General features: G+C 36.0%; 6 protein-coding genes and 1 non-coding gene across 19 annotated transcripts; 5 read left to right on the top strand and 2 right to left on the bottom strand.

The window, feature by feature from the left end:
* Nucleotides 1–10,463: 10,463 nt before the first annotated feature.
* Nucleotides 10,464–60,989, top strand: LOC106070319 (protein Tob1-like). 9 transcript variants are annotated; one of them, XM_056022038.1, is made up of 4 exons: nt 23,914–24,100; nt 51,296–51,417; nt 52,047–52,117; nt 55,930–60,989. In XM_056022038.1, the coding sequence occupies exon 4, from the start codon at nt 56,262–56,264 to the stop codon at nt 57,684–57,686; it is 1,425 nt and encodes a 474-aa protein (XP_055878013.1). In that variant the 5' UTR covers nt 23,914–24,100; nt 51,296–51,417; nt 52,047–52,117; nt 55,930–56,261; the 3' UTR covers nt 57,687–60,989. The 9 variants fall into 9 exon arrangements, with proteins under 9 accessions (XP_013085647.1, XP_055878013.1, XP_055878014.1 ...); XM_013230189.2 differs by lacking the exon at nt 23,914–24,100 and adding an exon at nt 31,911–32,089; XM_056022039.1 differs by lacking the exon at nt 52,047–52,117.
* Nucleotides 60,990–62,445: 1,456 nt separating this feature from the next.
* Nucleotides 62,446–248,062, top strand: LOC106055673 (60S ribosomal protein L3-like). The gene is made up of 8 exons (XM_056022043.1): nt 62,446–62,452; nt 234,231–234,424; nt 245,343–245,511; nt 246,390–246,525; nt 246,618–246,804; nt 246,890–247,050; nt 247,360–247,557; nt 247,842–248,062. Coding segments are annotated over exons 1-8 (1,227 nt in total). The 5' UTR covers nt 62,446–62,450; the 3' UTR covers nt 248,022–248,062.
* On the bottom strand, nt 138,314–204,515 carry LOC106068153 (DNA ligase 1-like). 4 transcript variants are annotated; one of them, XM_056022019.1, is made up of 25 exons: nt 204,497–204,515; nt 203,898–204,015; nt 194,786–194,965; nt 194,374–194,632; nt 193,512–193,695; nt 191,136–191,380; nt 190,674–190,836; nt 189,254–189,310; nt 189,040–189,130; nt 149,462–149,566; nt 148,987–149,043; nt 148,455–148,627; nt 147,602–147,666; nt 147,370–147,471; nt 146,708–146,876; nt 146,109–146,208; nt 145,786–145,871; nt 145,220–145,335; nt 144,308–144,514; nt 143,022–143,238; nt 142,829–142,911; nt 141,644–141,796; nt 140,548–140,745; nt 139,644–139,736; nt 138,314–139,392 (listed from the first exon to the last, which is right to left on the bottom strand). In XM_056022019.1, exons 2-25 carry the CDS (start codon nt 203,912–203,914, stop codon nt 139,312–139,314), a joined length of 3,201 nt encoding a protein of 1,066 aa, XP_055877994.1. In that variant the 5' UTR covers nt 203,915–204,015; nt 204,497–204,515; the 3' UTR covers nt 138,314–139,311. The 4 variants fall into 4 exon arrangements, with proteins under 4 accessions (XP_055877994.1, XP_055877995.1, XP_055877993.1 ...); XM_056022020.1 differs by lacking the exon at nt 204,497–204,515 and adding an exon at nt 204,387–204,484; XM_056022018.1 differs by lacking the exon at nt 204,497–204,515 and having other exon boundaries at nt 203,898–204,061.
* On the top strand, nt 160,373–184,097 carry LOC106068527 (complement C1q subcomponent subunit C-like). 2 transcript variants are annotated; one of them, XM_013227910.2, is made up of 5 exons: nt 160,373–160,498; nt 173,731–173,955; nt 178,931–179,056; nt 179,897–180,078; nt 180,328–184,097. In XM_013227910.2, the coding sequence occupies exons 2-5, from the start codon at nt 173,733–173,735 to the stop codon at nt 180,577–180,579; spliced, it is 783 nt and encodes a 260-aa protein (XP_013083364.2). In that variant the 5' UTR covers nt 160,373–160,498; nt 173,731–173,732; the 3' UTR covers nt 180,580–184,097. The 2 variants fall into 2 exon arrangements, with proteins under 2 accessions (XP_013083364.2, XP_013083363.2); XM_013227909.2 differs by lacking the exon at nt 160,373–160,498 and adding an exon at nt 172,571–172,657.
* On the top strand, nt 210,688–219,119 carry LOC106055687 (uncharacterized). The gene is made up of 13 exons (XM_056022023.1): nt 210,688–210,848; nt 211,208–211,409; nt 214,751–214,847; nt 214,954–215,087; nt 215,369–215,434; nt 215,938–216,079; nt 216,169–216,329; nt 216,438–216,610; nt 216,729–216,839; nt 217,048–217,109; nt 217,207–217,266; nt 218,126–218,359; nt 218,461–219,119. Exons 1-13 carry the CDS (start codon nt 210,805–210,807, stop codon nt 218,826–218,828), a joined length of 1,854 nt encoding a protein of 617 aa, XP_055877998.1. The 5' UTR covers nt 210,688–210,804; the 3' UTR covers nt 218,829–219,119.
* Nucleotides 227,100–233,756, bottom strand: LOC106055680 (NADH dehydrogenase [ubiquinone] 1 beta subcomplex subunit 10-like). The gene is made up of 4 exons (XM_013212064.2): nt 233,507–233,756; nt 230,314–230,455; nt 229,691–229,830; nt 227,100–227,519 (listed from the first exon to the last, which is right to left on the bottom strand). Exons 1-4 carry the CDS (start codon nt 233,625–233,627, stop codon nt 227,419–227,421), a joined length of 504 nt encoding a protein of 167 aa, XP_013067518.1. The 5' UTR covers nt 233,628–233,756; the 3' UTR covers nt 227,100–227,418.
* On the top strand, nt 241,992–242,085 carry LOC129924857 (small nucleolar RNA U83B). The gene has a single exon (XR_008776766.1). It is a non-coding gene; the product is annotated as a small nucleolar RNA U83B (small nucleolar RNA).
* Nucleotides 248,063–253,939: the final 5,877 nt, after the last annotated feature.

Genomic DNA, 253,939 nt, shown 5'->3' with positions numbered 1-253,939 from the left:
CGCTGGTAGAAAGCTTGGACACCAACCACAACGGGATAGCAGTAGGAAAGGCACTAGTCACGATTGGGAAAGACCTAATGGTACCCGTAAGAATTATGAACCTCGGTACAGTAGAGAAACACTTTCGGAAAGGTAGCGCTATCGCTGGTTGCCATGCTCTTGAGATGATAAGAAACTGTAGCAGTGAAAACCCCGTCGAAAGACTCGAGTCCAGTGAACCGCAGGTTACTAAATTTCTGACAGAAGTCAAAACGATATTGTCGAAAGAACAGTACACCAAAGCAGAACAATTCCTCAAAGAGTTTTCTGACATATTGCCATCTGATGAAATGGACTTTGGGCGGACAAATCTAATCCAGCATCGAATAGACACAGGAAACACTAGGCCTATACGACAGCAACCACGTCGCCTGCCGCTAGCAAAACACCAAGAAGCTATGGATATCATAGAACGGATGAGGCAGCAAGGGGTTGTTGAACCATCCAATAGTCCATGGTGTTCACCAATCGTCTTGGTAAAGAAGAAAGATGGATCCACGAGATTTTGTGTCGACTATAGATTATTAAATGACGCCACACACAAGGACAGCTACCCGCTTCCTAGGATTGACGACACATTGGATACACTTGCTGGGTCACAGATCTTTTCCACCCTTGACCTGAAGAGCGGCTACTGGCAAGTGGGACTACACCCCGAGGACAGAGATAAAACGGCCTTCTCTGCTGGTAATGGTCTCTGGCAATTTACCGTAATGCCTTTTGGACTCTGCAACGCCCCAGCCACCTTTGAAAGACTAATGGAGCATGTGTTAAGAGGACTCAACTGGACCACGTGTCTTGTCTACTTAGATGACATTATTGTCATAGGCAGAACCTTCGAGGAACATATCGCAAACCTGAAGGAAGTATTCGAACGAATCAGAAACGCTGGCATGAAATTGAATCCAAAGAAGTGCTCCTTGTTCAGAAGGAGCGTCAAGTACCTTGGGCACATCGTGTCGAAGGAAGGAATCAGCACAGACCCGGATAAAGTTGAAGCCGTAAATGAATGGCCGATCCCCGCTAATATCCAGGAGTTAAGAAGCTTTCTTGGACTCTGCACGTACTACAGACGTTTCGTACCAAACTTCTCTAGCCTCTGTAGCGCCCTTCATCAACTGACAGAACCGAAGCGGCCTTTTATTTGGACAACGGAATGCCAGGAGGCCTTTGAGCGACTTAAAAAGGCTCTTGTTTCATCACCCATTCTGGCCTACCCGATACCAGGCGAGACGTTCATACTTGACACCGATGCGAGCAATACTGGAATAGGCGCTGTCTTATCCCAAAAGATAGATGGAACTGAGAGAGTCATAGCTTACTTTAGTCGGAGATTGTCGAAAGCCGAGAGAAACTACTGTGTCACAAGACGTGAGCTACTGGCAGTTGTGGATGCCATACAACATTTCCACAAATACTTATATGGGCAAAAATTCACCCTTAGGACAGATCACGCTGCTCTTCAATGGCTGTTGTCATTTAAAAATCCTGAAGGACAAGTCGCAAGGTGGATTGAACGTTTGCAAACCTATGACTTCGAGACACAGCACCGAAAAGGCCAAACTCACCAGAATGCTGACGCGCTGTCTCGACGGCCTTGCAGAATGGAATGTAAACACTGCAGCAAGGTTGAAGAAAAGAGGGGTATCATTGATTGCCAACGTCTTGGAGTACAAGCTTGTGGATCATGGTCTGACAAAAGAATCCGAGAAGACCAGTTAAAAGATGAAGACCTGGCTCCCATTCTGCTTATGAAGGAAGACGGACAAAGACCGGAATGGCATCACCTTTCTGATAAAGGGGCTGCTACCAAGGCATATTGGGCGCAATGGGACTCACTGACAATTGACAATGGAGTTCTCAAGAGGGTCTGGGAAACCGCAGATGGAGAAAGCAATCGCTTGCAGCTGTTGCTGCCTAAAGTAAGAGTTGCCGAGGTGTTGCAAGAAATCCATAATAATTCTAGTGGGTCACATTTAGGTGTCAACAAGACCTTTGAAAAAGTACGCCAGCGGTTTTACTGGTTCGGCTACCGGGATGATGTAGAAGAATGGTGCCGAAGGTGCGATGCGTGTGCAGCAGCAAAGGGCCCGCACAGGAGAACGAGGGGACGTATGCAGCAATACAACGTCGGTAATCCCTTCGAAAGAATAGCTATCGATGTAGCCGGACCGTTTCCTGAGTCCCAGAGAGGAAACAAGTACGTTCTAGTGGCGATCGACTATTTTACTAAGTGGCCTGAGGCGTATGCGATACCAAACCAAGAAGCCACCACCATAGCGGAAACACTTGTAGAAAATTGGATTAGCCGATTCGGTGCTCCCATAGAGTTACACTCCGACCAGGGCCGAAACTTCGAATCCAAGATCTTCCAAGAGATGTGCCAGGTACTCGGCATCGAGAAGACACGCACAACCCCTCTTCACCCCCAGTCAGACGGGATGGTAGAACGATTTAACCGAACACTGGAACAACACCTGTCGAAAGTCGTCGACGATCGTCAAGATGACTGGGACACATATATACCAATGTTCCTTATGGCATATAGAGGATCGATTCACAGCACCACTGGTTACACTCCAGCAAAGATGTTGTTCGGCCGAGAGCTGCAACTACCATGTGATTTGCTATTCGGGATTCCGGGAGATGTGCCAGCCTCTTCGACAGACTATGTCGCAAATCTCCGAAAACGGATGGAGAAAGCTCACGCTCTTGCCCGCAGGAACATCAAGATCAACAGTGACCAGGTGAAGACAAGGTACGACAAACGGGCCAATGCCGCTGGGTTTCAGGAGAACGATCTGGTGTGGCTTTACAATCCACAAAGACGAAAAGGCAAGTCCCCAAAGCTTCAAAAAGACTGGGAAGGACCCTACCGAGTGATAAAAAGAATAAACGATGTTGTGTATCGAATACAGAAGAGCCCAAGGTCCAAACTGAAGGTCGTCCACATCGACAGACTCAACAAGTACTATGGTGAAGCTGAATCTGCCCGGGACGGACAGATCTAAGGAGGGGGCAGTGTTATAAACCTGGTGGTGGCACAGATGGGGGTGGTGGTGTGTGTGTGTAGTCAGCCGACGCAAATCGCCCCAGGCCAGCGCTAGATGAGCGGTCAACCGTGACGAGTTACGACGATCGGCCGAGACGAGTATCAACATGATGGTTCGGGAAGGATCGACATCGTGAACCGAGCTCAGGAGTGTCACGAGGGATGTAGTCATCTGACCACCCAGAATGGTCGAGCGACGTTCTGTCCGGTTCTAGAAGGCCAGCAGGGACCCTATATAAAGAGCGAAGGTATCAGAGACCGGTGGTGACAACATTCCGATCTACAGTTCGTTACAACGGCTCAGTACAAGTCCGAGACGAGACAGAGAGACCAGTGCAAGAGTTGATACAGCGGAGAGATATTTGTACAGTCTTGTGTTACGTGCTGCCAATTGTACAGTATTGGCTGTTATTTATTGACATTAAACTATTACGTTATTTTCAAGCCCTGAGTTGTCAAGTTCTTACAGTTGGTGGTGTCGTTTGGTGCCATTTGCAGCGAGCCTGGATAGGGAGATTCGTAACAATATATATATATATATCTATATATAAAATCTATCTATCAGTCAGAGAAACCATGGTAAGCTCAATGTCAAAGATTTGCAACAAGATATGGCTGTTAGGAGCATGTCCCAAATCCTGGGCTCAATCTCTCATAATCACTATTCCAAATAAAGATAATTTACAACTCTGTCGAAACTTTAATTCACCATCAGCCTCAATCACAGCAAAGTACAGTTAAAAATTATACTAAATAGGCCAATAGCTGACAATAATAAATCAGAAGAATAAATGGGTTTTAGACAAGGTCGCAGCACAACAGAACAAATCCTAAACCTCAGACACTCTGCGAGAAATACCCTCAACACCAACAGAACCTTCTCTGTCTTTATTGACTTCAAGAACTCTGGGGCACTCTGGGCAACAATGGAAGAATACAATATAAATCAAAAGATAATAAAAGTTACCCAAAACCTCTATAAGCAGGACACTAGTTCATTGTACTTCAACAACAGAGACAGATTTAAAACCACAGTTGGAGTGAGACAAGGCTGCCTGCTCTCACCAACTCTTTTCTGTAAGCATTTGGAGGAAGCAAAATCAAAATTACTAACGTGTGCTTCGCACAGTCTTTAGCAGCACTTTCAAAACTCAAAACAATCTGGACATACAAAGGCATAGCCCTGGACACTAAAATCAGACTGATGTGCTCCCTGGTCACTGCCACATTTTTATATGCATGCTACTCTCGAGAAGAGGATCCAAGCAATGGAACTAAGATACTAGAGAAAGATCCTGGGTGTCACAAAGACTGCATCTCAAATGATGAGATTGGAAACAGGATCAATACTGCAATGGGACCCCACGATGACCTGCTAACCATTGTCAAAAAACGTAAACTCAAACTCTATGGCCACATCACAAGGTCCTCAGGCTCACAAAGACCTTCCTTCAGGGAACAGTACCAGGAAGAACAACAAGAGGAAGCGATGGAAACATCAGGCCTGTCAGTGAATGGAATCCAATCAAAGGCAAAGGACAGAAAGGAATGGAGAAAGATGGTTGACAGGTGTTGTGTGGTGCCCCAACGGTCCAACAGACTAAGGGATAGGTGAAGGTGATGAGGTGAAATAATATGAATGATAATTGTCACACTATCACGCTAAACATCTCTGTTGTCTCACAATCACGTCAAACAACTTTGCTATCTCACTGCTTTTTCACTATTATGTCAATCATTTCTGCTGTTTCAATGTCACGTCAGCCATCTCCACTTGGTGTACAAAAAGAACCACAATGGCGATGTCACATCCTCCTGGGACGCCCCTGTGATAACTATGCGTGCATTTGATATAACATTGTTTACCCTAACCTCTGATATCTCTGGGTCAAAAATTCATTAGCCCATAGTATTATGTATGGACTAATCTGCAACGCTTTCATCTTTTCAATGAGTAAATGAAGTTGTATAGTGTTAAAAGCTGATGAGAAATCAATAAAGAACACTCTTACATCACAAACCAAGAGATTCGAGACAGGGTTACTGCAGCGATCGTATCCCATGATGATCTGCTAACTATCGTAGAAAAACGCAAGCTCAAAATCTATGGTTATATTACAAGATCTTCGGGGCTCGCAAAGACCTTCCTTTAGGGAACAGTACCAGGAAAAAAAGAAGTAGAGGCAGATAGAGAAAGCGATGGGAAGACAACATAAAAGAATGGACGGGCCTGCCATTGAAAGAGGTTCTAACCAAGGCAAATTCTGAGAGGAATGGAGAAAGACGGTCGACAAATCTTGCATGGTGTCCCTACGGTCCAACAGGCTAAGGAATAGGTAAAGGTAAAGGTAAAAGGTAATTAGAGGGCTACACAACATGTAGATTTACATTTGATTCACAATTTTATCAAGAATTTTTGTATGCATCCTTTGTGTGTTACGTACGCAGTGTCGGACATAAGTTTTAAGTGTAGACCCCGGGAAAGGATTATTGTGGAGTCCCCTACACTTTTGGATAGATTTAATTAAAATCCACTAATTAATAATAACACTTATATCTCAAAGCATAAGCCATATTGGAGAAGTAAGAGAGAACCGGAAGCTTGTACATTTTCTTATTTTCCAAATATTTTTTTCAAATATCTTTTTTAGAAAAAAATATTTTTTTGAGTTTGTTGAGGGTAAGGCCCTGTTTGTATGACCTAATTTACCTTATATCAGAAACGTCATTTGTATATTACGAGCACGCTACAGGCGGACACTTCTTAATCATGACAGTGTTGCCAACCATAAGATTTAAATTTCTGTCGTTAAAAAAATGCGAAAAAAGATGACAACCCAAAGTAGAAAACAATAAACGTTTCTGACCCGTCGAAATTCGGATTTTTCAAATCTCTCTTGTGGGAGCCCTTTTCTTGTGGAGTCCCCGGGGCAGTATCCCTACTTGCCCTCCCCTAAATTCGGCCCTGAGCGTACGGGTCTTGTTTTATCGTTTCATCTTATGTAGACATTAATAATTGGCGCAAGATTAAGTCAGACTAAGTAGACATTAATCATTAGCGCAAGATTAAATCAGATTATTGGGTTAAAAAAGGAAATCTTATATTGTGAAAAATGTGTTTATATTTTCATAGATTCAATTTAGATCTCAGTGTCAATAAATAGCCGCCTAGAACACAGCCAAGACAAATAATATTAGCACTGTAATCCTTATCTAGATCTAGAATATATTAGATTGATCAAAATTAAAACTCAAAGGTGTATCGTCAGAGTCTTTTTTTTTTATAGACAAGTTTGAAAACGCTATGAACTCTATCTATTTGTAGAATTTAACGAACACTTGACAGCATGAAAGATTAGGAAGCACTTTGACAAGTTGATAAAATCGAAACTCCAAATGAGTAAGAAAGCCTTGTTTTATCAGACTCTTATATATTTATTTACATCACAATCGACAAATATCAGATTTCAGAATCAAATACTTTATTCATAGATTCCGTCTAGAAATAGAAATAATCAAAAACATTTGAGTACACTAACTAGGAGTTCAACCTTTTTCCACTGAGGTACAGAGTTTGTAACAGATCATTCCAAGCTACACACTTCAACTCTGTCTTGACCTTACCAAATGACGTCTCACTCACTAGCCATTCCCAAACTATTACAGTGGTTCTCATGTTTCAATTCATTTCTATATGTACCCCTAAATGTCATAAATGTAAGATGACAATTAACAAAGCTGTATGATTTTACACTGACATATGACATATGACAACTGTGACTTTTTGATCATTCTGAAAATTTCTTTCCAATTAAAAATTACAATTAAAGATAATAATAGAACTTGTGTTTGTTTGCTTTTTAATTGCTTACTTTCTTAATTTGTATTTAATTTAAGAAATATGACGTCACATCACGAGGTCATTTCTGTTCGTTTAAAAGCCGAAACACCAAAACAAAAAAATGCCCATGACAAGACAGAGCCAATTTTAAGTGTCATTCTATTTCTGGTTCCATTGAAATGTTTCGACCAGCTTTGGTCAACAAAATGATGGCAGACATTTTAAGTTCACTACAGAAATAGCCAGAGTTCTCCGTAAATAGCCGAAAGCTAGTTGGATGTGGAAAATTGTCTCCCTTGCTAATAGCTGTCATTTGGTCAAATTTTTTTGATTTAAATTTCGTTTTTTGTGTTTAGTGTACAAGAACAACAAATGTTTGCGTACAACAAGAACAAAAAAAAGAAACATTTGAATATTTTTGGACTACGAAAATTGGGCTCCTAATGAGGTAAGAACAACTTTTGAGTTGTAAGGAATTAGAATATTTGTCAAATGATAGTTTCGTCATCTTTTATTAATGGAGCATTGGACCAAATCTGTTGGTATTTTTTGTTTCAAATCATATCTACAAAGAACTGGACTACAATAGCATGCTGCTGAAACCTCCACAGCGCGTTCTTTAACGTAGCCAATCGAATTGCAGGTTTTAAACAAAGTAAAAACAAAGTTTCCCTCTCAGACTTTTCTCTGTTGGCAGATATTATAAAGCTTCTCTGTTTCTATGGCTGACAGTTAACGAGGGTGTCATGTGACCAGAACAATAACTAACCGTATGTCCGCATCCAATCTAGCTGAGCGCGCTGAGTGGCGTCTTAAAAAAAATTGAAATGTTAGTCTTTGAACTCAAAGCCCCCCCCCCTCCCAACCCTGTTCAGACGTTTGCCAATCTACGGATAATTTCTAGGCTCGTATAAGATTTCAAAACTAGAATAATTCTTCAAAAGTATCAATTAGAGCAAAAACTAAAAAAACAATTACATGACTGATCCAAACAAATCGATACAGTTACATATAATATAAGCTTTGTCTGGTTGTTGTAGTTGTTTGAGTAGTTGTCCTTATAAACACAGTTATCTACCCTATTCAGATTTTGATTTCATCTGTGGAATGATAACTTTCAAAAAATGTAGAGAAAAAAAGGTTTATGACTTAAACAGCACTGAGAGCATGGGCGTAACCAGGATCAGGATTTTTTTTCGGGGGGGAGGGGGGTTAGGGAGGATGTTTTCTCCCGCCCCCCCCCCCCCCCCGCGAAAACAAAATATTTGTATGTATGTATGTGTGTGTGTGTACATAATCTTTATTACATTCTGCCCCTTCATTCTTATTGTGCCCTAGAATAGGTTCTTCCTGTAGTTAGTGGAAAAATTGTTGACTCCCAGCCGTTGCTAGCAAGGGGGTCTAGGGAAGCGCTAGGAGCTCACCCCCACCCAGCGCAGGGCGGAGCCCCGCCTCCAAGAGCACTATTTCTGGTATTGAATTGCAACAAAATACATATTCTGCGGTATCTACAGTGCATTTTCCGGCTATTAAAAAGTCTTACTTCAAACCTAATGTGCTATTCTTACTGACTTAGACCCTCCCGCACCGTTCGGCGCATTTGCCTTCAAGCTGTTTCCACAAAAATCTGTCACTGGTAATGTCTGAAGCCTCTTACCACCTGCTCTGAGAACCACCATGAATGTGTGGCGCCAAGTTGTACTAGGATCTCATCCCATTTCTTATTATGCGTAATTCATTTTGTCGGAGAACATGTCCCGCAAACCTCATGCGACGCTCTGTCACAATCTTACTAAGGGGTCAACTTCCAGTTCGGCATAGGATTTCCTTGATTTAGACCCGATCTCTATAACTGACTCCTAAAATCTGTCTTAGCCATTATTTAGTGTTTTTCAGTTTCGGCAGATGACTATTCACTGCGCTTTACTAATCGAGCCCCGTTACTGGTAGAAATGTGTAACCTCTCTTGAATACGCTCTTGGAATTAGGTGACTGTAATTTGCTTTAGATTTTTTTTCGAAAAGGGAAGTTTTATCGTCAAAATCATCTGTTGGGGGTTTTAAACTAAATAAATCTCAGGACTTCCTTTGTTGTTTTTTTAAATTCAAAACCCTATTCAGCTACGATCATAGAATTTGGTAACTGTAGTTTACTTTAGAATAATATGGAAGATACAGGTTTTCCACCTCAAAACGCTCTGTAGGGGGATTTTAAACTCAAAACATCTGGAGGAGAGGAGTTTAAACTCAAGGCCCCCCATTGGCTTGGCTACGCTCAAATAATTTTAGTGTTTAATTTGCTTTTTTTTATATTGAAGAGGTATTTTTTAGCATCAAACCCTTCTGAAGAGGGATTTTAACTCAAAACCTCTTTTGGCAACGCTCATAGCATTTTGAGTGCGTAATTTGCTTTTTCTTTTTTTTTTTTTTTTTTACATTGAAGATGTATTTTTAGCTTCAAATCCCGATGGCGGGGGGTTTAAACTCAAAAAGCCCTTTGGGTACGCTCATGGATTTTAGAGTGTGTAAATTGTTTTTTTTTTTTATTGAAGATGTATTTTCTAGCTTCAAACTCCACTGGAGGGGAGTTTAAACTTAAAACTGAGTTAAAACCCATTTAGCTACGCTTATAACATTTTGAGTGATTAATTTGCTTTTTTTTCATATTGAAGAGGGGTTTATCGTAAATTTTGGAGGGGGTTTTAAAATCAAAATCTTCCTTAACTGTGCTCTTGGAATTTGGGGATTGTCGTTTACATTTTTTTTTTGGTTTTGTTTTATAGAAGAGAGGGATTTAACTGCAAAAACCCCTGCGCTGGGGCAAGTGATGGTTAGCATTAAAATCTTACCTAAAATAAACAAAATCAAAGCAAAAAACCAGTCACTAAAGTCATTTTTAACCCCCCCCCCCCGGCTACGCTCACGACTGAGAGTATCATAAACATGGTCTGGAAATGTTTTATAAACATGGTCTTGAAATGTTTTATAAACATGGTCTGGAAATGTTTTTACAAATACTGTGTACATGTTTCATTTAATCTAGGGCTACAGTAATACCTCGCTACATACCGGATCATCGGTAGCGGATTCGCTACTTAACTTTTTTAATGACACTCGCACAGGGCCCCCGCACTTCTAAGGCCTCCTCTGAAGCAGCTACTAAAAATCTATTAGATCAATGACCAAACGATTATTTCTCTGATCTATTAGATCAAATGACCAATGAAAGATTTCTGTAACAGACACAAAACTTCATCACCTCTAACAAGTGTTTCTAAATTTAGATCTGGGACGAAAGGTGGGCGCGAAGAGAAAATATTTGATGTTCACGATGGAGGTCAAGGAACAGCAAGCGCTGGGAGGACAATGTGGTTGGACATAACGAGACACGTCAGGAGACAAGTGAGCAGACAATTGACAGGGTCAGTGTCCATTAAGTGAAACTGTTCAGATTCTTGAAAGATTTTTTTTTCTATCTCTACGTTTGATATTCTAGTGTTGATATGTGTGATTTATAGGTGGGCTGTTTTCAATGGCTGACAAGTGTATGTACAGGTGAGATTTTCTTTCACGTAGCACGTACGTCAGGAATAAACATTTGAAAGGAATGAACAATGGATATATTTATTGAGATGAAGTGTTGTGCGGGTGAGCGCGGAATAGTTGCAATGTGGGGTTGTTATTCTTGTTTATGTTGTTGTTTTCATCCACATTATTTCCATGTCATAGAACAGAAAGTGTCTTGTGACTATGTCGCAATGGGAAATGGCGTAGATATGTCGCAATGGGAAATGGCGTAGACTTGTTTTTGTCTTTAATTAAATACGACACTGGTACGCACTAGGTCAAAATCTGAATATTTATAAAAACCTAAACCCGCCCTAAACTCCTAGCGTTTCAAATCAAAAGCAAACAGGACTGGAGACTCGTCACAAAGTAGAGAACAAAATATATTTTGTAACGTTATTTGTATGTTTAAAGCATAGACGTATATAAGTATATAGGCTACTAGATCTAGACTGGACATGGAGGGTTGTTTAAAACTACAAAAAATGTCGTGAAAATTTTTTTTAAAGTTGAAACAAGGCGTTGTTTTGTAAAGTAGTTATAAGAAGTTGTTTTTTTCGCTAACTCTAACCTATGTAACATATAATTTAATTTTTAGATCTAGATCATAGACATAAATAAATATAGACTGGCCGATAAAAAAGTTTTATGAAACGAAAATTTGTGACTTGCAATTTTGTGTACTTTATTATACAGCATTTATGAGCAGTATAAAAGTTAAGTATTCATATCTATTTCAGCCATAACCTATATAAGTATTACAATATTTTCACTAGTGTTGTTTTTTTATCTCTAAGACTGAAGATCATGCAACTTTTCATAATTCGGAAATCCGACAACAATAGATATACATGTTTTCAAGTTACACGAAGTTACTTCCTTCGGCCAGTCGATATTTATTTATGTCTATGCTCTAGATCTAGTATTTGAACATCAAAAAAAGAGTACTCTCGTCTCATAATTATTATTTTGCAAATTTTAGATACATAATCTAGAAAGATCTAGGTAACCAATCTATTTAAATGTACATAAGATGATTAAAATCAACAGACATGAATTATTTCGATGTAGGATTTTTGAAACATTATCTCAGTGGAAAGTAACAGAAAATGGCTTTGTTTCATATATTAGCGTGATTATGTGGTTCTGTGATTAATAAAAGCCCATTATAAAGAAAATCCGAGAAATGATTTTGTATTATTTCTAAACTTTGAAAACTAAAGATCATTACTTTTCTAAGACAGAAAAGATTGATTGTGGCGACTCCCCTTACAGCGTGATAAAGAGTTACGTACATAAAAATCTATCTCTCTCTATATATAGGTCTGTGAATCGATCAATCGCGGATAAGAATTTGTTTCCGGTTTCCAGTCTAGATATAATATATAAGTCTATGGTTTAAAGTATTGGCCAAAAGTTTTTGACGATAAATGGTTTACCTCAATTATTAGAAATTTATTTCAATGACTATTGTGTTGATGTTCATGATTAATTATAAACACAGTTATCTCCTCTATTCAGGTTTTGATTTTCAAGATCCGGGTTACATTTCTTAAGAAATACAATAATAGAGAAAGTATAGCTGGAGAACTATGGGAGCGGTATAAAGGAGATTAGAGAAACACGTGGAATACTAAAAATAGATTGAGAGAGACATAGAAATAGATCAATAAAGTCAAGGTCACTGTTGGTGCTTTTGCTTGTCCCGAGTTTTAGTTCATTTAGATTCTGCAATAAAACAAGAGAAATAGTTTGTTCCGTTGTTTGTTCTCTATTGTATTTTTAGATTTCTTATCAGACACAAATGATCCTTTCGTTCTGTTACAAACACAGTGGTTATGATACAGATTATAGACGACTGTGAGTTATGGATCCATACATAATAGACTCAATAAAATAGAGTCCTCTGCACAAGATTTCACTGAGAGTTTACTGTCGGGCACAGGCCTATACAATAACACTGCTGTATTGCATAGATTTTGCTTTTGATTTGGAATTAATCTCGAGCAACATTTGAATTTTGACGTACAATCTGGCATATTGCTCAGACTTGAAATCTGGCCAGGATGACCAGCTTGACATTTCTGCTGCTGTTCAATGTTTCGTTTTGTTTCTTCTTTATTTTCTTTTTGAAGTCAGCAGAGTCCAGTTTTTTAAACTTTCTGACAAAATGATAAATAAACAAGCATAGATTTTAACGAGGCAGTTGTGTGCGTGGAGAGAGAGACTGTGTTTGTGTGTGTGTTCAGGGAGAGGGAGTATGTGTGCTTTAGAGTGAGTTCATGCTAAAAGTTGTATTTTCTTCTAGATTTCGAGCATCAGAATAATACTGAAAGATTTAAACAAACTTTTACTAAAAATCTGATATTCTTGTGTGTCTGAATCTACTCAGTAAATAGTTGCATCGCCTGCAGTTAGCACCTGTTGATTTAATATTTAATATTCGTATTTTAGCTAGATAATCTTATTTATCAAATATTGATTCAGATCGTGTATTGTTTACCGTGATTTATAAAGAAAAACATTATGTATCTTAATCTTATCTTATCAAGTCAGTAATACAACATCTATGTGTTCCCCATCACTACAAAAACTTACCCTAGCTGTTAGAATTAGAATGACTCCTTTTAACACTGCAACAACTTTCAATGATCAGCAAAACTTTTGCAGCAGTTTTAACTCATTTGTTTTATTGAATGGCTGATTAGTTTCATACCAATGGCTCATAATTTTTACTCACAAACTAGAGTATTTGAAATGTGTTTTGTTTTTTTCAAGAAAAAATTAAGTGCACTACAATAGAGCTGGGTTAGTCTCGCTTACTTTAGATCTTGAGTACTACAATAGAACTGGGTTAGTCTCGCTTACTTTAGATCTTGTGTACTACAATAGAGCTGAGTTAGTCTGGCTTACTTTAGATCTTGTGTACTACAATAGAGCTGTGTTAGTCTCGCTTACTTTAGATCTTGAGTACTACAATAGAGCTGGGTTAGTCTCGCTTACTTTAGATCTTGTGTACTACAATAGAGCTGGGTTAGTCTCACTTACTTTAGATCTTAAGTACTACAAAAGAGCTGTGTTAGTCTCGCTTACTTTAGATCTTGTGTACTACAATAGAGCTGGGTTAGTCTCACTTACTTTAGATCTTGTGTACTACAATAGAGCTGGGTTAGTCTCACTTACTTTAGATCTTAAGTACTACAAAAGAGCTGTGTTAGTCTAGCTTACTTTAGATCTTGTGTACTACAATACAGCTGTGTTAGTCTCACTTACTTTAGATCTTGTGTACTACAAAAGAGCTGTGTTAGTCTCACTTACTTTAGATCTTAAGTACTACAAAAGAGCTGTGTTAGTCTAGCTTACTTTAGATCTTGTGTGTTAGTCTCACTTACTTTAGATCTTGTGTACTACAATAGAGCTGGGTTAGTCTCACTTACTTTAGATCTTGTGTACTACAATAGAGCTGTGTTAGTCTCACTTACTTTAGATCTTAAGTACTACAAAAGAGCTGTGTTAGTCTCGCTTACTTTAGATCTTGTGTACTACAATAGAGCTGTGTTAGTCTCACTTACTTTAGATCTTGTGTACTACAATAGAGCTGTGTTAGTCTCGCTTACTTTAGATCTTAAGTACTACAATAGAGCTGGGTTAGTCTCACTTACTTTAGATCTTGTGTACTACAATAGAGCTGTGTTAGTCTCGCTTACTTTAGATCTTGTGTACTACAATAGAGCTGGGTTAGTCTCGCTTACTTAAGATCTTGTGTACTACAATAGAGCTGTGTTAGTCTCGCTTACTTTAGATCTTGTGTACTACAATAGAGCTGGGTTAGTCTCACTTACTTTAGATCTTGTGTACTACAAAAGAGCTGTGTTAGTCTCACTTACTTTAGATCTTGTGTACTACAATAGAGCTGTGTTAGTCTCGCTTACTTTAGATCTTGTGTACTACAATAGAGCTGGGTTAGTCTCGCTTACTTAAGATCTTGTGTACTACAATAGAGCTGTGTTAGTCTCGCTTACTTTAGATCTTGTGTACTACAATAGAGCTGTGTTAGTCTCGCTTACTTTAGATCTTGTGTACTACAATAGAGCTGGGTTAGTCTCGCTTACTTTAGATCTTGATAACATTGTTGTTGTCGTCACTTTTACTTCAATAATGATTTAGAACACCCCCCCCCTTCCCACACCCTCATCTTTGTCTCATTATCATTTCATGTTTTTCTCATTTGTCACCACCGTATACTCCCCTCATCGGCCTAATTATTATTCCCGTATCTCAACCAGTAGACACACAGTTAACAACCACCCACATACACACACACTGAAATACACAGAGCAGAGGAAATTAATGCGTTACCATGGAGATTCCGTGTATTTCGCAAGAGTTATCCTTCTATGAAGATGCTGAGTTGTGTGTCCTTTTTGAATAGTGCCCCCTTGCCAACTGGGAGACTTGGTGTCAATTAGCATTTTCTGGTTGACGTTGTCATATACTGGTCTTGCAGGTTGTTTTGGGGAGATCTACTGACATAGAAGTACCACGTGACACAGCACTCTTAAGTATGGTCACGAGACTAAGTTCAACTAACTGAACACTAACCCTAACACAGTAGTCACCCTCTAAAAAAAAAGTTCAAAAGTTCTCCTTTCAGACCTTGTGGTCTATAGGGCAGATGATGTAAAGGTCATCGGTTTCTGTGGCCTACGGTTAACTAGGGTGTCATGTGGCCAGCACAACGACCAATCGCCTTTACTTTTCCATAACTAATGTCAGGTACCCATTAGAGCTGGATGGACTCAGAGGCGCCCGAAGATCCCGAAATTAAAAATCCCAGTCTTCACCAGGATTCGAACCCCGGTCCCTGCTCAGCCACCGCGCCTCCCGTATTCATCTTCTCCCTATCCCTTATTCTGTTGGACCGTTGGGACACCACTCAAGATCTTGTGACATTCTTTCTCCATTCCTGTCTAATGCCTGAGACAGAATCTCCCTAACTGGCAAGGCCGTCCATTTTTATGTTGTCTTCCCAGACTTTCTCTGTCGGCCTCGTCTTCTGTTCCCTGAATGAAGGTCTTTGCGAGCCCCGAGGACCTTGTAATATGGTGTACTAGATCTATAATGTTGTATTCAATACAGTGTCATGTAGAGGATTTGTATGTATAGAATAAATACATCGCTCTGGTGTCCTATATGTAACCAGGTCTGAAGCATATGGACAGTAAACAGAATCAAAGCCAAAGTTAAATCACACATGCTTTAGCTAATATATCTTTAATATTTATGAAAATATATAATACATAACAATAAGACCAAACACTCAGACAAAATATGCTCGTAACATACAATATTATGTTGTAGTATGTAGTACATGCAAACCCTGTTGTAGAATGTAATAAATACAGCCCTGATGTTGTAGAATGTAATAAATACAACCCTGATGTTGTAGAATGTAATAAATACAGCCCTGATGTTGTAGAATGTAATCAATACAACCCTGATGTTGTAGAATGTAATAAATACAACCCCAATGTTGTAGAATGTAATAAATACAACCCTGATGTTGTAGAATGTAATAAATACAACCCCGATGTTGTAGAATGTAATAAATACAACCCTGATGTTGTAGAATGTAATAAATACAACCCTGATGTTGTAGAATGTAATAAATACAACCCTGATGTTGTAGGATGTAATAAATACAACCCTGATGTTGTAGAATGTATTAAATACAACCCTGATGTTGTAGGATGTAATAAATACAACCCTGATGTTGTAGAATGTAATAAATACAACCCTGATGTTGTAGGATGTAATAAATACAACCCTGATGTTGTAGAATGTAATAAATACAACCCTGATGTTGTAGAATGGAATGTAATAAATACAACCCTGATGTTGAAGAATTTATTAAATACAACCCTGATGTTGTAGAATGTATTAAATACAACCCTGATTGTTGTTACACATCCTTACAAATGAAACGATATCACTTTGTTTTATACTATTAAATTCATTTTACCAGCTGTTTTGTAACTGTGTCTATTATCTATATAAAAAACAACAAAGTCTAAACAACAGCCAACCTCGCCAATCTACTCTGACAAATATTTAAATGAGTTTTATTTGAAGTTTTTGGCTTTCTATCTCCTCCTTCAATTGATTCCACACTTCAAATTATTCCATTGACGTCCAGCGACATTAACAAGCCAAGTGTCCAGCGTCTTTCTGTTTTCTTGCTTGCTTTAAGCCTTTTTTTTTTCTTCCTAGTGCAATGTCTTCAGTAGCCTCCTTCAGCCCCCGCCTCTTTTTCCTCCTCCCTCTCCCCCTCTTCACTTCCTCTATTTTCTCCGATAATTTGACCATCGATTTTTCTCACTTGTTCCCTCTTTATCTCTTTTACTCGCTCTCTCTCTCTTACTTTCTCTCTCTCTCTGTCTCTCTCTCTGTCTCTATCTTTCTATCTCTTTCTCACTCTTTTACTTCTTTTATTTTGCTTTCTTTTTCTTGGACTTTCTTCTCTCTCTCTCTCTCTCTCTCTAGTTCCTTCCTCACTCCCTCTCTCTCTCTCTCTCTCTCTCTCTCTCCCTCCCTCTCTGTTTTGTGGAGAAGTACAATTCAACCCACGCATTGTTTCACAAAGGTTAGTCTTCCACTATGAAGAGTTCAACCAAATCTCTGGTCAGCTCCACAATGTCAAACCTGTTCTTTATGTCAAACCTGTTCTTCATGTCAAACCTGTTCGTCATGTCAAACTCTAATACTGTCAAGCCTGTGACTGCTGGGAGTTTGGGGGGGGGGGGAGGTGGCGAGAATAGCCGGGAACGGTTTAACTTTCAAATTAAAAACAAAGCAACAAAAACAAAACTTTGACTGTAAGAAAAATCAACAAGATGTCAATGACGAAACAATTGTTTTCTGCTGCTAGAATGATTTTTTTCTAGTGTTTAAATAGTTTTTGTTGTGCGTAAATTGTTTTTGTGTGAAAATAGTTTTTGTTTGTAAATATTTTTGTTTGTATATCATCTTCTGTTGATTATGTTCACGTGTAAATAATGTTTGTGTGTAGGTTGATAAAATAGAAATGTGATCTAAAAATAGATCTTTTAAATTCGTACAAATTGAGCTCAAGACATAGCAGCCTGAGGTATTTTATAAGATAAGATTAGGTTAATACCAAAACAAAATAAGCGTAAGAAATATCAAATAAATGATAAGAAATTCGAACTATTAATAATTTCTGGTTAGAAGTAAATAAATGAATTATTGACACAAAATACTGATAGGATTATTCATTAATTTTAGTTATTATTTATATTATTTTGTTACCTTGGGTCTTCTTATAAAAATAACCCAAAGATCAGAATGTTTTAATTTGAGTTACTGAGCAATGAGACTGTTACATCACTGATAAGAGATTAAATTAATCCTTCAATCACTATAAATAGAACTCAATTGAATCACTCAATGTGCAATCATGCTGTAATATATGGATCGAAACATCCGGTTAGGTTCCTCTACTTCTAATATTGTCTCGTTGGGAATTTGGCTTCAATCTGAATACAGCTTTCAAATCTAGACGTTTACAAGTGTTGTATTATAATTCTGCACTATTTGTTCCACTTTCACAATCTTGATATGTCCAAACATTTTCTCTATTACTTCCACTGTTTTGTAAGATGACCTTGTTCCATTTATAATTTGTAAGCCAGCACATTTTTTTTATATATGGATGCATTATTTAATTTTGTAGACCCTTTTTACCCACACCAGCAAAACTCACACACATACGATAAACTCACAGCACACACACTACACATACAATCAAGCATTTTTAATTTCGATGTACAGTGTTATGAAAGAACAGCATTATGTCCCCTGACTGTTGATGTCATCAGTGGATCACAATATCACGTCTTCTGGGCGGATTGCGTAAATATGAGATTGAATTATATTTTAAAGGTCGGTGCGGAATCAATAAAACAAAGAAGAAAAACTTCAAAAAACGGTGACATTCAGATCGTTAAATTAAATGAGATTTCAAGACAGCATTAGTCCTGGAAAGTTGCATTGGATGTAAACAGACTTGTGTCTGAGTGGCTGGGTGAGTGGGTGGTGTCATGTGGGGCTAAGGGTTGGTATGATATAGAGTAACATTTTTAGTGATGCATTTAATGTTTTTTTTTTTAAACTAAACATTCAAAGACATGCAGGTACAAATATAGATAGATAGATAGATAGATAGATAGATAGATAGATAGATAGATAGATAGATAGATAGATAGATAGATAGATAGATAGATAGATAGATAGATAGAAAGAGAGAGAGAGAGAGAGAGAGAGAGAGAGGATAGAGAGTGGAGAGAGAGTGGAGAGAGAGTGTGAAGGAGAGAGAAGGGAGGGAGAGATGTGGAGAGAGATTGACTTTAAGTTAAATCTATGGAAATGTCAGACTTAATTACTGCTATGGTAACATGTGGCTCAATTTAGAAGACCACACACTCACACACACCAGCAATGTTATTTACAACTCTAGGAACAGGAAAGTAGGAATGTTTTGTGTTAGGGGGGCTTGTGTGTGAGGGGGAGGGGGAGGAGCAAGTTTTAGTCGAACTCTCATTCCCCCCTCCTGCAAGCCACTAGTTGCGTGATTGAAGCCTGACGACTTTCTGGCGTCTTGTCAGAGACAAAAGTTTTGTAGGAAACATTTTATCTTTCTTAGAATACATATGTGCAGGACACTGACTGACCACCCTGACCACCCCCGCTCTGCTAGCTGTGTTGTTTTGACTACTCCTTGCCATTGAGCACTTCTTTTAAAATCATGTTGGATCTCTATCTTACTTCTCATTCTCTCTCTCTTTTCTCTCTCTCTCTCTCTCTCTGCCTCTCTCTGTCTGTCTCTCTGCAAATGGTTAATGAATACACTATCACTTGTATTCCCAGATATATTTGTTGATCAGGCTACTCCACGTTTTCATAAGTTATTGATTCAATTTTTTTTTCATTTCCCAACATTTAGTTCTCAATTCTAACCTAAGTTGGACAAAGCAGTTTATTTCTACTGTCTAAACTTTGTCTGTTTCAGCCGATCGAGTTCCTTGTTTGTTATTTATAAGATTTGTAAAATATTTTTAAAATCCATATTTACTTGACATGACATTTGAAGAACATTTTATGGATGAAAGTTGTTGATTCCAACAAACAACTAACAACAAGCAACACTTCTTATTCTTTAAAAAGAAATAAGAAAAACAAAAACAAAACAAGCACTTCGATGAGAAATGGCTGATCTCTGAACAAGAAATTGCAATATTCCTTGGTCCTTTTTTAGCATCCACCCTCGCAGCGTTCTACGACCCGGACATACTCCCTCCCCACACACACACACATACACATTGGTCAAAGACAAATGCCACAACTAGGCTGGTTGACTCACTCACACATCGGCGCGCAGACACGCGCTCACACCTGCATACACAGAGGAGTGTAGTACTCACGTCACTTGTGATGAAGTGGTGAAATTAATCTTGTGCAATGTTTGTTGTGGTGGGAGGGGGGGCTGATTAGTGTCCTGGTTAGAAGAGCGAAGTTGCGTTTCGGGGGTACGAGTTGAATGATCATGATTGAAGTGTTTGTGTCAATGCGCGGGAAGAGTAAAAGGGCAGTGTTTGTATCAATGCGCGGGAAGAGTAAAAGGGCAGTGTTTGTAACAATGCGCGGGAAGAGTCAAAGGGCAGTGTTTCTATCAATGCGCGGGAAGAGTAAAAGGGCAGTGTTTGTATCAATGCGCGGGAAGAGTCAAAGGGCAGTGTTTGTATCAATGCGCGGGAAGAGTAAAAGGGCAGTGTTTGTATCAATGCGCGGGAAGAGTCAAAGGGCAGTGTTTGTATCAATGCGCGGGAAGAGTAAAAGGGCAGTGTTTGTATCAATGCGCGGGAAGAGTCAAAGGGCAGTGTTTGTATCAATGTGCGGGAAGAGTAAAAGGGCAGTGTTTGTATCAATGCGCGGGAAGAGTCAAAGGGCAGTGTTTGTATCAATGCGCGGGAAGAGTCAAAGGGCAGTGTTTGTATCAATGCGCGGGAAGAGTCAAAGGGCAGTGTTTGTATCAATGCGCGGGAAGAGTCAAAGGGTAGTGTTTGTATCAATGCGCGGGAAGAGTCAAAGGGTAGTGTTTGTATCAATGAGAGCAAACAAAATGTTTGTATTAATGCGCGGGAAGAAAAGGCTGTAAATGTATTACATTTCCAGCGCATTTATTCAAACACTGCCCCTTCACATTTTAGCCTTACAGGGTCGAGTTTAAGGCAGGCTATGAGGTGCTAACAGCCATGGGGACTCAACAGGAAAGGGACCCCACAAAAGAGAAAAGATCCAGATTTCAACGAGTTAGCAACTTGATCTATACGTTGTTATTTTTTCTAACAATTTTCTTTCGACCTTTGACCAACACATCTTTAAATCTGACAACACTGTCTTGGTTAAAAAGTGTCTGCTTCTAGTGTGCTCGTATTCTTGTGATATACTCCAGATTTACTATATTGCCTAACCCTAACCCTAACCCTTACTGTAAGATCTAAAAATCTAAATTTCTTGTTACTTAAATAGGAATATTGAATACTTTTTTTAAGGAATGAAAAATTTAATTTAATTTACAAGTGCTCTCTTTCCTTTATAATATGGCATGCTTTTAGATATGAGTATTGTTTTATTAATAAGTGGATTTTATTATTTCGAAAAAGTGTAGAGGCCGCCACAAAAATTCTTTCCGGGACCTTATAGTATGCCACCCTGGAAAAGGATGCTAAATTCTCCGACTCCTCTCTCTTTCGCTTAACTTTGGAAGACACTGAACCACAAGCATCCTAACTCCGGCATTGAGTGTTAGTTTGTACAAAACCAACTTCATCACAGAAGATTTAAAGTGAAATTGGAAAAGGTCTACAAATCTGTGCGAGTAATTCACTCTACGCTTCTCTTTGTTTATCACGGGTAATAGAATACGTGGTCGGACTTTAGATTGGAATAATTCCCTCGGGAGGGGGGTGGGGCTTCTTGTGTCCAGTTCAAAATATTTACTTGACCTTCATCCTGATTGGCTGACATTTATATGAACAAATATGAAAACAACAGCTATATATATAATTAATTGTAATTATATCTGTTTCTTAGGGAAAAGCTAATATTGTTTGAATGTGTCTGTCCGTTCGTCTGTCACGATAATATATTAGAAGGATGAAAAGCGCTTTTTAAAATACTATTCCATCGAAATTAGTTTGAGAGAGATGCAGCAATTACTTATTGATGTATAACGTACGCAGAACTATGGAACATGGGCATTAATTATTTCTAAATCGATGTGAATCGGGAGTTGTCTTTCTTGTAACTGTAAGGAATGAAGAAGAAATAGCTCACTACGACGCTGTCATCAAAAGACATTTTCTGTCAGTTTAGCAGAGCGCGCTCAGAAGCGAAATCATCTTTTTGTACGTTTTGTTCAGATAAAACTGGGCAGTAGGCAAGCGATTCCTTTGAAACACAAATTTAGACACTCTTCAATAATCCGTGATGTTGTTTTTCTAGCTGTTTACCAACTTAAAATATATGTGTTTGAATCATCATACAATTTCAACTTTTAGGAATAGTTTTAAAATCTAACAATGTAAAAAAAAGTGTTGAAGTATTAGTTCTTGATACAATCATAAATTTTTGTTGTGTGGTATACGCTCTGCATGTCCAGGGTTCTGCCCTTCTTGTGGAAGGTTTGGACTAGGACATACTCAGTTATAAAGCCGTATGCATAGAACAAGCTCGTTTCTTGCTCTATAAAATACATCGTGTGAAAACAAAAATATTCGCTCACTTCTCTACCAAACATTTGACGAATAAACGAACAAGCTATATATAATTGCCGCCGTCAGAAGGATGATACACTCAACAAAATGTACAGTAATGGATTATTAATCGTATTTTCCACCCAACTGTAAACAAATCTAGCACAAAATGTATTAATTATTAATTGTCCTGTTGAATGAATGTTGATTAATTGTCCTGTTGAATGAATGTTGATTAATTGTCCAGTCGAATGAATGTTGATTAAGTGTCCTGTTGAATGAATGTTGATTAATTGTCCAGTTGAATGAATGTTGATTAATTGTCCAGTTGAATGAATGTTTTGATTAATTGAAACTGTTTAGTGCTACAACAAATTGTGAAAACAAAACGTGACGTGCAACAAAGGTAACAAGGTCATGGGGAGGGTCAAGGAAATAGACAAGCCCCGAGGAGGACTCGAACCTGTACACGTCGCCATCGCCTAGCAGCGACTAGGTATTGGTGTAACATCTATTTAGACCGTGGTCTCCAATAAAAGAGACACAAACTAAGAAAACAGTTCAGATTAAACTTATACTTTAGTTCATGGTTTCATACTCTTTGAGATAAGGTGAGCTGAAAAATAAACTTAGAAAATGTATAATTTAAAAAAAAAAAAGCTTTTTTTTTTTTGCTTATGCTATGGTCTTCTAAATTTTGTACCTGACTATAAACCTATTTTGTACCTGACTATAAACCTGTATTTATCTACAGTCTATAAACCTGTATTTATCTACACAGTCTATAAACCTGTATTAATCTACACAGTCTATAAACCTGTATTTATCTACACAGTCTATAAACCTGTATTTATCTACACAGTCTATAAACCTGTATTTATCTACACAGTCTATAAACCTGCATTTATCTACACAGTCTATAAACCTGCATTTATCTACAGTCTATAAACCTGCATTTATCTACACAGTCTCTAAACCTGCATTTATCTACACAGTCTATAAACATGTCTTTAGAAAACATATCTCAAAAAACCTACTAACCAAGCGTTATTTTCATTTGTTGATACATGTAGCTAACACTGACCAGAGTCAAGCCAGTCCGTGATTATTAGCGTCTATGATGTTGAAAATACGTTCAGAATAGTTTTCTGTTATTGTTTACCACGTCATTCCCTACGCCTACGCTTTTGGTTCTTACAGAAATCCTTGATGCTACTTGTGAAGAACGATTCTTGACCGTATATGAAAATCGATACCGGAATGTTAGGCCTGCGCTATACAAGTCTCATCGTTGACGATACCACGAAACGAGTTTACCTTAAAAGACAAAACTTATTTTTAGAACAATCTACAAAAAAAGTAAAAATGACAATAATTAAATGCGTCAAAACGGTAATCTAGAAACACAGACTCCTATCGGAATGTTCCAATACTGGATTCGGTGTCACATTGATGACAGCGATACCGATACTCTCTTACAATTCCAAGAGAAAGGAGGGGTGAGCACTGAGCTCTGTCAGCTCAGGGGAGGTAGCACGAGGAGGTATAAATAGCTCTCCGATTCAAGTCTGCTAGCAAGAGAAGCAAACTGGTGCCAATAGAAATAGAATTTTTCTGGAGGACAATCCCTGCCCACGCATTTTTGTTGCTGGCTTGTTTGTCAATTCTCTCCCTTTTTTTATTTCCCAATCTCTCTCTCATGGATGCTATAATGTTATCTCCCCTACGGCATTGTGTCTAGCATGGGATATATTGACGGAGGCAGAAGGTAAGAATGTAGGCTGGAAACTACGTCTCGTATTTAGTCAGTCAGGATTCAAGTGTTTTACATGTTTATATCTATAGAGATAGATAGATAGATAGATAGATAGATAGATAGATAGATAGATAGATAGATAGACAGACAGACAGACAGACAGACAGACAGACAGACAGACAGACAGACAGACAGACAGACAGATAGATAGATAGATAGATAGATAGATGGATAGATAGATAGATAGACAGACAGACAGACAGACAGACAGACAGACAGACAGATAGATAGATAGACAGACAGACAGACAGATAGATAGATAGATAGATAGATAGATAGATAGATAGATAGATAGATAGATAGATAGACAGACAGACAGACAGACAGACAGATAGACAGATAGACAGATAGATAGATAGATAGATAGATAGACAGACAGACAGACAGACAGACAGACAGATAGATAGATAGATAGATAGATAGATAGATAGATAGATAGATAGATAGATACATAGATAGACAGACAGACAGACAGACAGACAGATAGATAGATAGATAGATAGATAGATAGATAGATAGATAGATAGACAGACAGACAAATAGATAGATTGATAGATAGATAGATAGATAGATAGATAGATAGATAGATAGATAGATAGATAGATAGATAGATAGAACACACATAGATAATTACGCATGCCTACATAGAGGCATCAATGTATTGTTTATATGTGTGTATATATATATACCACCTATTGTGACGTGTGTACTCACTCGCTCGAAGTTTTTATTTGTATGTCTGACATTTCTCTATCATGGTAAACAAAACAAATGACCTTGAAGGTCACAGTGAGAGACTCATCGTCTGGAACTGTTCAGATGTGAGAGAGTTAAGCTGTTCTATTGGAAGGTCAATACAACATTCTGATCTTATCTTATCTTATACAATACAGACATTTCTTCAAAAAAGAAGATGATTACGTCCTACGCGTGTTCCTAGGTCAATCTAGTCATACATGTTAGCCAGTGACTTCAACTCTGTCAAGTCATTGGTTTTTACTGTTAGGCTCAGGCAACCCATTCCATGCTCTACTATTCAGGTTTACAACTTTAGACGGGTGAGGGGGGCGTACATGATTACATTTAGGGGACCGAACCTATAGCCAGACCCATCAGTAGATTCAAAAACTAAACCTAACTAAACTAAACCCTAAACTAAAGTGTAACAATTAATAAATAGGGGAGATAATTCTATGAAGTTGGGAGAACCCGATGACCATATATGCAAATGGCGTTTCATCGAAATATTGAGATGTTGAATTCTGTTAGGCAGTCCGCCCCTGCTATTAGGCAGTCCGCCCCTGCTATTAGGCAGTCCGTCATTGTCATTCGGCTAGCCTAGGACAACCTTTAAATTTAGCCCCAAAATTTAATCGTGTATGCCTCCAGCTCCGCCGTTTAAAGTTGTAAACCTTAACCTTTACTTCTTTTAGAAAATCTTAGAACGCTAGAGGAGAGGGGGTGGTCCACTAATATATAGCACCAAAGTACCGGTACCTTAACCATTGACACTTGTTGTACTTTACAGATCAATAGCCTGAGCATTAGTGAGTCTGTACTCTGCTCACCCTGTACCGTATCAATGACAGCTGCTGTGCCGTTGCTATTGTTTTCTTTCCCTCTTGTGACGTCAGTTATTCAATAAAAAAACTGAACCTAGACATGAAACAAATAAAAATAAAAATGATTATTAATAATGTAGCTTTGCCGTCTTTCAAACATCTTGACAGATAAATTCAGGAACTGAACTCAGTTTACAAATTGATCATCCTCCATTCAAATCAATGTCGCGAGTTAGCAAACATTTGAACAAAACAAACTTAATAGCTAGAAGAATGTTTCTCTATTTAAAACTTTGAGATCAGTGTTTCATTTCTTACATGAGTTCTTCTACTTTGTTGTTCTTGTCATTCTCTATGCTAAATGGAAGAGCTTCTGGCACTGACATGTTACAGGCGTCTTGATTGGTTAAAGAAACTTGTAAAACAAGAAACAAATAGGTCGCCAAGGAAACAGGGCCCATCACTCAGAAAAAAAAAGACATTCTTAAAATTGTTATGTAAAATTTTACAGACTTGACGGATGACAATTTTTATAATGATCTTTTCAGATCAACCATGAAATTTTAATATATATTTATACTAGAAAAAAAAAGCTTTAAAAGAATCTTTTTTAAATAAGTTTATAAATATCACTTGAAATAATCAAATCAACCACTTTTCTTTGTCAATACATATATTTGTATATGGAAATGGAAACTTACAAATATGTAGGATCGCTCCTCCCCCCCCCCCACCCCCATGTCAAAGGGTGACCTTATACATACATAGATTTTTGACATGGGGGGTCGAGTGGTGGGGTGGGAGCAGACGTAGCCTATTTTTTGGGACCCTAATATTTCTGGTGGTGGGCTTGCTGGCTCCCTTACCATATAGCAATGCTACCGATATTGAAACTTTTATAAGTTATTCTTTAAAAATAAATGAGCTCCTTATTAGATTGTTACTTATTTTTCTGCGAGAGAACAATATCTTGTGAGGAGGTGACTGCGTTGTTCTGATACTGTATCATTAGAGCACATCTAGAATGATGACATGACCTCGTCCATGGACTCTTCTAGTCCTACCCCACTTCTCCATCAAGGTGTACGCTATGGGTGGATTTGAAATGGATGAAACATTGGGAACTCGCTTGACTTGTTGGCCTCCTTCAGTCATGACTTGTTGGCCTCCTTCAGTCGTGACTTGTTGGCCTCCTTCAGTCGTGACTTTTTGGCCTCCTTCAGTCGTGACTTGTTGGCCTCCTTCAGTCATGACTTGTTGGCCTCCTTCAGTCGTGACTTGTTGGCCTCCTTCAGTCGTGACTTGTTGGCCTCCTTCAGTCGTGACTTCTTGGCCTCCTTCAGTCGTGACTTGTTGGCCTCCTTCAGTCGTGACTTGTTGGCCTCCTTCAGTCATGACTTGTTGGCCTCCTTCAGTCATGACTTGTTGGCCTCCTTCAGTCATGACTTGTTGGCCTCCTTCAGTCATGACTTGTTGGCCTCCTTCAGTCGTAGAACGACTATGGTTCATCTCGCACACTACCTCATGTGGCTGTGGAGCCCTATTTTGGAGAGACACTCCCGTCCACAAATATCGCAGTTTAAGGCGGCTTTCGCTTTGGTAGTGGAGGAGCTGACCATATGGTACGCTTAATAGGCTCAAGACTAATTCGGCTGTTCAAAACATTTTTGATTAATTTGCCTTTTATCTGCTTTATTTCTGTTGCGCTAGTAAAAGTGTCATCTGTCATGCGTTCGTTGACGGCACTACATACATAAAATTATTATCATCAATGCAAGTTATGGTCAACGCTATTGCGCTGTCCTTCCATTTTGTTTTCTTGAGGACCAGCACGCACGCTCTAAGTTCTTCGTTAGATACATAGACCATCCAAAATTTACTGAAGGAAGGCTTCAAGATTATAGATATAAATGTAAACAGTATTTCGCAATATAGCAGTATCCTATATCACTTGTACTGCTTAGCAGGCGTCTGTTGTTCAGAGAGTTGACTTCTAACGTATGTTGTCCATTGTTTCCACTTTTGTAAATCTGATAATCCTGACCTACACAGCTTCTTAGCCCCGCATGTGATGGACATTACATTGTGGGCTGATGGCTAACAGCTTCTTCATTTGTTAATAGACATAATGCAGACAAACTAAACAGACATTTGTATCAAATGATTTGATAGATTAGTCCTAATGACGTCTGAAAGATGAAGGTCAAGAGGTCATAATGAGGTGAAATCGATGATTAGTACAGCAGCCGGAATCTGGTTTTACCTTGAGGCATTACAGGTAGATAGAGAACAGTATAGAGTATAGATAGATAGATAGATAGATAGATAGATAGATAGATAGATAGATAGATAGATAGATAGATAGATAGATAGATAGATAGATAGACCAAGCGTGTATGAAATTTAATGTATAAAGTCATTTGGTAAATCTCACAACGGTGCAGTCCCCTCTTCAAGTTGAAATTAATGTGATTGATTGATGGATTGTGGTTTTAAAACGGGTCGTAACTAGTTCCTGGTTTGCGTGGCCAGGTCAAGTCTAGGTTTGAGATGCTTGTATAAGTATTGATTGATTAAATGGCTTGGCTTAATGCGGCATCGAGATGACAGAACAAAGGCGTCTATTAAGGTCAAGGTCAAATACAACTCCCAGCAAGACTGTGCACTTACACGTTTAGAAGCATACACACACACTTACACACACAGACACACACACACAGACACACATACTCGGGGGGAAAAAAAAGGGGGGGGGATCGATCACGCACTGTCAACGGTGGTCAAAAAAACAAAGCATTTCAAATTTTTAAAAAAAATGATACTTTGGTTCATGGTTGAATGACTCAAACAAATGTTACTAAGGACGCGATGAATCAGACACACGCATGAGGAACTCGCTAAAGTGCATCGGAGTACGGTCAGTGGGTCAGGGTATGTCCTGAAGACTGCTCTGTCTCAGGTATGTCACACTGGCCTCTGTACAGTACGCATACAAAATGCCTGCGTACTTTAATGTAGACTTCTTCCACCTCCCTTTCCCCACCTTCGATCACCTCCCTCTTTAGTTCAACCTAATTTTTAAGAAAATACTCAAAGATGAACACTAGAAATAAAACCAATATTTTCTAGACTGCACAGAGTTACTTTCCCTATTGGGCCTACGCGATAGTACCAAATAGCTATAGAACTTGTGATGAAGACATCATTTGTATTGTCATGTGAGATATGCGGACACTCTACAGAAAGATATTCCTGTATGGAGCCACAAGATACTTCAAAAGAATGTGAAATTATCAGGATACTTAATGTGAATGTAGCACGATCAAGAAAGATAATAGATAGATAGATAGATAGATAGATAGATAGATAGATAGATAGATAGATAGATAGATAGATAGATAGATAGATAGATAGATAGATAGATAGATAGATAGATAGATAGATAGATAGATAGATAGATAGATAGATAGATAGTTGGATAGATAGATAGATAGATAGATGGATGGATAGATAGATAGATAGATAGATAGATAGATAGATAGATAGTTGGATAGATAGATAGATAGATAGATAGATAGATAGATAGATAGATAGATTGGTAGGTAAGCAGATAGATAGATTGGTAGGTAGGCAGATAGGTAGATAGATAGATAAATAGATAGATAGATAGATAGATAGATAGATAGATAGATAGATAGATAGATAGATAGATAGATAGATAAATAGATAGATAGATAGATAGATAGATAGATAGATAGATAGATAGATAGATAGATAGATAGATAGATAGATTGGTAGGTAAGCAGATAGATAGATAGATAGATAGATAGATAGATAGATAGATAGATAGATAGATAGATAGATAGATAGATAGATAGATAGATAGATAGATATCAGACTTCACTACAATGATATTTTAATTAGAGTGGTTGCTAATTCACTCTCTTTCACCAATCAATGTGATTTTTAATGACAAGACGAGAAATGAACTTGATAGAGAGAACAAGACAAGAGATGAACTTGATAGAGAGAACAAGACAAGAGATGAACTTGATAAGTCTAGAAGGATTTGGGGTTGATTAGGAACATGGGTCAGTTCAACATACATCAGTTTAGGTCACACTTAGTTGACCAGAAATGAGATTACATTAGTCGTTAAGTGTTCAGACAACAAATTAGAATAACAATTTTAAAAAATCATTTTTGAAACCATGCGATGAGTAAGAAGACCAAATCTCTACTACGTGAAGTAAAAACATACAGTGTTCTTTGGATACTTTAACTTCACCAAATAGAAAGTGTCCTTTGGATACTTTAACTTCACCAAATAGAAAGTGTCCTTTTGATACTTTAACTTCACCAAATAGAAAGTGTCCTTTGGATACTTTTACTTCACCAAATAGAATTGTTTTGATTCTGTGCTGACTTCTATGTCTTTCACTTGTTTTTTGTTGTTGTTTCATAATAGCCAAGTTATTTGTGTGTGTGTGTGTGACATTGAGGTCTGCTGTGTGGGATGTCACTCATGTCACCTATATTATATATTCGTACTGGCCTCTGTTTACTTCACTATATGCTATTACTAAATCGATATGTCCTCCTATTGGCTGCAACAGATGGTTAAAGCTAATCAAGAACGTGACGTAACAGCGCCGTAGTCTCTCGAAAAAAACAACACATTTTTAATAACTATAAAAAAACTCTTCTGTTGGAGTCTGAATTCATTCGAACCTGTCGTATATTAATGTATTTGGACTGAGGCGACTCAGGGATTAAACTACAGACACTAATTGTGTTTAGGTATTAAACATGGTATCATTTTTGGGTTAGGGTTAGGGTGTATAACAACACAGACAGATTTAAGAACGATTTAAGTAGGCCTAGATCTACAATTTTTTAATTCGTTAAATATTTATTTTTTTTGGTTCATGATCTAACTGTAAGTGTATGTATTTTATGTATGTGCATGTATGTTTATGTATGTGCATGTATGTTTATGTATGTGCATGTATGTTTATGTATGTGCATGTATGTTTATGTATGTGCATGTATGTTTATGTATGTGCATGTATGTTTATGCATGTTGTTTTGTATGTTTGAGCAATGGAACTAAGATACTCCTAAGTGTCACCTCAGGAGTAAGACATCAATTGGACCCCACGATGACCTGCTAACCACTGTCAAAAGACGTAAACTAAAATTGTATGGCCACATCACAAGGTCCTCAGGCTCACAAAGATCTTCCTTCAGGGAACAGTACCAGGAAGAACAACAAGAGGAAGACAGAGGAAGCGATGGAAACATCAATGAAAAGACAGGCCTGTCAGTGAATGGAATCCTATCAAAGGCAAAGGACAGAGAGGAATGGAGAAATATGGTTGACGGATCTTGTGTGGTGCCCCAACGGTCCAACAGACTAAGGGAGAGGTGAAGGTGAAATGTTTTTGTTTGCTAGCTTTTGTTTTGGGACTGGAATGGGATCAAATCTCAAAGTTTGTTTAGTGCTGTAGATGGAACAAGATACACAAGATTTACATTATCTGACCTATGTGCTGTAGATGGAACAAGATACACAAGATGTACATTATCTGACCTATGTGCTGTAGATGGAACAAGATACACAAGATGTACATTATCTGACCTATGTGCTGTAGATGGAACAAGATACACAAGATGTACTTTATCTGACCTATGTGCTTTAGATGGAACAAGATACACAAGATGTACATTATCTGACCTATGTGCTGTAGATGGAACAAGATACACAAGATGTACATTATATGACCTATGTGCTGTAGATGGAACAAGATACACAAGATGTACATTATCTGACCTATGTGCTGTAGATGGAACAAGATACATTGAGTAATGTGTTCAATAATCTCTCGTGCAGCGAACATCGTAACATGATTTTTTTTTCAAGTCTTAGAGACAATTAAATCATATTAACTCAAGCTTTTTTTGTTGTTACTTTCTCATAAATGATTTCCTCTTGATACTCATCTTTGAACAAAGAGCTACTGCCCTTATTAATGTGTTTCATGCAACACCATTACCCCTCCCTGTTCTGAAATAACTCCTCTGTCAAATCTTATTATAGTTCGGGTTTTCAGATTACTGAGTAGGGTACTGTTATTAGAGTAATACCGGTAGCTGCACGACAATATTGGCGTGAGTGCACACCTTTCAGCAAAGAAAATGTGCATAATTAGCACATTGCGAGATAGGGGTTATCTGGTCGACTGTTGTCGTGGGTGGTGATTCTAAAGGACTTTATAGAAGATCATACTTTCAGTTGACTTAAGAACTGACTTTCTTTTCTTTTGGTCATTTAGTAGATGATGACCGCTAGTTGTCAAGGTCAAGCTTCATAGAGTGGGTGAGTAAAGACTTACTATAGGAGCCCTGAGGACTGCGATTGTTTAGAGTTGGGGAACAAGTTAGTGGCGATGGTAGATGTATGTCGCTCGATGCCTTGTGAAGAAAATAGAACCTTTTATGTTTCATTTTCATTGTGTGATATCTCTGATGCGCTCTCGTTTGTTTAGAGTTACAATAAACAAGGTGTCATGACTGGACCTTTTATTTGAAGAAGAATCTTCACCAACCTTCTTTTTTATCCTCACACTCTCTCTGTCTACTCTTTTCTCTCTCTCTCTCTCTCTCTCTTCGTCTTTTTGTCTTCTCACCCACTCTCTCTCTCTCCTCTATCTCTGACTTTTTCTGACTTACTCTCTCAGACTCCCCCCCTCTCTCTCTCTCTCTCTCTCTCTCTCTCTGACTTCTTCTGTCACTCTGTCACTTTTACTCTTTCTCCTTTCTCTCTCTCACCCTATGACTTTTCTCTCTTTCTCTCCCTATTGTCCTCTCTCACTCCATTACTTAGCTCTTTCCTCTCACTCTCCCTAAGTCCTCCCTCTCTCTTTGTCTTAGTCTATAGACTACATAGTCCTCGTACAACCTTCCATCAGGGCTATGTTATAAAGTATCTATAACACATAGCCCTAGTACAACCTTCCATCAGGGCTATGTTATAAAGTATCTATACCACATAGCCCTCGTACAACCTTCCATCAGGGCTATGTTATAAAGTATCTATACCACATAGCCCTCGTACAACCTTCCATCAGGGCTATGTTATAAAGTATCTATACCACATAGCCCTAGTGCAACCTTCCATCAGGGCTATGTTATAAAGTATCTATACCACATAGCCCTAGTGCAACCTTCCATCAGGGCTATGTTATAAAGTATCTATACCACATAGCCCTCGTACAACCTTCCATCAGGGCTATGTTATAAAGTATCTATACCACATAGCCCTAGTGCAACCTTCCATCAGGGCTATGTTATAAAGTATCTATACCACATAGCCCTAGTGCAACCTTCCATCAGGGCTATGTTATAAAGTATCTATACCACATAGCCCTAGTGCAACCTTCCATCAGGGCTATGTTATAAAGTATCTATACCACATAGCCCTAGTACAACCTTCCATCAGGGCTATATAACAGGGTATACAGTCAGTCAATGTCCCATCAAGTGCCGTCTAACTTCATGTCTCAGGTACTTACCCTTACAAATACTTGTTCACAAGCTGTCAGGCCTAGGACTAACATCAGCCCGTTAAAAGCTTATATAGATATTATAATTCATTGTACAAATAGAAGTTCTATTAATTGTGTAATACATTGACACACCAGGGTATCTGGTCTATAGAGAACGGAAGTATAGATAAGTAATGCATTATAAAATGCATGCAATATTGTTCGGAACAGAACAGAGTGGAAAACCATGTCCGCTTGGTATGTCCGCTTAGTATGTCCGCTTGGTATGTCCGCTTGGTATGTCCACTTAGAATGACAACCTATACAGCACAAATATTTTGTGTGCGGGTTGTACTCACTCACATTGATATATGTATACATCTTAAAGTTACACGCTTTTAGCGGGAATTCCAGAACTCGACTCCAATGTTTCTTTGCATTTAGTAAAGAATTGAGTCATTAAATAGACACACAGAAACATTTTGTGCACCGTCTTAGGTTGAAATCCTTAGCTGCACTGTTGGTATAAGTACTTGAGTGTACAAACTTCACTGACAAGATTCCGTACAATAATGAAGCATGGCAAGAAAGATATAGAATGAGATATGATAGACCATCAGAAGGTTCTTAAAGAATATTTTTTTTAAAGCATCGTCTGTTACCTATTGTACTTATCCGTCCAGATAACTATCAAAAGTTAGACACCAGTGGTTCTCATGAGATCAATAGACACCAGTGGTTCTTATGAGATAATAGACACCAGTGGTTCTTATGAGATCAATAGACACCAGTGGTTCTTATGAGATAATAGACACCAGTGGTTCTTATGAGATAATAGACACCAGTGGTTCTTATGAGATCAATAGACACCAGTGGTTCTTATGAGATCAATAGACACCAGTGGTTCTCATGAGATCAATAGACACCAGTGGTTCTTATGAGATAATAGACACCAGTGGTTCTTATGAGATCAATAGACACCAGTGGTTCTTATGAGATAATAGACACCAGTGGTTCTTATGAGATCAATAGACACCAGTGGTTCTTATGAGATAATAGACACCAGTGGTTCTTATGAGATCAATAGACACCAGTGGTTCTCATGAGATCAATAGACACCAGTGGTTCTTATGAGATCAATAGACACCAGTGGTTCTTATGAGATAATAGACACCAGTGGTTCTTATGAGATCAATAGACACCAGTGGTTCTTATGAGATAATAGACACCAGTGGTTCTTATGAGATAATAGACACCAGTGGTTCTTATGAGATAATAGACACCAGTGGTTCTTATGAGATCAATAGACACCAGTGGTTCTTATGAGATCAATAGACACCAGTGGTTCTTTTGATGAGATTCCAATACACCAGTGGTTCTTATGAGATAATAGACACCAGTGGTTCTTTTGATGAGATCCCAATACACCAGTGGTTCTTATCATGATATCCTTATACACCAGTGGTTCTTAGTATGAGATCCCAAAACACCAGTGGTTCCTATGGTGAGATCCCTATACACCAGTGGTTCCTATCGTGAGATCCATAGACACCAGTGGTTCCTTCAATGAGACCCGTAGACACCAGTGGTTCTTATCATTTGAGCCATAGACACCAGTGGTTCTTATCATGTGAGCCATATACACCAGTGGTTCTTATCATGAGATCCATAGACACCAGCGGTTCTTATCATGAGGTCTCTCTACACCAGTGGTTCTTATCATGAGATCCATAGACACCAGCGGTTCTTATCCTGAGGTCTCTCTACACCAGTGGTTCTTATCATGAGATCCATAGACACCAGCGGTTCTTATCCTGAGGTCTCTCTACACCAGTGGTTCTTATCATGAGATCCATAGACACCAGCGGTTCTTATCCTGAGGTCTCTCTACACCAGTGGTTCTTATCATGAGATCCATAGACACCAGCGGTTCTTATCCTGAGGTCTCTCTACACCAGCGGTTCTTATCCTGAGGTCTCTCTACACCAGCGGTTCTTATCATGAGGTCTCTCTACACCAGTGGTTCTTATCATGAGATCCATAGACACCAGCGGTTCTTATCATGAGGTCTCTCTACACCAGTGGTTCTTATCATGAGATCCATAGACACCAGCGGTTCTTATCATGAGGTCTCTCTACACCGGTGGTTCTTATCATGAGATCCATAGACACCAGCGGTTCTTATCCTGAGGTCTCTCTACACCAGTGGTTCTTATCATGAGATCCATAGACACCAGCGGTTCTTATCATGAGGTCTCTCTACACCAGTGGTTCTTAGCATGAGATCCATAGACACCAGCGGTTCTTATCCTGAGGTCTCTCTACACCAGTGGTTCTTATCATGAGATCCATAGACACCAGCGGTTCTTATCCTGAGGTCTCTCTACACCAGTGGTTCTTATCATGAGATCCATAGACACCAGCGGTTCTTATCCTGAGGTCTCTCTACACCAGCGGTTCTTATCCTGAGGTCTCTCTACACCAGCGGTTCTTATCATGAGGTCTCTCTACACCAGTGGTTCTTATCATGAGATCCATAGACACCAGCGGTTCTTATCATGAGATCCATAGACACCAGCGGTTCTTATCATGAGGTCTCTCTACACCAGTGGTTCTTATCATGAGATCCATAGACACCAGTGGTTCTCATGAGATCAATAGACACCAGTGGTTCTTATGAGATCAATAGACACCAGTGGTTCTTATGAGATAATAGACACCAGTGGTTCTTATGAGATCAATAGACACCAGTGGTTCTTATGAGATAATAGACACCAGTGGTTCTTATGAGATAATAGACACCAGTGGTTCTTATGAGATAATAGACACCAGTGGTTCTTATGAGATCAATAGACACCAGTGGTTCTTATGAGATCAATAGACACCAGTGGTTCTTTTGATGAGATTCCAATACACCAGTGGTTCTTATGAGATAATAGACACCAGTGGTTCTTTTGATGAGATCCCAATACACCAGTGGTTCTTATCATGATATCCTTATACACCAGTGGTTCTTAGTATGAGATCCCAAAACACCAGTGGTTCCTATGGTGAGATCCCTATACACCAGTGGTTCCTATCGTGAGATCCATAGACACCAGTGGTTCCTTCAATGAGACCCGTAGACACCAGTGGTTCTTATCATTTGAGCCATAGACACCAGTGGTTCTTATCATGTGAGCCATATACACCAGTGGTTCTTATCATGAGATCCATAGACACCAGCGGTTCTTATCATGAGGTCTCTCTACACCAGTGGTTCTTATCATGAGATCCATAGACACCAGCGGTTCTTATCCTGAGGTCTCTCTACACCAGTGGTTCTTATCATGAGATCCATAGACACCAGCGGTTCTTATCCTGAGGTCTCTCTACACCAGTGGTTCTTATCATGAGATCCATAGACACCAGCGGTTCTTATCCTGAGGTCTCTCTACACCAGTGGTTCTTATCATGAGATCCATAGACACCAGCGGTTCTTATCCTGAGGTCTCTCTACACCAGCGGTTCTTATCCTGAGGTCTCTCTACACCAGCGGTTCTTATCATGAGGTCTCTCTACACCAGTGGTTCTTATCATGAGATCCATAGACACCAGCGGTTCTTATCATGAGGTCTCTCTACACCAGTGGTTCTTATCATGAGATCCATAGACACCAGCGGTTCTTATCATGAGGTCTCTCTACACCAGTGGTTCTTATCATGAGATCCATAGACACCAGCGGTTCTTATCCTGAGGTCTCTCTACACCAGTGGTTCTTATCATGAGATCCATAGACACCAGCGGTTCTTATCATGAGGTCTCTCTACACCAGTGGTTCTTAGCATGAGATCCATAGACACCAGCGGTTCTTATCCTGAGGTCTCTCTACACCAGTGGTTCTTATCATGAGATCCATAGACACCAGCGGTTCTTATCCTGAGGTCTCTCTACACCAGTGGTTCTTATCATGAGATCCATAGACACCAGCGGTTCTTATCCTGAGGTCTCTCTACACCAGCGGTTCTTATCCTGAGGTCTCTCTACACCAGCGGTTCTTATCATGAGGTCTCTCTACACCAGTGGTTCTTATCATGAGATCCATAGACACCAGCGGTTCTTATCATGAGGTCTCTCTACACCAGTGGTTCTTATCATGAGATCCATAGACACCAGCGGTTCTTATCATGAGGTCTCTCTACACCAGTGGTTCTTATCATGAGATCCATAGACACCAGCGGTTCTTATCCTGAGGTCTCTCTACACCAGTGGTTCTTATCATGAGATCCATAGACACCAGCGGTTCTTATCCTGAGGTCTCTCTACACCAGCGGTTCTTATCCTGAGGTCTCTCTACACCAGTGGTTCTTAGCATGTCGTTCACGTACTATTAACAACTATCCTACAGAGTCCACAGTGGCACAATGGGTTGACGGAATCACAACAATAGGATGAGAAACGCTCCATTACCCCTGCTGCCCCCCCCACACCTCTTATGACACACAAACACACACACATGCACACACACACATACACAGACAGGTACTCGGGACGGTGGTTCACCTTGCTTGCACTTCCCTTCTTGCTGTCTAGTAGTTGACACTCAGACCAACAGACACAGTACTGTCACTGTAGAGGTTTGACAGAACCTTAACCTAGATCCTAATAACGGACTCTCGGGCGTCTCAAGTGCCCTCTATCAGGGCGGCGCCACTTTATCTGTTCCGACTGACCCGTGATACAGAGACACCACGTGGGACAAAGGCAGAGCGACATCTGGTGTCAATTTTTGCTAAGTCATAGAAATATTAGGGACATGGCTAGTAAAGAATTTAACATTCTAACAAGTAACATATTTTTTAAAAGCTTATATATAGTGTAAGTGTATTAATTATTTGTAATAGATGTAGATTAAAAACACATTTATGCTGGGGGGGGGGAGGAGGGGAGTATCTAGGAGAATGTTTCCATTAAGGCTTTCTCGGAAGCAATTTTAAAAGTTGTTGAATGTGAGGACTCAACCCTTCATGTTTGAATGCCGACGCGCTAGCCACTGAGCTAGCCAAGTATTTATGAAAATAGAAGGTTTTATAGTTATCTATTGTTAGCTTCAATTTTTTAAAGCCGACGATCTAATTCTCTACACAAGGCTTATCTCCCCTTTAAGTAGTACCATCTATTAAAAAATAATTACGATTAAATGGATAAAATATTTGATAACTTTTTCAATTTTTCAATTGATTCAAGTTTTGTCATTGCTAAAGAACAATTGTACATAGTTTCAATTTGATCCGAGAACGGAAAGTGGGAGAAATAACGTGTACAAATTTTGTACCAGACAGACAGACTGACAGATAGACAGAGTGAATTGATAAAATGTTTTGTAACAAATACGGCCTGCACAGAAATACAGACTTTGAACAAATGGAAGAATGTGAAGTATTGTTGCTGACATTAGGCTAACGTGTATTTAACAAACGTAACAATACATACGTTTGAATACAGAAATACACATCATTCATATTCAAGTTTTGAGCGGTCCAAGAAAGGAGAAAATCCGCTTTGTTTTGTGCACATTTGTCCGATTGTCCTTTCTGTCCGTCCGTACGTCTGCTATTGATATTTTGATCTGAAAAACTGGAAAAATTATTATATATTCGATTTCATGATATTTTATATCCTAGATAGTTAGCTGTTACGACTCCTATTCCTGAAAGCAAATCCTTTTCTTTGTTTTTCTCAATTAAATATGAAAGCTATTTTTTTATAAAAGATACCACTTTTTTTAAACAATGCGTAAAAGACTTCTATGGTACATACTATCAATAGAATAAGTAGGACACTATGTAGTTGTAAAACAAGAGAAATACACTAGTGACTTTGTCTGTAATAGTTCAATCAATGGAGATGTACATATAGATAGACAGACAGACAGACAGACAGACAGACAGATAGATAGATAGATAGATAGATAGATAGATAGATAGATAGATAGATAGATAGATAGATAGATAGATAGATAGAATGATAGATAGATTGCTATGAAGACAGACAGACAGACAGACAGACAGACAGACAGACAGACAGATAGATAGATAGATAGATAAATAGATAGATAGATAGATAGATAGATAGATAGATAGATAGATAGATAGATAGATAGATAGATAGATTGCTATGAAGACAGACAGACAGACAGACAGATAGATAGATAGATAGATAGATAGATAGATAGATAGATAGATAGATAGATAGATAGATAGATAGATAGATAGATAGATAGATAGATAAATAGATAGATAGATAGACATATTAATAGACAGAAAGATATATACATACATACATACATGCATACATACATACATATATACATATACACACACACACATACATACATACATACATACATACATACACAAATACATACATACACACATACATACATACATACATACACACATACATACACACATTCTTATATACATACACACATACATACACACACACATACATACATACATACACACATACATACATACATACATACATACATACATACATACATACATACATAGAGAATAATTAAATCTATTAACAAAGACCATGTTAAATAAAACCAGAACTGAGGGGGACGTGGATACATTGGAGAATGCTACCAACTCAACTGGCTACCTTTATACATTGGAGAATGCTACCAACTCTTCTGGCTACCTAGATACGTTGGAGAATGCTACCAACTCTACTGGCTACCTAGATACGTTGGAGAATGCTACAACTCAACTGGCTACCTACATACATTGGAGAATGCTACCAACTCTACTGGCTACCTAGATACGTTGGAGAATGCTACCAACTCTACTGGCTACCTAGATACATTGGAGAATGCTACCAACTCTACTGGCTACCTAGATACGTTGGAGAATGCTACCAACTCTACTGGCTACCTAGATACGTTAGAGAATGCTACCAACTCTACTGGCTACCTAGATACATTGGAGAATGCTACCAACTCTACTGGCTACCTAGATACATTGGAGAATGCTACCAACTCTACTGGCTACCTAGATACGTTGGAGAATGCTACCAACTCAACTGGCTACCTAGATACATTGGAGAATGCGACCAACTCTACTGGCTACCTAGATACATTGGAGAATGCTACCAACTCTACTGGCTACCTAGATACATTGTAGAATGCGGATACTGGCTACCTTGATACATTGGGGAAGGCAGTTTGTCTTTATGTTGATTGTCGGCCAGAGAAACATCAACATTTGAAAACTCATTCAATGTCAAGGTCCGAATGCACGTCATGATCATTCGTCCAATCAAAATGTATCAGACATCGTAAATTTGTAATGCAATGTATTCAGTTTGCTGAGAATGAATAACCAAAACAGTCTCTCTGACCTACTGCTTGCCAATGTAATAGAGTTATCAATAAAACTTTACGACATTCGTGTAATAAAAGGAAAATCAATTGAAATAAAATATACATATAATTAATAGTGTTTATTTATGGAAGGGGGGGGGGATCCGTTTAGGCAAGATTTGTTAGGCTTTTTAACAATGTGGCTGGATCTTGAGTGTGCGGAATACTGTTCTAGAAAGATTGTCTCAGCGGAAGTAGCACGACACCCAGTCTGGTGGAGAGGCAATTCAAATGTTTTCCAAAACTTGACCACAATAAATGTATGGATTTCACATCAAATAGTCATCGTAGGAATTATTTACATTTCATTGGGTCGTATAATGAGCAAAGTCAGCTTGACGCAATAGGCCACACACTATGTCGGGTTCGACAAGCTCTAGGTTAGGTCAGACATGACAGTGAAGTTGATTTTTGGGTGTGTTAATACAGTAAAATAAAGTAACATGGTAAATACAGTAACATTGTAAATACAGTAACATTGTAAATACAGTAACATTTTAAATACAGTAACATTTTAAATACAGTAGCATGTAAATACAGTAACATTGTAAATACAGAAACATTGTAAATACAGTAACATTGCCATGGCTAGGTTTGACATAAGACATTGTTACTTTGACTTGACCTTCTGATGTCATTCACCCTGGAATTATAGATGAAATTCGGACTTTAGCGATACTCATTCTGTCAGACATGTCTGGGCAGAAACTACATTTGCATCCATCAATCGACGCCCCTGGTGTGACTGCACCCAAAAGTAACGAAAGTAACTTAAAAGACTCAACATGCTTTACAACAAGGTTAGGAACCTGGTTGAACTCATTGCGTTGACATTTTATCAACAGAGTGACCTCAATACGTTGACATTTTATCAACAGAGTGACATCAATACGTTGACATTTTATCAACAGAGTGACCTCATTACGTTAACATTTTATCAACAGAGTGACCTCAATACGTTGACATTTTATCAACAGAGTGACATCAATACGTTGACATTTTATTAACAGAGTGGCCTCATGGCGTTGACATTTTATCAACAGAGTGGCCTCATTGCGTTGACATTTTATCAACAGAGTGACCTCATGGCGTTGACATTTTATCAACAGAGTGGCCTCATGGCGTTGACATGTAATCAACAGTGGCCTAATTGCGTTGACATGTTATCAACAGTTGCCTAATTGCGTTGACATGTTATCAACAGAGTGACCTCAATATGTTGACATGTTATCAACAGAGTGACCTCAATACGTTGACATGTTATCAACTATCAACAGTGAGTTCCGGTAGCTGGAAGACTTTTGAAAGCCTTTTGGTTTTGCACTTATTTTGTATTTGTATTTACTTTTCTTTCTACTTGGCCACCGCCCTGCCACCTAGCGGCAAACATGTTCTCATGTCTTGACCCCAGGTTAGGTCGACGTGTCAGAGACGACTTCCTGTGGAGCAAGGTGGGGGGAGGGGAACATTGAAAGTCACTCTCACGTTTCAACTTAGTCCAACTTTTCAGACGTTTTGTTTTTCTGCTAATCTGTTTCCGAGGGTGCAATGTTGTAATGCCCTCTAATGGATACCCTCCTCTCCACCAACCCCCCCCCCCCGGGTCATGGGTAGACTGATTCTAGGCACCTCATAGATTTTGCTTGTTGCTCGATCGCCAGTAAAAAAAATGTTTTGCTTAATGTTTCCATGTTTCAGATGTTTCTTCAGATTCTGGAGAGAATGACATTCTTGCCCAAACCTCAAGCAGGACGTGTCCACCAAACGTCAGTCCAGAGAGCATGCCACACGACCAGGCGATTCTAGCAACTTTTTCAATGTCAGTCTGGTTGTTTTGGCGACACTTGTTTTTTTTTAAAGTTCACTTGCAATATATTGTGTACAAACATCGTATCTGATATTACATGAGACATGAGAGAAGCCATTTTACATATGTTGTGAGTCAATAGGTAATACTAAATTCAGAGTTTCGTTCTCGTAATGTAATGTTTTTAAAGTCAATAGGTAATACTGAATTCAGAGATTCGTTCTCGTAATGTAATGTTTTTAAAGTCAATAGGTAATACTAAATTCAGAGATTCGTTCTCGTAATGTAATGTTTTTAAAGTCAATAGGTAATACTAAATTCAGAGTTTAGTTCTCGTAATGTAATGTTTTTAAAGTCAATAGGTAATACTAAATTCAGAGTTTAGTTCTCGTAATGTAATGTTTTTAAAGTCAATAGGTAATACTGAATTCAGAGATTCGTTCTCGTAATGTAATGTTTTTAAAGTCAATAGGTAATACTAAATTCAGAGTTTAGTTCTCGTAATGTAATGTTTTTAAAGTCAATAGGTAATACTAAATTCAGAGTTTAGTTCTCGTAATGTAATGTTTTTAAAGTCAATAGGTAATACTAAATTCAGAGTTTCGTTCTCGTAATGTAATGTTTTTAAAGTCAATAGGTAATACTGAATTCAGAGATTCGTTCTCGTAATGTAATGTTTTTAAAGTCAATAGGTAATACTAAATTCAGAGTTTAGTTCTCGTAATGTAATGTTTTTAAAGTCAATAGGTAATACTAAATTCAGAGATTCGTTCTCGTAATGTAATGTTTTTAAAGTCAATAGGTAATACTAAATTCAGAGTTTAGTTCTCGTAATGTAATGTTTTTAAAGTCAATAGGTAATACTAAATTCAGAGATTCGTTCTCGTAATGTAATGTTTTTAAAGTCAATAGGTAATACTAAATTCAGAGTTTAGTTCTCGTAATGTAATGTTTTTAAAGTCAATAGGTAATACTGAATTCAGAGATTCGTTCTCGTAATGTAATGTTTTTAAAGTCAATAGGTAATACTGAATTCAGAGATTCGTTCTCGTAATGTAATGTTTTTAAAGTCAATAGGTAATACTGAATTCAGAGATTCGTTCTCGTAATGTAATGTTTTTAAAGTCAATAGGTAATACTGAATTCAGAGATTCGTTCTCGTAATGTAATGTTTTTAAAGTCAATAGGTAATACTGAATTCAGAGATTCGTTCTCGTAATGTAATGTTTTTAAAGTCAATAGGTAATACTGAATTCAGAGATTCGTTCTCGTAATGTAATGTTTTTAAAGTCAATAGGTAATACTAAATTCAGAGATTCGTTCTCGTAATGTAATGTTTTTAAAGTCAATAGGTAATACTGAATTCAGAGATTCGTTCTCGTAATGTAATGTTTTTAAAGTCAATAGGTAATACTGAATTCAGAGTTTCGTTCTCGTAATGTAATGTTTTTAAAGTCAATAGGTAATACTGAATTCAGAGTTTCGTTCTCGTAATGTAATGTTTTTAAAGTCAATAGGTAATACTGAATTCAGAGATTCGTTCTCGTAATGTAATGTTTTTAAAGTCAATAGGTAATACTAAATTCAGAGTTTAGTTCTCGTAATGTAATGTTTTTAAAGTCAATAGGTAATACTGAATTCAGAGATTCGTTCTCGTAATGTAATGTTTTTAAAGTCAATAGGTAATACTGAATTCAGAGATTCGTTCTCGTAATGTAATGTTTTTAAAGTCAATAGGTAATACTGAATTCAGAGATTCGTTCTCGTAATGTAATGTTTTTAAAGTCAATAGGTAATACTAAATTCAGAGATTCGTTCTCGTAATGTAATGTTTTTAAAGTCAATAGGTAATACTGAATTCAGAGATTCGTTCTCGTAATGTAATGTTTTTAAAGTCAATAGGTAATACTGAATTCAGAGTTTCGTTCTCGTAATGTAATGTTTTTAAAGTCAATAGGTAATACTGAATTCAGAGTTTCGTTCTCGTAATGTAATGTTTTTAAAGTCAATAGGTAATACTGAATTCAGAGTTTCGTTCTCGTAATGTAATGTTTTTAAAGTCAATAGGTAATACTAAATTCAGAGTTTCGTTCTCGTAATGTAATGTTTTTAAAGTCAATAGGTAATACTAAATTCAGAGTTTCGTTCTCGTAATGTAATGTTTTTAAAGTCAATAGACACAAACAAGTGAAACACGAAACAATAGAGCTTTGCCTATCTAGGTTAGTGGATCGGCCTATATAGGTTAGTGGATCGGCCTATATAGGTTAGTGGATCGGCCTATCTATGTTAGTGGATCGGCCTATATAGGTTAGTGGATCGGCCTATCTAGGTTAGTGGATCGGCCTATATAGGTTAGTGGATCGGCCTATAGAGGTTAGTGGATCGGCCTATCTATGTTAGTGGATCGGCCTATATAGGTTAGTGGATCGGCCTATCTAGGTTAGTGGATCGGCCTATATAAGTTAGTGGATCGGCCATCTTGCCAAAGTTGTTTGTTTGCCATGGTCACGGTTTCCACAACGTATTGGCGTCGGAGTGTTCATTGTATTTTTATTACTGATTTAATGAATTGTAGTTTTCTTTGAACTTTTAATTGAACTAAGAATCGTGAGTACTCCCCCCTCCCTCAGTTCCCTGTCTCTTTCTCCGTTTCTGCTCCGCACACAGTCTGGCGACTGGCTTGTACGATAGAAAGGTTTTCATTAACTTGGTATCTCACTCACTTTGAACTTGCCTTTATTTTCGTTACAGTTTACAAAGTTCGTAAACACACACACACGCACTTACACACATACTCAAGCACACACATACACCAGAATCACATACACTTACGCACACACGCAGTCGCACATATATACACACACACACTTACGCACACACGTAGCGTCACACACATCACGAAGCAGTTATGTGCATTTCTGGAATCTTGATTATTTCTTTCGACTGACATTTGGACTTTAAAGATGGAAGGACAACAGGGGGAGACAAAAAACAACAATATATAACTACAGTGTTTGGGTTAACTCCCTTGTATATTCCTTGTCCTATCTTTCATGTCTTTAAGCCCAACAGTGGCCTGCACAATGTTTGGAAACAATTATGTGTTGGTATTTAGACAATAGTTGAGCTGTGCTCATGTAAATACGGCCGCCTAGTGGCTCAGTCAATAAGCGGGAAGTTTTCAAATTGTTCAGATCTGCTTGTCTGAGTGTTGTGAAATGTTTTACCTTTACATTTAAGTTATGTATCGTCAGCGGCGGCGCTTGGAAGAGAGAAGCAAAAAGTTAAAAAATTATTTTTTTTTTAGAAAACGTATGTCGTGTTTTACATCCCTCTCTATAGGTCATTGAATACATTGTGCTATCTTTCTGTCTGTCTGTCTGTCTGTTTCTCTTTCCACTTTATATAGCTAATTCAGTCGGTGTCCATTGCTTTAACTTTGGACCCCTATTTCCTTAGGATGTATGTGTATGCTTGACCTTAGGGCCCTAAGCTCCTGAGAATTAGAGTACCTGAGTCACTTTAGGACCCCAATGATGTTTATCCATGGATTTTAGGCTTGACATTAGGGCCCCTTTAACCTGAGAATTAGAGTATATAAAGTCACTTTAAAACCCAAAGGATTTTGAGTCGACATTTTAAGCTTCTTTTTAGGGCCCCATGATATTGAGAATGTATGAATTGATGCTAGGCTTTAGGGCCCCATGATATTGCGAATGTATGCACTGATGCTAGGCTTTAGAACCCCATGATATTGAGAATGCATGCACTGATGCTAGGGTTTAGGGCCCCATGATATTGAGAATGTATATATTGATGTTAGACTTTAGGGTCCATAAGCCTTGGATGGTTGCCGAGACCTGGTCCTATCATTAGCTAAGTCAAGACGTTTACTTGTGGCAGCTTAACGTGTCAAGGAGAGCGAAAACACGATTCCAGCTTATCTAACTTGGCTCTCTATATTTAGATAGATCAGACATGACTTGGTCCTTGCATCTCTCTGTCTCTCTCTCTCTCTCTCTCTCTCTATCTATCTATCTCCCCACCCTATCTTACTCTTTCCGTCACTATTCCCATTCTTTTGTCTTCGTCATCATTTTATCTCTTTCTCTCTCTCTCTCTCTCTCTCTTACACACACACACACACACACATTCACATTCACTGTTGCCTGTTTGTTTGTTCTTGTTTCATGAATGGAACTCCCGCGTGTTTGGTCATCCAGCGACAGAAAGTTTTTCCTCCAAGAATTACTCAGCTCAGCCCCAACTGTCTTTTCTTGGCCGCGTGTTTGGTCATCCAGCGACAGAAAGTTTTTTCCCCCAAGAATTACTCAGCTCAGCCCCAACTGTCTTTTCTTGGCCGCGTGTTTGGCCATCCAGCGACAGAAAGTTTTTTCCCCCAAGAATTACTCAGCTCAGCCCCAACTGTCTTTTCTTGGCCGCGTGTTTGGCCATCCAGCGACAGAAAGTTTTTTCCCCCAAGAATTACTCAGCTCAGCCCAAACTGTCTTTTCTTGGCCGCGTGTTTGGCCATCCAGCGACAGAAAGTTTTTTCCCCAAGAATTACTCAGCTCAGCCCCAACTGTCTTTTCTTGGCCGCGTGTTTGGCCATCCAGCGACAGAAAGTTTTTTCCTCCAAGAATTACTCAGCTCAGCCCCAACTGTCTTTTCTTGGCCGCGTGTTTGGCCATCCAGCGACAGAAAGTTTTTTCCCCAAGAATTACTCAGCTCAGCCCCAACTGTCTTTTCTTGGCCGCGTGTTTGGTCATCCAGCGACAGAAAGTTTTTCCTCCAAGAATTACTCAGCTCAGCCCAAACTGTCTTTTCTTGGCCGCGTGTTTGGTCATCCAGCGACAGAAAGTTTTTCCTCCAAGAATTACTCAGCTCAGCCCAAACTGTCTTTTCTTGGCCGCGTGTTTGGCCATCCAGCGACAGAAAGTTTTTCCTCCAAGAATTACTCAGCTCAGCCCAAACTGTCTTTTCTTGGCCGCGTGTTTGGTCATCCAGCGACAGAAAGTTTTTTCCCCCAAGAATTACTCGGCTCAGCCCAAACTGTCTTTTCTTTGCCGCGTACTCTGACCACACACAAGGACTGTTTCATGACCAGATTCCCTCAATGCCGTTCAACACATACACATCTCTCCAGTGTCCAGTGAATCTTCTGACCCACGAAGTACTTTCTCTTTACCAAAACCTCTCTCAGCCATTCCTTCTTTCCTTCGTACACTTTCTCTTCATCTCTCTCTCTCTCTCTATCTATTACTTTCTCTCTCTCTCTCTCTCTCTTACTCTCTCTCTCTCTCTCTCTCTCTCTGAACCTATTTTTTTCTAGCCGTTCCTCCCTTACTATTGACCATCTCTCCTTAGATATCTCTATGCATTCCCATTGTCTCCTTCTCTCCCGTCTCTCTCTCACATATATGTCATGGGCGAAATGAAATTCTCCTCACGCAAGGCTGGGCTGGAATTTTATGACTGATTTTTGGCTTTGATTTTGTTTATTTTTGGTGAGATTTTAATATTTAACCCATCACTTGCCCCAGCGTTTTCAGTTTAAATCCCTTTCCAGGAGGATTTGCGAACCCCCCTCTTATATAAAACAAAAAAAAATAATGCAAAACACAAATCCCCAATTCCAAGAGCATAGCCAAGAGGGCTTTTGATTTTAAAACCTCCTCCGAATCTTTTTTACTATAAAACCCTTTCTTCAGTATGAGACTAAAGTATACATCAGTCACCTGATTCTATGAGCGTAGCCAAGAGGGGTTTTGTGTTTAAAATCCCCCTCCAGAGGGCTTTAAGCTAAAAGCCCATCCAGAGGGTTTTGAGTTTAATATATATATATATATATATATATATATATATATCACTGTCTCTCTCTCTCTCTCTCTCATGTTTTAATTTAAAATGCTAGTCTTATTGAGTTGACCTTTTAACCTTTATGTTTAGCAACAATCCCAAGTGTTTATCATTGTGTGGGGTGCCTCCCCTGAACATGAGCCCCCTGGTGTTTGTATCTCCAAGTATTAATACTTCATTAAGTCCCCAGATGAATAGACATTAATTTCTAGAGCCTGACATGAAATCGTTGTATTGTAATAGCACAGCGTCTCACGTCAAGACAGGTACAAAAATCATCAAACTGTGTCTCACGTTAAGACAGGTAAGAAATGATCCAACTGTGTCTCAAGCAGGTCAGCTATGTTAATTGAACAGCGCCTGTAGCGCATTGCATGCTGGGTCATCCTGTCATCTTCAACTCAGAATGCAGTGGTGTGCTATTATTAGATACGTGGCTGACGAGGACTTGATTCAGGACGTGTGGTATTAAATTGACCCAAATTAAGGGAAAAGGGGGGGGGAAGGATTTCAAGACTGTGTCATTGTACTGGTCACACCACGCCATGCCACGCTACTCCACACCATGTCACACCTTTCCAACCAAGCTAAAACACGCCACATCACGCCACACCCTGCAAACGCCACGCTAAACTAAGCCACACCATGCCACGCCACGTCATGCCATGCAACTTTGCTCATTTTACAAGCAAGCCAAGTGCCTGTGTTGTTCTAAATGCCTCTAGCGAGGGAATACCGCAGTAAATTGTCTTTTGATTTTGTCTTGTTGCTTGCTTCAACATTGGTCGACAGCAAATGTATATCTCTTTAATATCACTGCAATGTTACAAAGCTTATATCAACTCACTCTGCCTGTCTTTCCGTCTGTCTGTCTGGTAACAAGTTTGAACACGTTATTTCTTCCACACCCAATCTCGGATCAAGGTGAAATTGGGCACAATTATTTTTTTACCTTACAAAACAAGAATCTTTTTTTTTTTAATTAATCAATTGGTTAATTAACTATTGATAGTTTTTTTATATCTCCAACAAGAGAAAGAAATTGTAATGATAAGATGGTGTAAGTTGAATTAGTCCCCTTTATACTTTGCAGAGAGAAAAGTTTGAAACAAACAAAAGATAATTGTATTTTTTTTATTTTCATAAACATTTTCTGGCATAGTGGTTAGTGTATTGACATGATAAAGCTTTAGCCCTCAAGTTAAAATTCAGGTCTTTCACCTTTTTTTATGCAGTTAAAAAGCGATCACCCAGATTTCCCCTCCTTTCTCCCCCCCCCCCCAATTCTTTTTTTTTCCCCATCTAATCATAGTGCATTGAGAAAGCTAAAAGCATGAAATTGCGCTAAACAAAAACAATTGGTAAAAATATTCTTCGTTGTTTAGCCGTCTCTTGGGATCCTTGTTTGAAAGAAGTGGAAAACCTTGGTTGCGTGCATATTCGCAGCACTTAAAGAGTGCTTGTTAAGGTCTTGACCCTCCCCTTGATATCAATCTAGTGTATACGCAAACAAAAGTATCTCACAGAGATTTCAGAAGTATCTTTAGTTCATCAATGTAAAACCATCTAACCTTTAATATCTATTATAAGAAGTATCTTTAGTTCATCAATGTTAAACCATCTAACCTTTAATCTCTATTATAAGAAGTCAAATGTTATGGTACTACAGAAAGGTTGAATGGACCTCATTCAGCAATAGTAAACAAACATTTAGCCGAGTGATGATTCTCTATCTCTTCTATCCAAATTACGATCTAATTTTTAATACACAATGGCTATCACGTGACAGTTTTTTCCCCGTTGTTTTAACAATATTATCACGTGACTAAATGTTGTTTGTTTTCGATTGATGCATGAGGTCCATTGTACATCTCTACCAAAGTCCCTGTCACGTCTTTGAGGCCTTCCTATGAAAGTCACTATAGGCCAAATTGATAGTCGACCTGGCGTAAGACAAGATGGGTTTAGGGACATGAAGAGGACGAAGACTGAATTTAGGGCATGAGTCTTGCTGCTGGAGAGTGAGAGAGGCATGGAGAGACAGGGAGAGACAGAGAGACTAGTGAAGAAAGGATAAGTAAGGTCAAACGTCTCGCCTACTGAACTGAGAGGATTACCAAAGGTAACGTAGTGACACCCAGGGAGTGGCGTGGGGGAGAGGGAGGTGGTGGGACGCCCGAACTCCACATTCTGTACCCTGAGGCGGAGATTTTTAACTTCAGCGTCATGGGTTCTCTATGCTTCTACCCCGGACACCAGATTTTTAACTCCTGCGTCATTATGAAACTATCCTATACTGTTTGATACAGACATTGGTTCAAACAAGATTTAAGAACAGTATGTATCTATAATAAAGTATTTATTATTTTTGAAGCCAAAAGTTACCTCTTCAGTACAATTGATACCCAAGGATAGAGAGGAGGCTAGACAGGGTTTCATTCGTGTTTTGAATGGAAATGTCTGCTACCCGACTGATACTCGCCCCCTTAGCGAAGTTTTGACCGGACCTCATTTGCGGGACGCGCTCAGACTCCAGTCAGTTTGGTTCGAAATCAACATTTGTGGAGGTGTGAAAACTTCTCAAGTCACAACTTTCTTGGTCTATTGTTGGTCGGCTTCAGTTGGAACACGACACTTACGTAACTCAAGGAGCATTCAGGCCCGCAGACCTTATACGTGACATTAGGGACCGTTTGGAGGCACCAGTCTTTTTTTCTGTTTGGCTCAAGCATCCCAAGTTTATATCAGAAAAGATATTTTGAAAAAAAAATGTAAAGAAAGAAACCAATCGTTCTTGTGACTCTATTGGAGACAGTGCGAAATTAAAATTACTTTCACTTCCCCCCCCCCCCCCCAAAAAAAAAAAAACCTGGTGATTTTCTGATGTAATAATAATTTGAGAACCTCCAATCAAATCGACCTGATGGTATCAAAACTTCACCGTGTTTCTATTTTAAGACACCTGTAAGAAAAGGTGACAAGCTAGAGAGCTGATCAAAACTTTAACTTCTTGACTTCAGCAGGACACTAGATTGAAGGCTTGCATCTGGAGTGGAACCTGTCAGAGCTGGACAATTGTGGTGAGTGTTTTTTTCTAGACGTGCTCGATCGCAAACGGAATATTTTCACATCTCGCGATGTATCTAAGAGCCAGTAGGCTGGAATTCAAAACTCAGAAAGGTTAAAGTAGAAACCTGGTGTGTTCGGTAATCAATCGCAAACACATCGACCCGTTTTTGTGTGTAGCTTGAATTAACGTGTGTTAGATTTCAACAGCTGTTACATACTCACACACACGCACACACACACACTATCAGATTGATATAATAACTGTCAATAACTTACTCACACACACGCACACACACACACTATCAGATTGATATAATAACTGTCAATAACATCGATAGGATTTTATAAAGAACGTGACATCTTGAGCTTATAATATCTCCCAACATGATTCTAGTTATAGATTCTCTCTTCCTCTTCCTGAGTATAATTATAGAGAGAGATAATCTTGCCATCTGTCTCTCTCTCTCTCTCTTCTCTCTCTCGACAGTCCGTCAGCTGTGACTATGATATTAGCGGGTCTCTTCTTTTATCACGCAGCTGAGTGTGACACTGACTGGTAGAAACATAACCCTCTCTCTCTCTCTCTCTTTCTCTCTCACTCACTCTCCCGCACTCACTAACACTAGTTCATTCTACTTAGAAACAGTGTAGCTGAACAGTGCTGGACATCTCTAGCGGACCTTTTAGTTGGACATCTTGTGTCCAGTGCACGTAAGTAATTCTTAGTTCATTGCTGACCAGGGACGTAACTACCCTTCTAGATTGTGTATTGTCAATTATTTTGTTAACTTCCATATGGAAGAGTAGAACATATTAATAACATATGGCGTGTAGCCGAGTTAAGGCTGAATTGAAAATACACAACATAAACTCTAGACATTGACTGAAACATAGTAGATGAGTGACTTAATAAAGACAGCATGCAGCACATATGCCACAAAATAACTCGCAAGAGATTCAATGCATTTTGTTAATACTGTAGAGGCAAGAACTGTATCTTTATCTTTAATAGTTTGCCTCGGGGAAATAGCAATATGTTTCCCTAAGCTAACAGTGGTGTCAATATGACAGCAACAGAAATCAATGTGCTGTTTCTGCATTCATGTCTCATGGTGATGACTTCAGCTCCATCGGAAAAAGCTTGCTTCATAACGCTAACGCTGCCTCCTATAGGAACTCTTTCTTGTCAGTTGGCAAGACCCAAAAAAAAATCACTACCATATGGGCACTCAAACTGTGGAGGTTCTCTCAACATCTCTGCCTGACGGCAATATGTCAGAAATTATTTCTATGTTTTTACTCCAACTATTTTGAATCGGAAAAGTCATTGATTTTTTTTTAAATATAAGACATTCTAAAAGTTTCGCTTGATAAAAAGGGAACTAAGAATTATAAACTGAAAAGTTCATGGAATTTCATGATTGTATTCAGAGTGCGATCCCTTTGTTTCAAACTCAATGTACTCTCTTGTACTTCTGCATCTGTCTAGTAGTATCTCTCTCTATCTCTCTCTCTCTGTCTCTCTCACTCTCTGTCTCTCTCACTCTCTGTCTCTCTCTCTGACATTCATATATTTATTATTTATGTACCTAAGGAACTAGTAGATTCTAAGTGCATAAAGATGCAATGGTTTGCTCATGTGTGCGTATGTTTGTTTGTGTATTATTTTTAAATATGTTAGCAAAAAAAAAATGGTTATCTACAAAACCAGATGCATGAGTGTGTTGTGAGTGTTGTGTGAGTGTTTGTGTATTCTTTGATAAGAAAACCAAATGTCAAGTTTCTCTCCGTCTGCTGAAAGTGACATAAGACAATGCGGTCTATTTCATGGTCGGCGCTAACACTGAAACATCTTGAGCACAATCCAGAAGCGGCTGCACTGAAGAGGTTTCAACTTTCCTGGTTTTTTAACAGACAAGATTAAAAGTCAACTTAGGACCGTAAGATAAGCAATACTAAGGTAGACAGACAGACAGACAGACAGACAGATAGACAGATAGATAGATAGATAGATAGACGATAGATAGATAGATAGATAGATAGATAGATAGATAGATAGATAGATAGATAGATAGATAGATAGATAGATAGATAGATAGATAGATAGATTTGGCTCAAGCGATCTAAACGAGAGCACAAATAGATGTATACATACATACCAACAGACACACACACACACACACACACATCATGGGACATTGTGCCCTATACAGCAGGTGGCAATAGTTTTTGGATTCGACCAGTTTACTGGACCACACGACTTTATTGATAGTTGAACAACTAAACATTTCGAAACACTTTGAGAGAGGGAGAGGGAGAGAGATTGTTTGTGTGTGTGGGTGAGACAGAGGAGTGAGACAAGTTACTATATCAGGGTGAGGGGTAAATTAGCCCCCTCGACTCTGCCCGCAGCCCCTTCCTCCCACTCGCATGATGTCGGCTTCACGTTCCTTATAAAGTCAATGTTACTAAGAGGCGTGTGCAGTGACACCATGTTCTCTGTACTGGTACCTACTGTACACTGGACTACATCTAAATGTATACAGGCTGGACCTTTGTGTGGGGTACGTAGAGCGATAGCACTTTCTTGACTTTATTGTCTACATTGGACTCGTGGTCTGGTCACATGTTCCAATTGCCTGAAAGGAACGCCGTGATTTTATGACGCAACTGGCGGACATATTTATTGTCACTTAGGATCTTCACTTTGTTTCTTCTTGCAATAAGTTCTGACACATTTAGCAAGATCTATACCATTTCAGCTTTGTTACATAAATCTTTTCTTTAAACTATCAATCAATCAATAGATCTTTGTTAACCAATCCAATGTATATTTGTTAAAAGGATCAAATCGATCTTTGGCCAAGTTCTGTTGAGAAGGTCTGAGATGTGAGATGTTGCTGGTTGTATTTTTTATTGAGTTGCGAGTTGCAAATATTCCATATGATAATGAAATGACAATACAATACTCAACAGATTCTAATGCTATGGCCTCGTTGAAATAGAACTATTTATTACGAAAGATGGACACAGTCCAACGTCGCTGGATCTAGAAAATACGTCTTGTCCTAAGCTCTACTGAAGCGTGTCTCTTGTCCGTTAATCTGTCTTCGTAGTTACAAAGCTTCTATCAACTCCCTCTGTCTGTCTGGTACACATTTTGTACAGATTATTTTGTCCACTTCCCATTCTCGGATGAAATAGAAACTTTGCACAATTTTTGAACAAAATATTAAGCTACTTTTTATATTTCGCTTGTTTGTTGGTTTGTATGTGTCCTTCGTTTCATTTATTCTCTAGTTTGGTCCATTTCTTATCTCTGATACAATGTCTTGTGGAGTCTATTGAGTTCTAAGTACTCACACTCAGACGTACCATCAAGGCACCTTGTTTACCCTTGGTACGTTGATGGTTCTTGAAACTATCGTCACTAATGTCCCAAGTTTGAACCCTGCCCGCCATTCTGCAAGACATTTAGGCAAGGATGTCTGTATTTCTGAAGTGACGTCAGAAAACAAAACAAAGGGGAGCTCATCCTGTGGGTGGACCAGTATCCCAGGTTGAGACATGTTGGCCTCACTACCATTCATAAGTCAATGTTCTTTTTTTTGTAAAGACTGTACCAACTGAAGGACATTTGATTTTTCATTACTGAATTTTTTTATATTGGCCTATTTAAAAATTGAAACTCACCAAACATTTGCTAGTATCTATAGTGTTTATAGAGTACACAGTATCCATAAAGTTTATAGTATCTATAAGGTTGGTACTCTACAAAGAACCGATATCTCCATTAAAACAACACTTATTGTAAAGTTGAGAATGACTTGACTACAGTGTCTATTTTATGTGGATTGGGTGTGTACGACATACATCATGATGTCAAAGGTGATGTTTCTACTATGTTCTAGTTAGTGTGTTATGTTAGTCTATTGACTAGACTGTTCTAGTTAGTGTGTTATGTTAGTCCATTGACTAGACTGTTCTAGTTAGTGTGTTATGTTAGTCCATTGACTAGACTGTTCTAGTTAGTGTGTTATGTTAGTCCATTGACTAGACTGTTCTATTTAGTGTGTTATGTTAGTCCATTGACTAGACTGTTCTATTTAGTGTGTTATGTTAGTCCATTGACTAGACTGTTCTATTTAGTGTGTTATGTTAGTCCATTGACTAGACTGTTCTATTTAGTGTGTTATGTTAGTCCATTGACTAGACTGTTCTATTTAGTGTGTTATGTTAGTCCATTGACTAGACTGTTCTATTTAGTGTGTTATGTTAGTCCATTGACTAGACTGTTCTATTTAGTGTGTTATGTTAGTCCATTGACTAGACTGTTCTATTTAGTGTGTTATGTTAGTCCATTGACTAGACTGTTCTATTTAGTGTGTTATGTTAGTCCATTGACTAGACTGTTCTATTTAGTGTGTTATGTTAGTCCATTGACTAGACTGTTCTATTTAGTGTGTTATGTTAGTCCATTGACTAGACTGTTCTATTTAGTGTGAACTTCTTCTATTTCCCAGATGTTGCCAACGTGAATTCTGTTCCAACGAGTAAAATTATCTACCCTTGGAGCGTGTGCCCAGAGACGAACACCAAATATTACAAATAACGTCATTCCATTGATTCTCAGTGGCTGTGTGACGTCAAGCCTAATCGCCAGTGACAATAAGATAGATACCAAGGACAACAGCTGTCTTCGTAAACTGAGTAGAATCTAGAGCTACTATTTCGCTGAGAAAAGTTCATATATATCTACTGGTCGCTGAAACATCACCCTATTTTATAGAGACATTTTCAGTGAATCTCTGGAACGCTTTCTGTGTTAATACAGTCGAAGTCTAAACAAAACAAAATGCATGTGGAAATTTCCGTAGCGTTGAATTTCGTCATCTCGTACCTTTACAACAAGCTTCCCAGAAGACGCGTAGATCTTTTCGGGGAAGAGCTCGAGGTCGGGCTGAAAGAGAAATTTCAAGGCCATTGGTACCCTGAGCAGCCCTCCAAAGGCTCTGGATTCAGATGTCTTAAAGGCAATGGAGACGAAGTAGATCCAGTGTTGGTCTACGCTGCCGTGAAAGCCGGGCTTGATATAACCGAGGTCAGGAGCTATCTTCCTGAGGATCTTACCTTGTGGATTGACCCATCAGAGGTCAGCTATAAAATTGGAGAGAAAGGTCCTGTTAAGGTCTTGTATTCTGACCGTAAAGATGAGGAGAGCAACGAGAATGTAGACAGGGAGGTGCAGGCCGCCAGCAGGACCTTCAACCCTGAAGCTCAAACCTTCACCCCAGAGTCCCACCAGGCCTTTACGCCAGACCTTTTGGCTTTCACTCCAGATGTTGCAGCATTCTGCTCAGATTCGACCCAGTCCTTTCAGCCCATCGATTCCCTTTCGTCTTCTCTATCCAACTTGAGTCTCTCTCCATCTTCCCCTGTTCCTCCTGGCACCTGGAGCACAGCTACATCCCCATCTTCCAACCTCTTCAGTTCGGCCATGGCGTCACCCAACATTGTTCCGCCCTCGCTCGTAGGGCCGAGAGCAGGAAACTTACACCGACAGCACATGACAGCCGCCATGTTCGCCCAGACCAAATTTGGTTCCACAAAGCTGAAAACTCAAGTGAAACGCCCCAATCGACTGTCCCCCACAGAGTTCGGTAACTACTTTAAGCAGCAACAGAGGAGTTATGCCGGTCCTCAGCGGCCCAGATCTCTTTCACCGCGTGACCCGAGAGTAGAATTCCTGCTGGATCAGCAACAGAGGATGTTACAACAACAGCAGCAGCAGATGTCTCCTTCGTTACCGTACGGACCACAATTCCATCTCCAGCAACAGCAGCTGTCTCCAACAAGTCTCTACCCTGAAATGTATCGCTCATCAGCATTGTCGTCTGCTCACTCCTCCCCACACCTGTCCCCGCATCTTTCCCCTGCAGGCAACGGTCCTACTTTCAAAGACCTCATCCAGTCCAACCCGAACCTAAGCACCATCCCTTCTTCCCCTCTGAACCCAATATCTAGACCCAGTTCCCTGAACCCAATATCTAGACCCAGTTCCCTGAACCCAATATCTAGACCCAGTTCCCTGACTAATCTCAGACGACCAACCGGCTTCCCCAGCCTCAACTCGCCCTTGTCCAACAGCTCGTCGCACACTGGCTCTCTGGGCAAGATGAACATGTTCTCCCCAGAAGGTCACAAGTCCTTCACGGACGGCTTCAATGTTGCTTCCGTGAATTATTCCAACAATGTGCAGCACCTGCTTATGGCCAACTAACTTTCCAAGGAATCCCACACCATATCCTAGCACATAGAAACAACATATGATATTAGTCTTCGCCGTTTTCAGGTGGGCTCAAAACTCTTCACAGGAAATACCTGGATCAGTTACAGATCTTTTCACACTTTTTAATGAACTAGGCATCCATTGATAAACATTAGTATCAGCTTAAGGCATTTCGGTAGTTAGACTTATCCATGTATTTTATTCTGCTACAATCTCTTCCAATCCTTCAAGTCAACACCATTCAGCCATTCTTCCATTTGTAGTCCACTAGAACCACAGACCCTAACTGCTTTATGCTGACACAAGACCTTCATCTTTATTATAATATAAAATACATTTTCCAATAGTCAATTTGTAGTTGAAATAGTGTACATTTTATGTCTTTTGTTACTAAACCATTGTAAGTACTGACCTCATCCTATATTTATACCTTTCATTTTTTTTTATTTTGTATCCTTCCTTTTTACCCAAATCGTATTTTTTAAATGTACTTTTGTGTAATTTAATTCACCATTTAACCATAAAAAATTTGCTTGGTTATGGTTTAACAAAGTTTTCAAATTGCTAATTTTTTATTTTTATTTATATTTTTTTTTTTTTTTTGTATTGCTTGTTGCCTTGTGTTATATGCAGCACATAGAAATATAAAAAATATGAATTTTTGTACTGATATAAATATATTTTTTAAACTTTTTTTCAAGTTCTGTGTTATTCCCATTTCTTGAAATGTGTTGGACATGAGCGGCTTGTTGAGTAGCCGGCTTTTTGTGCTGCCGGCTTTTTGTGCTGCCGTGTTCTAAGCTAGTAATGATCAATTGTTTTGTTGTAGGCCAATATTTACTGGCTGTGAGTAAGCATTACATAGTGGGGCTCTTCTAAGCCAATGTGTATTGTTAGTGGTATAATAAATAAATAAAAAGAAATGGGCTTGTTGCAAGCCTTTTATTAGTTTTGGTTGTAAGGGGAGATACCCATCATTAACTGAACTGTTGTAAGCCTTTTTTTGTTGGCTGTGAACTGATAAGGCATGAGAGTTACGTTGGAGTGTGTATTGTGGAATCTATTGTATTACTACTACTATGTGATTGATGGAGAAATGAAGATGAAAAGATGGTCGGGACAATGCTGCAAGGTGTTAATCCTTATGATTCCTTTCATTTTGTTTCATTTTCTTAACTGTAGACATTGTCATTTGTTTAACCCTCAAATTCCATTTCTGTGTGGGGCTTTTTTTTTTTTTGTCAGACTAGGCCAGCAAAGTGGGAAAATCGTATGTGTATGTTCGCCTTTGTATTAGAAACCAGAGTTACTCTCCTTGTCCAAGGAAACGATTCAGTGACCAATTTATTGTAGACCATTCATATCTAGTATGTCTATATCTTCACTTCCCGTGTGGACATAGGCAACCAAGGCGCTCAAACCTCTCTCGGTACCAGACCATCAGCATTGACAATGGACTTGGTTTACAATGTACAAAGTCAGCTAGAGCGTCCCGCTTTCATCACTAACAAATAGAACGCAAATCAAAAAGGATAGTACAAGATCTTGTACATGTAACTCTTTGAACTGTTGATCAGAATGTTTGATTTACTTGATGACCTGGGCTCTATAACCTTTTGAACTTAATGTTTAAGAAATACTGTTTATGTGAATTGCTAATTCTGACATTGCTACCTGAAGAACTCTGTGTAGACACAAAGATAAACGCTGAAATGATTTTTTTATATGGAAACCTCATTTAGCAAGTAATAAAAATAGATCTTGCTAGATGGCTGTTACTTTACTTGTTGCTATGGACGCTGAGATTAACGCAAATCAATTTTAGTTCATAAAGATCTTTAGAAAAATTTAAAAGAGCTGGCCTGCTGTTAGAAAGTTGTGTGTAGACTGCAAAGGAAAAAAGTCATTGTTTTCAATTTTTGTTTAGATCAGTTTCTCAATTTCTTTAGATAACCACGGTTCAACTCTAGAAACTTGTGCAATCAGTGAAATCTTTAAACGTGCAGATGTCAACATTTTTCGAAATTGTTTTGGCTTTCTTTGGCTCCACGAAGCCATGAACAGCATTGGTTACTCATTGGCTTGTATTGCCTGTCAACGCCATTCTCTTTACCCAACATTGACTCCTTAAGTTGAGTGTTTAATTATCACATTGTAAAGAGATAACATCAAAGTTCAACTAACCCAAGCCGCATCTAGCATTTAAACACTTGACCAATAAAACTCTGATTGATAGAGCTAGAGCAAGCATTTTTTTTCGTTGTTCATCTTGTTATGATCAATGTTATGTTGTTTGATATAAATTCTTGTGTCTGGACTTAAATTATTTTTGTATCAATATATTTATTGAAATAATCTTTCCATGTTTTATAAATAAATATATTTTCTTTTATATTATAAAAATATATAAATATCTACTTTAAATAATGTAACTTTTTGTGTATTAAGGTTTCGTGCTAATTAATCCTAATGTCTTTCGTATATTTTGACTTGTGGACAATGTTTCTAGTATTTGGTTTCCTAAGTCTTCATTTAACAAGTGAAAGTATTTTTAATTACATTGTCACTTCCTAGAAAACACCACAATATGAATGCTACATTAGAAATCACCACAAACAGTAAACATTCACAATGTTTTGAATCTGCAATGCAAGGCATATTCATCAGTTTCATTTGTTCAACCAATCAGATAGTTCGTTACATGAAACGTTGGTCCAAGCATCATAGTTCATAATGGTGCTGTAGCAAGGGGTGAAGGTTACGTCTGCTGTCATTTACATCTTGGTTGTACCTGCTGGTGGGGAGGAAACTCCGTATACCAATATCATTTTTAGCGCCATCTAAACCATGGGTTCTCAGCTTTTTGGACTCAGTATGCCAGTTTCTATCCCATTCTTTTGATAACTGCTTAAAAAAAGTGAAGTGGGTATCTCGAGGGGGGTCGAGTTTACAAAGTAGAGAACCACTCATCTCATGCATTATGATAGATGCACAAAGATGTGATGTATGTGTCATAGATTATTAACATCCAGTTTGAGAACTGCTGTCTCGAGTATTTATACCATGCAGCAGTTTCTCCATCTAAAACATCATTCCTCACATTTGATTCATCAAGAAACATCCCAAAAAAAAAACGTGTATACATTGATACAAAATATTTTCTTATTTTCTTACCAAAATATTTGCTATGATAAGAAAAACAAATTGTCTGTATTTCTGTCTATGTCGTCAGTGTGTCTCTGTTTTACTTCTGGCTAAGGAATACAAGAAATAAAGTGAGTCTGTTGAACTACATTAGAACAAGACTTGTTCACTTCTGGCTTGATTCTTGGCTTCATTTCTGTCTGTGTCGTAGACATGTTGAGTTATCAGTTGGTGTGTGTGCCTTGAAGCAATGCAGAACGAAAATGGGAAGAGTAATGGGTCAGCGAAATGAAGTGGGTCAATAAAATAGTCCAACTGTGTCAGTACAATGAGTTGGGTTAATCAAATGTTTCAACTTGGTCATTACAATAAAATGTGTCTATAAAATGTTTCAACTAGGTCAAATCAATAAAATGTGTCTATAAAATGTTCCAACTAGGTCAATTCAATAAAATGTGTCTATAAATTGTTCCAACTGAGTCAGTACAATAAAATGTGTCTATAAAATGTTCCAACAGGGTCAGTACAACGAAGGGAGTCAGTAAAATGTTCCATCTCTGCCAATACAATGAAGTGGGTCTGTGTTGGAAATAGGAAATTTTCTTGGAAGCAATACAATCGAAAGGTTGTTGATATTTGTTTTTATTTATTGGCTGTAACCTCCCTTTTTTTCTAACTATATTTTTTGTTAAAGGTCAAGTTTTGAATTATAACCTAAACCAAAGTATTAAGCAAAATCATTAACAAACACAAAAAGTAAATTTGTTGATACAATAATGGTAACACGGAAATACAAAATAGAAAGAAAAAAAACAAGAACCAACAAATACAAATTATACATAACAAACAATTTTGAAGGTCCCATCTATGTTCTTCTAGCAATACGGTTCAGTAAGAGACAAAAAGGAGACCTAATGAAGATGAAGAAATGTGGTGGCGATGTAATGTAACCTAAAGAGAAAAAAAACTCAAATTTTAAGAGGAAGATTGTGAAACTTTCTGAACTAAATAGACACACAGAAACAATGTCCAAACATAGCAAGTCAATGTTGCCAACTATAAAATACAAATGACTTTGAGTTACAAATGGAAGAGTTTTTCAAACTGGATTCTACACGTGCTAGAAAAAAGCAAAACTATTTATTTCAGCTGGTTAAAATACTTTACTTATCATGACTTTGGTATTGAGCACATCGGATACACCAAACATCTTGCACTTCACGGATGTGGCCTCCATGTAGGAACATCTACAAAACTTCACAGTTTCAACCTACACGGATGTGGCCTCCATGTAGGAACATCTACAAAACTTCACAGTTTCAACCTAAAGATCACAGAACTTGCTGTCTTATCTTTTCATTGAGGAGATCCCGTACAAAGCTAAATATAGACTGTGGTGGGTTAGGTACTTCCGGTTGAAACTATAAGGATTGGTTTTGGGAAGAAATCCTTCTTTTAATCTGACCGTTATAGTGTTGATAATTTTGTTTGTTTTTTGTATAATACAATTAAAGCAATAATCAGATTCACTTATGGTCTGAATAAATGTTCTCACTTGTTTTAGAGACCTATCCAATAAAAACATCACGAAGTCGACATCAAGAAGTCGACATCAAGAAAACATCCTTTCCATTCATGATGTTGACGTTGTCGGTGTTGTGATTTGTTAACATCATCTCTTTGTTGTTTCGTCAGACCGGAAGTCCACACCCCTGGGACGCTGGTTGTCCGGGACATGAATGCAAGGCAATGAGAGTGCGTTGGGCTGAGGTGGCAGTCCCGTGAGATATAGAGTCTCTTAAACACCGCATTAGTCCTGGTGTGCTGGGGACAAGTCGGTGCGCCACAAACTGGTATCGCATTCAAATGAAACGTAGCTTTTAAAATTGGACGTCAAATTTAATAACAAAATAGTATAGAGCTCAATAATGAGAAATGTTTCTTCACTGATCTATATACATGTTTATGGTAGTAAATCGTACTACCTTTTTAACAAAGATCATATCAACTATGTCTGTCTGTCTTCTGGTTAAAAGTTTGTACACATTATTTCTCCCACATCCGATCTCGTATTAAGCTAAAATTCTGCATAATAATTTCTTTTACCTGATAAAACAAAATTAAAATTAAAATAAACAGTTAATTAACTATTGTTTTACATAATTATTTTTTTATATTGAACAAGGGAAAAAAGGTTTACTTGACTAAAGTAGTGGTATAAGTTGAGTTAGTCCCCTTTATAGGTCGCCGCCCTAAATTGTAACGAACAATATGTAACTTTACAATTTTCTCTTGGTAAAAGAACCTTATTAACAGAGTGGTTACCACGACTTTGCCGGGAGGCGTGACAGAGAGAGAGTTCGAATTCAAGTCGTTCCTTTTTTAGCGGCCCCCGAAAGGATAAAAGATGATATTAGTTTTGTGTGGAATGTCTGTCCGTCTGTCAGTCTGTCCGTCCGTCCCGTTTAGATTTCGTAAACTAAAAAGATAATGAAAATTTTTTTATAAATGCTTTTGAAAACCAATTACGGTAAAATCCACACAGATATCCTTTTCTTTCTCCCACCCCCATTTTCCCAACTGGTCCAGACAAGTGACAGGATCACAGCGTATTGAGAAACATAAAAGCAAGAAAAGCGCTAAACAAAAACAATTAGTAAAAATATTATTCATTTTGTTGGCCTAGATCTATTACAAATTTAATTACATGGCTGATCCAAACTAATTGATACAATTACACTTTGTTGTTTTTCATATATGTTTTTAGGATTTTTTTGTTTATGTCTAAAATCTTTTTAACTTTCTTATGAATGTTTTTCTCAAACAGCTGCCCAAATGGGTTTTGTTTTTCGCCAATGACTTTACCAGCAGTATTTAGTGTTTTATGAAGCTTTTTTTTTTATTTTTAATGTTCAGATTATCATACAAGGCAGTGATATTAAATCTTAAAATATTGCAGATGTGAGCGTGATAAAACATCGCCAAGGCCATGAGGACATTTTTCTATGTATTTGTAATCTTTGCTGATATAATCAGTATTTGAAGTAAAATTTAATTTATTGTCTAAGATAGTACCAAGGTATTTCAAAGTTTGCACTATTTCAATGTTTCTCTCCAGCTACAGAAACAATATCATTTTCCTTTCTTTTCCCTACGAAAATCGATTATCATTTCTTTGTTGTTGCTGTTGTTGTTTTTGACATTTAATATTTAAAAAATTATCTTAACATTTTTCCCATGTGTTCTATTTCTCTGAAATACTTATTTACATCTGACCTTCTGAGAGCAGGGCAAGAAGAGCCGCATCATCAGCGAATTTTGTGAAGGAGCAAAAAGGACTATCAGATTGAAAATCATTGGTGTACAAAATGAACCACAATGGCGATGTCACAACCCCCTGGGGCGCCCCTGTGTTAACTATACGTGCATTTAATATTAAATTGTTTTCCCTAACCCTCTGAGGTCTATGGGTCATCCAATTTGGGCCTCGCATAGGACATTATTTTTTTTTAAGCCGAAATAGCGAAAATTGTGCCCAATATTATTGTTGGAATACATTCGTTTTTAGATAAAAAAAAATTTTCACCTTTTATTTTTTTACTTTTCTATTTCATTTGGGGTCAACAAAATCACTTCGCCTAGGGCCTCCAATTATCTAAAGCCGGCCCTGTACAAAGTTTGAATTGACATCCACACCAGGGAAAACGGGAATTCGAGAATGCTTTTATAGATTTGGCTGACGTACAATGAACAGAGACAAAAACTAAACTTCAGGACACAAAGTAACACAAATTTGTGAACTGTTTATAGGAAAAGTAAAAGATTGGATAGTTACATTTAAAAATGACTACATGTGTATTAAGTAAATGTTTTCACGAGTATTAAGTAAAAGACTTAACTTGTATTAAGTACATTAATGAAGTAAATGACTTGATTTGTAGTAAACAATTATTTGGCTTGTATAAGGCAAGCGACTTCATAAGTTTAAAATAAATGATGTTATTTGAATAAAGTAAATAACTTAAATAATAAGTGGCACATGTTTTAATATTGTCATAAAATAAATACAAATTGAGCTTTAACCAGTTTGCAATCCCGATTCTTGTATAGAAACAATTAGCTTGCAAAATGTAGTCAGTTTTATAAATATACATGTATATTCAGTTTTAGACATAAATATTTTTGGAAATCTTTGAAGTGCAAAAAGAAAATCAATGCACTACTTTGTAGCGGAAAGACTTGACGCAAGGGAACTGTCAGTGAAATGGATTTGAGATTTATCTCTCTATCACTGTCAACCAATTGAAAACGTCTTGTTGGCCTACAACTACTCTTTAGAGCTGGATGTAGCCAATGGCAATTACTGGTTAGAGCACAAGGTCAGCACATAAACTTGTCAAGTTTGGAGTGGATTAAATAATACCAGACGTTGTTTTTTTTTTTATATTTATCTCTAAAGCGTAACTCATGCATTGTCTTGTAAACCAAATTTAAAATTATAAGAATCAAATTATAATGGAATTTGATTCCCATAGTAACTATTGCACATCCGCAAACGAAGCCTCTTAAATCCTACTTTAGTCCTCTTATAGAAGGACCAGGGGTAACAGCTGGCGGATTTGAACAAGGGACTATCGTTAGGACCATTGTCTTTTTCGTGGATTTCACCGCTGATACTACGATACTACTTCCGACCGAGAAATAGGTTGTTTTTGGTCTAGTACAATGGTACTTCTTTCATGTTTTGAGCTGGTGACCTCCTTTATCAGCTTTACGTTTTGGTTTTGTTATTATTTCCTCACACTCTATCCACAACTTCTCTTCACTTTTTCTCTATGCACGTCTTCATCACTTCTTTTTTTTTTCTTCTTTGTCAGCAGCTGGACACTTTTGTATTCGTAAGCACTTTTTGGATCCACTTTTTAACCTTGAACTCTCGTCACTTGTCACCTAGTTGGAGAATGTCTTCTGAAGACAAGAAGCCTTCCTGGAGCTGACATTGGTAGACACAAAGATCTCGTCATGATAACTTTCAACTTACATCTAAAAAAAAGTAAAAAGAAAACAGGAACCCATTGAGGATAAAATGTTAACTGGATAAACTGAAGGACCCCCAAATAACCGCCATAATTGAGGAACAAATAGGTTGACGCTTTACAGCCCTCTATGTCTTGGACGTTAATGAGGAAGAAAGAAACATCCAAATCATTAACTTTAATGCAGCAGTCCCTGACACAGTCCCTGACACAGTCTCTGACACAGTCTCTGACACAGTCTCTGACACAGTCTCTGGCACAATCTCTGACACAGTCCCTGACACAGTATCTGACACAGTCTCTGACACAGTCTCTGACACAGTCTCTGGCACAGTCTCTGACACAGTCTCTGGCACAGTCTCTGACACAGTCTCTGACACAGTCTCTGGCACAGTCTCTGACACAGTCTCTGGCACAGTCTCTGACACAGCTCTAGTGGTACTAGGGAAACTTAGCCCACTAAAAAAAAACTGAATATCTGTTGTTTGTTTATATCAATTATATACTTCAATTCAAATGTCGTCCACGCACATTCTACTTGAGACACACAAACCAAGTTATAAATAGACAAACATTGACCTAAGCGGAAGCTTGTATCTTAAAGTCTGATCAAAAGTAACACAGAACTCATAAGGTCTGAAGTTTGTCTTTTGTCCTGGACAAGAAAGTTTTCTCTGATCAACTGACATACAACAAGAGAGCCAAATGCTGTTCAGTTTCACAAAGTAGGCCTACAAGCTGTTTCCACACAAATGTTAGAGAGATTTAATGAGGTACTGCCAAAAAGTCACATTGACTGAGAACTATGATACTTAGTAGAGATAAGTCCAGATCTAGTCGATTTGATGAAGTGATTTATTTGATCCAATTCATTTTGAAGCCTTTTTTAGTTTTTTTTCTTCTTTGTAAGACTAGTTTTTAGTGCTGGTATCATGGAGCAGGTTTCATGTGGCTGTACTTGACAGTTCACGATGTTAGACGCCACGATGATCGTCTTTCTAGAAGGAGCGTCTCAAGCTTAAAAGATAACAGAAGATTGTTCCTGAAATCTGAACCCTTTTTACAACTCTAGAAAATTTGGATTAGAGACTGGCAAGTTGTTTCCTTGCGGAACTTATAAATATGAGAATCATTGATACTTTCAATAGAGAATCACTGCCCTAGATAGGAATTCGTTATCATTTGGGAGCCCGGGGACTTGACATCTTTGGTGGCCCCTGCATTTTGCGTAATATTTATTATTTAATGTAAAAAAACACTCATTTGGGGGCTCCCCTCAAGTGGGGACCCGTGGGGATTTTCCATTCTCCCCCCCCCCCTTCCCCCACCCCAGCTACGCCACTGAAGAGAACAAATCCCGGTAAATATATAGTCCAGATCCAAACGACTAAGGGAACTCCCGGCTGATTTCAGGCTCAAGGTCAAAGGTCGATACCTTATTTTTACATTCTGTGTTTTCTGATCTTGTTTTATAACTAATAACCTACAGTGACTACACGAGAAAACTCAAATGTCATTATGATCCAAAACCTCGACAAAAAATGAAACGTATTGGTCGAGTCTGACATAAAGCCACATTGTTGTGAGACTCAAACATTCTGTTCATCTAGATCTAAGTGATTTATGATTTCACTTTATCAGTAGAACATGTCTGTCAGTATGCAAAATATTCTGACCTACAATATATGACTGAGGAGCAGTGTTGATGGGCAGTCTGTCCTCTATACTATAGTCACATATATTGCTGTGTAGCTCCCTGTAGAGTTGTGCAGCTGGATTTGTACAGCAGTTTCTCAAGTGTTTTGCATGTATTTAGATCTCAGATGTGTTTGTCTCGTTGCACGACCAGATGGCGCTCTTTCAGTTATTGAACAAAATAGCTTTGCACGTGCGCGTGTAGATGTGCGCGTGCGTGTGTGGGGGTGTGCGTAAATGTGTGGCTGAACGATATACAAAATACAACAGCCTTCTAAATAAAGGTTAGGACTTGAATGTACGAGTCAAGTTCTAGGTCAGTCATTGCTCAATCTGGACAGCTGTTGCCCCCCCCCCCTTGCCTATATCACAACATACACAGAGTGCAAGCGTTGAGTTAAACAATTGTGTGAGCTCAGCATTTAGAACACAACTCAAGACTTAACTCAGTCACAGGGTCTTAGAACACAACTCAAGACTTAACTCAGTCACAGGGTCTTAGAACACAACTCAAGACTTAACTCAGTCACAGGGTCTTAGAACACAACTCAAGACTTAACTCAGTCACAGGGTCTTAGAACACAACTCAAGACTTAACTCAGTCACAGGGTCTTAGAACACAACTCAAGACTTAACTCAGTCACAGGGTCTTAGAACACAACTCAAGACTTAACTCAGTCACAGAGTCTTAGAACACAACTCAAGACTTAACTCAGCCACAGGGTCTTCGAACACAACCCAAGACTTAACGTAGCCACAGAGTCTTTGAAAACAACCCAAGACTTAACGTAGCCACAGAGTCTTTGAAAACAACCCAAGACTTAACGTAGCCACAGAGTCTTTGAAAACAACCCAAGACTTAACGTAGCCACAGAGTCTTTGAAAACAACCCAAGACTTAACGTAGCCACAGGGTCTTTGAAAACAACCCAAGACTTAACGTAGCCACAGGGTCTTTGAAAACAACCCGAGACTTAACGTAGCCACAGAGTCCTTGAAAACAACCCAAGACTTAACGTAGCCTCAGGGTCTTTGAAAACAGCTCAAGACTTAACTCAGCCACAGAGTCTTTGAAAACAACTCAAGACTTAACGTAGCCACAGAGTCTTTGAAAACAACTCAAGACTTTACTTAGCCACAGCGTCTTTGAAAACAACTCAAGACTTAACTTAGCCACAGCGTCTTAGAAAACAACTCAAGACTTAACTTAGCCACAGAGTCTTTGAAAACAACTCAAGACTAACTTAGCCACAGACATTAATCTTGTTCAAATTGAACTCGCCAAAAAAAATGTTAACTATTTAATCTTTCTAATGTCTGTTTATTCACAGCAGAGTATTCCCCGAGTTAATCAACACCAATAATTGATCTGGGCGCATCCATTGTAGTTTGAAATGTATGGAGAAATACTAATACTAGTCATCTTTGGCATAATATTTACTTAGTATTTATAGCCATTTAGTTTGTTAGCTAGATAGTCAATTTCGCACCTCAAATTGCGGCTTTCAACATTTTCTGAAATTCTGGGATCCAATGGTCTAAGCCAAAGTCCTGCAAGTCCTTCTTGAAGGACATTGTCCTCCAGGGGATATTGCATGGTCTCATTCTGCAAGTTTTGTTTTGTAAAGTGGAAAGTGGAAATGTCCAGTTAATGTCGTCTTTTGAGTGTCTGTGTTTTGGGGTTTCAACAACATAGTGACCTCGTCAACAACCTCTACATAGTGACCTCGTGTACAACCTCTACATAGTGACCTCGTGAACAAACTCTACATAGTGATCTCGTCAACAACCTCTACATAGTGACCTCGTCAACAACCTCTACATAGTGACCTCGTCAACAACCTCTACATAGTGACCTCGTGAACAACCTCTACATAGTGACCTCGTCAACAACCTCTACATAGTGACCTCGTCAACAACCTCTACATAGTGAACTCGTCAACAACCTCTACATAGTGACCTCGTCAACAACCTCTACATAGTGACCTCGTCAACAAACTCTGCATAGTGACCTCGTCAACAACCTATACTTAGTGACCTCGTCAACAAACTCTGCATAGTGACCTCGTCAACAACCTCTACATAGTGACCTCGTGTACAACCTCTACATAGTGACCTCGTGTACAACCTCTACATAGTGACCTCGTCAACAACCTCTACATAGTGACCTCGTGAACAACCTCTACATAGTGACCTTGTCAACAACCTCTACATAGTGACCTCGTCAACAACCTCTACATAGTGTCCTCGTCAACAACCTCTACATAGTGACCTCATCAACAACCTCTACATAGTGACCTCGTCAACAAACTCTGCATAGTGACCTCGTCAACAAACTCTGCATAGTGACCTCGTCAACAAACTCTGCATAGTGACCTCGTCAACAAACTCTGCATAGTGACCTCGTCAACAACCTCTACATAGTAACCTCGTCAACAAAATCTGCATAGTGACCTCGTCAACAACCTCTACATAGTGACCTCGTGTACAACCTCTACATAGTGACCTCGTGTACAACCTCTACATAGTGACCTCGTCAACAACCTCTACATAGTGACCTCGACAACAAACTCTGCATAGTGACCTCGTGAACAACCTCTGCATAGTGACCTCGTCAACAAACTCTGCATAGTGACCTCGTCAACAACCTCTACATAGTGACCTCGTGAACAACCTCTGCATAGTGACCTCGTCAACAAACTCTGCATAGTGACCTCGTCAACAACCTCTGCATAGTGACCTCGACAACAAACTCTGCATAGTGACCTCGTCAACAACCTCTACATAGTGACCTCGTCAACAAACTCTGCATAGTGACCTCGTGTACAACCTCTACATAGTGACCTCGTCAACAACCTCTACATAATGACCTCGTGAACAACCTCTACATAGTGACCTCGTGTACAACCTCCTGATTGAAATTATTTTGTTTTAAAAGCGAAAGAGTTATTTAGTGCTAAAAAATGCCCCCACCCCCACCCCAAAAAAAATGATCATGTACCTTTTCAAATACATAACTTAACACTTCCTTTAGTCTGTACGCCAGATAGACCAAAATGTTAACTTTATACATTTATCTTCCAGAGATGAAAATCTACACAGATGTAAACATAACTGATTGCAGGACAAACAGTACATTGACCTAATAACTCCAAACAACATTCCCCTGCTCACCCTCCAACTCCGATCCCGTAAATGTGCTCACATATTGGGGGTTACAGGACGTCCGAACATGTCCTTCTTTTTGAGGTCGTGACCTCCATCCGGCAGGCATTGGCTTCAAATGAGAAAATGCCGTACTTTTCCTCTCTTGTATATTATCTAACACTAAAATTCCATTCTCCCAATCTTCCCAGACGTTTATGACCAACACTACAAGGTCAAGGTCGCTCAATGGAACTTCAGTGTTGCAAACTACTCAAGAGTTACAGCGATTTAAAAAAAAAGTGCACATACAGTATTATTTGTCTTATGTTTAAAAACATAGCTTCCTTTATTTTGTGCACCCGATACCCCGAAAGAAAACAACATGCTATTTATAGTATTCCCGCCAGAAATGAAACTCTCCAATTAATGTTTTGACATGCTTACTGTACTGAAAGGAAAGGGATATTTCTCAGTTGTTTGATTAGGTTTTGGAGGACCTCCTTTCTAAATATCGATGTTTGTATGTATTTAAAGCCTTTAAACTCATTAGCTCCTCAAGAATATTTTTTTTATTGTTTTCGTAGATCAAAGTAAAGTTGTGGCTAAGTACCATAGTGAGAGACTAGACTTCATTAACTCGATCAGAGACATTTTTCTCACTAAGAAAACCTGAGACATAATGTTGTAGTTTTACAATTTAAAATTTGTTTCATCCGTTCTTCAAGCCTAGTCCTTCTTTTTGTACCCCCTTAGGGTGTGCAGGTGTCTGGTAGCCCTAAAACTACGTCACACCCACACACTAGCGGATCCAGAACTTTGGAGTGGGGGGGGGGCGATTTTTTTCCAAACCCTAACCCTAACGCCCAGTAAACCCTAACCCTAACGCCCAGTAAACCCTAACCCTAACGCCCAGTAAACCCTAACCCTAACGCCCAGTAAACCCTAACCCTAACGCCCAGTAAACCCTAACCCTAACGCCCAGTAAACCCTAACCCTATGCGTACAGCACACATATATATAAGCCCCGATGCAGAAACGCATTCTCCTGACAACTACAGCTCATTATTCATCAGTGGGGTTCCGACGCCCAAAACGTTTTCTTGCATACTTCATAGAAGAAACGCGTTCTCCTGACCTAAAGCTCATTTTTCATACTATTAAAAAAGGACATTTAGAATAATGTTGTACTTGAAAAATATTCTAATATGAATTTATAGGCCCTTAATGCATTGCAAATAAAACCGATTTGTTCCTTGAGAAGATAAGATACCCCACATATTTAGATTTTGGCTTTGAGGATTTGGGAAAAGGCGACTATGAATAGTTTATTTGGGTTTAGAACTCATCTCAATCATGACTCTTATACTAAAAATTTTGTTTGAATTCTAACTTTCTTAAAATAATTATGATAAATTCATGTGAAATTACATAAACTATGTCTGGAAATGAGAGGGGCGGTAGAGTGAAAACGATTAATCGACGCTCCTTTAATAATTTCTGCTAAAGATTGCATTTGGCATTAAAGAATAGGGGTGGGGCGACTCAACTAATTTTTTTCACAAACTATGATTCTCCATAAAAATAGGACCGCCCCCCCACCACTCAGAGGGCTAGAGTGGGAGGGCAGTACATGCAATCCCCCCCAACCCCACCGAATCGGCCAAGATACCAGAAGGGGATTGACATAATATAAAATTTATATATTAATTGAATTAATTTTGTTCACAAACCATGATTTCTCCATAAAAGTAGGACCGCCCCCCCCCCACACTCAAAGGGTTTAGGTGGGAAGGGCAGTAGAGGTATTCGCCCCCCCCCCCAATCGGCAAACAGGGAACGACATAATAAAAATCGGTTAAAATATCAATAACAAGTTTTAATCATATAGATATTTAATTGTTTCTGTTAGCAAGCTGTGATTTCTACAAATAAATTGGACCGCCCCCCCCACTCGAAAGTGTATGGGTGGGGGGGCGGGATTGATACCATCGCCCCCTCCCGACCCCACTAAATCGGCCAACATACTAGAAGGGGGGGCGAAATATTCTAAAAATAGGTTGAAATATAAATAATTAGTATATATTATTAACATAAGTAATAAATTCGTATACTAATTGTGTGAATTCTATACTAAAATTCGTCCGCCCCCCCCCGAGGGTGGGGGGGGGGTCGGCCGAGTGGGGGGGGGGCTGTCGCCCCTACCGCCCCCCCTGGATCCGCCAGTGCACCCACATGCCCTTGTTTATGAGCTTATCTTCTTCTATGATGTCATAGTGGCTCCGTTACATCAGTAGAAGGGGAAAAAAAAGAAACTCCCACTTTCTTTTAAAAGAGAACAAAACTTGTTGTAGATCTATTTCTTATGAAAACAAAAAAGGAGCCACCAACAAGCTTCCGGCTTTAGCGCGAGCAAACAAAGAGAAGATAAACGATAAAGCAGTCTGAGCCTTTAAGAGTTACTGCCCATGATTTAAGGCGCGCAGAAGGAAGTGCGGGCGTAGAGTTAAAGCCTTTTGGGGATCAAGCAATTGGTAAGGGCAAGTATCAATAAAAAAAAAAGTGTATTGTTGAGCTAAGACATTGTTTTCTTTCTGTGTGTTTCTTTTCTTTCGCTATTTCATTTCATCCCACGCAGTGCCCTTTAATAAGAACGACCTGAAGATTTCCATTGGCACAAACGGATCAAACTCAAGGGAATTAACTTCTTCGGGGCAGGGGGGAAAACAAATCGTCTCAACGCATTGAGATTTGAAAAGGTCGGAAGAAAAAGAAAAACTTTCTTTCGAAATGCTGTCAAGGAGAATAGAAGATGACAAAAATATGTCCTTGATAACTTGTACTGACTAGAAGGTTGTGTCCATGTATACTCTTAAAAAAGTATTAGCGAAAATTAATATTTAAAACTATAACAAAAATACAGAATAGAGCCAAAAAGAATCAAATTTAAATTTGGAATAACAATTATACCATGTATGTGTGTGTGTGTGTGCAAGGTATGTAAAATAACTTCCATTTAAGTTCTCGATAGTTTAGACTAGCTGTTCAATGCAGTGTTTATCAATGGGAGAAACTGTCAATGCTTCTATCAACTAACCCCAACATGGGTGTATAGAGAAAGTGTACAGTCAATGCTTCTATCAACTAACCCCAACATGGGTGTATAGAGAAAGTGTACAGTCAATGCTTCTATCAACTAACCCCAACATGGGTGTATAGAGAAAGTGTACAGTCAATGCTTCTATCAACTAACCCCAACATGGGTGTATAAAGAAAGTGTACAGTCAATGCTTTTATCAACTAACCCCAACATGGGTGTATAGAGAAAGTGTACAGTCAATGCTTCTATCAACTAACCCCAACATGGGTGTATAGAGAAAGTGTACAGTCAATGCTTCTATCAACTAACCCCAACATGGGTGTATAGAGAAAGTGTACAGTCAATGCTTCTATCAACTAACCCCAACATGGGTGTATAGAGAAAGTGTACAGTCAATGTGTGTACGTGGAAGTTTGTGTTTCAACGTTTCTGTTTCATGTTTATTAGTACATAGGAAGGAGACACTCTGAAACTAAATGGAAGATTAAAGAATTTTAGTTGGCATCGAAGACTCAGCTGCGACCTAAATATTTTACTCGTGTAAGGAGGCGTTTATTTGCTTTGAAGGGAAGGGGGAATGTAATGTGAAACGAACTTTTGTAGTGTTGGTCAAGAGCTGAAACCCTTACATCTTACATCCTTTTTTTTCTAAATCATTTTACCAATTAAATTAATTGAACTCAAAGTGACCACCGAGGACCACAGAGCGACCACCGAGGTCGCAGGGCCACAGAGTGACCTCTGATAACTCAGGACCACAGAATGACACCAAGGACCACATACTGACATCCAGGATCGCAGAATGACAAGAGTGACCGCTGTGGACCCAGAACCACGAAGACACCAAGGAGCATAGAGTGACCACTGATTCCCAGGGCCACATATCGACACCAATGTCATAGAGTGACCACCAACGTTCCTAGTTTTAAACTCAGACCTGTTGTTACGCTGCAATCTGGTGTGATCGATTGAACATCTAACGGTTAAAAGGATCCCATAGATCGATGACAACTTCTGTGGACCTAGAGGTTGAATGGAACATAAAGATGTTCTGGGGCACTAACACTGGGATAAAATGAAAACACTTTTAACTCACCTGGGAACATGCCCCAGGAACTTACCTGTCACATTGAAGCACATGATTGATGTCGGCTACAAATGTTCAATATAAAATTGATTGGCAGGAGTTTTGGAGGACGGTGAAATGGGACAGACTTGTGAATACTTGCAGTCGTTCATAGACGTAAAATTACTATACACTTTCATCGACCCATTACGTCTTTACATTAGACATTGACTGTAAACTTTCTCAATACACCCATGCTAGCTTTCATGAAATACTGTTGAGATTTTCGCTCATTGATAAGCACTGCATTTAACAGCTGGTCTAAACTGTCAAGAACTTAAATGGAAGTAATGTTACATAACTCGTACAGACAGACAAAGACACATAAACACACAAATGTGACCGCACACTTTGTACAAATACATATACACACATTCTACATTTTGTATTGGATTTCTAAAGCGCATCTTTCATGCTTATAGCACTGACCGCTGTAGTCCCTCCTGCGAACATGGGGAGGAGGGGGGGGATGTAATCTGGGAGAAGGTTTCGTGCTGCCCTTTAGCACTCAGTAAATACAACTCGACCTCCCCCCCCTAACAAGGTGGATGGCCCTCAGCCACACATCCCGTTTATTACAAAGAGACCAAGATATCATGAACAAAGTACAGATTGTTTACTTCTTGTTTCCAAGGTGATGTAGTCAGCTACCAAATGACAAGTTCACAACAAAACCCTCTGGACGAATGTCAAGAAACATTGTAGACGGAGGTTGGGCTGCCTCCCACGCTGGTCAGTCGTACTCACTTATTATGGTAGACATAAGTACACACGTATATTGCTAAATTCAATAAAGTTGTGGATTAACAAAATTGTCTTTTATATCTTCATGTAAACAATAAAATATAGTTAGATGTTGAAGTATATAATATGCACCTTTATGTTTTGTTTTCTTTATAATGTGAAGCGTTCGGAAAACCATAATTATGTGTTGAAAACATACATACATACATACATATACACATACATACAAACATACATACATACATACATACATATACACATACATACACATACATACATACATACATACATACATACATACATACATACATACATACATACATACATACATGCATACATACATACATACATACATACATACATTCATACATATACACATACATACACATACATACATACATACATACATGCATCCATCCATGCATACATACATACATACATACATACATACATACATACATACATACATGCCTACATACATGCCTACATACATACCTACATACATACATACATACATACATACATACATACATACATACATACATACATACATACACATGTTTGTATGTGTACGTGTGGGTTTGTGTTTGTGTAAATCATAAAAAAAAGTTTCATTTATAATTACATCTTTCTTTCTACAGTTAAGGGCAGCTGATTTGTTTCTATAGACATTATAGACGACAAGGATGTCTTGTGGCCACCACAACGACCAAAAGCCTTTACTTTCCCCAACTACTAATGTCAGGTAGCCAGGACTAAGGAACGTCCTCAAAATCCCAAAATTCAGAATCCCAGTTTCCAATAAGACTTTGTATGACATTTTGTTTCATTGTTGGTTATGTTTATGAAAACTAAAAGCTATACTGTTGGTTTTTTTTACGTGAAGAAGGGGGCGCGCTTTCAAGAGACCGAATATCAGCATTCCTGGCTTACAGCCATATAGCCATACAGCCATACAGCCTTCTCAGCTTTTGTTAAGCACCACAGAGGCAAAAGTGAAATCTTTTTTAAAAAAAAACAGCTTTGTTTATTATGTAAAGATCTATACCTGACAACAAAGAGACAGACGAACAGCTCAAAAATATGTGTGGCTTTTTGCTAATCCTATGTTTACTGCTGAACATATTTAGTTATGGATCAAATGAGTAGAAACAAAAATTTAACCCACTGCTGAACATATTTAGTTATGGATCAAATGAGTAGAAACAAAAATTTAACCCACTGCTGAACAAATTTAGTTATGGATCAAATGAGTAGAAACAAACATTTAACCCACTGCTGAACATATTTAGTTATGGATCAAATGAGTAGAAACAAAAATTTAACCCACTGCTGAACATATTTAGTTATGGATCAAATGAGTAGAAACAAACATTTAAACAAATGCTGAACATATTTAGTTATGGATCAAATGAGTAGAAACACAAATTTAACCCACTGCTGAACATATTTAGTTATGGATCAAATGAGTAGAAACAAACATTTAACCCACTGCTGAACATATTTAGTTATGGATCAAATGAGTAGAAACAAAAATTTAACCCACTGCTGAACATATTTAGTTATGGATCAAATGAGTAGAAACAAACATTTAAACAAATGCTGAACATATTTAGTTATGGATCAAATGAGTAGAAACACAAATTTAACCCACTGCTGAACATATTTAGTTATGGATCAAATGAGTAGAAACACAAATTTAACCCACTGCTGAACATATTTAGTTATGGATCAAATGAGTAGAAACAAACATTTAACCCACTGCTGAACATATTTAGTTATGGATCAAATGAGTAGAAACAAACATTTAAACAAATGCTGAACATATTTAGTTATGGATCAAATGAGTAGAAACACAAATTTAACCCACTGCTGAACATATTTAGTCATGGATCAAATGAGTAGAAACAAAAATTTAACCCACTGCTGAACAAATTTAGTTATGGATCAAATGAGTAGAAACAAAAATTTAACCCACTGCTGAACAAATTTAGTTATGGATCAAATGAGTAGAAACAAACATTTAACCCACTGCTGAACATATTTAGTTATGGATCAAATGAGTAGAAACAAAAATTTAAACAAATGCTGAACATATTTAGTTATGGATCAAATGAGTAGAAACAAAAATTTAACCCACTGCTGAACATATTTAGTTATGGATCAAATGAGTAGAAACAAACATTTAACCCACTGCTGAACAAATTTAGTTATGGATCAAATGAGTAGAAACAAACATTTAACCCACTGCTGAACATATTTAGTTATGGATCAAATGAGTAGAAACAAAAATTTAAACAAATGCTGAACATATTTAGTTATGGATCAAATGAGTAGAAACACAAATTTAACCCACTGCTGAACAAATTTAGTTATGGATCAAATGAGTAGAAACACAAATTTAACCCACTGCTGAACATATTTAGTTATGGATCAAATGAAACACAAATTTAACCCACTGCTGGACATATTTAGTCATGGATCAAATGAGTAGAAACACAAATTAAACCCACTGCTGGACATATTTAGTTATGGATCAAATGAGTAGAAACACAAATTTAACCCACTGCTGAACATATTTAGTTATGGATCAAATGAGTAGAAACACAAATTTAACCCACTGCTGAACATATTTATTCATGGATCAAATGAGTAGAAACACAAATTTAACCCACTGCTGGACATATTTATGCATGGATCAAATGAGTAGAAACACAAATTTAACCCACTGCTGGACATATTTAGTTATGGATCAAATGAGTAGAAACACAAATTTAACCCACTGCTGAACAAATTTAGTTATGGATCAAATGAGTAGAAACAAACATTTAACCCACTGCTGAACATATTTAGTTATGGATCAAATGAGTAGAAACACAAATTTAACCCACTGCTGAACATATTTAGTTATGGATCAAATGAGTAGAAACAAAAATTTAACCCACTGCTGAACATATTTAGTTATGGATCAAATGAGTAGAAACAAACATTTAAACAAATGCTGAACATATTTAGTTATGGATCAAATGAGTAGAAACACAAATTTAACCCACTGCTGAACATATTTAGTCATGGATCAAATGAGTAGAAACAAACATTTAACCCACTGCTGAACATATTTAGTCATGGATCAAATGAGTAGAAACAAAAATTTAACCCACTGCTGAACATATTTAGTTATGGATCAAATGAGTAGAAACACAAATTTAACCCACTGCTGAACATATTTAGTCATGGATCAAATGAGTAGAAACAAACATTTAACCCACTGCTGGACATATTTAGTCATGGATCAAATGAGTAGAAACAAACATTTAACCCACTGCTGGACATATTTAGTCATGGATCAAATGAGTAGAAACACAAATTTAACCCACTGCTGAACATATTTAGTTATGGATCAAATGAGTAGAAACACAAATTTAACCCACTGCTGAACATATTTAGTCATGGATCAAATGAGTAGAAACACAAATTTAACCCACTGCTGGACATATTTAGTCATGGATCAACTGAGTAGAAACAAACATTTAGCCCACTGCTGGACATATTTAGTTATGGATCAAATGAGTAAAAACACAAATTTAACCCACTGCTGGACATATTTAGTCATGGATCAAATGAGTAGAAACACAAATTTAACCCACTGCTGGACATATTTAGTCATGGATCAAATGAGTAGAAACACAAATTTAACCCACTGCTGGACATATTTAGTCATGGATCAAATGAGTAGAAACACAAATTTAACCCACTGCTGGACATATTTAGTTATGGATCAAATGAGTAGAAACACAAATTTAACCCACTGCTGAACATATTTAGTTATGGATCAAATGAGTAGAAACACAAATTTAACCCACTGCTGAACATATTTAGTTATGGATCAAATGAGTAGAAACACAAATTTAACCCACTGCTGAACATATTTAGTTATGGATCAAATGAGTAGAAATACAAATTTAACATACTGCTGAACATATTTAGTTATGGATCAAATGAGTAGAAACAAACATTTAACCCACTGCTGAACATATTTAGTTATGGTTCAAATGAGTAGAAACACAAATTTAACCCACTGTTGAACATATTTAGTCATGGATCAAATGAGTAGAAACACAAATTTAACCCACTGCTGGACATATTTAGTTATGGATCAAATGAGTAGAAACAAACATTTAACCCACTGCTGAACATATTTAGTCATGGATCAAATGAGTAGAAACAAAAATTTAACCCACTGCTGAACATATTTAGTTATGGATCAAATGAGTAGAAACAAAAATTTAACCCACTGCTGAACATATTTAGTTATGGATCAAATGAGTAGAAACAAAAATTTAACCCACTGCTGAACATATTTAGTTATGGATCAAATGAGTAGAAACACAAATTTAACCCACTGCTGAACATATTTAGTTATGGATCAAATGAGTAGAAACACAAATTTAACCCACTGCTGAACATATTTAGTTATGGATCAAATGAAACACAAATTTAACCCACTGCTGGACATATTTAGTCATGGATCAAATGAGTAGAAACACAAATTAAACCCACTGCTGGACATATTTAGTTATGGATCAAATGAGTAGAAACACAAATTTAACCCACTGCTGAACATATTTAGTTATGGATCAAATGAGTAGAAACACAAATTTAACCCACTGCTGAACATATTTATTCATGGATCAAATGAGTAGAAACACAAATTTAACCCACTGCTGGACATATTTATGCATGGATCAAATGAGTAGAAACACAAATTTAACCCACTGCTGGACATATTTAGTTATGGATCAAATGAGTAGAAACACAAATTTAACCCACTGCTGAACATATTTAGTTATGGATCAAATGAGTAGAAACACAAATTTAACCCACTGCTGAACATATTTAGTTATGGATCAAATGAGTAGAAACACAAATTTAACCCACTGCTGAACATATTTAGTCATGGATCAAATTAGTAGAAACACAAATTTAACCCACTGCTGAACATATTTAGTTATGGATCAAATGAGTAGAAACACAAATTTAACCCACTGCTGAACATATTTAGTTATGGATCAAATGAGTAGAAACACAAATTTAACCCACTGCTGAACATATTTAGTTATGGATCAAATGAGTAGAAACACAAATTTAACCCACTGCTGAACATATTTAGTTATGGATCAAATGAGTAGAAACAAACATTTAACCCACTGCTGAACATATTTAGTTATGGATCAAATGAGTAGAAACACAAATTTAACCCACTGCTGGACATATTTAGTTATGGATCAAATGAGTAGAAACAAACATTTAACCCACTGCTGAACATATTTAGTCATGGATCAAATGAGTAGAAACAAAAATTTAACCCACTGCTGAACATATTTAGTCATGGATCAAATGAGTAGAAACACAAATTTAACCCACTGCTGGACATATTTAGTTATGGATCAAATGAGTAGAAACACAAATTTAACCCACTGCTGAACATATTTAGTCATGGATCAAATGAGTAGAAACACAAATTTAACCCACAGCTGAACATATTTAGTCATGGATCAAATGAGTAGAAACACAAATTTAACCCACTGCTGAACATATTTAGTCATGGATCAAATGAGTAGAAACACAAATTTAACCCACTGCTGGACATATTTAGTTATGGATCAAATGAGTAGAAACAAAAATTTAACCCACTGCTGGACATATTTAGTTATGGATCAAATGAAACACAAATTTAACCCACTGCTGAACATATTTAGTTATGGATCAAATGAAACACAAATTTAACCCACTGCTGGACATATTTAGTCATGGATCAAATGAAACACAAATTTAACCCACTGCTGAACATATTTAGTTATGGATCAAATGAAACACAAATTTAACCCACTGCTGGACATATTTAGTTATGGATCAAATGAAACACAAATTTAACCCACTGCTGGACATATTTAGTTATGGATCAAATGAAACACAAATTTAACCCACTGCTGGACATATTTAGTTATGGATCAAATGAAACACAAATTTAACCCACTGCTGGACATATTTAGTTATGGATCAAATGAAACACAAATTTAACCCACTGCTTAACATATTTAGTTATGGATCAAATGAAACACAAATTTAACCCACTGCTGGACATATTTAGTTATGGATCAAATGAAACACAAATTTAACCCACTGCTGAACATATTTAGTTATGGATCAAATGAAACACAAATTTAACCCTTTTTTTAACCCGTTGTTTTTTTCGACTCTAAATCCAACTGACAATTTGATCGTTTACTTTGTTCTCCTAGACTGCAAGCGCTGTGTCTTGTAGCGCGTTGACTTTCAAAGTCTGCTCTGAATTGAAAGCTGCCCCACTTTGTCATCGGACTTTCGTGTTGTTGAAACATTACTTAAAGCCACTAGGACAGAGAAGAGCTTCCAAACATCGGGCTGCTCTGTAAGATAGAATGTCCTGGGTCACGACACCACACAGATTTCTTTAAGACTCAAACACGAGCTGACGATCTTATCTCAAAAACTTGTTTTTTTTTCCTTGCACTGTGCACTGGTCGTGAACTGATAAAGAAAACATGATTGACCAATTTACAAAACACAGGCTGACGTTGTTGTTGTCTATTCAAAGTTGAGTTCAACAATTGACCCGTAGTGACCCCATTGACCCGCAGTGTAACTTACAGTGTAAGCAGAAGATAACTACGAAATGATCCATTTAATTTCTTGTTTTACCATTCATTGACTCTTTAGGCTTGTCTATGAGTCTAAGATTAACGAGAAATGCATATTTCACGTACATACAAAGCCCCAGCTGCGACCTACATATTTTCCCAACACGCAGCGCTGACATAACCATTGTCTGCCTCTAATCGATTAATCGATATAGATTTTCGATTCATTATAATCACTGATTGACTGATTGATGTAAGATTGCGTATGGTTTATTGCTGATTGATTACAAATGTTTTACTGACTTTTTTTGTTTTAAAATATTATCTAAACCCTAGTAACTACAAACGAAACATTTGGATGTCAAATGGAAGGGGAAGAATCTCATTGCAGTATAAAGCGAAGCAGGGGACACAACCACAGCTCTGAAATCTCTCACTTGTCGTACTCAATTTCTCTAGAACTCAAGACACAAACAGCAATCGATATCGAATGAAATTATGGGCTGTACATGTGCTTCATGCTTCACTCAGTACACTGATTAGTGTTTTGTGAAGCTTTTTTGCCAATGATTTTACCAGCAGCATTTAGGATTCTATAAAGTTTATTTTTATTTTTAATGCTCAGATTGCCATACCAGGCAGTGATATTGAAACTTAAAATATTACAGATGTGAGCGTGATAAAACAGACAAGGCCTTTTCGCTAACATTTAACGAGGACAGTTTTCTTTGTAATCGTAATCTTTGCTGCCCTTTTTTGCTGATATAATCAGTATTTGCAGTAAAATTTAGTTTATTGTTTAGGATAGTACCAAGGTATTTAAAGGTTTGCACTATTTCAACTTCTGTTGAAAAGAAGCATTTTATTAGAGATTTTCATCTGTGGCGAAAAAAAATTTATAATTAACTAGCGTTTAGGTTTATAGGAAGTACAGAATACACGAAATATTGTGCAAGGTCATAGAAGTAGTTCAGCGTGACAAAAAGAATGGATTGTGAACGTGACATTAAAAGCGAAGTAATTTTAGAATATGGTCTAAGACACTAATTAGAAACAAAGTAGAACCTTCCTAGACTCGGACGTTGGGGTTCCAGGACTAATTGTGAATAGACAAATCAACACCAGAATGTTAGCAATTTGTTCATATTCAGTGGACGAGTTGTCGGAGAGCCTATTTGTTGTCGGGTGAACGATTTGTCCAATTTTGTACTAAACCTATGAAAAGATACATCGCTCTTATTTATATTTTTCACCAGTTGTTAAACTTTATGTTCACCTGCAATAACTCGTATCTAGTAATAAACTGCATCGGAATACGACAGCATAAGTCTAAACGAACCAGTAATCCTACACCACTAGAACGCTACATCTGAGAAGCTATTATTTGAAAGTTTTATGTCTTTTTTGTCTGTACTTTTCAGCATTCCGAAATCAATTTTCAAAACTCTTCAGTTTGTAGCTCATTAGTTTTAGTTGGCAACATAGGCGCTAAATTGAGCGACCTTGACATTGTCTACTTAATCAAGAAAATTTATTTTCTAACCTATTATTTCTGGTCATTAGCCAAGGATATGACTGGTTAAAGATAGATAGATAGATAGATAGATAGATAGATAGATAGATAGATAGATAGATAGATAGATAGATAGATAGATAGATAGATAGATAGATAGATAGATAGATAGATAGATAGATAGATAGATAGATAGATGGGTAGATAGATAGAAAGATAGATAGATAGATAGACACAGACAGATGGAAGAGTGGATGGATGGATAAACCGTTGGATGGTTGAATGGATGGATGGACAGACAGATAGACGGACAGACAGACAAACAGATAGATATCTTAAATAAATCAATTGAAAAAAAAATCTGATGGCAATAACTCCGGAACAAAAACAAAATAGATAAATAAATTCACACAAAAAAAAAAAAAAACTAAAATTTTCAATTTGTTTTCTAGAAAGATTGCAAGAGTTGGGTTTTATTCAGATCGTTCTGCAGCTGTAAATCGTCATTAATTCAGACAAATAGACAGCACCGCCCATCAGTCTTTCTATTGATACATATGTAATGGAATCCAGATAATACAGATGTTAGTGCAGCCATAAACATATATACATTTAACTCAAGTGGATTAATTGTGTGATATATAGATACTCTCCAAGTTTTCATGCAAAGATCATTGTGTTCTGTGTTCTGTCTTATTATGTCTTTTTATATGGGTATGTGACATTGTTGTCTTTTTATATAGGCATGTATCATTTGATAATGTATTGCTCTCTTTTTATATAGGCATGTGTCATTTTGATATTGTATGGTTGATAATATATTTTTTCCATCTTATATAGGCATGTGTCATTTGATAATGTATTGCTGCCTTTTTATATAGGCATGTGCATTTTTGATAATGTATTGTCTTTTTATATAGGCATATGGATTTTAATAATGTATTGTGGTCTTTTTATATAGGCATGTGCATTTTGATAATGCATTGTTGTCTTTTTATAAAGACACGTGCATTTTGATACTGTATTGTATTGATAATGTATTGTTGTCTATTTACATAAGCATTTATCTCGTACTGTTTTTCTTCTTGAAAGTTTTGGTCCTAAGACTATTCCATTGGTCACTTGTTCTCGTCCAACTTGCAGCATTAAGTGTCCTGGTTGTGCAATGTTGTCACGTGACTCTTCAGGGACGTCACACCTTAAAAAATAACCCACTCTATGTTACCGTAATACAGTTCATATCGCCACCTGGGGTTTTAGTGTAGCAGAACTTAATGGCTCCATTTATGTAAATGTGTGTGTGGGGGGGGGGTATAATTTACTTTATAGAAAACACGTAATTGAAAATACCTTTACAGAGAGATAAATATAGAGATATACATGCACAGATACAAACATACCTTTACAGAGAGATAAATGTATAGAGATACATGCACAGATACAAACATACCTTTACAGAGAGATAAATGTATAAAGATACATGCATAGATACAAACATACCTTTACAGAGAGATAAATGTAGAGAGATACATGCACAGATACAAACATACCTTTATAGATATATAGATATAGATACATAGATAGATGCACAGATACTTATGTACTTATACTTACAAAGAAACATAGATACATGGATACTTATATCAATACATGGAGACTTATATAGATATATGGATACTTACATTAATACACGGGTACTTACATAGATACATAGATACGAACATAAAATTTTTCTTAGACACAAAGTTAGATATATTAATACTTAAATCGATACAGATTAAGATATATACATACTTACATAAATAGATAGGTAGATATATACATACTTACATAAATAGATAGGTAGATATATCAAACACTTACATAGATAGATAGGTAGATATATACATACTTACATAAATAGATAGGTAGATATATCAAACACTTACATAAATAGATAGGTAGATATATCAAACACTTACATAAATAGATAGGTAGATATATCAAACACTTACATAAATAGATAGGTAGATATATCAAACACTTACATAAATAGATAGGTAGATATATCAAACACTTACATAAATAGATAGGTAGATATATCAAACACTTACATAAATAGATAGGTAGATATATACATACTTACATAAATAGATAGGTAGATATATCAAACACTTACATAAATAGATAGGTAGATATATCAAACACTTACATAAATAGATAGGTAGAAATATCACTTACATAGATAGATAGGTAGATATATCAAACACTTACATAAATAGATAGGTAGATATATCAAACACTTACATAAATAGATAGGTAGATATATACATACTTACATAAATAGATAGGTAGATATATCAAACACTTACATAAATAGATAGGTAGATATATCAAACACTTACATAAATAGATAGGTAGATATATCAAACACTTACATAAATAGATAGGTAGATATATCAAACACTTACATAGATAGATAGGTAGATATATCAAACACTTACATAGATAGATAGGTAGATATATCAAACACTTACATAAATAGATAGGTAGATATATCAAACACTTACATAAATAGATAGGTAGATATATCAAACACTTACATAAATAGATAGGTAGATATATCAAACACTTACATAAATAGATAGGTAGATATATCAAACACTTACATAAATAGATAGGTAGATATATCAAACACTTACATAAATAGATAGGTAGATATATCAAACACTTACATAGATAGATAGGTAGATATATCAAACACTTACATAGATAGATAGGTAGATATATCAAACACTTACATAGATAGATAGGTAGATATATCAAACACTTACATAGATAGATAGGTAGATATATCAAACACTTACATAAATAGAAAGGTAGATATATCAAACACTTACATAAATAGATAGGTAGATATATCAAACACTTACATAAATAGATAGGTAGATATATCAAACACTTACATAAAGAGATAGGTAGATATATCAAACACTTACATAGATAGATAGGTAGATATATACATACTTACATAAATAGATAGGTAGATATATCAAACACTTACATAAATAGATAGGTAGACATATCAAATACTTACATAAATAGATAGGTAGATATATCAAACACTTACATAAATAGATAGGTAGATATATCAAACACTTACATAGATAGATAGGTAGATATATCAAACACTTACATAGATAGATAGGTAGATATATCAAACACTTACATAGATAGATAGGTAGATATATCAAACACTTACATAAATAGATAGGTAGATATATCAAACACTTACATAAATAGATAGGTAGATATATCAAACACTTACATAAATAGATAGGTAGATATATCAAACACTTACATAAAGAGATAGGTAGATATATCAAACACTTACATAGATAGATAGGTAGATATATCAAACACTTACATAAATAGATAGGTAGATATATCAAACACTTACATAAATAGATAGGTAGATATATCAAACACTTACATAAATAGATAGATAGATATTTCAAACACTTACATAGATAGATATGTAGATATATCAAACACTTACATAGATAGATAGGTAGATATATCAAACACTTACATAAATAGATAGGTAGATATATCAAACACTTACATAAATAGATAGGTAGATATATCAAACACTTACATAAATAGATAGGTAGATATATCAAACACTTACATAAATAGATAGGTAGATAAATCAAACACTTACATAAATAGATAGGTAGATATATCAAACACTTACATAAATAGATAGGTAGATATATCAAACACTTACATAAAGAGATAGGTAGATATATCAAACACTTACATAGATAGATAGGTAGATATATCAAACACTTACATAAATAGATAGGTAGATATATCAAACACTTACATAAATAGATAGGTAGATATATCAAACACTTACATAAATAGATAGATAGATATTTCAAACACTTACATAGATAGATATGTAGATATATCAAACACTTACATAGATAGATAGGTAGATATATCAAACACTTACATAAATAGATAGGTAGATATATCAAACACTTACATAAATAGATAGGTAGATATATCAAACACTTACATAAATAGATAGGTAGATATATCAAACACTTACATAAATAGATAGGTAGATAAATCAAACACTTACATAAATAGATAGGTAGATAAATCAAACACTTACATAAATAGATAGGTAGATAAATCAAACACTTACATAAATAGATAGGTAGATATATCAAACACTTACATAAATAGATAGGTAGATATATCAAACACTTACATAGATAGATAGGTAGATATATCAAACACTTACATAGATAGATAGGTAGATATATCAAACACTTACATAAATAGATAGATAGATATATCAAACACTTACATAAATAGATAGGTAGATATATCAAACACTTACATAAATAGATAGGTAGATATATCAAACACTTACATAAAGAGATAGGTAGATATATCAAACACTTACATAGATAGATAGGTAGATATATCAAACACTTACATAAATAGATAGGTAGATATATCAAACACTTACATAAATAGATATGTAGATATATCAAACACTTACATAAATAGATAGGTAGATAAATCAAACACTTACATAAATAGATAGGTAGATATATCAAACACTTACATAAATAGATAGGTAGATATATCAAACACTTACATAAAGAGATAGGTAGATATATCAAACACTTACATAGATAGATAGGTAGATATATCAAACACTTACATAAATAGATAGGTAGATATATCAAACACTTACATAAATAGATAGGTAGATATATCAAACACTTACATAAATAGATAGATAGATATTTCAAACACTTACATAGATAGATATGTAGATATATCAAACACTTACATAGATAGATAGGTAGATATATCAAACACTTACATAAATAGATAGGTAGATATATCAAACACTTACATAAATAGATAGGTAGATATATCAAACACTTACATAAATAGATAGGTAGATATATCAAACACTTACATAAATAGATAGGTAGATAAATCAAACACTTACATAAATAGATAGGTAGATAAATCAAACACTTACATAAATAGATAGGTAGATAAATCAAACACTTACATAAATAGATAGGTAGATATATCAAACACTTACATAAATAGATAGGTAGATATATCAAACACTTACATAGATAGATAGGTAGATATATCAAACACTTACATAGATAGATAGGTAGATATATCAAACACTTACATAAATAGATAGATAGATATATCAAACACTTACATAAATAGATAGGTAGATATATCAAACACTTACATAAATAGATAGGTAGATATATCAAACACTTACATAAATAGATAGGTAGATATATCAAACACTTACATAGATAGATAGGTAGATATATCAAACACTTACATAGATAGATAGGTAGATATATCAAACACTTACATAAATAGATAGATAGATATATCAAACACTTACATAAATAGATAGGTAGATATATCAAACACTTACATAAATAGATAGGTAGATATATCAAACACTTACATAAATAGATAGGTAGATATATCAAACACTTACATAAATAGATAGGTAGATATATCAAACACTTACATAAATAGATAGGTAGATATATCAAACACTTACATAGATAGATAGGTAGATATATCAAACACTTACATAGATAGATAGGTAGATATATCAAACACTTACATAGATAGATAGGTAGATATATCAAACACTTACATAAACAGATAGGTAGATATATCAAACACTTACATAAATAGATAGGTAGATATATCAAACACTTACATAAATAGATAGGTAGATATATCAAACACTTACATAAATAGATAGGTAGATATATCACTTACATAGATAGATAGGTAGATATATCAAACACTTACATAAATAGATAGGTAGATATATCAAACACTTACATAAATAGATAGGTAGATATATCAAACACTTACATAGATAGATAGGTAGATATATCAAACACTTACATAAATAGATAGGTAGATATATCAAACACTTACATAAATAGATAGGTAGATATATCAAACACTTACATAAATAGATAGGTAGATATATCACTTACATAGATAGATAGGTAGATATATCAAACACTTACATAAATAGATAGGTAGATATATCAAACACTTACATAAATAGATAGGTAGATATATCAAACACTTACATAGATAGATAGGTAGATATATCAAACACTTACATAAATAGATAGGTAGATATATCAAACACTTACATAAATAGATAGGTAGATATATCAAACACTTACATAAATAGATAGGTAGATATATCAAACACTTACATAAATAGATAGGTAGATATATCAAACACTTACATAAATAGATAGGTAGATATATCAAACACTTACATAAATAGATAGCTAGATATATCAAACACTTACATAAATAGATAGCTAGATATATCAAACACTTACATAAATAGATAGGTAGATATATCAAACACTTACATAAATAGATAGGCAGATATATCAAACACTTACATAGATAGATAGGTAGATATATCAAACACTTACATAAATAGATAGGTAGATATATCAAACACTTACATAAATAGATAGGTAGATATATCAAACACTTACATAAATAGATAGGTAGATATATCAAACACTTACATAAATAGATAGGTAGATATATCAAACACTTACAGAGATATTTAGATGCATAGATTTATAAAGTTGTATAAACATTTCGTTCATCTATTGTTTAAAAAAGAACAATACAATATAAAATTATATAAAACTATACTAAGAGTCATACACGGATATAATAGGACTAAACCCGACATGAAGAGACATAAAAGGATTTGCAAAAAAACGAAAAAAATAAAGTATTAATTTATGCTATTTTGTAAGTAGTCAATAAATTATTAACATGATAGTTGTAATCATTAATCACAATTCAAATAAAACACTTACATAGATAGATAGGTAGATATATCAAACACTTACATAGATAGATAGGTAGATATATCAAACACTTACATAAATAGATAGGTAGATATATCAAACACTTACATAAATAGATAGGTAGATATATCAAACACTTACATAAATAGATAGGTAGATATATCAAACACTTACATAAATAGATAGGTAGATAAATCAAACACTTACATAAATAGATAGGTAGATAAATCAAACACTTACATAAATAGATAGGTAGATAAATCAAACACTTACATAAATAGATAGGTAGATATATCAAACACTTACATAGATAGATAGGTAGATATATCAAACACTTACATAAATAGATAGGTAGATATATCAAACACTTACATAAATAGATAGGTAGATATATCACTTACATAGATAGATAGGTAGATATATCAAACACTTACATAAATAGATAGGTAGATATATCAAACACTTACATAAATAGATAGGTAGATATATCAAACACTTACATAAATAGATAGCTAGATATATCAAACACTTACATAAATAGATAGCTAGATATATCAAACACTTACATAAATAGATAGGTAGATATATCAAACACTTACATAAATAGATAGGTAGATATATCAAACACTTACATAGATAGATAGGTAGATATATCAAACACTTACATAAATAGATAGGTAGATATATCAAACACTTACATAAATAGATAGGTAGATATATCAAACACTTACATAAATAGATAGGTAGATATATCAAACACATACATAAATAGATAGGTAGATATATCAAACACTTACAGAGATATTTAGATGCATAGATTTATAAAGTTGTATAAACATTTCGTTCATCTATTGTTTAAAAAAGAACAATACAATATAAAATTATATAAAACTATACTAAGAGTCATACACGGATATAATAGGACTAAACCCGACATGAAGAGACATAAAAGGATTTGCAAAAAAACGAAAAAAATAAAGTATTAATTTATGCTATTTTGTAAGTAGTCAATAAATTATTAACATGATAGTTGTAATCATTAATCACAATTCAAATAAAACCTCAACTTTTTTATTCTTCAACTTTTTTTTTTGTTTTGTTTGTTTTTTTTGTTCATGTGTCGTTTGAAGATGTACACCATATGTCTAAGATGTACACCATATGTCTAAGATGTACACCATGTCTATGATGTACACCATATGTCTAAGATGTACACCATATGTCTAAGATGTACACCATATGTCTAAGATGTACACCATATGTCTAAGATGTACACCATATGTCTATGATGTACACCATATGTCTAAGATGTACACCATATGTCTAAGATGTACACAATTTGTCTATGATGTACACCATATGTCTAAGATGTACACCATATGTCTAAGATGTACACCATATGTCAAGATGTCACACCATATGTCTAAGATGTACACCATATGTCTAAGATGTACACCATATGTCTAAGATGTACACCATATGTCTATGATGTACACCATATGTCAAGATGTACACCATATGTCTAAGATGTACACCATATGTCTAAGATGTACACTATATCTAAGATGTACACCATATGTCTAAGATGTACACCATATGTCTAAGATGTACACCATATGTCTAAGATGTACACCATATGTCTAAGATGTACACTTAATGATTACTGTTGAACACGTAGCTCTAATTCCGCTGAAAGTTATATTTAGACATGGCTTGAAATTTAAAAAAAAAAATGTTTGGTATCCAGAGAACTAGATCTAATCGTTTCGAGAATTTCAAATTAGGAAGAAATGAAACTCAACTCTGAATGTTTTATTTCAATTTAAAAAAACAATTTTGAAAACGTTGAAATAGGTGGTTGTTATCAGTATGTGGTAAGTCTGATATTATATATATTAAAAAGAGTTGCTTTTATAAAGCAGATGTAATACTTTAATTGCACCTAAATATTGCATTGAGTTTTCTCTCTCTCTCTCTAAATCTAATTCTGCTTTCACTATCTTCATCTTTCTATTTCTATTTCTTTTTCTTTCTCTCCTCTCTTGTTTTTGCTCTCTCTCTCTATCTCACTTTCCATCTCCTTCTCTATATATATATATACGTCTTACGTCCTACGTCCTATCTCTTATCTTTAGATGATGGGACCTTAGCAATCAATAGACGTCCTCCAAATATTGGTTATTACAACACTCAGCTCTGAGTTGATGCTATTGTTTTTCAATAACATAACTTCCATTATGACTTAGCTGTGTATTGTGTCTAATAGCCCACTTCCCCGCTCACTGTGGTCAGGCCAGGTCGTTGTGTTACCTGTTGACTTCACACCGTCCAGGAGGGACTTAAAGCGTGAGAACATTACCCGACAGCCTCATCACAACGTTTCATGACAATACTTCCTCCTACACACGCCTCCTCACTCCACGCATTCACACCACACTTCCTCACTCCACCCTATTCAACCCCTTATTCCCCTACTCCCACTCTGATGAGATCTCTCAATGACGTGCGTTGGGTACACCGCCTTCAAGCTGTGACGTCAGACAAGTCCTCTGCCCAGTGCGCGTATGGGCATGCGCAATGACAGATTTAACTTCATTGATTTTGTTTTTGGTGAGGGGTGGGGTTGAAGATAAGTGTGTGTGAGAGGGGGATGGGATGATTATTATTCTGTCCACCCTGGTGGAGCCTCCCATTTATTTCTGCCTCTCATTTATTTCTGCCTCCACGTTGTTGCGTGTATAAGCAGATTGGGACGCACCTAACTTAGAACATATTTATTGTATTTATTTCAAAAGTAGTACGAACAACATCAAGCACGCACATATGCACGTGCATACCAACCCACCCACACATACACGCACATACAAACAAACAAACACAAAAACAAACAAAAAAATAAAGATTTCTGGCTTAGATATGTAAACCTTATAGATCTACATCTTCATTGAGTGTCTATAGTTGTAGGCTACATGTTTATGACTAGTCTATAGATCTACATCTTCATTGAGTGTCTATAGTTGTAGGCTACATGTTTATGACTAGTCTATACATCTACATCTTCATTGAGTGCCTATAGTTGTAGTCTACATGTTTATGACTAGTCTATAGATCTACATCTTCATTGAGTGCCTATAGTTGTAGTCTACATGTTTATGACTAGTCTATACATCTACAGCTTCATTGAGTGTCTATAGTTGTAGTCTACATGTTTATGACTAGTCTATAGATCTACATCTTCATTGAGTGTCTATAGGCCTAGTTGTAGTCTACATGTTTATGACTAGTCTATACATCTACAGCTTCATTGAGTGTCTATAGTTGTAGTCTACATGTTTATGACTAGTCTATACATCTACATCTTCATTGAGTGTCTATAGTTGTAGGCTACATGTTTATGACTAGTCTATACATCTACATCTTCATTGAGTGTCTATAGTTGTAGGCTACATGTTTATGACTAGTCTATACATCTACATCTTCATTGAGTGTCTATAGTTGTAGGCTACATGTTTATGACTAGTCTATAGATCTACATCTTCATTGAGTGTCTATAGTTGTAGTCTACATGTTTATGACTAGTCTATAGATCTACATTTTCATTGAGTGTCTATAGTTGTAGGCTACATGTTTATGACTAGTCTATACATCTACATCTTCATTGAGTGTCTATAGTTGTAGGCTACATGTTTATGACTAGGCTATACATCTACATCTTCATGAATTGTCTAGTCTTCTAAATCTACTTATCAATGCAAGCAAAAGCATGTAGTCTTTAGGCTTGCTATTTTGTGGATTAGGTTCATTTCCTATTTAAATAAAGCTTATATTCCATGCACTAGCGGATCCAGAATTTTGAAGTGCGGGGGGGGCGATTTTTTTTCCAAACCCTAACCCTAACGGTTAGTAAACCCAAACCCTAAGCATAAACGTGCGAACAGCATATATATATATATATATATATATATATATATATAATATATATATATATATATATATATATATATATATATATATATATATATATATATATGTGTGTGTGTGTGTGTGTGTGTGTGTGTGTGTGTGTGTGTGTGTGTGTGTGTGTGTGTGTGTGTGTGTGTGTGTGTGTAAATTAAAAAAAAACAGTGTTTCTCAACCTTCGGCGAAAAAAACACAAAAAGCAGTCATGTTAAGGCCTTTCTCTCGATAGCTCGGGGGTCTGGGGGAGCGCTGTAAGCCTCCAAAATCGTTTTCTTGCGTCTTGGACTGAAGAAACGCATTCTCCTGACATATACAGCCTTTCACTTGATAGCTTGTGGGTCTAGGGGAGTGCTGTACGCCTCTCCAGTGGGGTTCGGGGCGAAGCCCCGACGCCAAAAGCGTTTTCTTGCATTTTTCACTGCAGAATTCTCCTAACATCTACAGCTCATTATTCATCAGTGGGGTTTTTGAGGTGAAGCCGTAAGCCATAAGCGTTTCCTTGCATTTTTCACTGCAGAAACGCATTCTCCTGACATCTATAGCTCATTATTCATCCTATTAAAAAATTACCTTTTGAAAAATGTTTTACTTGAAAAATATTCTATTTTGAATTTATAGGCCCTTACTACATTGCAAATAAACGATTTGAAGATACCCCCCACACATATCTGGATTAATGCTTTGAGGATCGCTGCCGAAAAAAAAATATTCGAAATATAATATTTAAAAAAAGAAGCTCATTTGTAAGTGACATATTTTGTTGCTTAGGCATGTTTGTAACTTTGTTTTGTTACAGAACTATAATTCAAAGTTCTAAACAAAAATTTTGGAAGTGGGAGGAGAAATTAAGTGTACCAATTAGATTCTACTCAATTTTTTTTTTTTTTTTTTTTTTTTTTTTTTTTGCATTTTTTAGGATTCAAGCATAAATTGTGAGCTATAGTCCCAAATTTATTTAACTAGAAAAATATATTGAGTAAAAGTTGGAAAAAGGCGACTAGGAAAAGAATACTTGGGTTCAGAACTCATCTCAATATGAGAGTAACTCTCATATTGAAAAATTTCGTATGATTTCTAAATTTTCCAAAGCAAAGTCTTTCTTAAAAATTCATGTGAAATTACATAAACTACAAAAAGAAAAAGTATTGGTTTGTCCGATGGGCGGAAGGCGATTGCATGTATCGCCCCTCCCACCTGGTACAACCCTTTTTCATTTTATATTTACTAATGATAAAATTTAAGATTAGAGTGTGGTGCGACATAATATACAAATGGGTTCACATATTAATACGTCGCTAATATTATATAGATATTCTAATTTTGTTCACAAACTATGATTTCTCCATAAAAATAGGACCGCCCCCCCCCCCACTCAGAGGGCTAGAGTGGGGAAGGCAGTAGATGCAATCACTCCCCACCCTTACCCCACTGAAGCGTCCAAGATACCAGAAGGGGAGCGACATAATATAAATACTATATTTTAATTGATCTAATTTTGTTCACAAACTATGATTTCCCCTAAAAGTACTACCGCCCCACCCACAACACTCAAAGGGTTTAGGTGGGAAGGGCAGTAGAGATATTCGCCCCCCCACCCCACCCAATCGGAAAACATGGGGAACGACATAATATAAAGATTGGTTAAAACATCAATAACAAGTTTTAATCATATAGATATTTATTATATTCTGCTAGCGAGCTGTGATTTCTACAAATAATTTGGACCGCCCCCCCCACTGGAAAGTTTATGGTGGGGGGGGGGGGGCGGAAATGATGCCATCGCCCCCTCCCGACCCCACCAAATCGGCCAACACACTAGAGGCGGGGGGCGAAATAATCTAAAAATAGGTTAAAATATAAATAATTAGTATATATTATTAACATAAGTAATAAATTCGTATACAAATTGTGTGAATTCTACACTAAAATTCGTCCGCCCCTTCGGGGGGGGGGGGGATCGGCCTAGTGGGGGGGGGGGGGGCGATCGCCCCTACCGCCCCCCCCCCCCCCTGGATCCGCTAGTGATTCCATGTCATTTAAACATCTGTAGAGACTTAAATAGTAAGAAAATCGTCACAAGTGGCGTTATTAACAACAACAAAAAAAAGATTCAATGCAAGACAAAGGAATTCAATTATTAGAAAGAGAAAGAAAAAAGTGAGAAAAAAGAAGCAAAAACATGGAGAAGAAGAGGATGGAGGAAATCAGAGCGAAAGAGAAGAGAAAGAGAGAGAGAGAGAGAGAAGAGAAAGAGAGAGAGAGAGAAGAGAAAGAGAGAGAGAGAGAGAGAGAGAAGAGAAAGAGAGAGAGAGAGAGAAAGAGAGAGAGAAGAGAAAGAGAGAGAGAGAAAAAGGAGAGAAAAAAAAAAGGAGGGGGATGTGCGATGACAAACAAAATGAAATGATACCTGCCAACCAGAATATTCAATGCTAGAACGTTGGTGTCATGTGTGATGTTCATTTGTTGGTTTGGTCGGCGAGTTGTTTCTCCTGTTTATCAATACCAACAACAAATTGTTTTCAACATTTAAGAAACTATGAAATGTTCCATGTCACATTTTGTTTTATTGAACATATATTTCTAAGTTTCTTAGGCTTGAAGGCAAAGTAAACATTGTGGATCTCCTCGAGGTTTTCAATTTTATTGGATACTCAAAATTTATAAACTTTTATGCAGACGATGTAGTACTTACGTTTTTTTGTTGTTGTTGTTGTTTTTACACTACGACTATTCAAGGTCATGAAACCTGGAACCAGCCAGGAACCTGCATGGACAGCTGATCTCAAAAATGGCTCTAATGATTTTCCTATAAATTTAACAGTTGATGTTTATCTCTGAGAAAAGAGATACTAGCTCGTTGGCCACATGGGGAAAATACTAGTTCGATTGTTATTAGTTTTTCAAAGTAAAAAAATAAATAAAGATAAATGTGGCTTGACAACTCGACTTAGATCTAGAGCCAACATCGGTTTGGAAAGGACAATCACGATTGGGAATTTTCCGAATGTAAGATTATAATAAATAAATGTTCAGGGAAATTGTGCACATCGTCTTCTAAGTCTGGATTTAAAGACCTAGCAATGGAATAAAAACAAAACATGGCACAGTCAGCCATTGGCCCCAGGCTTAGGAATGTTATGCTAAGCCCAATTTATTAAGAAGATTAAGTATGAATGCAAAACGAGTCATCTTATAATACTTCTATTCACTAGAAGTTATTTCAATGTTACATTATTACCAGTGACATCCTTTATAAGTAACTGTGTCAAGACACTCAAATACATCTTCTAAAAAGTAGGTTAACAAGCCACTTTTTAAAAGACCCCTTTAGGACCCTACTAGTCACGTGCCCGAACTCAGTGAACCCTTTTGCGCCATGGTTGCTACTCCTCTGGTATAACAGCGAAACTTGATTTTAATTTGAATTTAAATTTACATTAGTCTCTCATGACGAAATAGCCCCCCCCCCCTTTTTTTACAAAAAAAAGGCAGATAATGATACTTGAGTTTTTGTTTGTTTTGTTGACAGTGGTGTCAAGTCTCTGGTGAAACTGTTCAACAACATTGTCTATTGCTTTTTATCTCTTGGACAAAGTTATTACAGCATTCAAGAAAAGTTATGTTTAGATCTCGGTGTGTGTGTGTTTCACAATCAGCACGTGGTCCTTTAAAAAAAAATTTCTTCTGGATAATTGGAAAGCAGACGACATAATCAATATCTCGACAAGATTTGGTCAGCCATTCAATTCAACATCAAAAAGGTGACACAAACTGAAATTAGGACAAAACAAACAACAGAAACCAAGTTAATGGAGAACAAGAGGCGGCCCCCATTGAAGTCACCAATGGACCAATGGACCCAGGAATATTTAAAGCCATAGTCTTGTTTTGATCGTTTAAATTAATCAAATGTAAAAAAAATAATTTGCCGTTTTTTTTTCACATAAAAGCAAACAGGACAACACTTCATCTTTGATAAGACTCTTCTAACTCTTCTGGAATAAGTAGAGTAGAGATCCAACTGATCACCTAAAAACAGAATGGAAACCTCCCAGACAGTGTCGGTGGCACCTGGTGCGGTAACTCAGGGTGTCATCCCTTCCCATCAACTTTCTTCTTATTTCAATAAACACTATTGCTAGTTAGTTCTTTTTGTTGAACAAATACAGTGAGCTGATTACCTACTATTATTGATTTTTACTCAAAAGTAAAATGAGTGTCAATTATATTATAAAATGACACTGTTTATGACATTTATTCAAATGTTATTGCAAATTTTACAATGATATTTAATTAAAATTAGAAACAGACTTAACATCACCTGAACAGGTTTCTTTTGTTATACTTTAAGACAGAAGTGGTATAACGTTGTGCTTTGACATTTAAACTTAAAGTACCATCTAGACGCATGTTTGGGCATATATCTAGAGATTTTAATATAATTATCTTTTCCGATGTGTCTGCTTTTGCCAAGATATAATTTTTTCAACTTTTTTGTCATCCCCAAAATGGTTTCACTCGGTCCAACCGCACCCTTCGCACCCTCCCTTGTGACCCTACTGCTCCCAGATACGCACCTCTCCCCAACAATGTCGATTAATATATTGGAGTAGACGGGCTACGAAATTTCAATAAATTAGCCCGCACAAATAATCGGTTTCCAATGCGAACAGCATAGTGCACTATTACCCACTAGTAGGCCTACTAATCCTGATCATAATCGCTCTTTCTACTTTATAGGTCTAGACTATAGATCTAGAATTTGGAATATATCTAGAATCTGGAGCTAGAATAGATCTAGAATATAGAATATATCTAGAATCTAGAGCTAGGCTAGATATAGATTTCTAGATTAGTCCTAGATGTAGTTTAGATATATAAATATATTGATGTCCGATTTTCATTTTCTCTTCTAGACTTCTAGTTTCTGAGATCTAAACGGGATGGACGAACAGACGGACGGACGGACAGACAGGCCACGCAAAACTTATAGGGTCTTTTCCCCTTTTGGGGGCCGCTAAGAAAGATAAAGTGGTAAAAAATATATCCATCAATGTGCGATGCGCAGTCATATTATCTATCTTCTATACTATAAAGTAGAATGTGAGGTGTATGTATGTGACTTATAGACATCAAAACCGCTTGACCAATCTTGATAAAACTTGGCAGGAATGTTTCTTGGGTACCAACTTAGACCTTAGTGTATGTATTGTAGCCCTAAAACAAACTTAAGACCCTTAAAAAAAAATAAAGTTGTCCGACTCTATTACATCTATAGTATTTTATGGATCTAGGCCATGTCTAAAATGTTGACATGAGAAAAGATCGAAAGGATTTAGACCTAGATCTAATTTTAAGAAATACACTTTGCGCAGATAGTTTTTTTACTTTGACACATGAAAATACAAAAGAAGATCCATTGATTTTATTATATAATAAAATTAACCTTCAATTTTGTGTTTAAAAAGCATTTTTTGCATTAATTAGTTCGTTATATCTGCGACTACAGATTTCCTGACGAACATTCTTTCATTAGACAATACCGTAATGAATCGCTTACTAAAAATTAATTCGTTTAATTGTTTACTTTATAATCCCATCGCTAGATCTAAAACTCTAATTCAACTCTAAGATGATAAAACTTCTCTTCGCACAGATAGTTTTATACTTTAACACATGAACTTACTAAGTATAGTCCATTCATTTCATATTTTGATCAAATAAACATTCAAATTTGGTTTTCTAAAGCATTTTTAATAGACTGCATTCGTTTACGAAAGCTGCGAAGCCGGGTTGAGATTGGCCTAGATCTATATTCATTCATGAATCGCGTACTAAAAATTATTTCGTTAAATTATTTACTTTATAATCCCATTCATTTAACAAAGCTATCGCTCTTTTTGTTTTTAATAGATATGTAAGTATCGGCTCCGGGTAAACCCATTTTCGCCAAGCTAATTTTATTTTCGTAGCGAAAGAGAAAAAACATGAAAGGATCATTAGCTACGTTTAACATACATTTAAATCCAATCCACTAGATTAGTAAACACAAACTTAGACCCGCAGGCCGCGGGTAATGTCAGGCTAGTGTAGATATAAATAAAAGCGGTCAGTATGCAAAGTAGCCTAGAAGTCATATTATGTACATATAAATAAAAGCGGTCCATTTTATTTAGTAAAGAAAGGTTGCAAATCGCTCCATGCGGTCTTTGTATAGAGTATTGAGCTTTTCTTACATGTCAAGGAAGTGGCAGGTATTCTCAATATTTCCAAGGAGGGTAAATTTGGTGGTGATGGTAGGGAGTGGCTAAGTGAGGCCAGTGAAAAGGGAGATGAGTTACGCAAAATTCTACAAGATAAGTGATACTTAATCATTGTGTCCATTTGACAAATTAGTATAACTTCGAAGCTCACTGTTATAAACGCTAGGCCGATGTTACAACGCTAGACCATTTGTTATAAAAGCTAGAACAATTGTTACAATTTCAAAGTTCACAGTTACATCCGCCAAACCAGTTGTTACAATTTCAAAGTTCACTGTTACATCCGCCAAACCAGTTGTTACAACTACTCTTTCCGAAACTCTCCCAGTAATAGACAGTCTACAACTGAAGAGAGGGTCCGGCGTTGTTTGAGACAGCTGTCTTGTGTCTTCCGTTGGTTGTAAACTTTCATTTTTCATTTGGTTTCTTCTCATGCAGCTAACATACAGACAATAGAACTCACGGTCATTTCAGAGTACACCTTTCAGACCATGCGGCCAATAGGGGGTGACGTTTTTGTTTTTGTTGCCACAGTTAACGAGGGTGCCATGTGGCCAGCACAACGACCAGCCCCAACTAATGCCAGGTACCCATTAGAGCTGGGTAGACTCAGGGGCGCCCTAAAGATCCCGAAATTAAAAATCACAGTCTTCGCCAGGATTCAAATCCGGGAACCCTCGCGTTTAAGTTCATTGAAATAATTTATTTTATATTTCGGTTTACATGTTAAACTCAAATGATTTCATACAAACACACACACACACACACACACACACATACATACACACACACACGGGCCTTTACAGTTTTCTTTGATAAAACTATTGCAACATTTCTATTGTGACATCAGGAAATGCAGACGAAATCAAGGGCATTATATCACATGAACATAAGACAGATATCTTTGTGCAACTTGCCGTTCATTTGAATCACACCCCTCCCATTTAGCAGCGTCTCTGGAAACATGGTATTGTTTCTTGCGAATGGCGTGACTCATGTACAAAAAAGCACAACATTGAAATCTACATCAACTTTATGATAGGAAATGTTGTGGTGGTATGGATTACGTTGTGGTATAAATTATGTGGTGGTCGTATGAATTATGTGGTGGTTGTATGAATTGTGTGGTGGTGGTATAAATTATGGGGTAGTGGTATGAATTATGTGGTGGTGGTATAGATTATGGGGTAGTGGTATGAATTATGTGGTGTTGGTATGAATTATGTGGTGGTGGTATGAATTATGTGGTGTTGGTATGAATTATGTGGTGGTGCTATGAATTACGTTGTGGTATGAATTATGTTGTGGTGGTATGGATTACGTGGTGGTGGTATAGATTATGGGGTGGTGGTATGGATTTTGTGGTGGTGGTATGAATTATGTGGTGGTAGTATGAATTATGTGGTGTTGGTATGAATTATGTGGTGTTGGTATGAATTACGTTGTGGTATGAATTATGTGGTGGTGGAATTAATTATGTGGTGGTGGTATGAATTGTGTGGTGGTGGTATGGATTAAGTGATGTTGGTATGAATTATGTGGTGGTGGTATGGATTACGTTGTGGTATAAATTATGTGATGGTGGTATGGATTATGTGGTGGTGGTATGGATTATGTGGTGGTGGTATGAATTATGTGGTGGTGGTATGGTTTATGTGGTGGTGGTATGAATTGTGTGGTGGTGGTATGGATTACGTTGTGGTATGAATTATGTGATGCTGGTATGGATTATGTGGTGGTGGTATGGGTTGCGTTGTGGCGGTATAAATTATGTGGTGGTGGTATGGATTATGTGGTGGTGGTATGGATTATGTTGTAGTGGTATGAAAATGTCTCCAAGGAGAGTTTTGAGAATTTCATTTAGTTCAATGACTGAACTATTATTTGATTGTTTTAATTAAATATCAAATACAAACATTTAATCTAATTTAAGATTTGAATTGTTCTGAAATCTGACCTTCAGTGTTTTTACCGGATGTACATAACCCACAAAGTCTATGTTTAACTTTAATTGAAAAACAGTAGGGGACGTATTGTCAATTCTATAATACATTACAATTGTTGGTAAAGTGTTGTTTTTTTCTTTAGATTTTTAAAAATACTTTTGGAATATTGCATTGATTTTCTGTTATTGCTTTTCTTATACATTTTGTTTTTATTTTCATTTTAAATCCGTTCAATTTAAATATATTCAAAACAAGGTCTAGAGTTGCATATTAGTTGCTGACTGGTATACAAATAAGATATCAATATCAAACAATATCAAACGTCCCTCGGATTAAGATTTTTTTTCTGCGTCTGATGTTCAGTTGATGGTCTTAGTTTATATTTTAGACAAAGTCAATAATATCTGGATTCACCATCTGGCTAGTGCATGTATTACACATTACCAGATTACATGTTAAGATTGCTGTATTATTTCTATATGACCGATTCAGAAACCCCATTGACAACGAAAAACATGCTGGGAATTACTCCCTTAGAGCACGTGAGAGGAAGCGAGCAGTGAGTCTTAAGGTTGCCTTGTCCCCGTACAAGGACAGCCTCTGTGTCGGCCATGAACCAGCTGTCTCTCTATCAAATCCTTCTGACGCTTGTCCCAATCGTCCTTCGTGCAGAACTCTGCATTCATAAAGAATGTGGTCTATTGTTTCGTCGTCCTCCATGCAATGGCGACACCGTGTGTAATTCTTCCACCGTCCGAGGTAAGCACCAATTGGACAGTGTCCGACCCGGAACTGGGCTAGGACCGCCTGTTCCGCACGATTCAGTTGCCACCATGCATCTCTTTTGTCTGGTCAACTCATTGCCCGGTAAAGCTCACGTCCCTTGTCCGAAGAATCCCAGCCATCGTGCCAAAGTATCAACATGCGTTTGTTGACCAGGGCTTGTACACTTTGATAAGTGCACGGTTGATCATGTTCGAGCGCCGTTGCGACCGCAGTTTTCGCGAGCTGGTCAGCCAAGTCGTGGCTGACCACCCCACAATGGGCGGGCACCCATTGCAAAGTAGCGTTCACGCCGAATCGTAGGAGATGCCCTCCGACCGTTAGGACGTCCCATACCCTTCTAACACCTTCATTAAGCCCCTCTAAGGCCTCTAGTGCGGACATCGAATCCGTGAAAAGGACTATATCGTTCGCCGACGCAGTCCTGTTACGCATCTTCGCTTCCACCCAGTCCAGTGCCTGGAACATTGCATCGAGTTGAGCCTCGAGGCTGCTTTTCTGCTGACAGGATCCCCTGAGCTCGTCACTTTCGGGATAGCCAGAGAGTCGAACTACCGCCCCGTACCCAGATTTCACAGTTCCCTCGAGCGTCTGCACAGAGCCGTCTGTGTAGATGGTGGTTACTCCGGCTGGATATGATGCGATAGTCTCTCTGGCTGCTTGTAGTAGCCGTGTGGGGGGACTATGCCTCGTCACCACTGGGTCAAGTAGGCCCTTCCATATCGTCGGCATGCCGAGGGCCTCCATCGGGAAGATAGAACCGGACGGGGAAAGAGCAGCCCGCTCTACCGGCAGATTCGCCTCTCTGACCAACCTATATGACCAGACCTTTACGTTATGGTCATCGTATTATTGCATGACCTTATGTTACGGTTTCTGTGGTGTATAGATGACTAGACTTTATGATCAATGCTTTATGCACACGTGACTAGACCTCACATTACAGTCAGTGTTAACAAGAGTAGATGACCACTTTTGACCATCAGATTCAGTCAGCGCCAGGAATGTATTCCGTGATAGCCCACAATCAATACATGTTATGAATGAAAGGGGAGACTGTAGTGGGCAGTAGTGACGTCAAAGAAACAGAACACGGAGGGGAGGAAAACTCTAGCAAGGGAGATAAACTAACGTAAACAAATGAAATCGATTGTGACGTAAGAACAGGGGAGGGAATAGAATATAAAAAAAGAGAATGATAAAATGAAGTGTTTTTTTTTTCCTTTCTCTCCAGGCAGCTATAACCGTCCTGCCCGTTGGCCCAAAATAGCCTCCTTGGCTATTTCAGGACGAGCCAAGTAATCAATGTGGAATTAAATCTAAAACTGATGGAGCTCTGAAACGGAAGCTATGACATCCTCCTGTGTGTCCAAATACTGACCTATCTTATGTGATGGGGGCTCTGATTGGTTTCGATCAACACCGGCCAGTCATTGAATGTACACAGAAGAATTGAATTGATCTTCCCTCTAATATTTGTGTTGTAACAATCGTAGTGGACTTTCCACTTCCTGGCATGCCCCATAACAATTGTAGTAGACTTTCCATTTCCTGCCAGGCACAGTAACAATTGTAGTGGACTTTCAACTTCCTGAAAAGATAGTAACAATTGTAGTGAGCTTTCCACTTCCTGCCAGGCTGGTAAAAATTATTTATTCACATAATGTTTTGAGAGCGAGATAAATTTTGTGCATTATTGAATGCAATAAAATGCAGTTATTTAGAAAAAGAAGAGAAAGGCATATGGAGAAATGTGGGGCGATATAAATGAACCTATAGAAAAAGTAAGAAAACAAAAGGAAGTCTGGGGAAATTTTTTAAATAAACAGATGAGCTAAACCATGGATGGAGCCGGGGAGGGGAGAAACTCCACCCCACATCCTCCCAAATAAAATATGTTACACATTGATCTGTTTTCCTACCAGTCCACGGGCCTCATTGATAAATTGCAATGAAAAACAGAATTCATATTTGACCTTCATTTTGCCTGTGTATGAGGGGGTAGAAGACCAAGTGTATATTGCTCTGTAGATACCTCAGAAAATGCATTTTAAAGCTCAGATTACAGGCGAAAAAACGCTTCTGGATTATGATACATCTCTATACCAAAAAAAAGGTGACAAATCCATAAATAGCAAGCTTTTTTTTTGTGTGTGGTATCTGGTGTACAGAAAACGGAATTATTGATTTTAAAAAAAAAGTAAAGTTCCCCTCTCAGCCCGTGCAGTCTAAACGGCATAGAAAGCATTGACCATCTAGACAAGACATTTGTAAACTCCACAATGTCATTGAAGAACTGTAGAATCCAAGTGAAAAATTACAATGTAAATGTAAAACAAAAGGCAGATTACTGTGAATAACATTTAGTAAGAAAATCTACAATCATCTGTACGCATGAAACACACACAAAAAAACAAAACAAAAAAATCTTTAGCGAGTCTCCAGTGCCCGGTGGAGTTATCCCTACCTGGAATCAGGTCTTTTTACCACCTGTACGTGACGTCTTTGGTGCTTGATTTGGCGAGGGTCGTTTTGGCACCGGAAACTCTGCGATCATTTAGAAATCACAATTTTTTTTATGATACACATTTTTTGTGACTATTAATTTACTATAGGCTATGTAGTATACATTACTACTCCACCCCACCCCACCCCACCTAATGACGTTTAATTTGGAACCAAATTATGTCGAACTGTTATCAAAACAATTGACATCATTCAACATAATACAAAATTTCTTTATTTTTCCTGGTAAAAAAAAAAGGATGGCCCACCAAATGTTTTCCTTTTGAGTTTAAGCCCGCCTCTTAAAACGTTTGCCCATCACTGGAGCTGGAGGTAGGAAGGAGATTCGTATCCGTCCTTTTATCCTAATTCCCAAATTGGCTGTACTAGACACTATGTGTACTTTCAATCTAACAAGGGATATGTTAGTCGACAAACAAGATCAAATATAACAAAATTCTTTAAAACAAAAAAGGGAAAGAACTTCATACTTAGAACTATATCTAAGAACGTAGAAGTTTTGTTTTCCCTTTTTCGTATCAAACTAAGTAATTAGTTACCAATTATTATTAGACTAATAGGTTAATTTCTAAATTGATTCTATATACTATACCATACTATACTATAAATTGTTTAAAGTTTAAACTTGATCCGAGAATTTTTATGGGAAAAATATTGTGTTCAAACTTTTTACCAGGCAGACTGATGGACAGGGTGAGTTTATATTTGTTGTTGTTTTTCAAATAGTTCTACTTTTAAATATTCAAACTTTCCTTGGCCTTCGGGATCAAGAATAATCATGAACACGATATGACTAGTGAACTATTAATATTATTATGAACTAATTGTTTAGTAAATCAGCGAGAGTTCTTGACTTAGTATAACAAGTTAAGATTGCTAGCACATAGATAATGCCCAGATTATGCCCAGGCATTCATCTTATTTCTATGAGATGATTCATAGTTACTTCGTGACTGAAGGAGGCCTTTGATTTCTGCACGGACTCGTGACATACTGTGACAAGTCAAAAGCTTGCTGTCAGAGTCACTCAAATTTATCACAGCATTAATTATTATTATTTATTATTTATTCATTTTATTTTAGTTATTTCCCCGTCCTATCCCCAACTTCTTCACCCACCCCACCTTTTCCTCTCCCGGCTAGACTCAGTCTACCACCGTGGAGATAGCTAGGCCGCGTCCTTTCATTTATCTGCCCTTGATCGGGGAAAGATAAACTCACAATCTCTTTGGTCTTACCCGCCGGATGTCTGACGGTCGCGGTTGACGCCACCTTGGGTGATATGCAAACCAATCTTTCTCCCCCCCCCCTTTCCCACGTCTCTCTTTGATCAGAGAGATTACTCGGGTAAACACGCCTCGTGACACTCCAAGGTGCGACTCTTGTCGAATTCACCCACGTGTAAGATAATTCTTAGCCTAGGACATTTCCTGTTTCCGCCCGTCTCTCCCAGGCCTTTATTAGATTCAATCAAGCCAGACCCTCTCATTTTCTCATTCTATCTGAGCAATCAAGTCTGGACTATTTCATTTATTCTTACTCTTAGAGGAATACCTGGTGGTAAGCCGAACTTAATCACAAGTTCCGTCTAATTTTTTTGTGCATATTTCTCACTGGATTATTTATTTATGACCATTTGTCATCATCTCCCCATTGTACTCAAAAGCTATTTTACCAATCTGACGAATGCACCTCAGTCGAGGGCATCGATAAGATGCATGAGAGACATGTCCTAACTTGTCTTTATTTATCCGCAGCCTCCCTCAGGTGTCTGCCTATTTACCTGCCTATTTATTTGGCATTGTCTGCCTAGTCAACTGCCTATTTGCTGTTCAGTGTCTACTCGACACTACTCAACTATTTATCGGATCAATCACCTATGTACTTAGTGCTATTCGGCACTGCACTCCTGCCTATTCGCTATTGAGTATCATCTACTGTCTACGTAGATCTACTCAACTCCACTACTTGTCGCTATCGGCTCTACTTGCCTGCCTATTCGACAGCCCACCTGTCAACTTATTAGGTACGGCGTCCCTATAGACCCAGAGTCTGTGCGAGACGTCATAGCTACGCCAAACCCTTTGCAACTCACTGGACTATCCTATTAACTACGCTGCCCACGGCAGATCTGCTCTGCCCGCAGTACCCTTGTGCCCACGGTAGCCGGCCACCCGCCCTACTGTGCCCACTACAGATATCAGGACTTTGGATTGAGACTCCACAAGAACTGTATCACCGGCGTCCCTCTATCCGCTAGATCGCCACCTCCAGGTGCAGAACCTCAAGCCAGGACACAGCCAGCTGCGACCCAAGCAAGACAACCAGCTAAGTTCAGAAGACAAAGTGACATACTCTCTTATTAAGTGCAAGAGTGATGATTAAACATAGTATTGATTAGAGATAGATGCAAACCCTCCCCCTTTTTATTATTCTATGTAAATATTTATGTGATTAAATATTCTTCATTTTTAACTTTGTATCTTTCTTTCATTGCTTGTCTCGTTGCGTGCCTGCTCCCGATTTATATGCTGACGGGTTGGTGTGTGATAATTTTCAAAAACAATCATCCCCTAGATATTAAACCAGCCAAACACACGTCACTTTCGCTAACCTGTCCCACATAGCAACAAGGGAACAACAAGTGTATTAGATCTAGAATCACTACATACTGACGATGATTCTCAACCAGTGTGAGAGAAAGCTTTGAGATAACAGCAACATCTGGTAGCTCTTCAAGAAGTAATTGAAACCTCGCCAAAAAAAATGTCTACAGCTTACACTATCTTTCTACAACCAGGGCTATATTAAAAGATTTAGCTAGATCTATTGACATTTCAAACTGCTGAACAGAAGACAGTAGTATCTAAGGGTTTTAGCAATATCGAAACAATGTCAATCCAGCAAACAGAGCGAATTGAGTATCTCGTCTCTAAGTATCGATTACTTAGCAGTGTTTAGGTGAAATCGAATCCTCTCAAGTCTGGCTATCGCAATAGTCTCCCCCTGGTTCAGACTAACCTGTGGGCGTCTAGACGACAAGAGTTCATTTAATTTATTATTAAAATGGGAATAAAAATAGTTTTTCTTGCCGCTAGATCTAGTCAAATAGGGTAATAAATATATCATGTAACAAATATATTATGTAACATAAATGCCATGCAACAAATACCCTTTGTAACGAATATATATCAAGTAACAAATATATCATTTGAGCTTCCGAACAGAGGGAGTCTCGAGTTTGCCTGCTGGTGGAGGCTGGGGTTTTGAACTTTTGAAGTTCAAGGACGCCATTGAGTTTAGGGGACCTTGATACGGAGTGTGTGTGTGTTTCTATGGTGACGGCGGGAAGAGGTTAGCGATTAGTTGTGACTGATGCAAGTTAAACGGCAATGTCGTCAGTGGTCTTAGATAGGGGAGACGACTTCAGAACGACAGACTGAAAAGAAGTGTTTTTGTAGTGAGTTAGACTTTGTTCAGGATACCATTTTATATTATTACTAAAGTTTATTGCATTTCAACTCAAAAGGATTTTGTCTATTTTGTCATAAAAGTTGCATTTGGTTTTGTTCACCAAGAAGTGATTCAAGTTATTTTAAGTTTTAAAAGGTAAGATCTAATACGCCTACAGTGGTTGAGTTGTCTACCAGCAGTCTGGTACAATAAGCACAAAGACGCCAATAACATGCCAGACATTCCTTGGGTAAGTAAACACTATTGGTCGTTGTGCTGACCACATGACACACTCGTTAACAATCAGGCATAGACGCAGATGAGCTTTAAATCATCTGTCCTCATAAATCGCAATTTCTGAGATGGATACATTACTGCATTTACCTTTTTAAATATATACTGTAACGAATACACGATGTAAGAAAAACATCGTAATGAAAATATCTAATTGCTTGAAGATAAAATCGAGTGTGTGCTGTGGTCAGACGATATACAGTGTCCAGTGTTTAAGTTAACGTCTGCTAAAGAAGATCAGAGTTAAATATGAGATATGAACAAGTTTAAATAATAAATTTCTATAAGAGTTTAGAAATGCACGTGACTGGTCAAGTAAAGTTGACATGAGGTCTAGTGGTTGTGATCTGATTCATAGTCAAACAATAAATGAACTACTCACTATCATCGTCAAGGCGCAAAGCGTTACTTTATTATATTGAACAAGCGCACCTTTAGTATATTGAACAAGCGCACCTTTAGTATATTGAACAAGCGCACCTTTAGTATATTGAACAAGCGCACCTTTAGTATATTGAACAAGCGCACCTTTAGTATATTGAACAAGCGCACCTTCATTATATTGAACAAGCGCACCTTTATTATATTGAACAAGCGCACCTTTAGTATATTGAACAAGCGCACCTTTAGTATATTGAACAAGCGCACCTTCATTATATTGAACAAGCGCACCTTTATTATATTGAACAAGCGCACCTTTAGTATATTGAACAAGCGCACCTTCATTATATTGAACAAGCGCACCTTTATTATATTGAACAAGCGCACCTTTAGTATATTGAACAAGCGCACCTTTAGTATATTGAACAAGCGCACCTTTAGTATATTGAACAAGCGCACCTTTAGTATATTGAACAAGCGCACCTTCATTATATTGAACAAGCGCACCTTTATTATATTGAACAAGCGCACCTTTAGTATATTGAACAAGCGCACCTTTAGTATATTGAACAAGCGCACCTTCATTATATTGAACAAGCGCACCTTTATTATATTGAACAAGCGCACCTTTAGTATATTGAACAAGCGCACCTTCATTATATTGAACAAGCGCACCTTTATTATATTGAACAAGCGCACCTTTAGTATATTGAACAAGCGCACCTTTAGTATATTGAACAAGCGCACCTTTAGTATATTGAACAAGCGCACCTTTAGTATATTGAACAAGCGCACCTTTAGTATATTGAACAAGCGCACCTTTAGTATATTGAACAAGCGCACCTTCATTATATTGAACAAGCGCACCTTTATTATATTGAACAAGCGCACCTTTAGTATATTGAACAAGCGCACCTTCATTATATTGAACAAGCGCACCTTCATTATATTGAACAAGCGCACCTTTAGTATATTGAACAAGCGCACCTTTAGTATATTGAACAAGCGCACCTTTAGTATATTGAACAAGCGCACCTTTAGTATATTGAACAAGCGCACCTTTAGTATATTGAACAAGCGCACCTTCATTATATTGAACAAGCGCACCTTTATTATATTGAACAAGCGCACCTTTAGTATATTGAACAAGCGCACCTTCATTATATTGAACAAGCGCACCTTTATTATATTGAACAAGCGCACCTTTAGTATATTGAACAAGCGCACCTTTAGTATATTGAACAAGCGCACCTTTAGTATATTGAACAAGCGCACCTTTAGTATATTGAACAAGCGCACCTTTAGTATATTGAACAAGCGCACCTTCATTATATTGAACAAGCGCACCTTTATTATATTGAACAAGCGCACCTTTAGTATATTGAACAAGCGCACCTTCATTATATTGAACAAGCGCACCTTTATTATATTGAACAAGCGCACCTTTAGTATATTGAACAAGCGCACCTTTAGTATATTGAACAAGCGCACCTTTAGTATATTGAACAAGCGCACCTTTAGTATATTGAACAAGCGCACCTTTAGTATATTGAACAAGCGCACCTTTAGTATATTGAACAAGCGCACCTTTAGTATATTGAACAAGCGCACCTTCATTATATTGAACAAGCGCACCTTTATTATATTGAACAAGCGCACCTTTAGTATATTGAACAAGCGCACCTTCATTATATTGAACAAGCGCACCTTTATTATATTGAACAAGCGCACCTTTAGTATATTGAACAAGCGCACCTTTAGTATATTGAACAAGCGCACCTTTAGTATATTGAATAAGCGCACCTTTAGTATATTGAACAAGCGCACCTTTAGTATATTGAACAAGCGCACCTTTAGTATATTGAACAAGCGCACCTTCATTATATTGAACAAGCGCACCTTTATTATATTGAACAAGCGCACCTTTAGTATATTGAACAAGCGCACCTTCATTATATTGAACAAGCGCACCTTTAGTATATTGAACAAGCGCACCTTTAGTATATTGAACAAGCGCACCTTTAGTATATTGAACAAGCGCACCTTTTGTATATTGAACAAGCGCACCTTTAGTATATTGAACAAGCGCACCTTCATTATATTGAACAAGCGCACCTTTATTATATTGAACAAGCGCACCTTTAGTATATTGAACAAGCGCACCTTTAGTATATTGAACAAGCGCACCTTTAGTATATTGAACAAGCGCACCTTTAGTATATTGAACAAGCGCACCTTTAGTATATTGAACAAGCGCACCTTTAGTATATTGAACAAGCGCACCTTTAGTATATTGAACAAGCGCACCTTTAGTATATTGAACAAGCGCACCTTTAGTATATTGAACAAGCGCACCTTTAGTATATTGAACAAGCGCACCTTTAGTATATTGAACAAGCGCACCTTTAGTATATTGAACAAGCGTGCCTTTAGTATATTGAACAAGCGTGCCTTTAGTATGTTGAACAAGCGTGCCTTTAGTATATTGAACAAGCGTGCCTTTATTTTATTGGACAAGATTAACTTAAGTATATTGAACAAGCGCACCTTTATTATATTGACTAAGCGCACCTTTATTATGTTGAACAAGCGTGCCTTTAGTATATTGAACAAGCGTGCCTTTATTATATTGGACAAGAGTAACTTTAGTATATTGAACAAGTGCACCTTTATTACATTGACTAAGCGCACCTTTATTATGTTGAACAAGCGTGCCTTTAGTATATTGAACAAGCGTGCCTTTATTATATTGGACAAGAGTAACTTTAGTATATTGAACAAGCGCACCTTTATTATATTGATCGAGCGTAACTTTATTATATTGAACAAGCGCACCTTTATTATATTGAACAAGCGCACCTTTATTATGTTGAACAAGCGTGCCTTTAGTATATTGAACAAGCGCATCTTTATTATATTGGACAAGAGTAACTTTAGTATATTGAACAAGCGCACCTTTATTATATTGATCGAGCGTAACTTTATTATATTGAACAAGCGCACCTTTAGTATATTGAACAAGAGTACATTTAGTATATTGAACAAGAGTACATTTAGTATATTGAACAAGAGTACATTTAGTATATTGAACAAGAGTACATTTAGTATATTGAACAAGAGTACCTTTATTATATTGAACAAGAGTACCTTTAGTATATTGAACAAGAGTATATTGAACAAGAGTACCTTTATTATATTGAACAAGAGTACCTTTAGTATATTGAACAAGAGTACCTTTAGTATATTGAACAAGAGTACATTTAGTATATTGAACAAGAGTACCTTTATTATATTGAACAAGAGTACCTTTAGTATATTGAACAAGAGTATATTGAACAAGAGTACCTTTATTATATTGAACAAGAGTACCTTTAGTATATTGAACAAGAGTACCTTTAGTATATTGAACAAGAGTACCTTTAGTATATTGAACAAGCGTACCTTTATTATATTGAACAAGCGCATCTTTAGTATATTGAACAAGAGTACCTTTAGTATATTGAACAAGAGTACCTTTAGTATATTGAACAAGAGTACCTTTAGTATATTGAACAAGAGTACCTTTAGTATATTGAACAAGCGTTCCTTTATTATATTGAACAAGCGCATCTTTAGTATATTGAACAAGAGTACCTTTAGTATATTGAACAAGAGTACCTTTAGTATATTGAACAAGAGTATATTGAACAAGAGTACCTTTATTATATTGAACAAGAGTACCTTTAGTATATTGAACAAGAGTACCTTTAGTATATTGAACAAGAGTACATTTAGTATATTGAACAAGAGTACCTTTATTATATTGAACAAGAGTACCTTTAGTATATTGAACAAGAGTATATTGAACAAGAGTACCTTTATTATATTGAACAAGAGTACCTTTAGTATATTGAACAAGAGTACCTTTAGTATATTGAACAAGAGTACCTTTAGTATATTGAACAAGAGTACCTTTAGTATATTGAACAAGCGTACCTTTATTATATTGAACAAGCGCATCTTTAGTATATTGAACAAGAGTACCTTTAGTATATTGAACAAGAGTACCTTTAGTATATTGAACAAGAGTACCTTTAGTATATTGAACAAGAGTACCTTTAGTATATTGAACAAGCGTTCCTTTATTATATTGAACAAGCGCATCTTTAGTATATTGAACAAGAGTACCTTTAGTATATTGAACAAGAGTACCTTTAGTATATTGAACAAGCGTACGTTTATTATATTGAACAAGCGTAAATTTAGTATATTTAACAAGAGTACCTTTAATATATTGAACAAGCTCACCTTTAGTCGAGTGAACAAGAGTACCTTTAGTATATTGAACAGTTGCACCTTTAATCACCATTTTAACATCCCCTTTTCGTTAGCCCCCCCCCCAACCCGAGTAACAATAAAAACAAATATTTGAAAATATTAACAAACAAAACATAACATATACACATATACACACGCAACTTATAATAAAACATATGGCATTTTAAAATCAACATTCGCGAGCTCGTTAAGAAACAAAGTCATTGAATCTTGTTGGTTTCTTCAAATTAATTGTTGGTCGCAGAGAATGATGAGTAGTTCTTTGATTGTCCATTCTAAAGTTTGCTTGTATTGACCTATGACTCATTGTCCATTCTAAAGTTTGCTTGTATTGACCTATGACCCGTGTTTTGGTCTTCCGTTCTACTCAACAGTATGTGTTTCATCGGTATCAGGAACTAGAGCTGATTGTTCTGTTTCTCTCTTCAGGTTGATTTGATTTCTCTACTTACACAAATCAGAAATCGTTAGCTCAGTAGTTTGAACGACCAGACCTTTACTCACCATATCAACAGATGCTGTCCAGTGGCCAGCGCACTGACCAACCAGAGGTTCTTTCAGCCACGCGTGAAAAGTTGATTCTGAACAAAGTGGATAACGTGACTTCCAACATGTGACATTTAAATGACATTTTTTAAGGGTTAGAACTAGAGACTCCTAGTGTGGTAACTAGGTCCCGCTTCACTCGACCACTTTGAGTGAAATTAGTGTTTAAATGCTAGAATTCTTGACCCAAAGTCTTAATGTTTTAGCGCCCCCCTGAAAGGTAATAGCCGCTATTAGTTTTGTTCGGTCTGTCCGTCCCGTTTAGATCACAGAAACTAGAAAAGATATTAAAAATCTGACATCATAATATTTTCGACCTTGCAAAATTCTGATGCGACGGCTACTTTTTTTTTCTTATCTGAAAGCGAATCATTAATTTTTTTTAAAGTAGTTTTTCTAAAAAAAAAAAATAATTAAAAAAAAAATATTTTACAACTATTCATTATTAATAGTAAAGCAAGAAAAATATAGAAAATACTTTTCTGAAAAACAGCTTATATTAAGCAAAGTTGTATCAATTAGCTTAGATCAGTCATGTAATTAAATTTGTAATATAATAATAATAATAATAATCGTTATAGTCCGTAAGGAAATTTGTCTTACAGTTTGTGCATTACACCAAACAAAACATTGTAACTATAAAAAAAACCAAAGTGTACATTCACACCAGACTCACTCATAATTTACATGTGACAAAGTTTATATCAAATTGTTTCTATTTAATGATTTGATTGCCAAGCACAAAAGAGTGTTTGTGTCTGTTTGTCTTTGCTATCGGTGTCTTGTATCTCTTTTGTGATGGTAAAATCACAAAATCCTGACCCAAACAGCATTTTGGATTCTATAAAGTTTACTTTTTTTTTAATGCTCAAAATGCCATACCAGGCAGTGATACTAAAACTTAAAATATTGCAGATGTGAGCGTGATAAAACATAGCCAAGGCCTTTTCGCTAACAACATATCCAAGGCCTTTTCGCTAACAATAACAAATCTTGCTGTTAGAAATATTTTTACTAATTGTTTTTATTTAGCACTATTTCATGCTTTTACCTTTCTCAATACGCTATAATCCTATCACTTATCTGGACCAGTTGGATAGGGGTAGGAGAACAAAGAAGGGGACATCTGGGTGATCGCTTTTGAAATGCATTTATATAATAAAAAATTGAACGACCGGAATTCGAATTTAAGGGCTAAAGCCTTCTCAGCCTCCCCAAGGCGATACACTCACACCATTGTGCCAGGGAAGTGCTTATGAAAATAGGTTTTAGAGTTATCTATTGTTAGTTTCAAACTTTTCTCTCTACAAAGTATAAAGGGTAGCCTACTAATTAAACTTATACCACCACTTCAGTCAAGTAAAATGTCTTTCCCTTGTTCGAGATACAATAATTAATTACCAATAGTTAATTAACTAATTTGTTTTTGTCTTTGATTCTTGTGTTGTCAGGTAAAAGAAATAATTGTGCAAAATTTCAGCTTGATCCGAGATTGGGTGTGGGAGAAATATGTACAAACTTTATACCAGGTAGACAGAGAGAGTTGATATGAGCTTAGTAAAAACATTGGAGACTATACTACTAAGGGAGGGGATTTTCTTGTATATTTTAAAAAATATTGGAGACTATATTTTAAGGGAGGTGATTTTCATGTATATTTTAAAATATTTCTGACAACTTTTTTGTTATTTTTTGTCTAAAAACTTTTGTTATATTTGTATTACTAAATTAAACGTGTTCTGTTATAGAAGCTACTTATATTGAAAATAAAATGTCCACTTTTGTTTTAAAAGTGAAAAAATGTATTTAGTATGAATATAAATCGAAATTAATTTAAAACATCATTTATTAAACAGTGTTTCATATTATACTCTTGCAGTGTGGTGCATGCGGTCCAAAGAAGTAACAATATATCAAGGTAAAATATAAATATTAACAATGTAACAATAATAAGATTAATATACGCTCGCATCTCCGTATTATGTAGTATCATGTCGTCAGTGGACCTAACAATATAATGATATAACAAAACTTTCCATACCTTCAAATGTCTTCTTTCTATATTGTCGGAGATTACGTTTTGGTGGTTCGTAGTTTTCAATTCCTAGTTTCTGATGTTCTTGCTGAAACTATTGAAACCTGACTTTTGACCTGCCTGAGTGGACCACTTCGGGGCACCGAGTGTGAATTTGTGCTTCCACACAAACTATCTTTTGTAACCTTGTTTTTGTTAGAATCGATTCTCCACGTGCTAAAAATGTAAAAGTTTGCCTTGTAGATACTTGTTGATCTAGTGTTGATTTATTCTCTTACTAGCATTAGCCACTGGCTACATACGTTTATTTTTTCCCCCAGTTTATATGTTGTTTAATTCGGCCCAAACTTCCCCCCCCCCTTTTTTTTTTTATTTCACACTTCCAGTTAAACAGCCCGCACTCTTCCCTAGCAAACTTTTGGTCCATGAATTCTAATATCTGTAATGTTGAATAGTAACGGCCCGCATTGAAACATACACACATACACAAACTTTTGGTCCATGAATTCTAATATCTGTAATGTTGAATAGTAACGGCCCGCATTGAAACATACACACATACACATACTTTTGGTCCATGAATTCTGATATCTGTAATGTTGAATAGTAACGGCCCGCATTGAAACATACACACATACACAAACTTTTGGTCCATGAATTCTAATATCTGTAATGTTGAATAGTAACGGCCCGCATTGAAACATACACACATACACATACTTTTGGTCCATGAATTCTAATATAACTTTTCTCTCTCACATACACACACCCCAAACAAAATTAGCTCGTAAATTTGTGATGATCAGTCAGTGGTAGATCAGATAGATAGATAGATAGATAGATAGATAGATAGATAGATAGATAGATAGATAGATAGATAGATAGATAGATAGATAGATAGATAGATAGATAGATAGATAGATAGATAGATAGATAGATAGATAGATAGATAGATAGATAGATAGATAGATAGATAGATAGATAGACATTGAGAATATTTGTTCTGTTATGTTTGGATAAGAACTACATTTTAAACACTTACACGTCTCTAACTCTCTCTGTTACTTGATTAAATAACAGAAATGTTTGCTTTTTAGTGTTGTGTAAATGTCAATTATTTTTCTGCTGCTGGTCTAGATGTCATGTAGCGCCCACGCAGTTATTTATAGCTAGAGAAACGTTGTTTCTATTACAGGAGGAAAAACAATCCTTTTTAAAAAACAAAGCTTATATTAAGTGTAGTTGTATCAATTCGTTTGGCTCATGCATGTAATTAAATTTTTAATAGATATAGAGTAACAATAATACATGTATGCGATAAGAAATATTTTAGTACAAAGCTTATATCAGCCCATTCTGTCTTTCTGTCTGTCTTTAGAAGAACATCCAAAACATGTTAAAAAAAAAATTTTCATTCTCTTACAACGCCAAATGAATCTTCGAAACATTATTACTTTGTACAATCAAAACAAAATCACGTCTTAAATATTCCTTGCAAATAGGCGTATCCGATAGGGATCCGAGGGGAGCGCCTCTGAATTTGTGTGATATCCTGTGTAACCTTGTTTTTAAATTCAATTAAAAAGCGATCACCCAGATATCCCATTCTTTCTCCCATTCCCCTTTCCAACTGTCCAGGCAAGTGATAGGATCTTAGCCTATTGAGAAAGCTTAAAACATGAAATTGCGCTAAACAAAAACAATTGGTAAAAATATATTTCTAGTCTACATCTATTAAGAATAGAATTAAATGATTGATCCAAACTAATTGATAAACATAATATAAGCCGTTTTTTTTATATTTTTTTTTATTTTGCTTTAGTTTTTGCTACATTGGGGTTTTTTTTGTTTAGTGCCATTTTGTGCTTTTTGGCTTTCTTTGGTATCCCATGGCATGAACCAAACCGACTGGCGGAACTTTGCAGACGATATAGCATTACTCTGGGATACAATGAAATGTCTACAAGAGATGACGTAGTCAAATAGAAACTTTCGTCTGTTCTGACGCTAGAAGCTGATAGACTCTTGAATTGCGTTAGGGAAGACGCATTGAAATGTCTTCTTCCAAAGAACATTTTGTATCGATTTTGTTGCCAACGTATTTCACACACACAAAAAGTTCTGCTTAACTCTAACTCTAACCCTAGCTCTAACCCTAACTCTAACTCTAACTCTAACTCTAACGCTAACTCTAAGATGAAACTACGTCACAATTTGAATTTCTGAAACATTTCTTAAACATAAAATGTCCTTTTGTTTGTTTAGCAGATTAACACATATGTGAAGTGACTACAATACAAACACAACCGAATTTTGCCGTTAAAAATGCCTTCCCTCACTTTTGTAAACAGATAACAATAGTGCCGAAATATAATATAGATCATGGGCGTAGCCAGGATTTTGTTTTTCGGGCCCCCCCCCCGGGGCCAATATGTGTGTGTGTGTGTGTACATAATAAATATTTATTACATTCTGACCCTTCATTCTTTCGGAAACCCTAGAATAGGTTCTCCCTGGAGTTAGTGGAAATATGGTAGACTCCCCGCCCTTGCCAGCAAGGGGGCCTAGGGGAGCGCTGTGAGCTCCCCCAGTGGGTTTCGGGGCCCCCCTCCGCCAAGCACTATTTCCGATATTGAAAACCAAAAAAATACATATGAATGAATATGTATCAAGAGTGCATTATCCTGCTATTAAAAAATTGTATTTCAAAAACCTAATCTGCTATTCTGACTTAGATCCTCCAGCGCCGTTCGCGCATTTGGCGGCAAGTTGCTTCCACAAAAATCTGTAACAGGCAAAGTCTGAAACCTCTTCCCACCAGCTCTGAGGACCTCCATGAAAGTGTGGCGCCAAAGTGTAGTAGGATGTCCCAGTTTGCGCTTTCCTCGTAATGGCCTCCATGTTATCGCAACTCTTATTATGCGTAATTCATTTTTTCGTAGAACATGTCCCGCAAACCTCATGCGACGCTCTGTCACAGCCTTACTAAGGGTTCGACACTCAGTTTGGCATAGGATTTCCTTGATAGAGATCTCTATAACTGACTGTTAAAATCAGTCTTAGCCATCTTTGTTGAGCCACATTTATTCTTTTTCAATTTTGGAGCCCAGCCGCTGGTAGAAATTTGTAACCTCTTTTTGCTACGCACTTGGAATTAGGTGACTGTAGTTTGCTTTAGATCTTAGATTTTATATCAAAAAGTTTAAACGTCAAAACCATCCGTTGTTTTTTTTTTTAACAAATTCAAAACCTCCTTTGCGTCGCTCGAAGAATTTGGTGACTGTGGTTTGCTATAGAATAATATTGAAGAGAGAGGTTTTCAACCTCAAAACTCTCTGTAGGGGGATTTTAAACTCAAAACCATCTGGAGGGGCCTTAAACTTTTTTTAAAAGCCCTCTGGAGGAGGGGGGGTGAAACTCAAAACCAGATTGGCTTGGCTACGATAATTAGAATTTTAAGTATGTAATTTGCTTTTTTTTATATTGAAGAGTTATTTTTTAAACTCAAAGCCCCTTTGGCTACGCTCATAGCATTATGAGTGCGTAATTTGCTTTTTTTTATATTGAAGAGGTATTTTTTAGCTTCAAACTCCGCTGCAGGGGGTTTTAAACACAAGATCCCTCTTGGCCACGCTCATAGAATCTGGTAACTGATAAGACCTAACGGGATATCCGAAAAGCGGATAGCGCTGGACACTAACTCGAGGGTTGGTCGGGATTTCCTGGGTCCTGGTTTATTCGCGGGTCTCTCTTTGGGCAAAGACTGGATTGACTGGCGCGGCCCACGAGCTAGGTTCTAACTAGCCCGTTTCCTGGTGCGCTATTGGAGGAATACGCCGTGAAAAATGTTAATTCCGATACTGGGAATATCAAGAAACGTGTACCACTCCTGCCCTTTAGGAAACTAATTTGCAAAACTGTAGTATTGAATACTGAGGCAAGTTCTTCCTTGCCCTCCGTGGTGACATGAGTATAGGCCATGCACACTGCTGCATAGGAGCAGTAACTAAAGCCGCCAACGGCCTTAACCATACATCTATGATAGGCGGACATGACCAGACCCGAACAGGCTCCGCGTCCCCGGTAGCGGGCGTCAGGCCTGGGCACGAAAGGTCCACTACTGGTCGCCCCGCGACCTCGATGAGGGGGAATATGTCAGGTCGCGAAAATGGACTAATATTCCTCCACCAAAGTCCTCTTCTCAACGTACACTGCATTCGTACGTCCTTCAGAGGTCCAATATGAACCAGGTTGTTGGACGTCAGCCACAACCTGCTGTCAAAGATGTAACGCGCCAGGCCGAACTGGCTGGAAGCGATTTAGTGACTGGAGCCCCTGGCTCCCAAAGGAACCAATTTGACATTAGTGGGACCCAACCCACCCCAGGGACATGGCCCATTCATACTAGGTCCCTCACGATCTTACAACGAAATATCTGCGGGGTAATCCCAAGGATTTGGGGGCTCTCTAAGCTCCTCCACGAGAGGGCAATTGATTTAGCTTTATTACAGGAGACCCTTACTGACAAGCGAAACGCCAGTATAACCGGTTATACAGCATTGAAATGCAAGTGCACAGACTGCCTCGGACTGATAACGTTCGAAATAACTAGGTTACCACGAGTGCACGGGTGTACCGACGCCATCACCCTCGATATTCATAAGAAGGGGCGAAGGATCACGGTTATTAACCTGTATAACCCCCCCCCCCCCCAAACACGCCTCTGGGGTGAGATGAGCACATTTCAAATTAAAATGTTTATTTGCATTTCCACAAATTTCGCTAGTTTACACTAAGGACAGTATTACAATAGACTTGTTTATACAGCCAAACACTCAATTCACCTTCCAGTATAATTAACAGAAAGACTGACGAGCTTAAATATGGAAACAACCTAATAAAAAACACTTTTGGCTCGAATGGATCCATATTTGAATCTGGAAAGGCTTGGTTGGTCTTCAACTGTCACAGCTGGACATAGATATATATGTTATTTATTTAGTTATCTGTATGGTAATATTTACTTGCAGTAGAAACTTGTCCAATATACAAAACAAATATAAAGAAATATTACTGATTGTAATTGTGGAGTCCAAAACTGTTGGCATCAGCAGTTTCGTCCCTTTGTTTCTGTTCTAACTGTGAACTTGCAATGCAAAACAAAACAAAACTATTGTTCAAAAGGGGTGAGCAGGGATGCCGCAGCTCGAGGTCGCACAAAATGTCAAGGCGATGAAGATAGGCAAAGAAAGGACAAAGCCCAGTATTGTGAGACACGTTCTTATCAATGGCGTGAGTCCGTGAAGGCCAGAAGATACAGACTTTTGTTGAGCTGTGGGCTGGTCAGCTCGATGTGCAGGGGTCTAGCGGTGGGGAAGGGGTGGCAATGTGTGGGAGGAAGGTCGAGGTCACGTCAAAAGTAGGTGTTGAAAAAAAAAATTTCATTACGTTTAAAGAAAATAAAGTTAAGAAGTTGATAGTCTAACAAACCATTTACAACTTCTATCATACTGAGATACTAACAAACCATTTACAACCTCTATCATACTGAGATACTAACAAACCATTTACAACCTCTATCAAACTGAGATACTGACAAACCATTTACAACCTCTATCAAACTGAGATACTAACAAACCATTTACAACTTCTATCAAACTGTGGGATGTGGTGGCTGAAGGGTTCAGAACGAGAGGTCTCGAGTTCGAGTCCTTCTGAAGACTGGAATTTTGAACGTGAGGAATTTCATGATGCCTGTGAGTCCAATAATGGTACGTGACATAAGTTGATTGTTTGTTGTGCCGGCAATATATACGATCTCCACTTAGGACCCTTTGTTGTGTTTTTTGAGTCAACTTTGAACAAAATCATTTGTTTTCTAGTAGGCTTATATCGTCTACTAGTCATTCTACTATAATAATTCTCTTCTAACTAGTGTGCCGAGATAAGAGAAAAAGATTAGACGTGGGGCTCATCCCATCGAGAATGTCTAATCAGAAACTAATAATTTTCCCCGCTAGATGTCAGCCTCTTGAACACATGCAACCATCAATCTGAGGATATCGATGATGATATGTTTAGTCGGCAAGACAGAAATGTGGCCTTTAATAACATAGGTTAGTGTTGACGTTCATTCATACATTTCCTGGCTTTGGGGGATTTTTTGTTTCTTTAGATAATCAGTTGTTGTTGTTATTTTTTTTTACATTTTTAGAGGCCCCCGTAAAGGGGAAAAGCCGCTATTAGGTTTGTGCAAAATGTCCGTCTGTCCGTCTGTCAAACTCAGATATCGAAAACTAGAAGAGAAATGAAAAATATTATTTCACCATGCGATACAGCTTGAAAAGTTTAGGTGCAACGGCTACTTAAAAGCAAACCGTTTAATTTTTTTTTTATATAAAAATACACCAATTCTAAAACAATACATAAATGTAAGGGAGATAATGCTACTTTGTGATTCGGTGCCTACATGACTATGTAAATGAGACTTTATGCCACCAATGCCCACCATAGCTCCATAACTAACAGGCAAACTGATCCAGTGACCAAAAAAAACAATAGAAAAAAACGATGTCATCTCAATACTATATGCACAAGTCATTGGAGTTAACATAAATATAAATAGGTAAAGCGTATAGAAAGTGTTGACCATCAATGTATTCTGTTAAAGGTTTAAGAAATTTTTTCACTTTTATTGGAGCTGGAAAATCAAATTTCTAAACCTTGTCGCTTGTAGAAAAAAACTAATTTTTATTAGTTAATGGACCTCATTCACCAATCGTTAACAAACAACATTTAGTTACGTGATAATATTGATAAAACAACGGGGAAAAAACTTTCACGTGATAGCCATTGTGTATTAAAAATTAGATCGTAATTTGTATAGAAGAGATAGAGAATCACGTGGCTAAATGTTGTTTGTTTACGATTGGTGAATGAGGTCCATTGGCAACAATGATTTTTCAATATGGCGTCATGGATATTGTCAAGCTAGTCTATTTATTTCAAAACTGTCGCAATCTCCATCTATTTATTTTTTGACTTCAAGTTTTCTCTATAACGTCTGCACAATTCCCCTTATCGCTTTTTTTTTCTTTTGATGTTACACTGTATTTCAAGACTCTAAGAATTGAATGCAGCTCTTAAAACATTGAAGAGATACCAAAGAGGAGATCACTGCGTTTAAATAAGCCGTGAGAATCTCCTATTCAAGTTTTAGAATTACGTCACCAAAGGCTTAAAAAAAAACATTTTTGGTTTGAAAAGATTAGCACGTATGAAAAGCATTGAGGATTTCAAATTCTGAACCTCGTATTAACAATCTCTGAACCTCGTATTAACAATCTCAAGCACTTACCTTCTTAAAAACGAGCCAGTTGAACCCTAGGGCTATCGCAAAAGATTAATATGTCAAGCGATGTTTTCCCAGAATGAAGTGCTTTAAAGTTTCAACCTAAAGCAAGTCATCGTGTTTGTATGAAGCGTGTCCGTGGTTGCAATAAGCCAGAGTGAGGGTACAACATTTAGAATTGTAACATCAAACAATCATTACTTACAAGTCCGTGGGGGAGGGGGAGAGTAACGGGGCTGTCTACCGGAATGTTGCGCACGACATCACTTGAGGGGGAGAGTAACGGGGCTGTCTACCGGAATGTTGCGCACGACATCACTTGAGGGGGAGAGTAACGGGGCTGTCTACCGGAATGTTGCGCACGACATCACTTGAGGGGGAGAGTAACGGGGCTGTCTACCGGAATGTTGCGCACGACATCACTTGAGGGGGAGAGTAACGGGGCTGTCTACCGGAATGTTGCGCACGACATCACTTGAGGGGGAGAGTAACGGGGCTGTCTACCGGAATGTTGCGCACGACATCACTTGACGGTCCCCTAGATCTCTCCTCTCAATTCATAATATTGTTATTTCAATTTTCACAGGGCCTCAACAATTTTAAGTCCGGACCTGCTAGCTTAGTTCACCACTCATTTGTGATGGCCACAAGCGTCGCTAGAGATTGGAATGGATTATTTTCGTTTGTTTTTTATAATGATAGATAGATAGATAGATAGATAGATAGATAGATAGATAGATAGATAGATAGATAGATAGATAGACGGACGAACGAACGAACGAACGAACGAACGGAGAGAGTGAAAGAGAGAGAGAGAGTAGAGGTAAACACTGGATGGGAACTAACAGAAGTCCAACATCTGCTCCTCTCCTAATTTGTTGCTTCTATTGATTCCAGCTTGAATTACCAACTCAAGTGAAAGCCCATCAACCTCACCACTCTACAGTCACCACGTAGTTAGGTGAATCTGAACTCAGATCTGGGTTTTAGGGTTGAGAATCCCCTTCCCCCCACCACCCTATCTTACACACACACACACAAAGAAATGTTGAAAAGTTTTAAACCTAAAAAAAAACGTTTCAGTGAGTTTAGTTTTGACATTTCTGTCAACATGGCGATATTTTCATTTTCTCGTTTCAGCAATATTTGTTTGTATTGATTTTCTTCCGCTATGTCTGAGCTGCACTGAACTAGAAAGAGTCTTTGCACTCTGTCCCAGTCCTCTCCAAACACAAACTCACCAGTGACTGTTGGAAAAAGAGTTTCAAACGCTGCCTTTATTCAAGAAGTCTTTCACCTTTTGGAAGTATTAACATCGAGACTATCACTGTAATGATATTTATTATGTACAAACAACATCACCAATGTAAAGCAGACAATAAATAATTAAGTGCGAAATAAACAAATAAATGAATGAAGATGAGAGTAAAGAGATGACCTAACCCTAACCCTAACCATGTCCCAGTACATAACTTTTAACAAATGGCTTAAATAAAAAGACATGGTTTCTAGAAATGGTGTAAAGAAATGGTACTGGTATACAGTAAAGGGAAAGAAAATAATGGTCAAAGAAATAGTCAAAGAATGATCTATTTGGAAAAAAAATTGAAAAGAAAAATAAGATAATTGTATTGGTCCAAATTAATGGACATTCAGTTTGACTACAAGTGTGGAACTCAGCATTGTTGCTATGACAATAACTATAAAGATGCAAACACGAAACAATTCACACACGAAACACATACACATTCTCACACATACACATTCTCACACATACAAACAGCGCCTTATGGATTAGGCTGTATGTACTTCTCAGTGACAAATTCTGAAATAAAAGACATGGTCCTAAAAAAGAAACAAAGTTACAAAGACAATTTGTATATATATACATATATATATATGTGTGTGTGTGTGTGTACATAATTAATCTTTATTACATTCTGACCCTTTCGGAAGACGTTTATTGTTTATTGTAGACTCACCGCCCTTGCTAGCAAGGGGTCTGGGGGAGTTTGCAGCGCTCCCCCAGCGCGGGGCGAAGCCCCGCCGCCGAGCACTATTTCTGGTATTGAAAGCCAACAAAATGCATATTCTGAGGTATCTACAGTGCATTATCTTGCTATTAAAAAGTTTATTTCAAAAACCTAATATGCTATTCTTACTGACTTAGACCCTCTCGCGCCGTTCGGCGCATTTTCCGGCAAGCTGTTTCCGCAACTCTTATTTTGCGTAATTCATTTTGTGTGAGAACATGTCCTGCAAAACCTCATGCGACGATCTGTCACAACCTTACAAAGGATTCGACTCCCAGTTCGGCATATGATTTCTTTGATTTAGACCCGATCTCTATGACTGACTCCTAAAATCTGTCTTAGTCATCTTTGTTGAGACACATTTAATGATTTTCAAATTCGGCAGAAGACTATTCACACTTTATTAATGGAGCCCAAGCCACTGGTAGAAATTTGTAACCTTTCTTGACTACGCTCTTGGAATTGCATGCCTTTATTTCGCTTTAGATTTTATATCGAAAAGGAAAGTTTTTTCGTCAAATCATCTGTTGAGGGGTTTTAAACTAAGAAATCTCTGGAGTTTTTTTGTTTTGTTTTTAATTCAAAACCCCATTTAGCTACGATCATAGAATTTGGTGACTGTAGTTTGCTTTAAAATAATATTGAAGAGAGAGGTTTTCAACTCTAAACGCTCTGTAGGGGAATTTTAAACTCAAAACCATCTGGAGGGGTTTTAAACTTTAAAGAAAAAGCCATCTGGAGGAGGGGGATTTAAACTCAAAACCCCTTTGGCTACGCTCATAGATTTTATAGTGTGTAATTTGCTTTTTTTTTATATTTATATATTATACTTTTTAGCTTCAAACCCCAACTGGAGGGGAGGGGGGTTTAAACTCAAAACCCCTTTGGCTACGCTCATAGAATTTTGAGTGTGTAATTCGCTTTTTTTATATTGAAGATGGGGTTTATCGTAAATTTTGGATGGTGTTTTAAAATCAAAATCTTCCTCAACTGTGGTGTTGGAATTTGGGGATTGTTGTTTGCATTTTTTTTTGTTTTGTTTTATAGAAGAGGGGGATTTAACTGCAAAAACCTCTGGTAGGGGTTTAAAATTCAAAACCCCCTGTAGGGGGTTTTAAACTCAAAGCCCCCTGGTAGAGGGATTTGTATCTCAAAACCCCCTGATAGGTGTTTTTTAAATCTCAAACCCCCTGGTAGGGGGATTTAAACTCAAAACCCCCTGGTAGAGGGTTTTTAACTCAAAACTGCCTCGGCTGTGCTGTGGTAAGTGATGATTTAGTATTAAAATCTCACCTAAAATAAACAAAATGAAAGCAAAAATCAGTCACTTAATTCCGTCCGGGGGGGGGGGGGATTTCATTTCGGGGGGGGGGGGGGTTGAACCCCAAGAACCCCCCCCTGGCTACGCCCATGATCTATGTGTCCGAATGCGTTTGCATGTGTATGTGCGCGTGCGTGTCTTGATTCCAGTTTTATTTCGGCCATTAACGTCATTCGCGCTGATCGATTTGGTCGTCTGGCTTCATCGAAGACATTTCCTGGTTTTGTAACACGAGAACAAGGATTGCCCGAGGTCACCTGTAGAGTTTTGACTTGACCTGTTGCGAATTGGCTGCCTCAATTTTTTATTACCCATTTTAAAATGAACATTTCTATTTCTGTGATCAAAAGCTCAAAGAAACAAATTGATCAGAGGCGGAGCTAGAAATTCACCTGAAGCCCATATGATGTCAACCAGTGAAGGCTGGAATAATTTTGTTAACATTAACTTGTACACTAACTGAGCTAATGTAGTAAATTTTGCAAAATAGTTTTGATTTTTAAATAGTCAACCATGCGATATTAAAATATAACTTTTTTCAACTCATGATTAATAAAAAAATTTAAAAAAAAGAAATGAAAATACTTTTTTTTAAAAAAAGGCAATACTTCCTTTGTACAACTTATCACGTGACTGCTTTTCTCTTCTCTTAATAATTAATGAATTTTAGATTAAAAAAAACAACAACAATGGAACACCCCTCCCCATCCCCCTCCTTTCTCCTCGAGAAAGAATGCTAGTTCTTCTTCTTATAAAATACAGACGTTACTTCAAAAATGAAGATGATTACGTCCTACTCGTCATGCATCTAGTCATGCATGTTAACCAATGACTTAATAAAGCGAATGTAGGCCTGTTTATCTACTACTGGACTTGAAATATTCCTATGCTAGGCCTGTAGATCTAGACCACAGACCTATATATATTTTACGTAGACAGGAAAACAAAGACAAATCCGTATCCGATCGTTATTTACGTAACTCTTGTTCAAGCTGTCAGGGAATTCGTCCTGGATATTGGAAAGTCGCTCTTTTCTGTCGTAGAATAGTAAAGATCTTTAGTTTTCAAAGTTTACAAATAATGCAATCCCATTGTCCTGATTTTTTAAAAGAATGGGCTATTAATCACAGACCTATATATTCGCTCAAATCTAGTTTACAAAACAACACCTTGTTTCAGCTTTTTGAAGTTTTTGAAGACATATGGGTGTAGTGTTAAGAGATCGGTGCATCCAGTCTTGGTATAATATATATAGGTCTGTGATCTATGCAAGACGATGCGCAAACTTTTCCTCACTATTAGTTTGTTAAACTCTACAAGGAATGTGGAAAGAAGACTTGTTTAAGACCAATATGTTCTCGCTCTCTAATTTCTTTCTTTTTATTTACTTTGAAATTATAACTATCAAACTTGTTTTTCCAAGTGTGGCCAACGAGCTAGTCATTCTTTTCTCGGCGATATACATCAGCTGTTAAATTTCTAGGAAAATGGTTAAAGCCGTTTTCGAGATCCTGTCCATGCTCCACGCGTGTCTAGATTGACCTAGGAATACGTGCAGGACGTAAGCCAAGTTTTTTTTTTTTAAGTAACGTCTGTATTTTATAAGATAAGATATGAGTTGAATAGTGGTATTGTAAAAATTAGTTTGTGCAACAAGCGAATAAGCTTAGAAATGCGATTTTATTATTAAAAAAAAGGGCTAAAACTGATTTAATATCTTATTATTTACATAGCAAAGCAACATTTCCTACTATCTGTAGACCGACTACGCGAAATAGCTTGAGATGTAAACATCCACTATTGTAACTAGTTCACAATCCTTTTTTCTCGTTGCTGTGTTTTTCTTTAAAGGAAAATTAAATACTGAAGATAACGGTGGCCTAATGATGGGTTTCTTAGTGTATATTTATTTTATTGTGAACATTCTGATACATAAAAAGTGTCTCCTTTATGAGAATTTTTATTTGAAAGTCGTTTTTTTTAATCAAACACAACTGGCAATAAGTCAATATGAGAAATGCAATAAAGAGGTGATAGCTGTGTGTGGACTACAGTGTGGTTATTAGATTGTATGTTGATCAACTAGGCTGTGTGTAGACTACAGTGTGGTTATTAGATTGTATGTTGATCAACTAGGCTGTGTGTGGACTACAGTGTGGTGATTAGATTGTATGTTGATCAACTAGGCTGTGTGTAGACTACAGTGTGATTATTAGATTGTATGTTGATCAACTAGGCTGTGTGTAGACTACAGTGTGGTTATTAGATTGTATGTTGATCAACTAGGCTGTGTGTGGACTACAGTGTGGTGATTGTATGTTGATCAACTAGGTTGTGTGTCTGCTACATTGTAATTACTTTTGGTTGTGTGTGGACCAACAGTAGTGATAACACACCACCACTTATCACCACATACCATCACATATCACCACACAAAACCACGTATCACCACTAGACATCATTATAAATGACCACACACCATCACATATCCCTGCACACCCACACAACATCGGACAAAGTTCAGCACATAACACACAGTCATTAGGTCAACACCTCACGGAAACAAATGTGTAAGCCCCAAGGTCCAGGAAATATGACATTGAAATAATGCGAGGGAAAGAGACAGACTTATGTTTAATGACATGACAGAGACTTTTGTTTAATGACATGACAGAGACTTATGTTTAATGACATGACAGAGACTTATGTTTAATGACATGACAGAGACTTATGTTTAATGACATGACAGAGACTTAGGTTTAATGACATGACAGAGACTTAGGTTTAATGACATGACAGAGACTTAGGTTTAATGACATGACAGAGACTTGTGTTTAATGACATGACAGAGACTTAGGTTTAATGACATGACAGAGACTTGTGTTTAATGACATGACAGAGACTTATGTTTAACTCTTTCTCTCCTAATTGACGATGACAACGTTGATTTGACACCCATTAAACTAAAGTGATTTTTAGATTTATAAACTTTAATTTGTACTGTGCAAAAAGAGCATGCATTCTCATATAATTCAATATCAACTATAACATTTTCTGATGACTAACAAAAAAGTTATTGAAGTTTAATCATAACAGGAGAGTGAAATACAAATGAGCAAAACCATTAATACCTCCGGAAACAAAAAAATAATCACGGAGATAAACAGTTAATAACATAACAGACTTTTGTTTAATGACATGACAGAGACTTAAGTTTAATGACATGGCAGAGACTTAGGTTTAATGACATCAAATGTGTAAGCTCCACGTTCAGGAATTATGAGATGGAAATAATGCCAGGGATAGAGAGAGACTTAGGTTTCATGACATCATATACATATATATATATATATACACCTATAACATTAAGACTAACACATACACACACATAGTGGATTAAAAAGAGAACCTCCTGTAAGTGGATGTATAATTGGAAATCCCATTTTATACGAACAAGAGTTAAAAAAACAAAAACAGAACAAATATGTTGTTCATAAATGAAGGCCCGAGGTCAAAGTCTATATAATCTTTGATCTTTACTTAGTTGACTTAGTGTCATTAAAGCGTCAGGAGACTATAACAACTACAACAACAACGATACTCAAATTAAAAAAAAAAATATATCGGCATAAACAGTCTCGTGTTCCATTTATTGTTATTAAAGGAAGTCTCTTCAAACAAAATATATCATTATAATTTTAAAATCGTACAAGGGCCAATACTCTATTGCCTAAGGGGACCCCCAATTTTTTTTCATCGCGGAAATAATTAAACAAAGAGGACTGTGGTATTTTTATATTCAAATATATTTATATATTTTTTACGAAACTGTGTCACTGATAGTGACTCACCCATTAAAGAAATACAATGACCGAGATTTTAGCTGCTGACTTAGTCAGAGTCACCTAGTCACATAGCCATGGATACAGAAGTAAAAAAAAAAGGGATTGTATTACATATTTTGAACATTCCTTTGTATTTGAAGACAAACGAAACCTCCCGCAAAACGGCAAAGGATGGATTCGAATTTAGACAGCCCTTCATGTTTGCCACTGCTGAAACTGTGTTCCCAAAGTGTCCAACAGGTTGTTGTTTAGCTGGCTTCCTAGTTCATACAGTTACCGATGAATGGAACTTGCCTTCAATGTGGAACTCCGTGTATCGACTCGACATCCAGCCTCCTTTTTTTTTTCTTTAAATAAAAAATAAACTTGAAAAACATGGCACTTACAAAATTTTCTTAAAAGGTTTTAAAACATTGTTCACTTGCTGTATCAAGTATCATTTTTTACATTTGTCACAAATTGAGTAGAATGATGATAATTCGTCAAAGTATAAAATTCATTTGTCAGAGTTTAAGTAGCTTGTTTTCTTATTTTAAAAAAGGCACAGTTCAAATGTACCCCCCCCCCCCACAATCTATTATTTTCATTATTGTATCCTGAAGAACTGCACAGCAGCACTTGCAAAGTTTGAAACAATTTCCAAAAAAGAAGGCAATCGGCACATACTGATACGCTCCTTGGTCATGGGACATTCTTGTATGTTTATGAATCATGGACTCCAAAATTAGAATGATCCTTGCCGTTGAATCGAGAAGGAATCAAGGTACCACCTACAACGACCGCATCACCAATGAGAAAATCCAAATCAGGATCACAAATGCAATCAGGCCTTACGATGACCTGGCCACTGTCAAAAAAAACGCAAACTCTGACTTGCAAAGACTTTCTACCAAAGAGCGGGCCCGGGTAAAAGCCGATAATATTCAGATCTGCCTAATAGATTTACTATCGACTAGCAAAATAGCGCTTTTGTTTTTTTAAGAGGTCGAGATAGATTTAGATCTATATTTGTATGCCAGTGACTATTAAAGTAAATTAAGTATTTGAACTTCTTCTTTTGGTTAAAATTCGCCTTTTTATTACATTTTTTTAATGAAAGCTGACAATGCGTTTATACCTAGAATTTGCGCGGGGCCTATGAAAGTGCGGGGCCCACTGCAGCCGCATAGGTTACAGTGGCCTAAGACCGGCCCTGATGCAGAAAATGGATATGTCTGTCAATGAAGACGCTTATCGTGACGAAAAAAAGAGATGAATGGAGATATGATGTTAACGAATCATTTGTGATGCCCCATCCATAAGCCTGAGGGATAGGTGACGGTGAATGATCCAATATAACTTCCTTGCGTTGTGTCCAACTTTTATTTCGATTAAACTTGTGCCCAAATGAAGTGGCACATATGCACGTAGGTGAGTATTTAGAGATTCCAGTGAATAAGTGTCCGACTGATTGTACAGCTTCTACTTTAGATATGGTCCACACAACGACCTGATAGTGACTCTCGAAACCTTTTTAGGCTGCTTACATTGTAGGAGGTGTAGGATGGAAGAAAGAGTAGGTATATGTTTTACCTATTGTGTCACCATTAGATATAACGATATGTGTCACCACTAGGTAATGTGTCACCATTAGATACATGTGTCACCACTAGGTAATGAGTCACCATTAGATATATGTTTCACCACTAGGTAATGTGTCACCATTAGATACATGTGTCACCATTAGGTAATGTGTCACCATTAGGTAATGTGTCACCATTAGATATATGTGTCACCACTAGGTAATGTGTCACCATTAGATACATCTGTCACCACTAGGTAATGTGTCACCATTAGATATATCTGTCACCACTAGATATGTCACCATTAGATATATCTGTCACCAATAGGTATGTCACCATTAGATATATCTGTCACCACTAGGTAATGTGTCACCATTAGATATATCTGTCACCACTAGGTAATGTGTCACCATTAGATACATGTGTCACCACTAGGTAATGTGTCACCATTAGATACATGTGTCACCACTAGGTAATGTGTCACCATTAGATACATGTGTCACCACTAGGTAATGTGTCACCATTAGATATATGTGTCACCACTATGTTCTCCTCAGTTTCAGATAAGATAAAGTCTCTCTTCTTATAGACACGGGCATTAGATGACAATTTGGATCACAAACTCATGTGTGGACACTAAAATTCAACGACAAGTGGGACAATAAACATCTTCTTTCTATTTGGAATGGGATGATAAATGGGAAGGTCCACAACAAGGAGATATAACAGCAAACAAGTCAATGCGTAACCGAAAAGTAGGCCTACCAATGTTCATACACAGGCCACCAACATATCTCGTCTATACAGGAATGACCAGGACAGATCGATTCCGGTAGACATCAATCCGAAGTTTTCGCGAAAATCGGAGATGTATTTCCTAGCATCACCTGTTGAAGCTCAACAAAATCGCTCATCGAGGCGGCCATTTTAAGATGAAGCCAGACAAGTAAACATGTGTATTTGTCATTAGCAGGCTGTAATGTCAGCTACAAATAAACTTAGAAATACCCAGAAAATTATTGCCAATGTTCATATCACTTTATGAGTTTTAAAAACATTCAAGGGCTGGGTAAACTTATAGTGGTTCCCTATTTAATTCTTGATCATAAACTTTTCTGGAACATTCTCTTCTCATTTAGAAAGTCTATATCAGATTCATGGATCAAATTCAAAGAAAAAAAATCATCTCCCACTTTAAACAAATATAAAAACGACAACTCGAGAACAGAAATAATAACAATCTTGCTCAAAATACTGACATAAAAAAAAGTGAACTAAAGAAAATGCTAGTTCAACATGTTCTATTTTTAAACCTGACGTAAAAATTGTTCTCTTACAAAAGGGAGGGGCGATGCTGGCCATGTCTTTTTTTGTTTATGATTATTTGATCAAAGCTCGTGGCTAAAGCACGCTGGACATAAATTATGTCCCAAGATGTGACGTAGAGTGATCTGGTTAGAGAAATAGACATATTTAAGTTTTTTTTTTTAAAAGATGAAGTCGAGGTGAGAAGAAATGAAACAAAACTTTGGCGTGTAGAGAGTAGTAGAGTAGATCGTTCGTATGTTGACCTTGACTTTATTCAAGTTTTGTTTTCTTTCTATTGAATGGAATTGTTTGCATGTATTCCAGGAGATTAACTTAGATCTAATTCAGGTAACACATACACAGTACTGTCTGGGATATCAATATCTGACTCACTAAATAGGACTTGCTCTAGTTTTATCGCTGCCTCGCAACCAGAGCAGTTTGTTTTGTTTTGTGACGTTCGTAGACCTTCCTTGGAGTGAACAGCGCTTTTGAAATAATTTTTTACCAAAATGACTAAAGCAACTTTCCAATAGCCCTTTTTATTTTCTTAAGCAACCCTCGTTATTGTTATTGTGCTGTTAGTCTGTCGTGTCATGTTTAGATCTAAAAAATTAAATGCATTATTACAATTCACTAGACACAATTATTTTATGTTTTCTTTAGTCTTCTGGAAGCGTACACTATTAGCGGAACCTCATTCATTTTGTATAGATCCAAAAGTGCACCTTTTTTTAAAAAGTAAACTGTATATTGTAAGCAGACACGTTCTAACCAATCTATATTATAAAGTAGAATGTGAGGTGTATGTATGTATGTTACTTATAGACATCAAAACCGCTTGACCAGTCTTGATAAAACTAGGCAGGAATGTTCCTTGGGTACTAACTTAGACCGTAGTGTATGTATTGTAAAAATGTTTGTTTGTAAAATGTTTTACATGTTTCGGATGTTCTTTCAGAGTTGAAGATAATTACTTCCTAGTCCAAACCTCCCGCAGGACGACGGGGGATGGGAGCGGGCAGGGTTTGAACCCGGGACCATCGATAAATCTGAACGACAGTCCAGCGTGCAAACCGCACGACAAGGCAGCCATACAAAAGCCAACAATAAAATTAACCTTTAATTTTGTGTTTCAAAAGCATTTTTTACATAAATTAGTTTCCTTATATCTGTGACTACAGATTTCCTAGCGAACATTCTTTCATTAGACAATACCGTAATGAATCGCGTACTAAAAATTAATTCGATTAATACAAAACTAATTTTATTTTCGTAGCGAAAGAGAAAAAAAACTTCATTAGCTAAGTTTAACATAGATCTAAATCCAATCCACTAGATTAGTAAACACAAACTTAGACCCACAAGCCGAGGGTAATGTCCGGCTAGTCTTAAATAAATTAGATAGTTCTTGTTATTTGATAGCTGTATGGGTTCTACAATGATGGTAAGAAGTGTAGGCCTACATAGATCTTCAATTGTCTGCTACTAAATCTGTTCATATTAAAAGATCTTATAGTGATTGAGTTCAATGCTGTGAAAACGTTTAAGGTACAGATACTAAGAGACGTAGTCAATAATAAAATCTCTGATCTAGTCGTCCGTTGGTGTGTAAAGTAATGCGACAGACCTGCAAGGGCCTCCTAAGAGTTCACGTGCCATATATCTACTTTCTGCTCGTCACTTTATTATTTTTTAAACCATTTTGTCACTTGAGTTGTGAGATTAGTGTGAACGTACAAGCACAAGACAATTATAAGCATTTGTATCAACATGGAGTCAACAAGACACTACAAAAGCCAACTGTATCAACATGGAGTCAACAAGACACTTCAAAAGCCAACTGTATCAACATGGAGTCAACAAGACACTACAAATGCCAACTGTATCAACATGGAGTCAACAAGACACATTAAAAGCCAACTGTATCAACATGGAGTCAACAAGACACATTAAAAGCCAACTATTGAATAACTAAAGCTGATACTTGTAGAAGAAAAACAGCAGCTAAATCCTACCCCCCCCCCCTTTTTTTTTATCAGAAGTGGGACGCAACGTTTTGGCGCAGAGTGCCAATCTGTCGTGTCATTAAAGTTATGTCCCTTAACATCATACTATTGTGTTTTGTATGGGTTCGGAGATTATCCATTAAACCTCGTGCCTTATTATCTATGAATATATATTGAATAAAAATGGTCATAATTTTCATTGGTTCTAGAGGCTCAAGCGAAAAGTCAAAATACACAAATATTTATGCTAATAAACATTTTTTTTTTATTTTACTTAACAAATAGGACTTAGACCAACATTCCCATGAAGTCCCTCTCTTGCTTCCCTTCCCCCCACAAAGTTTCAATAAAGCTTTTGACCTTTTTACTTATAAATATTAGGAACAAGAGCTGGGTGGACTCAGAGGAGTACAAAATACACCAAAATTCCAAATCCCAGTCTTCATAAAGATTCAAACCCAGGACCCCGGTTCGGAAGCCAAGAGCCTTACCACTCAGCCATCACACCTCTAAAATACAATTACGCACTAGCTGAAATGTTTGACAAATTAAAAAAAAAATGATGACAAACTTAAACACATATACAAGCATAAATGATACACCATATGGTCTTATGGACAATACCGTATTAGAAGTGGCATACATATTTTTTAAATATTTCTTTCAGACAAGGTCAGGGTCATATGATTTCTAACAATATTTTTATCTTATAGAATACAGACGTCACATGATCTGCGAGTCCCTATGTCACTCTAGTAATGCATGTTAAATCAGTGAATTCTGCCAAGTCACTGGTTTTCATGGCTAGCTCAGGCAACCCATTCCATGCTCTAATAGCACTAGGGAAGAAGGAGCATTAGTACACATTTGTCCTAGCTTATGGAACTAGGAATGTGCCTTTATCTTTGTGTTTTTTTTGAGTATTTTATTAAATTTTATTTTTGTATTTGAAGATTATGGTTCAGTGTTTTATGTACAAATGCTAATTTACTTCTATCCTGAAGGCTTTCTAAATTAAGTGATTTCACTTCAAGTGTTACTCTAGTCCAATGGGACTATTTGTTCCTTATGCAACAATCCAATAAGTGCCAGTTGTTTGTACAAGGTCCCCATTCAGTTTGATAGTGCAACTTGCAACATTACAGACATTGTAGACACCAGGTCTAGGAGTGTGATTCCATCACAACGTATAGGTCAGGCTGACCTGATGGGCAATATGACACTAAGGCTCTAGAGGATCTAGAGGTACTGCTAAAATTAAACCCTATTGATACTAAAGCAAAATATTTTTTTAAAATTAAAAGCAAAGCTTATATAAGAGAAAGAACTGCAAAATTACTGCCATAACTAACTACTGCTAGATTTATCTCCCTTTTCCATATTAAACAATAAATTATTACCACCAATTAATTAACTAATTGTTTAATTTTTTTAATTGATTCATGTATTGTTTTCAACAATGTATAATTGTGCAAAGTTTCAACTTCATCCAAGAATGGGGAGTGGGAGAAATAATGAGCATAAGCTTTGTACCAGACAGACAGTTAACATAAGCTTTGTACAAATAATTCAAGAGCGTCAAAAAGAAATTCAAATTTTATTTCAAATTACCTATCACTATAGTACAATTACCATAATTTGTCCTCATACAAAACAACATTTTCAACACAAAGTTTACCCCCTATATTCCAACCTCTTACAGAAAAAAAACAACATGTTTTCAAAATACCCACACACTTGGTATCAAACCCTGACCCTTTACACATGTAGACAAAACAAATTAAAAAGTCAGCATAATGAACTGTGGGTAATTTCATGATCACAACAGCTGGTTAGAGAACACTCCAGTCCAAGGGGACATCAGCCAACATTGTCAACATGAACAGGGGGGGGGGGGGACATTTACACAACTGTACCAAACAAACACATGTATGATTATTGTGCATACACTCAAAAACCAATTCAAACATAACACATTCAACTGTAGGCAAAATATATCAAATGTCTTTTTAGTTCTTTAACGAATGTTGGCAGGGGCAGATTGGCTAAATGCCATTTGGGCTAATACCAGGTGGGTCCTTACCTAATGGTCTGGTGGTGATGCCATCTAATATTTGCTGAGTGATAGTAGTGCCCATAAAAGATTGTATATTTTCTCCTCAAACCATTTATTAATAATATTTTTGTTTAAATAGATCAGTGTACCACTAGCCTGACACAGTGTTCTTCATGAAGACATAGCCTAGCTAAAATACAAAGTGCAGAGCTTAGTATTACTAATGAATTGCATTGTACAATTACATACACAAGTTTTAGCCATTGATGTGAGTGTTCAGTTTTTGGTGCATTATCAAACTTGTGGACAAATGTATGCTCATCATAAGTCACACAGTTTGTAGCCCAGATTGCAGTTTAATACCAGGACTGACACCCAACCCACTCTTGATTGTATTTGAATATTATATAGATTCTCAAAATGAATGATTTGGTGTTTAAGATTCTCAAAGTGAATGATTTGGTGTTTAAGATTCTCAAAATAAAAATTTTTGTTAAAAAAAAAAAAAAAAGCAAATGTTTTAGTAAAAATCTTCTTCATCGTCATCATTAGCCTTGCCTTGTGTTTGAATTTGACTTTGATTTTTGTACATCTCAGCCACCTGTAGATTAGAACAAGTTCCATGAGAGATCAAAACTGCAAGAGACTTCAGTTACAACTGCAGAAAAACTTTCTTAGCTTCAAACAGTTCTAAAAAAAAAAGTTCTAACTGGATACAAAAAAAATTCTTGTTGATGCTGAAGTTTTGATCTAAATAGAAAATATGATGTGACTGAAGTTTTGATCTAAATAGAAAATATGATGTGACTGAAGTTTTGATCTAAATAGAAAATATGAAGTGACTTTGTTTACCTGAGAAGCTGTTGTTGCATCTTCTGGTTTTTTGTCATCCCTTATTCTCTGAAACCTTGGGAACCTTAAAGATATACCTTTCTGACCTTCAACCTGCAAATGGAAACAAAATTTTCTTTATTCAACATTCATATACTTTTATGGTTGGTACCAATGTGTCAGGCGTTACATTTTTAAACAACTGTAGGTCATATACAAAGGTCAAGTGTAACACTATATACAAACATAAGTCAAGTGTAACACTATGTACAAACATAAGTCAAGTGTAACACTAAACAAAAACATAAGTCAAGTGTAACACTACATACAAACATAAGTCAAATGTAACACTACGTACAAACATAAGTCAAGTGTAACACTATATACAAACATAAGTCAAATGTAACACTATGTACAAACATAAGTCAAGTGTAACACTATATACAAACATAAGTCAAATGTAACACTATATACAAACATAAGTCAAGTGTAACACTATATACAAACATAAGTCAAGTGTAACACTATGTACAGACATAAGTCAAGTGTAACACTATATACAAACATAAGTCAAGTGTAACACTATGTACAAACATAAGTCAAGTGTAACACTATATACAAACATAAGTCAAGTGTAACACTATGTACAAACATAAGTCAAGTGTAACACTATGTACAAACATAAGTCAAGTGTAACACTATGTACAAACATAAGTCAAGTGTAACACTATGTACAAACATAAGTCAAGTGTAACACTATGTACAAACATAGGCAAAGTGAATGAAGTAGAGTGGATGAAGTCCAAAATTGTAAAACTTTCCTAAAGTAGCATCTAATTCAACACAAAAAAAAGTGATTGATCAAGATGAATATATTCAGTTGAACATAACTATTACAAAAAAAAGTTTAGTTCAAACAACTTACAAGTCCCATGGCTGCTCTATGTGTTGGAGATATGGACAAATCAGCTGCTTTGATTTCCCAGACTTGAACTGGCTCAAACCAGTGATCAGGTTCATGGGCAGAGTCCCAGGAATAGTAAGACTTTGGCTTATCCACTACCTGCTCTTTAAAGAAATTGTAATGTTTCTCCAGATCCTCATCAGTAAAACCAGTGCCAATCTAACAAAGAACAAAACAAAATGAGGTTAGGTCCAGATTATACTTCTGAATTAATATTGAAACTTCACTATCAAGACCCACAAAATTATCAGTATTTATTTTCATTGTTCCTTACAGCAGTGAGCAAGGAATAAATCAATTAAGTCACACAACACATAACTAGAGATGGCAAACTTCCATAGCTGCCTGGTCGTGCGGTTTGCGCACTGGACTGTCGTTTGGATTTATTGATGGTTCCAGGTTCAAACCCTGCCCGCTCCCACCCCCCATCGTCCTGCGGGATGTTTGGACTAGAAGTAAACTATCTTCAGCTCTGAAGGAACATCCGAAACATGTAAAACAAAAACAAACACACTTGTCCATTTTGTTATATTCTGATTTGATCTGAGTATTTCAAGAGAAATAAATAAGTGAAATATGTTTAATTTGGTAAGAATGTTAATATTTATACAAAATGAATCTTCTTCTGTAAATAACATTATCTAGTTATATAAACAACTCCACAAGGTATGAATAACATTTTTGCTTGTTAAAATGTCCATTTCAATTTAAAATTATGTCATACAAGTTAACAGTATTGAAACTAAAGGGAAATAACTAATATTATTGTAAGCAAACAGGATATGCAAGTAAATGGGATTCACCAAGTTTGCACATGATATTAATAAAAGCATTCATTCTCTACCAAATATTTGCCTAGATTTACTTGATAAAATTACTCAGATAATATTGGCCAATGTAGGAATTCATTTCGTATCTACCTATAATGTGAATGTGTTGGGGGGTTTTTATGTAACAAAGCAGGAGAGTAGGTAATATAGAACTGCTACTGAGGAGAAGAGGGTAAAAAGTAACATCTTTATGATTTATTTGAAAAGAAATGAAACAATTCCCTGACCTTACAAATACTTTGATATTCTTCATTTTCCTCATCGTAACAAGCCAAGAGGAAGCCTCCATACTTGCCAGTCCTCTTGCCTGTGCCTAGGTATCCTCCTATCACCACCACATCTAGAGTATCTCCAACACCTTCCAGGTAATCTTTCTTCAACTGAAAAAAAGGGTCAAAGTTTAGTTAACTTGATGGAGTAAATTAAACATACATGAGCAAAATATTCTATTTTATATATATATATATATTATATATATATATGTGTGTGTGCAGTGCTTTTTTTGTAAAAAAAAAAAAAAAAAAAATAGGTGCCGGTATTCGGTGATTAGGTGCTGATACTCAGTGATTGATTGCCTAGCTTGTAACTACTAATAAATTAATAATATACATTAAAATACAAGAAAAAAAAAATTAAATTTTTCCCCACATTCAAAAAGGTGCTGGTGCACGGTACTGGTGCGAACCATCACAAAAAAAAAGCCCTGTATATAAATATATATATACAATATTTATTTATAACTGTGTGTGTAATATTTAAATGGATATAGATTTTCATAATAGTTAAATACCATTCATAAAGGAAGTTTTTTTATATAAAGTACTGAAACTGACAAGGAATAACCTTCCATTGTCCTATTTAAAATAGAATAGATTGAGATAAAGATCTAATACAAACTGGATTTATGCTCTCCCCCGCCCCAAGGTTTCTTCAATACAGATAAGATTCTAGTGGTCTATATATGGGTCTGTTGGCCCACAACTTGATTCTAGTGGTCATATATGGGTCTGTTGGCCCACAACTTGATTCTAGCTATATATAGGTCTGTTAGCCCACAACTTGATTCTAGTCTATATATGGGTCTGTTAGCCCACAACTTGATTCTAGTGGTCTATATACGGGTCTGTTGGACCACATAATGATTCTAGTGCCCTACATTCTCCAGCAGCCTACAGACAAGTGTTGAAATGACTTTTTGTTGCATTCAAAATATTTACAAATTGATTCCTTTATAACAGTATTAAAAATTTAATTTAAAAGGGCTAAGATAAATTGAAAGGGATATTAAACCCAAGCATTCGAATTTAATTACAAAAGAATGATTCTTTATCATTATTTAACAAATCCATTTTATTATTGAGACATTATGTAACGTATTTATGGTAAAGATGCTGAAAAAAAAAAGCACTTACTTTCAACCAATTGTGAGATCGTTTGGCTATCTCGTATGTAGCATCCACATCTAGAGTCTTGACCATTAGGCCTTCACAATTACCTGGGAGAAAAAACTGTGTATCATCAAAACAATATTTCATTTTATAACATTCTCTAGAAACTGAAAACTGTTACAACTTCTTGAAATGTGTGCTACAAAATTAAGCCTACCTTTAATGGATTCTTCTAGAAATCCTTCAATTTCCTCAGTGTTGGATAATATCATAGACTTGGCAAACACAAACTCTCCTTCTATCTCACAGAATGAAGAGTGCAGCAGTTCTCTCCTCCTGCGGAAAGGCTGGTCAACTAGCGCTTCCCCATTCAAGTAGAGGAGGTCAAAGGCAAACACACAGACTTGGACTTTGATCTGACTCTCATCAGCATCCTAAAACATAATCACAAGACCATTTTATGTTCATTTTTGTGAAGCTACCAACATGAGCCAAACAAAATGTGAATAAAATGTAAACTAATCTACAAGATAATTTCCTTGTCATTAAATAATTATCATTAAACTCTTAATGCCTTAATGTGTGGCTGACTGGCATAACTGGCTAAAAGATGGAGGCTTTAGGTCAAAATCAGAATGTGGAAGTTGAAATTTCACTTGAGCTTGATTCTATTTGCTGATCTCACAAGGTGGAAAAAGAAAACGCTATAGGGATACCCTAAAAGTTTCTTTGAAAGCCTTCAGCAGTGACCCAGCCATCTGGGAGACAGAAGCACATGACAGAGCATCATGGCATCGCGCTGTGAAAACTGGCGCACAGGTTGCTGAGCAGCGCTAGCAGAAGAAAAGCGTCAGAGGAAAAAAGCAATGCCAGGAACACTAGCTCCAGCTGGAATAATCTGCCCAGTGTGCAGCCGAACACTCCAGGCTCACATAGGTCTCACCAGCCACATGAGGAAGCACAAAACCCCAGTGCAAAACCCTCAGCCCCCGGATGACAAAAGTGGTCATTATAGAACCACGATGGACGAACTCTATATTTGCTGCACACAGAAATATTCTACAAGATACAGAAACATTCTCCCAGATTCTCACTTGACCAACATATCCACACAAGAGATTGGATCAGAGAACACTAAGCATGATGCTCTCTATAAAGGCAATAATAATGATAAAATCCTAATGTAGCATTAATAAATAAATACATTTAATCCTTCATCTTCCCATAAAGTTTGACCTCATCTTTCAATACAAAATTTATACATTTCACAAATGCCACGAGGCTCATGGATACCACTAACTAGGAAAGAATTTTAATAAAACAAAAAATAATCGTGTAGACTATCAGATATATTTTTGTTACTAATAATAAATCTGAGACACATAGTTCACATCCTCTGACCTCTAGGTTTTGAACAATACAAAAAAATATTAAAATTACTTTGTGATTTAACAATCTGTTTATTTTTTCTATTGGAATAGATTTCAAAAAACGTTATCTTACCTTTCGTTTCCTGGTGCTCAGAACCTGGAATGGTAAAATGTGTTTCTTCTCTATATCCCAGGCCACAGCCTCAGTGTCAAGGACACAAGACTTGACTTTAGATGTCAAGACTTTGGGCATTCTTTTGATGATGTCTGGATACTTGCTGGTGTTGTCTTCAGAATTCCTACTGTAGATGTGAATCTTACCATCTTCTAAATAATGAATCTAAACAGATAATAAACAAACACTTTAAATTTTATACAAAGAAACTTAAGAGAGTCATTCACAATAATGACTATTGATAGTAATTTATAGAAGCAAAAAACTCTTTTTCCATGACTCAAGCACTGCCTAAAAAAAAAGTTGTGGCTTTAGAAGTATTATTCATAGCTAGATAAATAAATCTGAGACTGGAATCTTTAGATTTTCAATCACGATGTGAGCTTTGCTGAGTATTAAAAGTGACAACAGCCTTACTTCTGAAAAGGTAAAACCCCTTACTGCCTAAGTTAAAAACAGTTTACTAAATTAGCTCATAGTGTAGAAATACAACCAACATCAAATATTTATTACAAACATCACTACATTCTAAAAAAATGTGATGCCAAGCAATAAATAGTTACCCAAGTATAATTTTGTTATTTTAAAATAGCATAGAGGTAAACATTTTTTTTTTCATCTAAATATTTAAATAGAAATAATGCAATTCAATAAGCTCTTTAACCACATAAAGTATTAGGAAAAACGCCAAAATCTTAATTCCACATATTTTGTTAAGATACTATTCCTTTTTTAAAAAACCTGCCAACTATATTAATTGTATAGATAAAGAGTTACCAATATTAACTTTAAATTATAAGAGTCCACAAATAATAAAATGTTCTTACACATTAGTATGGCTTAAGTTCAAAGAGATTCAAACCTAAATACCTGTGCTCTCTCCCCATCATACTTGTACTCACAGGTAAACTCCATGTTTTCAAAACGTTTGAGCACCTCACTGACACCTTTTGTTGGATGAGCCAGCATTGGACGGAGAGGTATACCTGAGGAGACAACAACAACCTATAATAGATTTTACTATTTAAAAACACTTTATTGTATTTCTATTGGACATTCTGGAACACTGGTCCAATGCTCAACTTGACAGCTAACGTTCTTCTGATTGAGAGAGATGAAGGCGCCAGTAAATTTACTCAGCTCTGACATGTTCATAATTCTGGTCAAATGACATTCCAGTTAACTGCCAATGTTAGTATTAGATAATCTTTTATGTCAACTGAACAATACACCCCTATGTCTCAGCTTTCAGTCACTGGAAGAAACATAAAATTCTACAATATGAAACTAATTGAGACTATGAATTAAATATTCTTGTGTAAAACATTGAAACCACAAAATGCTGACACGTTAAAGAAAAAAATTAGTATTAGTATTATGTGAGTAAATTTGCAAGATTTGCTATATGAAATGTACTAGAGTATCAAGAAACTAACCTGGGGTTAATTTACAATGTGCTCTTAAGTTGTGCAGACCATGTTCCAAGACCATGGGAATGATGGCATCATAGCTGGGCAGTTCACTGAAGAGAAGAAATTCCTTATTTGGTAAAATTATTAAAGAATTAAGTAGTTCACTCTGACATGTAGGGAATCAATTGACAACTTCAGGAGTTTGTATTGTAATGTATCAAATTCACTTGTTTAAAATAACAAACAAATATTTTATTTATATATTTATTTTATCTATTTAAAGCCAAAATGAGAAATCAGCATTGTAAAAATAATTAAAATGTTCTACATTTAAAACCTTTTCTTACCTATAAGTTGTTTTGATAATTAAAGCAGCCTCGTCTAATTTCTTTTTTAATGTTTCAGCCCCGAGACCTTTACCAGCATCTAGAACCTCTGGAGGGAACTCTGATATATTCAAGGTGAAGTAATAAATTTCAATGTTTTTTCATTATTCAAAGCTTAATTATTTTATAAACAAATGAATATTATCTTTAGTAAATGCACAAATTCATTGTAAAATGGATCAACTTCGACATTGAATAGCTAACTTGGACACGAGAACCTTCAGTCAACTGCTACTGGAGCAGGGGAGATAATGGGATATTATTAAAAAGAAAGTCAAAGAATGGCCATGTCTCTTGAGTAGGGCTAGTCATTAATCAGTTATTAGTATAGTTAAAGACAACAGGAGTTAAATACTAAATACCTCATTTACTTTTTTTTAGACACAGAAGTTTTAATATAAAAGTTTGACACCTGTGGACCATACTCAGCATCCTAGTAAGGGGAATGTATTTTTTTTTTTAAAAAAAAGCTTCTTTTCTTTCCATTAAAGTCTATCTAGTATTTACAAAGTTAGCTCCCATCTAACCACTGTCAAGTATTAGGTATCAACATTTCCTACCTTTGGATGGAGGTGTGAGAAACAGAGCGTGACCAAGGGCTGTAAGCACAGACTGTTCAGCCAAACCAATACGAAGTTTTCCTCCAAGAGATCTTACCAAGTAGCGAGCTTCACAAAGGCGACATGCTACAAACATTCCTTTGATTTTTTCTATTTTCTTTGCCATGGACTGGGGAAAAAAAAGATAATTCATTTTAAATAAGTACTAAAAGTCTATGACAGACAAAAAAAAATAATAAAAAAGAAATGTTATGTTTATTTTAAGAGAATAAATGAACAACAAACACCAGCCAGATAAGGAGGCACAAAACTGCAGAGCCTGCTGGATGACAAAAGTGGTCATCAACCTTTCAAGAAGGAGGACGAATTGAATAAATTTACAAAACATGTATTTTCAAATATGCGATACTGGACTCATGGTATGAATCATCACTGAGAAATATTCAACAGCTAGAAAACAGAAGAACAACAAACAAAAGAATCTGCTTATCACTAAACTTAGAGGCACTTTAGAATAGAGAAAAATGTTGATAGATTAACAGAGATAACTGTTTCTGATAGATTAAATTCTCAGTGACTTCCATGAAAGTAAATCTTTAATCAAAAACCCTGTAGAACAAGGGGAAAGAAAGAGAGAAAATGTGAGGGAGTCAAAATCTTACTGCATTTCCAGTCATCGATGCAATTTCTTTGAGTTTAGTGAAAACTCCAGGTACTGTAAGTCTAGGTGGCACCATCATCATCTTTTGAGTACTGCGACTGCTCTGTATAAACACACACAAAAAACTTAAATTTAAAAATCTAGGATATTCCTAATAGTTTCTTTGCATCAGAATTTTTGAAAATTTATAGCCAGCAGAATATTTATTCAAAATGTACTTTCTATCACCTGACCTCAGCAACTAAACCTAAATCTCCTTTCTCTTGTGCATCTTCTTTGATCTTATCAACATTACGTCCTATGAAGGAAATAAAAAGTGAAATTAAGCAGAAGTCATAATAAATACAGACCAGTTTCGAACATTAGCATTATATGTAAATACAAGAAAATATAGTATGTTCAGACTTCGCGATTTATAGGGCAGAATATGTAATGGACATCAGTTTTTTTGGCAAACGATTAGAAGGGTGTCATGTGGCCAGCACAAGGACCAACTGCCTTTACTTTCCCCAACAAATGTCAGGTACACATTAGGGTTAGGGACATCCTAAAAATCCCTAAATTAAAAATCCCAGCCTTATCCAAGATTTGAGACAGATATTTCTCAGTTAGGAAGCCAAGCACTTAATCACTAAGACACCATGCCTCCCCCCTCCCCCAACTAGAAAATATAATATGAACTAGAATCGAGATAAACATTCAAAAATTGCAATCTTCTGAAGACCTAACACACTTCAGTTCATCACTTATCCACAACATACAATCTTTGAGCTTTGTTTACTACATCAAAGTTTATTGTGTACATATAAAGTTTATTTAGTAACAACTGATATCTCTTCAAATTATGGTTAAAGAATGAAGCTGATTGGAAATCTTCATGTATCTGTATCAATTGTGATATATGTAAAAATCTTTCCAGAAAAAAGAGATTTCCTGCTTGATTTGTATTCACTTTGTATTCTTAACTTATATCTTCCTTCTACTAAACTACTAACATTAAGCATATAAATAAATTGGCTGGTTTGACAACAGTTGGAGGATATACTCATCCTCTGCCATCATGCGGAGGTTTGGGACAAACTTTACCTGTGGCTTGAGCAATAGCTTTCATCAAGACAGTTTCCCCAATTCCAAGTTCAACACCTTTATAAGCAGGGGCTAGTTGGTTCAGACACAGGTAAACACAGTACAGGAGATCTCCAGGTGACAGGATGATCACAGAGCGAAAGAAGTTGCACATAATTTCTATCATTTTTAACCTGTAAACAAAAAATAAGATTGGTAATTTACATAGAAAAACATTTTTTTTAATACACAGAAGTAAGAGGAGAGAAAAAAAAAAATACTACACACTATTCTTTATGCTCTTCAATATTCTGGTGGGCAAAGATAGCAGGGGAAGGTGTTAGACTGTTGCAACATTAATGGTTCACCAATGACATGACATAAAAATAAAGAAATGAAATAAAAGACATATTTCCATAGGAAATTATAAGATCTATTAAACAAAAACATATACAGAAATAATTGAAAACTCCTTTTTATTTTTGTGAAAAACCTTATGTAACAATGTAACAGAAGAAAGTTGTGTTTTAAAATAAACTAGGTATTAGCTTACCTGGAAGATGTACTTTCTATGAGCTCCAATGTCCTGGCTAGAGCAAGATATGGAACTCTGCAAGTGGAAATCAATTACAGCAGTTTTCAATGACAGCTTTCTTTTTTTTGCTTTTTATATTAGAGTTAGCCAGATTTAAAAAAGAAAAAAAGGGAAGGCCAGATTGCTTACTTTATTCCAAAAACTAATCTATCGCTAAAAATATGAAGACAGAAACTTGTCTGTTGACTTAATTTCCAAAGCAAGTGACTAAAGAAAAAGCACCCATCAATGTATCACTACCAGTAGACAATGTTGTAACTTCAAAATGAAAAAGAAATATTACATACATTGACCAATGAAACTCCAATAAAAAAAAAGATTTAGTTGCTTTTGGTCAAACAGAAATAAAATTCCACCTTGACATATTCTGAGAATCAGCTGGACATTAAAACATTTGAAAAAGATCTCCTAGATATTCTACAATAGAACTTACTTTTCAGAACACTTCCAGAAAGCATCCTCCAAAGGATTGTACTTGCTACTTGATGGATCATAGTCTGCTCCTAGCTCAGCCTTTTTGCTTGTCTCTAATGATAAACTGAAAGAAAGAAAAAAAAAACAATAATGAATTATCACAATACTGCTGCAAGTGTTTTCAGTTCTGTCAAACTTTCAACAAGTTGTACACATTGGTGTGAGTTCATGAAGTAATGGTAATAATAATTGTCACAGCCTCGTTGTAACATTCTAGTGACATTAGAGTGACAGTATACATGCACAGGCAAACCTTTGAGTTTTTGGAAAGAGTAACGTTTGGCATTTGTTATTTAGTCATGTGTATTCTTTGGAGAGCTGTTACTTAGGCTCATGACAGAGTGGACTATCTTTGATATTCAATGTACTTATAGAACTTAGAGTAGCTTCTTTATTGTAACTACTACCTGTTGGATATAGGAATTCACTTATTGTGTATGGATTATATGTATATCCTGTGTCACTACCACCTGCTTATGGCTGGAACAACTTATATTGTTTAATATCTATTCTATATAATAAAACTATGTCTGCTGAAATGAGACTTGACTCTGTGTATGTAGTTACTCATTTGCTGTCTATATAAGTTATCTGAACTGCAAGTGAGAACCCAACATGTAGCTATACACAACTACAATGAGGTGACATTATTAATACTGATTTACAACATCTTAGAATAAACATTTTTTTCAGATCACTAAAATAATCTCCTCAGTTCATCTTAATAGATCATGAGCAGAAATAAAACAGCAGTTCAAAAGTTTAGATCTTCAAGGAGGTAGAATTCAATCTTGATATGTCTAGCAATTAACCTTGATATTTCTAGCATTCAATCTTGATATTTCTAGCATTTAATCTTGATATTTCTAGCTTTCAATCTGATACTTCTAGGATTGAATGTATGCAGATAAAAGATCATGTTAATTTCTGATTCTTATATTACAGCATTATGCAAGCTGTTTGGATAATAAATGATAATATATGATGGTGTTATTTCTGTTTCTAGGGTTAAATCTAGGGAAAGTCCTTAAGTTGATCTTATGTAATACTAAATCATATATTTATGTGCAGCTATATGCATAGGATATAGTTTGTGAGAGTGGTTAGGTAATAACACATAAGTTTGTTATTATTGCAGTTTGTTTTCTTTACTTTCAAAAGCAAATTAAGAAATATATGTAAACCAGACTGTCAATGACAATACTAATTTACAAATTACATGATAGTCAATGAATACTTCCTAATATAATATTAATTATGAATAAATGGATACAAAAAGTGAGACCCACAAGAGAGATATTGAAAACATGGAATAGGTAACAACCAGAAAAACCCAGTACATGTGTATACAATGAGGGGAGGAACAAGTTTACTAAGCTACCTTGTGACATTACAGTTTTTTATTTAGAATTGAAAGAAAAGGAAGATACAAAAGTTGTAGATTTTATTTCAAAGATGAGATAGCAATATAAATATAAAATTTTTGTAGCAATAATAATTTTATAGCAAAATTATGAAAATTTCATGCAATATTATTTCATTATTTGGCAGAAATTATGAAATTTAATAGTAATATTAAGAAGTTTTGATAAAAACAATACGGTTAATCAGACCACAGGTTAATATGACCACTCACATATTTTGACAGAAAACTGAAACAAATCCAGTTGATTGGTTAATTGAACCATCCAGTTATAAGAACCAAATTTATCATGCCCTATTGTGATCTGATTTTCTGGATTGGATTATGGAATTTTGAAGGCACATTTGGAAGATTATAGCAAAGTCTTGTGCTGATGGATGGCAAAACAAAAAGCAAAAAAAAAAAAAAAAATGATTAAAGATTGTCACCCAGGTTTTACTTCAACTCGTAAGAAAAGAATACGGCAACAACAACAAAACAACAAAAAGGATAATCATTAACCAGTTTTAAGTATTGCATTCAGTGTACAGTTTTATGAATTTATTTTAAATAAAAAGGTTGAAAATAATGTAGCTGAGGGAAGGGGGAAATTAATTCAGACCCCCCCCCCCTTTTTTTTTTCCCCAACTAGTGGCATTGAGACAATTTTTGTTTTGACTGGTCAGTATTTAGGAGGATGTTCCAGGGTGGTTAAGAACTAACAATATTTTAACTTAACTTTCTCTCCTAGCCCCACCCCTTTTCTTGTGAGTCCTAGGGGTCAATAGCAACAACAACAAAAGCCCTGCAGAAATCTATATTGGCTAGGAATCAATTTCAGTTTGAGTTAATGAATCTACTAGGGGAGTACAGCAAACAGACATTTATCTCTACACAAGAGGGTAGAACGTTACAGTGTTGCCTTTGTTGAAACCACTGGGAGAGGGAAGGGTATCCATCTTGGTCCTTGAGACTTTATTGATAGTTGGCTTAAACTCAAATTTTCTCCCCCCAAGAAAACTGGTACAGGAAAGAAGATTTATTAGTTTTGATTTTAAAGGGAGATAACCCAGGGCGATGGCGAGAAGTTTGGGATTAATGGCTATGTCCCCTTAATTTAGTGGTAGAGCCAGACAGGAAGGAGAGAGAACAATGGCCAGGAGCACACAGAGAGGTTGAAATGTAAGGTACAACTTAGGCAGCATTAGATAACATGAAACATGTAACTACCGATACAATTTATAGTAAATGTATGTATGTATATTTGTGTATGTAAGTGTATATATATATATACTAGCCCTATATTACCCGCGGCTCGCGAGACTCAATATGCGTGTCACTGATATAGTAGATTAGAATAGTTTGTGGGAAGCGTGGTCGAGAGGCTAGGTACACTTGAACTTGGCTACCTATAAAGGGGGCTCGAGGCTCGACACCCGACTCGAGTTGAGCTGTGTTTACTGAGCACCTAAAGGCAGCACGGAAACAAATGTGAATGGACCATAGCGCTCTGAGCATTCTATACGCATTACAGTAGCGCTATATAAAAGCTATAATAATAATTTGAAACAATAAAATGAAATGTTATAAGTAAAGCGAATGCGTGAATGTAAAAATAGTATGAATAGTAGTGATGGGAACTAAACTAACTTTTAAAAGTTAAACTAAAACTAGTTTTCAACTAAAATAAAGTAGTTAAACTAAAAGTTTATCATGAATTTCAAAATGTAGTTAAACTAAACTAAAGAAAATTAATTAAACTATAATAAACTTTTTCATAACTTTTTTTTTTTGGGGGGGGGGGGGGGGGCGGGATTGAACTAAACCTATATAGATATAATCATCTTATATAATACAGACGTTACTTCAAAAAAGAAGATGATTACGTCCTACGCGTCATGCCTACAGTTCGATCTTATTCTTTTAACATTGTAGTAATATTTATTCATAATAAAATCAGCAATAAGGAATGTGTTTTTTACATAAACGTCAAAAAAAAGATGTCTAAATTAATATGTGTGCTTGTATTTTTGCCTTGAATTTAAAAGAATGGTACTCTTTTTTATTATTATTATATTAACTTATTAGGCTATATAACGGAAAATCTTACTTATACCTGTAAAGTTTAAAATCTCATTAAAAATAACATAGATTTAGAATTTCAAATTTAGATCTAGTAACCAAAGAAATTGAAACGAAACCGTTGGAGTTTTAAGAAACATTTGACCTATTTTATAGTATAAAATACATGTTCGACTAACCATGCTGTTGTGCTATTTTCTTGTCTGACCACTAAAATACAACTAACACATAAAGGCACATTCCTCGTTAAAGGCACATTCCTCGTCCCATATGCTAGGACAAATTTGTACAAATACTCCTTCTTCCCTAGTGCTATTAGAGCATGGAATGGGTTGCCTGAGCTAGCCAGGAAAACCAGTGACTTGGCAGAATTTAAGTCATTGGTTAATATGCATGACTAAATGCATGACGCGTAGGACGTAATCATCTTCTTTTTTGAAGTAACGTCTGTATTATATAAGATAAGAAGATAAGATAACACTATTACATAACCGTTAAACGCGCAAGGGAAAATAAACAGGGTGGTCTTGTCATTATGGACTGCACAGTACACACTCAGTACACTATATAGACCTACACGTATACGTCTATCTACTCAGGTTGTTAAAAATCAGTCGGACACACTGTCTATTTACTTTCTGGGCAGGGAGGAAGTGTAACTATTTTAGTGTAAAGATATATCTATGAACATGCTTGACTAGCCATGCCAGTGTGTTATTTTCTTGTCTGACCACTCCACATTAAGCAAACACTATTGCATAACGCTTAATGAAAAAAATGCATGGTAGTCTTGTAGTATCATCGACTACACACGTAGAGTACACTAGGCCTACATGTGTATGTCTAGCTGACCAGGTTGTTAAAATCAGATGAACTAGTCTATTTAATTTATGGTCAGAGAGGCTGTGGATTTTTTTTCTAGAATTGGTTATCCTAATGCTTAAAAAATTAAAAAAAAATTATTGTTTACCGCAAATGAATTGATTAAAATCACTAAATATTGACCTAACTCACTAATCAGATTCCCACTATTAGCAGAAATTAAACACCACCACGTGGCTCACAAAAAAATTCATAATATTGCATAGAAGGTTTTGGCAAAAAAAATGTTTTAACATTTTATAATACTGCTATTTTCAGGTGCAAATATTTACTGCCATAGCTTCTACCAGCATCTTACTTTACCCTCTTTAAATGCAGACTGACTAAATAGTTGTTAACTGCATCAATTTTTTTTTATTGATAATCAAAGTTATAGATATCACATAACCAAACAACAGGGATGTGTGTTTCAACCCTGACATGTTGAAAAGTTGTATAAATTTTAATTAAATTTTCTAGTTAATAACTAAAAATAATTAATTAAACTACGATTTTAACTAAACTTTTTTTTTCTAGTTAAACAATGGCCTTAATTATTTTTTTAAGTTAAACTAAAAGTTTCTAACTTTTTAGTTAACTTTTGCCCATCACTATCTATCATCTTAGAGTTGAGTTTTAGACCTAGGACTAGAGAGATGTGTAACATTTCGGTCTTGTCTAATGAAAGAATGTACGTCAGGACTTCTAACTTCGCAGATATAAGGAAGGAATTTATGTACAAATGTTTTTGAAACACAAATTTGAAGGTTAATTTTATTAAATGATGAAATCAATAGATTATATTTTGTATTTTCAGGTGTCAAGTAAAAAACTATCTGTGCAAAGTGTAGTTTTAAAAATTAGATCTAGATCCTTTCGATCTTCTCTCATGTAACCACGTTAAACATGGCCTAGATTTATGAAATACTAATACTTTAATAGAGTTGGGCAATTTTTGTTTTTGAGGGTCGTAAGTTTGTTTTAGGGCTACTATACATACGTCACGGTTCCAGTTAGCACCCAAGGAATATTTCTGCCAAGTTTTATCAAGATTGATCAAACGGTTTTGATTTCTATTCGTAACATACATACGCCTTACTTTCTACTTTATAGTATAAGAAGATAATAATTAGTTTGATGACGAGTGATCCAGATGCAGCCTAGATGTATTTGTATACCAATCTTCCAGTACTTACCATTGCAAGACGTTAACATTAGCACAATAAAATAATAATCATCTTTATTGTCCATATGGAAATTTGTCTTACAATTTGTGCATTACACCAAACAAAAAACATTAGAACTATAAGAAACCAAAGTGTACATTCACACCAGACGCACTCTGGTTCTGGGTATTCACACTAAGACATCTTGGTTGTTCAGAGCTAGCAAGTTCGTCCATTAAAGCAATCTATTGCGGTATTGTGATGTCACTTACTGCTTTTATCGTCACACGCAGACGCTAAGAGAAATTATCTTTTGAGTTTTATAGTCTACGTAAGACATTAAGATAAAACACATGAAAACGAAGGCCTGGCGATTACTCTGACAAAAAAATAGATCTCCGTAGTATCATTTATAGGTACTATCATTTATATGTAGTATCATTCAAAGGTAATATTGTTTAAAGGTTGTAGTTAGTATTATTTATAGGTTGTATTATCTATAGGTATTTATTGTTGGCGTCAAGTTTAAATATTGGAATAAAGCGAAAATGATTTTTTTTCCTTTTAAGACAACATCACGTGACGATAGAACATGAACCGGTTAGTCCATTGTCTAATCACTCACGTGTGTGTGTCTGTGTGTGATGGAAGGACGTGCCACTTGATAAATCAAACTTTGGGAAAATATGAGTTCCTTACTGCATGCCGTCAACCCCCCAACCTCTCCCGCCAACGGAAATATCTGACGGTTTTCATAATCAGCAGACGATGTGTGACACTCGTTAGAGAGACAGAAAGACAAGCTGTTTAAGATAAACTTATTGAACTCAGTCACGTCAAGTTTGAAGACACATTGATAGAATTAGACAGACTGGCAAATGAAGACGGGGTGACAGACAGACAGGTAGAATAACGGACAGTCAGAAGTGGAGGAATAAGTTAACAGACACATCAACAAAAAGAGAGAACAAAAAGAGTGATGGATGGATGGATAGAAGAATGGATGGATGGATGAGTAAGTAGACGTCGGAAGAATGGATAGATGTATGAGTAAGCAGATGTCGGACGAATGGATGGATGGAAGAATGGTTGGATGTATGAGTAAGTAGACGTCGGACGAATGGATGGATGGAAGAATGGATGGATTGATGAGTAAGTAGACGTCGGACGAATGGATGGATGGAAGAATGGATGGATGGATGAGTAAGCAGATGTCGGACGAATGGATGGATGGAAGAATGGTTGGATGGATGAGTAAGTAGACGTCGGACAAATGGATGGATGGAAGAATGGTTGGATGGATGAGTAAGTAGACGTCGGACGAATGGATGGATGGAAGAATGGATGGATGAGTAAGTAGACGTCAGACGAACGGATGGATGGAAGAATGGTTGGATGGATGAGTAAGTAGATGTCGGACGAACAGATGGATGGAAGAATGGTTGGATGGATGAGTAAGTAGACGTCGGACGAACGGATGGATGGAAGAATGGATGGATGAGTAAGTAGACGTCGGTCGAACAGATGGATGGAAGAATGGTTGGATGGATGAGTAAGTAGACGTTGGACGAACGGATGGATGGAAGAATGGATGGATGAGTAAGTAGACGTCGGTCGAACGGATGGATGGAAGAATGGATGGATGAGTAAGTAGAAATCGGACGAATGGATGGATGGAAGAATGGATGGATGGATGAGTTAGTAGATGTCGGACGAACGGATGGATGAAGAATGGAATGATGGATGATTAAGTAGACGTCGGACGAATGGATGGATGGAAGAATGGATGGATGGATGAGTAAGTAGACGTCAGACGAACAGATGGATGGAAGAATGGATGGATGAGTAAGTAGACGTCGGACGAACGGATGGATGGAAGAATGGATGGATGGATGAGTACGTAGACGTCAGACGAACGGATGGATGGAAGAATGGTTGGATGGATGAGTAAGTAGACGTCAGACGAACGGATGGATGGAAGAATGGATGGATGGATGAGTAAGTAGACGTCGGACGAACGGATGGATGGAAGAATGGATGGATGAGTAAGTAGACGTCAGACGAATGGATGGATGGAAGAATGGTTGGATGGATGAGTAAGTAGATGTCGGTCGAACGGATGGATGGAAGAATGGATGGATGGATGAGTAAGTAGACGTCGGACGAACGGATGGATGGAAGAATGGATGGATGAGTAAGTAGACGTCAGACGAATGGATGGATGGAAGAATGGTTGGATGGATGAGTAAGTAGATGTCGGTCGAACGGATGGATGGAAGAATGGTTGGATGGATGAGTAAGTAGACGTCGGACGAACGGATGGATGGAAGAATGGTTGGATGGATGAATAAGTAGACGTCAGACGAACGGATGGATGGAAGAATGGTTGGATGGATGAGTAAGTAGACGTCGGACGAACGGATGGATGGAAGAATGGTTGGATGGATGAATAAGTAGATGTCAGACGAACCGATGGATGGAAGAATGGTTGGATGGATGAGTAAGTAGACGTCGGACGAACGGATGGATGGAAGAATGGATGGATGGATGAGTAAGTAGATGTCGGTCGAACGGATGGATGGAAGAATGGATGGATGAGTAAGTAGACGTCAGACGAACGGATGGATGGAAGAATGGATGGATGAGTAAGTAGACGTCGGACGAACGAATGGATGGATGGATGAGTAATTAGACGTCAGATGAACGGATGGATGCATGGAGGACAAAAAAATGAAATAGATAGAAAACAAGACACAAACAGGTCCATACTAGCTCCCTTTAGACAACGTGTAGAGCGATTGTTGTTCTCTTCAGAACTAATGAAAAACAATGCAACAGTTTATACCCAGCCGAGAAAGAATTCTAGTTCAGCGAATGTATAGATCTAGTCAACTTTTATTCCAATGATTGTTAGTTATTTAAAGCTAGACTTAGAAGACGATGCGCAAAATATCCCTGAACATTTATTTATTCAACTCTTCAATCACTTAAGCCTTACATTCGGGAATTTCCGAACGCCATTATCTTTTCAAGATCGCGATAGTCCTTTCAAAACCGATGTTGTTGGATTTAAATCTAGATCTCTAGCCAAATTTAATTATTTCTTTTTTTTTTTACTTGAAAAATTATAACTAGAGTTTTCCCCGTGTTGCCAACGAGCTAGTAATTCTTTTCTCAGCGATACACATCTCTAGGAAAATTATTAGAGCCGTTTTTGAGATGTGCCCAGGTTCCAACGCCCACCTTCCATGAAATTCGGACTTGAATAGATATATTGTAAAAAAAAAAAAGAATGAAATGAAATGAAAAGAAAGAAAGAAAACAAGACAGAGAGGAGAGAGAGAGAGAGAGAGAGAGAGAGAGAGAGAGAGACGAAGATTTTTTCGCCTGTTGAGACAAGAGAGATTTGAGGGAAGAGGGGAGGAGGTCCCCTTACGTTGAGACAGAAAGTTTCATCTTCTTTTCTCCTGATGTTCGGAGAGCAAATGAGGAAATGACAAGGAGAAGATCTAGATACACCGATGTGTTGGTGACAGACTGGGCTAGCAAAGGGAAAGAAACAGACCAAACGGTAGGAAGAACAGATCGTGTCCAGAAATTAATGAGCAGAGAGGGGGGGGCGGGAAACCAAACGACAAAACGAGACTGCAGGAGTATTGAAGGAGAACCCCGGGGGTGGGGTAGGTGGCAGTCGAGACCTTGGATTTAATCCAGGCTTGAAATATCGCCCAATCCAAAAGAAAGTGTCTTTTTTTTTTTTCTAACGCACTTTTAAAATGACAATGATTATTTTGAAATTAAATCAAAACTACTGTAAAGTCTGTGAGGAGAACAACAAATGTCTGTAACATCCTTGGGCTCGATCAGAAATGGACAATCATTCAAGCATGCCTAATTAAATGCCTATGGTAAATGTTCTCCAAAAGGGGGCAAAGTATTTCTATTTTATCGTTGTCATGGGAACATAAAAAGATACGAAAAAGAAATATTTTTAAAAAATCTAAAGCAAATGTATAGAAAAATAAAGCTACTATTAAAACAAAGAGCCATTTTAAAGCGTGAATCAAAAATAAAAAGCCGAAATATTGTATCATTTTGTTTATAAAACCCTCCCTCAAAAAATTAATTAAACCAGTAAAATAGTATGAAAATGCTCAAAATACATATTTTAAACCTTAAAGTCGTGTTAAATTCAAGCCAAATTGAAAATATTGTCAATGTCATGAATTTTCTAAGGACAAATCAAGTTGAAATATAAAATTAAGACGAAACCAAAACCAGTGACTCATCTGGGCGCATCCATTGTCTTTCAAGACAGAAGGAGACATAAATATATATAATATTTAACAAGAAAAACAAAAATAATGTTTTTTTAAATGAAAGCTTATAGTGTAATGGTATCAATTAGTTTGGATCAGTCATGTGATCTAATAGATCTAGAGTCTAGACTAATATTAATAAATCTATGCAATTAGAAATATTTTTACAAATTGTTTTTTGTTTAGCACAATTTCATGCTTTTAGCTTTCTCAATACGCTATGATCCTATCACTTGTCTGGACCAGTTGGAAAAAGGGGTGAGGTGGGGTGGAAGCGGGTATCTGGGAGAATGTTATCGTGATCACTTTCTTTTTAAATACATAAACGATTTCTTTCCCTTGTTCGACACCAAAAAGAATAATTTATTTATTAATAGTTAATTAACTAATTGGTTATTTTTAAATTGATTCTTGATTTATCAGGTACAGATATAATTGAGCACAATTTCAACTTGATCCGAGATTGGGTGTGAGAGAAATAAAGTATACTAACTTTTTACAAGACAGACAGAGTGAGTTGATATAAGCTTTCTTACGTGAATGAAGAAAGTTTGGATCTGGAAATACCAACTCTTGTCCACAATACAATATAATGTTTCTAATTATGTGATTGCTTTACAGAATCTTTTTTGCTATGGTAGCCAACAGATATATGCGATGAAGACACTGTCAGATGGCAAACATCCGGTAACGATAGCAACTGTACACATTTACTTGAAGCACAAAAGTTCAAACCCCAGTCTCCCTAAAAAAAAAAACCCATTAAATTCAATCTCCGCCCTAGATGTTCACTCTGGGAATCAATAAAGCTGGTGGGTAGATAAATACACTAGAGAGTGAGTGAGAGAGAGAGAGAGAGAGAGAGAGAGAGAGATGGGGGAAGGGGAGAAAATGAGAGATTGAAAGAGAGTGTGTGTGTAAGTTAGGAACGTTTTGTCTACGATGACCGTGTCACACTCACTAGTATACTACAAAATGTTTGGGTGAAGATGTTCCTCCATCCCACCCACCCAGCCCCAGTGTGAGTCACGAGTCCTTGTGGAGCGCGAGGTGTCCAGCCACACGTTTTAACTAGCCTTTGCCACTCACCAGTGTCATCTTAGGGCCCTGTCCACGCCACACGCGGAATTAAGGAGACGAATATTTGTGGATAGCCACTGGTAAAGGTAAGGCGATCGTTTTGTGTTCTAGTGTTATTGTCCAATTGTGTCTTAGTGACAGCTTAGCGCCTAATGGCTTCATATAGGAATGCGAAACATTTGTGTGACAGATAATAAGATCTACTTAGCAAGGATAAACGCTTAAGTAACAGATAAGATCTAATTAGGAATGCTAAATCCTTGTGTGACAGATAATAAGATCTACTTAGAAATGCTTAACACTTGAGTGATAGATAAATAAGATCTACTTAGAAATGCTTAACACTTGAGTGATAGATAAATAAGATCTACTTAGAAATGCTTAACACTTGAGTGATAGATAAATAAGATCTACTTAGAAATGCTTAACACTTGAGTGATAGATAAATAAGATCTACTTAGAAATGCTTAACACTTGAGTGATAGATAAATAAGATCTACTTAGAAATGCTTAACACTTGAGTGATAGATAAATAAGATCTACTTAGAAATGCTTAACACTTGAGTGATAGATAAATAAGATCTACTTAGAAATGCTTAACACTTGAGTGATAGATAAATAAGATCTACTTAGAAATGCTTAACACTTGAGTGATAGATAAATAAGATCTACTACACTGTTTTCCGATTCAAATTTTAAATATCGAGGAAAAACAAGCTAAATAAAAAAAAAGCTTATCTAAGGGGAATAACTCCATACTTACACCTATATCTTACACTATTGACGAAGTTATTTCCCTTATTCGATATCAAACAAAATTATAAACTACCAATAACTATTAGTTGTTTTTTTGTTTATTGAGTCATATTTTGCTAGGAACAATGAATGCTTGTGCAAAGTTTCAACTTGATCCGAGAATAGGAAATGGGAAAAATAAATTGTACTAAAGTTGTACTGGACAGACAGACAGTGTTAATATAAGCTTTGTAATAAGCTTGAACAAACTTGTTTGATTTATTTATAAATCTTGTTTGTTGTTTGGTCTTTTTGTGAACGTTACCCATAGTTCTTTCTTACTACTGCTAGAGAACCGTCAGCCTAACTTTACACTCACTTGACTGAGTCAAAGAAAAAGAGACATTGATAAAGGCAATAAATATAGAATAGAGCCTAAACGAAATTAGAAATAATACATTTTTGGCCGACATCGTGCGTATCCAAAACTCTTGTCAACGTGTGAACTCTCCAAGCTAAACGATCTTTTTATTTGTAAGGATTTCAAAGAGGTGATTATTTTGGACTCAGGCTTATTCCAGAAAGATCTGAGGATGGAACAAACAAAAACAAAAAAAAAAGACATTTCCCCCCCCCCCCCCCCCCCCCATTCTTCCTGGCTTATGCTTTTCTTCTTTCTTGGTCTGTAACAATCTTCCAACTTTCACAACTCTTCTTCTTTCTTGGTCTGTAACATTCTTCCAACTTTCTCAACCTTCCAGTCTTCATCATTTCTCGTTTATCTTCACCTTTCTCTAGCCTCTCCACAGCAGCCCCCCCCCCCCCCCCTGATATTCATTCACTTTGTCTCGGTGGATTCTTTGACACGTTTCTCTCCCACTTTACATTCTCGGATCAAGTGGACAGTTTGCACAAACTATGTATTGTCGAAGACAAAACGAATTAATAAAAAAAATTAACCAATTGGTTTATTAATTAGTAGTAATAAATTCATAATATTTTTATATAGAAAGAGAAAAATATTGCAATATGAGTGTGTGTGTCGGTTGTGCAGTATATATTATATAATATTATATATAAGCTTTTTTTTTAAAAAAAATTACTTTTTATATTCTGCGTGTTCTTTTTTTTTTTTTACACTACTTCTATTCAAGTCAGAGCTTAATGCAACCTGGAGGGTGAAGGCTGGACGAGGATCTCAGAAACAACTCTAACGATTTTCCTAGAAATTTAACAGTTGATGTATATCGCTAAACAAAAAAGAATAACTAGCTCGTTGGCCACACGGGAAAATTTTTAATTCTGACCATTATTAATTCTCAGAAATTAAATTTAATAAAAAGAAATTTGAATTTGGCTTTAAAAACGTGGTGTGGTGTACCGATAGCTAAGTTGTTTTTCAATTTAAATTTGTTTTCAGTCTATTGAAAGATTATCTAAAGCTTTGCTAATAATTTTACGTAAATCTAGACAAAATGAAAATCAGAAGTCTAGATCTACATCTAGTTCTAGATGTCAATGTAATGAAAGCACCAACAAATAATGACACAATTTTACAATGTCGTCTGGCCCAATGGGTAAGTCGTTGGTACTTTCAGCAGAAGGCACTGAAGTTCTATACCAGGCTTGTAATAGTTTTGTTGTGATTCTAAGTTGAACAATGGAGGTATTATCTCTTTACAAAATGTATTTTTTTAATGTATTTCTGTTGTTGTTTTAATTTATTTGTATGCCCTGCGATTTCTTCTTCCTGTTTGAAAGTAGTTCGCCCTCCAACCTGAACATTTTCGGTTGTGACGCTTTAGTGTATGTTCTTTTCAGAGTACAACGAATATGGTTGTACTAGCTCTAGATCAAATGTATTGCTTCCACCTCGTAAAATAACAATAGCAAGAAGCTTAAGCTTGTTCGTTGATTGTTTTTTTTGTTTTGTTTTGTTGTTGTTTTTTTGTTGGGGGTGAGTTGGGGGGGGGGGGTGAGATATCAAAAATCACTTCAGAGTTACTTTCCCCTCATTCTATCTCTTCCGTTCAACAAGAAGCAGACGACACCCTGACTTCCTGCAGGCTTTGAACATCCTGCAGCCACGTTGACGTCACTACTACACGCACAGGTTACTTCTGCTGAATTCTTTGAAGAAAAAACAACAACAACGTAGTTTCGTTGCTACAGTACATCGTGGATAAATGTGAACTTTTGATTACAGTCATAACAAAAAAATTGACACGAGATGAAACCAAGAGCGAAATGTTAGTGTTGCAGGTGTACTAACAAACTTGACCACCTCTGGCTAGTCACAGGCTTTTTATGTGCATTGCAGCTCGCTCGCACACACACACACACACATAGAATCTTTCCAAGCTCAGCGTGGGACTAGAATATCTCTGTACTTTCATTGTACAAATAGGTATTTTAAAACAAGCTTTAGCAGAATGAGCGAAACTAAAGTCCACACATATACAAGGCACCTCCTTGGCCATTGTTTACATTGTATTGACTAGATTCTACGTTTATGTACAAGGAAAACTTACTGAGCACAATTTGTTAGGGCGCTCTAGTTTAGTGTTAAATATCAAAAGTCTAGCTAGGTTGAATAGATTTCCTGTTGGCCAGCAGCTTGGTGTGTTGTTTTGTGTCGTCCCTTATATTAAAAATAAGACTACAAAGACACAAACTCAGAGGCGGCCCTACAAGGGTCCTACCATGGGTCGTCTGCTTGGTAAGCAATGTGGATAACAAGGCAGGTTTCACTATTTCCGCACGAATATTAGAAGCCATGAAGTACAAACTACAATCAACTACAATCCTCACTCCCTTCACTACAATTAACTAAAATCCTCACTCCCTTCACTACAATGAACTACAATCCTCACTCCCTTCACTACAATGAACTACAATCCTCACTGCCTTCGCTACAATCTACTACAATCCTCACTCCCTTCACTACAATGAACTACAATCCTCACTCCCTTCACTACAATCCTCACTCCCTTCACTACAATGAAGTACAATCCTCACTCCCTTCACTACAATGAAGTACAATCCTCACTCCCTTCACTACAATGAACTACAATCTTCACTCCCTTCATTACAATGAAGTACAATCCTCACTCCCTTCACTACAATCCTCACTCCCTTCACTACAATGAACTACAATCCTCACTCCCTTCACTACAATGAACTACAATCCTCACTCCCTTCCACAACATAGACGTGGGGGGGGGGGGGGAGTATTGCCAACGTGTTTGAACTGTTTGGAAGGCTGACGTTATATCCTCTCGCCCACCAAATACATACACGTGGGGAAGGGGGGGCTGTGAAAGTATCGCCAACGTGTTTTTGTTGTTTTGAAGACAGACTTATTGTCAATATTCAAAGTTATTTTTTAAAATGTACAAATTAATTAACTCCCTCTCTTAGTATAGCCTCCCCTGTTTATTTGTTGTTGTTTGTTACTATTGATGGTAAATAGTTTTCCCATGTTGTTTTTGTGTTTCTATGAAGAGTCACCTTATACATTTCAATATCAAAACAACAACGTCTCGCTTCCAGGAGATAGCTGTCACACCACAACTTGGCAAGCTACTAAATAGCATGAAACCAGATTAGGTTCAATTTCTCTTTCTGAGATCAAAATACGACAGACGGACAGACCACACAAAACTAAGAGCAGCTTTTTCGGGTAGCCGATACAAATACAGTTTGATGCTGAAGACAGCAGGAATTGGTTGAAATGAAGTAGTAGTGTGTTCAAGTCTGTGTGTCTGTGTGTAGGATGGGGTTAACGGGCATATTTGTCTTTTTTTTTTTTTTTTGTTAAACCGATGAACGCTATTTAAAAAAAAAAGAAGTATTTTAAAAACTTTCTTGAATTTCAATTTGACTTTAGATTAAAGAAAGCAAAATTAATATATAAAATTCTAAAATAAATACGAAATTAAAATTCACCTCTTTGAGTAAAATAGAAACAATGTTTGAACTCGCTTAACCTTGAACAATTATGTCACTTTTCAAGGGATATATATATTATATAGTTATTTTTTAATAATGCAATAGACGAAAAACCCTATTCATCCAAACATAGCGTGTGTGTTTTTAAAGTCACAAAGAATGGTGAAATAATCATTTTATCCGTTTCTCAACATTATGCAAATCTAAATGTCTCTATGTCCTTCAAATAACAACGTCTCCTGTTCTTAAGTGTGTGACACTTCGACACGCAGAAAATTCAATGGACTTTGTTCAATCCTTCAACCAAACATGTGAAGCAGGGGACAATCCAGAAGAAATGAAAGACATCACTCAGGACATGTGAAGTTTCCCTTGAAATATTTCCTCCGACATCTATACCAACTTATGTGGGGGACAAAATCTATTTGGGATAAAACCCAGACTTCAATTTTACGGTTTAGAAAAAGGCAATTTTGCTAACACCAGGCTTTTAATCTAGCTGGTAGACACATCTTGACGCGCTGTACACACGTGAAATTAGCAGACGTGAGGAGCAGACGAGAGTAAATGGTCACTTCGTATCACTTCGATCCACCACCCCCCCTTCCTCTACATGGACTGTCTGGACAGGATGTAAGAACTGTTTCGATAATGACAGTAAATATCGAGAACTAGTCAGGGGCGCATCATACAGAGAACTAGTCAGGCCGTAAGAGGCACATAATACAGAGAGCTAGACACAAGTAAAATAAGAGCAAAATAGTGACACGACCCCGCCCTTACTAATTCTAAAGTCTCAATAGATAGTCAGCGCTAGAGTAGTCATTTAATTCATAAGTAAGTGTCTTCGTGTCACACGTTGTTGTTTCTAACTTCCCCAGCAGCATATCCATTTTATTTGAATTCCCCAGCAGCATATCAATTTTATTTTAATTCCCCACCAGCATCTCCATTTTATTTTAATTCCCCACCAGCATATCAATTTTATTTTAATTCCCCACCAGCATATCCATTTTATTTTAATTCCCCACCAGCATATCCATTTTATTTTAATTCCCCAGCAGCATATCCATTTTATTTTAATTTCTCGTCAGCATATCCATTTTATTTTAATTCCCCAGCAGCATATCTATTTTATTTCATTTCCCACCAGCATATCCATTTTATTTTAATTCCCCAGCAGCATATCCATTTTATTTTAATTCCCCACCAGCATATCCATTTTATTTTAATTCCCCACCAGCATATCCATTTTATTTTAATTCCCCACCAGCATATCCATTTTATTTCATTTCCCACCAGCATATCCATTTTATTTTAATTCTCCACCAGCATATCCATTTTATTTTAATTCGCCACCAGCATATCCATTTTATTTTAATTCCCTGCGAAACAATTTTATTTTTGATTCCCCACCAGCATATCCATTTTATTTGAATTCCCCACCAGCATATCTATTTTATTTTCATTCCCCACTAGCATATCCATTTATTTTCATTCCCCACCAGATTTGAATTCCCCAGCAGCATATCCATTTTATTTGAATTCCCCAGCAGCATATCCATTTTATTTGAATTCCCCACCAGCATATCCTTTTTATTTGAATTCACCACCAGCATATCCATGTTATTTGAATTGCCCAGCAACATATCCATTTTATTTGAATTCCCCACCAGCATAACCATTTTATTTTAATTCCCCACCAGCATATTCATGTTATTTGAAGTCCCCAGCAGCATATCCATATTATTTGAATTCCCAAGCAACATATCCATATTATTTGAATTCCCCAGCAGCATATTCATTTTATTTTAATTCCCCACCTGCATATCAATTTTATTTTAATTTTAATTCCCCATCAGAGCATATCCATTTTATTTAAATTTCTCGCCAGCATATTAATTTTAATTTCTCGCCAGCATATCCATTTTATTTGAATTCCCCACCAGCATATTAATTTGAATTCCCTGCCAGCATATCCATTTTATTTAAATTCCCCACCTGCATATCAATTTTATTGTAATTTTAATTCCCCCCCCCCAGCATATCCATTTTACTTTAATTCCCCGCCAGCATATCCATTTTATTTCATTTCCCACCAGCATATCAATTTTATTTTAATTCCCTGCGAAACAATTTTATTTTTGATTCCCCAGCAGCATATCCATTTTATTTGAATTCCCCACCAGCATATCTATTTTATTTTCATTCCACACTAGCATATCCATTTTATTTGAATTCCCCACCAGCATATCTATTTTATTTTCATTCCCCACGAGCATATCCATTTTATTTTCATTCCCCACCAGATTTGAATTCCCCAGCATCATATCCATTTTATTTGAATTCCCCAGCAGCATATCCATTTTATTTGAATTCCCCAGCAGCATATCCATTTTATTTGAATTCCCCAGTAGCATATCCATTTTATTTGAATTCCAGAGCAGCATATCCATTTTATTTGAATTCCCCAGCAGCATATCCATTTTATTTGAATTTCCCACTGGCATATCAATTTTATTTGAATTTCCCACTGGCATATCAATTTTATTTGAATTTCCCACTGGCATATCAATTTTATTTGAATTTCCCACTGGCATATCATATTTATTTGAATTTCCCACTGGCATATCAATTTTATTTGAATTTCCCACTGGCATGTCAATTTTATTTGAATTTCCCACTGGCATATCAATTTTATTTGAATTTCCCACTGGCATATCAATTTTATTTGAATTTCCCACTGGCATATCAATTTTATTTGAATTTCCCACTGGCATATCAATTTTATTTGAATTTCCCACTGGCATATCATATTTATTTGAATTTCCCACTGGCATATCAATTTTATTTGAATTTCCCACTGGCATATCAATTTTATTTGAATTTCCCACTGGCATATACATTTTAATTTAATTCCCCACTGGCATATCAATTTTATTTGAATTTCCCACTGGCATATCAATTTTATTTGAATTTCCCACTGGCATATCAATTTTATTTGAATTTCCCACTGGCATATCAATTTTATTTGAATTTCCCACTGGCATATCAATTTTATTTGAATTTCCCACTGGCATATCAATTTTATTTGAATTTCCCACTGGCATATCAATTTTATTTGAATTTCCCACTGGCATATCAATTTTATTTGAATTTCCCACTGGCATATCAATTTTATTTGAATTTCCCACTGGCATATCAATTTTATTTGAATTTCCCACTGGCATATCAATTTTATTTGAATTTCCCACTGGCATAAGTATTTCTTTTTTTTTTTATGCTCCCCACCAAATTGTTTATTAATTCGTATTTACATTTAAAAAGAAAATGAAATATAAAAGTTATATCGTGTTTTACTATTACATTGTATTGAAGTATTGAACAAAATCATAGACTATTGTTTCAGGAGAGGATTACATCTTCTTGTATACAATCGTCAGAATATCAAAAACTTTGCTGTTTGAAACTATTTGCCAGTTTTAATGCAAACATAATAGAATTGATGAAAATGTTTAAAAAAGAAGGAAAAAAAACGAGGGCTCTTCAATTATTCCCAGCAGTCACCGCCTCGACTGGACTGTCACCAGTTCAAGTCATAGAAATAGGGGAAAGTTAAATAAATCTTGTCGTTCTGTTTGGTTCAATGAATGCTCCCCCTAGTAGTGTGGACCAAACGTGAGTTCTTGGCAGTTGTCTTCCCCTTTCCCGCCTTGAAGGTTTCAGTAATCAAGCACGAATCAATATGTAGTTTAATCCTTATGAGTTCTGCTTGTTTCCTTAGAAATCATACAAGAAACTTGGGATTTCAGGGGAAGAAACTGATTTTTTTATCCTCTTACCAGTAATGAAATAAATTGCAGAGCAAACGTACCAGAGAACTGTATCTAGTAGCAGCCCGCCTAATCTAGGAAAGAAAACCCATCTTTACACTAGAAGTCTCATTTGGCTCTAAAGGTATATATATATATATATATAAACATCCTTGCCTCGAGTTGCCTCCCTTAAGTTATTACAATATATATATATATATATATATATATATATATATATATATATATATATATATATATATATATATATATATATATATATATATATATATATATATATATATATATATATATATAACTTACTGGAGGCAACTCGAGGCAAGGATGTTTATTCACAGGACATCACAAATACATAATAATGTAAAAACTTAAAGGGGGCAACTCAAGGAGGCAGGGATATTTATAAACAGGACATCATCACAAATACATTATAACAACATCTATCTCTAGCTCAGTCTTTTCACTTCGACTCTCGACTTGGGAGGACATCCTTCTCAGTTTGGTTTCTAGAAGTGCACACCTTCTGCACTAGCCTGGATGGCGCAAGGCAGAGTTATAACACTGCCCCCTTCTTAGACCTTTTGTCCAGAAAAGAAACAGTGCAGCGGAGGTTTGACAGTTCAGGTAGAGGTCGATCGGTGGGAACCACAGACGTTGCCCACAAAGCCATCTGCACAGTTTTCCGCGGCCGTCGCTTTTTCTTCTTCCAGTTGGCCCGTCTACGCTTGAGTTGATATCGTGGTCGCTGCTTCGACCTCATGACGATAGTCGCTGATGTCAGCCAGCTGACACAGGTAGAGTTAGTGGAGGTCAGGGTTGCCAGCCACTTAACACAAATGGAGGTTGTGGCGATCATTGTAGATTCCAGGGTTGTTGTTCCAAGACGCTGAGTCACGCGGACCTTTTCCATGGACGTCTCGTGACACAGTTGTAGGCCCACTGGTAGCCATGGTTTCAAGCACACAGTCTTTCTCAGCCTCATCTGTAAGGTACGCCCATGGAGCACCCTTGTAATGTTCATCCACCACTACATCAGGTTTCGGTGGAATTAATTCACCACCGTTCAAGTCACTCTCACTGATGTGGGCAGAAGTACAAATTTCTGTTAAGTTCAGATCTTGTAGCTGGGTTTCTTGGCATGGGCACTGTCCCCTCAGGGCGCCGCATATACAGTTTTTGTCCCTCGCCTGGGTGAAGTAGCCAAGCATTGAGTTTTCTCTTATGCCTCGGGCAAAGTCAAATTCGTTGTTTCTGTTTCGGCCATTGTTGGGGCCCGTATTCACTATTTCACCCGACGACATCCAAGGCAACGAATCAGAAACGGTCTTCAGGCTTTCATGGTTTGAGTTCTCGTCAAAGGTACTTGCAGATAAACAGAGGTCTTTAAGGTCCACAGCAATAAGCTTAACGCAGACCCAACGTTACTGAGGTACTCGTTGCAGATACATTAGGAACAAAAGCTTCAGGCACATAGCAGACTTCTCAAGCTTCTTCGTTTGTTTCTTTCCTTTGGATTTGGTACATCCCATAGAGGTCGTTGCAGCAATCGTCGTCACGTTTCTCATCTTTAAAGTCACACCCGCAAGACTTGCCCACAACACAGTCAGAGACGGCACTACAATCCCCAGCGCCTCTATCACCACTGTTTGTGCAGCCACAGTCCTGACCAGGTAACTGCTCCTTCATTAACGTGTCTATTCCTTCTTTCGCTTGCGACACCATTTGATCACTTTGGTCTTTTTGGCCTTCCTTTTTCAAAACACTCTCATCCACCTTGTTCCCCATCATATTCTCTATCATTTTCATTTCTTCACGCATCGAGTCGTATATGTCTTTTAGTGAGTCTTTCAAAGTTTTCAAAAGCTCGCCGATATCTGGATCCACCTCAAACAAATATGTTTCCGGATCCTCCCCTTCATCAGCCAGAGCCTGCCGAAGACGTGCTCTTAAAATGTCCTTTTTCTTTTCATAGCGTTTCAGACGCCGCCGCTCGAGCTCTACTTTCAGTTCCTTTAATTCCAGCTCGTCTAGCCGTTTCATAGATGTCATTTTAAATAAGCTCCTACCTAATGACTCCGTTGAGTCGCCCAACCCCACTTCTGACACCAAATGTAATAACTTAAATGAGACGACTCAACGAGACATAGATGTTTATTCACAGGACATCACAAATACATAATAACAACATCTTCCTTTAGCACAGTCTCTTCACTTTAGCTCATCCTTCCTTATCTGGTTTCTAGAAGTGCGCGACTTCTGCACTAGCCTGGATGGAGGTGCGCATGGCAGAGTTATAACAATATATACACCAGTCTCATAGGACTTTTTAGTCGCTGACCTCGTATCACAATGTCACAAAATTCAAACTTTGAACTGATGACTAAAACATATTGTCAGTATAACCTGTAATGCATAGTTGAATCAATAACATTCTTCTAGTCCACAATGCACATAATGTGACACGATTGCCCAACATTTTATTATGTACTTGAACATATATACTATAGAATCCTAAGTAAGGTTTCACAAACACTAGACATGAAAAGAGAAAGTCTATATTGACATCGTGAGGATTTAAACGATAGACTAAACAATAGTAAGGAGGCCATAAACCTTTTTTTTTTTTTTGCAAGTGGCAGATGGAAATGGGAAGATGGTAAGGAAGAGTAGATGCGGATAGATACAGCGCAGACGTGTCAATGATAAGGCCCGTGTTGATTGTTGATTTGTTGATTTGAGGCACATCGGCACAATTTAGGCCATGTCGTGCCTGCAGTCCCTTAAGGACTACTCTCTCTCTAAACAACAAGGGCCAGATTCTATACAGTCATATAATTAAAATCAAGGTCTATTCACAGTTAAAATAGTAAAGGTAGTAAAAATTTAAATATTTGGTAAAAATCTAATGTAAATAGTGCATGTTCACAAATTCAGAAATCAGATCTTCGTAGATAGCCCCACTTCCCGAATAAAGCCCAGTACCTTCCCAGGGTCGACATTATTAAATAGTGTTTTTAGATAAGTGGCTCTAAAATATTTCGCCCTGACATCCTGGTATCTGGGGCAATCAACGAGGATATGTTCCACGGTGAGGCGAGAGTCACAGTACTCGCAAAGTGGGGGCTCCTCTCTCTTCAGTACAAAAGAGTGCGTGATGTAGGTGTGGCCAATCCTAAGTCTGGACATGGTTGTGCTACCACGCCTTGTCAGACCCTTAGATGTGGGCCGCCACCTGACATCCGCCACAATCTGCCTGGGTTTACTGTAAGTCTCAGCCTCCCATCGGTTCTGCCACTCTCGATAGGTGGCAGAGGCAATACTTTGTCTCAGGTCCGAGTAGGGAATTTGGGTTCCTGACACCGCATGATTTAGGGCTCTCTTTGCTTCTCTGTCTGCGGCTTCGTTTCCCTCAATGCCAACATGGGAGGGGACCCAGATGAAGGTGACATCCCTACGGTCGGCTGTTATTAGGTCCAACAGCTTCAGGCTCTGATAAGGCCCGTGGGTCACATCGAACCGCCAAGAGCAAACTGTAAATTGATCAATCGAAAGTAAATTGTACTGTCTGTATGTTTTTACTACGAAAATGTAAGAGTGCGTCTTCGGTTAAAATAAGTGGTGCGTCATTTTGAATCAATCTGAAAACAAAATGGCTAACCTGAAGTGCGAGCTCTTTAAGAAAATGAACAGTATAGAATTCTAATGGAAATCGGACGTGACATTGATGTATGTTGTTCAAAATAGTTAGGTCTATGAAAGCTTTTTGGTCAAAATAGTCAGGTCTATGAATGCTTGTTCAAAATAGTTAGGTCTATGAATGCTTGTTCAAAATAGTTAGGTCTATGAATGTTTGTTGTTCAAAATAGTTAGGTCTATGAATGTATGTTGTTCAAAATTGTTAGGTCTATGAATGCTTGTTCAAAATAGTTAGGTCTATGAATGCTTGTTCAAAATAGTTAGGTCTATGAATGCTTGTTATTCAAAATAGTTAGGTCTATGAATGTATGTTGTTCAAAATAGTTTGGTTTATGAATGTATGTTGTTCAAAATAGTTTGGTTTATGATTACATGTTCAAAATAGTTAGGTCTATGAATACATGTTCAAAATAGTTAGGTCTATGAATACATGTTCAAAATAGTTAGGTCTATGAATACATGTTCAAAATAGTTAGGTCTATGAATGCTTGTTCAAAATAGTTAGGTCTATGAATGCTTGTTCAAAATAGTTAGTCTATGAATGCTTGTTCAAAATAGTTAGGTCTATGAATGCTTGTTCAAAATAGTTAGGTCTATGAATTCTTGTTCAAAATAGTTAGGTCTATGAATGCTTGTTGTTCAAAATAATTAGGCCTATGAATGTTTTTCAAGGTATACAGGTCTATGAATACTTGTTTGTAAAGATATTTTTCTCTCATTTCCAATCTATTCATTTTTTTTCGCTTAATTTATTTGCGTCTTCTGTACATGTAAATAGGAGCTGGTAAAAGTTTACGGTAAATCTTTTGGTCAAGGAAACAATGGAGACGATGTGACTAAAAAGATGAACACAAATTATTTATAACAAAGGAATGAAATGTATTTTCAATGATTACTTACTGTTATAGTTTGAAAAGTTCAAATGGACAATCATTTCTTTCCCTCTAGACCTATTAGATAGCACACTTACAAACTTTGAAAACAGTTGTCTGTCTTTGTGTGCTGAAAGCACTAACGCCTGTCCATATTCTCTGTCCACTCCAGACGTTGTTGGTCAGTAATTACACAGCATTGGGTTCATTATTCTCTTCTCATTCTATTAGCCATGAAGGTCAAGGTCTGTGCTCTGATGGTCACCCTGCCTCTGGCCATTCAGGCCGCTTACTACAGCAGCCACAAGACGGACGAGCAATGCGGCCACTGCTGCCGGGGATTTATCGGGCCCGCGGGGACGCCGGGACAGCACGGTCAGCCCGGTCATAGGGGCGAGGATGGGCAGCCAGGGCCAAAGGGAGAGAAGGGCGATACGGGAAACAAGGGTTTCACAGGTGAGTTGATTGATCATAATCATTGGGAGAGGGGAGTGTTCATGAAACTCATTTGCTCTTTAAGGAAATAACTATGTACTTTTTTTTATCAAACAGTAGTTTGGTTCCAAATTTGGTCATAATTAAATTAATTGTAGGTATGTTTTAAAAGTCAAATATTTTATCTTTATTGAGAATTTAGGTAAATCATTTGTGGTTTTAAAAAAATGTTTGTTTTTACTGATAATTTCGATCATAAGTTTTCGTCCTCATTAAAAAATTAATTTAAAAGGGATTTAAACCATAGGTGTCCTTGGAAATCATTGTCTACAAACCTTGAAAAAAGTAAGCTAAACAAAATCCCAATATATGTCGTTAACTTCAAAATAAGTACGCATCTCTTAGCGAGCTTTGTCGAAACAGATGAAAAACATCAACAATATTGGGGTATCGTCTTCCCAACGTTGGTGTACGCCTTTGAGCATGCAAAGAAGCTGAACCACTTCCTCGGAAAAATTCTGAAAGTTAAGTTGCAAGTTAAGTTGCCTGGCACACAAGTCCTACAAAAAGCGGGCATAGCTTCCACCAATCTAAATTGCGATGGGCAGGCCATGTCTGCAGAATGGACAACTCCCGCATCTCAAAAAGGCTCCTTTACGGCTAGCTAACAGATGGTGGTCAAAGTAAACCCTCAAAACCTTCCTGAGAACTTTCAACATGGACCTGCCACCTGGGAGACGGAAGCAAAAGATAGAGCCTCACGACATCGCGATGAAATCGCTGAGGAAAAAAAACCAGGGCGGAAGAAAAGCGCCATGGAGAAAATCGTTAGCTTGTCTGTGTGCAGCCGAACATTTGGGGCTCGTGTAAGTCTTACAAGTCACATAAGAAGGTAGAAAAATGCAGTCAAAAGTCCCTTAGCCTCCTGGATTTAAAAAAAAGTGGTCATTAACCTATTACGCTGGAGGAACTATATAGAAGAATATAGCGCCCAAATACTAGACATGGACATATTCACAAACCTTTCATTCAAAATGCTGTGAGTGGTTAATGTTTATATGATGGGAGATCATCTGAATGTAAAGTTAGAAATGCATAAGCAATGACAACTTAAAGCTAAGGCCTACTCCAAACACTCCATGACCCAATGAAATCCTCAGAATATTCTGGTGAAACACAAACATTGCCAGCCTATAAACAATCGGAACATGTTGAAGAAACGCTTTAAAAAAAGAAATCAAGAGTTCACTTGGAACTCCTTTAGCCGTTCAAATCTTAGACTATATATCACTGGATTGCTATCTGACCTCGTTGTTGGACGTTTAATGTTAAACATAGAATCCAGTGGCATACGAACTTCGGTAGACAACGCATTTTGGATTTCAGAACAACATATATGGCTTGCACAATATTTTAGCGGCCCCCGAAAGGGGAAAAGAAGCTATTAGTTTTGTGTGGCCTGTCTGTCAGTTCGTCCCGTTTAGATCTCAGAAACTAGAAGAGAAAATGAAAATCGGACATCATGATATTTTAGATCATTCAAAGTTCTGATGCAATGGCTACTTTTTTCTTTTCCGAAAGTGAACCATCTAATGTTTTAAATTATATATGCATGCAGATTTTTCAAAAAAATTACACCACTTTTCAATGAAAAACTTCAGGGGGGTAACATTTTTAAAAAGGTCATGGACTTCGTCATTAATAACTCAAGCTTCATTCATAGATTCACGCATTGGTAAAAAAAAAAAAAGTTGAATCTAAGGTCACAATGGTAAGAGTGTCAATGGATGATTATAAAATATATTTTCCATTTATTAACTAACTCATTGAATAGAATACTGATTCAACTGTTGTTTTTAAAAAAGAATTTTGATACGAAATTCGTTTTAGTTATAAGTTTCAAAAATAACAAACTACCTTTATAGCGCTCAGTTTCGACATATCTTCATTATAGGGGCCTACACTTGACAGTCTAAATAAGACTAAATAGAGCCCAGGTATAGATATATTTATAATATATATATTATAATGTATTGATAATTTGAAGAAAATTGTTATTATTAAGGTAATAACTTATCTTCTGACAGCTTAGGGGTGCAGATTTATTTATTATGTAAACAATAGTATCACATCAAGAAATGAATCGGACACGAACAGCATAGTACACCATTACCCAGTAACAAAAGGCCTACTATTCATGATCATAACAATGGCCTAGGTCTAGCAATTCGAAAATTAAACGTGTACATTCATACGAGTTCTAGTCTAGATCTAGTAGATAGTTATTTCTTAGAAGAATAAATCTTTTTTAGTTTCTTTTTATTACATGTAGCATGTTATTAATTTTGAATGTATGGATAAGGTTAATAATTATTATTTTAAATAATATAAGTGTACGCTAAACGAATATATGGAGATGCTGTGGCTAAGCACTTGGAACCGGAAGTCCCGTGTTCAAATCCTGGTGAAGACGCTAGGTGGACCACTTCGGGGGCCGATTTTGAGTTTGTGTTCCCACACAGACTGTCTTTGTAACCTTGTTTAAAATTATTTTTCTGAAAGAATAAGTAAAGTTCAATCCCATACCTAAATAAATCTGTCCGCATTCTCGTCCATGATGGTGACAAAGTAAATGTTTAGGAGTAAGCGATGTTTGTTCTCGTATCCATCCGGAAGTAAAAGAAGTTAGTTGTAAAAGAAGTTAGTTGTAATAGAAGTTAGTTGTGGTTTGACTGGAAGGTTATGAGAAGCAAAGATCTAGTCGTCCTGTCTATCTAGTGAGGTTGACAGAAATAGTGTCCACGTAAATGTGGGTTGGGCAAATAAGTCTAGTAGTTAAGCAGTTTGAGACGAGTTCAGTTGAGCTGACTTGACCGAATCCTGAAAGTCAAATGACAAGACAGAGTGAGCAGCACTGAGTTGAAGGTCTCCTCAGTATACCCACCTTCTGAGTGAACTTTGCCAAACGGCTTGGCCATGTCCGCCGTATGAAGAATGAACAAAACCCTACAATTATTATCTATGACCAGCTTAGGTGCAAGGACAGCTGGTCGCCCCCCCCCCCCCCCCACCTTGTTCAAGAATGTGGTCTCAAAGTAGTGGACTTGGATGCTGAACCGGATATTGATTTGATATGACCCTAAGGTATTAAGAGATATTGGGCCCATGGTGGGGCAAGCTTTCCATTGCTATTTCGTCAAAATGATTGGAAATAACCCGGCAACCATTTTTGTGGCATTTTACGTCTCGAGAAATGTCTTCCCTTTGCAACTTCTTGTGTGACTAAGGAGGCCAATCCTAGACATACAGCTGTGGTCACAGGTTGGGCAGATGTAATCACCAGGCGCCGTTGCATTTTCACCCTTTTTTTCTACTACTGTTGTGTTGGAATGTGCAATCTGGGACCCATCCTTTATGCTCACTCTCCATGTGGATCTATCCAGTGCCACTTTTTTCCCAGCTGCTAGTGTCGATTTTGAAGAGTTTCATGTCGCGCTTGCATACAACCGTATACCGTAAAAGTGGGCGACCAGCGGCTCTCCTGCATTCTGTTAGATCGCCATACAGAATGTCTTGTGGAAGTCGACCTACTGGCATTCTACGAACGTGGCCAAGCCAGCCAAGGCGACTGCTGCTGATAACACAGCGGATGTCCTGGCACCCTGCTCTTCGTAGCACTTCCTCATTGGTTATTTTATCTTGCCACCTTATTTTAAAGATTCGCCTTAGGCAACAGAGGTGGAAGACATTCAGCTTTCTTGACATGAGTAGGTTGACCATGTTTCATTTCTGTATAGCAAAGTGCTCATCACACAGGCCCGATAGACTAAGGCTTTAGCATTGTTAGTATGCAAGATATTGTCCCACGCTCATTTCTGCAGCCGTGATACGGTGCCCATTGCTTTGGCTATCCTGTTGTTTATGTCTTTATCCAGTAGAGTAGAGCATCGTTGGATATGATGGAGCCAAGATAGCAAAAATGGTCAACAGTTTCTAGTGGTTAGCCATTAATGGTTACTTGAGGTGCAGTATTTGTGTTCTGAACTAGTTTCTTAAGTCTTACTTTAACTAATTTAAGCCTAACTTCTGGCAAGTAGAAGATAGTTTTGTCAACCAGGGACTGAAGCCAAAATAGCTGCATCATCAGCATACAGATGTTCTGTGATAAGTATCTTCCTAACCTTGGTTTTTGCCCGCAGCCTTGATACATTAAATTACGTAGTTTTTCAGAGGATCTTGTATGGAGAAATACAAAGCAATACAAGACCGATGTTTCCACGCTCTGGAGGACGTAATTAAAAACATCCCAAGGACCGAGCACCTCTAGATCAATGGAGACTTGAATGCCCGACTTGGTGATGAAAACGATGCGTTGAAAAATGTCTGGCACCTCATTGTGTTGGCAAAAATCAATGACAATGGCCAAAGACCACTCGAGTTATGTAGCTCTCATGAACTTTATACAACAGATACATGCTTCTCTGTCAAGGAAGGACACAAATGCTCTTGGCGGCACCCACGTTCAATAGGTGGCACCAGCTTGACCTCTGCATCACTCGAAGAATGGATCTGATAAGTGTCATCCACACCTGCTCATACCATAGTGCGGACTGCAACTCAGACCATTCACTAGTGCTAAGCAAGATCAAACTACTTCTCAAGAAGGCTTATACTTCCAGTCAATCTAGAACTAGGAGAATTAACGTTAACCATGTAGGTGACCCAGAGAAGTCTTCACTCTTTGGCGAGCTCCTGAACAGTTCAATTCCCTTGATAAGTGATGAAGAAGACATCTTTATCAGATGGGAGAAATTAAGAGATCTAATCTACAGTTAAGCAATTACCGCCTTTGGTCGTCAAATCTAGCAAATCTAGCACAGATGGAACCTTGTATAGAGAAAAAGCGATCAACACACCTCGCTCACAAAGCAAAACCTTGTCCTAAATCTTTACAAGCCTTCAAAACTGCTAATATTTATTTATGTATTTATTTCAGGCATGAAAGGAGACGAAGGGCCTGTTGGTCCCAAAGGAACTCGTGGGAGGAAAGGTGTAAAAGGAGAATGTGGCCTCCCAGGACCGCAAGGCATAAAGGGGGACATCGGACCACCGGGACCCACAGGTGAGTAATCTGTAGACTCGCCATGTACATTGTTTTACTCGAGCTCATCACACTAATCTCCTCTTTGGTCGCATTTCGATGTTTGAAAAGAAGAGGAAGCGATATGTGGAAATATAGGAGAGAACCTATGGAGAAACGTTAACAAAAAAAAAAAAGAAGAAAAGAATGCGGGTAGGGAAGGTTTTGAATAAAAAGATAAATAGACAAAATAAACAATGTCAAGGACATTATAGTGAAAGATCACTGTTGCCAACTAAATAATACATCTCACTAAACTGTGACTATACTGATAGAGCTTAAAAATTGGATTTTTGCAGTACCTCAAAAAATGAGCAGAAATGGTTAAATACATAGCTCAACAACACATACGTATTCTGTACACTGAATACACCGGTGACTCCTTTATGAAAATCTTCTATCCGCTTCAATTATACATTCTGAGTTCAACGTACAACACAGCTCAAGTTAAATCCCAAATAGAAAACTCGTAACCACCTTCGGGATTCAGACTGAGTGCAATTTTTTGTTTTGTTTTGCAAGCTAACAATTAGTCTGCAAACATCTTTATTTACACACTAATTGAACTATTTGTCTTCAAGCCTGTTAAATTTATGGGTAATGACATGTAGTAATATAATATCTATCTTAAAATTTGAACCAAAAATATAAGAACACAAATAGAAACATATCAACATAACTTTTAACTTTAACAACAACGGTATCATAATATTGAGAGGCTCAACGATGACTTTAGCAGCCCAATTAAAGAATTTAAAAGTGCACAAAGATGGTTGACATTACAATGAATACTAAAAAAAAAATAATCTTGTATTGAATCAGGTCCACCCGGAGAGCCAGGAGTAAAAGGAGCCAAGGGTGACCAGCCGGCACGTGTTGCCTTCACTGTGACCCGAAGTGAGCCCCTGGGACCTGTGCTACAGAAGACGCCCATTACGTTCGACAAAATACACTTGAACATCGGGGACAGCTTCGACGTCTACTCGTCCCATTTTATATGCAAGGTAACGCTCGACCTATGACCTTAATGCTCAACGATGTCATTTTTAGTTTTTCTAAGCGAGGCACTGTCAGGGTTACTTAGTCATAGTCAGTGGATATATTGAAGGTTAACATTCGAATTAATGGAGAGAGATGGGTGCTGCAATAGTAATATTCAAGGTTCTTTTCAGTGGTAACGCCAAAAAGAAAGGGTTAACATATCCACAGATTTTATTTGTGACATGTTTCTTACTAGTTTCATATCTCTTCAGGTCAATGGCACCTATCTATTTACAGTCCACGTGCTCAGCATGGAGAACCAGACGGCTTACGGGTGGCTGATGCTCAACAACGACCACCAGATGGCGTTTCACGGGGATGCGCAGTCGCGCCACGGAACCGGAAGTAACACAGTCATTCTCAGGCTATCCAAGGAGGATCACGTCTGGATTCAGCTCAATGAGAACTCCGCAATACTGAACCACTTCTCTTCCTTTTCGGGCCACATATTGTTCGAAGATTGAGATTATGTGAGAACTTACTAGGATTCAAAATGTGACAGATGTGTGTACGGAACAAAATGATTGGAATGGATGGGATTATATACTCTTTTCTTCGTTCAACATCTCAGCGGAAGTGATGACTTCGCCATTATCGTCGTCTAGTTTTTGTAGGTATGACTATACAACACATTGGATAAGCACGCTTTTTAACCATAACGTGTTCATTAAACTAAAAAGCTACATGTTCCGTCGATTTCTATAAATAGCGGTTAAAAATGAATAGATTACTTTGGGATGCTACCCACGTGACATTTCGTCAGCAGACGACTAGACTTGAAGTACTTGGAATACGACGATGTGATGCTATACAATGAAACCAAAGGCTCAGTTTCTAAGGAGAAGGCTCACCATTCTATGATGTGACCTAATATATCGTAAGCACTTTTCTGTTGTTCTTTGCTGAAGGTGGTTACACAAATATTGTATAATGTGTACGTCTATCATGTCAATGTTTACAATGTGATTGAATGGACACGACAGTGTAAGCCGTGTTAGTGCATACATGTATGGAGCTCTAAATCATTTTATCTACGTTTACTTGCTGTTGATATATTATGTACATATATAGTACACATTCTCATTGATTCTATAGTTTATATTTTATATCTCTATTTCAAATACACACAGATGTGCTATTGTTATAAAGGTTAGTGAAATAAATACTATGAACTATACTGTGCAAACATTGGATCAAACGCAAGGAATGTTCGTATGGGCCATACGCTAGATATTACATACATGCAGCAGAAAGAAAAAAACACAGCAAACTGAAGTACTGTACACTCGAGCAATACTTTTACAGATATATCGCAAAATATAGATGGCGAAATATAAATGTGTATTTCAATGACGTCAAACTTTCACATTTTGTCTATTAACAAAATTGCCATTAGCCTCATCGTTACTCTATAAACTGAAAAAGTTAATAATGTTTTCTGTACAGATCATTTCTTCTAGAGAAGAGCCTTTGTGCTTTAAGCTAATTTAAAGCCCACACTTCACCCTAGCTTCCCTCGGCAATGACTGGGTAGGAACACACAAATAATTGGACTACAGGTCTTGCGTGGAAATTATTTTCAATCCTCAGCCACAGCCTCGAGATATGTCCAGACTCTTACGCTATCCGATCAACTCGCTATAGATGTCAGCTCTGAAGTACTAGGACACTGGGTCACTCTTTACGTATGTATTTATTTCCATTGGTAAAGAACAAAACAAAAGCTCCCTTTGAATATTCAATCTACGTTTCTGTCACTGATATGCATTGCTTCCAAGTCTTCTGTTCCAATGAAAGCAATTATTCTAGCAAACAACTTTCAAATATTCATCTCAAAATGAAGACAAGATGAAATTATCCAGTTATCTGTTTAGTATTGGGGAAATACTTTCAGACCTAACTGCCTAGGTATGATATAATATAATAAAGTTCATTATTTGTGCTCTACTTCGATATAATATCAGAAGTGCCGTACTTACACAGCAAAGATATATTTTCTACTTTGTAATACTGTGTGAGTATAGCCCAGTAGACTATAAGCCAACACACTCAAGTTTCATAAAAATGCTTTACTTAGGTTTACTTTAAACCTTAAATAGTATTGGCCTAAAAACACTGAAATTTGGAATAGGAAAAACTGAATAAAGTGTGTGTGTGTGTATACTATTTATTCAAGAACACGGACAAGCCAAAGGCTTGGCTATTATCGAGGTAGGGGTAAGAAGTATCTTTAGATTTCTAGTCTATGGGTTAGCAAGCATTTGTATAGGTTTGTGTAATGGTTGTGAATCTGGCCATTCTTGTCCATGCCCATACAGTTTGACACTAAAAGATTTTTACATGTTTTTGTTTCCCCCCTGTCTCCAGTGTGTGTGTCACGTCATCATTCAAACAGAAACCTCAGTGGCTGTGTTAGTAGTATGTGTGTGTGTGTGTGTGTGCGCGCGCATGTTTGTGAGGGACAAGGCCACAAGACGGACAGCTCCGAATCAAAACATTTTCCAGTCTTATAGTTTCGGCCAACATTTTCTGACTCGACGGAACCAATGTTCCAATTATCTTGAGATCTAAACCAGTGTCAACTTATTTCTACTCAAGGTCATGCATCTACATCAAGAAAAAAAAAAACTAGATCAAGATTAACATTGCGTAACAGTTCAAATGTCAAAGTGCAACCAAGAAGAGACAGTGTCCTCTAGCCGACTGACAAGGTGATGCACTCAAAGTGTCCTAACTTTCAACATACTGTGTACACACTTGGTGTGACGTTCTTTTGGAGTCAGATCTAGATCTTAACTGAAAATTACTCACTGAGTCAGATCTATATGTATTCATGTCACTGTTAATCGAAAACAATAGAGAGCCCAAAACTGACATGACCTGAACAATGTACGTATGTATTGCTCTGTACAATGATGTCCTTTGAATGTGGAGTTGATCTGTCTGGACAGCGGAACACATCTCTCATGTAGTTTTGAACAAATCTGTGTTAAGATGTTTTTGTATGCTTTAAGACAATTTATTTGTAGAATGTAGGTCAATTAGAATCATTTTATCAAATTGTTATATTCTATTTTATAATAATAAAAAAAAACTTCAAAGTTATAACAGTGTCTACAGTGTATTATCGTATTTGCGGTGCATTCGTGTCTAGTGAGGTCAGGTGTGTGTCTACAGTGTATTATTGTGTTTCAAATGTATTCATGGGTGTCTAGTGTGGTCAGGTGTGTGTCTACAGTGTATTATTGTGTTTCAAATGTATTCATGTGTCTAGTGTGTGTTCCTGTGTGTCTAAATGGTGTCCATGTGTCATCATTTGATTCCGTTGCTTTTTTTTTTGTTGTTTTTATTTTGTAATTTACATTTTTCTTTTAACGCTTGTAAGTATGTCTTCAATTTATATTTGATGTCATCTAGTAAAGCTTCGTGTATGGTTCTAGGCAACACAATGAATACAAAAAAAAGAATATAGCTTCAATGTAAAGATACAACGGATTGAACAATGTTAGTTCAGGATGGAGCGCAAAGGTTCAAACAGCAAACAAACAAATTTCGATAAAAAGTTTTTTTTTATTGAGTTTTGCTTTTGTGAATATCTTTCTTCTGTGTCACTTTCTTCTGTGTCACCTTCTTCTATGTCACTTTCTTCTATGTCACTCGTAAAGTCAACGTACTAAGGCCAGTATCATGACTTCAACTAGAACTACCGCATGCTAAATACCCCCCCCCCCCACATTTCAATTAAGTCGTCTTATACATCTGACATTGAATATCAAACAGCTTCAGACTCAACAGTGTCGAGGGAAAAAAGTTCGTTCTAAAGTTTTAGATCTTTGGGCTTCGCTGACATACGGCAGACTTATAAATGACTACATGTGTGTTACATATCTTGTAGTCACTAGACATCCAAGTCCAAGATGTCAGACAGGGGAACGAAACATTGATTCTAATAATGACTAAGATCACCCTCCCCACCCCGAACAGCGTGTCCCCTGGGGGCGTCTTGACATAATTGATGACAAATTGTGGGAATGAATAGTGCGACCAGGGACTTCCGGTACTCTCACAGCGTTCACGCGCTGAAGCTATTCAAGGGAGACAAAAGACGCGGAGTTTGCAAGTTTCAGATTACAAAAAATATGGAATGAACTAATACTACATCTGAGTGTCACGGCCTGAAACAAAAGTTGTCAAAATGGGTGGGTTCTATTTTCAAGGTTAAGACGCAATGTCTTCAGAACTATCGAAATATTTCTAGAAAGCATAGCGCCAGATACAAGAGGCGAGATAGCACCATCGTGGTTATGGACTTCAGTGTGAGATAGAATCATGGGTCATGATAGATCTAAGCTTGAATGCTGACTGTCGACATAACTCTCTGCTCACAGATGTAAGTATGACAAGAGTTACCCCAGTCCTAGGTGTGCAGGTTGTCTATTCCTGTTTTCCAGAAATCGAAAATACCCACCGGAAATGCATTCAACCGCTTCAATAAATCATAAACTATCTCGCTACAACATAAATCACTTTGACATCACCACTAAATCTCGGACCCCATTACTACATCTTTGACTACACCACTAAATCTCGGACCACATAACATCTTTGACCACACCACTAAACATCTAAACTAGTCTAGCTTACTGCTGTGTTTTCTAAGAGCCAAAGCGTTTGATACGAACGAAATATATCAGCCATCTTTGTAGAAACACACGCTTTTAACCCATTACCAATTGCCATCTGTCTCACAGGCCTACATCATGTGCACATTGAACACTAACTAGAGGCCATTAAAAACAGAGCCAAGAAATGATTCAAACTCCAGTACGTCAAGTCACGAACTGGAAACAGGGGAAGAGTTATGTCTGGGTGGAAAATAATGCACTGTGTTTTTAACACCTCAAGTTTTACTGTTTCTGTCATCCACTAGTTGATTGCTAAGGATTACCCGCGACAGACATAGAGCGCATCTTTTGGACGTCTTCTTCTATAGGTCTATTTACACAAGAACTGGAGAATTTGTAAATAGTGTTTTTAAATACGTTTGGAACAGAAGACCTTTTGAAATTTCAAAATAATTCTAATTTTATACTAATGAAGAGGCGGGGTGGCTGAGCTGAACTCCGAACCGGGTACGGGTCGAATCCTGGTGAAGACAGGTTTTTTTTAATTGTGGCGCCTCTGAGTCCACCCAGCTCTAATGGGTACCTAACATAAGTTGGGGAAAGTTAAGGAGGTTGGTCGTTGTACAAGAATCAATAATAAAAATTTGTTTAAAAAATTAGTTAATTAACTAATGGTAATAAAACAAGGCAAAAGACAGGGAGGAATGGAGAAAGACAGTCAAGACTTGCTTGGTGCCCCAACGGTCGAACAGACTAAGGGATAGGTAAAAGGTAAGGTAAAGGTAAATTAACTATTTCGTTTGGTATCTTGAACAATGGAAAAAATAGTACTTGACTGAAGTGGTGGTATAAGCTGAATTAGTCCTCTTTTTAGGTTGCTGTTTTAAAGAAAGTTTGAAACAAACAATAGATAACTATACAACTTCTATTTTCATACACAACGCACTATCTTTTCTTATCTTATAAAATGCAGACGTTACTTCAAAAAAGAAGATGATTACGTCCTACGCGTGTTCTAGGTCAATCTAGTCATGCATGTTTACGAATGATTTAAATTCTGCCAAGTCACTGGTTTTCCTGGCTAGATCAGGTAACCCATTCCATGCTCTAATAGCACTAGGGAAGAAGGAGTATTTGTACAAATTTGTCCTAGCATACGGAACGAGGAATGTGCATTTATCTTTGAGTCTTTCTGAGTATTTTATTAAATTTTGTTTTTGTATTTGAAGACTATGGTTCAGTGTTTTATGTATAATTGCTACTTTACTTTTGAGTCTTCTATCCTGAAGGCTTTCTAAATTTAGTGATTTTAATAAACGTGTTACTCTAGTCAAATGTGAATATTCGTTTGTTATGAATCTCACTGCTCTATTTTGTGACCTGTTCCAGTTTCTGAATGTTTTCTTGAGTTAAGGGGTCCCAAACAGAGGATGCATATTCTATTATTGGCATATCCAAGACTAAATAACATTTTAGTTAATGCTTAGTTAAACCCTAATGGTGATTCCATGACAGTTTTTCATTTATTATAACACCTAGGTGTTTTGCGTTTTTAGTCTGTGTTACTGGTTTACCATGAATAAGATAAGTGGAATTTATTGGTTTTAGTTTTTTTGTTACTCTTAATAACACATTTTTCTGGGTGGAAAGACATGCTCCAATTTGATTCCCATTTCTGTAATTCATCTAATTCTCTTTGTAAAAGATACAAGATCTTAAGATGTATGACCAAGGCTCAAGATCTTTTGGTGATAGCACAAGACACAATATCTTTTAATGATAACATGTTCAAGACACAAGATCATTCTGGAATTGCAGGAAGAAACATGCAGACACAATTGAAGAGAACAGCAGGGGACAGTACACAATGGGAAGGAAGGAGAGAACAGCAGGGGGGACAGTACAATGGGAAGGAAGGAGAGAACAGCAGGGGACAGTACAATGGGAAGGAAGGAGAGAACAGCAGGGGACAGTACAATGGGAAGGAAGGAGAGAACAGCAGGGGACAGTACAATGGGAAGGAAGGAGAGAACAGCAGGGGACAGTACAATGGGAAGGAAGGAGAGAACAGCAGGGGACAGTACAATGGGAAGGAAGGAGAGAACAGCAGGGGACAGTACAATGGGAAGGAAGGAGAGAACAGCAGGGGACAGTACACAATGGGAAGGAAGGAGAGAACAGCAGGGGACAGTACAATGGGAAGGAAGGAGAGAACAGCAGGGGACAGTACAATGGGAAGGAAGGAGAGAACAGCAGGGGACAGTACAATGGGAAGGAAGGAGAGAACAGCAGGGGACAGTACAATGGGAAGGAAGGAGAGAACAGCAGGGGACAGTACAATGGGAAGGAAGGAGAGAACAGCAGGGGACAGTACAATGGGAAGGAAGGAGAGAACAGCAGGGGACAGTACAATGGGAAGGAAGGAGAGAACAGCAGGGGACAGTACAATGGGAAGGAAGGAGAGAACAGCAGGGGACAGTACAATGGGAAGGAAGGAGAGAACAGCAGGGGACAGTACAATGGGAAGGAAGGAGAGAACAGCAGGGGACAGTACAATGGGAAGGAAGGAGAGAACAGCAGGGGACAGTACACAATGGGAAGGAAGGAGAGAACAGCAGGGGACAGTACAATGGGAAGGAAGGAGAGAACAGCAGGGGACAGTACAATGGGAAGGAAGGAGAGAACAGCAGGGGACAGTACAATGGGAAGGAAGGAGAGAACAGCAGGGGACAGTACAATGGGAAGGAAGGAGAGAACAGCAGGGGACAGTACAATGGGAAGGAAGGAGAGAACAGCAGGGGACAGTACAATGGGAAGGAAGGAGAGAACAGCAGGGGACAGTACAATGGGAAGGAAGGAGAGAACAGCAGGGGACAGTACAATGGGAAGGAAGGAGAGAACAGCAGGGGACAGTACAATGGGAAGGAAGGAGAGAACAGCAGGGGACAGTACAATGGGAAGGAAGGAGAGAACAGCAGGGGACAGTACAATGGGAAGGAAGGAGAGAACAGCAGGGGACAGTACAATGGGAAGGAAGGAGAGAACAGCAGGGGACAGTACAATGGGAAGGAAGGAGAGAACAGCAGGGGACAGTACAATGGGAAGGAAGGAGAGAACAGCAGGGGACAGTACAATGGGAAGGAAGGAGAGAACAGCAGGGGACAGTACAATGGGAAGGAAGGAGAGAACAGCAGGGGACAGTACACAATGGGAAGGAAGGAGAGAACAGCAGGGGGGACAGTACACAATGGGAAGGAAGGAGAGAACAGCAGGGGGGACAGTACAATGGGAAGGAAGGAGAGAACAGCAGGGGGGACAGTACACAATGGGAAGGAAGGAGAGAACAGCAGGGGGGACAGTACAATGGGAAGGAAGGAGAGAACAGCAGGGGGGACAGTACAATGGGAAGGAAGGAGAGGAAGGGGAAGGAAGTAATGGGAGGACTACATTAGGAAATGGCTGAGTCTGTCTATGAAGAGATTTTAATCCTCGCAAAAGACAATGAGGAATGGAGAGAGGTCGTTATCAAATCATGTGCGATGCCCCAACAAACAGACTTGGGATATTTGAACAAAATTCATACATTTTTAAACTTTTAAATATTCGTCATAAATAAACACTTTTTAGCTTCATTTATTTGTGAGTATCTCAGACCTGTCTAACAAAGTCAGGATCTGACATAATGGATCAATTCTCAAAAAAAGTTTTCACATAAAACATTGAAAGTTTGTTTCCATGCCAAAACTGCCATACAAACCCTACTTTTTACCTGACGCTGTTTTGGTCTAAACACAAAGTTTCTTACAATTCTCTTCTTAGCTCTTAAGTACATTGATTGTAATTTTGTACAAAGTTTTCTCTTTGAGAGAGACTTTACTATAACTTTACCGCATATTTTATTTCTTAACAAAAAAAAAATGAAAACCTGGGTAACAAACATTTTTTTTGGATACATTTCTGTTTCAACTGTATGAAAATAGTCAAAAATCTGTACACATAAGATCTAATGGTCTTCAAGGGAGATAAACTAGATAAGGAATTACTTAACCTTTATGACAAAAAATTCAATGTGCAACAGAACACTTTCTCAACTATACCATCAAATTTTAATATAACCATGTCATTATTTTTGTCCCTGCCATGTGGAGTAGCTAAAGATCTAAGCTGAAAGCATTTAAATGACAAACCCGGACCTCCTGAAAAACTCTAATTTTCAGGCAGAAAATCCTTAGTTCTGTCACTGTTTTGTTATCCAACCATCTCTGTGTATTGTAAAGGAAATAAAGAAAAAAAACGTACCTTTTGTTGTTAGATTTTTCAGAAACATCAGAACTCTTTTCATTTGGAGATTTATCAAGAGTTGCACTGGTTTTACTGGCACTCCGTGGAGCTGAAACATTAAAACAAGTATTTTTGTCATTGACAGATAATCATATTCATTTTTAGTAGATGAATTAAACATATTTAAAGCAAGCAGTTAGTTTAAGATCTCCTTTTTTAAACATTCACCTACCAAAAAAACTATGGATTGGAGTATTCTTTTTCTCTTCTTTTTTGTCAGTTTTATCTCCTGAAATTTTAGGGGGAAAAAATGAGTAAAACTATAATTGTAATAAAATAAGTACTCACACAAATTTTAAATAGATAAATGTAGTAAGGTGATGAGGCAGAAGCTCAAAACAAGAAAAAGATTTTATAAACAGACAATACCCCCATCATACAACTTAAAATTAAATAAAATAGTAAAAAAAAACACAACTTAAAATTAAATAAAATAATAAAAAAAAACATTACAAATTTTTTTTAGATTAAACCAAGCATCAAACTAGTGGTTTGACACCATCAGCTTCTTGAACAAATGACATTGTATAAGAAAGTAATTATTTATTGTTACCTAAATCACACATATCTGATTTAGATCTATTCTAGATCTAGACGTAATCTATATAAGAGTTACGTAAATATATAACCAAAGCTTAGATAATCTATCAATTAACTTTAAGAAACATTAAATTTAATAAACAACTCAGTTATTGGTACACTAAGGCTGACTACGCCATGTTTTTTTTTACTCTAATTTATAGCCAAATTTAAATTTATTTCATTTTTTACTTGAAACATGATAAAGATCAAATTAGTGTTTTCCCTAATTCTTTTCTCAGCAATGTACATCAACTGTTAAATTTCTAGAAAAATCTTTAGAGCCGTTTTTGAGATCTGCATCCAGGTTCCACCCTCCATAAAGTTGTAACTTGAATAGAGGTATTGTAATAAAATTACATTACAAATATGGTTCTACACAATAAACCTAAAGATAGGGAAGAAGAGTAATGGTCACCAATGACAAAAAACAATACAGAATGCACTTCTAAAAAGCATTTCTAAAAAGAAAAAGCACTCCACTGCATTTCAATGCTCTTTAGAACTTTATAATAGGATTCATTCACTTAGCCAAGAAGCACCCAATCATTCTTAACATGTCAAGTAGATTACATATATGCATTGGGTGCAATTATCTTCTTTTTTGGAGGAACCATTGTGTATAATTATGATTTTTTTTCAAAGGAACCACTGGGAGTAATTACTTAATCTTTTTTGAAAGAGCCTCTGTAATTTATAAGATATGTAGATTTTAACTCTAACGAAGCTAGCAGCTATTGTTACTCTAAATATTTAGACGTGCATTGAACTGTTCAAAATACATTTATATGATCACCCAACTATTCTTCTATCAGAGCATGCTGCCTTTTATAGTCTCAAAAGAAATATAGATGTGCTGTATAGTCACGTAGGAGCAATCACCATTACACAAATCTTAAAATATATTGGTTAGACACTTAATATTAGCATGAGAATGCTAAGTTACTAAAGCATGCAACCCTTTGAATTACGTGTCTAAAGGAAGTATACATAATGACCACATGGAAACTTACCATTGGTTTTGGTCTTAGGGTTAGGGTTACTTTTCTCTTCCTTCACAGGCAATTCCTCTTTTAGTAACTTTCTCTTGACTTGGGGGCTTGATTGTTTCTGTACTTTCTCAGGACTGTCCACATCCTTGGATTCACTTTTCACATCAGCAAGATTTTCAATGTCCTTATTGTCATGAAAAATAGGATGTTTACATTTTGAAGCTAGACTGCTAAATGTACTTGTATTTTAATTGAAATAGAAACTTAGTTGTATAAAGTATTGATACATTGGAACATCATTATATAATTTTTATTTTACTTTTTACATAAATATAATAAAAAAAATAATTTTTATTTTAAGAAATTCTGATTAAAAAAAAAGTTAAGTCTAGTTTAAAAAAGAATTGTTAATTGAAATACAATTGTTTAAATATGAACCGATGTACAAATATATTTGTTTACTTTACAAAACTTCAGATGTACCTCTGTGTCCATATCCTCTTCTACCCTCTCTTCTTTTTCTTTGTCAGTGCTCTTTCTTTGCTTTAATTTGCGATCTTGTTTTCCTGGCTTTGACTCCTTTCTCTTATCACTTTTAGCCTTGACAGAGATCTCTTCAGCATCATCTTGAGCAGGCTTCAATTTCTTACTGTCTTTGGCATCTTCAGCAGGGGAGAGCACTTGAGATTTTCGTTTCCTAGAACTTAAAGTGTGAGCTGGGAGCTCAGCTGGAAGAGTTGAATAGAATTGTAGACAATACTAACAGTTCAAAACTTTTTGAGTTGTCAAATATTTTTTACACTGATTATTTTTTATTCCATTTAGCTTATTACAGCAACTATAACACAGATATAAAAAAATTGCTGTTGAATCCTCTAAACCTACATCCCAAGAATGCTAGAGAACAACAAAAGCCCAGAACAACAACAATTTTAATTTTTAGACACTTGTTCATGAGTATTGATAATAAAATATGGGCAAGACATTATTCATGAATTAGTTAAACGTGCGTGAGTCCCAACTAAAGTATAATTTCACGATTTAACTGTACTTGGTTTAACATAAATGCAACATAATCCTTGTCACGAAATCGATACTGTGACCTAATTCTACTTCTTTCCAGAAACTGGGGTCAGGTCAAAGAAGTTGAAGAACAAACACGTCTTATCCAATCAGAGAAAGAAGTCAGGAAAAAAGTTGCATACATCAGTTTCTAGAAGGTCATAGTTAATAAAATATTTAGAATAGAAGTTTTTACATTTTAGGATTCTGGAAAATACGGTTTTAAATAGTATAAATTGGGGGAAAGCAAGTTAGCCGGGGTCCTTGCATTGTAACGGTCCTTGCATTGTAACGTCCTGGCACTGTAATGTGTTCTTAAACAGTTGCGAATCCAGTAGTTGAAGTAAAAGTAGAAAGTTGAATATTAACAAGATATTTATGTCAAGTTGTTGTTACATTGAAAATCTATGTATTGTTGGAATTATTAGTTTGAAGAAGCTAATAAAGTAGAAAAAAAAGAACAGAAGTTTTTTTCAGTGTATTTTCAAGCTTTATATATATTTATGGCAAGTGTTTTGGTTTGTGCAAATATTACTATAATAAAAAAGAAAAGATACCTAATGTATTGGAAGAATAATAAATATTACATCATCAATAAGTATTGGCACTAGAGAAACAGAAATCATCACAATCCCAAGCTAAGCATTTGTAACTGATACAATGAGATTATGGAATTTAAAATATATCTTTGTATTTCCAGATTACGTCTGATCACCTAAATTCCACCGTATTCCCAGAGATACACATTTAAGTGAAGAAACAGAACAGAAATCTTCTTAACAAAATAAAACATTTTTATTCCTCAACTTGGAATCACAAAAATATTGAAAATATTTCAACATGTTCATGTCCATTACTATGCTAACTACCATAAACAAACACACATTAATACTCTATGGCCAAATCACAAGGTCCTCATGGGTCACAAAATCCTGCCTTCGTGGAAAAAGACCAGGAACAAGAAGAAGAGGCAGAGAAAGCAATGGGAAGACAGCATCAAAGAATGGACGCGGGCCTGTCATTGAAAGAGGTTCTATCCAAGGCAAAAGACAGGAATGGATTAAGACGTTCAACAAATCTTGTGTAGTGCCCCAAAATATAGGTGAAGGTGAGTATGCTTCTACTTATAAAGATCCAGCACAAAAAATAGTTTAGGTATCCTGGCTGAATTGTCAACTATTAAGCAACAGAACCAAGGGGCTCAATTTCTATAACTGAAGTGAAGATTTTAGTGTCCTTGAGTTTGACAGCTGTTCTAATATTATACCTATTCACTGTATTATATCTTTTCTTCAAGTATTATACCCATTCTTATAGCAGTATACCTGTTCTACTATTAATCCAGCTGTCTTTATAGTAAGGTGTCGTGGCTGAGTGTTTAAGCGATAGGCTTCTGCAAATAGGGGTCCTGGGTTCGAATCTCGGTGAAGACCGGGATTTTGAATTCTGGTATTTTTACGGCCCCCCCTGAGTCCACCCAACTTGAATGGGTATCTAACATAAGTTGGGGAAAGCAAAGGTCATTGCGCAGGCCACATGACATCCTCATTATCCATCAGCCAAATAACATTTAATTATTTTCACACCAACTGCACTATAGATTGCAATATCAGAAAGGGGCACTTTACTTTTTTTTTTCTTGTATTATATCTATTCAACAACTTCTTCTTCTTTTAGTATTTTACCTATTCAACTATTAATTCACCTGCTGCTCATTTATTATTATGCCTAACCAATCCTTATTCCACCTTTTCTTTGAGAATTATACCTATTATACCTATTAATGAATTAATTTACCTGTTTTTCTCTTATAAAATCCACCTGGAGTTTTTTCAGGTGTAACAGATACATCACTTTCATTAGAAGATCCTTTCTTGACTTCAGGTGTAACAGATACATCACTTTCATTAGAAGATCCTTTCTTGACTTCAGGTGTCTTTGGTGTTATGGCCACATTGTTGTCTTTGTCTTGCTCAATGGCCTGCACATGGAGAAAACAAAAAACAATTCCAGACTTAGTTTGAAAAAGAGAACGAGATAAAACTACCAGCTTGACACTAGCAATACTTAAGATGTTTATGTTCACATGCGATATTTGCATGTGGAAGAGAAGCTTTCAAATGGTATTAACAACAGAAATGGTTGTCTATAGTCTTTGAAATGTCTTTTGTGACATATATGAACTATCTGTTGTCATGGAAAGTTTTGGGAAGAGTGTGGGTTATCAACTACACATATACAAATCTTGAGCCCTGATGGAGACTCAAAGCCAATGGGTCTTAAATTAGAATTTGGTGAAAATTAGGATTTTGACTATTGACTAAGTCCACCCAACTCCAATAGATATGTGGTTGAATGGTAAAGTACTTAATTTCCAATTGCCATCTTCAGGGAGACAGAAATTAGTTCCATAGACAAAATTCTTAAAATTTATCTTTAGCAATGTAAGAAATATTAAGAATAGCACAAGTTTAACAGCAAGAACAAGTCAACCTGCCATTATACTATGATTCAATGCAAGACAAACAATCTTTTGGAGAAACTAACAGTTCATGAAAGTAGGTGCACAGAGAGTGTGTGATAGCAATTTGTATTAAAACTAAACTGTGATAGAAGGAAATAAAGTGGAAAATAGATCTTTTCAAAATATAACGAACACCTTTGGAGAGGGTTTAGCCTTCTCGCTATCTTCGCTCTTGTGTTCCACAATCTCTTCACATTCATCATCACTTTCGATGACACACTTTTTGTTTGACCTTTTTCTAACTTTTATGGGTGAATCATCAAGGATTGTTTCTGTTGCCTCTTTATTATCAGTTTGTTTCTTCTCTCTAACTGGGCTCCTACTTTGCTTTTCTTCCGTTTGTTGAATTTTCTTTTCATCTTTTGTCTGTATCTTTGTTAGAACTTTCTTTGTTCTATTGTTGATCAATCAGTTGCAAAAAAGAAAACAATAAATCATCAGTACATTAAAGCCAATGATGTTTTTTTTATTTTTTTATTTTCTTGTTTCAAAAATGTAAGAAATTTAGTTTAAAATTTTTAAGTCAACTATATTAATCACAGCCTACCCGTTCTCTTCCTTAATAGTTGATTTAGGATTTTCATCAGGTTTTGTCTTCACGTCTGCTAGCTCCTTTTTCACTTCTGCTACCTCCTTTTTTACTTTTGTTACATCTGTGGCTGATAATATTTTGGACTCCTTAGAAGTATTTTTTGGGTTAGGATTAGGTTCCTTTTTGAAAAATGATCTAAAAAAAAAAAAGAGACAGAAAATGATTGCAGCAAAGAATAGTAACCTTTTTTTACACAGACTTTATCCAAAATATCTATAGATATATAAATAGTTCTACTTTTTTTTTTCAAGTGAATTTTTTTAGAAAATTAAAAAAAAAACAGCCATCAAAATAACTTAAGAACATTGCAAAGCCCTCAAGAATTTTTTTATCTTGATAATGTAAGCTTGTTTTGTTTATATGCAGCCTATAGCCCAGGTAAGAGGTAAGAGTGGTGAAACGCCTGACTTCCGAATTTCAGCATCTTTAGAAGATATAGGTTTTGGTGTAGCCAAATAGGAAGCTGAAGGGTGAAGCAAGTAGACAGATCATTTGGGAGCACGGTGACAGAGTAATAAAGCACTTAACTACCAAAATGATGTATAATTCTGAAATCTTACATTTACTTTTCATGGGTGCCAATCTTGCTGGATAAATGAAGAAGAGGTTGTGCTAGCCATAGAAATATTATACTTGTAACTTATTTCCCTTAAATCTATAGGCATTAAAGGGAACATTTAACTGTTACCAAGAAAGTAGACTGACATACAAGAAATGCAAAAATTATTCCAATGTAGACAGAATCTGGCTATGACAAGCCTATTAAAAGCCTAACTATAATCATATATTATATTCTAAAAACAATAAAGTAACAGATTCTCATTCAAGAAAGAATATTATTACGTCCTATAGCCCAAACCTCCAGCAGGGTGGCAAAGGATGATGGCATTAGGGATTCAAACCCCAGACCGTTGTGTTGACAATCCAAAGCGAATATTACACAACCAGCTAGCCATCCATTGTCTGTGACACAAATACAGAAAAAAAAAAGATAAATAGGTCTAGGGTTAGAGAGGAACGAAAGTAGATTCTATCTGTTGAATAAGTTAACTTGTATTGTGCAAGAAGAAATAAAAGTCTTTAAGTCACTTGGTGCTCCCCAAACATCTCAAAGTTTAAACGTCTAGAACAGTGATTCCAAAAGTGGTCTATATAGACCCCCAGGGGTCTACAAAGACTTCCAAGGGGTCTATGAAAGTGAAAAAACAAATTGGGGGTCTATGAGATGTCCACGGAGGTCTACGATAATAGATTTCATTGAAGCAGGTCATGACTTTAATTTTCACATCATATTAATGTAATTCTTCACACTAATATATAATGTGTACATCACATTAATGTAATTCTTCACACTAATATATCATTTGTTAATCCTTTAAATATTTATCCTACTATCCAAATGAAAAATTGTTGTATTTATTTTCAATACTTATTTCAATCACTTCATTTTGTCTACATGTAAGTAATGTTTAGCAAAAAGAAATGTAAACTGTTTAGTGTTGATTAGGTATTTAAAATTGTTCATTCCTTCCTTATCAAACATGCCAATTGCCTTTTTTATACCGATATGAAACTAATTACGCTAGAGGATCATCTGAGACAATGTCACTATGATAAAAAGATTTGAAAAACTTTCAAACATTCAAAGATAAAGTTCAGAATAGACCCACAAAATATGTTTTCGACATCATATAGAGAAGATGATGGTATGTGGGTGTCTTACAATATCTGTTTACTTATATCAAAATAGGGTGGTAGTGGTTAAGCGCTTGGCATCCTAACCTGGGGTCCTGGGTTCGAATCTTGGTGAATTTTGAATGTCAGGATTTTTAGGGCTCCCCTGGGTCCACCCATGACCTCCGTGTCGAAGGTGCCGGTCCATCCAACTCTAATGGGTACCTGACTTAAGTTAGGAAAAGTAAAGGTGGTTGGTCGTTATGCTGGCCACGTGACACCCTGCTCGTTAACCGTTGGCCAAAGAAACAGATAATCTTAAAATCATCACACGGTCTGAAAGGGGAACTTTACTTTTTATGACCAAATACGTAAAACACTAAAAATAAAACATTTATTTTAACAGCCGTTGTAGTTGTAAAAACTGTTTTACATAATGCTACATCTGATATTATTAAAAGAATTGCTTTAAGCAACTCTACAGTTCAAAGACCATCGGTGGCATGAGTTATAAAATTAAAATCTTATTATGTAATTCTTTGCAAACGACATATATACAGTTTGGGATCAGCAGTGTCACAGGCTCTGACAGGGTGTAGTGATGTGTGCTGCAAACTGCATTAGGGTCGCTGGCTCCTTATTTTTACTCAGGGTTGACCCATAAAACATTTCCCATGTTTAAGTGCAAGGCAGGAGAGTTTTTGAATTCTGCTAGGTAGTCAACCAAGGCTAATGAGCCCTTCCTGCTTACTGGCTTCTCCCCTTCTCCTGGTAGTGATAACATCTTCGCAGACTCACTATTTGGCGCCACACATGAAAGATTAAGAAATACACGAAAAACTGCTCTTTGAGAAAATTTTAACAATGATACTTAAGGCAAATTAATTAGCTAATTAATATTGAATGTTTGAAGCACTACTTCATAGAACAACAAATTCCTATTTGAAACATAACATCCGTACCAACGGATGATAAATCTGCAAAAAGACATTTCCAGTGTGTTTGGTGATTCCAGCAATACATATTTATTTTTATATTAATTGGTTTCAAAAAACAATCTCTATAACTTAGTATGTAGCTTTAAATTAATTTTTCACTTTTCAACTCACTACAGATAGAAATAAGTTGTTAAAAAATGTTGATGAATTTGAACAAATGTGCAAATTAAGCAGGGGGTCTACCGAAAACCAGAAAATATGGCAAGGGGTCTACAAGACAAAAAAGTTTGGGAACCACTGGTCTAGAAGATTGATATGCAATAAAGATTCTAGATCTAGGTAGATCTAATGAATTCTAATAAATATATCTCAGATTTAACAATCACTTCTTTTTTTTTCCTTACTAAAAGACTAAAAACTAAAGACTTTAAAGTAGATGTAGATATATATATATATATATATATATGTATGTATGTATGTATGTGTGTGTGTGTGTGTGTGTGTGTGTGTGTGTGTGTGTGTGTGTGTGTGTGTGTGTGTGTGTGTGTGTGTGTGTGTGTGTGTGTGTGTGTGTGTGTGTGTGTGTGTGTGTGTGTGTGTGTGTGTGTGTGTGTGTGTGTGTGTGTGTGTGTGTGTGTGTGTGTGTGTGTGTGTGTGTGTGTGTGTGTGTGTGTGTGTGTGTGTGTGTGTGTGTGTGTGTGTGTGTGTGTGTGTGTGTGTGTGTGTGTGTGTGTGTGTGTGTGTGTGTGTGTGTGTGTGTGTGTGTGTGTGTGTGTGTGTGTGTGTGTGTGTGTGTGTGTGTGTGTGTGTGTGTGTGTGTGTGTGTGTGTGTGTGTGTGTGTGTGTGTGTGTGTGTGTGTGTGTGTGTGTGTGTGTGTGTGTGTGTGTGTGTGTGTGTGTGTGTGTGTGTGTGTGTGTGTGTGTGTGTGTGTGTGTGTGTGTGTGTGTGTGTGTGTGTGTGTGTGTGTGTGTGTGTGTGTGTGTGTGTGTGTGTGTGTGTGTGTGTGTGTGTGTGTGTGTGTGTGTGTGTGTGTGTGTGTGTGTGTGTGTGTGTGTGTGTGTGTGTGTGTGTGTGTGTGTGTGTGTGTGTGTGTGTGTGTGTGTGTGTGTGTGTGTGTGTGTGTGTGTGTGTGTGTGTGTGTGTGTGTGTGTGTGTGTGTGTGTGTGTGTGTGTGTGTGTGTGTGTGTGTGTGTGTGTGTGTGTGTGTGTGTGTGTGTGTGTGTGTGTGTGTGTGTGTGTGTGTGTGTGTGTGTGTGTGTGTGTGTGTGTGTGTGTGTGTGTGTGTGTGTGTGTGTGTGTGTGTGTGTGTGTGTGTGTGTGTGTGTGTGTGTGTGTGTGTGTGTGTGTGTGTGTGTGTGTGTGTGTGTGTGTGTGTGTGTGTGTGTGTGTGTGTGTGTGTGTGTGTGTGTGTGTGTGTGTGTGTGTGTGTGTACACACACACAGCTTTACTATATTATATATATATATATATATATATATATATATATATATATATATATATATTATATCTATATATATATATTTTCTTTTTGAAGTTTTTGCTTCTAGATCTAGATAGATCATATTATTATTAGACTAAAATACTAAAATATATAGATAGATTCTGTATCTGTAGATTTAAAACTAGATTATACTCAATTAAATATAGATAGTGACGGGAACTAAACTAACTTTTAAAAGTTAAACTAAAACTAGTTTTCAACTAAAATAAAGTAGTTAAACTATTAGTTTATCATGAATTTCAAAAGATAGTTAAACTAAACTAAAGAGAGTTAATTAAACTATAACAAACTATTCATAACTTCTTTTTTTTTTTTTGGGGGGGGGGGGTTGAACAAGACCTATATAGATATAATCATCCGACTGTATGCCTACAGTTCGATCTTATTCTTTTAACATTCTAGTAGATATTATATATATATATATATATATATATATATTATATATATTATATATATATATATATGTGTGTGTGTGTGTGTGTGTACAGCTCTACTATATTATATATATATATATATCTAGATTTTTTTCTTTTTGAAGTTTTTGCTTCTAGATCTAGATAGATCATATTATTATTAGACTAAAATATATAGATAGATTCTGTATCTGTAGATCTAAAACTAGATTATACTCAATTAAATATAGATAGTGATGGGAACTAAACTAACTTTTAAAAGTTAAACTAAAACTAGTTTTCAACTAAAATAAAGTAGTTAAACTATTAGTTTATCATGAATTTCAAAAGATAGTTAAACTAAACTAAAGAGAGTTAATTTAACTATAACAAACTATTCATAACTTTGGGAGGGGAGGGGGGGTTGAACTAGACCTATATAGATATAATCATCCGACTGTATGCCTACAGTTCAATCTTATTCTTTTAACATTCTAGTAATATTTATCTATAATAAAATCAGAAATAAAGAATATGTTTCTTACATAAACGTTAATGCACAATAAAATAAAATAATAATGTCTAAATAAATATGTGTGTTTGTATTTTTGCCTTGAATTAAAACCTTTAGAAAAAGAGTGGTACCCTTTTTTAAAAAAATATATTAACTTATTATATAACAGAAAATCTTGCTTATACCGGTAAAGTTTAAAATCTCATTAAATAACATAGATTTAGAATTTCATATTTAGATCTAATAACCAAAGAAATAGAAACGAAATCATTGGAGTTTTAAAAACATTGGACCTGTATAACTATTTTATAGTGTAAAATACATGCTTGACTAACCATGCCGTTAAACACACAAGGGAAAAAAAACAGGGTGGTCTTGTCATTATGGACTGCACACTCAGTACACTATATATGCCTACACGTGTACGTCTATCTGGCCAGATTGTTACAATCAGTCAGACACACCGTCTATTACTTTCAGTGTGTTATTTCTTGTCTGACCACTCCACATTAAGCAAACACTATTGCATAACGTGTAATGAAAAAAATGCAGGGTAGTCTTGTAGTATCATCTGGGAGCGCATGAGGCACCCTGACCGCACTTCCCCGTGGTGGAGGCTGTCCAGGCCTGAGCAAGCTATTATAGCACAGTGCAGGACAGGCCACTGTCCTGTTGGCTCATATTTCTCGCGGCTATGGCCAAATTTTGGCTCACGGTGCCCCCGCTGCGGGGAAGAAGAGGAAACCGTGCCTCATATTCTGTTTGACTGCCCCAGACTTGCAGATCTCCATCTCGACAGGTCTGGGAAACTTAAAATTTATGCATTACGCAAGACAGCAGGGTTTCTGTCCAGGGCTTTTGCAAGAGAGGATTTGAGCCTCTCAAGCCCTTACTCTAATGGAGTTTGATGATGATGATGATGTAGTATCATCGACTACACACGTACTTCGTACAGTACACTAGGCCAACATGTGTATGTCTAGCTGACCAGGTTGTTAAAACCAGTTGGATACAGTCTATTTACTTAATGGTCAGAGAGGGTGTGGATTAAGATTTTTTTTCAAGAGTTGGTTATCCTAATGCCTTTAGAGCTATATAGGCTTAGCTGTTGATTTAGACTTAGATCTCAATAATAAGTCTTAAGACTTAATGTTCCTGCAGTTAAAAAAAATTATTGTTTGCGCAAATGAATTGATCAAAACCACTAAATACTGACCTAACCCACTAATCTGACTCCCACTTTATACAGAAATTACACCACTATGTGGCTCACAACCCCATTCCTTATATTGCATAGAAGCTTTTGGCAAAAAAGGCTTAACATTTTATAATACAACTACTTTCAATTGCAAATACTTACTCCCATAATCAATAACTTCTACCAGCATCTTATTTTACCCTCTTCAAATTCAGACTGACTAAATAGTTGTTAACTGCATCAATTTTTTGATAATCAAAGTTATTGATATCACATGACCAGAGAACAGGAATGTGCATTTCAATCCTAATCACATGTTGAAAAGTTTTACAAATTTTAATTAAACCTTTTAGTTAGTAACTAAAAAAAAATTAATTAAACTACGATTTTAACTAAACTTTTTTATTCTAGCTAAACAATGGCCTTAACTATTTTTTTTAGTTAAACTAATAGTTTCTAACTTTTTTAATTAACTTTTGCCCATCACTAAATATAGATATCTAGATTATCTAGAATACTAATATAGATATAGATGATAGATCATACAATCAAAATAGATTTTGCTAAAATTGTATAACTATATTTAGATACGAAAATGGAAATATTGGAAACAATAGTAGTAGCTCCATTGAAAGGTGAAGATAACTTAACACATAATGATAACAAAATTAAAGCTAACATTCTAAATAAACACTTCGCATCAGCATTCTCAGCCCCAGCAAGAAGATAGGACATAAAGAAGTACAAGAAAAAGAGTTCCAAAACTATTAGCCAACATAAAACCAAATAAAGCTTCTGGACCTGATGGTATTCCAGCTGGATTGCTCAAAGAGCTTGTTGAGATGTCCAAATGGTTTGAGATAAATCCCTTTTACCTTTGACATGGAAAAGGATGGAAGAAGGATTGGCTCTTCATCTTCTGTCTGGAGACCCTGTCAACTAGATGGTCACTTAATCACATCCATTTATTCATGGGTCACAATCCCTTGTGCCAAGGCATTGGGTTCCCCCATACCATGCGAGGCCAGAGGCCAAGCCCACAAGCCACAAGGGGACAGACTCCATATACCCATAATGTACCATCAAAAAGAATATAAGACAGCGTGGTCACAGTGAGTCAACAGGACAGGGCTCCCAGACTTATGGCTTTTTGGGACTTGCCCCAGAACTCAAACCAATTTTCCATTTCTATTTTTTGAATTGCCAACAGAGCATGATGAAAACTCACAGCCTGCTCGGTAGGTGGTGTTGCCAATCACACCTATGTGGCTTTACAAAGCCAGTAGTACAGGTTTTGAGTCAATGACCTCAGCAATCTGTGTTGCACTAAAATCTCCCTTGCAGAGTCAATGACCTTAAGGCTTCACATATTGCCAGGGCCTCCACACCAAAACCAAAGATTTTAACTGAGTCAGAGCCAAGAAACTCAATGTAAGCTCCATAGCATCTCTTCCAGAGTCTATTGATGCCGACCCATCAGTATTATACAATGCAATTTTTTTAGATGTAGGCCATAGGTCCATATACAAATGATTTACCAAATTACATTAGTTCAGGAACAAAAGTCAGATTATTTGCAAACAATTGAATAATAAAAGTACAATAAAAACAACACAAGATACAGAAATTTTACAATGACAAAGAGAATTAGATGAATTACATTTACAGAAATGGGAATATCCTAATAAAACTGTCTTTCCACCCAGGAAAAATTTGTTATTTAGAAATTAAGAGTAACACAAAAAAAAAACTGTTACACAGACTAAAACTCAAAATATCTAGGTTTAAAAATAAATGAAAAGTTATCATGGAACCCCCATGCCCATATAGTCAATTTAGATGAAATTTTTATAAATCAACAAGGAAAATAAAACTAAAATGCTATTAAACCTTAGTTAGGCCAATTTTGCTAATTTTAGAATATGCATCCTCAATCTGAGACTCCTCAATTCAGGCAAACATAAAGAAACTGGAACAGATAACAGATGCAATATAGATAGTAAGTTGAGTAAGATTTAGGTTGAGTAAGATTTAGATCTTTAATGGGAATATTCACATTTGTCATGATTTGATTAGAGTAACACCTTTAGTAAATTTTGTAAAATCACTAGGTTTAAATTTAGAGACACTTCAATACAGAAGAATAAAAAGTAAAGTAGATCTACTCTAGAATAATCTAGAGTAGTCTAGTCTAGAGTCTAGGTATATATGATCTAACTCTATCTTTTCTAATTCTGGTGTATTAGTTACACACATCTTAATATTATAACAATTAATATTAATAAAAATTAAAGATCAGATTACAATTTACATCTAGATCTAGAATAAGTGATTTAACTCTAACTGCTAAAGTCTAGAATCTAGAAAATTATAAATTGATATATTAGAAATTGATGTGATTGATCTCTAAACTAGAATAACTAGATAGATCTAGTGACATCTAGTCTAGTGACAGCAGTGAGTTGAGTGAGACACTGAACAGCAAAGTGCATAGATATCACTGTCTGTCCACTATCATCACTGTCAACACCACTGTCACAACTTACGTCTTAGTCTAGATCTAGACAGATAGTTTATAGTAGCTAAGTAAGATTAGATTCTAGACTAGATCTAGACTCAAGGTCTAGTACTAGATCTAGAGTCAAGGTCTAGTACTAGAGTCTAGATCTAGATCTAACAGTAATACTCATGTGAGTATGACATAGTAATTAAATTACTACTCATACTCATAGTCTGTCTATGACAGTCTAAGTTCTAAGTCTAACTTCTAAGACTAAGTCTAGTCTAAATCTAATGAATTCTAATACTAAAGTAAAATGTCTAGTCTAATGTCACTTACGACACTTACGTTATTGATTTTTGCATGTTGGATGATGTTCAACTTCAAGTCGTACTTGTAGATCTACACACTGTCTTAGTCTTGGTTTAGCGACAGTGTCAGTCTGAATCTATTCACACTATTAACCCTATTGATTATTGATCTATTTAAATCTATTATTCTATAAAATATTCTATATAGTTAATATTATAATATAGACATAGATCTACTAGAATCTAGTGATAGACATACTGAATACTGTCACATAGATCTAGAAAATCTAGATAACTCTTAGTTTACTCTAGTCAGTCTAGTCACGTCAATCTATTATCTAATTATCTAGATATCTAGAGACACTCAAACAGAGTTGACTGAGATCTAGATTCTAGAATCTAGCCCTAGCCCTAGGACGACTAGGTCAACTGTATTCGACCGTCAATCTGCTAACTACTAGATCTAGAATCTAGATCTACTAGATTTTTTATTTTTATCTAGAGTCAATCTAGACTCTAGACTTACTAGAAGTATATAGAGATTTGTAGATCTAGATAAAGTAAATTTCTAATTTAGATCTAGATCTAATTCTAAATCTAAAAATAATAATAATGCAAAAATTAAATCCCGCCAACAGTCACAATAACAACATAATCCGAGACCGGAAATCGGTATGCAATAACAAAGGTTGGCATTTTTCTTTTTGAATTATTAAATCATATTGCACTTGATAACGAACGACCACAATGCATTTTATTCCAACCCAGTGGCGCTACAGCACATGAAGGGCTTTGGCCTACTTCAACACATCCTTCCATTCAGATCTCTCCTGTGCCTTTCGTCTCCACGCCCTAACTCCAAGCTGTTGCAAATCTGCCTCCACATCATCAATCCATCGCATTTGGGGTCTGCTTTTGGGTCGCCTGCCTTTTATTAGTATCCTCTTCTTATATAACACAGACGTTACTTCAAAAAAGAAGATGATTACGTCCTACGCGTCATGCATGCTAACCAAGTCACTGGTTTTACTGGCTGGCAATGGGCAGGGGATTGATGCCTGTATTTTTTTAGGTTTAGATCCACCCGAGCTTGATCAGTGTAGTCAAATTGTGTTTTGGGGTTACGTGCAAAGGGAGTCTGGAATTTAATCCCCCATCAAATAAAAAAAACTAAAGGGAAACTACAGAAACTAAACTCCATTATTGTGATTGCAATGGGGTGAGATTAAGCCCTCTCCAATAAAAAAAAAATAATAAAAAAATAAAGCAAAACTGAAGTTACCAAATTCCATGAACGTATCCTAGTGGGGGTTTGATGATAACTTACCCACTCAAAAAAAAAAAAGTGAACCAAATTATAGACACAAATTTCATGGGCGCAGCCAAGAGGCATTTTGAGGCTGAAGTCCTCCCTCCAATAAAGAACAAAATAAGCATGGTCTAAAATATTTCTCACTTTGATCTGTATTAATAAAGCTAGTATACGATAATTGAAGCCATGGGCTGTGAAAACCTAAAGCAAACAACAATCATTTAATTCCGAGGACGTATTAGATACGGTGTTGGTCGAGGTTTAATCTTTCCCAAAATAAAACATTTCACACATTGATCTGTTTTCGTACCAATCGCTGCAATGGGTTCCGGGGAATATCAAAGCTGATAATTTACCTGCATAGCAGGATAATGCATTTTTTAAAGATTCTAATCTACTTACTTAGACTTAGATCCTTCCGCGCCTTTCAGCGCATTGGGCGCAAGCTGTCTCCATAAAGATATGTCACTAGCAATGTCTGACACCTCTTCCCACCTGGTGACCACTGCTCTGAAGTCCTCTACGAAAGTGTGGCGCCAAGTTCTTTGAGGACGTCCCTGTTTGCACTTTCCTCGTATTGGCCTCCTGTCATCGCATCATGCGTAATTCATTTTGTCGGAGAACATGTCCAGGTCCAGCAAACCTCATGCGACGTTCTGTAACAACCTCATTAAGTAGTCGAATCCCAGTTCGGCATAGGATTTCCTTGATTGAGACCCGATCTCTATAACTGACTCCTAAAATCCGTCTTAGCCATTTTTGTTAAGCCACAATAAGTCTTTTCTCAATTTTGACTTCCATGTTTCGCATGCTGCATGCATACGTTGCTGTTGAGATGACGATTGTATTGAGTAGGTGTATATTTGTCTCCAATCCAGTAGCTGGGCTTGTCCAAATAGGCTGCAGCTTTTGGAAAATGCTCCCTCCCTTTCCTATTCGGCACGCTACGTCATGGTAGGCATCCTCATCCTTTGTTATGATGCTGCCTAGGTATGTGAACTTGCCCATCTCTTCAAGCTTTGACTCGCCAAGTCTGACGTGGGCACCCTTTGCCTTATATTCCACTTGCACAATTTTAGTCGTATCCAAGTTGTATGCATTTGTTTGTAGTCCTGAATAGTGCAACATCGTCGGCGATTCATCAACTTTTGGCACTTTTTATTATAAACCATGGCATGGTTATGAGCGTACTCAAGTTGCCTGCCCTCTTCTTTTAAAGATAAGGTAGACTTCTCAAGAAATTGTAGCCATGTGTTGTTTGAAGCCAGTCCAGCTATGAAAGCATCTTGTGTTAATATTAGAAGATATTACGTCATTGTTTGTTGTTTATGTTTTATGCGAAAGCAAAGAATCGGACGGAAATAAAAAGTTAGTTATATATGTCTACCTTGATCAAGACAGTCTCGTTATTATCATATACAATGCCTTTTGGTATATCCTCAGCTAGTGAAGTATTACAGAAACGTGCTTATCAAGTATTCGGAGACATCCCAGGTGTACATATCATGTCAGATGACATGCTGATTGCAGCAAAAGATGAAAAAGAACATGATCAAATTTTTGAAAATGTTCTGGAGAGAGCTAGAAAGAACAATGTAAAGTTCAACAAGAACAAGATACAATATAAACTTTCTGGTGTTAATTATCTCGGAAGACAAATTGGAGCAGATGGTATTCGTCCAGATCCAGCTAAAATCAAAGCAATAATGGAGATGCCAGCACCAACAGATCGAACAGGAATTCAAAGACTGCTAGGGATGTTGAACTTTCTGTCAAGTTTCATTCCAAACATGTCAACAATTACCAGTCCATTGCGTGAATTGCTAAAGAAGGATGTATTGTGGCAGTGGAATGCAGAGCAAGAAAATGCTTTCCAACTAATAAAGAAAACACTTAGTGAAGCTCCAGTTCTGCAATCGTTTAACCCTGAAAAGCCAGTTACTATTCAGTGTGACGCTTCTTCTAAAGGGTTGGGAGCATGTTTAATGCAAGAAGACAAACCAGTTGCGTATACGTCAAGATCATTGACAGAAACAGAGTGCAGATATGCACAAATAGAAAAGGAAATGTTAGCTATAGTGTTTGCAGCTGAACATTTTCACCATTATATTTTTGGAAGAACTGTGACTGTACAATCAGATCACAAACCTTTGCAAACTATTGTGACTAAGCCTTTACATAAGATTTCACCAAGACTTCAGTTGATGATGTTAAGACTGTTGAGATATCAATTAACAGTAATTTACACTCCAGGTTCAAAAATGCAAATAGCTGATACGTTATCGCGTGCGTACATCAATGATCAAGAACAATCAAATTCAAATGATGACATGGTTATGAGAATTCATAGCGCAACAGCACAGTTTCCGGGAATCAGAAGATTATTGAAATTAGAAGGAAAACTGAATCTGATGCTAAATTAAAACTTGTAATGAATTATGTCAGAGAAGGTTGGCCAAAGATAAAAACTCAAGTTCATGAAACAGTGAAAGTGTATTGGTCATTTAAAGACAGTATTCATGAAGAGAATGGAATATTGTTTTATGAGAACAGAATTATAATTCCTTCAAGTATGAGAAATGAAATTCTCGACAAGTTGCACATAGGTCATTTTGGTCTTGAGAAAACCAGATCGAAGGCAAAACAGAGTGTGTTTTGGCCAGGATTGTCTAAAGATATTTTTTCGACAATAATGAAATGCGCAACATGTGCAACGTTCAAAAGAAATAATGTGAAGGAAAAATTGCTACCTCATGCTGTACCAGACAGACCATGGAAAAAGGTTGCGACAGATTTGTTTGAATGGCGAAACAATGACTATTTGCTAGTTGTGGACTATTTCTCCAAATATCCTGAAATAAAACGACTAGAGAACAAAACAGCAGAATGTGTTATCAGGGCAATGAAAGGTATTTTTGCTAGACATGGCATACCAGAAGAAATAGAGAGCGACAATATGCCATTCAATAGCTATCATTATAGAGAGTTTGCTTCTGAATGGGGTTTCAAGATAACAGCATCAAGTCCCAGATACCCTAAATCAAATGGACAAAGTGAGGTGTATGTTGGTATCGTAAAGCAGATATTCAACAAAGCATACAAAAGTGGGAAAGATCCATATCTCGCTATGCTCGAGTATAGAAATACTCCGATAAGCGGACTGCTTTATTCGCTATCACAACTGCTGATGAGTAGAAGACTCAGGGACATCATTCCAACTGATCCCAAACTATTGAAACCATCGGTGGCTGAAAATGCAGAGACATTACTCAACGAACGACAGAGGAAAAGCAAAGTGAGGTACGATGCAAAAGCAAGGTTACCTAAAGACTACTCTGTCGGGGAGAAGGTGAGAGTTCGTCTAGGACAAACATGGCAGAAAGCAGTCGTCATTAAGAAACATCCATCACCCAGATCTTACATCATAAAGACAAATGATGGGAAAACATACAGACGAAATCAACGGTTTTTAAACAAGAGCTACGAAGAAGACATCTCTGGGTACTATGACACCGACGAAGACAATGAACAGCAAACTGTTAGAACAAAAGAAACAGACAATTATAAACCAACATCTAGAGAACTTGCTGTGCCGGTCAAGACAGCCAGAAGTGGTCGAGTTGTCAATATTCCTTGTAAATATAAGTATTAAGAACTTTAAAAGGAAGGATGTGATGATAGCTTCAAAAGGAAGAATGTGTTAATATTAGAAGATATTACGTCATTGTTTGTTGTTTATGTTTTATGCGAAAGCAAAGAATCGGACGGAAATAAAAAGTTAGTTATATATGTCTACCTTGATCAAGACAGTCTCGTTATTATCATTATTAATTAGTAACGTCTACAGTAATTTATTATTAATCTGTGACTACAGAACACATCTCTTATGATAGACATAGTTAAGAGACGTGGATTTCACCTGATGGCAACACCCAGGATCAAACAGATCGTATAGGCTATTAATAAGATAAGACCACGAAGGACCATAGAGAACCACAAAGCACCAGCTGAGGACCAAATTACAACAGCACTAATAAAACATAGAGGAAAAGACCTGCATTGCCAGATATACTGACTAGTATCAAGAATTTGGGTTAGGATTAGGGTTAGTTAATTTGATAAGAAATAATACCAACAGAATGGGGGGAAAACACTCATAACTCCAAAAGTCTCCAATATACTAAAGAGGATCCAAAACTAAATTCCTATAATAGCAGACGAATCTCTGTCTTAAATAATGTGACTTATAAGATCCTATCTAAGCGTATAACTAAGAGAAGTGAACAATCTCCGAAAATTTTTTTAGGTGACTACAAATGTGGTTTCAGGCCCATTAGATCCACAACCAATCACATCTTCACACTACGATGTATATTAGAAAAATGCTATGAATGCAATATAGTAGGCCTAATATTCCAATCCACCAACTCTAGATTATAAAATAGCTTATGACAGTATAAAAAGGAAATATTTATATCACTTCATGATTTTTAAATACCCAACAAACCTACAAGACTTATACATAAGACATTAAACAACTAAAAAGTAAAGTGATAGTACAGAGATAACACTCACTGAGCATCAGTTTCTCTTTTTAGCATGAAAAACGATTTTTTTAGCCGCTTTGCAGCAGCACCAGAGTTTCCTCTCCGGGGCGCATTCCTGGGCCTTGGATAAAGGGGTCATGGGTGGCCCATGCGTCATGATCCCTCTCTCGACCTTGCTGATGTGATACAAAGGAACGCATCGCATTACATTTGGCACCAACTCAGTTGCAGAAGCTGCTGGAGGGAATTTCGTAGATGATACTCCCAACGCCTAAGGGGCTTCACTCCTGATTTCTCCTCGAGGTTGTCTCCTGAAGCGGGTGTTTGAAGTCAGAGTACCCGTCTCCTAGATGAACTGCCTTACTAGGCTGACGAGCTCCATCTGCCCGAAGCCCCCGGTTTTGTGGCGTCAGGTATCCGCCTTCACCCCTTCACCTGTTAGTAAGAGCAGTTTCGCCGGGCTTTAATATCTAAGCCACACGAGCAGGCCAGGTGCTGGACTTAGTTGACATATATGACATATATGATATATATATGACATAATCAAAAGTCAATTTGCTACTAAAGAAAAATATCCGGGTATCGGACAAGAGTTTGTATTCGCTCCTGGTTGCATCATATGCTATTTCATTTGACAACTTGTCTAATTATTAATGCATCGCGGGAGTAGCCATAATGTACTTCAAAGCATCAACCCAGTCTGGGTGGAAAAACCTTAGTATTTACAAAGTAGTGCACCCACGTGCAAATAAAAATTCAGTTAAGAATATACGTCATCACCTATAAATAAAAATGACGCACACAAAATAGTACCTTAAATATTTCATGATTTCTATGCTTAAGTATGTTTATTGCTTGACGTTTAGGCATATTCAGTCTTATTTATAAAGAATAAATTAATATTAAAAAGTTTCATTTCAAAATAGTCATTCTATAAAATATGGACATTCCGGATTTGCTCTAATTATTACTGGGTGAATTAATACACATGTTCACACCGAGGCTTGGCTGCCACTAGGTTAGTTCTTTTTAAGACATTAGACGTGGTTTGCCAGTGGACATAAATTGTAACAAGGAAACAAAAGATGTCATCTAAAGGAAGATTTGATTCTAGAGATAGGCGAACAGGGTATGTTAAGTAGCTAATACATTTAGAATTTAAGGTAAAATAGATATTTAGACCTAAAAGATATGTAGACAAGTCTAGTTCTAAATGAAAATTCAATCATTTCATAGGCGGCCATTTTATAAACCGATTTTGGGCTAGGGCCGGCTAGGCTCATCAAATTGATCAATCATCATGATCAAATAAGGATAGTACCGTGGTCATTATCATCTGAGATTTTTAATGTTTATTTTCAAGATACAGATAACAGGTCTAGTCTAGATTACATGAAAGAATATCCAGATCGATCTATTATTCTATATTTTATTTAAAATTTTCATGGCCTATCCTATTTTATTTTTTACTTTTTTTTAAACTAAAAGTGATGCTGGATCAAAGTATGGAGGTCCACGTGATGGCTTCAAAGGCAGAGGAGGAGGATCAGGTGGTGGATCCTTTCGTAATTCCATGAAAGGAAGTCAGCCTGGTGCAGGACTACGAAAACCTAAATGGGATATGTCTGCTCTGCCCAAGTTTGAAAAAAACTTTTACAAGGAACATCCAGCTGTAGCTAATAGATCACCTGTAAGTTTTCAGAAAGAAATCTAATGCTAATCTAGATGTATACTCTCTCTAGATCTACAGATTAGATTTAGAGTAATTAGATTTTTTTTTTTTGCACATTTCATGTTTGTTTGCTTTTTCAGAATTTAAAGATTTTTACATTAATTATTCTAGATCTAGATTCTAGCCCATACCTCCCACATGCGTCAGGTTTGGTTTGAATCGGGGACTATCAATTGCAAATCACACGATCAGGCTGCATAGTTATAAGTTAAAGAATATCAATTCACTTTTTGTAGGTACTTCGATAAAAATTTCAAAATGATCACAATGCAATGGAACCTATTTAGTTAGATAGAGCTTGAGAAATGCTTTCCAATGATACCAATTTTATATTGCTGAGTTAATTGTGAGGGAATTTATTAAATTTTTAGTGGCCAAAAATTAGCCTTCTTTAACCTTTGTAAAGCAAAAAAAAATCTGACCGAAACAACTGACAGTTGAACTTAAATTAACTGTATTATAAAAAGTCTTAAAGATATGGGGTTGAAACTTCATTTACATTAAGCAGTATTCTGTTAAAATAAATTTAAAAAATAAGACCAAGCATTAAAATCTTTGAAAAAAAGTGAATTAATATATTTTTTAAAAAAAGCCTCGACAAAAAAATAAAATATGTGATTTTGTCATATGTCGATGTGAGCCCAAATAAAACAAATCCGAGATCTGTATTGTTTTATTTTGTTTAATTATAATTCTACTGTATTTAAATAGCATATTTATATGCATCAGATAGATAATTCTTATAAATTATAAATGAAAATAGCACTGCACAGAAAAATATTTCCTAAAATTTAATGACTATAAGTTTCATAAACTTCATAAAAAAAAACAGTTTAACCTTTTTGTAGAGCACTGGCAATTAATCATTTTAAAATGCCTGAATTTAAATGCTTAAAAAATTAGATTGTAAATGAAAAATTTCTTGCATCAGACAATAAAATAAAAAAAGAAACCATGCGATTTTTTTAGAAGTTAATTAAAAGATTTTTTACTTGAATTTTTGTGCAGTAATAGCTTATCATTTTAAAAGTATAATGTACTCATTTATTAACTATTAATTTACATGTATACTAATAGAAAAAAAACACACGAAAAAAAAAATTTAACGCTGAGCTAAAAATATGAAAACAAGTTTTTTAATATTTAATATTATTAATTTAAAATATTTATTTTTACTTTAAAATTTGCAGATTACAAAGTCATTATAATAATGACACATTCCCTCTCCATAATCAAGCATTCAAACACTATAAAAGTTAATCTAAAGGAAAAATTCCTATGTGCTTCTAAAAATAGCTCGGGTTTGACAGAAATTGACCATTTCCAGTAAATCACAGTGTTGGTTGTTACTAAAAATAGATTTTAACCATCAACTTTGAAAATTAATCTAAAGAGTGCGCCAAGCTACAAAGTTCAAACTTAGCACACAGATATATATTAACATGCTAAATTCAATAGAATTAGTGAGATTGTTGTAACTATAAACACTTTTATTTTATTTAAGGGGTTACTGGATCCGATTTTGGGTAAAAAAATTGATTTTTCAATTTTGGTGTAATTAAATAGGTGGACATGTATTTTATAAACTGGCACCAAAAATTTTCTAAAAAAATAGCATTTTTTATTGAAAAAAAGCATTTTAATGATGCGTGGTGAACACTATTTTCCTTATTTTTTATAATACAAATTCACTGTTTTTGAGTGAATGCATTTATTGTGACCCCCCCTGTAACATATTTCTAAAATCTCTAGAACTAATAGAGATAAATGTGTCAAATTTGGTACTCATATTCAGAGATAAATAATACAGAGAATCAGCTAGTTTTAATGACTTTAGCTGAAGACGTTTTTAATATATGATCTTTTGGGAAAAAAAATGTGGATGCATTTTACAGGAAAAAAATCACCCTTTTTTAAAAAATCATAAAATGCAAAATACTAAGGGAAAATGTATAAAATCTAGCTAGCTTCTTCCAGCCACCTTTATACTTTAAGGTGTAAGTATTTTTAGCTTTGAAATGTATCTATTTTGAAAAATTTTAGAATTTTCCTATATGAACTAATTTTTGTTTATTTTCAAGATGGCTGCCGTTACCATGGCAACCCGGAAACATTAGACAACATTCAATATATATTTTTTATTTTTGAGTTGTCATATGATATAATATAACAATAGTTATTAAGTTAAAGCAAAAATAAAAAAAATAAATTTCACTATCCAGTAACCCCTTAAAAAAGAAAATTTTACCCTTCTTTGTCTTTGTTAATTTTAATATCAAATATCTTTAAAGTGTGCCAAGAGAATTTAATGAAATTTGAAATATACACATTTCATATGATAAATTATTGTAGCAAACAGCATTGTTGTGACTTTTATAGGAAAAAAGTTATAAAAATGTTACGAAAAATATAACAGATTGGCTTCAAAAGCAAATAAAAATGATCTCTGATATCTTATGTTAACAAAAAGTAATCACAATTAGTCCTGAAATCATATACAATGTGCTAAAACACCCCTCCCTATCCCAAATTGTTTCTGATTCTATCAACTGGTCGGTGTTTAGCTAGTCTAGGCTGTTGTGTGTTGTGTATTGAATGGTGAGGCGAGAAAATACACAATGCAATGGTTAGTCTAAGCATGTTGATCTGCTCTAACACATTTTTTCTTTGCTTACAAGATCTAGATTTAATTGCATAGACCTAGATCTATTTCTTTTACGAGATCGTAAACTTCACTGTATGGTTTTCCATTATACAGTAAGTCAATAGATTAAATAGTTTTGTGTGATGCGATATATCCAAATATCCAAGAACATCACTTTTATCTCATTTATATCACTAAACATGGGTCAGGTTTCAATAGATATGAATGCAAAAAAAGTGAAAATAACCTATTTTGTTTTAAATGGAATCAGCTTAAAAATTTACATACTATAAACTAATATATGTGTATATAGCCTAATATTAAAAAGTGTAGTAACTAATATTTAAAAGCTTTTACCACAGTTACTGCCATAATGAATGGATTTTGCAAGGATCACAATAAAATCAGACTAAATGTCTCGGGCAAAATATTTAACATTTTAAAAAACCTGTTTCTAGTATAAAAGTTACAATATCCATGCTACACCCCCCCCCCCCCTTTTTTTTTTTTTTATACATATATATTTATTTTATTTTTTTCACAGCATTAGTCTTGTAGGTAAAACATGTACATTTTTTAGTAATTCAAATTTAAATTGTTTGTCATGTACTAGAAACAATTAATAGTTTTTATTTGTATTTTTGTCCAATGTTAGATTGAAATTCAACAATTTCATAGAGATAAGCAGATAACAATTTGTGGTCAAGATATTCCTAATCCTATTTTTACTTTTGAAGAGGGCAATTTTCCAGGTTTGTTACTTTCATTAATTTTGAATGTTTTGTTTTTTCTGTTCAATTTTTGTATAAACTTTTTTATAATCCAACTGTACCAGTACTTTACTTATTTTTTCTCTAGACTATGTTATGAATCAGATCAGAAGAAATAGCTGGCAGGCACCTACATCTATTCAAAGCCAAGCTTGGCCAATTGCTCTTTCTGGTAGAAATCTGGTTGGGATTGCTCAGACTGGATCAGGCAAAACATTAGGGGTATTTTCTATTCTTATGGTTAGATGTATCAGTTGTAAATGTTGTAATATTATCCTTGAGCCCTTAGAGGTTTCTGTGGCAACATCACTGTTATAAAACTTTGCTTTTTTGAGTAAAGTTTTTAAGTGTGCTGCAACAATATTTCCATCAAAACTTTCCTTTATATCTTTTTTTGTTTGGATATAAAGGTATACAAAATGGAACATTAGATGTACATAATTAAGCTAATGTGCTTTTATTTTAAAGTGATTTGAAGAAAATAAATGCATTTCTTGTTTCAGTTTATGCTCCCAGCAATTGTTCATGTCAATCATCAGCCATACTTAGAGCACGGAGATGGGCCCATTGTAAGTTCTAATACAATATATTGCAGTAGTTATAGTGGATTCCTAATGCTTTTTATAGAAATAGAGATCTTCCTGTCCCCCACTTTTTTATATATATATATATATATATATATATATTAAATATATATATATATATATATAAAATATATATATATATATAAAATATATATATATATATATAAAATATATATATATATATAAAATATATATATATATATAAAATATATATATATATATAAAATATATATATATATATAAAATATATATATATATATAAAATATATATATATATATAAAATATATATATATATATAAAATATATATATATATACTATTATTATATATTTTATTTTGTCAAGTTAAAAAAAAAAGTGCCTAGAGCTATCAACCATAAAAATGTAATGAGCTATCTTAGTTGCTAAAAATATAATTTTGAGGTAACATTGTCATTTTTATTTTCAATTGGAGCTAATGATATAACTAATGATTACTTAACGTTATAGGTTTTGGTACTTGTACCAACAAGAGAGTTGGCTCAACAAGTGCTTGATGTATCCAATGAGTTTGGACGGTCATCACAGTTACGTTCTGCTTGTGTTTATGGAGGAGCACCTAAAGGCCCCCAACTTAGAGATCTTGAAAGAGGTATTTTATAGATTTGTACTCATTTAAGTAAAATTAATGCATATTTATTTTTATGCAGCTGTTAACAATTTTTTTACAACTGTTAACAGGAGCTGAAATTTGCATAGCAACGCCTGGGCGACTGATAGACTTTTTAGAAGCAGGAAAAACAAATCTGAGACGTACTACCTATTTGGTTTTGGATGAGGCTGATAGAATGTTAGATATGGGATTTGAGCCTCAAATTAGAAAAATTCTTGAGCAGATCAGGGTAGGTGATATTTTTTAGAAAACAGTATACTGCATATTTAATCAAAGTTACACATTCTTATCAAAGTTACACATTCAAGAATGTTTTAAACTTTGATTCTTCTTGAAGCCTGATCGCCAAACTTTGATGTGGAGTGCTACGTGGCCCAAGGAAGTTCGCCGGCTTGCAGAGGAATTTTTGAACGACTACATCCAGGTGAACATTGGTGCCCTGCAACTCACAGCTAACCACAATATTTTACAAATTGTTGATGTTTGCATGGAACATGAAAAAGAAGAGAAGTAAGTAGTTAATACAGTGATTTGAATATAGAAGTAAGTAGTTTATACAGTGGTTTGAATTATGATTAATTAAAATGACAATTATCATTAAAAAAAAAATATCTTTTACTTTTTTTAGGCTAGTTAAACTTCTGAATGAGATAATGCAGGAGAAAGAAAATAAAACATTGATATTTGTGGAGACAAAACGTAAAGCAGATGATATATCCAGGAGGATGAAAAAAGATGGGTATGTAACTCTACAATTGTTACATTTGTACATGGTTTACAAATCATCTACTCAATGATAAATGAAATTATTTAGCAGTTAAATTCATGCTGTTTCCTTTATTCTTCCATGCTTATTCTAGTCAATAATTAGCCTTACCTACTGTCACTATGAAGTTAAGTAGCACAAACTGCACACACACAAAAATTCATTAAAACTTTTATTCTAGATGGCCAGTGATAAGTATACATGGTGACAAGTCCCAACAAGAAAGAGACTGGGCATTAAATGGTAAAAATAATGTTTCATTTAAATGCAAGTTAGTCTAGAAATACTTGTTACCCAGTGTATTATAGTTCTGTTTTTTTTTCTTTTTTTTTTCTTTTAGACTTTAGAAATGGTAGAAATCCCATTTTGATAGCAACTGATGTAGCTTCTCGAGGATTAGGTAAATCTTTTTTTCTTTGATTTTTATTTGCATAATGAAAAAAAATTGAAATTATAGAATTTTTTTATTTCAGGAATTGATACAAAAAGATTATGGTGTTCATTTGTTTAATTTCATTTTTTTTTTTCTTTTTCAAAGACTTGTTCTACACTCTTTGAGTTGTTTTTACTTTGATGTGGCAACACATCTTTCCTAAATATAATTACATTTTTTACTTTTTATTTTAATCCTAGTGTGATATAAGGAAGCGGTGATTGATGGCTGAAGCTGACTGATAGGCATACAGTACGATCTTCCCACTGTGGGCACTGACAGGGAGTGGCGTTCATAATAATCTCGATGCCAATGCCAGTCTTTTAAGCTTCTTTTGGAGCAATGGGCTGGCCAGGTAGTGCACACCGGGCGTAAGTACTGAGTGGCAATGACGTTGGGGTGGTGAGCAATATGATAGTAGTCATCACATTTTTTATAGAGGATATACATCAATGGTTAGGTCATAAGTATACTTTGTTAGTCAATGTTAAGATAGTCTGTATCTAAAAGTGATGCTGCTTTGGAACATTAACACCACCATAAAATATATAAAGTATTGCCACCAGTTCATGAAAACGCTTGGAAAGCACTCGAGAGAGTTCAACGCTATCTCTGTGTTAAGACACAATTTTGTGGGCTTTAGAAAAAAAAAAATACTGCTTTAAAAAATTGTCAGGAAGTTATGGTCATTTAATTTAACCGCTCTTACTACAAAGTTTTTTTGGGGGGAGGGCTCAATTAAGTTTTCATAGCTATAAGGTTAGTGTAGGAATTTTAGTTCTTTTGTTAGTAGTCTTTTTGTAATCATGATCATCATTAATTGCAGATGTGGAGGATATCAAATTTGTTATCAACTTTGATTACCCTAATTGTTCTGAAGACTATGTTCATCGTATTGGACGAACAGGGAGATCAACAAATACAGGAACAGCGTACACATTTTTTACTCCAAACAACTCTAAACAAGCATCAGATCTGGTGAATGTATTGAGAGAAGCCAAACAGATAATTAATCCTAAACTACAGCAGCTGGAAGACAGTTCTAAGAATTTTAAATCAGGTTTGTTGCTTGCTTTTTTTTTTTTTTTTTTTCTAAGTTAGAGGACCTTTCATTGAAGCCATATAATCTAACCTACCTTGGCTTTGTTTTTTTTTTTTCAGGCAGGAGCAGGTGGGGAGGTGGGCGTGGAGGTGGTATAGGAGGAAAGTTTAACTCAGGCTCCAAATTTAACAGTGGAGGAAACAAGTTCTCAAACAATGGCAACTACAGTGGAGGGTTCAAGTCTCAGAACAATTATAGCTCTGGTGGATACAAATCTCAAGATGGCTATGGTGCTGGTGGATACAAGCCTCAGAATATGAACAACATGAATGGATACAGTGGAGGCAACACTGGAGCACAAAATGTGGGTCAAAAGCCATTTCAAAGTGGAGCAGTAAATGGATTTAAAAGTCAGTGGAATCAAGGAGCTAAAGCTGCTCCAGGATCATTTACTAGTGTACCACCACCTCCTGTTGCCAAATATTAAGATTTGTTCTCATTTTTGTTAGCTAACTTATTTTGATCTAATCACTGTACCAAATTCCTGCCATTGAATCATTTTAAAACTTATAAAAGATTACATTATCTGTGATAGTTTCTAGTGATGTAATCTGAATGCCATCATTTAATTTTTTTTTATTTTTTCATATATCAGAAATTGAATTGAGCATATGTCATAGGTAAATCACTTAGTTAAATAAGTTTCAAATTTCATTTAGATATTAAGATGGCTTATCTGTTGTATAGATGTTGTAATAAATGTTTTCAAAAATTTTTACAGTTAGACTTACCTTGTATGATTCTGTGTGTTGGTGTCAATTATTCCTTCTTCTGGTTTTGAATCATTTACTTTCCAAAAGTACCCAATTAATTGGATAAACAAATGTTTTTTGTTTTTTTTAATTTCCAAAATTGTTTTATCATTGACATTTTAAGGAAATTTAGTTTTCAACATTAAATTATATTTTTTTTACAAAATATTTCTAAAAATTTTGATGGCAGCAGTGCATTAAGGAAATTAAATTTACAAGTAAAACCTTAAAAGTAAAAAATGAAAGTTATGATCAGTAATTTTTTTTTCTCTGGAATAATTATGCTTACTATCTTCAAAAGCAATATTTTTAAAAGTATGGGTGCCTATATTGGTACCGGTAATCATTAAATAATTTGGGGTGGGGTGTCAAAATAATTACTAACGAATGATGATTATAATTCTGTTTAGAGTAAAAACAAAACGTTTCATGGTTCAGGCAGCCCACATATTTGTGCATAATTGCCTAAAAAATCTTTTTTATCCCCCTTGTCCTACGAGTGGTTGAGATCACGCTAATCTGCACTATTGGATACAAAATTCAACAAGGTGGGATGAAGACGGTATGAAAAGATTCTATCAATTTCGTGACCTGTTTTGAAATTTTAGTATAAATTCGAGCTTAATTAAGAATCGCTAGTTAGAGGTACCGGTATATACATTCTAATATTTCTAGCACTAGATTATATCTAGTAGGTATTAGTCTAGATTCTAGATCTTAATCTATATAGAGTAGCCTAGGCTAGTAGCTTAAATTTGGAATTCGTGACTTAGTTTTGCCAGGCACGACATGGCCTAAATTGTGCCGATGTGCCTCAAATCAACAACAATCAACTTAGTTTTGCGTTGTTTTTAATTAACTAAAGCAAAAGTAGTCGCCAGGCCATTGTCGTGGCCTTTTTTTTTTTTTGGTGGGGTCGAGATAACTCCCATTTAATACATATTAAGGGTGACCAACATTTTATATTTGACCTGTATTTTTTGTGTAGAAAAGTAGGATTTAGCGCTGTAGTTTCAGGTTCCAAATACCGGTACAGGAAATGAATAGTGGCGTATCAACCAACATCCCAGTGGCGTTACACCCATAAAGGGCCCTGGCCTGCTCTCCATGCTGATCTATCCTGTCATTTACGTCTCCATGCCCGGACTTTAGCTGTTGTAGTTCTGCCTCGTCAAGTCACCGTAGGCCTACTCATCGGCCTTTTGGTCTTTGCCGGTGAACAAACCTTGCTACAGTTGTAGCGCAGCATTGTGTTAATGACAAATTGTGCACATTTTGGGTATTAATAGAAACGTTGACAATAGGACGCCGGATAATATAGACGTACAGTTTCAACTCTTATTATGACCGTACATTCGTTATAAGAATATTGACGTGTTTTAAAAATAGAATCTTATAGAGTGTCTGCATATTTTTAATGAGTCTTGTGTTCTCTGGCATTCTTTCCAAGTGACCTGCCTATAACTTCATCTGTTCCTTTTTATTTAGGTCACTACGGAGGGGTCTTCATACAGCTGGTATATTTCTTGGTTGGTACGAATTCTCCACCCATACCTTTTTCTTTTCGAAGTATTTAGCAGATTTTCTGTGGTTTTTGTCGGCGCCTATGTACGATTACCGGTCTGATGGATGGTTTTGTAAATGGGTTTGTCTTCTTCTAGGTTTGCTATTCAATGTGTTGTGTGTTATAGAAAGCTCTGTTGCCTGCCGCTAGTCGTTATGTTTCACGCTTCTTCAATATCTCTATATTTCTACGTGTTCTAACTCGTGGTCATTAATTGTACTACATTGTTTTGGCCTAATTTTCCCTTGTCATTAGAACATATTTGGTGGTGGTGTCATTTATTTTCAAGTCCTGCTGGTCGAGATGCTTTATCCAGTTGTGTGAACGCTCTAGCAATGTCAGGGGTTTCTTTACCCAATACGACAATGCCATCTGCATATGCGATATATTGAAGAGGTTGGTTGGGCACCTATGTTTTCTCTTCTGGTGTAGTTAGTAATTGTTCCCCTTCTGTTTATTTGAGCAACCAAAGCGCCAAGGGGTTATTGCACCCAGGCCCACGACCTATAGGGGGCCAAACAGACTCTTTGTTACACAATTGTTAGTTTTTTTTTAATGTGTTAACTGTAAGAATTTAAATGTTTCAAATTATACCATAATATTACTTTAAACCATAGTTATCGTTCTTAAATTTCTGGTATAGTCTATTGATCAAAAGAGCAAAACAACAAATCAATGTGAATCTTATTACTGTAGTATGAATTGTTACTGACAAGAGAAGGGCCATAGGCGAGTAACTGGCTCTTAAACCAGTAACCTTTAGGTAGGGGTGGCTCGTTAGTTTTTAATTCTACCCACCTAAGAGAAGGAAATCTCATAATTCAAACATCTAATGCTTGCATCTATAGTCAAATATGGGAAAGGCTCTGTGGCGGATCTAAGTGTCTGACAAGGTGTGGTAGCACGACCATGTCGTCTTAGGATTGGACACACCTACATCACGCATTCCTTTGTGCTGAAGAAAGAGGGGCCCCCCACTTTATGAGTACTGTGACTCTCTCCTCACGGTGGATCATATCCTCATTGATTGCCCCAGATACCAGGATGTTTGGGAAAATTTTTTTTAGAGCGCACAACTTAAAAACACTATTCGACAATGTCGACCCAGGGAAGATACTGGGCTTTGTCCGGGAGGTGGGGTTGACTACGAAGATCTGATTTGTGAAATTGTGATCCTATAATATTTACATAAGATTTTTACTACCGTACCTTTACTATTTTAACTGTGAATAGACCTTGTTTTTAATGATTTAACTGTATGGAATTTAGCTCTTGTAAAAGAAAGTATCTTGAATGATTACGGGCACGACATGGCCTAAATTGTGCCGACGTGCCCAAAACTCAAACTCGGAAGTCAACCCTGTGGAAAAAAGATCAGGAGCGGGCGACTCTAAGGTAGTTTGCAGCACACAATGCTACACCCTGGCAGAGCCTGAGACGCCGTTGTTCCCAAACTGTATCAGCTCTTGACATTCCTTTGGATTCTTCAGCTCTTTTGCTGTGTGGGTGATATCATTCCGACTTTAGCTAATGCCCAGGCATTCATCTCATTTCTATGAGATGATCGATCGATAGTTGCTTCATGACTGAGGGTGGCCTTATAGTATGAAATCTATTAAGTGAAGGTAACTCTTTAAGTTGTCAGTACATCGATTCAATGAATTCTAACGTGTTACATTTTTAAAATAATAAACAACTATGTAAACAATGTAGCCCTATTATAAAAGTACTCTACTAAATGAAATTATTTGTTTGTTTTTATTTAATTGTTCTTTTTTAATATTACGGAGTACGTTCATTTGTAAAAATACATGAATTAATTGTACGAGTCGACAGTAAAGTATTGTTCTATAGTTGAACTATCTGAAAACAGCATACATTTAGGCTACCGTCTTGTACACATTCAGTTAGAACGACTGCGCCCAAACACTTTGTTTTGTTGTCCTTTGTATTGTGTATAAGGTATTGATGTAACAACAAAAATACTGAATACAAAAATCGTAGCCTACACCACAAACTCTCAATTTGGGTTCAGCCCTTACTTAACCTACCGGAGGGGACCTTACGTGGGATTCCTGCTCGTGGACCGGGGTTCAATAATATATATAAATATATATATATATATATATATATATATATATTTGACGGTGGGCCTCGGATTCAATATGATAAAAACAAATCTAGTCACTCACTGCCGTAGCTTGGGATTTGGGGGCCCGTGTGGCTTAGCCTTTTTATTGGCACTAGCATTTTATTGACATTCGACACCATGACACGGGATAATGTAGGCCTATGTCTAAATTCCAATCGGTACAGTATATAAGTAAAATTATTTAAAAAAAAATCATTAAGACTCTTTAATTAGTAATTGGCCTACCGTTGTTTATTGGCAAATCTCAAATCATATATCGTCATATATCATATATTCATCAAGTCGTGCTTTATCTGTGCAGCAAAGGCATCTATAACATCATCTAGATTGATTCTAGATCAGTGATGCCCAGCATATATCGACCTGCTGGCCATTTTAATTTCCGACGCTGGTGTCGCTCGCGGGCCACTGAAAGCAAAGGTACAAAAACGAAATGAAATTGACCTGAAACACTATTTGATTAAAAACCCATGGATCTAGTACGCCTACTTAATACATTCATTAATGAGATATTATTATCTTCTTTTTTTTTTTTTTTCATGTGTCAGAAAACGGCTTCATTTCTCTACTAAAAATATGAGCAACAGTGTTGCTAGTTTACCAACGACTCATTTTCTTGTCTCTATTTGGTAAATATTAACATTAATATTCCAATCTTTTTATTAAAATGACTTCAAATTTGTTTTATAATTGCGCTTCTTTTTTAAATAAACAGCCACACTTTATTTACAACTCAAATATTATTTTCATGCTCTGTCAAAAAGTAAAGGTCTTTTTTTTTTTTTTTTTTTTTTTTAATTCTACATTTAAAGTCCAATCTCATAAACGCACAAATTTTTAATGTTAGTCATGGTACCAATCAATCGGAGAAAAATTGAAGGCCCTAACGTAGGTAAAGAGACACTTTTCAACTTTTTCTTTAGGGAGAAGGGTAGCGTATTTTCTACACGTTGTGACGACATTTCGAGGAGCCGGATGGAACCACATCGCTGGCCGAATCTGGCCAAAGGGCATCACTGATCTAGATCAATACTGTCTAGTATTTTTGACCCCACGTGAATATTAAGATTACACGACTGTGACGTATTATTTAATGTTAAATAAATTTTAGGACATTAACTCAAGTGGGGGCCCGGGGAGACTTTCACATTTGGACCCCTCTCCTCTCACCCTAGCTACACAACAGCATTTAGTCATCATGTATGCAAGGTACTTTTAAAAAAAAAGACACTTCTATGTTGTTACTACTTTTATAAGTAGGCCTAATAGTCTCATTACACTTCAATCAGAGTTACAACTCCTCACAAGAAGGCCAGAAAGTGTCATTACACTTAATTCAGTTACAACTCCTTACAAGAAGGCCAAAAAGTGTCATTACACTTAATTCAGTTACAATTCCTTACAAGAAGGCCAAAAAGTGTCATTATACTTAATTCATGAATCCGTTAACGTTTTTATAGGGGCGATTGTAAGTAGGTCAATCTACCCAATGAAACCTTATTACCCCACACCGCGCCAGAATGGTTTCGATGGGGCTTTGTTTATAGGGTCAGTTACAACTCCTCACAAGAAGGCCAGAAAGTGTCATTACACTTAATTCAATTACAATTCCTTACAAGAAGGTCAAAAAGTGTCATTATACTTAATTCAGTTACAATTAACTCCTTACAAGAAGGCCAAAAAGTGTCATTACACTTAATTCAGTTACAGCTCCTTACAAGAAGGCCAAAAAGTGTCATTACACTTCAATCCTTAGACGATATTTTATACGAAACGATGGTTACAAAGCAATAACAAACAAATGTTTTATTTATGATCTTCCTCTAATTACACAAATATAGCATGGTTCTATGCAATTAAATATTAGTTAAGATATTTAAAAAATATAGTAAAACCTGCGAGTAGCAAAGTAAAACAAAATGAAAAGAAAAAAAATATAATGTAACGATTTTCACTCTGCAAACTGCTCCACACGAGACCACCAACTCAAAGAACTTGACAACTCGGGGCTCCAAAATAACGTAACAGTTTAATGTCCAATAAATGACAGCAAATACTGTACAATCGGCAACACGAGCACATGCTGTATACATGTTTCTCCGTTAACACTCGCAACGCCATATTGACTCTTGCACTGGCCTCTTAGTCTCGTTCTGGGCTTGCACTGGGTTCAACTGTTCAGGACTGACTTCACACACTGGGATCGTTGTGTCGGACTCGATTGCAGATCAAGATATTTCGTACTATCTTAGTAGGCCTACTCCGCACCAAACCGTCGTAATGTGCCATACAGAACTACACCGCTGAACCACACTGAACCAAGTTGTCTGTAGTGAACCGTCTTGACTGTGACACCTGCTCCCTTATACAGGGTCCCGAGAGGCGTCACTATGGTGGGTGTTTTAATTATCGTATCGTCAGAATCTCTCGCGCCAACACGATCGTCCGCCTAAACGGCAAGTACCCGTTTATATTGTTAAAAGAACATCAATTGAAGTAAACCTACTTAGAATTCTATAATTTTTATGTCCTTGGTGTCAATCACAACTTGGAAGATGGCCGCTCTGCTGATGATGTACGAAATAGTGTGCATGGATAAGCCATGGATTGACAATGTTTGAAATCCTTTAATATAGGCCTATAGGTGGATCATCACTCTATTATCAATCCAATTTTGCAGCCTCAATTTTCGCGCTTGCAAAGTTATTTCTAATAACTTATTTCATCCTAAATATTCTCCTTTAGATTTAGAGATTTTATAGATTTGACCATTGAGCCTTCAACAATTATAAATGACTTGCGCTTTTACTTTTGGACTTGACAATAAGCAGAACAACGAATCGAATTTTTCTAATTTTCCATTGATACGGCTCGGCATGGTTTTTACAAGGCAAAGTATTTTGTGAACTCATAAAGCACATTCAAATGTGTCAATGTTATGACTTTTAGACTATTATTTCAATGTTGAGTACCGGTATCATCCTATAAATTGTAATCGCCCTATTGAATTGCAGAAGCGCCATCTTAACCTTACAACTTAGTACGTCAGTTGAAGTACTTCTTGTTGTCTTGCTTCATTGATTCGAAGGGGCACAAAATCAGCTCGAATGTAAGTTACTCAGAATCAAGAAAAAGGGAGGGGGGGGGGCACGAGCATCCCCTTGCACATGCCTGCGGGCTCCCATGGTACCTTTATTTTATTGGTTGGCAGTGACAGTAGGTCTACATTCTGAACATCAAATGTCTTGGAGCTTGCCATGGGAAGCATTTTATAGGTATCGTAGTAGAGTGCTTATATTTTGTAACTGTTATTCCTAGAGGGTGTTCAGTTCAATTCATGGTTAAAAACTTAAAATGTAACATGTATCACTGGGTGTTTCAGTGTATACAACTATTGACATTGGATTTGCACCGAGTGATAGGGCCTAGTGCACTTGAAAGGGCTCTTCAAATTGGACACTTTTTTTTTTTTCTATTTACTTACACTCTCCTCATGATTACAAAAAAATTGGAGGAAAAAAGTTTTTTTTTATATTTTGAAAGATTTTCTTACAATTTTGAGTTATGTATATCGTTCAAAAAAAAAAAAAAAAGAATCACTAGCTTACTAGCCACACAGTGTTTGACTGTTATAATTTTTTAGAAATATTTAATCCTCTTTAAATTAAATTTACAATATGTATATTTATTAATAAAATTGTTCCACATGAAGTAAAAAAAAAATCAGCGGGAATTACAGCATTTGACTCAAATGTTTCTTTGTATTTAATAAGTTGAATACTGGTAAATAAATAGAATTACATGATCATTGAAGGTTTGTTTGACTGCTGATGAATAGCAAGTGTCAGCTCCAAGAATATTTTGAAAAATAAAATCAAATACTCAACTAGATTTAGGTTTTAAAGACTTGTGTGAAGATCACTGATTGACTGCTGAAGAATAGCAAGTGTCAGCTCCAAGAATATTTTGAAATAGACATCAAATATTTAACTAGATCTAGGTTTTAAAGACATGTGAAGCCCAGTGGCTCCTTGTAATCCTGAAGTCCTTATAAGAAATTAGAATGAGAAGTCACAGCCAATGTCAGCTTCATAAAGAAGGAATGGATTTTGTACAAACTTTTTTTTTTTGATGACCAGTATTTTGATTATTTTTATTTCACTTGAGTTGTTGTTTTTCCTCACCAACACACTAATGAAAATAAACCTAAAGAAAACAAAATAACCAGTATTGAAATTTTCCAGTTTAATGCTAGTTTCATTTGCACATCAACCAATAAGTTTTTAAAATTTATTTTTAAAACTAAATATATCTAAGTCTCTATTTTTTTATTTATTGAAGAGTTCCTGTTCACACAATCAGATTATAAACATCGAAATATCATTTAGACCAAGTTTTTCAGTTCTTCAAAATATCATACAACAGTACAAATACAATATTAACTTTTGATAAAAACCAAGCTATGAAAGAAAGTTGAAATATATCAACAACTTATAAACTAACTTGAGTAAGAATTATTTAAACTAGGGTAATAACAAGTGTTGTTTTTTTAATGAAGCTTTTTGTCAGGATTTCTTCTTTCCCAGATAAGTCTATGCTTCTGTTTCATGTAGGCTTCAACAGAACTCTTGTAGGTTTTCATATCTCCATCTAACAAAAAGAAACCAAATCTGAATTAGTTATCAACAAAAAGCAAATAGAACATTACATTAATATTTATTATTATAACAATTATTTCATGCTCAGAGCACTATGGTCCAATCTCATTTGTGGACCAGTGGGTGGAAGGGGTATCTGGGAGAAAGTTTTTTGTGCTGCCTTTAGGCGCTCAGTAAACACAACTCTGCTTGAGTCAGGTGTCGAACCTCAAGCCCCCTTCATAGGTAGCCAAGCCAAGTTCAATCGACTATATTAAGTTTTGCAAGTGCAGCTGTGGACTGTGCAATTCTGGCCAGTACTTCAGGTTTGGTTCCTTCATCTGAGACAATAGCTCCAAGGAATTTAAAACTACTGACACTTGTCAGCCTTTTGCCTCCAATACTGATGTCCCTTTTAAAGCCCTGTTGGCAATTGATCTTAATTTGTGTTTTTTCTGCATTTATTTGCATACCATACCTGAAAGTCCTGTCTTTGCGCATCACCAAGTCAGCTAATTCTTCTATCTCCCTACCAGACCATCTATGTCGTCCACAAAGTGCAAGTTAATAAAATAAATCTCCTTCAATGCTTCATCATCATAAATCAATGCTTACAGAACTTAGTCCCCAAATGCGCCCATTGCCATGCATGTTGAAACCTAATTGAAATCAATAACGACATAAAAAAGATTCTGTAAAATTCTGTTGGTGTTGAAGGTGTTTTTTCGCAAAGTATTCTGAGGTTAAGGATTTGTTCTGTTGTGCTGTGACCTTGTCTTCTTTTGACATAATTTTTAGCTGGTTTAATATAATTTTAACAGGATTTTGCTGGGATGGCTTATGAGGCTGATGGTGCGGTAGTTTTGACATTTCAAAGTTGTACAGCTCAGTCCATCTTCTTATCATATCTTTTAAACCTCAGTCAAACATCTATTGTTTTTGTCTTGTATTGAGGTATTTCTTCCATGCTTTGAGGCTGTGATGTCCTTTAACAGTTGATAAACTATTTTACTGTCACTTCTGTTCATCCCCCCTCTCAATTCCTTAATATTTTTTTTCTTTATCCAATTTTTCACTTTCATTTTCAATCCATATGTGGACACTTTTATATTCATGGGCATATTTTGGGTTGGACAATTTATTCCCTTTAAGATCCACACACTTGTCACAGAGTTGGAGTATATCTGCTGTTGCCAAGAGTTTTTTTGGATGGGTGGAGCTTCCCTAATACCTCCAGTGCTGTATCTGTGACTGATGTGTTCAGCTGTTTGACTTGTGTGTCAATATGCTATCATTGAGGGCTACAAAGTGTACTGCTAATAGTGCCTCGAATATGGCAGCAATTTGGGTGTCTTTCAGCTTATCCAGGTCAAATTTTATCCTGTTAGGTCCTTGTTTTGTTACCTTTTTTTAGGTGTAATTTGAAGGTCATCATAACAAGGTCATGGTCATTTCCAATGTCAGCTCCAGGAAAACTTCTTGTATTGGTCGTGTGGAAGCTTAAAACACTGTGACACCATGATATAGTCTATCTGGTTGTGGTGTTCTCCGTTGGGACTAAGGCTATTTGCAACATTTTGTGGTATCCTATTGTGTTAGCCAGCAAGTGGCTGTTGTACTTTGTAAATTCTGGAAGTCATAGTAGTATACTCTTATACAAAACTTTTTTTGTAATGCTGGTAACTCTTTATTACATTCTGCTGCATAAAGGTTAACTGTAAATACTACTTTGTATAAAAAAGTAGTTAAATGTGTTAAAATGAGGAAAATACTCAACTGACTGTCCCTTCACCATCTCAGACTTCTAAGAAAAATGACTCAGCCAAACTGAAGCTTTAACATTATTTATCAACTTGATAGTGAAAGTGTGCTCGTTTGCCTGTTATTGTGTGAATACTAACTAAATTAACCAGCCACAGTAGCCTACAAATGTGTTGACTAAACTGTGTCATCTTAGTTATTGTCATATCATCTGCATGTTGTGTTTATAAATAACTGTCTAAATATGAAGCAAGTGAAGAGTGACATTTTTTTTCATTAAGAAATAAACAAACCATAATCCTAGTTGTTACACACACAAAATCATTCTTACAAGATAAGACTCAAGTTAGTTATCAATAAAAGGGAAAAAAAGTCTTATTATTGAATGCTGTAACAGTTTTGGTTTAGAATAAAAGTACTCACATTTGATAAACCAGTTTGTGGCAGCATCCTCATACTCCTGTATAATCTGTCTACATTTGTAGTCCCCGTCAGGTCCTTCCCAAGCTAAACACTCAATCTTTCTCTGTCTTAGGATTTTCACTATGTTACTGTCAACCATTCTAAAACAAAAATATATTGCATTTCAGTAAAAGTCAGACTTGATGCAGTCCAAAGTGAATAATCAGAATACACCAAGATGTGATCATTTTAATCCTAATTATTGGCTTAACAGGATTTGTTTCTGTACTTTAGAATTTGATCCAAATAATTGGCTAGTCTGATTAATTGGATTAACTTGTGGTTGAGTTGGTAACTGAGCTACAGGACTAAGGGGACCCAGATTTGTAAGAAGAGTGATTTAAGGATGTTATGAAATCCACTCTATCATGACATTTATTAGGAAAAGTGCATGGGGATTTGTTTAGCTGACAAAATAAGAAGTTATAATGCAGGGAACTAGCTCATATGTACTAAACAAAAATGTGCATACAAATAATTCAAAGTTACAAGACATTATGTAAATATATAAATTTTAATAAATTATTATAAATGCTTGACTTTATAAAAGGCATTAAGATATATATAAATACTTAAGCACTTACTTGTCTCGGACAAACTGCTGGTCAGCTTCATAAATACAAACATGATCTTGAAAATCACATTGATCAGCAGTTGGTACTCTTCTGAACTGCCTATGATAGAACTTCTCTTTGTTTTTACTCTGACGTGGCAACACAACATTTTCTGAGTTTGAAAGTAGTCATTTATACAAGTCAACAATGCAATCTCAGACTGTGAAGTCTTATTCAAAGTTTCTAACAATTTGAATCTATATAATAATATATTATATATTATTCTTTAAAAAATAATATAAGAATAATTCTATAAAAAAAAGTGTCCAACATATTTTGACTTAAATTTGTATATAAATATTGATGTAAATGGTGTTTATGATAATATTTAAAGCAATAAAGCCTAAACTCATTATATTAAAATGGTTACGTTACTTTTTAAAAAGTATACAAATATTATCAGTGGTACATGTGATAGTAAAGTGTTTTTTTCTGGCCCGTAAAGTTATTGTAACCCAGTAACCCACATTGCTGACATATCGAAAGAATACACTAATTAACAGAGAGGGGGGGTAATGAAGGGCCCAAATATCGGGACGAGACTAAAGTTAAGATTTACGCAGACAAGAAAGTGTTTGTCTACTAGCCTACTATTACAGTGCATATTTGTATTTTCTTTGTGTGTTGAATCACAGAATGCACCTTCCTTGCTTAGGTTCTTTTCTACTTTTTAGTGGTACTTTTGGTGTAACCCTAACCCTAACCACAACTATAAACTCGCAGCTGTTTTGCTGCCATAGTTTCGGAGAGTAGTTTCTTTGTCTTTTGCATCTCTATAGGGAACTAGATCTAGAGCTGGAATTTAAATATTCCTCATCATTCATCACATGAACCTCGGTGACCAGTTATTTAATGCTGGCGTTAATGGACATTTCATCTGTTAGCTGTTTCCTGATCTGTTACTAGAATGTCAGGGGCCCAGGCAAACGTGACAAGGCTTAAAAGATAACCCTGACAGATATGCTCTAAAGTCTATACTATAGAAATTACTGAGCTTTCTGTCCAATTAAGTCATTTGAGCAATCTTTAAACCTTAAGTTAAAAAGTGTTAAATTTGAATCTTTGGGTCTTAGTTTTTTAATGAAAAAAAGAAAAGAATGCAAAGAAATGAAAAAAAAAAAAAATGACAACATATTTTTAGGGGTTATTATTATCCATCCATTGTTTGTTTTTCAGTCCGTTCATTTTTTTTTTGTTTCTTTTTTTTATTGTAACTTAAAGGCTAATTTTTTATGACTAAATTGTCATTAAACTAGCAAGACAAAACTGGTTCCAGTCCAATCATTGGAAAGCATCTCTCAAGCTAGGCAGGTTATATATTGCAGTATTATAAACATTTTGAATTTGTTAAAAATGAAGTACCTAATAGTGTTTAACCTCACATCTTTTAAATCTACAGCTCTAGATCTAGTATTGAATCTAAAGTTTAAAAACCATAGACAGTCAGTAATTTGAGTAAACTAAATTGGTTGATCTATCATATAGAATCTTAGTGCCATACTTGACTGCACATATCAGCTATGAGCAGGTAGTACATCTGGCAGAATAGAGGTCAAGCTGTGTATGTGTTGAGTTAATTGAAAAGTTGAGAAAAACCTTGAAATCATTTTGTAGTCAATAAACAGGTCAGACAAATACATTCTTCAGAAAGTTTGATGGGAGAGTTAAGAATATTATCTAAAAAAGTCTTTTTTTTCTTATTATTCTTATAAATTACAGACATTATTTCAGAAGAGAAGATGATTATGTCCTATGCATGTAACTGTGTCAGTCTAGTCATGCATGTTAATCACGACTTAAACTCTGCCAAGTCATTAGTTTTTCTAGCTGATTCACGCAACCCATTCCGTGCTCGAATAACACTAGGGAAGAAGGAGCATTTGTACAATTTTGTCCTAGCATTTGGAATAAGAAATGTGCCTTTATCTTTCTGACTTTCTGAGTATTTTATTAGGCTTTGTTTTTGTATTTGTAGATTATGGTTCAGTGTTTATGTATTATTGCTGTGAATATTCATTTGTTGTAATGATGCATATTCTATTATTGGCCTTACCAAGGTTAAATAATATTTAAGTTTTTTCTTGTTTGATTTGTAAAAATTTCTTTTAATAAACACTAATGCTTTGTTTGATTTTTTAATAATTTCATCAATATGGGGATTCCATGATAAATTTCCATTTATTTTAACACTTAGGTATTCTGAGTTTTCAGTCTGTATAACTAGTTTGCTATGAATAAGATAAGTGGAATTTAAAACAGTTTTTTTTATGACATTATTACATTCTAAAAAAATGAAATTTTTCTGGGTGGAAAGACATGCTCCTATTTGATTACCATTTCTGTTTTTCATTCTATTCTTTTTGTAAAATTTGAGCATCTTTTGTTGTTTTTATTGTTCTATATATTATGCACTCATCTGCAAATAATCTGGCTTTTGTTTTTGATATGATATGATTTATAAATTTAATTTATGTTTGATGTAAATATTGTTCATTGCTGGAGTATTTATTTTATTGGATTGAGTTTGAAGATATTAAACACTAAAAAAAGTGTAATGGTTGAGAGTGTGAACTTTGTATGATAGCACTCTGATAAAAAAAAATCTAGTAAACTCTAGCAGATCTAGATTTAATCATGATGATTAATTTAGTCAATTTAGTGTTATGTAAGATTGAGCCTTGACTGATTCAGTCACACTCTGTTCTTAAACAGTGACTGCAACCAACAACACTACTGCCAGTAAGTAATGAGGCAGGGCAGACTTGATACTGAAAGTTAAAGGAACTGAATGAAGACTGAGAAATGAGAGATGGTGATTAAAGTGATTGTCATAGACATAGGTCATAGATCATCTTCTTCTTAGATTACAGATGTTACTTCAAAAGAGAAAATAATTACAATGTAGCTACAATGGCTACATCCTACACATTTCATGTGTCAATCTAGTCATGGCAGTCATGCTGACATGCATGTAATCAGTGACAGTGATTTGAACTCTCCCAAGTCGTTGGTTTTCCTGATTGCTTCTTAACTCAATGCATTCTCTCAGGACTAGGGAAGAAGGAGCATCCCCCACCAAGTTGATCAACTTCAAGTCAAGATTATCGATATCATTATGATCAAATCATCAAATCCATTGATTTTCTCATTTTGAATTGATTACCTCGAAAGTAAGTTACGCCTCTATCAATGGTCCTAAAAAGGCCGAGCGCTAAATTTTGGTACTTAGGATCAGTAAGAGAACTGCTCTCTGTAGATTTTCCATCGTCGGTATGACCACCCATGTTTTGCAAGCCTTTTTTAAAATTATTATTTAGATCTATTTATTATTCTCTAGATCCAGATCTATAGTCAGAAAAGTATAGTCACAGTATTAGTGTATACGTAAATTCAAGGTCAGTTCTTCATAAAATGGAAAATACTATTTTGATGAAAACATTTATTTAGTAGGCTCCCTTGTTACATATTTGCCGAATAGCCTTGCAGCTAAAAATATGCTATAAAAATACATTTACAGCAATTATATTGATCATATTCAAAAGATTAGTAATAAAGTCTTTGTTAAATAAATTTTTTATCAACTTCTCAAATGATATATGCTAGTAAATTATTTTTCAGTTTTTAAGTAACTATTTTAATAATGCTAGGTTTGAACACAATATTTTTCCGTAATAAAATCTGGTTAGAACCAGGCCACAGTGAATAGTGGTCTCAACACTTCCTTTTTCCACGTTAGAAGTCGCCATGGTAGGTCGCTGTGGGAAATGTGTATTTGATATCCGTAGTCATCCTTGTAGAGCAATACATATTTCGAATAACTAAGTAATGTAGAAACTAAATAATCATTTTCTGTACTTCTAATGGCTACATATGCAACTCTTGTTTTAGTCTCACAGGAAATTTTCCGCTCCGAGGCACGGCTCCAAAGGATTTCTCCCTAAAAAGAGAAGTACTCGTCATAGGGGTAAAGTAAAGGCTTTCCCCAAAGATGACCCAACTAAACCAGTCCACCTTACAGCTTTCATCGCTTACAAGGCTGGCATGACTCATATTGTCAGAGAAGTGGATCGTCCTGGCTCCAGTGAGTATATATCTAGGGATGTTGCAATTCTTAATTTTAAAAAATAAAATTTTTAAGCATCTTGTTTGGTATGTTCAGTATGTTGTTAGGTACTTCAACATCGCTATTTTTGTACGCCGGAAGTGTGTTTAAATTCTGGTCCTCATGGTTTCGGTCGCGTCCCCGGTTACCGTCGGAAAAGTGCGTAAAACGTCATTATTTTTTAACCGATCTTCTAGATTAGAGTATCATTTTGTCGGGGAGAAAATGGCGATTCTTTTGATACCAAATTTGACGGGATTGGTTTATTAGATCGTTTTTTTTTAAGATTCCAAAATTAGGGTGTGTTCCAGATATGATTACTTTTTTATTTTTGTTTTGTAATTATTTATATTGGTTAGTAATTTGTAGTATCCATATCTACATAAGAATCACGTGTGATTATAAAGCTATTTTGGATGGCACTCTTGGTATATGAATGCCAAAATGACCACCAAATCGAAAGTAGCCATTTTGCTATCAATTCTACCGGAAGTAGTAATAAAATACTTATAAAATATAATAAAAACGAAGTTTCCTTGTTTATTAATATAGATAATGAAGCAAAAAAACTCGTATTAATGTAGATCTAGATTTAGTTAGTAATAGATCTAGAGAAGCAACAGATAATGTAGAAAAATCAAATTATTGTTTTAATCATACACTAGAGTGTAGATCTAGGTCTAATACTTAGAATTAGATTTAGGCTTAGACTTAGATCTATTTTCTAGAATAGGAACAGAGATGCTTAGAATGAAATCTAGAATAAGAATTAGATAAGATAGATAGATCTTTAATTGATTTGATATATACTAGTCTAGTCTATACTTAATTGTCTTAATAAACTAATACTAGTTTCTAGATCTAGAATGTTGAGGACTAAATTTAGATCTATTTTTTTATGTGAAATTTAATGGGAGAAAATCTGAGAAATAGCCTAAAAACTAAAACAGCTTTTCAATATATATTATAAATTAGATAATTTAGATGTTTTATTATGTTTGTTTAGATTATGTCTGTATATATAATATATATATATAGATTCAGTATATTTTAAACTTTATAAAAGAGACATTCTGATATCTAATCTTGGCAATTTGACTAATTGTATTGATTTCTCTTGCCTCGCCCCCCCCCCCCCCCCCCCCCCCAAATATTTTGTAATTTTACATCTGCATTTTTTTTTAAATAAAAAAAGTCAATATTTTAAAAATGTTTTTTAAAGATAACTTTTTCATACTCCAGCTGTTTAAAGTCTCCTTTTAATTTTATGATTAAATATTAAGAAATAAAAACAAGTTCTCGTCAATATTTGAAAAAAATCTAGCTGTTCCCATAGTACAATTTTTAAAAATAAATGTCACAATTTTGAATTGCTTTTTTCTTTAAAATTATTATTTATTTTTGTAGCAAATAACATTTTTAAAGTTTCTTGAAAATTTGAAATGGTAATATTAATAAATAAAAAAGTTGTGCTTAAATAAGTCAAATTCCGACCAAATTTGTCGGTTCTATTTTTAGCTTCGTCTGGCTGTAAAAGTATAAAAAATAGATTTAGATGAAAGATTTGGGGGTTAAAAAATGATATATAGAACATGTAAAGTCTCCTGAAAATTTGAAATTGAAATATTGACAAATAAAAAAGTTGTGCATGAATTAAGTCAAATTTCGACCAAATTTGTCGTCTCTATTTTCAGCTTCGCCCGGCTGTAAAAGTGTAAAAAATAGATTTAGATGAAAGATTTGGGGGTTATAAAATGATATAAAGAACATGTAAAGTCTCCTGAAAATTTGAAATGGAAATATTGACAAATAAAAAAGTTGTGCATTAATTAAGTCAAATTTCGACCAAATTTGTCGTCTCTATTTTCAGCTTCGCCCGGCTGGAAAAGTATGAAAAATCGGTTTAGATGAAAGATTGGGGTAGTATTACGTTTTAAATAACATACTTAAAGTCTTCTGAAAATTTGAACCAAAAATATTGAATAATAAGAAAGATATGCATGCTTTAATAACAAAAAGTCATTTTTCGGGTACCAAAATTTTTTATTGAATACAAAGCCAAAGAAGGAAAAAAAAATAAATACAAAAAAAATCATAACTTTGCTTCTACTTATCATAGAAATATAAATTTGATATTTTTGTAAATGGGACACCAAGCTCTATTTAATGATATCAATTACAAAACAATATGATCAAAACAAATTTTTTTGTTGAAGTGCCTAATGTTGTAGATTTGAAAGAGCCTTCTTAGCTTCTAGATCTAAATTGAAATCTATAGACCCTATGAATTATCTATCATTCTATGTATGATTCCTGGTTGAAAGAATATAAATTATAATAATAATAATCTTTATTGTCTGTACGGAAATTTGTCTTACAATTTGTGCATTACACCAAACAAAAAAACTACAAGAAACTAAAGTGTACATTCACACCAGACTCTCACAATTTACATGTGACAAAGTTTACATTTTTTATGTGTGCTTGTCCTTATCATAGCAACCAATGGGCACGTTGTGAGATTTGAATGTGTTGAATAAAATATGCTTGCCATTTCTTATATAATAAACTAGTCAAAAAACATGTTTCAAAGGAAAGTTTATTATTAAAATATTTGAACTCAAAGCTGCATATTAGATCTAGATCTATATACTCATTAGCTCTAAGTCTACATCTATTTCAAAATGTGTAACTGCAGAAATAAATCTGTCAGTCATTTTGACATTTGTTTTTTTTAAACTGCTATTTTAATTCAACCTATTAGAAAGAAAATTATTTGATGTCACATGACCAATCACTATCTTGGCATGTAAACAAGATGGCCAAAATTACAATGGATAACAGTGGCCTCCAGCATTGGATTCAACTGCTAATTATTAAAAATTAATACTAATAGCATCCAAAGTGCTAAGTGTTAGAGTAAAGGATGGTTATCGGCCACCCTGGTTTCGTCTCACATATCGGCCACCTCGATGTATTATTATTAAATCTTCTTTATTTGAATGTTTACTACCCAACTTCCGCATAAATAATACGCATGGACTATTTTGTCACACTTCCGACACGTACAGCTCCCTTTTATTATAATTTTATCTGGGGTCAAAGTAGACTACAGTAAAACTTAGCTTTTTTTCTCCCAAGGGGAAGAACGAGATAGGGTCTGGAGCTTAAACGATTTTTAAGCCCCTAGATGCATTAGCCAATTTAGGTACTTCGATAAACTGACCTAGATCCATTTTTTTTCTCCCAAAAAATAGCTGAAAAGTGTGTCAGCACATTTTACCCTTTTTTTTAGGGGTGGTCATTTCCATCAAAGTTTTAGCATATTGTATTTGATTTGAGGACTAATTATGATTACTTTTTGTAAACATAAGATATCAGAGATCATTTTTATTTGCTTTTGAAGCCAATCTGTTAAATTTTTCTTAACAAAAGTTTATGTGAAAGTTGCATTAAGTTGACATTTTTACAACTTTTTTCCTATAAAAGTTACAACAATGCTGTTTGCTACAATAATTTATCATATGAAATGTGTATATTTCAAATTTCATTAGATTCTCTTGGCGCACTTTAAAGATATTTGATATTAAAATATTAATATTAAGACAAAGAAGGGTAAAATTTTCTTTTTTAAATAAAAGTGTTTATGGTTACAACAATCTCACTAATTCTATTGAATTTAGCATGTTAATATATATCTGTGTGCTAAGTTTGAACTTTGTAGCTTGGCGCACTCTTTAGTCTAGATTAATTTTCAAAGTTGATGGTTAAATCTATTTTTAGTAACAACCAACACTGTGATTTACTGGAAATGGTCAATTTCTGTCTATCACGAGCTTTTTTTAGAAGCACACATAGGAATTTTTCATTTAGATTAACTTTTATAATGTTTAAATGCTAGATTATGGAGAGGGAATGTGTCATTATTATAATGACTTTGTAATCTGCAAATTTTAAAGTAAAAGTTTAATTACTTTAAAAAATAATATTAAATATTACAATTTTTGTTTCATATTTTTAGCTAAGCAAACTAATAATTATTTTTTTTTTCTGTGTGTTGTTTATTTCTATTAATATACATGTAAATTAATAGTTAATAAATGAGTACATTATATTTTTTAAATGATGAGCTATTATTGCACAAAAATTCAAGTAAAAAATCTTATTTCTAAAAAAATCGCAAGGTTTCTTTTTTATTTTATTGTCCGAAGCAAGAAATTTTTCATTTACAATCTAATTTTTAAAGCATTTAAATTAAGGCATTTTAAAATGATTAATTGCCAGTGCTCTACAAAAAGGTTAAAACTGTTTTTTAATGAAGTTTATGAAACTAATAGTCATTAAATTTTAGGAAAATTTTTTCTGCGCAGTGCTATTTTCATTTATAATTTATAAGAATTATCTATCTGATGCATATAAATAGCTATTTAAATACAGTAGAATTATAATTAAACAAAATAAAACACAATACAGATCTCTGATTTGTTTTATTTGTGATTTTTGGGCTCATATGATGACAAAATCACATATATTTTTATTTTTTGTCGAAGGCTTTTTTTATATATTAACTTTTTTTCAAAGATTTTATTGCTTGGTCTTATTTTTTTAATTTATTTTAACAGAATACTGGTTAATGTAAAAGAGTGTCAAGTTTCAACCCCATATCTTTAAGACTTTTTATAATACAGTTAAGTTCAACTGTCAGTTGTTTCGGTCACAGATTTTTTTTTTATTTACAAAGGCTAAAGAAGGCTAATTTTTGGCCACTAAAAATTTAATAACTTCCCTCACAATTAACTCAGCAATATAAAATTGCAATATAAAATTGGTATCATTGGAAAGCATTTCTCAAGCTCTATCTAACTAAATAGGTTCCATTGCATTGTGATCATTTTGAAATTTTTATTGAAGTACCTAGCCAATTAAAACCCAGATATAATGCTTCTAAATAGACACTAGAAACATATATTGTACAACCCCAGACTCTCCTTTCCCACTTAAACATGTAAATAGGGGGTGGCCAACAAGGTTTACCTTTTCTGAATAAGAAAACACATCGTCATATGACACTAGTCATTAAAGGGAAATAACTTGACACAGTAAATATGGGGAAATAATTTTTTTTTTTTAAACACAAGAATAATTTTGTTGTTTGTTAAAATAATATAGTACAAAATGTATATTTAAGTTATGTATGTGTTCTTGTGTATATTTGTTACGTTTCACTAAAAAAATTCATAACATATTTATAAAAAAAAAAAGTTAATGTGGTGTATGCAAAACGTATAACCATTTATTTAAAACCATTTAATATGCAACAAACATGTACAAATGTTATAGCGTATATCTTCATACAACAAAAAATTGGCATCAATGGGCAGCTGAAAAAAAGTCACAATAGCAGTATCATTGTAGACCTCGAGCCTACAATTATTGATCGACCAGGTGGGCTAAATGGCCATTGTGTGAAACATCAACATTCTAAGAGATTGTAAATCAAAAGAGAGTATACTACATAAAGCCCCCCCCCCCCCTTTTCGCCTTTTTCCCCATGTCTCTTAAGCATACCATTACACACAGGTGAGAGAGAGCAGGAGACTAGCAATTATCTGACTGGTACCAAAAAGGCTAAGGTGAGACAGGCACGCACTGCGCTAGTGGAGCTGTGTCCCGTAGGTAGACTAGAGAGAATACTCTTCTCCCCCACAACAGAGTCGATTTTTTCCCCCTAGCGCGACCAGCTAGGCTAGGCCCAAAGTAGTGGCCATTGTGTGAGGTCAGTTACAAGCCGAGAATGAAAGCGTGGGAAAAGTGATAATATGGCTTGTGTCGTTGCGCTAATGTACAAAATAATAAAATTAAGGATGAAATGTCTTAATAACATGTTTAATATATAGAAGACATCTATTTCCTTTGAAGTGGCCGATAAATCTCCAAACCGGCCAACAACTTTTACAGAGACAAAAATCATGACAGAAACTTTTACGCATCAGAAAACCCAACCTACCCCTCTTCACATCAGATCTAATTTTTACAATGCGTAGTGATACATTACAAAATAGCTATTTTTATAGACAAAAGGATGATGTATTCATTGACACCATCAGTTTATTCATAGGTTAGACCATTACAGAGTTATGAATTTTGAAACTTAAAAATGGCCAGAGAATGGCTTGGCGTGTCCGACAACCATCCTTTACTCTATGTAAAAAGTAAAGCACTGAAAGAAAAACACTCTACAATACTGGAGTCTTAAAGCTTTTTAAACTATACACATGGAAATCGAACCTTTATTTAGGTCTAATGAAAAATAACCTACTCCATGGGTAGGTACTTTGACAAAAAAATAAATATATATGAACAGAAGCTATTTAGTTATGTAGAGCTTGCTGAGGGGGTTACAATGATACCACATTTATCTTCCTATGTTATATAGGGGCAAAGTTATGCAGTTTTATGTGTAGAAAATTGGACTAAGAAATGTCCAAAAAGCTGTGATCGAAAAAATGAATTTTCGTCTTTCTCATCATAACTTTATAACCATAATAGATAAAAGTTTGAAATTTGGAACACAGCTACCCCATTATATTTTTAATTTGAATGTTTCATCTCACATGCAGCTAACATTCATTCACAGCTAATCTAATCGTTTGAAAATTGACTTCGATTCTTTTTCTAGAATGCCATTTGGTAGAAACTTCCTCAGCTTTATATTTATAACTATAATGTGAAATACCTTGATAGCATACTCCCCACTAGGTTGATCAAAGATAAAAGATAAGCTGTTAAACAATGCATAAATTATTTATACTTCATATTATCCACGAGAATTACTAATGTCGCTGCATCATGGAGTGACTTCATTTAACATTGTCAGGATGGGCCCAAATTTGCCTTAATTAGCTGATTTCCTTTTATATTTTGTGTACCTAAGTATAGAAAAAAAAAGATTTCTAACACTACTCTATAATAAAAATATTGATTTTAATACTATTGTCATAGATTGTTATGGTAGTTATAATTTTTCCACTTACCCATTTCGAAAAATAGCCTAATTTGGCATCATTTATAGCATGTTAGGGGAAGTTTTTTTAATTTTGGAGGATAAAATTTCATAAAAAAAATAATGAAATAACAAACTTTAAGTATAAATCTAGGTCTAAATTCAATAAAAATATTCCAAGCTTGCTTAAAAATTATATTAAATGCAAAATCATTCTTACCTATGACTTTACTGTAAATTTTCTAAATTAACACGACTTTCATTTGTTGACAATGTGGTATCATTCAAAAGCTTAGGAATCCTCCAAGATTAGCACGATGGTTTTTAAAACAAAAAAAGGGGGGGGGGGTCACTGGATATTGTAACATCACTAATATATCTGTTTCTACTTTCTTAAAGATTTAATTTTAATGTTTCATAGTGATTATCTGATGTAGACATATCATTTGAACGGATCTAGATTTAACGATTATGAAAATAAGTGGATCTAGTCAAGATCTAGACTCTAGATTCTTGTACACAAAATCACTAAAGTAGATGCTCAATAATGTGTGATGAAAAACATGGATTTGCATATTCTTGTGCCCTATAGGTAATGAGGATTTTTTTCCATGCCTGCCTTCCTTCTGACATTATTGAGCTTAGCTTTATAATGATAGATATAGAAGTATAGTACTATCAGACACCTCATTTTTATTAATTCATTATTTGAATGTTTACTACCATACTCTAATCTAGATAATTGTTAATGACCCAATCAAATGCAAATGGAAATTCAGTTTGACTACAATTGACAACCTCAGCATACTGTCCAATAACAGTATAGATGAAAAATATGAACAACATTCACACATGAAAAACATACACTCACAACCAGTTGTTTATGTACTTGTTGATTGACACATTTTTTTACATTTTTTGTGCTTCTGGCATGGACAAGTCATCATTCTTCATTGAGAGGTTTTATGATGTTCAAGTGTGTGTGTGTGGGGGGGGGGCAGACATGCCTACAGTCCCGCATTATGCGGAACCGTCCCGCAAAAGCATAAAAAAAGTTCACATGTTCCGCCGTCCCGCATTCACGATTTTTTGTTCCGCCAAGTCTGAATTCCGACACACACACACAAAAAAAAAAAATCGCCGATTTTTCATTGTTTATTAATAATGCGAAATGAAAATACTGAATGCAAAATAAAATAGATATAGATCTAGGTCTGTGTTTATTGTTTACATTTCATCTCCTCCCGGACCCGGTGTGTCCTAAATTTATGAAGATACGGTTGAGCTAGATCTAGACTATTCTAGACATAGATCTAGAATCTAGATCTAGTACTCTAATAAGCCAAATGTTCCATTCAAATCCCTTCCCTTTCTTTTCTCACAAGTGACAATGGCTCTACTAGATCTAGATTCTAGACTATTCAATAATTCATTATTCAACTATTCATTCATCATTCACATTGTCTTGACGTACGCTACGGTATGCCGGGTATGGTCTACTATCATCTATTTCTATGCCGTCTATGGTATTGTCACTAGTCTAGATTCTAGATCTAGTATAGTATTGTCACTATTCTAACACTAACTCAACTGGTTTCTTAGGCTTAGGTTTCTAAGTAATCCAAGAAAAGGATTTTTTAAAAATACGTTATTAAAGACCTAGATCTAGACCTAAATTCCTAAATGTAATTATTAAATTAATTAACTTAGATTAGACACAGTAAGGCTAAGGCCTAAATAAGGCTATACTATTATATTACTATAGTAAAGTATAGTAGTATAGATCTACTTATTAGTATTATTACATAGTCTAAATTAATTATTAGTTTCTAGATCTAGATCTAAAAGTAGGACTAGCACTAGATGATACTAAATCTAGATCTATATTGAAATAGACTTAGAAGATGATAGATTAGATTCTAGATTTCTATGTATCATTATTATGTAATAAATTTAGTTCTCAATAAGTCTATACTATAGATCTAGACTATAGACATTAATATTTAGATCTATAATATTATTATTATAATCTGTGTAGTGTGTTCTTAGACTTAGAGGACTTATATTAAATGTAAGTCTAGACTAGTAAGTAACTAGTAGACTCTTAAATTATTTTAGATCTAGAACTAGAGACAACATCTAGAGTGATTAGAGTAGAGCCATAGAAAAGGATAGAGATAATCAAGTAGATCTAGAATAATCTAAATCTAGTCAGTAGATTTAGATCTAGTAGTAACAAATAAAAATAGTAACATTTGAGTCTAGGTCATTAGAATACATTTTAGTTAGAATTCATCATTTAGGAGTTAGATCTATTGATTTCAAACAAAGGACATAATTATGAATTAAAGGTTTTCTTACTTTTAATTATAATATCTACATCTAATTTATAAGAAGCAAACTAGTATTGTTATTAAAGTAATATAATTGAAGTTTTATTTATATTGCGTACAGTATGGCTAACAAACATAAACGCGTTTATGTTCCACATTGGGACCCAAAATTCCACATTTTCAACCTGAGTGTTCCACATTCTGGGTCTTGGGGGTAGGCATGTCTGGGGGGGGTGTCTGAGAGGTTAAGCACTTTGCTTCTGAACCTGGCATCCTTGCTTTGAATATTGTGAAAGCTGAGATTTTGAGGTTCAGAATTTTTGGGATGTACCTGACTTGAGTTGGGGAAACTAAGGGAGGTTCATCGTTGTGCTAGCTACGACTCCCTGCTCATTAACCCTTGCCCAAAGGAATATATGAACTAATTGTCTGCCCTATAGATGGCACAGTCTAAAAAGGAACTTCATTTTTAAAGTTGTGTGGTGTAAATTACTATACAAATTGACTTTTTTCATTAGGAAGGAGTTGAGTAAAGTATCTCATCTCTGCCTGTGGGAATAGGTCACCAAGCTTCTTCCAGGTATCTCAGTTCTGGACGAGTCTTTCCAACTGTCCCCACCGCTTGCCCATCTGCTTGGCATCTGTTTCCAAATCGCGGCGATAAGTATTCCTGGGCCATTCCCTCTTCCTTTAAAATAAATTATTGGTGTCAACAAATGTAACCCTCTGGCAGCCATTTTCATGCTTGAATTTTGTAGCTCTGTAAGTCTGACCTATGGTAATTGATTAGCTGCAGGGGTTCCACTTTTCCGGAATAATCTGGGTTTTGAGGGGTCAGATTTTTTTTTTTCCCGAATTTTCCTCGTTAATTTTAGTTTGCTAGTGCTGATCGCGCGAGCTGCCATTTTTATACAAAATCGACCAGTCTCATTCGCAAGACTTTCACTTTGCATGCGCACCAAACTTTATTTACCTGTGCAGTTTTTGTTTTTCTTAAGTGTAAACATTCTATAAATCTAGATTTTCTAGATCTACGTAACACGCCTCGAATCGGTAGATTTACGTTGTTAATATAAAATTGTACTAAATCCTCTTGTATTGCAAGCTTTATCAACAAAATGATAGGCTTACTAAATACATATTTAAAACCTGGGGGGGGGGGGGGGGGGGGGCATGTTATGATATAGATCTATGTAGTAATTTACGTTTTTTCGTAAAATTTTGGTGCTTAAATTGTATATGCGTTCAGGGTTGGTAAAGTTTGGGGTTTATGATTTCAGGGTTTGTAATATTTAGAAATTCTGGTTTCAGGTTTACTTGGTCTCATGGGGTGGCACCCCTGATTAGCTCTCTGTTGAACGTCTCTATGTATAAGTGATGCCACATCTTTTTGTCATAGTTTTGGTTGAATAGTAACCACTATTCTGATCTAGATTTGCATATTGATTTAAGCATTTTTTAAAATTAGAAATATTTATATTGTTATTTAACAATACTCTTATTTATACATTAGTCTGTGGTTCTTTTTCATATGTGTACTTTTTTTTTTCTTTCTTTAAAGAAACCAACAAGAAAGAAGTTGTTGAAGCTGTAACCATCCTTGAAACACCTCCCATGGTTTGTGTTGGTGTAGTTGGATACATAGAAACACCAACAGGACTTAGAACTTTTAGAACTGTCTTTGCTGAACATTTGAGTGAGGAATGCAGACGCAGATTTTACAAGAACTGGTAAATTGTAGACCTTATAAACTTGTTTAAGCTTAACTATGTTAATGTACATCTTTTTAGATTTTTATATTTACATTTTGAATTGTCATCCTCCCTCATGTTAAAACCATTGCTCCTCTCAGTGCTATGTATTGCTTTTATGCATACTGACTGATGAGCTTTTTGGTTGAGCATGTTCAGGGATAATCTCCGCTCGTAGTGCAAAGCTAGGTACTGGCCATATTGCAATGTAACCTGCTTAGCTTATGAAGAGAGATGCTTTCCAATTTTAGTTTGCTAAGTTAATTGTGAATAAAGTTATTGTAATTTTGGTGGTCAAAGCTTTTTTAAATCAAAATGCAAGCAAAAAAAAAAATCTTTTGTCTCTTTAAGATTTGGGTCGAAATGTCACACTTAGTTTTTAAAATGTTTTCTTCCTTGTTTATCTCCTACGGACTTTTATTAAATTTGAAATACTCAATTTTAATATCAAAGTAAGAAAAAAAAAGTAACATTCTTGTAGAAGTTTTAGCAGAATTTGGCAGATTGGCTACAAAACCAGATAAAAACTTGTCTCTGATATCTAAGTTTACACAAAGTAATCATAATTAGTCCTGAAATGGAGGCCCACCCCTTCATTAAAGGCTTTCCACATTGGTACGCATTTTAGGGGGATTTTAAAAAAAGTTAGTACCTAGCTAAGCTACGATGAGACTTTCTATTCAGTTTGTCCTGATTCAACATCTGGTCTGTATTAATCGACTTGTAATTTCAGAGGTGAGTTTTTTTTATGTGGTATTAAATACAAAATACACGTTAACCTTTTAGTAATTGACATTGAGAGTCATCTACACTTCTGTTGTTTTATGTCTCTTATGTTTACTTACCTTGTCACAAAGGTCAAGTTCCAAGAAGAAGGCATTTACTCAATATGCCAAAAAGTGGGCTGATGAAAATGGTAAAAAGGAGATTGAGACTGATTTAAAGAAAATCAAGAAATACTGCAAGGTTGTGCGCATCTTAGCTCACACTCAGGTAAAAAAAAAAAAAAAATTACATATTCTGAACAAGTAATAAAACTAATTTTTTAAGTTACAATACTGGAAGATTAAATATTTCTATTTTAGACAAAGCTTCTCCGTAAACGTCAAAAGAAGGCTCATCTAATGGAGATTCAATTAAATGGTGGGAGTGTTTCTCAAAAAGTTGACTGGGCAGTTAAGCACTTTGAAAAACCTGTTGAAGTGTCTTCAGTATTCAGTCAGGATGAACTTATTGACTGCATTGGTGTGACAAAAGGCCGTGGAGTCAAAGGTATGTATGTTGTTGGTTTTTTTTTTTTTTTTGCTTGCTTGATACTTTTTCCTGTTTTGAAATACTTTTTTACTATTGTTTTTAGGTGTAACTTCACGTTGGCACACTAAGAAGCTTCCACGCAAGACCCACAAAGGTTTGAGAAAGGTTGCTTGTATTGGTGCATGGCATCCTAGCAGAGTCCAGTATTCTGTTGCAAGAGCTGGTCAAAAGGGTTATCATCACAGGACTGAGATAAACAAGAAGGTAATTAAATATTTCTAAGTGTATTCTTAGATCAAATAAATATGTTGCATTGTTGTTTTATTTCTATATTTTTATTGTATAATTAATCCATTTATTTTATATAAATACAAGTATAAAGTTAACTATTATTTTTGAGCTTATAATGGATGATGTGAAAGTGGATTTGCTACTTTTGGGTAGCTTGAAATTTAATGAGAATTTTATCCATGCCTGCCTTCCTTCTGACATTAAGCTTTAGTTCATTAATACCCATGTAAGTCCTGGGATAAGATCTGATTATTATTATTATTTAAATTATTTTTTTTTCAGATTTATCGAATTGGAGCTGGCATACACACTAAAGACGGCAAGGTTGTCAAAAATAATGCTGCTACTGAATTTGATCCAACTGAAAAGACCATCACACCCTTGGGTGGCTTTCCTCATTATGGAGATGTCAGAAATGACTATATTATGCTTAGAGGCTGTGTTATGGGACCTCGTAAGAGGGTCATTACCCTCAGGAAGGTAGATTTAAACTGTTTTATAAGCTAAGACATAAGAGTTGCATTGGTTTTAACCCGCATTGAATCTTTAAAAAAAAGTATTTAAAAACAATTGATGATTTTAAGCATTAAGAAATCAATATCATGTAGGTCCTTAATTGATCTTTAAACTGTTACATTTCACTAGAAATCAAAGATGTCACAGAAGCATGATAGTGGCCAATTTACTGTCACTTCATGGGTTAAGTCTTATGTTCTAACAAAGCTAGCTTATTATTTAAACTTTATTATTTGTCACACTTTCAGTCTCTTATGACCAACTTCCGTCGACGTCTTATGGAGAAGATAAGTCTTAAATTCATTGATACATCAAGCAAGTGGGGTCATGGTCGCTTCCAGACTGCAGAAGAGAAACGTACCTTTATGGGTCCTCTTAAAAAGGAGCTACTTTTGAAGGAGAAAGAAAAGGATGCTGCTTCTGTTTAAGTTGTTTTCATCCTGTTTTTGGAAAATAAATTTTTCAAGATTTATTTTTGTCTTGTTAAAATGTTTTATTATGGCTATGTGATTTGTTTTTAATTTATTAATCTTAATTTGTAGAAATCTTGATGTTATGTGTACGAGTATAAGTCACATGAACTGACTTCATTTTCAGACCATAATTAGCTTGTAGGTCAAGCAACACTCAATATCTGGAGCTGAAATATCTTCTGCACTTAATTGTGAACTCAGATGTTGAAAATAGGTTCCTAATTCTTGATATCCTAGTGGGCGTCTTGTATTTTCAATCACTAGGAAATGTATCGCCTTTTGAAGAATTGCATCTCTGAACAATAATCACCTGGATAAAATTAGGGTAACAGTGGCGTCATGACATTTAGCGTTTTTTTTTTTAAATACGCATGAAATCTGTCATGCAATAGAGGAAAATAGTTAAGTGTAAAAAGTAGCTTTAAGCCTTCTAGTTTTCCCTGTGTGGCCAACTTTTCTCAGTGATATACTTTAAACTGTAAAATAAAATTTTTCTAGTTATCTTAGATCAGCGTTCTGACTTGAAGAGTGGTCTTGTAAAGACCAGAAGCTAGGCATGTGAAAATACATTTACTATGTTCATTACCCGGTGCTGCGTGCTGTAGTATTAAACGTTTAATAATAATTGATGACTTTTTGGATCTCAATTTAGGCCTGCTAGTCTTAGTTAAGGACAGCTTAAACCCCCCTATGGGTCGAAATTTTCGATTTTATTTTATTACTGAATATTATACAGTATTCATTTCTGAACAATTTGGTGTATAAAGCATGTCAAAATTTAAAGTGGAAGTATTTTAAATATTTTTTAATATTTTGTATACTAGACATTTATGTCACCTAATTAGTATGCAAATTTTTAAAAATTTTATAACTTTTTTATTTTTGGTCCGATTTCAATAATTTTTTCACCACAATACATGAAAAAAAATCCTCTATGTTCCATAAATAAAAGCTGAAAACAAATAAAACATTAAATAAAAGCTGAAAACAAATAAAACAAACGTTTTCATTGGTTTAAAGATACATCTTTATGTGGTTTAAACCAATCAGAAAAACACTTTACAAATATTGACCTAGATACACATGTAAACAACTGCGCGGGTATTTTTAGGCTTCCAACCCTTTGCTGAGAAGCTAAGTGGCTTGATAAAGTTTTAGTACTTTTGTTTTTGTTATTTGCTATCAGTTCTCAAACTCAATATGGATAAGAAATGGGATCTACACTTAAATTTTGAAAGGTTTACCTAATATAAGTAAGCTTTGCGGAAATTAGCTCATTCAGCCCCCATAAACAAAGGCATGATTAGCTGTGATTGTTACTAACACTAGTCTAGTACTAGACTAGATCTAACTACTAGTAACTAGACCTAGTTCTCTAGTCTAGATCTAGCTAGTCTATTAGCAATAGCCTAGTCTGACTAGTCTAGATTATAATCTAGATCTACTCTTTGCATTTTAGATTTATGTCTACTAATAATCCATAATAAAAGCAGATCTAGATCTAACTAAATCTAATAGTACCATAGAAGTCGTAGATCTACTAGTGTAGCAAATGATAGTAGTTAGATCTAGAAAGTAGATTTAGTTCATTTAGACTTCAGGACAATACTGTTACTTAGACATTTATGGAATTGATGAAAAGCTTGAATCTTATTTTTAAATCTAAAGGCAGCTAAGAAATTTCAAAATTTAAAGTACCAGTACCAGGATTTGTTTGTATATATATAGATCTATATATAATATAGACATAGTTTCACATAGGGTGATAGGCATAAGGTGAACTAAAGTTTTCTATATCATCCATGGGTCTACCTCAACCATTTTCCTTCACTGTTTTTAAAACATAATGCTTGCAACAATTAGTTGAACTATTGAAAATAAAAGCAAAAGCTGTGAATGAAACTAGACTAGTATTTTAAGGCCGTAATTCTTTCGAGGAACGCTCGACAAATCCAAAATGTTGATGAGACTTTCCACCATATTATCATCCTAAAATTGCTTTTTTTGGTAAAAGAAGTCTTGAAATAGCAGTATATAAAGCTAGTTTCATCATATAGTGAAGGTGAACTACTCAGTTTAAGGTTATATAGCAAGTTTAGAATATTTTCCTGCATAAATTACATCAATGTAGTATTCCTAGAATCTGATAAATCGCATCGTATCGTCAAAAAAGATAGGATATAACAGTAAAAAAAGCGTTCAAAAGTTTAAAAAATAATACTAGGAACACAGATGAACAATAGAGATATTAACTGTATAGCAGAAATGTTTTTAAAAACACAATAACTTAGTTTTTATCACAGAGATTGTCGTTTTTTGCCGTTTTCTCCTATTAGCCATTTTCATATTTTTTTGTTCAGAGTTGGCGTGATAAAAAATTTATTTATGAATATTTTGTCTTGAAATTTGGCACAAATAATGTTCTATATATAGGTATGAAAGTGAAGCAGAATAAATAGAAAAGGTTGAAAACTTTAAGAGTAATTAATTTTTTTCTATGCCTACCCCCCTATAAAAACTTAAAATAATGGGCCGCAACCATGCTTAGAGCTATAACTTTTTTTCTATTTAATGAATTTGGTTTATTCTGCTTCACAATCTTCTACTAGTATTGAATAATCAACAGCTGAAGTTTTATTGAACTAGCTTTAGTAGTTTTCAAGAAATCTTGACAAGAAAAATAGCTATTTTTTCATCATTTTAGCTAAAAATAGCCCAAAAAATTTTTTTTTCTCAAAAAGTTGATAAGATATAAAGAAAAAAATATTTATTTTCTTCTTATTTGCATGCTGACACATAATAAAAAAGCATTTTTTATTATAAAAACATGTAATTTTTATTTGGGGGTTTAAGCTGTCCTTAACTTATGATTATGTAGCCAATAAGTTTATTAGACAATTTTTTTTAACTAAATCGGACCATAAGTTTCAATGCGATATTTCAACGTTGTTAAAGAAATTATTGGCCTCCAGCAGTGGCGTAGCTAGCATTGTACGGGGCATCAGAGAATATTGTAATTACATAAATAAAAACAATTTTTTTTTGTCGTTTATTCTTTCATAAATCAAATAAAATGTAAGCAGCAGACCAGTTTAAATCTCCGAAGGCAACGCACTTCTAAAATTTTTTAAAGCCTTACATCATGTTACTTCATTGAAATGTTTATAATGGTGGTGCTTTTCTTTAAATTGCAAATATGATCAATCTCTGGCGGAGGGTGTATCTGGGAGAAGGTTTTCCAACCGCTCAGCAAACACAACCCTGCTAGAGTCGAGATTCGAAATCAAGCCCCCTTTTAAGGTGGCCAAGCGGTTTTAGCCTCTGCCTCACATCACTTGCTTGTAAGGAACCTTTCTGTGACTAGGCAACAACGACAGCAAACCTCAAGATTTAAATTAGCAAGAAGGGAAAATGTGGAGAGATTATCTGTAGAAAATCTTGGACATCATGCGTTTTCTCTTAAAGCAGAATTGAATTCGAGTTGAATCATAGAAATATCCTGGAGTGAATTTACTATCTAACTACGATCCATTCCTTAGAGACCGAATACATGCCCCATCAAAATAAAAATGATTGTAGTATGTGCTCATGAAAACAAAAAAAATCATAAAGTATAAAAAAGCAAATATTTCTCGATTATTTTCCACATTACAACCATACAACTAACATCTAAAATCTGGATCAAAATTTTTATGGTACATTGTCATGCAGAGCCTCAAAGACGTATTGGCCACAAGAAAAAAAATGCCCGCCGAAAAAAGATAGATTTGCTATCAACAAAGAAAGAGCTACCGGTACCTACGGAAATACCTTCCTTGGACCGTATTGTTCATTAACTAATAACTCCATAAGAACAGCGTCATGATAAATTTGAATTTATTGAATCCTCAGATGGAAATCAATCTCGATGGTTCTCCCAGCGACAAAATGAATTTTATCTGTGGGCTTCCAATAATTGTCGCAGTTTCTCTAGAAGTCTACGAACGTCCGAAACAAGAATTTATTGAGCTTTCGAGTTTTAGAATGAAAAAAAGTCGGTCGCCGAATATTATCTTGATTTGCATATTTTTGTTACTATTGTGGTAAGTGTGGCTACGTGCAAGCGAAAGTTTTCCTAGCTTACTTTGATGAAGAAATACTTACAATCAACGATGAAGAATTTACATCTCACTAATTTGGCTATTTCGTCTATTGATCGAGACCTAATGGAAAAAAAAACTGATTTTGATAAAATTATCGATAGTTTGCTGGCGAGAAAGCACGCGAACTTCAATTGTATTATCTTTTTTGTAAAAATCAATTCGTTACAATATAGCAATGCTTAAATAATGAATACACTTTACTTCTAAATTAGAAACTTTTCACTGTTTTAAAACCTTTATTTTGGAGGTCATCATGAGGAACTGCCGTACAGGACATCAAATACGGTACCCTAGCTACGCCACTGGCCTTAAGTCACTCTCGGGAGATCGTCATACATATTTGAGGAAGCAAAGTGATGTCTAGGACATCAATAAAGTTTTAAGTAAACTAAGTTGTCAATGACTGGTAGAGTTACTGGAACTGTCCTCTTTGTACCGGTATATTGAATTCTAGCTGTCCTGCATTGCTGTATACAGACACATTTGATCTTGCAGCACGTTATGTCTACCAGTTGTGAAATGTTTGTAAAAAAATAGGAATAAGAGGATAAAACAGAAAATTATGATTTGTAAGAACTTTTTTTTGGGGGAGGTGCGTTAACTTACATATGACCTGTATGTGACTTTTTTTTTTTTAATTTTAAACTGCTAATAGTTTTCAAAACAGTTTTCATAAATTATTAGTCTATAGGTAATTCAGAAGTAATATATTACAGTTAATTAAATTATAAATGTGCAAACTTAAAATGTTAACAAAGACAGACTTCATTAGTGATGTTTATTTTGCTCTTTCTAAATCCCCTCTTCTAGTACAATATACACAAATGTTTAATAACCAACCAGGTGTGTACAAATTACCATACTACCGGTACTTTAAAGCACTGAGACTTCTGAATTAGAAGTGAAAAAAGGTTGGCCACCCATAACTTAGCTTAAGGGGAAGGTTGTTTTTTTTCGTTGAATGAGAGATTGATCATTTACAAAACAATTAGATAATCATTCAATAACATCAGTTAGGCTCACTAGCGTTTCCAGGACTTTGGAAAGGGGAGGGGGATGATTTTTCCCTAACCCTAACTCCCAGTAACCCCTAACCCTATGCATAAACGCACATACCGGTACCGCACATATTATACATTGTTGTAACTCTGTTCCCGCGCTGATATTTATGGTCTACATTGTAAGTACAACCGATCTGTTCCTTGAAAATATAAGATACCCCACAGATGTAGATTAATGCGTTGAAGATCGCGGCCAAAAAAAAATTATTCAAAAATTTTATTTAACAAAAGCTCATTTGTAAGTAGGCCTAATACATTTTACTTTGTTTTGTTATAGAACTATAATTCAAAGCTCTAAACAAAAAAGTTCGGAAGTGGTAGGAGAAATTAAGTGGACCAATTAGATTCTACTCTATACATTTTTTACATTTTTAGGATTCAGGCATACATTGTGAGTTATAGTACCAAATTTATTTAACTAGAAAAATATCAGAATGAGTAGGCCTAAAGGTTGGGAAAAGGCGACTATGAAGAGAGTATTTGGGCTCAGAACTTATCTCAATTGTTACTCTTATACTAAAAAATTTCACATGAATTAAAAATTTTCCAAAACAAAGTCTTTCTTAAAATAATTACCGTATGATAAATTCATGTGCAGTGCAGTTAGATAAACTCTGTCGCCATATTTGACTATTCTGTTTTAAAACGCAATGTTTTCGTCTGGCAAGGG

This window comes from Biomphalaria glabrata, chromosome 2, assembly GCF_947242115.1.
Source record: "Biomphalaria glabrata chromosome 2, xgBioGlab47.1, whole genome shotgun sequence".
NCBI classification, from domain to species: Eukaryota; Metazoa; Mollusca; class Gastropoda; family Planorbidae; genus Biomphalaria; species Biomphalaria glabrata.
Note: the sequence above shows the minus strand (reverse complement) of the source record. Positions and strands in the feature narration are given on the sequence as shown.

Excerpts from the sequence above, each read along its gene's own strand:
- LOC106070319 (XM_013230193.2), top strand. The coding sequence starts at position 56,262 with ATGCATGTGGAAATTTCCGTAGCGTTGAATTTCGTCATCTCGTACCTT.
- LOC106055673 (XM_056022043.1), top strand. Across the intron at positions 245,512-246,389 it reads CGCAGATTTTACAAGAACTG|GTCAAGTTCCAAGAAGAAGG; the intron begins GTAAATTGTAGA and ends CTTGTCACAAAG. Across the intron at positions 246,805-246,889 it reads AAAAGGCCGTGGAGTCAAAG|GTGTAACTTCACGTTGGCAC; the intron begins GTATGTATGTTG and ends TATTGTTTTTAG.
- LOC106068527 (XM_013227910.2), top strand. The coding sequence starts at position 173,733 with ATGAAGGTCAAGGTCTGTGCTCTGATGGTCACCCTGCCTCTGGCCATT. Across the intron at positions 179,057-179,896 it reads CGGACCACCGGGACCCACAG|GTCCACCCGGAGAGCCAGGA; the intron begins GTGAGTAATCTG and ends GTATTGAATCAG. Across the intron at positions 180,079-180,327 it reads CGTCCCATTTTATATGCAAG|GTCAATGGCACCTATCTATT; the intron begins GTAACGCTCGAC and ends ATATCTCTTCAG.
- LOC106068153 (XM_056022019.1), bottom strand. Across the intron at positions 146,209-146,707 it reads TCTCACACCTCCATCCAAAG|AGTTCCCTCCAGAGGTTCTA; the intron begins GTAGGAAATGTT and ends TGAATATATCAG. Across the intron at positions 143,239-144,307 it reads TGAGCACCAGGAAACGAAAG|GATGCTGATGAGAGTCAGAT; the intron begins GTAAGATAACGT and ends ATTATGTTTTAG.
- LOC106055687 (XM_056022023.1), top strand. The coding sequence starts at position 210,805 with ATGTCATCTAAAGGAAGATTTGATTCTAGAGATAGGCGAACAGG. Across the intron at positions 210,849-211,207 it reads TCTAGAGATAGGCGAACAGG|TGATGCTGGATCAAAGTATG; the intron begins GTATGTTAAGTA and ends TTAAACTAAAAG. Across the intron at positions 216,840-217,047 it reads AGGAGGATGAAAAAAGATGG|ATGGCCAGTGATAAGTATAC; the intron begins GTATGTAACTCT and ends CTTTTATTCTAG.
- LOC106055680 (XM_013212064.2), bottom strand. The coding sequence starts at position 233,627 with ATGGGTGGTCATACCGACGATGGAAAATCTACAGAGAGCAGTTCTCTT. Across the intron at positions 229,831-230,313 it reads CAGCAGTTTGTCCGAGACAA|AATGGTTGACAGTAACATAG; the intron begins GTAAGTGCTTAA and ends TTTTTGTTTTAG. Across the intron at positions 227,520-229,690 it reads CACAAACTGGTTTATCAAAT|ATGGAGATATGAAAACCTAC; the intron begins GTGAGTACTTTT and ends TCTTTTTGTTAG.